Raw genomic sequence first — 253,498 nt, forward strand, 5'->3', positions numbered from 1 at the left:
GAAAGCCCCCCCCCCCCCAGTGCCCCCTGTGTGCAACTGCAGCACGGATGATCCAGAGGGAAAACTGCCAGCCTCAGACATTGGTGGCTCAGTGTGAACTGAGGTGACTACCCGGGGACGAGAGGGAGAAATTCTTCCTCTTTCCTGGCGACTGCTAGCAATTTTTTGAGTTGCTCCGGAGACAGGCAGCGCCGTTGCCCGCCCTGGACCGCCGCACACGTGCATTGCTCGTCCGGAGACTCGCAAAGCCGTGGCCTGATCTTCCTACATTGCGCTGTTTGCCGTCCTGCTGAGCAGCGGACCCCGCGGCTCCACTAGTAAGTGTGGTGGGGGTGCTCTGGGAATCAGCAGAGGGAGCGGAAAAATGGGAGGGGGGTTAACTGCTCTACGTGGACGGGACATGGTGGGAAGAGAGTAGTTAATGGCGGAGGCTAGGAACAGACAGATATAGGAATGCCAAGAAAAACGACAGTGAAAATTTGAAAACGGGGAGGCAAAAGAGAAAAGGGGGCAGAAAAGACAGAAACAGCTAGCAGAGACAGAAAAAAACAATACAACGTGAAGATACTAAGTCTGTCCGATGTTGTCCTGTTGATTTCCAGCAGGGAAAGGTGGATCCAGCCTGCCCTGCTTAGGAATATATACTCTCCAGGAAGTAACCACACAGCAAATCCCATTGGCTGGACACTGGAGAGAAGTTAACCCTGAAAGGGTAAGTACCATTCGTTAACCCTATCATCTGCGTTTAGGGACGTTTAGCTTATTGCTGACTTGTAAATTTTCCTTCACGAACCTTTAGAATTCTGTAGACAGGAACTGTGGCCCATTGTCACTGCATACTTGCTCAGGCAGACCATTTTGTGCAAAGATGGTTCTCAAACCAGCAATAGTTTTCTCTGATGTAGTGGATTTCATCTTTATTATCTCTACCCATTTGGAATGACCATCCACTGCAATAAGAAACATGCAATCCATGAATAGACTAGCAAAATCAATATGTACACGATACCATGTAGATGGATGTAATGAGGCTGAGGGTGATGAATATTGAACTTTTTGACATCCTTTTGTCAAAGTTTCAATTTGGCAACTGATTCCTGGCCACTACACGTAGCTTCTAGCAAGACTCTTCATATTCACAGTGCCAGATTACCCTCATGCAAATTTTCCAGAACTCTGTTTCACAGCTTGGAAAATGAGCAGCAATCATGTCTGGAACTCTCTTTTGTAGGGTTGACATTTGATACCAATGGTTGATGATCAGTTACTAATGTGACCTTTTGTCCGTACAAGTCTTGATGAAATTACTTTACTCCCCATACTAGAATTAAGGACTCTCGAATAATGTGAACATAATTTATCTCTGCTACTGTCAAGGACCTTGAAGCAAATGCTCGGTTTCTCGCTTCAATCTCTTATTTGATGTGATAGTACTGCTCAAATACCATATGGAGAGGTATTGAATGCCAGTCTGATGGGCTGTTTTGGATCAGTCTTTTCATTTCTAACAATGCTTTTTCATAGACTTTTGTTCACATTCAAGGTGCATTTTTCTGTAGTAGAGCAATTAGTGAGTGAAGCACTGTGGACATGTCCAGCAAGAATTAGTAATAATTCACTAGGCCCAAGTAAGATCTTAGTTGTGACACAGACTGGGGTCAGGGTGCTTGCAGTACTGCCTCAATTTTATCAGTTGAATTGTGCAGGCTATCTCTATCGATTACATGGCGATAATAGGAAGTCCTTTTTTGGAAAATTCACATTTTTCTGTTTTCACACTGAGGGCCTTTTGAGTCATTAGGCACATATCTGCCTGTTTTAAGTGTATCCTCCACAAAATCGTTCAGCACATGTGCAGAACCGGCTGATTTTTTGTTAAAAAAAAGACTTACTACAGGATACGTTTTAGGGGAGTAAATGGGGTGGGGAATGGGCAGATGAACATCGGCAATGTACAGTAAATACATTGAAATGTGCGCTAATTTCACCCATATCTCCTGCACAGAAAGGGGTTTAGTCTAAGTGCTTACGCTGGGTCTGGCGGCATTACAGCTGCTGTAATCAGCACTAGAACCCGCAGCGTGGAGTTCCCCTGCCATAATGACAAACCAGCCCCAGGCTGGTCAGTGCGGGACTAGATTCCCTAGGGAGTTGGGGTCCATAAAAAAGAAGTGTGGACCCCTCCCCAGGAAAACACAGACCCGTGCTGAAAGTACTAGCGGTCTTCCCACATCCACGGACGGTTGGTGTTGGCTAATAAACTGTTAATAGTTGGAGGATAATCGGGACGACAAACAGCGTGGAGTCCCCCTGATTCTCCTCCAACCAAACCTAGTGCCACCAGGAGTGTATATTCCTGGTGGCACTATAGCAGGTGAACCGGCAGCAAAGGGTTCTCCTGCCAGGATGCCAAACAGCCTCATGCTCTTCAGCACAGGGCTGGATTAACTAGGGAGTTAGGGTCTGTAAAAATAAGTTTGCTCCCCCCAGGATATACAGCCCCGTGCTGAAAGCATTAGGGCTCTTCCCACACCCCTGGATGGTGGGTGTGGGGTAATAAAGTGAATAATGTAAGTGTAAACACATTTAAGTTTGTATAACTACAGGTCCCAGCAAGTCCAGGCTTTAACAGTCTGGGCATGCTGTGGCTTGTAAAACTACAAGCACCATGGCAGCTAGGGCATGCTGGAACTTGGAGAACCACAGCCACCGCATAATGCAATATGAAAGATGCAAGGTCTATTTATAACCTAGGGGCTTTCCCACACTGTCGATGAGAACGCTCATTAAGTTATAAACAGATCTTACATCTTTCATATTTCAATATGCTGTGGTTGTTCCTGTATACAGGAACAAAGTTCTCGTCATCTGTTAGGGTTTATTTTTTTTGCCAAGCCCAATCCAGTGGATTATTTGGGGTTCTTGAAGATTTAAGAAAAAAATATTTTTTTTTTCCTTCACCTGTGGGATATTTTTTTGCAGGGGTTATTTTTTATGGACAAATCTAGGACCTTGGAAGCAATTTTTTTGGACAGCTGCAGGATCTGAAATATTTTGGGTTTTATTATGTACACAAGCCTATTGGATTTAAAGAATACAAGATTGGATTCCTTACAGATGAAGAACACGGATCTCAACTCTTTTAATGCTTTATTCTGGTTTAAACCTGTAACTATGAGTCCTTTGTTATAAATCCATTGTCAGGTATGCTGCCATCACTGCCTCACATATTTTCTTTGCTAGTGCCATCTCTGGAACTGTTGAAAAGACAAGAAAACAAGGATGTGGGGAGGTAGAAGAGGGACTGAGTAAAGAAAGAAGGGCCAATAGCATGTAACTTGAACATCAAGTCTAAGGGGCATATTCAATTAGGGTTCCGGTATGGGCTGCGAATGAAAATCCACGTTATTGCGGTACCGTGGATTAAGTTTGCGGCCCATTCCGGCGCGATCCCGCGGACCGGAATCGTATTTGAATATGCCCCCAAGTATTGTTATCTTTTTCTATCTCGGGATCATGAAGTTCTTCTTTCTCCATCTCTTTCAATGTAATTTTGTTCCTTTATTCCTCCTCCTCCTTTGAGTAATTACATGCATCTTTTGCCGACAACATTTATATCTGCTGTAACAGGGGCAGGGCAAATTTACGCTTAGTTTTGATAAGGTCACTACATACAAGTGAGAACTTTCGTCTAGCATTTGTTACCTCTGATGAATTATCCAGGTATCAACACAGGTAGTTGCCTTCCCAGAAGATATTGTCAACCTTTTTGATTCGTCCACAATCTGTGCATTATAGAGGCAGTGGAATATAATGGTTCAGGGTCTCTCTACATTAATATCTCTTCTAGGTCCCAGTATGAACCCATTCTATAATGATAGGTACCTTCTTGCATTTTGATTATTTTAGGAAGTGTTGTTGACAAGATTTGTGTGAGGGCTGAGCCTTTCACAGTTTCTGAAAGTCCAACTAGGCATAGGTTATTTCTCCTTGAGCTGTTCCCAAGGTCATCAACCCTGTTCCATAGCTGTTTCTGCATGTTGCAAAGTGTAGCTGTTTTGTTTTTGGAGTTGCACTGTGTCCTAAAGAGTCTCTCCTATTCTCATTAACTTGGGTTGGTTCTGAGAAATGTGATTTTGCTAAGCTGACGCCATCTTGTTGCCTTATAACCATTTTGTTCTGTTATAGCTTAAATACAATTAGATGCACCTGTTTTGTAGGAGTAATTCATTATTTGCAAAGCTATGCTTATAACCTTGGACATACCAGACAGAAGATAAGCCACCCCCCCGGGGAGTTTTAGTGTGGATAATGAGAGAATATACTAACATCTGTGTAAAGGGAACATGAGTGGTTAAAATCTTTTGGGGCGTAGTTTTCTGTAATACGTGATTTTTTCTATATAGATAGGGACTTGTAACTAATAAAGCAGAGTTTTATTGTACACTCAAACCATGCAGTGTATTTAATTCTCTCCAGCTGATGAGCTCATAACTGATAAACTGACACTTACAGGTGAACAATCTGATATAGATTCGACAGCATTGGAGGTACCACCGAGACTGCTGACCTGAGCCAAGGACAGACAGAACTGGAGGTCGCCCTGGACACAGGAGCCTGACTATAACCCGGGTGAGTAGTTTTCTACTCGTCAGGCTCCTCTGTTTAGAGTTATCTCATGTCCGTCTAAGGTATCAGGCACGCAGATCTGTAAGTCTCAGAATTATACAGTTACTAACAGTTTGTTTATTGTAATTGTATTGTAATTAGATTTCTGAAAGATCAGTGAATTTTGAGTGCATGTGTGATACACCAACACCATCCCCAGAACTTTGTCAAGAAGTTTAGAAAGAGTTTTCAGACCTTCGTCCCAGATGCTGTCAGGCTATTCTGCACGGACACCCAGTGTAAAAAAGTCCAAAAGGGACAACCAGTGTAAGGAGTCCAAATGGGCATCCAGGGCACAGAGCCCACAGAACCGGACATCCAGTATAAGGAGTCCAAAAAGGGGCATCCAGTGTACGGAGCCCACAGACCCGGACATTCACTGTTAGGAGTCCACAGAACGGGACGTCCACTATTGGGACAATCCATAGAAACTAGACCAGAGTCTCTATTGGGACTCAAAAGTACTGTCAATATAAGGAAATATAGACAGTAAGCAGATAGATGACAGCAACCCCCCCCCCCCCCCCCATAGAAATGATGTGCAGATTTCTAGGATATGTGGGGAGTAGAAGGTCTGCAAGTAATTTATCAAGAAAGCGGGGATAGCCAAAGAAGGAATTGATATGTGTTAATAAAGAAACAAGGGTGTTGCAAGTGTTAATGTGACAAGAACAAAGGGGTATTGAGCCCAAACCCCAAGAGATAGTTTGAGGTGGCAAAGGAAAGTTAAGAGATCTGGAAAGTTGCAAAATATGTAGATAGGCTAAATGTATCACAAGCTAAATGATATAATGACTAAAACAATGAATCAAGTAGGTTGTGTACTAAAAATGTATGTTTGATGTTGCGCAGCTTAAAGAGTGAGATGTGCCCCTCCCTTATTCTGTGTAAAAGATTTCAGTGTGTTGAGATAAGAAGCACGCTGTTTTTTGTTATCTGACAATGTATGTAACATTGATAAAAACGTTTTTCAAGTATGCTTATATGTCCAGAGTGCTGATTGATAGTAACATGTTGAAGCTAATGTGTATTTAATCTAATGCTGGGACTTGTAGTTCCACAGCAGTAGGCTGGAAGATAGCAGTTAATTTTTCTTTTCTCTGTATGTGAGTTTTATCTCCGTCTTACTGTGTGTGAGGGAGATCCGTGTTTGTCTGTCTTGACCGTTTTACAAGAGACATGTTTCAAGGTTGAATAAGCTTTACAGTTGTAAATGTAATGCTTTTGAAGAGATGCAAAGAAGTTTTAAAATCTTTGGTCCGTCACAAGACTGTAAATAATGTACATTATCACTATTATTACTAGTGTCAGAACAAAGTTGGCTGGGGTCCAACAAGCCGTTTCTGTATTTGAACAAAGTAATTTTGTTTCTGAAGTTGAGAAAAATAGCTTTCTCTTTAATGAAGTTGAGAATTGTGGGAGTGAGCTTTACATGCAGAGATATATTACAAGCTGTTTTTATCTGTGTTAAAATGGTGCTGATGAATGTTCTCAAAAATCAGGAGGGTTTGTTATGCCCATAAAGAAATGTTACGAGATAAAATGTCGTCTGTGAGTGAGAATTGTGAATATATATTTGTACTTTAAACATGGAAATCACAGAATCTGGAAATATGTGTGAATATTTGGTCAAGGGAGATTTTGATGAGAAAATGTTGAGTGATTTACAGACACAATGTGAGGTGTCTAACGAGCGTAATCTAAGTCAATAAGAGGGCTGTACTAAGAGATGATGAGAAAGGAGTGGCTTTGAACGCCCAGGTCTCGTCACTTTGACATTCCCTGTTTGTGAGATTAGGGACTGCCCCTTTGAGGAAATCAGTTTTTCATTGCATGGAATGCATAGTATCACAGTTAAGCTACAAAGAGAAACTTTTAAACAAGTGTCGTATTAGCAGCTGTTCAATGTGAATTAATAATAGTTACTGTAATTCCTAGTGAATAAATGTTAATCTCTATGCAAAAGTTTTTTTTCTTCACAGAAGCTCTCCAGCTACAAAGCACCCTTTCAATCCAGATTGCATTGATCCAACTTCCAATGAATAAAAGTTTGCAATATGTTTTGGTCAACAGCCACAACAAACATAAGTATAAACTAATGAAGGATTTAAAGAACGTAGATTCTGCTGAGTAATGATTACCTTGTTTTGGAAAGAGATATTAGAGTTTATGGGCTATTCGCATAGCAAATGCATGAACTAGGTGGTTTTTCTGTATGTTGAAGAAGGTGAGATGTTTTTAAAGAGAAAAGGAGAAATGGACTAACATAGTTGAATATGAAATAGTGTTTAAGTTTATTTTTGTTTTTCTTTTAACCAAATTTTATATCAGATGGTTTGAAAGAAAGTAATGCAATGTAATGTCAAATTATGGTAGATAACAAAGGTTTTTATTCTTTTATCCTCATAATAGTTTTGAGTCAATCAGTGTTGTACAGACATTCACTGCCCTTATTTACTGTGCTATAATCATCATATACCGTAAATACCTTTTTGTATCATGGGTATGGTAATGCATTGATGGGAATTCAATGTTTGTACATAAATGAAAAAAGCCTTAAAACTTTAAGAGATATTATCTGTGCTCCTGCAATAGCACTTCTGGATGATAGCAAGCCATTTATACTCTCCTCTGAGCAGAGCCAAATGTTTAACCAATTTTAAGTTGAAGTAACTTCAGTGCCAGCACTGACTTTGCCAGATTATGACAAGCTTTTCACATTATTTTGTTATAAAGTAAGTGCACAAGCACAAGGAGTACTGACACAGATACATGGTCGCAAGCTAAGGTCACTTGCATACTACTCTGCACAATTAGACTCAGTCATATGAGCAATGGCTGCAGCGGCCATAGTGTTTGGAAAAAGTACAGATATTGTGCTAGGACACCCAGTAACCCTAATGGTGCCACATGCGGTAACAGAAATTTTAAATCAAGCACAAACAAAACACTTCTCAGCAGCCAGAATAAGTAGCACTGCTAACTCCCTGTAACGTTACACTTAAGTGGTGCACAATGTTGAATCCTGCTGCCTTATTGCAGAAAGTTTCAAAAGATGGGAGAAGTACCTGTATAGATCGGGGTTCTCTTAGGGATTTGGGGGATTCCCATCCCAGCTTGAACAGGAAAAAAAAATGCAGACACAAAAATTTTCTGAATATGATTGTGTAGAACTAATGAGACAAGGATCTTGCGTTTTATCTGACATGATACACCGCTACCAAATGCAGTCATCTTACGCTATCACATAGATGGTGTTTCTTATACAGGGTGTGCTGTAACCACACACACAGAAAGAGTGATTCAATAGAATCTACCGAGTCACATGTCAGCACAAGAAGCTGAATTAAAGGCCCTGACACTTGCATGTATATATGCAAAAGGACAAAGAGTAAACATTTACATTGATTCAAGTTATGCATTTTTAAGAGCGCATGATTATGGCCAATATAGCACACGAGAAAGTGCATCTGGGGAAAGATGTTATGGTTGTACTCACTAGCACGTTATGGATAGTAGCAGGGTTTGTCCAAGCAGCACAGGTGTTAGTAGCAGGATGCTTAATCTGTGCATAGAATAACCCGGGTAAGTCTGTCCTATGGAAAACCACACCCCAGACACAGTATCCCTATAAGAGGATGCAGATAGACTTTATACAACTTCCCAAATGCTCGGGCTTTGAGAATGTGCTAGTCTGTTTCAACTTCTTTAGTCACTGGCTGGACACATGACTGTATAGAAAAGCAAATGCTAAAGCAGTAGCCATGAAATTTACGAGTGAGGTAATCTGCAGATATGGGGTACCAGAGGTCATTGAAAGTGACAGAGGGATACACTTTACGGGGCAAGGATTCAAGGAACTGTTAAAAGACATAGGAATCATATCTGCCCTTCACACCCCTCACAGACCCCAAAGTTCGGGATGTGTGGAGCGCCTTAATGATACTCTGCAATTGAAAATGCAGAATATAATAGCTCAAACAGGTCTGCCATAGATCTCAGTAAGAAACACTCCTAGGGAAGACACAGGTTTAGCACCAAATCAGATACTGTTTGGTACAGCACACAGAACAGGCTGTTACTTTCCATAGCAACTACAGCATGTACATGGTGATTTGTTGAACTATGTTGCTTTATTATAGAAACAACTGAAATACATGGTCAAGTGATTTCTTCCCTTCCAGGCCCTAATTTTGATGCAGGTACCCATAAACTGCAACCAGGGGACTGGGTGGTCATGAAAAAGCACGTCAGGAAGAGTCTTGAACCCAGATATGAGAGTCCTTTCCAGGTCTTATTGACGACTCCCATGGTAGTGGAAGTACAGGGAAATGAAACCTGAATACACGCATCCCACTGCAAGATCTTCAGACAAGGGGAGTCTGAGTAAAATGTATTTTACAAGTTTTTTAAAGGTCCAAGGGACACCAGAGAGGGGTGTTCATTGATATTAGAAGGAGGAATATTGATTGCACATTATGATCCTTTGCTGTAGGCTGTAGATGTGTAATAGTCTAGAAAGGAAAGCTAGGTCTGGAAGAACCAGACTCATGCAAATAGTAATGTAGAGATCATTATACATAATGAGAAAAATTCTAATATGAAAGTTTAACCCAACCAAATATGAAAAGAGCAACCCATGACTGTAGGGGTTTACACCAAATATAGAAATGTGTTTGTGAGTATTGTAGCTCAACACATTATTACATTTACACAAGACAATAGGTTAATATTGGACTACCTGACATTTTAGTCTGGAGGGTACTGCCTGACCCTAAATATGTAAATTGAAGCCCAGGGTTGCACCTTTTAAACTAGTGACGCAAATGATCCAGAGAAAATGTTTGATGAACACTTACAAAAAATTAAGACATGAAATATACATTTTTAAAGGAGCACACTGGAGATGCTTATCTAGAAGGATAGTTTTCATGGCTGTACCTGGCCGATTGGTTCAAGGGTATAGGAGGATGGTTATCAAGTTTTATACATGTTGTACTTCAAGGACTGTTACTAATCCTTATTATAATATATATACTAATAAAACTGATGTGGCTTATTAGCAAGTGTATTAAAGCTAAGTGTTTCTCTTCCAGAAAAAATAAAGTTACCACATCTGTCTTAACCGCTGTACTGTACATCCCATGTAATGAGTGTGAACCTTGTGGAACTCTCAGTACTACTGCCAGTTGTGATCAGTGCAGAAACCAAGAACCTTTTCCTTGGAATCCACATGGTCGTTACTGAAGTTTATCCTTATGAAGATATACAGCACAATGGACGATCCCTTCTATTGTGAAATAAGTGACATATAACACTTGCCGAGCGCACTGTGTATTTTCTCCCTCCCTTTCCTTTTTTCCTTTCCTAAAAAATATCCATAGTTAAAAGACAATAAGGAAGCAAAAGAGGCCCCAGAGCCTCTCATGTTCACTGATATATGTGAAGATCTGACATCAGGACATGTGTCGGGTGCAAGACGGTTGTCGACTCATTGACCATCTATCAGCTAGAAGAGGGATCATGGACTTGCTATTGGTGGGGGATGGGTTGTTCTATGTATCCAGTTTTAGGCAATCCTATTCATATGTTCTGTTAGAAGGGTGTATGCGTATAAGTACCCATTAAAAGCGACAGCAAGAATGTGATCTCTGATAGGTAGTGTTAGGGCAAATAATGAATAAAAAGATGGGAAATGAGAAATGTGATTTTGCTAAGCTGACGCCATCTTGTTGCCTTATAGCCATTTTGTTCTGCTATAGCTTAAATACAATTAGATGCACCTGTTTTGTAGGAGTAATTCATTATTTGCAAAGCTATGCTTATAACCTTGGACATACCAGACAGGAGATAAGCCAATGAATGGCTAATATGGATTGGATAGGGGGGATTAATGGAGTGAAAATGGGGAGGTAATGAACTGGTTAGAGGGGGTGCTTATGAATTGGATAGGGGGAGGCTTATGAATTGGATGGGGGGATTAATGGAATGGCTAGGGGGGATTAATGAAGTGCAAATGGGGATTAATGAACTGGCTAGAGGGGGTGCTTATGAATTGGATAGGGGGGACTTATGAATTGGATGGAGCGGGTTAATGAAATGGCTACAGGAGGGGATTAATGAAGTGAAAATGGGGAGGTAATGAACTGGCTAGAGGGGGGTTAATGAATTGGATAGGGGGGATTAATGAAATGGCAATAGGGAGGTAATGAACTGGCTACAAGGGGGGGGTAAATGAATTAGATAGGGGGGTCATACACTGTCTGTTGCGGGTTGATAGGGGGGATTAATTAGCTGGTGGCGGAGGTGATGAAATAGCTTGTGGGGGAAGGATCTCTGTATTGTGTGGCGGTGATGTGGATGCTAACTGTGGTTTCAGCGGTCACTAGAATACTAAATACTAGATAGACAGGGCTGGTAAATGTTACTATATGAGCGTAAATAAATTTAATATATTTTATTGTCTATGTCTGTACTAGGGGGTTGTTTTGTATCATTCAGGGTTTGTTAAAATTTGGCACTATAATACTATTTTTGCACATTTTAAATACAGGACCCAAGTTTTCAGAAGCCAGGCAACGGACAACGCTCCAAGAACAAGCAAAAGAGAACACCAGGTAGTCTACGCTGCAAGATCAGGTAAGAGAGAAAGTGCATAATGAAGTGTGTTTTATGTATTAATTAATGTTTTACAATTTTGTTTACATATATATATATATATATATATATATATTTATTTATTTTTTATTTACCCACACATTGGTGCGGGGGGGGGGGGAGGGGGGCAGTAACCAGTGTAGTAGCCTAGGGCAGCTGTGACCCTTAATCGGGCCCTGCTGTTTATGAGTGTCCTGCACCCTTTTGTAGTAAGCTTATTATGTGGTGGGTCTGTAATGGACTGGAAATTTGTTCCATTATGTGGATATTGGAGACCAGGGCTAAAATATTAAAAGGTAGACTCTAATTTCACAGATTCCCACACAATAGTTAGTAGCAGAGCTGCATTCCTTGGTAATGATGGTGTTAACTTTTCAATGGCTTTATTTATACAGTCATGGCCAAAAGTTTTGAGAATGACACAAGTATTGGTTTTCACAAGTTTGCTGCTTTTTGTCAGATGTTGCTCTGGTATACTGAAGTTAAATTACAAGCATTTTATAAGTGTCAAAGCTTTTATTGACAATTACATTAAGTTTATGGAAAGAGTCAATATTTGAAGTGTTGAACCTTCTTTTTGAAGACCTCTGCAATTCGCCCAGGCATGCTGTCAATCAACTTCTGGGCCACATACTGACTGATGGCCACTAAATCTTCCCTAATTGATGCTTGGAATTTGTCAGGATTTGTGGGTTTTTGTTTGCCCACCCGCCTCTTGATCCTGTCTGTCTGTCTCCCTCTCTGTCTGTGTGTGAGTGTGTATCTATATTAGGGAATTTAGACTGTAAGCTCCAATGGGGCAGGGACTGATATGAATGAGTTCTCTGTACAGTGCTGCGGAATTATTGGCGCTATATAAAATAAATGATGATGATGATGATTGACCACAAGTTCTCAATGGGATTGGGGTCTGGGGAGTTTCCTGGTCATGGACCCAAAATTTTGATGGTTTGATCCTTGAGCCACTTAATTATCACTTTTGCCATATGGCAAGGTGCTCCAACATGCATTGCTCATCATCAAACTGTTCTGGGATGGTTGGGAGAAGCTGCTCTTGGAGGATGTTTTGGTACCATTCTTTATTCATGGCTGTGGTCTTAGGCAAAATTGTGAGTGAGCCCACTCCCTTGGCTTAGAAGAAACCCTACACATGAATGGTCTCAGGATGCTTTACTGTTGGCATGACACAGGACTGATGGTAGCGCTCACCTTTCCTTCTCCGGACAAGCGTTTTTTCCAGATGCCCCAAACAATCTGAAAGGGGATTCATCAGAGAAAATGACTTTACCCCAGTCATCAGCAGTCTAATTCCTGTAACTTTTGCAGAATATCAGCCTGTCCCCGATGTTTATCCTGGAGAGAAGTGGCTTCTTTGCTGGCCTTCTTGACACCAGGCCATCCTCCAAAAGTCTTCGCCTCACTGTGCGTACAGATGCACTCACACCTGTCTGCTGCTATTCGTGAGCAAACTCTGCACTGGTGGTGCCCCGATCCCGCAGCTGATTCAATGTTAGGAAACAGTCCTGGCGTTTGCGGGACGTTCTTGGGCGCCCTGTAGCCTTCTTCACAACTATTGAACCTCTCTCTTTGAAGTTCTTAATGATCCGATAAATGGTTGATTTAGGTGCAATCTTACTAGCAGCAATATCCTTGCCTGTAAAGCTCATTTTGTGCAAAGCAATGATGACTGCACATGTTTTCTTGCAGCTAACCATGGTTAACAGACGAAGAACAATGATTTCAATCACCACCCTCCTTTTAAAGCTTTCAGTCTGCTATTCTAACTCAATCATCATGACAGAGTGATCTTATGCCTTGTCCTCGTCAACACTCTCACCTGTGTTAATGAGTGAATCAATGACCTGATGTCAGCTGGTCCTTTTGTGACAGGCTGAAATGCAGTGGAAATGTTGTTTTTGATATAAAGTTCATTGTCATGGCAAAGATGGACTTTGAAATTAATGGCAATTCATCTGATCACTCTTCATCATGACATTCTGGAGTATGTGCAAATTGCCATCCTAAAAATTGAGGCAGCAGACTTTGTGAAAAATAATATTTGTGTCATTCTCAAAACTTTTGGCCATGACTGTAGCTCCAGGTTTACTCCTGGAATAAGTAGGCGGCTAAATAATATGCAATGTGGGTTTAGCATTAGTGGGGAGTATAGATATTTGTTATAATATCTCTGCAGTTGGTATAATTACTACTCACCCCATCAGTCATAGTTATAGGTTTTAATCTGATGTCTCCATTTTTGGAGACATCAGACATAAAACTCTTCTACAGGTGGTGAACTTCCCTGTAGAGGTTCTGCGGATTTTACGTCCAGATTTGGTCTAGCCAGGTCTCTGATGTTTACCACTTTCCTTCCCTTTTGTCCCCTAAATCTGAACAGATTTTTGGCGGAAGGCTGCGAGAAAAGGCACATGTTTTTTATTTCATTAGCAGCAATCTACTGCAGACATTGGCTGGATTTCCAGCAAGATTGTCAGGATGTCCTTCATTGACGTTTCTTATAGATGATCCAGTGTAGTTGCCTTACTGCGTTCCAGAGATATGTTGAGTGGGTCATGTCTGCTGGGTCATGGATCAGGTGCTGCTAGCAGGTAGTGATTTCTGGTGAAATTATATGAGACACTGTGGGACAATCTCCCACTCATCTTGGGAGCGCTACGGAGGTTATGGGTGAAGATAAGTTGTTAGTTTAGAAGTAGGGAGTACTCCCGGACCGTGCTAATGTGGTAGGCCTCTGATCAAAGTGACAATCAGGTGATGCTTTCTGGACTTTAAGGAGTTTTTTATGAGCCCTGTCTCCTCCAGAATGCTGAATGTGGGAGAAATATGTGAAACAGGGATGGCAAATCCCTGATTCCACAAGAAGTATTTGGATTTTTCAACAAAGTGTGGTGTTATGCCCACCATATACAGACCATACTCAGCATATGTGTGTTATGGACACAATATACATTTTTTGCTTTACTGCACATACCACATTTTTCTTCTATGCAAGATATACAATCTAACTAAAAACCTAACCATGCATAATAACTATTTATTTTTTCACCATAGCTGGCACACTTTGTATATCCATTTTCAACATATTCCAAATGTTATTTATATTTTTCCATACATTTCCCCACTCCCCTGTGCTACCTGGCCATCTAGCATGTGGGACCCAAAAATGTGGCCCTCCATACAAGACCTTGGACAGCACAAGTTTAAATCATTCTCATTATGCAAAAAAGAAAACAATTTTTTTTTTATTTTGTTAGTCAATATCTCCCAAATCTAAACTACATTCATTGCACTGTCTCACTGATCTGGGGTGTGTTGTCAGGAAACTCCCATTATGATAGGGCATAAATAAAATATGAGACTTCTTTCTCTCTCTTCCTCTGAATCTCTCTCAGGTGGCCCCTATCATAACTGTGATTTACTGCTCTCTTGTTCAAGAACAGTTCTGTTAATGTGACCCAAAAATATATTATAACTCCTTTCTGAAACATATCAGATATATGGCATTAATTCCATTTAGCAAAGTACAGTATATTGTATGTATAAATATGAAACTTGATTAGGTTATATACGGATTCCTAGGAGTTACCCCTAGATGGTTCAATTTCAGGACTGTATATATCAGTGACAGATTATTATTTTACAGGTTACAAATGTATATAGCGAATCAAAATACATTAACCACTTGTTTATTTAAACACAGTGCTTTATTGGAGACCATTTTGACTAAAGTAATGTCAGAGTTTAGATGTATCATGACAATTGTAACACATTATTATCATAACTACCCTGGCTAGGCTATAATGATAGGGGATAACATTTTATCTTGCTCACATCCTCATAAACGGTGCTCACTCTCCTCCATGGTAAAACCTTCCTCTGTGCCACTAAGAAAACCCAGAGCTGTACTAGCAGTGAGCATTGTTAATCACCACTGCTGCTGTCCATAATGAACATTAACAGTTAACTTACCCATGGCTTTTAAATCTAATTTTGTTACAAAAGTGAATCAGTAGCATAACCGAGCTGGCCATGGACCCAACAATTTGAACATCAGAGTCTCCTTTGTGGAGGTCCCACTTCTACTATGGTGCCAAAGGAAAAGAGGAAAGTGTGTCCAGTGGATGGACCCCGATATCCTGGTAAGAGAGTAAACCACCACATTTTTGTGAGGGTGCATTTGAAACTGGACATAGACTTTGAGTCTGCAAGTCAGATTTTGTTTTACAAGGTTTGGTAGTGATTAAAATGTCAATGTTAAGGTTTTTTTCCTAGCATAACATAATACTGTGTTGTACAGAAAATTCATCTCTAACTTTATACTGAAGTTACATTAAATGTTAAATATGACTGGTTTAACTGTATAAGGCATATGTAAGATTTGGCTCCATAACAACTAGTATTATCAAATAAATAAGGGATATAGATCTGGTCTACTATTTTTGGTAATTCAATACAGCTATCCTGTGTTCTGTATCAATGGCGATATAGGCATAATACATTCTGATAACATCAGAAATTTTCCATGTTGTAGATTTAGAGTAGATTTATAATCACATAAAAAAGTCATGTTGCATTGTTACTAAAACACAGAAGCCTAAAGTTAAGTAAAGTAAAAATAAATGGCCATTTTTGACATGCTCCTTATAATGGAGCTTTGCGATTGACTATCCTGACAATGGAATATGTTCATTGGAATAACATGCTCATGTTTCTTTGGAAGGATCCTGATCCATATTGAAGACGAGGTAGCACGTCTCAAGTCTCTCTGGGCCAATCTTGTGTTCAAACTGTGGCTGAAGATCTTCGGGTGTCAAGCCCATTAGGAAATGGTTAGAGATCTCATTGTACAAAGTGTGTCCAACATCCCCTAGGAAAAGAACAAAAAGCCTGACATTATGTAACAGTCGTTGAATTAAATTGACTAATTATATTTATAACAGGGTTAGTAATGGTTTCTTCCTTTTTATACTTGTTTGTGACTCGTGGATAATGATGTTGTTAAAACATGATATTTAGGTGTGCATCGTTACTAGTTAATTGATACACACACTATTTATAGGATTGTGTTAACATCTAGCACATCTCTGATGAAATTGCGAGGGTGCAATGAAACATGCAAGATGTCTTTTATTGTTTGTGGGACTACTCGAGCTTTGGCACACCATGTCATTTACATTGTCTCCTGATCTTGTGGTGAGGTGTTATTGGGTATACTTCCATCTTGCTAGTTTAGCAACAATTTGAGAGCTTTCAACATCGCTCAGTGGTATTGAGTTCCCTGCAGGTTTTGGCTTCGGTCACACGGATCTGCACCCACGCAAGTGTTTCACTATTAGGTGCAACATAGAATGTTTTTCCATCTGGGGTGTGTCCCTTTTTATCTCCCACCACATAACTACCTTTGTTGGAATTGCCTATCAAGCAAGATTCATCATATGTTATTTACACACCGCAAGACACAGAATGTTGATGAGACATTACAGCTGGATTTGAAAAATGACATTTATGCATTTCTGCTAAACAAGTTGCATTATCTCAATCTGTTCTAAAGATTGATCGCATCAATAAGAGTTATAAACTAACATAAATGCAATACAGTGATGTGCATTGAAACAATGTCAGTATGTTTTGGCAATTGCATATGTTCAGCAATTTTATTATAGCAATATTATTCGCATTGAGCTCAATTGTGGCATTTGTTTTATTAGTGTTTTATATATTTCAATAAACTGTGTTTACGTTATCCACAAATCTTTTTTATTTTTAAATTGTATTTTTAAAATAAAGCTTCTGAGCGCCATTGTATTTCTATACGTTTTTCAACAAACCCTGATGTATATTAAATAGAAAGTATTTATCAAGACTTGGGGCTAGATTTATTAAGCTGCGGGTTTGAAAAAGTGGGGATGTTGCCTATAGCAACCAATCAGATTCTAGCTTTCATTTATTTAGTACCTTCTACAAAATGACAGCTAGAATCTGATCGGTTGCTATAGGCAACATCCCCACTTTTTCAAACCCGCAGCTTAGTAAATCTAGCCCTTGGTTTGTTTCATAACATGTTTTGGGTCCACGGGCCCTTTTTTTTCAGATGGCTGAAGATAGTTCTAGAGACCAGAAACATATTGCTAAAAATGGCCAGAGTGCAAGCCTGAAGTCCCTGCCACTTTATTATTTCAGAAAACCATCTACTATCTATAATATGACCTTGTATTGTGACAAAATCAAGCATATTGTATAAATAAGAAATAGGGTTATTGCATACCAAGCTGTTTGGTAAATAATTCAAAAATATATATTCCTTTTTAGAAATTTGTAGAATTTGCAGCTAAACAAGGGTACAAAACAGACTATTCTCAAATGTATTTAAAAGATTATAATAAAGCAGCATAGCATTAAAAAAATTATTATCTCTACAGGACTATCATTAAGGAGAGCAAAGCAAAAAATAAAGGAGTAAGTTTGTTTCTTGACAAACTAATGCAAGAGGTCCATATTAGTTTATTATTTTACACATAAGTTAAATACTAGCTGTTTTTACATGTAGCACACAAATATTTGATAGCTTTATTTTTATACTGAAATTTAAAGTTGATCTATGACATGCTCTATCCCAACCATAAATCTATCCCCACATTTTAAAAGTATCTCCCACTCCAATGCAACCTGGTTTTGCCCAGGTGCAAAGTTACTCCTTTTTTTGTGTTTTGCTATCCTTAATGACTCAGGCCCTACATATCTACACATAACAAAGAGATAAACAAATAAACAGATATGAGCATAGATAAAAAAAAAACAACAACAAAACAACAATATACTAAGATTTGCCTATACAATGTACTTTGCCCATAGCACTGTATGTCCAACAAATGCCCAAAGAGCATTTTGGTGCTCCTTAGGCAGCTTCCTCAAAGGCTGCCAAACCAATACTGTTCTAGAAAAGGCGATTTTAAAGACATAATGGTGCCAAATTACACAAAACACACCCACCCAAAAACACCGGTGTACAAACAGATAAACAACAACAATGTAAACCTGCACTTATAACACTCAAACTTTTCATAACTGTCTGCTAATAAGTAAATGAAAGAGCAATGTTATGCTTTCTAGTTACATCCGGCAGCCTGATAACTGGCAATCAATCAAATATAAGCAATATTGGAACTCCCATCACAAATAGTGAACCATTAAACAAAGGACGCATGTGTACCTATATTAAATATTATGGCTAATAGTAATTACCAAAAAGTGAACAAATGTAAGCGCTGTGATAAACACAATATATTACTTCCTGATCTGTCATGGTTGTCTAGAAACTGACAACCAATCAGACTAAGCTAGAACTCCATTCACGTGATCAGATGAACAAATGCAGTAATCAGAATAAATAAAAGTTCGGCTGGATAAAAATGATGACCCAGTGATCTATATTGAGAGATAGTGTGGGCCTTCAAAATCTAACGTTTGCAAAGTTAAATCACAACTTACTCAATCCTATCTATTACACTATAAGGACATATGTAGGGAGGATATAATATATATATATATATATATATATATATATATATATATATATATATATATATATATATATAACACATACCAGGAAAGGCACTCACGTTTGTAGATATTTCTCCAGCCTGGGTGCAGGAACGCCAATAACATGAATGTAAAAAATAGAATAATTAGGAGGCACTCACAGGACTTTTCCAGAATATTAAAGTATTTATTCCATTAAAAATTGGTCAATGTTTCAGGCTCCACACAGCCCTTTATGAAGACTAACACCACAGTGAACCAAACACCCTTATATACCCTATACAGTGGGAGTGAACCAATCAGGCAATCACCAGCTGTGCAAGTTGGCTACACAAGGTGCAAAGCACACCAAGAAGGAAAAAACTTTTTTAATTAAATCAACAGCTAATGAGCTAACTGGGCTAACAGAATACCAGAGAAAACTATAAAGACAAAACTGATGCAATATATACAAGCAGTAATTAGTATATAATAGATCCATATATAACTGTTCACTAAGAATTGCAACAAATAAGACAAGTAAAAAATACCTTGTAGCATTAAAGTGCAATATATTACATACAGTAGATATTAATATGTCATTAGATATTCAGTTATAATCAAAGGATAATACAAAACATTTAAGTAATTGGCGTAAACTATCTATATAAAGGTTTGTTGCTATCTGTTATAGCAAACCTATATACATCACTAAATCCAAAAAATAGCCATGCACAGATCTAGTGAATAAAAATTATACTAACTTTGTATAAGTGAACCAAAAAGTAAGAAAGATGAAACCACAGTGTAAAAGAATATTACCACCAAGTAAGGAAGGCAAAAAAACAAAGATCAAACAACTAGAGCACTGTAAATAACCATAATGTAAATGTTTTTGTTTTTTATAAAAAACAACCAAGATAATTCTCATTATTTAGCCCACCAGGGGCTAAAGTATTCAGTTGGGCAATCCAGCGGGCTTCGCGTTGTAGAAGTATTTTGGGTCTGTTGCCACCTCTGGACAGTGGTGGCACATGATCAATTATTATGCACCTCAAACTTGTGACCTGATGTGATAGGTGTAAAAAATGTCTTGCAACCGGTCTGATGTTTGATCTCTATAGGCCGCTCTAATGGATGATCTATGATTAGCAAAACGCTCCCGGAAACTGCAGATCGTTTTTCCTACATAGACTAGGCCACAGGGGCAATAAAGCATATAAACCACGAACTCTGAAGTACAAGTGAGGCTGTATTTAATAGCATATCTCCTGTTTGTATGAGGATCCTGAAAATGAGTCCCAGTCAGTAAGCTATTACAGGTGGTACATCCACTACATTTAAAACACCCCACTTTCATAGGGGGCAACCATGTTTGGATCGTTGGAGTATATGCTGCTTTACAGTCCGCATGTACCAAATAGTCACGTAAATTTTTACCCCGTCTATAGGCAAACATCAGTTTCTTAGCCAATGATCGAGGTAGACTTTTGTCTGTGGCTATAAGCGGCCAATGGGTTTGAATAGATTTCTTAATTGTATTGGAGGCCAAGGTGTATCCAGTGTTAATCAGGAAGCGATCCCCTTTGTTTTTCTTATTATTAGAGTCACTATTCCCAGAATGAAAAGTGGCAAGTGCTCTATTTAAACAGTTGGAAACATCCATCTGTTTATACCCTCTCTGTAGAAAGGACTCAACCATTTGAGCGAGTTGTTAACCAGCTAGAGTGCTATCTGAATTAATGCGGAGAATACGCAGAAATTGGGAATATGGAAGTCCCTTCTTGAATGGCACAGGATGAAAACTGGTTGCATGCAAATAAGAGTTGCGGTCAGTCGTTTTCTTATACACTGTAGTAGTCAGGCGTCCATCTTGTTTCATGATCACCAGGTCCAAGAAATGGATACTATTTAAGTCATATTCAAAAGTAAATTTGATTGGTGAATCTGATGCATTAATAGATTCAATCATTTCAAGAAATTGCACCTCAGTGCCCATCCAGATGAGAAAAAGGTCATCAATGAAACATCTTAAGAATGCAATCTGGTGTCCGAACCTACTCAAGATATGTTCCTGCTCAAAATGGTGCATAAATATATTCGCATAGCTGGGGGCCATATTTGAACCCATTGCGGTCCCAGCCACCTGTAGATAATACTGCCTTTCAAATTTAAAGTACTTTCTTTCCAATGCGAGATGTAATAAATCAATTATAAATTCTGTAGGAACATCCTGTGTATACTTAAATTCCACAAAAGAGTTGCGGACTGCTTCAATCCCCGCTTTATGAGGAATAGCGGTATATAGGCTCTTTACATCCATTGTGACCAATAAACAGTCAGTAAGATTGATTACAAGGTTAGAAAGTTCAGTAAGTAATGAAAAAGAATCTTGGATAAAGCTTGGTATGGATTTGACCAATGGCTGGAGATAAAAGTCAATAAACTGTGATAATGGCTGTAACAATGAATTTCTGGCAGAGATGATTGGTCTGCCAGGAGGTGATTGAAGGCTCTTGTGGATTTTTGGTAATGTATAAATTACAGGACAGACAGGAAAATCTGTTTTCAGGAATCTGGAAGTAGGTTCCAAAATCCAACCACATGTAACTGCAAAGTCAATAATTTTGTCAACAATACGTTTATATGTACTTGTAGGATCACCAGCAAGCAGGGTATAGGTGGTTGTGTCAGATAGTTGGTAGAGAATCTCTTTCTTGTAATCATCATAGTCCTGTACCACAATAGCGCCACCTTTATCCGCTGGTCGAATGCAGATTGAACTATTCTTGGATAATTCCATTAGTGCTTTCCGTTCAAGAAGATTAAGATTGTATTGTATCCGGCGTTTATTACTTATATCTGCCTGTATTGAACTATCAACCATTCTAATAAAGGATTTAATAGAAGGGTTATTAGAAGGAGGGTCAAAAGTGCTGTTAGGTCTAAATGGAGTTGATGATATCTTTTGATCAGCAAAGAATTCTTTCAATTTAAGATGTCTGTGTACTTTAAATAAATCTACCTTCCATTGGAACTGGTTATGGAAAGTAGTTGGCACAAATGTAAGTCCTTTGGATAATAGACTAACTTCTGAGTCTGTTAGAGGACAAGAAGATATATTATATATTAAATTCTCCTCTGTCTTGGGGGGAGGCGGTTTTGGCCACCTCTTCCCACCCCTCCTGGAGTTAATCCTTTGACGTTTTTTGACGGTGCCCATTGTGATCTTGTAGCCACTCCAAAATGAGTTTCAGTGTTTTGAGGCCCAGAGGTAGCTTCAGGCATTTGGGTTAATGGGGTTTCCGTATCTGAAGAAGAGACACTCGAACTATTATCAATTGTGTTCAGATCAGCTGGTCTCCTTGGTCGAAATCTACCGACGATTAAATTGTGGATTTTGGGTTTCACCCAAGAGCCAACGGTATACCCTATGATCCCTGTAGTCCGCAGCAACTTTACTTAATTTATCTCTTTTAAAATTTATAAGGTCTCTTTTATAGTTAGAAACTTGGGTTTGTAGTTTATCCAACCAATCACTGGAAGAGTCCTGGCTCAGAGTCAGATTGTATGAGTTTTCAGCCTCAGTTATATCTATATATATATATATATATATATATATATATATATATACGCACAGTCACGTCCATAAATGTTGGGACATCGACACAATTCTCATATTTCGAGCTCTATACACCACCACAATGGATTTGATATGAAACTAACATGATATACTTTAACTACAGAATTTCAGCTTTAATTTGAGGGTATTTACATTCAAATCAGGTGAATGGTGTAGGAATTACAACAATTTCTATATCTGTCTCCCACTTTTTAAGGGTCCAAAACTAATGGGACAAACTAAACATTCCTACATCAAACTTTCACTTTTTAATACTTTGTTGCAAATCCTTTGCAGTCAATTACAGCCTGAAGTCTGGAACGCATAGACATCACCAGACGCTGGGTTTCATCCCTGGTGATGCTCTGCCAGGCCTCTACTGCAAATGTCTTCAGTTCCTGCTTGCTCTTGGGGCATTTTCCCTTCAGTTTTGTTTTCATCAAGTGAAATACATGCTCAATCGGATTCAGGTCAGGTGATTGACTTGGCCATTGCATAATATTCCACTTGTTAGCCCTAAAAAACTCTTTGGTTGCTTTTGCAGTATGCTTCGGGTCATTATCCATCTGCACTGTGAAGCACCGTCCAATGAGTTTTGAAGCATTTGACTGAATATGAGAAGATAATATTGCCAGAAACACTTCAGAATTCATCCTGCTGCTTTTGTCAGCAGTCACATCATCAATAAATACAAGGGAACCAGTTCCATTGGCAGCCATACATGCCCACGCCATAACACTACCACCACCATGCTTTACTGATGAGGTGGTATGTTTTGGATCATGAGCAGTTCCTTCCCATCTCCATATTCTTCTCTTCCCATCACTCTGGTACAAGTTGATCTTTGTCTCATCTGTCCATAGGATGTTGTTCCAGAACTGTAATGGCTTTTTTGGATGTTGTTTGCCAAACTCTAATCTGGTCTTCCTGTTTTGGTGGCTCACAAATGGTTTACATCTTGTGGTGAACCCTCTATATTCAGTCTTGTGAAGTCTTCTCTTGATTGTTGACTTCGAAACATATACACCTACCTCCTGGAGAGTGTTCTTGATTTGGCCAACTGTTGTGAAGGGTTTTTTTCTTTACCAGGGAAAAAAATCTTCTGTCTTCCACCACAGTTGTTTTCCATGGTCTTCCAGGTGTTTTGGTGTTGCTGAGCTCTCTGGTGCATTCTTTATTTTTAAGAATGTTCCAAACAGTTGTTTTGGCCACACCTAATGTTTTTGCAATCTCTCTGATAGGTTTGGTTTGATTTTTCAGCCTAATGATGGCTTGCTTCACTGATAGTGACAGCTCTTTGGATCTCATATTGAGAGTCAACAATAACAGATTCCAAATGCAAATGTCACACCTAGAATCAACTCCAGACCTTTTACCTCCTTAATTGATGATGAAATAATGAGGGAATAGCCCACACATGTCCATGAAATAGGTTTTGAGTCAATTGTCCCATTATATTTGGTCCCTTAAAAAGTGTGAGGCACATCTAGAAACCGTTGTAATTCCTACACCGTTCACCTGATTTGGATGTAAATACCCTCAAATTAAAGCTGAAAGTCTGCAGTTAAAGCACATCTTGTTAGTTTCATTTCAAAATTCATTGTGGTGGTGTATAGAGCCCAAAATATGAGAATTGTGTTGATGTCCCAATTTTATGGACTTGACTGTATATATATATATATATATATATATATATATATACACACACACACACACACACACACACACACACACACACACACACACACACACACACACATACACACAATGTGGACAAAAGGATTTGGCCATACCTGTTAATTAATGAATTGAGGTGTTTCAATCAGACCCCTTTCCACAGGTGTATAAAATCAGGCACCTAGCCATGCAGTTTCCATTTGCAAACATTTGTGATACAAAATGGGTCATTCTGAAGAGCTGAGTGACTGCAAGCGTGGAACTGTGATAGGATGCCACCTTTGCAATAAGACGGTTTGTGAATTTTCATCCCTGCTGGATATTCCATGTTCAACTGCTGTAAGTGATATTATTAGAAAGTGGAAGCGTTTAGGAACAACAGCAACTCAGCCACGAAGCGGAAGACCATGTATAATCACAGAGTGGGATCAACCACTGCAAAGGCGCATGGTGCGTAAAAGTCACCAACGCTCTGCTGATTCCATAGCTGAAGAGTTCCGAACTTCCACTGGTATTATTGTAAGCACAAAAACTGTATGGCGGGAGCTTAATGGAATAGGTTTCCATGGCCGAGCAGCTGCATGCATGCCTCACCAAGACAAATAGCAAGCGTTGGATGGAGTGGTGTAAAGCACAGAGACAGTGGACTGTGGAGCAGTGGAACCGTGTTCTGTTCAGTGACGAATCACTCTTCTCTGGCAGTCAGATGGGCGAGTTTGGGTTTGGCGGATGCCGGTAGAATGTTACCTGCCTGACTACATTATGCCAACTATGAAGTTTTGTGGACAAGGAATAATGGTATGGGGTTGTTTTTCATCGTTTGGGCTAAGCCCCTTATCTCCGGTGAAGGGGAAACCTAATGCTTCAGCATACAAAGTCATTTTGGACAATGCTATGCTTCCAACTTTGTGGCAACAGTTTGGGGAAGGCCCTTTTTTATTCCAACATGACTGTGCCCCAGTGCACAAACAAAGGACTATAAAGACATGGTTTGATGAGTTCCATGTGGAAGAACTTGACTGGCCCACAGAGAGCCCTGACCTCAACCAAATCTAACACCTTTGGGATGAACTGAAACGGAGATTGCGAGCTAGGCCTTCTTGTCCAACATTAGTGCACTCCTGACACTCTGCTGAGTGCAATCCTAAGTTCCTGACACTCTACTGTGTGCGATCTTGATATACCTCTCTGGCGTAAGAATTTCCAACCATTGGTTACACAACAACTTTTGTATGTTTTCAAATGTAATAAGTCTACACTTTTACATATCTCTAATTAAATAAATAATTCCTGACAGCCCTGATACCCTCATTGATTTGTCAACTACTTCAAAAGCAACATCGACAACATCCATCAAGAAATTTCCTCTTGCCAGATCCAGCAGCCAACACCTGCATTTTCCTCCACTCACCTAAACACCCTCAGTTCTTTCTCTCCTGTTACTGAAGACAATATATTCACAATCCTCTCTTCCTGTTCCCCCTCAACCTGTAACCTCTATCCCATTACCTCCCAACTCCTCCACACACTCATTTCAAATGTTTGCCTGCACCTAACTTACCTCTTCAGCCTGTGCTTCTCCAAAGGCACTTTCCCTTCCATCTTCAAACAAGCACTCATCTCTCATATCCTCAAGAAACCATGTCTTCTTCCTATGTCTCTCTGTTGCTACAGCCCCATTTCTCTCCTCCCTTTTTCTTCCAAAATTCTTCAGCATCTTGTGTACAATCATCTGACCCATTTTCTATCTGCTCGTTCTCTTTACAATCTGTCTTAAATGCTGTGGCAAGACCGATCTTCCTCTCTCAATGATGCACCATTCTGCAAAGCCCCATTTATTCCCATTACTACATCTCTGACCTTACGCAAGATAGCTTCCTCTTGCCCTCTTTAATCTGCCTCTCACCTATGCCTCCTCCTCTCTGATAACCACCTCTCACTCATGCCTCCTAGATTTCTCCCGTGCTGCTTCCTACTTATGATGGTGATGATGCAAGCCTCTAAATATATTTCCACTAGCAGGCTGGTTTTGTCACTGCTAATGTCAAGAGAACACTAACCATCACAGAGAAAAGGAAAACTAGGTAAAAATATAAAAATGCTGGGATAGAGGTAAGGAGGCTGGCCCAGGACTACATTTTGTTGCTTTGGGACTGAAACCATACCGGTTATGGCTGGCATGAGACATAAGGCTGGGCAGAACTGTCTGTGGTGGCCTTGAGTCTGAAATATTCAGAATTTGGTAAAGATGAATATCTTATTCCACTGCTTTGCAATAAAAGTGCAATGTAAAACCCTTTCCCATTTCTTGATAAAGCCACGCATACTGCATATTGGACATGTATTGTGTCCATACACATTTACTTATTTGGCCTGATTTATTAAGGAAAATAAGGCAAAAAAAGGAATAAATTGTCTCCTGGACAAACCATGTTACAAGACAAGGAGAGCAAATTAGTTTATTATTTTGCGCACAAGTTAAATACTGGCTGTTTTTTCATGTAGCACAAAAATACTTGATAGCTTTATTTTTACACTGAAATTTTAAAGTTGATCTACAACATGCCCTAATCCAACTATAAATCTGTCCCCACATTTTAAATTTACCTCCCCCTCTAATGCAACATGGTTTTGCCCAGGTGCCAAGTTACTCCTTTTTTTGCTTTTCTTTCCTTAATGAATCAGGCCCATTAACTCCACAAATTATGTTTATAAGATAGTGAATGCACAAAATGTTTTATTTGTAGATACTTGAATCCTCATTTTTAACGATGCTAGGGTCTAGCTTTTTTAATGCAAGGCAACATGCCAGTATATCATCATTTTTCTCATAAATAATGCCTATCTAATCTGACTTTCACCAGAACACTCCATAGAAACCTGTCTCTGGAAAGTAGCTAGCAATATGGCAACCCCACCAAATTTTCCTTTCCACTTCACCTGGATCTCTCTTCTGCATTTGACACTGTTGATCATCCACCACTCCTGCAATTGCTTGATTCCAATGCACCTGCAACACTGTGCTCTCCTGGTATTCATCATATCCATCCAATGAAACCTCACCCTTCCCCAGACCATTTCCTTCAATGAGACCTCATCCTGACCCATCCTATTCTGTTTTGGAGTATCCAAGAATCAGCCCTTGGTCAACTACTGTTCTCTTCTAATACATTGGAAAACAGATATTCACATATAAGCTGTAGTATCACTGTATTTGCCAACATCTCAAAGCCATTTATAATTAAACAGAAAAAATGAATTGTTATATTCCCATCTTCTAGTCATAGCAGAATCATTTTACCTACCTCCCAAGTTTAATGTTTTGGTGTCACCCCTGTCTCATCACCAGCCTTTTTTTTTGCTTTCAGAAAATCTCCCAAGTTATGCCTTCTCCATTTGTGCAACATGACCAAAATATGTTCTGTCTTCATACAAGATGCCACCAATCTCAGGATCTATGCCCATATCATTTCTCAACTTGATTATTGAAACCACTTGTCTGGTTTGCCAATAAAAAAATGCATCCCCCTGCAAACAATTATAATTGCTGCTGCAAGACTCATCTAAACTTACAATCCTTCCTATCTGTTAATGCTTTAATTAGCTTCCCATGAACTTCATAATAAAGTCAAAGCTGAGTCTTGCCTAAAATTCCTCAATAACTTCTGTTCTGTATGGGACTAATTATCCCACACCCTATTAGACTTTGTTCAACTTTTAACATTTTTAAATGATTCATGAATATTTTCTTCACAGAAGCCTATCCACTTCCTCATGTCCAATAACTTCTCTTACAATAACTGTTGCTTACAGTAATCACACACACTTTCCCCACCAGCAGTTCTAACTATTATTCCCCCTACATTATGTATCAAGTATTCCCCATTCATCTTAGACTGATAACCCCGTTTGGGCAGGACTGTCTTTACCTTCTGTCTCATGTCATTGTACGTAATATGTTTATATCATGAAGTACAGAACTGCATGATATGTTTCCATTTTACAAATAAAGTGTAATAATTTAAGTTTGTGAATGCAATAAGGTGGCTCCAATACTGTATTAACTAATATTTTAAATTAAGTGGCCCTTTAAATAAGAAACATATTTTAGTTTTGTTTCACAGCACCTAAATACCTTTTTGTTGGTGATCTAGACTGTACTTCCATACCTAAACACTGCTGGCGTATTGTCTTGAGCGTTTCAGATAAAGAGTGGACATCTTGATCTTCATGGCCATCTTGGAAGGTTTCATTATCAGCAGATACATCCATTGCTGACCTGGCATGACTGACAACCATCTCTAGAGTGTTTCCTTCAACCTCCTCAAAATCATCAGGGTAATCCTGCACTTCATCATCACCGGAACCTTAAAACAAGAAAAATATAGCATCACAATCTGAGTGTGACTATAATGAACAGGTACAAGCAGTGTTTTCACGTAAAGAGTGTAAACACTCACACAATTTTCAGGCAAGCGAGGGGTACTGGAGTGTGAAGAAATAATAAAAAATATGCAAACTTCACATTTTACACTGCTACCCGCTTTATATATAGAAATAGATTTTTTAAAAGTTTTAGTTTAGGATTAAAAGTTTGAATAAAGTCTGACATTTGCAGCGACTAGTTAAGATTATATCTGAAATCCACATTTGCTTTGAAGGCTTACCAATTTCCTCTGGGATATCATCATTCTGACATAGCAGGCAACTTTGCCCCTCTATCTCCTCTTCAACGGAAGAAAGACTGTCTTTGTCAAAGTCCTCAGAATAGTCAGATTTGTCCCCAGTGCTCGATAATTCATCATGATCCCACAACTCACAAGAACTGACATCTGGCTTGTATGAGCTTGGGGGAGCAGATTTAGACCTGAAGTCCACTTTAGATGTGTCATGACAGGCCAGTGATGTTTTGCTCCGATTTTCTGTTAAACAAACTTCTCTGTTTTCAGTCTTTTCCAAATTCTGCTTATACAGCTGAAATTCATGTTTCTGTATAAATTGCTTCAAATGGCCCTGAACAAAACTTAAGCTTAGAATGCTGTTTGCATTAGGTCTAGATTCTGGACACTTATCTAGAATAGTTTTCACCAAGAAATGTAAATCTGTGGAGTAGCAATCAGGCAGTGGAAGATATTCCCCTTTAACAATTTTGTAAAATAGGCTTATTAAGTTTGTTGCAACAAATGCTGGCTTGAAGGCACACATCTCGTAAAGTAAGCACCCAAGTGCCCAAATGTCTGATTTGGAGCTGTATGGAATGTCTTGACACAGCTCTGGACTAAGGTAATATGGTGTTCCCACACATGTACTTGCCATATCCATAGTACTGCTCATTACCTTTGAGATGCCAAAATCCCCAAGTCGAATCATGCCCTTTTTGGTGAGAAAGACATTAGAAGTCTTGATATCTCTGTGAAGAATTTTCATGGAATGAATGTGTTGGATGGCCATAGTCAATTGAATAAACCAGTCCATGATGGTGTCTTCTGAGAAGAAAACACATTTCCTCTGTTTGATGTGATCATCAAGTGTCCCTCCATCACAATAGTCCTGGACAATAAAAACATGTACATCCTCCGGGTCACAGAAGTACTCATGGCATATTACAATATTGGGGTGTACAAGCTTACCCAGGATAGTTGCTTCTTGAAGTATAGACTCCTTGGTTCTCATTCGTTTGGATGCATCTACCTTAATCTTTTTCACAGCATACATTTTCTTGGTCTCTTTATTCCTCATTAGAAATACTTCAGCTGTTGCTCCTCTCCCAATTTTCAATATTTTTTCATACTTCTCCATGTTGTTTCCAACACCTGCATCAAACAGAAAACACTGGCCAAAGCCTGTGTTGGACTAAAGTATTAATATCTCACCAGAAAATCCTACAATAACAGTCTACTGTTTGTTTGAAATGAACATGTTAAATGTAATATTCACATTTTATAATCAATATATTAAATAATACATGTTATGGAAATGATTGAGGAATGGGTGAAATAAAGTAATATTTTTCAATATTTCTTTGTGCAAAGTATGCCATATAATGGATCTATGTGTGAACTACTATAATCACTATTACGTATATTATTATATTATGTCACTTTAATGGGCAGTACAAGGCTGGTCAAATCTGAGAGATATCTAGAACCATGTTTAAATTAAAAAATAAATAAATAATGTGCTGCTTCCTAAGAATGATGACTACTATGTTTAAAAATTGTGATAGCTATGTGATGAAGAGTATATAAATAATCTATTATTTTATATTTCATTTTATAACATAAGAACAGAATCAGCCACAATTGAATTAGAAGTTGGTCTGAACAAAACTCTCCTCCCCCCACCAGAAGGTCTGTGAATGTTTGTGTAAGTCTGTTGCACAGTTATTACCATATGAATGCTGTGATCTACTTTCTGTAGGAAGGTAAACTCCCCCCCAGAAGTAAGGTTTCTAATACACATTACACAAGGAAGAAAGTTCCTTTTCCTGCCCTGCTCCCGATGTGAGAGGACTTAGCTAATGGAGACTGCAAGCTTAGTTCCACGGAGGTCTGTATAGCGGCCTTGAAAGGCTCTGGCCAACAGAATTTTTTTTTTATAATGGAGTTTTGAATGGAAGGTGGTCGAATCTGGATGCATATGTGGTAGAGTATGTGACATTGAATGATGATTGTCTTTGCTTAGAATATAGTTGAGATATGGAAGTTTGTATACAGATTGTAAATGTGATTGGAATTGTCTGAGTTCAGATAAAATGATGTTAGTGCAAGAGTTATTTGGAGCTTGTGTTGGTTTTAAAAGTTAGACTATGGTTTGGTCTGGATAGTGTTACATAACTGCATGCCTTCTAATAATTTTGCAGTGCTATGTAGATATAACATAGGTAATTGTATGGTGTTAGTCTGATTTGTATGTGATTATGTAGTCTAATAAGAACTGGGCCCTGTTGCTATAAAAGTAGGTAGTAGATTAGGCCATTACAAGCACATGTGATTAAGATGGCTGACAATGTGTTGACTCCTGTAATGCTGTACTATTCCTGGAGTTCCTGTTATATTTGGGATGGATTGTTGGTTTACATGGTAACATTTGTGATTGTTGCAAAAGATATTTAGAATAGATGTCTTTTGTGTAAAATAGATATTTGTGGTGGATTTACAAGTATAGTATTAGAGGTTTAATAACTGAGCCCTGCTAATTTATAGTATTGTTCAGGAAGTGGTCAAATTGTTAAAAGGTAGTTTGTAATGGAAAACTTTTAAATAATGCGGTTTATTGCTGAAGAAATTGAAATAGTTAAAATGGCAACATGGAGGTGATCTAGAAGCTACCATTGGAAGGGAATGTGGATAGTGAATAATGGCTGTTGGACTTTGACTGAGATAAGTGAAATGAAATGATAGATGGATAAATGGTAGAAGTTTTGAGATAATTGTGATAAGATTTGGTTGTGGAATGTATGTTTAAAAAGTAGGTTTTAGAATGGAGTCTTGCCTGTGTGTTCCCCCCATGCACAGGTCTCCACCCTCCCCCTCCCCCTCCCCCTCCCCCTCCACACACACACACCTTTAGACAATAGTTAGTCAAAACACAGACACAATGACTTTATATTTGTATATTTATACAACAGGAAATTGACTGCAATATATTGTATGAAACGAAATCTGTTGAGTTTGTATAAATACACTGTTTACTGTTTTATAATATATACATAGGTTTTACAATTAGAATGTTAATAATACAACATGTTTTATATTAAACTATATTTTGTGCGTAGTTTTCTTGAAGATATGAGCATAAGTTATTATGTGAATATTGATCCTGTGGATTTAAGGGAAAATAAGAATTATATTTCTTATATTTTCCATACTTTGGGACTTTTCCTGCTTTAGGTATATGAATGTCATTTGTTTTGAGGACTACAAATTTTATTCTAAATGTTCATTTTTGCTACTAAAATTAATCTGAATAATTTTAGAGTATATATGTTCCATAGATTGTAAGCTTGCGAGCAGGGTCCTCTTGCCTCTCTGTCTGTGTGTATTACACTGTATTGTTTAATTGCTGTGTTTGTTCCCAATTGTAAAGCACTATGGAATTTGCTGGCGCTATATAAATAAATATTGCTGATGATGATATATGATTGCAAATATATGCCCATGCGAATTTGCATAAACACAAGTTATGCTCCTATTTAGAGCTGTTTATGCTTAGCTGCATTTCGACTCCAAGTATGGATGTAGCAGATGTTGAAGCTATGGCATGCATAGAACTTTGAGTAGGGTCAAACTATATGCCTAAAAATCATAAGTCAGATGTACTCCTAACCATAAAACTGTGTGCAGCTCCAGGGAGCATGGTTAACGTAGTCTTCACTACCCTACTGTACAGTACTTGCAAGTCCCTGATCCGCCTCCTGTATTCGAGGCTTGCAGCGCAAAACAGAGTTAGAGCAATTTAAGTTTCTTGTCAAGACTGTATGGGCCCCTTTTACAAATTTAACATAAGAAAAACATGGGGAAGATTACTTTCCTTTCTTTGAAATGATCTGCCCAAATTAATAAATCACAACTGGAAGTGGTTCCTTTCTTTCAGTGAGAGAGACAATCTTCAGGATTGACAGTGTTTTGCCAGATTACCAATGGCGAATAAAATAAAATGGATTAACCCAGAGTAGTTTTCTGTAGAGAAACTTTACAGGTTGATGAAAAGTGACCAAACACAATTCAATCTCACATACAGGGCAGCCGAGAGGGGGGGGGGGAGCGGGTACATTTTACCCGGGCCCGGGCTTGCCAGGGGGCCCGGGCCGGGCCCTCGCGTGCAAATTTGTAATTTTTTATTTTTTTTCTATTCTGCGTTTTTTTTATTTCTTTTTTTTATTTTATTTATCAGCGGAGGGGGGGGGGGGGTTCGTCGTTGCTGGGGGGAGCTGGAAATAAAAAAAAAAAAAGATCCATACTCACGTGATCGGCGCTGCGTCCCTCCTTCCTCTCTTCTCCATTCACACTGACTGCCGGGCGTGACGTCATCAAGTCACGCCCGGCAGTCAGTGAGGAGCGCCAGACAAGACTAGAAGAAAGAAGAGAATACAGAAGAAAAGAGAAGAGAAGAAAAGAAAAGAAAGAAGGTAAGTAAAGAAGCGGAGAGGCAAGGGGAGGGAAACAGAAAGGGACAGTGCTATAAAGAAGAGGGAGTAATAAAAACAGGGGAGAGAGGCAGAGAGTAAAAAAAAAAAAAAAGGGGAGAGAAACACTAAAAAAAAAAAGGGGAGAGAAACACTAATAAAAAAAGGGGAGAGAAACACTAAAAAAGAAAGGGGAGAGAAACACAAAAAAAAGGGGAGAGAAACACTAAAAAAAAAAGGAGAGAGAAACACTAAAAAAAAAGGGGAGAGAAACACTAAAAAAAAAGGGGGAGAGAAACACTAAAAAAAGGGGAGAGAAACACTAAAAAAAAAAAAGGGGAGAGAAGCACTAATTAATGGGCGCTATTTTGTTTGTAGGGTGATGGTGGGGCAATTTAATAATGGGGACTATTAATTTATGATGGGGTGGTTTGGGGGCTATTGAATATGGGGGTGAGTTTAGGGAGAATGAGGTCTATTTATTAAATGTGACTATGAGTTATTTAATGGCAGTAATAATGATTGCGGGAAATAGGTATTGCTGTTTGCAGGAAGGGAATAGGTTTATTTATTAATATGTGAATACTATTATTTTAATGTTGGGGCTGGAGAAAGGCTTAATTATTAATCGTGGGTGCTATTGATTTAACGCCGGGGCTGGCTGTAATTTTCTAAATGTAGCCATTTTTTTTTTCCAAATAGGTCCTTCAACATTCCAGGATCCGGACAAGCCACAACTAAAGAAAGCAGCAGTCACAGGTGGTGAAAGTGAGAAGAACAGGTAGGAGAGAGCAGCAGAGTGTGTGAAATGTTGTGATTCTAGTAGGGATAATGTAAATTTTTGGTGAGTGTTGTGCCCAATATAAGGTGCAGGCTCTTTGTGTACACACTGCATTCTTTGTATACTACACTGTGGTGCTAGATGTCTTAAAAGTCAGGAGTGCTGGGACATATGCGATGCTCTGGTGAATTCAGGACCTAGTGATTTTGATGTGCTAGCCACGCCCCAACGGCGCATTGCCATGCCCCCAAATGTATGACCACACCCCGAAAAATTTTGCAACGCCGTTAGGCTAGCCCCGCCCCAATGATGCATTGTCACGCCCCTGAATGTCTGACCACACCTCTAAAAAAATTTGCGCCTCAGTAAGGCGGCGCAAATTTTTTTGGGGGCTTACTCGACTATGAGGGGGGCCCCATGAATTTGTTGTACCCGGGCCCTGAATTCCTCTTGGCAGCCCTGCACATACACAGGTGTGGGCAAATCTGAAAGATCAAGTCATTCGCCAATTGGGCCATTTGGTCAGATAATACAAGAATCCATTACCATATTCAGATGATGCCTGCATAAAAGGTTAGTAGCAACCATTATTCAACCATGTTTACAGTCTATCCTGAATGACACCTTATAGATTCTGATCAGATGTTTGATAGGATTGGAGATCTTTTCCCATGTGCAATTCGTGCCAGTCAAGTTTAAAACAGCCTAATTAGCCTTCCAAATTATAGCGTATGGGCACCACTTACAAAAAATAACATGATAAACAACAACCAAATTACCCTGGAGCGTCATGACAATTTGGTAATTTACAGTAGCAATGTGTTAAATATGATTTTTTGTTAAGGCCTCATAAGGCCTTTGTTCAGCCATTTTATTGTAACTTGTATTGAAATATTATTTGCTAGAAGAGATTATTCATTTTTCTGTTAACTTGCAGTTTTGCAATATGTGAGCCTATGGCCTTGAAGTTGAACTAATAGAGAACACCTGAAGAATGTAACCAGTTATGAAAACAATAATGAGCTTCATATCCAGCTGGTAGTATGGGAGCTGTATCCATGGTGTTGCACATAGCATATCTCCAACTCCCCTTGAGATAAGAAATAATAGGCTCATCTATCCTTAGAAGGGGGAGAAAAGTAAACACCTCAAGAATACGTGAGAAAGTTAATCAGTAGCGCTTCTCATAAACTAGTGGTATAAACTATTGTATGCATATGACGTAGGATTCATTTATTCAGTAGCCTATAAAAACCTGTATCTTTGTATCAATAAACTAGAGAATATTCCTTGCATACAGAACTTGGTCTGTGTCAATTCTCTCCAGCTGATTGAAGCGCTTCCAGATATACTTGACACCACAGGCTGACTTGGGTCAGAATTTTAGATTTTACAACTTGGAGGTCGCCACAGAGATTCGCTGTCCAGCAGGCTACAAGACAGACAACGGAGGTTTCCCAGCACATTGAACCCCAACATCCGCGGTCAGTAGATTTCTACTCGTTGGTCTTCCTAGTCTGGGTCACCTCATGTCTGTCTGAGGCACCTGACACGCGAATTTGTGAGTCTCAAGTATCATCTGATTAATATAATACAGTATTAACCCAATTTGTTTACTGTAATTGTATTGTTGATTAGATTTTTGAAAGATGATTGAATTTTGAGTGCATGTGTTTGTACCTATGTATGATGTATAAAGCATAAAAGTCACATAAGACATTGATCAAAGAAGCATGTAATGGAATAGAGGGATTTAGAGAGTTATTGTTTTGAACATTGAGTGAACATTTTAGACACCATCCCCAGAGGTATATCAAAGAAGGGAGATTCTGTAATCTGCCCAAATTGTGTAAGAGAGATTTCCAAAAGACCTTCGTCCCAGATACTGTCAAAGAAGCTATTTAGCACGGACATCCAGTACAAGGAGTCCACAGAACGGGACGTCCAGTGCAAGGACAACCCACAGAAACTAGATAAGAGTCCCGATTTGGACTCAACAGAATACTGTCAATACGAGTAATATAGATAGTAAACAAATGACAGCAGCTCCCTCATAGATATGATGCACAAAGACTAAAGGAAATGGGGGAGTAGAAGGTCTGCAGGGAATTTTTCAAGAAAGCGGGGATAGCCAAAGATATGTGTGGATGGAGAAACAAAGGTGTTGCAAGTGGTAATGTGACAAGAACAAAGGGGTATTGAGATCAAACCCCAAGAGATTGTTTGAGGTGGCACAGGAAAGTTAAGAGATCTGAAAAGTCGAAATATATGTGGATATGCTAAATGCATCGGAAGCTGAATAATGAATCAAGTAGGTTGTATATTATAAATGTATGTTTGATCCTGTGCAGCTGAATAAGTGAAATGTGCCCCTCCCTTATTCTGTGTAAATGATTTCAGTGTGTTGAGATAAGAAGCACACTGTTTTTTGTTTTTTGACAATGTATGTAAAATTAAAAAAATGTGTCCGGAGTGCTGATTGATGATAACATGTTGAAGCTAACTTGTATTTAGTGTAATGCTGGGACTTGTAGTTCCACAGCAGTAGGCTGGAAGATGTCAGTTAAGTTTTCTTTCTCTGTATGTGAGTTTTGTCTCCGTCTTACTGCGTGTGAGAGAGATCCGTGATAATTCACATTGTTTGTTCTCTGTCTTAGTGCTCTATAAGGGAGATGTTTGATTTACTTTAAATCACAATGTTTGTCTGTCTTGTCCGTTTTTTACAAGAGACATGTTTCAAGGTTGAAAAAGTTGTACATTCATTGCTTAATGATAAGCTTTTAAAAAGATACAAAAGAAGTTTTAAAATGTTTGGTCCGATTGCACGGACAAGATTGTAAATAATGTACATTATCACTATAAGTACTAGTGTCAGAACAAAGCTGGCTGGGATCCAACAAGCCGTTTCTGTATTTGAACAAAATAATTTTGTTTCTGAAGTTCAGAAATATAGCTTTCTCTTTAATGAAGTTGAGAATTGTGGGAGTGAGCTTACATGCTGTTTTTATCTGTGTTAAAATGGCGCTGATGAATGTTCTCAGAAATCAGGAGGGTTTGTTATGCCTTTAAAGAAATGTTACGAGATAAAATGTCGTCTGTGAGCGAGACTTAAGTGAATATATTTTTACTTTGAACACGAAAATCACAGAATCTAGAAATATGTGTGAATATTTGGTCACGGGAGAGAGATTTTGTTGAGAAAATGTTGAATGATTTACAGACACAATGTATTGTGTCTAACGAGAGTACTCTGATTTATGAGACAGTGCTGCTTTTAAAATGGTTGAATACTTGGAACCAAGATTCCAGATTGAATGTTTCTAAACCCGGAAATTTAATTAGTGTCATTTAAAAGGGCTGTACTAAGAGATGATAAGAAAGGAGTGGCTTTGAACACTCGCCCAGGTCTCGTCACTTTGACATTCTCTATTTGTGAAATTAGGGACTGCCCCTTTGAGGAAATCAAGGCATGGAACGCATAGCGTCACAGTTAAGCTTTTAGCAGCTGTTCACTGGTTACCTGATAACAGTATACACGCATGTTACAGTTACAGTAATTCCTAGTAAATAAATGTTAATCTCTATGCAAAAGTTTTTTTTTATTCACAGGTCTCCAGCTGCAAAGACCCATTAGGCAATCCAGATTGCATTGATTTAACTTCCAATGCACCATCTTTGCACCACAACAAACATAAGTATAAACTAATGAAGGATTCAAATAACGTAAACTCTTCTGAGTAATGATTACCTTGTTTTGGAAGAGATATTAGAGTTTATGTGCTATTCGCATAGCAAATGCATGAACTAGGTGGTTTTTCTGTATGTGCAGAAAGCAAAAGGTTTTTATTTGTATCCTCATTACAGTTTTGAGTAAATCAGTATTTGTAAAGACATTTACTGCCCTTATTTACTGTGCTATAATTGTCATATACTGTAAATAATTCTTTTTATTGTGGGTATGGTAATGCATTGATGGGAATTCTATATTTTTACAGAAATGAAAAAGATTTAAGACTTTAAGAGCAATTGTATGTGCTCCTGCATTAGCACTTCTGGATCATAGCAAGCCATTTATACTCTCCTCTGAGCAGAACCAAATGTTTAACCAATTTTAAGCTGAAATAACTTCAGCGCCAGCACTGGCTTTGCCAGATTATGACAAGCCTTTCACATTATTTTGTTATGAAGTCAGTGCACATGTACAAGGAGTACTGACACAAATACATGGTCGCAAGCTAAGGTCACTTGCATACTACTCTGCTTTAGTGCTTGAAAAGAGTATAGATATTGTGCTAGGACACCCAGTTACCTTAACGGTATCGTACGTTGTGACAGAAACCAAGCACAAGCAAAACATTTGTTACCGGCCAGATTTACTAAGTATGAAGATATACAGCACAAAGGACATTCCCTCCTATTGTGAAATGAGTGACATATAACACTTGCCGAGCGCACTGTGTATTTTCTTCCTCCCTTTCCTTTTTTATTAGAAGAAAAAAAAAAAAAAAAAAAAAAGGAAGCACAAGAGGCCCCAGAGCCTCTCATGTTCACAGATATATGTTAAGACCTTCAGACAAGGGGAATCTGAGTAAACTGTATTTTAAGTTTTTTAAAGGTCCAAGGGAGACCAGAGAGGGGACTTCATTGATATTAGCAGGAGGAATATAGATTGCACGTTATTTTCCTTTGCTGTGCGCTGTAGATGTGTACTAGACTAGAAAGGAAAGCCAAGTTTGGAAGAACCAGACTCAGGCCCATAGTAATGTATAGATCATTATACATAATTAGAAAATTCTAATATGAAAGTTTAACCCAACCAAATAAAGAAAAGAGCAACCCATGACTACAGGGGTTTACACCCAATGCAGGAATGTGTTTGTGAGTATTGTGGCCCAACACATTATTATATACACTAATAGAACTGATGATGTGGCTTATTAACAGGTTATTTAAGCTAAGTGTTTCTCTTCCAGAAGAATTAAAGTTACCACATCTGTCTTAACCGTTGTACTGTACACTCTATCTAATGAGTGTAAACTTTGTGGAACTCAGAAACCAAGAACCTTTTCCTTGGATTCCACATGCTCCTTACTGAAGCCTATCCTAATGAAGTAGCACTGCTTACTCCCAGTAACGTTACACATAAGCAGTGCACAATGTTGAATCCTGCTGCCTTATTGCAGCAAGTTTCAAAAGATGGGAGAAGTACCTGTATATATTGGGGTTACCCTAGGGATTTGGGGGAATTCCATTCCAGCTTGAACAGAAAGAAAGGAAAAAAAAAAAAAAATGCAAACAAAATTTTTCTGAACATGATTGCATAGAACTAATGAAACAAGAATCTCTGGTTTTATCTCACATTAAAGATAAACCATTACCAGATGCAGACATCACTCTTTTTGTAGATGGTTCACACTATCACATAGATCCTGTCCCGTATACAGGGTGTGCTGTAACCACACACACAGAAATAGTGATTCAACAGACTCTACCGAGTCACATGTCAGCACAAGAAGCTGAACTAAAGGCCCTGACACTTGCATGCATATATGCAAAAGGACAAAGAGTAAATATTTACACTGATTCAAGTTATGCATTTGTAATTGCGCATGATTATGGCCCTGTATGGAAAAGTAGGGACCTTATGGGTTCAGCAAGCAAACCAGTCAATATGATGAACATACCAGGGCATTGTTCACTGCATTCCAGCTGTCCTCCAAACAGTGATGAAGATGAAGACACACACAGAGATACTACCCCCGAAGCTAAGTGAAATAGACCAGGCCGCACGAGAAGCCGCCATAGCCCCAGTACCCCAAGGGGAGTCTATTTACATGGTGACCCCCTGACCCCTGTTTGACCAGAGCACACTCCAACTTATGGAAAGACAAGCAACAGAAAATAAGAAAAAGACTTGGGCAATACATGGAGCACTAGAAGTGCAAGGAGTGGTGTAAAGGTCAGCGTTTGTGTCTGCCAAAAGTAGTTTATCCCATTATGGCCAATATAGCACACGAGAAAGTGCATCTGGGAAAAGATGCTATGGTTGTACTCACTAGCAGCTTATGGATAGTACCAGGGTTCGCCCAAGCAGCACAGTCGTTAGTGGCAGAATGCCTAGTCTGTGCACAAAGTAACCCGAGTAAGTCTGTCCTATGGAAAAGCACACCCCAGACATAATATCCCTATAAGAGGATACAGATAGACTTTATAACTTCCCAAATGCTCGGGCTTTGAGAATGTGCTTGTCTGTGTCAACTTCTTTAGTCACTGGCTGGAGACATGGCTGTATAGAAAAGCAAATGCTAAAGCATTAGCCAAGAAAATTGCGAATGAGGTAATCTGATGATATGGTGTACCAGAGGTCATTGTAAGTGACAGAGGGATACACTTTACGGGGCAAGGATTCCAGAAACTATCACACCCCCTACAGATCCCAAAGTTCAGGATGTATGGAGCGCCTTAATGGTACACTGAAATTGAAAATGCAGAAAATAATGGCTGAAACAGGTCTGCCATGGATCTCATGTTTACCTGCACTCAGTAAAAAATACTGCTAGGAAAGACACAGGTTTAACACCATATGAGATATTGTTTGGCACAGCAAACAGAACAGGCTGTTATTTTCCATAGCAACTACACCATGTATATAGTGATTTGTTGAATTATGTTGCCTTATTATAGAAACAACTAACTGAAATACATGGTCAAATATTCTCCTCCATTGCAAACCCTAATTTTGATACAGGTACCCATAAACTGCACCCTGGGGGGCTGGGTGGTCGTGAGAAAGCACATCAGGAGAAGTCTTGAACCCAGATACAAGGGTCCTTATCAAGTCCTGTTGACGACTCCCATGGCAGTGAAAGTACAGGAAAGAGACACCTGGATTCACGCATAACACTGCAAAGTCTTCAAATCAGGGGAGTCTTGTTCTGATAAATAGAAATGACTGTCTCATTGTATTGATATGTCTTGCCAGAATAATTGTGACTGAAGTAGGGATTAAGGCCTCCCTAACCCAGTATGAAACAGACAGTTAAGTGACATATTGCCTATGCCACTGTGAGAAACATATGGGAAGGAGTGCTCAACAATTTGCACTCATAGTAGAGTAAACTCTGAAAATGTCTTTGTGCAGATGCATAACCTCATTGGTAAAGTTGTCAGTAATGATTCATGTTGGATATTGGAAATATTGGCATTAGTAGCAAATGGTTTAGCAATCCTGTTGATCGTATAGGTGATAATGAAACTAAATATATGGCTGATTAAGAAGTTACTGACACTTGATTGTTGTCTCTCCAAAAAGGGAACCACTGAAAATCCCGAACCTCTGATGATCACAGAAATTACTTCTGAAACCTGACCAGACTATGAGTGTCATGAATTATTTGGACTAGCAAAGCCAAAGAACTGCAGAGTTTGCAACAAGAAACTACTAAAGATTGAACAAAGGACATGCAAGGCCTGCAGAACTACTATAGACTCATTAACTATCTTTTAAGAAACCATCTTCTAAGAAACCATCTTTTCTAGACATGGACATTTGCCAAAATGCATCTCCTCATAAATCAAGTTAGGACAGGGAGGATCACAGGCTTATTAGTGGGGGATGAGTTGACAGATTCCTAAGGGGACCAACTCTATGCATGTGGCCTCCTACATGTGTATAAGTACCTGCTTATTAAGAATGTGGTTCTATAGATAGGATTAGGTAGGTAGGAGGAGAAAGGGTCGAAAATTGAATAAAAGATGGGAAATGTTAAATATGATTTTTTGTTAAGGCCTCATAAGGCCTTTGTTCAGCCATTTTATTGTAACTTGTATTGAAATATTATTTGCTAGAAGAGATTATTCATTTTTCTGTTAACTTGCAGTTTTGCAATATGTGAGCCTATGGCCTTGAAGTTGAACTAATAGAGAACACCTGAAGAATGTAACCAGTTATGAAAACAATAATGAGCTTCATATCCAGCTGGTAGTATGGGAGCTGTATCCATGGTGTTGCACATAGCATATCTCCAACTCCCCTTGAGATAAGAAATAATAGGCTCATCTGTCCTTAGAAGGGGGAGAAAAGTAAACACCTCAAGAATACGTGAGAAAGTTAATCAGTAGCGCTTCTCATAAACTAGTGGTATAAACTATTGTATGCATATGACGTAGGATTCATTTATTCAGTAGCCTATAAAAACCTGTATCTTTGTATCAATAAACTAGAGAATATTCCTTGCATACAGAACTTGGTCTGTGTCAATTCTCTCCAGCTGATTGAAGCGCTTCCAGATATACTTGACACCACAGGCTGACTTGGGTCAGAATTTTAGATTTTACAAATGTTATGACTTGTTCTGGAAAGTAAAAAAAAAGTACCATGGTAAACCATTAACTTACCTTGGAATTTCATGATCATTTGGTCATTGGGAGTGAAAGGTCCTTAAAAAAACCTGTCTCAAGAGCTGAGTCAAAAGCCTCATAAATATAGTCGTACGGAACTACAGCACTAGCAGCTTCCTCTCGCCCTTATTTCATTGATACATTGTATTAATCGTGTCATAACATTTGGTTAGCAGACGTGGGGAACATAGGAAATTGCAACAACTTCACTAATAACAACAACTCGAGTTCCCAAGTGTTCGGGTTTTCCTGTAGGTGAAGCTCAGCCCTTTGGGAAATAGTTTCTAGCTACCCCCTATGTGCTATATGCCTAGTGTCACTATCCTGGGACACACCATCACACATAGCATGATACATGTATTTTATGTGTTATTATATATTACCTGTCTCCTTGCTGCCGCCGGTTGTTCTTCCCGGGGTGAGACCACAGCCGTCCTTCCTTGGTCACATTACCATGGCATGGCCTGCGAGTTGTTGTGCTCTGCCGGGATCACGTTACACCTCCGGCAGCCGCTCTATTATTAGTCTCTGATCTCCATGGAAACCGAGTCCTGTACAGAGTGCAGCGTCTGACACTGCAGTACTACTGCATTCCGGAGAGACACTTCTCGGACAATTTGAGCTAAATTGTGTTTTTATTATTATGATGTTATTATTATTGTTTTATTTAGTGTCTGTGTGCAGGATTTTTTCCTCCAGATTTCATAATAAATGAACTTCAGCTAAGAATAAGTCGATCAATCCATGTCAATGTGTAGATTAACTACTGAAGACTTCATACATCTTAAAGTGGATACCACTGTTTTGCATTTCCTTGTCGTTCACAATAACTTTGTTTACTCATAAAATTATGGCAGGGATCCTCTGCACTGAATCATTCCCATTGCTTAAGTCATACTTCCAGGCATACTGATTATAACAACAGCGTCACTTCAACCAATTATACAACCAGTGCCCCCACAGTTGATTATATCAGCAAAGCCTGATTTACAGTTGAGCTAATATGTGCTCCCCCACCAGGGCCATAACTAGGGAGCCCACCCAGATTGCAACGCTGAAGAGGGGTGCAGCTTATGAATATTTTAGGTTCATTTGGTTAAAATTGATAGCTAGGGGGGGTGGCAGTTTTTCTTCTTGCCCCAGGCATTTTACTTTTTAGTTACTGCACTGCCGCCCACCTCCCAAATATGTACAGCAACAGTGGACGTACCACTCAGGCCAATGTGGAAAGTAATGCCGAGGACATGGAGGTAGTGGGCTTGACAGCATTATAGTGTGGACACTCTAAAAATAGTAGTACATTGGCAAAATTAAATCGGGAGACGTACCTTATGTATTTCAATGGTGATGGTGTCGTGCCATGGCAGAATGATTGCTTATGACAACTGTTTTTATACATGTTATGTATTGTTATTGTGTTGTTGATTCTTTGAACATGAATAAATCTGTTACATGGCAACATCATAATGTACTGTACCGCTTGCAGGTATATCATATGCTTGCTCTACCTCTGTGGATGAACTGCTGTCTGTGGGCATGCTGCTAGTGGACGTACGTGGTGTTTCTTGGTCCCTCACAAAGTGTAACAGAAGTACCATAGCTTTGGCACATACACGTCTTCAGCTGTAGCTCCAGATATTTTGTCTGCTTCCACTTTATTTAATTCCTTTTTATACACAGTCCTAAGGTTCTGGATCTTGCTTTTTGCCCATTCAACAGTTGCATCACCATGTTTCGCATCATTCTGTTAGAATACTCTTTGGATTTGGCTTTCCACAAACATGGGTGAGCCCTGTAGGCCTCAATAAAATCCTTCATTAGGTCAGCATTTCTTTCGTAAGCCATTGTGTTCTGTTTGGGTATAATAAAAATAAACATATGTCCCATCTGTGCTGTACAATAAACTAATGCAAGTACACATGTATGCACCAATCAGAAAGAACTTACCGTATATGTGAACGAATGTACAGCTCAGAAGAATTGTAAAATCCCTTCGTATGTAATGGTCATGAAAGGGTTAAAGTTATAGAAAAAAAAAATCCATACACGAGGTTATTATACACGAATAGGCATCACCCACGATGCTCCATTCTCTGCAGGCATCATCACTGATTGGTACACAGCATAAACGAACGCCAATGTCTGAGTGTATAAAATTATAGAGGAGTCTGTCTGGCGCCGAGGAACGTGAGAAGATGGCGGGTGAAGAGAAGGTGTTAGTGGGGGTTGAGGCAATGGAGACGGAGACGCAGTCACAAATGGTGCTGGAAGGGCCAACAAATGTTGGAAAAGTTAAGGTGGGGGATGGAGATGTTCAAGAATGTACTGCAGTTAAAAGAGCAAAGTCAATGAGCCCAAGAGAGATGGAGATGATGGTAAAGGTACTGGACCAGTACGACTACGACTGTCAAAAGCGAAAGTACAGAAAAGTTAATAATAGAAAGGAATTGATAATGCAAAAACTACTGCGATTGCTGAAGGAAAAATTTGGAAAGAAAATAAATAAATTCCAAGTCCAGAAGAGGTGGTCGAACCTTAAAAATAAAGAGGCAAGGAGATTGGAGCGAATCCGTAGAAACATTAAAAAAAGTGAGTAGCCCGTGTAGTCGTGTAATGTACCTGTTTGAAGGACTTTATGTATTTCATTCTACTATCACATGAACCAATGCAAACGCATGATTATTGTTTTGTCAGAAGGAAGAATTAATGGTGACAAGGCCACTGTAGATAACCTAGATGTAATAACACCTGTTATCAAACAAGAAAAAATAAATGTGCCAGAGGGACCACAACACAAACTGATCTCGAGTAGTATGATAGGTGAGCACATTTCAGGTGTTGGATTAAAACTTTTATTAACTTTATTATAGATATAGAAGTGTAATGGTAAACATTTTTTATTTTCTTGCTTCATAGATACCATCGTCATATACGATGAAAGTTCGGAAGAAGAAAAAAATGTTGCCAAGCTCAACGAATATTTTAAAGAAATGAAGGGAAATATTGCCAACATCAAGAAAAAAATTAAAAACCTTGATAATACTTTTGATGACATGTATATGCTGTTTGCAACTGTTGTGCCACAAACCAGTAGCACCCTTTCAGTGTAATACTATTTTTTTTCAACGTGTCATATTGTACTATACAAATTTTATATTTTATTTTTTTATCTGCAATAAAACTGTTGCATGAACACTGTGTGGTTTATTCAGAGTATTTTACAAATATTAGTTAATAAAGGTTAAAATGACTTTATGGGGCATATTCAATTGTTTTTTTTCCGCGCCACGGAATAAATATTACCGTTAATACGGTAATAGATAGCTGGATTTCAGCTCGCGACTCAGGGAGCTGCGAGCTGAAATCCAGCAAGTAAATTACCGTAATAACGGTAATTTTGCGCGGACCGCAAGATTTTCGGCGTGTCTGCCGTGAATTGAATATGCCCCTATAACTTTAATAGTTTATAAAGTTTATAAAGGTTAAATGTGAATTGATTGCCAACATAGATGCAAAAGGTAATAACACACGTGCTTTATACATGTGTAATGGTCTGCAGCCAGACAGGTGCAATACACATCGATACAAAACACAAGCCTGTGATGTGTGGATACCACATCACATGGGACTGGGACAGACATCAAAAATTTACATACACACGCCCCCCAGGTCGAGGAAGTATCAGAGGATTGTCGCGGATCGGTCGGAAGTTTATACACACTACACAACGGAAACGAGATTGGTGCAAAAATATTAAACGGTACGACCAACCAAATGAGGCGACAATCGTCCATTTGGGCAGACTTCCGACCATCGTGTCACTACACACACTGACCCGACTTTTGAACGAGCGGTCGTATGTCGGCTGATTGAGCCGACTATTGGACGAAAACCGTGTAGTGTGTACCTAGCTTTACATTGAATACAAGTGAGGACTTTCTTGGCCTTAGTGCTAGATGTACTGTTGTAAAAACAGAGGTAGCAGCAACCATTTTCATTACCTCTGTATGCCATTTGATGTGCCTGCACCTTTGCTCCTGGCTGCACGATTCAATGTTCCCGTGATGCATCCCTTATCCACAGTCACTGACTTTAATCAATAAGTAATGTAAACTATCAGCAAAGATGTTCACCACATTAGCATAGTTCTAGCATTTCAAATACAGTGTCTAGGATCACACAGCAGAGAGCCCCTTAAGTTCCTTGCTGACCAGAGACACAACATTCTTCTCTGAGTGCAGCATTTAGAGTTGATGGCAGTATGGAGCAAGACCCAGAACATAACATGGGTGGCAGCTACTTCATGCCCAACTGCAGGACCCATAGCAAATTCTACACTTTTAGTTACATCCACACTTTCTACTTTGAATGGAAATCCCAGTGACATCATAAATTATTATTACTATTACAAATACGAAAGTGCAAACCATTTCAGCATTCACGGCACAGCATTCACTATGAACACTGCAAGGCTCATCTTCACGTATTTATGTAAAATAACGCAGATGTAAATATGTGCCAAAAAAAGCCTGTTTATGTATTTATTTTCAGCTGTACACATCTCGAGATATGTTGGGTACAAAATGGATCGCAATTGCGCCATGTAATTACAGCCAACTCTAAAGAAAGATCATGCCATGCATAATTATGTGCAACTCTAAATAAGGCGTACAAATATGTAGCATAAGCTGCATTTCTCAATCCCACCTAAAAAATTGTATCTCACATTTCCTTATTATAATTTATGTGTGTACTATACTGCTGCATTTTTTTAGGGCTTCATAAATAGACCCCAAACATCCATCAGTATGGGAATCCATCCACATACGCCAAGGACTGAGTACACTCATCAACTTGTTCAGAGAAAAGAGAATGAATGCAAACATACAAATTGGTACATCCAAGTAAACAAGATAAGTCCTTATTGCTGATTATTGCATGTTTATAATACAAATCTAAAATGTATTATAATCAATTCCACAATGGGCCCTTCTATCTGGATTTGCTAGTAGCCTGCATACCACACGCTGACTGAGTTGTACTACAGGCTAAGTTTGGAATTGTCCTATAGGCTAAGATTGAAATTGGAATTGGGCAGGAAGGTGGCTTAGAGGTTAGCACTTCTACCCCAATGCACTGGGGTCATGAGTTTGATTCCCAACCAAGGCCTTATCTGTGTGAAATTTGTATGTTCTTCCCGTGTTTGCGTGTGTTTCCTCCATGTGCTCCGGTTTCCTCCCACAATCCAAAAATATACTAGTAGGTTAATTGACTGCAATCAATTTGACCCTAGTTTGTGTGTGTGTGTTAGGGAATTTTGACTGTAAGCTCTATTCGGGCAAGGACTGATGTCACGTGAGTGCGTTCTCTGTACAGCGCTGCAGAACTAGTAGCGCTATATAAATAAATGATGATGAATTAAAATGAAACAAAAGATTCATTCCTTTTTTAAAGAAACCAGTGAGATTTGAAATCCCACTTCCACTAGGGCACTCGAGTAACACTGTTGTGCTCTGGTTGAACTTTCTTTCAGCACATACCATTTGCAGGAGGTCTAGTATACTCTACAGCAGTTTGATGCTACATGTTTTCTACTTCATCCTCTACAGCGAAATCCATAAATAAAGAATACTTATTTTAGTTTTTGTCCTGTAGCATGTATGTATGGTAAAAGTGAACAAATATAACAATCAGAATTGTATCAAACTGAATAAAAGTTGTGAATAGAAAAATACATTTATCATATGTATATTTTGTTACACTTCCATCAAATATTAAAGAATACCTGTTTTTTTTTAGCATACATTGTAGTTCTACAGTCCACCACAAGATGGCAGTGCAATTAAATAGTTTCTTCAGATATCCGCATATACTGTTCAAGTGCATGACAAGTAATTGAAAATACAACCTCCAACTTTACATTTCTGTTAAGAACATTGTGCCTGGATCACTTATAAATAACTTATTGTATGTACTTATTTAAAGAAAATAGCGCAGGGCGCTTATTTATATATTTGCAGATGTACTGGTTTTGTTGTATTGTGTGGCACTTTGTATAGTAAATGCATTCATTTCTGAGGTATATGTCTGATACAATAAGCATTTGTTTGAGGAGTCTGTTGTGTAGCTTCGAGAGGAAGACCTCACTGAGGCTAATTAAGTCTATTCATGTGAGTAATCAACATGTCCTTTTTAGTCTAAATACACCACAGGAGGTCGTTACTGGTGTTCCTGAGTGGCCTTTTGTCCAGTGTGTTACAACCTGTCTGAACATTGTAAACAGTACGTGATGTAGGATATCACAGATAAGTGTAAATTTTGTTAAGTATAAATTGCATTTAAATCCATGTTTGGGGAAACACATTGCATCCTGATACTAAAAAAAACTCAGACATCTTGAGGCCAGCAAAGAGTTCAGGGGGCTGGCTTACCCCTGCAACGCTGTACCCAAAACTGTATAAAACAGCACTGGTTTGTACTAAAATGTATCATTATTGTTTATTCTGACCTTTTGATCACTGGTACTTTAAATCAGTGTGAACTATCCTAATCAGGACACTGGAGCTAATAAACATCACTTGCTTCAAGATTCTGCTTTGGCAACTTCTTCCCTGCTGTATTTCCTGTGACCTACAGATTAGATTCAAATCTAAGCTCTTTCCGTCTGTTCTGAGGTTTGGACCCAGCTTTTCAGTACCAACGCTTTGCTGCTACCTGCAGCTCTGGCCAGTGTGATAGGCCAGGAGTACCATCCACAGCAACCCTGATATGAAGGCAAGAGGTCAGGAGTACCAGCCCAGGTGTACCAGCAAGGGGATACACTAGCAGCGAAAGTTACCCAGAAGGACGTGGTTCTGGATGCCACTATAGAGTCCAGTGGTGGCAACAGCTGAAGCCCCTTCTACTGTGGTTAGAGGGCGCATTTGGGATAAAGAAAGAGAACGGTGGCAAAGTAAGCCCATCTGGTTCCCAGCAGCAACAGACAGGGTGGCATATGCTGTCCATCATGTCACAAATGTTAATTACTTGAATTTTAGTAGTGTATTTTTAGGGGGGCGGGTAATAATTACCTGGGCCCGGACAAGCCAGGGGGCCTGGCTCGGGCCCTCATTGGCCACAGTTTTGTTTTTTTTGTTATTTTTTTTAACCAAAATAGTTTTTTATTTTTTATTTTTTGCCAATACAAAGGTAAGTAAAGGATCGGAGGGAAGCAGAAAGGCACAGTGTGATGAAGACGGGGGGGAGAGAAAGGCACAGTGTGATGAAGAAGGGGAGGGGAGCAGCATGGCACAGTGTAATGAAGGTTAGGGGGGAGCAGCATAGCACAGAGTGATGAAGGGGGGAGCAGCATGGCACAGTGTGATGAAGGAGAGGGGGGGGAGCAGCATGGCACAGTGTGATGAAGGAGAGCAGCATGGCACAGTGTGATGAAGGTTATGAGGGGAGCAGCATGGCACAGAGTGATGAAGGGAGGGAGCAGCATGGCACAGTGTGATGAAGGTTAAGGGGAGAGCAGCATGGCACAGAGTGATGAAGCGAGGGAGCAGCATGGCACAGTGTGATGAAGGGGGCTAAGTGAAGGGGGGGAAAAGCAGTATGGAGGGCTCAGTGTGATCATAAGTGGGCACAGCTCGGTTGTGATGGGGCACAGTGTGATTATAAGGAGGCACAGCATGGTGATGATAAAGGGGCACAGTAATTTGTGTGTGATAGCACAGGGAGCTTGTGGCAATGTAGTGTGTGTGAGGTAGGTGGTGGCAGGTTTACTGCCCCAGCTATATATCCATATATAAAATAATCTTACCTTAGATTATGTGATGTGAAATATAACAGACATAGTAGCATAGATAACAGTGAATACATACACTTGGTCACTGGCAGCTGATAAGTGACTTTTGCCTTTATACACAAGTTGAGTGATATCATCATCATCATCATCAACATTTATTTATATAGCGCCAGAAAATTCCGTAGCGCTTTAAAATTGGGAATAAACATTAATAAGACAATACTGGGTAATACATACAGACACAGAGGTAGGAGAACCCTGCTCGCAAGCTTACAATCTATAAGACAATGGGAGTTAGAAACACAAGGGCATGTGCTACATCATATTGCACAATGGACCAGCTAGAACACAAAGGTGAAAGTATTGAGTGGGCTGTATGTGTTGCAGTGTTGGTCAGAGGGATGTTGTCTTGCGTTAGCAGTGTAGAGAATGGTAATAGGGTAATCTAGGGAAATTAAGATGGTGGTTGAGGAAAAGCATAACCTTGTCTGAAGAGGTGGATTTTCAGTGAACGCTTGAAAGTTTGAAGACTAGAGGAAAGTCTTACTGTGCATGGGAGGGAATTCCACAAAGTGGGTGCAGCCCGGAAAAAATCCTGTAACCAAGAATGGGAGGATGTGATGAGAGTGGAAGAGAGACGTAGATCTTGTGCAGAACGGAGGTGTCGAGTTGGGAGATAGTTTGAGCAAGTGAGTAAATGTATGTCGGTGCAATTTTGTTGATGGCCTTATATGTTAGTAGAAGAATTTTATATTGATTCGTTGAAATACATGCAGCCAATGTAGAGACTGACAGAGTGGCTCAGCAGAGGAATAACGGTTTGCAAGGAAAATCAATCTAGCCGCTGCTTGCAAAATAGATTGTATCATCATCATCATCATCATCATCATCATTGTAGGGGTTCAAGTCTGACTTTGGGAAGACCAGTAAGGAGGGAATTGCAATAGTCGATGCGGGAGATGATGAGTACATGAATTAATGTTTTTGCGGTGTCTTGTTTCAGATATGTGCATATTCTGGAAATGTTCTTAAGGTGTATGTAACATGATTTAGATATAGAGTTGATGTGGGGAATAAACGACAGTTGTGAATCAAGGATTACACCTAGGCAACGAGCTTGCGGTGTGGGATTTATGGTCATGTTATCGACAGAAATAGAAATGTCAGGCAGGAAGCTTCTATTTTTGGGTGGGAATATTATTAATTCAGTTTTTGAAAGATTGAGTTTGAGTTGGCGAGAAGACATCCAAGATGAAATGGCAGAAAGACAGTCAGTAATGCGAGACAACATAGATGGTGAAAGATCAGGAGTGGATAGATAGATTTGTGTATCATCCGCATAGAGATGATACTGAAATCCAAAGGAGCTTATTAGTTTTCCAAGAGAAGAGGTGTAGATAGAGAATAGCAGAGGACCTAGGACTGAGCCTTGTGGTACTCAAACTGATAAAGGAAGCGGAGCAGAGGTGGATCCAGAGAAATTAACACTGAAAGAGCGATTAGATAGGTAGGATGAGAACCAGGATAGGACAGTGCCTTCAAGACCTAGGGATTGTAGCGTTTGTATGAGGAGAGAGTGGTCAACAGTGTCAAATGCAGCAGAGAGATTCAGAAGAATTAGAAGAGAGTAATGGTTATTATTTTTTGCTGTGAACAAATCATTGACAACCTTGGTCAGCGCAGTCTCTGTGGAGTGTTGAGAGCGAAAGTCTGACTGAAAAGGATCCAATAGGTTGTTTGCTGTCAGAAAGTGTGTGAGGCGAGTGTAGGCAATTCTCTTGAGAAGCTTGCAGGGGCATGGGAGCTGGGAGATGGGGCGGTAATTTACGAGAGAGTTAGGGTCAGAATTCTGTTTTTTTAAAATGGGAGTAATCACTGCATGCTTGAATAGTGATGGAAAAATACCAGTAGAAAGAGATAGATTACAGATTTTAGTTAGAGGGGAAATGAGCACAGGAGACAGGGATATATCAATTTGTGAGAAAATGGGATCAAGAGGACAGGAGGTAGAGTAGGAAGCTGAGAAGAGAGTAGAAACTTCCTCTTCATTTGTGGGATCAAATGAAAAGAGAGTGTCAGAGGGTGCTACAAAGCAATTGAGCTGATTGCTTGTCAAGGGAGATACCATTTCAAGTCTGATCTTATCAATTTTGTCCTTGAAATAGGAAGCAAGATCCTGTGCACTGATGGTAGTTGGAGGATTTGGGGCAGGAGGATTCAGAAGAGATTTAAATGTGTTAAAGAAGCGTTTGGGGTTAAAAGCCTGAGCATAGATGAGATATTGGAAGTAGGTTTGTTTAGCAGTATCCAGAGCATTTCTATAGAAGTGGTAAATATCAGTATATGTGATGAAATCATTAGAGGTACAAGATTTACGCCAGTGACGTTCTGCTTTACGAGAAAGTTTTTGTAGAGTTCGTGTTACTGTAGTGTGCCACGGTTGGCAACGAATTCTACGCGAAGTATGTAGTGTCGCTGGAGCCACTTGATCCAGGGCAGTTGCTAGGGTTTGATGAAAATGGGGTACTGCCCGATCAGGGGAGGAGAATGTAGTAATTGGGGAGAGAAGGTGTTGGAGAGAGGTGGAAAACTGTTGAAAATCATTAGAGTTGAAATTCCTGCGGTTGTGAGGAAGCTTGAAAGAGTTTGACACTAGGGAGAGAAAAGAACTGAGGGTGAGCGAGTAGCTAATAAGGTGATGATCCGAGACGGGGAAAGGAGTGTTAAGGAAATAAGAGACTGAGCATAGTCTAGCGAAAACAAGATCAAGACAGTGGCCATCCACACAGAAGTTATTTAGAATATTGATCACTGACATGTTCAGCTTAATTAAAGGAATTACATCTCAGCCATCCCACATTTTATAACTAAATGAAGGGAGTTTACATGTCTGTTTATAATATTTTTATGGGTGCTAACTCTTTTTAATATATTAGCTGCTAATTCTAATTTGTGAAGCATTACTTTTCAGGTTCATAATAGTTGTACTAGTATTTCTCATTCAGGGAGAAAAAATAAACACTGATTTATAAAAGCTATTTCAAAAAGCTGGCAATGTGTGCCAATAGGAAAATGACTTATATAGGTCTAAGGTAACAAGCCATAGGTATTTCCAGATCACTGCCAGCCAAGCTCTGCTCCTAAAGCAGCTACTTAATATGCCAAGATTTGTGCACATTAGGCAGGCATCTCACTGAGATCCCGCCAGTGCAGAGTTTGCACTACACAGTGTCAGCGGTTAGCAGCAGGGAATCCCGCCATCAGAGCGTGGAACCAGCTTAGTGGGTAATGGATGCTCCCCTCCTCTCTGAGCCGGAAGTACAGGGAGTGCACAGTGGACCAGTAGACTGAGCAGGAGGAGGCCAGGACTGTGATGAGGTAAGTGCATTCGTGTAAGTGTGTGGTATTGATTTAATGTGTGGGGAGAGGAGTGGAGGTGGTATTGGGGCTGAGACACTAGGTGGGGACACCTTGTACAATGAAAGGCATGTGGGGGGAAACTGGTACAGTGTATGGCATGTGGATGTCATCTGGTACAGTGGCCACAGTCATGTAAGGGACATATAGCATAGTGTAGGGCATATGTGGGTTCACTGATGGCATGTCTGGATATGGTGATGTCATAATGTTGTTGGAGTCTGGGTCCTGGGTCCTATAGGCCTTAAACTAGTGTACAAACATGAATAAAGTACACTACCTGTACCAGGTTTATATATGTGCTTTATTGCAGCATATTTATCTATCATAAGCATATGTGTCAGTCAACTTAGCACTAATTGTTAATTAAGAAAAAGTCTGCACTACACAATACGGAACAAAGTGAATATATTTTAATTTTTTAAGCCTTAGTAACTTTCAGATCTTGGTTTGCAAGTGACTACAGAGCCTCTTTCTCCTTGTAAATTGTCTTCTGTCCGACAGGTACCTTTTGGTGTTTACTGAGGCAGGGAAGTCCATGCCCACCTAACAAGCAGGTAACCGCCCTTCTGTGAGAATCATCTGCTTTCCTAGTAGACCGGGAGGCTTCATCCTAATTCTCCCAGACATTCCAGCAGAGTGGGAAAATAACTTGGGAAATCATTCAATACTTTCAATGTTGTGCCTTTTTCAATCCAAACACATTTGATGTGGGTTAGAACATTTACATCTGCAAACATATCAATGTAATAAAAATATTTAAACACACAACACAAACATCTGTATTTTATCGGGACTGACCTGATTCGCAGTGCCAGAAAGGGTCATGGCCTTGCGGTAATGTGTGTGTGGTTTGTGTGGAACAGGTGTGGTTTGGCCAAATCTGGGTGCCGTTTGGGGCAGGTCCGAGTGTTGCTTGGGCGGCCCATTAGTGTTCCAGATATTGCTTTTTAATTCATCTGAGGTATGATAAAGACCGGCCCTATGGCACATTGCTCTATTGATTAATTCCAGACATAAATAGTTTCATTTAGTGAAGGGGATGGTCCTAAAGAAAGTAGTTGACATAACTTTGATGTTATGTTTTTACTCTTCACGCATGTTCAGCTGGACCCATGCTCCTGCAGGAATAGGCACAGACCAATTTTTACAGGGCATTTCTACAAACTGGAATGTGGGCCTGCACCTATGACTTCACAAGGTAGAGTAATATGCACATTTGCACTTCTTCAGAGTTTAAAAGAGAACGTTTAAGTGAATTTCCTTAGACATGTCATTGGGGAACTCATAGGAATGAAAATAAATAACATATAACATAGGACTATAAAGAATCCTTGGGGATTATTTTTATATTTTAAGTATTAAAATAATTAATATACAAATAACGGAATACTGCAGTTTACTGTAGTGGAAAAATTACTAGGGATGTGCACCGGGCACTTTTCGCGTTTTGGGTTTTGGGTTCTGATTACCTTCAGGTTTTGGGTTCTAATGGGTTTTGCCAAAACACCCCCCTCAAGGTTTTGGGTTTTGGGTTCTGATTTTTTTTTCTAAAAAGCATAAAAACTGCTAAATTCCAGATTTTTGTTTTTTTTCTCACTCCTACGCTATTATTAACCTCAATGACATTCATTTCCACTCATTTCCAGTCTATTCTGAACACCTCACACCTCAAAATATTGTTTTTAGGCCAAAAGGTTGCACCGAGGTAGCTGGATGACTAAGCTAAGCGACACAAGTGGGCGGCACAAACACGTGGCCCATCTAGGAGTGGCACTGCAGAGGCAGACAGGATGGCAGTTTGAAAACTAGGCACCAAAGAGCACATAATGCCAAAAAAAGAGGTGCAAGATGGAATTGTCCTTGGGCCCTCCCACCCACCCTTATGTTAGGGATGGCCACGTTGATGGGATTTTTATCGTCTATGTCATGACTAGTGGCAGCAGCTTCAGCATTAGGAGGAAGTGGTTCTTGATCTTTCCCTACTTTGTCCTCCAAATTTTTGTTCTCCATTATATGCAGCACAAGAGAGCGTACCCCTAAACCACACACACTCGACAAAGCCTTTAAAAATTATATGCGGCACAGGAGAGTACCACTGGACTGGAGTTATACGGCTGTACCACTGGACTTATATGGCAGGATCAGTGGACCTATACAGCAGTACCACTGGACTTGTACGGCAGGATCAGTATGGCAAAATATTAGGTTTATTTGAAGTCTAGTATCTATTGAAAATCACATTGGTTGGTCCCAATTCATTTTAAGATTTTAAGAGCATTTACTAAATAGATTTACCATTTCTAACATACATTTCACTGGATGGAAGTGTACTATATTTATGTCATGTTATAAAACCTGGCCAAGGGTTTCAGAACTATTGCAAACAATGCAGTTGACAGTGAGCCTTGATGACTATCTTGTTCCATGAGAAAAGTTTGAGTTTTGGCTTCTTACTCTAGCTCTGGGTAAAGAGGCTGATACAGAGTTGGCTGCAAAATGAGCATAATTTACTTTAAAAAGCACTCGGAAATGTTGCATATTGTTCCAATATATCAAGCCAAACAATTCTTGAGAATGCATCTGCACCATCAGCATATATGTATTGTATGGCTGCCACTGAACATAACCGAGGAAATTATTACATTATGGATCATGGTTAGTTCTTACGGTATATGTTGAGCTGAACCTTTTTTGTTTCAATGGTGGTTAAATTTTGAAGTTGAGCAATCATCGTGTACTCTCCCTAATCAGCCTGTCTGATAGCGTCCAGTCTCAGGCTTCCATTCATAAACAATTCACATCTTCCCATAAACTAATCCGGATCTCGCGAGATCCGACGGCGGGATTATGAGGTTTTGCCTCGTTTTGAGTTTTGCGATCGGCGGGAATACCCGAACAGTGCACGGATTAGGCTCGGATCGGCACTGTTCGGGGGTGTTCTGATTGCTAAAATCCGAGCCCGCTCATCCCTAAAAATTACACAATTTTGATAGTACTTATTGTACTGCTACAGTTATCCTGCACTAGTTATACATGAAATAGTACTCTGTGATAGCCACTAGATGTCAGCATTGCTACAGAAGATCAGGGGGTAAATGTATTGAGGTCCAGTTTTGCAAATCCAGCGATTTTTTTTCAGCAGATGTATGAACCTGAGATTTCATGTAAAATCGCCAGAGATGTGTTTCTGTCAAAATCGCTATTTCCAAAATCGATAGAGATCAAACTCCCGACTGTTTTCCACTCTAGCTATAAAAGTCTCAAATGTATGAAGCTGCGATTTAGCGAACTCTCCTGAATTTGCTTTAAAACATGCCAGATACAACATGCTGCATTCTAGCAGTGTGTTCAGTAAACACTTCACTGTTACACTTCCTGTCTATAGACCTGGCAGCTGTCAAAACCCGGAGGTCCTGGCAGCTGTCAAAACTGATAAAAATAAATAAAAGTAAAAAAAAAAAGCGTGGGGTCCCCCCTCTATTCACTATTAACTCTAGTGCTGCCAGCCTTCTGCTGGTTACGTGAAAATCGGGGAAAAATTTTGTGTGGATTTCCCCCAATTTTCACTTAAACAGCGCTAGGCAAACCAGCCGGGGTGGGTAGCACTATAGCAGGGGGACACACGACAGGGGTCCCCCTGTGTCAGGGCATGTTGGCACTTGTGGTTCTCTAAGTGCCAACATGCCCTGACTACCATGGGTATGCTGGTGCTTGTAGTTATACAAAATTATTTTCATACACTTTCAAACAAAGATTGCAGCAGTTCTTGTCAGTTATAAGAAGAAGACCATTGTCATGCCTGGGCATAAGACCAAAAAATCCACCTTTTATGTGTGGAATTATTTTTACACAAATCCTGACAACAGTTGTCTAGCCATTTGTAGCATTGTAAAGCCACAGTCAGTAGAGGTAGGGACCTTAACCATCTAGGAACCTCATCCATATTGCGCCATTTGAGGCAAGTTTATGGAAAGCTTTTGTGAAAATCAGAAACTTTTGCTAAAAAATAACAACAAGCAGTCCAGCATCAGCTACCTCCCTTCTCTCAGCTAGATCCCAGCACCTGCAATGTACTCCCCCAACACTTTCATCATCAATATCCTCACAAGTGATCGGAGTTAGTCCTGCATCCAAGTTGCTAAGGCGAGATGACTCCTCCCCTATCTAGGACTCCTCAGAAGAATCCTTTAGCGTTAGGCCTACTGCTGCTGGGGGTGGATCTTCAACCCAGAAGCAGACCAAGAAGAAGACTACTAGTAGTTTACAACAATTGACTGTTAAACAATCCTTTGCAAGAAGAAGCAAGTATGAAAGCTGTTGCCCAGTCACAAAGCGGATCACAGATGCCATGGCGACTATGCTAGTATTAGATCTGCATCCAATATCTACTATTCATGCAGCTGGTTTTAGATAGTAACTTGAGGTCTTCTGTCCCCGTTACCAAATTCCATCACAACACCATTTTACTAGAAAAGCTATTTCTCACTTCTACCAGAAGGTTTGTAAAAATGTAATTATTGGGCTACAAAATGCTATTCTACCCACTGTACACTTAACCACAGATATGTGCACAAGCGGAACTGGGCAAAGTAAAGATTATATGATTGTGACAGCCCACTGGGTTGGTGATTCGACTTCACCAGCAGGGACAGCAGCAGCATGTACCCAAGAACGTCACATTTTTCAGAGGCAGGCTACTCTGTGTGTCATCTGCTTCACTAAGAAGCATATTATTGTTATCGTAGATTTGTAAGGCACCACAGCGCCATACAGCAGGGAAGACAAGGACATACATAAAGCAAGACATATGTCAAACAAGAACAGACAAGGCAGACAAAATGAATGGAGACATGAAAACAAAGGGTATGGAGGACCCTGCATTAGAGAGCTTACATTCTAAAGGGAAGAGGGCACAGCTGAAACAAGAGGAGCGAGCGTGGCTCAGAGTGGAGATTGGGATAGTTGTGAGGGTGCATTAGTGTGAATAGTGTTATTAAGCAAAAGGTCACCTCTAAATAATAGGTTTTCAAAGAGCATCTAAAGATTTGAAGGCTGTGGGAAAGTCTGATTGAGCGTGGTAGGGAATTCAATAAGTGGGGAGCAGCACGGGAAAAGTCTTGAAGGCGGTAGTGAGAGGTGGTTATCTGAGACGAGACAAGGCGGAGGTCAGAGGTAATACTGCTGACAACCTGTTTGAAAAACTAAGGGATGTCATTGCAACATGGCTTATCCTGCTTGGACTCTCCTGAGGATATGTGATTTCTGATAACCCCATCAATATTGTTAGAGTAGTACAGCGGGGGAATTCCGTTACATTCCCTGCTTTGCTCACACAATCAACTTGGTGGTACAGAACTTTTTAAAAAAATGACAGTGACATGCAGGAGATGCTGTCTGTGTCCCGAAATATTTAGGGTTCTGCAACAGCAGGTAGGAAAATGCAGCAACTGCAAGAAGAATAGAATTTAGGGGGAATGTACTTTAGTCCAGCGCAGTGGAGAATACTTTCCGTGTTGTGCAAGGTGCTGAAACCACTCCAAGTAGTCACCTGTGAAGAGAGTGCAGACACTTTTAGCTTAAGTCAAGTGATTCCCCTAATTAGACTTTTTGAAAAGCAGCAAGAGAAATTGAAGGAGCAAATTAAACAAAGCAATTCCGCTAATTATGTTGGACTTGTAGATTAAGTCCTTTATTCACTCCGCCAGGATCCAAGAGTTATCAACATCTTGAAATCAGATCATTACATTTTGGCAACTATGCTTGATTCTAGGTTTAAGAGCGATGTCTTCTCTTTCTTTCCAACTGACCCAGATCTCAAGAGATGCAATCTGACAGCTCAAGGGGTACATGACATAATGACGTCCTTCAGTTTCTCTGAAAATTGCTGCTAGGAATAAACTTAGCTTTCCCAAGACAACAAGTGGTGATGCAGATGAGGCACATGCGGAAGGCTATTACCGGCAATTACATCAAAGTACACAGACTTCTGTGATGGTGCATTCCAGCGGGGATGAATTAGTATTGTTTGAGGATGATGTACACACTGATGAGGGTGAATATGATGACAGTGTAGATTGCAGGTGCTGAGATCTAGCTGAGAGAAGGGAGCTAGCTGATGCTGGTATGCTTTGTAATATTTTGGGTAGAGTGGCATGTTGGGAATTTTATGTTTTTCTACAGTAAACTTTCACCTTTATTAGAGAGGTGTTTTTTTTCTTTAAAAGGTACAAGCTTTTTATTTACATTTTTGTTTCCCTGACTTAAAACCACTATGTACTTGAACATAGGCTTTAGCACATGGGGTAGAGGGATTAGTATCATCATGCCTGAGACTGGACAGTGGCAAGAACAATTCCACCCCTCCTGTTTCTGTATAAGCTATGGCACAGTAGAATGTCACTGGAGACTTATAAGAACACTGACAGCCCTATTATTACAATTTCTGTTTCAGCACTGAAAGGATTGCTGTGGGGGGCGGTACTTATAGGATCCAAAACTCGCGAGATCTGACAACGTAACAATTACATTTTGCCTCGTTTTAAGTTTGAGGGCGCGAAATACCAAGTCGGATTGTCTCGGTACTCGGATCTGCTAAGTTCAGGTGTGTTCGGTTCTCTGGGAACCGAGCATGAGCATCTCTAATTCTTAGTAATCAGGGTGTATTCTATTCTAAGTTATACAGCCACACAACACACAATGAGAGTTTATCCATATAGATCCTTAGATCTTGTCCCCAAAAGGTGAAACTAAATATTATAGACAATCGTACAGAGTGAACATTACATATGCATATGTACGGTCATGGGGAATACTATTGGCACCCTTGCAGTTTTTTCTAATAATGCATCATCTCTTCCAGAAAATTGTTGAAATGTAAAAATATCCATATTTGTATTTAATTGGCCTGCAGTAAAATAAAACAGAAAAATATACATAGCTAATTCCAAACAGAAATCCTTAAATGGGCCGGGCAAAATGTTATGGACATCTTTTAGAAGTATTTATAAATAACAATTTGATTTAATTGCATCCCACGGCAACAGCCACCGGATGCGACAAATGCACAAGTTTATTTCCTCAATCCTCAACTTGCTTAAGCGTCACCAGCGTGACATCATGATGTTGCGACTTCAGTGAAGAAGAGCCAAGAGGAGAGGAGCGGCAGGTCCCACCTCTGGGACAGCCACCTTACTTTATGCTGTTGTTGGATACACACAACACAGGAAGAGCCGGTGAACCAGGAAGTCTTTCAGATTCAATTCCAGACGACACGCTCTTGTTAGAAGCAGGGGCGCCGAGGGGGCAGGGGGTACAAATAACCTGGGCCAAGCCTGCCTATGGGGCCCAGGGTCCCACTGGAGCACTAGAGGTTTTTTTTAAAAAAAATTCAAAGTATTTATTTTGTTTCCGCGGCTAGCGTGCTCACCTGCAAGTAGAAGATGGGGAAGTCAGACATTGTTCAAGCTACCCACACGGTAGAGGCTAGATCCCCTTCATGGAAAGGACCCTCTGACATCACCAAGTCACGTGACTACCTCGGTCACATGGTACGCAGTCAGCTGCAGCAGCAAACTTACTGGTAAGCTGGGGTGGGGCATATGAGGGGTGTGCTGATAAGCTGTGGGAGGGGGGATGTAGCAGCAGTGCTGATGTGCAGGGGGGGGACATGTGAGGGGAATGCTGATGTCCCGAGGGGGGCATATGAGGGGAGCGCTGATGTGCAGGGGGAGCATGTGAGGGGAATGCTGGTTTTAGGGGGGGAATGTGAGTGAAATACTGATAAGTTGGGGGGCATGTGAGGGGAATGCTGGTAAGCTGGGGGGCTTGTGAGGGGAACGCTGGTAAGCTGGGGGGCATGTGATGGGGTGCTTCGCTGGCTGGTAATAAAACAACACATGTCAAGTTGCCCACCCCTGAAATACTGGTAAATATTACAAATGACAAATCTCGCAAGATTTGGAGCTCCTGGCTTGCTCTGCACAGCTTCCCTGCTCACTCTGCAGGAACTTCTCTGTCAGCAGCAATAGGTAAGTACAGTGGGCTGGGGGTGTCCTAATGTGTCTTGTTGGGGGGTCCTAATGTGTCTTGTTGGGGGGGTCCTAATGTGTCTTTTTGGGGTGTCCTAATGTGTCTTTTTGGGGGGGTCCTAATGTGTCTTTTTGGGGGGTCCTAATGTGTCTTTTTGGGAGAGTCCTAATATGTCTTGAGGGGGCATAATGTGTCTGGGGGGAACATAATGTGTCTTGGTGGGTTGTAATATGTTCTGGATGGGGTCATAATGTGCCTGGGGTGGCATGATAATATGTAGATGAGAGTAACACTATTATAATACATAATGGGGGAATTCAAAATGCCGTGAAGTGTCTCCGAGGTCCGCGAGACACTTAGCGGCGGACATTTGACAGAAATCTCCTCCCATTTTTACTTGCACTGGAAAATGAGCAGAGATTTCTCTGTAATAGCGTTGGTAATTGAATCTCCGCCAATATGTCATGTCTAAAGAAGCACAGCCACACCCCAACATTATTTGGCCACGCCCCTTTGGCATAACTGCCACGCAGCAGCGGCTTACGGCACCTTTCCTGCTCACCTGTTGAGGGGGTAGGGGTGGGGCAAAAAAGTTGCTCTATCGGGCTCCCAAATTCCTCTTGGTGACGCTGGTTAGAAGTCATGGATTATTATGCAAAGAGGCCAGAACTTTCACAAGAAGCGAGTATAATCTGTCTGTAGTATATGCCCAGAGATGTGTAAGCAGTGATTGTGAATTACAGTATGTCAGTGCCGGATTAAGGGGGGGCACAGGGGGCACGTGCCCCGGGCCCCCCGCTCTCCGAGGGCCCCCCGCTGCTGGCCGCAAGCTGTTGATCCGATTTCTGCTTGAGCGGCTGTGCGGCTGTGCTGCTGTGCGGCTGCGCACCTACCCTTCACAGGATTTGACAGCTGGCGTCGGCGTGATGTACAGCAGCACCGCGGCTGCTGTACATTCTGAGATGGAGGAAAAGGAGCTGCTGCGCATGTGCAGTTGCAGCAGCTCCTCCCAGGAATTGACCACACCAAAGTAGACGGGCGATGCTGTGCTGTGCTGAACGAGGTAAGGTAAGTCACACTTTCACTTGGAGATTTTATATATATATATATATATATATATATATATATATATGTATGTATATATATATATATATATATATATGTATGTATATATATATATATATATGTGTATATATATATATATATATATATGTATATATGTGTATATATATATATATATGTATATGTGTATATATATATATATATATATATATATATGTATATGTGTATATATATATATATATATATATATATATATATATATGTGTATATATATATATGTATGTATGTGTATGTACATATATATATGTATGTATATATATATATATATATATATATATATGTGTATATCTATATATATATATATATATATATATATATATGTATATATATATATATATGTGTATATATATATATATAGATATATATATATAGATATATATATATATATATATATATATATAATGTATGTATATACATATATTATACACACAACAAATATGTTATGGGATCCTCTATTTTATTAATACATATTAAAGTATTTATTGAAGCATGCCCCTTCTATTAAAGGTTTAATTAGATTAAACACATATACATATATATATATATATATATATATATATATATATATATATATATATATATATTTATATATATATATATATATATATATATATATTCAAAACTGATGTCATTTTATCTGTGTTTCTTTTTTGTTTTTATGTGCAGTATCAATGCAAGTTTCAGGGACGGGGAGCTGGAGGGCATAGGAAAAGGCTATTTTGGGCCGCTCCCTACACTGGCCCAAAGTCTCTATTACTTGGTGGCTGGCCCTTCCTCCGAGACCAGCCACCTTCTATCATTGGCCACGGATCCTTACAATCCGTCCCCCCTTTCCCCTATGTGTGGCCAGCTATTGCAAGAGAAGAGAAACAAGGTCATACAGCACGCGGATAGAACAAAGTTAGTGGGGGTAGTATGTTAATATAATGTGTGAGGGAAGGGGGGTTCTTAATATAATGTGGGAGGTAGGGTATTAATTTAATGGTGGATTGCAGGTGTATGCTAATTATTTATTGGGTGCTATTTTATTTGTGGAGTGATGGTGGGGCAATTTAATTTAATAGTGTTGTCTATCAATTTAAGATGGGGTGATTGGACCTATAAATTTAATGCTGGTGTGGTTTGGAAGCTCATAAATGAATGTAGGGCTGTTTGGTGATAATTAGGTCTTTTTATTAAATGTGAATATGAATTATTTAATGCAGTGGATGGTTGTGGGAAATGGTTATATTTTTTAGACATAAATGTCATTTAATTTATTGATAGGGCAGTTTGGAGGGAGGGGAATGTGTTTATATATTAAATGGGAATACTATTGTTTTAATGCTGGGGCTGGTTGGAGTTTTCAAAATTTCATGTACCTATTTTTTTTTCCAAATAGGGCCTTCAACATTCCAGGATCCAGACAAGCAGCAACTGAGCTAAAGACACCAGCATTCACAGGTGGTGAAAGTGATAACAGGTAGGAGAGAGAAGGACAGTCTGCCAATTGTCCTGAATCTGGTCCGGCAGTCCTGAACTCGTATATGTCTTGCGTAGTCAGGATTGGGTCCGACTACAAGGACAGTTGGGAGGTATGTCCCGCTTCACAACATACTGCTTGTAAAGGCAGAGCTGCGTGTACCTAACAGTAGTGCACACAGTATTTTCTGTGAATTTGTCTAAAATAATAACCATGTTACATCATAGGGGCCCCCCTGTCTAAAGTGCCCCGGGCCCCCCAGAGCCTTAATCCAGCACTGCAGTATGTGAAATACAAATGGCACAGAATCAGAATTCATCGTGTATTATCAGTCAAATAATGATATTAGCCCCAATATTGCCTATTTTGGTGCCTGTTATTTCCAATATTGCCGTTATAGCAGCATAACACAAAGCATTTAATACTATATATTAGGGATGTGCACCGGCGACTTTTGAGGTCTCGTGTTTTGTGTTTTGGATCCGGATTTTCGTTATTTTTGAGGTTCGGATTTGTCTCGCAAAACACTTGACGAAAGGTCTCGGTTCGGATTTAAGGTATTGGATTCGGATTTTTTTTGAAAAAAGCATAAAAAGTTTAAAAATCAAGTTTTTGGGCTTATTTTCACTCCTAGGCTATTATTAACCTCAATAACATTCAATAACAAGCATTTCCACTAATTTACAGTGTATTCTGAACACCTCACAATATAGTTATTAGTCCAAAACGTTGCAAAAAGGTATCTTTCTGGACTGCGTAGAGGAGTGGGTCACCACAATATCTTAAAAACACTGAACTTTTATGATTCGCACCAATAATTGTACCTGGACTGCGTAGAGGAGTGGGTCACCACAATATATTAAAAACCCTGAACTTTTATGAATCGCACCAATAAATGTACCTGGACTGCGTAGAGGAGTGGGTCACCACAATATCTTAAAAACCCTGAACTTTTATGAATCGCACCAATAAATGTACCTGGACTGCGTAGAGGAGTGGGTCACCACAATATATATAATAAGAAAACCATCAACTTGTTTGATTCGCACCAATAAATGTACCTGGACTGCGTAGAGGAGTGGGTCACCACAATATATTAAAAACCCTGAACTTTTATGAATCGCACCAATAAATGTACCTGGACTGCGTAGAGGAGTGGGTCACCACAATATATATAATAAGAAAACCATCAACTTGTTTGATTCGCACCAATAAATGTACCTGGACTGCGTAGAGGAGTGGGTCACCACAATATATTAAAAACCCTGAACTTTTATGAATCGCACCAATAAATGTACCTGGACTGCGTAGAGGAGTGGGTCACCACAATATATTAAAAACCCTGAACTTTTATGAATCGCACCAATAAATGTACCTGGACTGCGTAGAGGAGTGGGTCACCACAATATCTTAAAAACCCTGAACTTTTAAGAATCGCACCAATAAATGTACCTGGACTGCGTAGAGGAGTGGGTCACCACAATATATATAATAAGAAAACCATCAACTTGTTTGATTCGCACCAATAAATGTACCTGGACTGCGTAGAGGAGTGGGTCACCACAATATATTAAAAACCCTGAACTTTTATGAATCGCACCAATAAATGTACCTGGACTGCGTAGAGGAGTGGGTCACCACAATATCTTAAAAACCCTGAACTTTTAAGAATCGCACCAATAAATGTACCTGGACTGCGTAGAGGAGTGGGTCACCACAATATATTAAAAACCCTGAACTTTTATGAATCGCACCAATAAATGTACCTGGACTGCGTAGAGGAGTGGGTCACCACAATATCTTAAAAACCCTGAACTTTTAAGAATCGCACCAATAAATGTACCTGGACTGCGTAGAGGAGTGGGTCACCACAATATATATAATAAGAAAACCATCAACTTGTTTGATTCGCACCAATAAATGTACCTGGACTGCGTAGAGGAGTGGGTCACCACAATATATTAAAAACCCTGAACTTTTATGAATCGCACCAATAAATGTACCTGGACTGCGTAGAGGAGTGGGTCACCACAATATCTTAAAAACCCTGAACTTTTAAGAATCGCACCAATAAATGTACCTGGACTGCATAGAGGAGTGGGTCACCACAATATATATAATAAGAAAACCATCAACTTGTTTGATTCGCACCAATAAATGTACCTGGACTGCGTAGAGGAGTGGGTCACCACAATATATTAAAAACCCTGAACTTTTATGAATCGCACCAATAAATGTACCTGGACTGCGTAGAGGAGTGGGCACTGGGCACCACAATAAAATATATAAAAAACCTTCAACAGGTCTGCATTACACTACACATACGGCTGCTCCTCCATCCTCTCCATCATATACATGTTGGAGTTTTAGCGTGTGACAACCTCTTGTTTTTGATAATGTCAGTGCATTTTGAATATTTTTCAATTTGCCCCACACCACTGAATGTACTTTATCTATGATACGCATCTATCTATCTTGACTGCGTAGTGTGGTGGCCCCGGTACACAATTTGGTACCGAGGCCACAATATAATTAAAAAACCCTCCACGTGTCAGAATTCCACCAAACAAGTATCTGGACTGCGTAGTGGGGTGGCCCCGGTACCCAACTTGATACCGGGGCCACAATAAAATAAATACACCCTCCACGTGTCAGAATTCCACCAAACAAGTATCTGGACTGCGTAGTGGGGTGGCCCCGGTACCCAACTTGATACCGGGGCCACAATACCTCCTCCAAACATGCTACAGACAATTCGTCATTGAGATCCCATTAAGTATGTTAAAGACAGACAGGGTCCAAGTGTTATTAGTTGACTTTGTAAAGAAAAAAACTGTCCCTGTTGCACATAGTCGTGCAATGAAGACTTACTTTTTCATTTAAAGGCACGATCTTTCAAGTGTAGTGTTTGTAAGTCTAAGTCATATTATACTTTTGGTAAAATTGGTTATTTTTGTTCCTCTTTATGTTAATTAATTAGTAATAGAATTAAAGTAGGAAATAGAATTAAATAGAATTAAAGTAGGAAATAGAGTGGTATAGAGTTGTAGTGTGGTATAGATAGAGTGGTCCACACAATATAATAATAAAACCCTCAACTGGTCTGAATTCCACCAAACAAGTATCTTGACTGCGTAGTGTGGTGGCCCCGGTACACAATTTGGTACCGAGGCCACAATATAATTAAAAAACCCTCCACGTGTCGGAATTCCACCAAACAAGTATCTGGACTGCATAGTGGGGTGGCCCCGGTACCCAATTTGATACCGGGGCCACAATACCTCCTCAAAACATGCTCCAGACAATTCGTCATTGACAGACCCCAGACAGACAGGGTCGTAGTGTTATTGTTTGACTTTGTAAACCCAAAAAAATGTCCCTGTTGCACTTGCACATAGTCGTGCAATGAAGACTGACTTTTTCATTTAAAGGCACGATCTTTAAAGTGTCAGAAAGAGAGAGAAGACACAGGAGAGGAGAGTTGTAGCTGGGGACCTGGGGTGGAAGCTCCCAGGCTCCCCCAGCATTGCCTGGAAGTCTGAGCGTGGTGACTGAGCCAGGGCAAGGAATGTGTGCCCTGGATGAGGGGGAGAACTCCATGCCACTATAGTGAACCCAAGAGAGAGGGGGACACTGCACATGGAAGAGGCCCTGGAGTGAGGGCTGCTACAAGAGGCATGGTAGCTGTAGTGTCAGATCCTGAGGCTGAGAGTACACAGAGTGACGTGTCAGAGCACAGGAGACATTATCCCCGCAGAGGAGGGATGAGCTGCAGTTGAGAGGTCTGCTGTTGAAATAGGACATGCACACTTTAACAAACCAATCATTTCAGCGACAGGGCCTACCAAACAACTTTGACTGAAATGATTGGTTTGTTTGGGCCCCCACACCAAAAAAGCTATTCATCTCTCCCTGTACAGACTAAACAGGCTCTACTGAGGCAAGATGTCGTCCTCATCCTCAACCTCTGATTCCTCTCCCCCTACAGTGTGTACTTCCTCCTCATCACACATTATCAATTCGTCCCCGCTGGACTCCACAACCACAGGTCCCTCTGTAGTATCTGGAGGGCAGTGCTGTACTTCATTGAGGAATTGATTATTCATTTTTATAAACATCATTTTTTCAACGTTGTGAGGAAGCAACCTCCTTCGCCGCTCACTGACCAGGTTCCCCGCTGCACTAAAAACTCTTTCCGAGTACACACTGGAGGGGGGACAACTCAGGTAAAATAGAGCCAGTTTGTACAGGGGCTTCCAAACTGCCTTTTTTTCCTGCCAGTAACAATATGGACTGTCTGACATGTCTACTTGGATGGTGTCAGCAAAGTAATCATCCACAATTTTTTCTATTGTGACAGCATCCAATGCAGCGAGAGTAGACATGTCTGCAATGGTTGGCAGGTCCTTCAGTCCGGACCAGATGTTATCAGCATCCCCGCCAGTGCCTCTTTTGGGAAAACTGAGCTTTTTCCTCGCAGCCATAGATGTGGAAGAAAATGAGGGTGGAGCTGTTGGCATGTCACGGTCCTCTTCAGAGGACAATCTCCTGACCAGCAGGTCTTTGCACCGCTGTAGATTTGTGTCCGCCGGAAACAGAGACACAACATACGCTTTAAACCGAGGATCGAGCACGGTGGCCAGAATGTATTCCTCTGACTTTAAAAGAGTGACCACTCTCGGATCCTGGCAAAGCGTACGAAGGGCTACATCCACAAGAGCTACATGCTTGCTGTAATCGCAATGGCTTACCAGCTCCTCCCTCACTTTCTCCAGCTGCTTCTGCAACAGCCTGATCAGGGGAATGACCTGACTCAAGCTGGCAGTGTCGGAACTGACTTCTCGTGTGGCAAGTTCAAATGGCTGCAGAACCTTGCACAACACGGAAATCAGTCTCCACTGCGCTTGACTCAGGCGCATCCCCACTCCTTTGCCTATGTCGTAGGTGGCTGTGTAGGCCTGAATGGCCTTTTGCTGCTCCTCCATCCTCTGCAGCATATAGAGGGTGGAGTTCCAGCGCGTCACAACCTCTTGTTTGAGGTGATGGCAGGGCAGGTTCAAGCTTTTTTGATGTGCCTCTAGTCTGCGGTAGGCACTGGCTGAATGCCGAAAGTGTCCAGCAATTTTGCGGGCCACCGCAAGCATCTCCTGCACACCCCTGTCACTCTTGAGGTAATGCTGCACCACCAAATTAATGGTGTGGGCAAAACATGGGACGTGCTGGAAATTGCCCATATTTAATGCCCGCACAATGTTACTGGCATTGTCTGACACCACAAATCCCCATGAGAGTCTAAGTGGGGTAAGCCACTGGGAGATAATTTCCCTCATTTTCTCTAATATGTTGGCAGCGTTGTGCCTCTTATTAAAGCCTGTAATGCACAATGTTGCCTGCCTTTGCATGAGCAGCCATTTTGTAGATGCTGCTACTGATGCAGCTGTTGCTGTTGCTGCGGAAGGTGATGCATCTACCCAGTGGGCTGTCACAGTCATATAGTCCTTCGTTTGCCCAGAACCACTTGTCCACATGTCCGTGGTTAAGTGGACAGTGGGTACAACCGCATTTTTAAGAGCACTGAGGACACTTGATCGTACTTCTCTGTACATTTTTGGTATCGCCTGCCTAGTGAAGTGGAATCTCGAGGGGATTTGGTACCGGGGACACAATACCTCCATCAACCCTCTAAATCCCACTCCACTGATGGCGGACACCGGGCGCACGTCTAACACCAACATTGCAGTTACAGCCGCAGTTATACGCTTTGCAATAGGGTGACTACTATCGTATTTGGTGGTCATGGCAAACGACTGTTGGACGGTCAATTGTTTGGTGAAAGACTTAGCGGTCTTACGACTTCCCCTCTGGGAAGATGACCGACTAACAGCAGCAACAGCAGCAGTGGCAGTAGTAGGCGTACCGCTGCAGGATTCCTCGGATGAATCCCGTATTGAGGAGGACTCAGTCTGGCTGGTGACTTGGGCTGCAGGACTGAATCTGATGGAGATTGTGGAGGAAGTTGACGAGGAGGGTGTTGCTGGTGTGTATCCAACTGGACCACGGGATTTAGGTGTCCCTGTACCAATGAGGGTCCTAGCCCCAGTTCCTGAACTAACCACTGAACTATGAAGGTTATTCAGGTGACGTATAAGGGAGGATGTTCCTAGGTGGGCAAGATCCTTACCCCTGCTTATTTGAGCTTTACATAAGCTACATATTGCCATACATTGGTTGTCTGGATTTGGATAAAAATAACTCCAGACCGAAGAGGTGCATTTTTTGGTCTTCTGACCAGGCATGACGATGGGCTTTTTCATCCCATGGACATCAGCTGTTTCCCCCCCTGGTGCCTCATTTACAATAACCACATCACCATCCTCATCATCAAGTTCCTCCACAGCGCCAGCTACATCATCAATAGCCTCCTCCCGAGCCACCTCTTCCCGTACAGTGATGGGAAGGTCAGGCTTGACAACCACCAACACCCTTGGACTCGCCTTGGGGATTTGTGATAATTTCTCTTTAGAAGGCAGAGTTGTTTGCTGTTTTGTTGCTGACAGCATAACTCTCTTCAATTTTTTGTAGGGGGGGGGAGGAGGAGGAGGGCTAAGATCCGTGGGTGAAGCTGAACCACTAGTCATGAACACGGGCCAGGGCCTAAGCCGTTCCTTGCCACTCCGTGTCGTAAATGGCATATTGGCAACTTTACGTTTCTCCTCAGATGATTTTAAGTTTCTCTTTTTGCTACTTTTTCTTAACTTGGGCTTTTTGGATTTTACATGCCCGGTACTACGAGATTGGGCATCGGGCTTGGAAGACGACGTTGATGGCATTTCATCGTCTATGTCATGACTAGTGGCAGCAGCTTCAGCATTAGGAGGAAGTGGGTCTTGATCTTTCCCTACTTTATCCTCCAAATTTTTGGTCTCCATTATATGTAGCACAAGATACTGCAGAATGTGTGAACTTGGTAATATTGCAGTACCAATGGACTTATAATGCTGGATTGGTTTTGCAAATTTGGTTATAATTATTATATATTTTTTTTTTTTTTAATTTTTTATTTTTTTTTACTTTTTTTTTATTTTTTACAAACTTGGGAATAATGGGGAAATAACTATGCCCTTAGAAGCACAGAGCACAGGACACAGCACCACTGGACTGAACAGGACACGGCACAGGACCCAGCAGCACTACGGAACTCAGCAGGACAGAGCACAGGACACAGCACCACTGGACTGATACTGCAGAATGTGTAAACTTTGTAATATTGCAGTACCACTGGACTTTTACTGCTGAATGTGTGAACTTGGTAATATTGCAGTACCAATGGACTTATAATGCTGGATTGGTTTTGCAAATTTGGTTATAATTATTATATATTTTTTTTTTTTTTAAATTTTTTATTTTTTTTTACTTTTTTTTTATTTTTTACAAACTTGGGAATAATGGGGAAATAACTATGCCCTTAGAAGCACAGAGCACAGGACACAGCACCACTGGACTGAACAGGACACGGCACAGGACCCAGCAGCACTACGGAACTCAGCAGGACAGAGCACAGGACACAGCACCACTGGACTGATACTGCAGAATGTGTAAACTTTGTAATATTGCAGTACCACTGGACTTTTACTGCTGAATGTGTGAACTTGGTAATATTGCAGTACCAATGGACTTATAATGCTGGATTGGTTTTGCAAATTTGGTTATAATTATTATATATTTTTTTTTTTTTAAAATTTTTTATTTTTTTTTATTTTTTTTTTATTTTTTACAAACTTGGGAATAATGGGGAAATAACTATGCCCTTAGAAGCACAGAGCACAGGACACAGCACCACTGGACTGAACAGGACACGGCACAGGACCCAGCAGCACTACGGAACTCAGCAGGACAGAGCACAGGACACAGCACCACTGGACTGATACTGCAGAATGTGTAAACTTTGTAATATTGCAGTACCACTGGACTTTTACTGCTGAATGTGTGAACTTGGTAATATTGCAGTACCAATGGGCTTATACTGCAGGATTGGTTGTGAAAATTTTGTGGTAATTAAAAAATATTAAAGTAGTTTTTGGTATTTTATAAAAAAAACTTTTTTTTATTTTTTTAAACACAGGGGAATATTGGGGAAATAACTATGCCCTTAGAAGCACAGAGCACAGGACACAGCACCACTGGACTGAACAGGACACAGCACAGGACCCAGCAGCACCACTGACCTCAGAAGGACAGAGCACAGCACACAGCACCACTGGACTGATACTGCAGAACACAGCACAGCACAGCACAGCACAGCACAGCACTAAACAGCACAGCACAGCACAGCACAGCACTAAACAGCACAGAACTAAACAGCACAGAACTAAACAGCACAGAACTAAACAGCACAGAGGACCACCTAACACACCCTCCCTCTACCCTGATCAATGCCCGAGTGAAGATGGCGGCGACTAGCGGGGAATTTATAGGATCCGAGTATCGCGAGATCCGACAACGGGATTATGAGTCAGAGCCTCAGTTTCACTTTTGAATTTGGCGCCAATACCCGGATCTGTCTCGGATCCGACTCGGATCCGCAACGTTCGGGTGGGCTCGGATTTCAGAAATCCGAGCGCGCTCATCCCTACTATATATGCTAAATAGACACTGTGACTTTCAGAAGTGGTACCAATTACAGGAAAAATGTTTTTGCTAATGAGCAATTCTTTTACAAGTGCCCAAGTCTGTGTGCCCCAGTGTATGGCTTTTTATTAAAAACCTCAATTGTTCACAAATTGAATACAGTTATGAGGAAGAGGAGGAAAATGGGTAGACTAGAAGTGTGTAACTCACATGGCACATTATTGATATGAGAGCTGGCAATGTAGACAAATGTTCTCAACTTGAGAGATACCCTCCCTGATTGTGCTCATTGCGCCATATAACTGTACTGGAGATGCATGTGTTGCGAAAGGAGGAGAGCAAAGGCCTCATTCAAAAAGCACAAAACTGACAAAGGCACTGTGCAAATTCCTCTGTGACACCATGCACCTCGATTTGCCCTGGTGCATTTCTATGTCCACCAAAGTGCATTGGATTTCAGTGACAGATGGCAGCATTTACAAATGAATAGAGGTTTGCAGTGGCCGATGGGAGCAGTTGTTAAGTATGTAGTAGGCACACCTTTGCAGTTTTAACATTACACAAACACGTTTCATTTTGCAGATCAAGATCATTAAAATCACTTTATTCTGCAACAACACTTGAATTTTTGTAGCTCTCAGCTGGTGGAGATTGGGTTTTGTCCTATACTTTTTAATGAGATGCATTTTACATCTTCCAGTTGCACTTTGACCTATGTAAAGTTTCCTTCAAACACACTTGTAACAAAGATATGAGAGTGAGGGGACATCAGGCCTGATTACTTTGAGCCATAAATGAGGCAGCAGAACTGAGCAATATTTTAACATTTAATGGAAGTGATGTTTCTTCCTCCCCACAAACCCAGGTGTGCTAGGTGCGGAGAGACCTGCTGAGAACGGAGAGTAGGTGCACACCTTGAAGAGCACCGAGACCCGTGGTGGGCATCAGCAGCTCTAGAGCCACATGCGGCCCCCAGCTCCTTACAGCTTTATCATCTTGTTTGTTTTTGACTGTATAATTTCTCACAAGGTGGATAAGGTTCCAGGAGCAGCATAGAAGGACTCCACAAACACCACTTGTGTATGTAAGTAAACTGACTGTATGTTACTTAATCAAATATTGTACTGGTTTAAACTGTGAACAACAACATTTGGATAAATACACTATTAGTTAACATTCGAAACCCCTAAGGTGTACTCATCAGAATATCCTGATTCTTGGACAATTCTATGCTGAATGGGACTTATACAAGAATCAGACTGTGAACTTGTATAAAGAACACTAATCCTCATAGATCAACCTTTACATCCTTAATAAATAAGGCTCTTGAATATTAGTCCCAGGTGAGCAATTGAATTAGTCATAATCACCCAGATCATTCATACACCAACACAATGAGGTGTAGCGCTAAAGTTGTCCGTTCTCTTTAAAATTCATTTTGACGCTAGATACCTCCACAACCTAGCAGCTCCCGCCCACGCTAACCTTCAGCCCAAGCAAGACTTTGCATGCAGTTCCACAGACCTTCTCACCATATTTCAGTCTGTTTCTCCAACACAGCGCGGGTGAAGGAAGGTAAGTGTGAGGGAAGGGCAAGGAGGAGAGGTATTTTAATATACTGTGCATGGGAGGTGGATTAATTTATGTTAGGAGGTTAATTTAATGGTGGGATGAGGGTGGGGGTCTATTAATTTATTTGTTGGTGATGGTGGGGCTATTTAATTTGATAGTGGGGCTGTCACACGCCGCACTCCCGCTGTCCGGCACGGGAGCCGGCGTGTGTAACTGTGGCCTCCGCTGCTCCCCCCGTCTGATGTCCTGTCTTACTTACCTGGTTCCACGCTGCAGCTCCCCTCCAGCGCTGTCTCTCCTTCCTGGTTCAGCGATCACTGGTTCTGCGCATGCGCAGAACGTCCTATCCTTTTTCTGTGTTTCTACTGCCCTTTATTGGCTGCCTAATAGGAACTGCACTATAAGACACCTTCTGACCTGAAATCTGTGCTGGTTCTTTCAGTCAGTCTCTGACACCCGTATTGAATACAACTCCTGTGTCATTTCTAGTTCCCGGGGATTCCTGCTCTGCCATTCCAAGTTCCTGCGCCTCCGGGCTTCCACGCCACAGTATACTCCGCCTATTTCTCCTAGTGCCGATATCGCATCATCTTCACTACTACCTCCAGGGGCAACGCGACAGGCTATCCGGTAGATCCGCTCCTAGCAACATTGCTCGGCTCATCTTCTCGCCAGTTGCCAGTAGCACCACATACTACCTATCATCTGTCTACGCTCTCGCTCTCTCGTGGTTCGCTGGGAACTTCCTGGGGGGCCGCGACCTGCAAGTGAAAGCCGCAAAGTCCAAATTCCCTTGCGGGAATCACTGGTGAACACCTTTAGCTTGTTAGACTCCGCGCCCCTAGCTGAAGTCACGTCAATTCCAGTGAACAACCAGGATCCACGTGTCCCTCGTTGGAACCGTGACAGGGGCCTATCAATTTAAGGTGAGGTGACGAGACCTTTAATTTAATGCTGGGGTGGTTTGGGGCTATTAATTGAATATGGGGCTGAGTTTGGGGAGGTGGGCTATTTATTAAATGCGAATATGAATTATTTAATGCCGGGAATGGTTGTGGGAAATGGTTATATTTATTGAACATATTTGCTATTTAATTTATTGTTGGGGCTGGGTGGAGGGAAATGGGTCTATTTATTAAATGTCAGTACTATTATTTTAACGTTGGGGGTTGAGGGAGGCCTAATTATAAAATCTGGGTACTATTGATTTAACACCATGGCTGGTTGGAATTTTCTAAATTTCATTTACCCATTTTTTTCCCCAAATAGGGCCCCCAACATTCCAGAATCCAGACAAGCAGCAACTGAACTAAAGAAACCAGCAGCCACAGGTGTTGACAGTGACAAGAACAGGTAGGAGAGAGCAGGACAGTCTGCCAACTGTCCTGAATCTGGTGGGGTAGTTCTGAATTTGGGTGACTGTCTCGCTTAATCAGGATTTGGTCCGACTAAAAAAACAGTTGAGAGGTATGTTCTGCTTCACATTGCACTGCTTGTGAAGGCAGAGCTGTGCGCATCTAACAGTAGTGCACACAATATTGCCTGTGTATTTGTCTAAAATTTGTCTAAAATGATAATCATGCTACATAATAGCGCCCCCCCTGTGTTAGCAGGAGGGAGCTGATAGCTGCTCCCAGTCCCAGGATAGGACACAGTCTGTAGAGCAAGCCGAGGAGCTATAAATCTCACAAGATTTGGAAATCTGTTGAGACTAAGAGCTTCCCTGCTCATTCTACAGTAGGTTCCCATCCTGATGGATAGATAAGTACAGTGGCCTGGGGGTGTCATAATTGGCCTAGGGGACTGGGATGATGTGGCTGGGGAGGGCATGATAAATGTAATTTTTTATTATAATGTATGTATCAACGCCCCATGTTGACCACGCCCCCAACACAATGTGATCACGTCCTTGGCGTCTCCGATGCTCCGCAGCGGCACACAGTTTCTTTCCCGCCCAACAACGGAGGAGGGTCTATGTGCTTTAAATGCCAGGGCTGATTTTTAGTCTCAGTACGGCGCTATATACCACTATACTATGTGAGGGAAGGGAGTGCTGCTATACAACTATGCATGAGAAGGGGGATGGGGGCTGCTATACCACTATATTATGTGAGGGAAGGGGGTGGGGAGATGCTATACCACTATATTATGTGAGGGAAGGGGGTGGGGGGCTGCTATGCCACTGTACAATGTGAGGGAATGGGGAGAGGGGGCTCATATACTATGTGAGGGAAGGGGGAGGGGGGCTGCTATACCACTATATTATGTGTAAGAAGTGGAAGAGGGCTGCTCTACCACTATACAATGTGAAGGAAGGGTGGCTGCTATACCACTATACTATGTGTGTGTGTGTGGGGGGGAGCTGCTATACTATGTGAGGAAAGGGGGAGGGGGCTGCTACACCACTATACTATGTGAGGGAAGGGGAGCTGCTATACCACTATACTATGTGAGGGAATTGGGTTCTGCTATACCACTATACTATGTCAACTTCATCAACATTTATTTATATAGCACCAGCAGATTCCACAGTGCTTTACAATTGGGAAAAAACAGTAATAAATCAATACTGGTTAATACATACATACATACATACGTAGAGGTAAGAAGGCCCTGCTCGCAAGCTTACAATCTATGTGACAATGGTTTGATACACAAGGGTAAATGCTACTTCGAATATTTTTCAAGCTAGAATGCAAAGATTAAAAGTATTTAGGGGGCTGTATGCTCAGTCACACAACTTTGTTGGTCAGAGGGTTGTTGTCTTGTTTTAGCTATGTAGAGGATGGTAATAGAAAAACCTAGGGAGGTAAAGAGGGTGCTAGAGGGGCGTGGCCTGGACAAGCATGGAGTAGCACGCATCGTTGCTTGCTCTCCAGCCCATGTATCCTGTTAACCTCCTGTGCGGTGACTCTGGTACCGGTGTGGACATAGAACCGGTCTCCTGATTTGTTGCTGACAAAGAGGATCTGTGGTTTTGCTGGCCACCGTGCCTGAGAGGTGCTTTTTTTGTCCCCGCTAGAGCCCTTCTTGTGTGGTGGTGGTTGGGACGGTGCATGTGCGCCGATTACAGCTTTTCTGCTAATGTGTACCGGACCCCTCCGTGTGATACCCAGTGCTGGACTAGCTACCCATTTGCCAAGTGGTTGAGTGCGGTGGCTCCCGGAGGATCGGCTCTCTTGCCTGCCCCTAAAGATTTACCAGCATCTGTACTGTACTGAAGACCCCTTGGTCGGGCCTGGTGAGCTGCTTCGGTGATCAGCGCTGACCCCATCTGTGAACCAGTTGAGGGGGAACCGCCTGCAGATCTGTCTGTCCTCTCTTTTTCCCACCACTTCACACCCCCGGGCGAACTCAGGGGGGACAGACACCTCCCGTGGAGCAGAAGGGCAGGACTGAGTATCTGTGCACCGCGCCACTATGTGATGGAGGAGAATCTCCCCATGCTTCTCGACGGCATACTCCAGGTTGGGTACAGGTACGATCGTTTACACTTTGGACACCTGTGTGACCGTTTTAACTCTCTATTGCCCAAGGGACTGTAGCTGATTAATACACGCAGCCCTAGCTCACTCCAAACTCTGAACTCCTGCAGCCTGTAACCTTTCACCACTAACTTAAAGGCTGGGAGAATGTGCTTTATGCTGTAACATATGGTGGAAGGTGAGTGCACTTGACTGTAACTTGACCAGCGGCTCTGATCCTCTGCACTCATAGTCAGCATTACAACTCCTGAGAAATAGATACCTGTTGTATTTGGCACTCAAATGTATACGAGACTGTATGATAACTACGCTATTGCATTACTATGCGGCTTTATACTACCTCTCTTCAAAAAATTATGGGCAAGCACGGCTAATCTGCTGCAGCCGGAAAAATGGAGTGTTTTGCTCGCTCCTTCACAGCTTCCACTGGCTCAGGAGATGTCCCGTACTGTGCCGTTGCGGTCCTCCGCCTCTCCTCCTTTACCAGCTCCTACGACTGACACAGAGGTCAAGCTACAACAGGTCTTGCAGGCCATTGGCACATCTGAAAAACATATGACTGAAAAAATTGGAGAGGTGCAGGCCAACCTTTCCCTTCTCTGCCATGACATGCAGAAAATCAGGGAGAGAGTGGGTGAGGTGTCGACTTGCATATCTACATTGGAGGATGTCTCTGCACCGGTGTTGGGCCTGTTTTTGGGTCTGGAATCACAAGTTGTCCCGTTCAAGCAAAAACTTACGGATAACGAAGAGCGTCTACGCCATAATAACATCTGCTTGGTTAGGCTGCCTGAGAAGGCGGAGGCTGCTGCCCCTAAGGCTTTCTTGGAGAAGTGCTTGGTTCAACTGTTTGGAACAGATTCTTTTACAGCCCAATTTAAGGTGGAGAGGCCCCACCGTACTCTTGCCCAGGCACCACCACCTGGAACCTCTCCCCGCACGTTTATAGCCAAACTCCTGCAATACCATGTCCAAGATGTTTTGTTGCTCTTGGCCAGATAGAAGGACCCCATGGAATACAATGGTCAACGAGTAGCGGTGTATCCCGATTTCACAATGGATGTACAAACAAAACAGGACTCATTTCATTCTGGTTTAAAAAAGATTACGGGACTTGCAGATTCCTTACGCTATGAACTTTCCCGCCCAGCTGAGGTTGGTCTTGGAGGGCTGCACATCCTTCTTTGATACGCCCAGAGAGGCTGCTACCTGGATTGACCGTCTAGCTGGTTGTGTACACTGACAAAGGACACCTGATGAGTACCATTTGTTTCTCTTGTCCTCGGGACACTTTGGTAACGAATCTTCTTATGCATCATATATTGGAACGGTCACTCATAATGGAACCTCCAATGTTTATTTTCCTAATGTTGTTTAACATGTGTTGATAAGATCTATTGGTATATCAATGCCACTATAAGATGTAACGGGCTAGAGGGCTCATGGCTTTAAGGCCAATCTCAGTTTGCCCCTTCCCTTTCCCCCGCCTTCTTATTTCTTGCTTTTCTCTTGTATTTCTCTTTTTCTTGTCTTTTTGGTGGGACCTTACCCTTTTACGCTGCTGGTAGGCAGACGGCTTCTCTTGTTGGGCTTGGGCTGTCTTGAACAGAGCAGGCTCAGCAGGGGGCCATGTGCTGGCTTGCTGAGTTTCCTAAGATAAGTATAGGTAGGGATTAAAGTATACTTTAGTTTGGGTAGAGTATACAGGGTGGGCGTGTGGGTTTTAGTGATAAGGTTAATCAGCTTTAGTATAGATTGTAGTTATTATGCTATTGCAATAGTGTGACCAATGTTTATTTGTGCTTAAATTGTTCCTGGATGATGTATGCTCTGCAGTTGTGAGGGTTCTAGAGCAGGGGGACCTTAGGGATTTGCTACAATGGCATGTTGATAAGGGGTTTAAATAACAATGTGAAACGTTTTCTGGTTATCCACCAAATTAGGAAAAACGACCCTGACATTGTTTGTTTGCTTGAGACCCATATACGTGGTGAAAGAGTACTCTCCTTAAAAAAATCATGTTTGGTAAACGCCTACCACTCCACTCACACCACCAATTCTCGAGGGGTTTCTGTGCTTGTGCATAGACATCTTGGTTTCCCTAGAAAAATTCCAAGTGGATTCTGGAGAGAGGTATGTCCTAATGAAAGCCATCATTAATTGGGCTCCAGTACTTCTCCTTGCGGTATGTATACCCCCACGTACACTAGTGAGGTACTAAAGAAATGTGGTGAATTTATAGCAATGTTTCCGCAGCTGGCTATCATATGTATGGATTTCAATAATGTGATGAATAAAGCTGTTGATAGATGGCAGGAGAAAAATACTGTAGTTAATTAATTTGCCTCAGCCTTCTCCGCCCTTATAGACGAATTGGGCCTGATGGATGTCTGGTGCCTGCGGTATCCAGAAGCTGTCCAAATTTCCTGTTTTTCCACATCATATAATGCATTTTCAATAATTGATCTGGCTCCACTGTCCTGCTCTCTAGTATCGACATAATAGAATATAAGGTCAGAGGGAACTCTGATCACTCGCCTCTCCTCCTGTCCATTGACTTTGCTATTACGGGTCAGTCCTTCTGGAAACTGAATCCATTCAGGCTCTTCCTTATGAGCACTGGTGCAACATTGGTGACTCAATGGGAGGGATTTTTTGCAGATAACTCTGAGGCTGTAAGGCCACCGATATTTTGGAGTGCCTTTAAGGCTTTTTTGAGGAGGATACTGATTACTGGTGTGGCTGAGATCAAAAAGTTGCCTAGAGACAGAAAAAAGTAGTTGGAGAAAACCTGTAAATTATTAGACGTACAGTATATAAATGCTAGAACTGAATCTGCAAGGCGAGCATGGCAGTTAGCGCAGAGGGAGTGGGTCGACTATGTTTTTGGCAAATCCAAAGTAAGCTTCTGTTTTCAAAACATGTACAATACACTCAGGGTGATAGAAATGGGAGTTTTTTGACATACCTGGCAAGGGTGGAGAAGGCTGACCCGGCCGTACCAGTCATTTGTGATGGTAGTGGGGTTAAGCAATTTCTGATGCCAGATATTGTTGAGGTCTTTTACAAACAATATGCTAATACATACAAGTCCCAGGTTCAATATGATTTGGTTGCTTTGTAGGCATATCTGGATACTGTTTCTCTCCCTATGCTCTCCACGGATAATAAGGAGTATCTAGATTCATCCTTCACCCTAGAGGAAATTGATGCAGCTATTATGTCATTCCCCAATGGTAAGGCCCCTGGAGTGGATGGCATACCTATAGAACTTTATAATAAACATCGACCTTTCTATGTGTCCAGGTCCTTAGACACATTCAGTGAGCTTTGTGAGGTCGGCTCCCTATCCCCTTCTATGGGGGAAGCAATAGTGGTGGTGCTGTCTAAATCAGGGAAAGATCCATTGCATCCCAAGTCCTATCGCCCTCATCTCATTATTGACAACCAATGTAAAAATTTTGGTTAAACTATTGGCTCTGAGACTAAACAAGGTGGTGTTGGAACTTGTACATCCTGACCAAACGGGTGCCAGGCCTTAACCATAGGAGACTGTTCACTCTCCTGCAGGTGCGTTCGCCTCCATCAGAGTCCGAAGTTGTAGTGTCCTTGGACGCGGCCAACGACACTACAACTTCGACCCGGTAGAGTGGCCATACCTGTGGGGAGTGCTATCTCGGTTTGGTTTGGGTCTGAAATTTATAAATTGGGTTAAGCTCCTGTATTCTCACTCTGTAGCACGAATGTGCGTTAATGGTTATCTCAGCCATTCCAGTTGGAGCAGGGCACTAGACAGGTTTGCCCATTGTCCCCGGTGCTGTTTGCAATGACAATAGAGCCTCTTGCTTGTCTGATCCGTCATGATAGCCAATTTAAAGGACTTAAATCAGCACACAGGGAGAACAAGGTGGCGTTATAAGCCGATGACATGCTACTGTTCCTTTTGGATCATGATGACTCCCTAAGAGCTCTCTTGTGGGCAGTTGACAGATTTGGGGGCTTCTCTGGGTTGAGAATCAATTGGGACAAATCTAGCGTATTTCCATTGGTTTGGGAATGTCCTGTGACACCATTGAAAGATCTCCAATTAAAATGGACACCCAAATTTAAATATATGGGAATATGGATTACTAATAACCCCTCAGAATATGTAGAGCTGAACTTGCAGCCCCAAATTGAGTATCTTAAATTGAAAACTCATGTTTGGAGGAAGCTCTCACTCTCTGTCTCTGGCAGAATAAATATATCCCACCTTCCATCTTATGCAACATTTACCAATACTTGATTTCTCCGGTTTGGGGAGGGCTACAGTCAAACTCAGCTTGCTGTACAGGTCTAGATCCTCTGGGGGCCTGGCACTTCCTAACTTGAAATTGTATTACCGTATATACTCGAGTATAAGTCGACCCGAATATAAGCCGAGGCACCTAATTTTACTACATAAAACTGGGAAAACTTATTGACTCGAGTATAAGCCTAGGGTGGAAAAGAGCGCTAATTTAAAAACCTAAATAAAAATGATAGGTTCAATCTATGAAATCATTTTTAGCTAAACCATAAATAACAGTAGATGACAAGGAACATTCATAAATGATTATAAAATCATTGGCATTGGGTACAACCTAACCTAAATAAAGGGGTATATAAGGGGTAGGGATATAAATGTATGAACATGGTGGCTGTATTGTTTGTTCATTATGTAATTGCACTGTAAATTAAAAAGAGAGAGAGAGAGAGAGAGAGAGAGAGAGATTTTTTTTTGGTTTGCCGAACTTCCTGTGTTGGAACGCATATGCAGAAGTTGAAGCCGAGGGACCGGACACCAGGTAAGTTCACCCGTGTATAAGCCGAGTGCCCCTTTTCAGCATACAAAAGTATGCTGAAAAACTCGGCTTATACACGAGTATATACGGTATATTGAATCTCAGTTGGCTCATCTTAAAGCATGGGTCTCTGATCCTGAATATCATGACCTACATTGGGAATTAGTGCACCGATTAAATGCCAATGTCACTCACCGGACCGTGAGTGCCTCTGCGCTGGTGCGTGGATCTCTAGCCTTCCTGCCGGCGTCTGTCCTGAGCCGCGGCCATCCGCCATCTGGATGGACTGCGCATGCGCAGCATCCAAGAACTCATGACCTTTTGCTTTTAATCTAATTGGTGGATCAGGCACCTTTCCCTATTTAAGGCACCTGTGCTCATTACATCGTTGCCTGATCTTGAGTCTCATTCCCTGTGAGTCTCTGAAGGTGCTCCTGTGTTCTGCTAGTGTCCTCAGCTTTCTGCTGATTACCTGTTCTACTCATCGGGGGTTCCCATACCCGCTACTGATTCCTGTATCCTGCTCGTGTCCTCAGCTGTCTGCTGGATTACCTGCTCTGCTCACCTGGGGTTCCCATAACCGCTACAGACTCTTGTATCCTGCTCATGTCCTCAGCTGTCTGCTGGATTACCTGCTCTGCTCACCTGCGGTTCCCATACCCGCTACAGCCGTTCAGCGCTCCTGCTGTGCCTGCATATCCTCGTGGACAAGCTTCTCTACTCATCAGCGGTATGCTTACTTGTTATTGACTATCAACTGTTACTTTGCATATCCGCCTAGGACAAGCTTCTCTACTCAGCAGCGGTATCCATACCCGCTATAGACTATTAGTTGTTACGCTGCATATCTGTTTGAAACAAGCTTCTGTACTCAGCAGCGATATGCATACCTGTGATTGACTATCAGTTATTATCCCGCATATCCGCTTAGTACAAGTCTCTCTACTCAGCAGCGGTATACATACCGTCATAGACTATTAGCAGTAACGCTGCATATCTGTTTGGAACAAGTTGCTCTGTGCTCTCATTGTCTTCATACAGTTATTGACTCTTTTCATGCCTCCATTCATCCGCACCTGAACAACTCCTCACTTACTAGCAGTGGTACAACTTGCTATACGCAGACCACTGACTTCCCCGCTACATACCTGCACCTGGACAAGTCTGCTCGTCACAGCAGTGGTACAACTTGCTATACGCAGACCACTGACTTCTCCGCTACCTACCTGCACCTGGACAAGTCTTCTCATCACAGCAGTGGTACAACTTGCTGTACGCAGACCACTGACTTCCCTGCTACCTATCTGCACCTGGACAAGTCTTCCCATCACAGCAGTGGTACAACTTGCTATCCGCAGACCACTGACTCTCCCGTTACCTTCCTTCACCTGCTCACCTCCACCCTGGTCTCCGTGGTTCAAACCTGCCTTTCCACTATAGATGCAAGTCGCTGACTCATCTACCAATATAGCTGCAAGTCGCTGACTCATCTACCAGTATAGCTAGAAGTCATTGACTATCATCAATTCCATTGGCATCCTCTCTCCATCTGCTGTTATATACGTTCCACTATTCACCCTGCGGCCAGAGGACCTCTGTGCAAACTCCGCCCCTCTGGTAAGCATAGTAACCTGGTGAATCCTGGGCAGAACTCCTAGTGCCTGTGACAGCCAACCATACGCCTTTACAGTCATTGCTGTCGGGACGGCTCAATTCACGGGCTTCCCCTCTACTAATACAAGCAATTAAGATATGGACAATTAGTAATACAATGGTGGGATATACCGTCACTAAAAAAAAAAGCTAAAGAAATTGGACTTGGTGGAATGGTCCAGACGGTGGTCCCGATATGGTGTAAAAGTTCTTGGTCAACTATATGACATGGATGTTCTCAAATCCTTTGATCAGATGTCTATGGAGTTCTCCATACCGAGAACAATGTTCTTCTCCTACCTCCGATTGAGACATGTTGTAACAACACAGTTTAAGGGGAAATCACTGGCAATTGTTATATCCCCCCTTGAGAAAACAATTACAAACCCTAGGTTACAAGGATTTGATTTCATTTATGTATTCACATCTCCTATATAAATCTACGATGGGTGATTTGGATGGTTTGAAAAACCAGTGGGAAATAGATATAGGTCCTCTGATAAGGACTGGGGGATTGATCTTGACAACTCAGGTGGTTATACATCATCCTTAAAGTTGCAACAAATACAGGTTTTCATTTTACACAGGGCTTACTCGACCCCTACTAGATTGGCAAAATTCCACCCTGATAATACTCCCAATTGCCCAAAATGTAACTCAGAAATTAGCAGCTTTTGGCATCTTCTTTGGGAGTGCCCCATCATACATCTTTCTGGCATAGGGTCACTCACTGTATTCAAAAAACTGAAATTGAGATTCTTCTATGGTCACCGGCCACATGTCTATTTGGGCCTCGCCTGAAGGATACGGTTAACAAGCAGACATAACTCTATATTTCCCAGTTGTTTATGATAGCAAAAGACTCTGGTTGGCTCCAGCAAGTCCCACAATAAAAAGTTGGAAAGCACTGCTCTGGGCATGAGAGGTTTGTGTATACCAGCAGGCAGGCCCTAAAGACCTTTGAAAAGTTGGAAAGCACTGCTCTGGGCATGAGAGGTTTGTGTATACCAGCAGGCAGGCCCTAAAGACCTTTGAAAAGTTGGAAAGCACTGCTTTGGGCATGAGAGGTTTGTGTATACCAGCAGGCAGGCCCTAAAGACCTTTGAGGCCATATGCTATAGATGGCTTGAGTCCTTATGCGCACTTGATTCCCAGAGACAGTAGATCCTGAATACTTAAGTCTACAGGTCCCCATGTCAAATGTAAAAATGTCAAACGTTTAATGTCAATTGTCACATACTTGGCAACATGCATGGTCTGTCCAGTTGCGCCACTATGGGTTATGGGCAGTGGATCCCAAACTTTCTCAGTTTGAGGCACCCCTAGGGTCTCAATAATTTATTCAAGGCACCCCTAAGCCAAAATAATTACCAAGTAGGACCCCGCCTTGCTTACCATCGGCCCTGGCCGTGGCACCCCTTTGAGTTCGCTGTGGCACCCCAGGGAGCCATGGCACACAGTTTGGGAACCACTGGGTTATGGGTTAAATTATGTGGGCCTTCTTCTTGTACCTGTGTGGTCATTCATACGTGGGCATATTTGATTTATAATCTTGAAGGAGTTTAGCACATATGATGTAATTTGTGTTCTAGTTATATGGATAATTCTCCTGATTTTGACTGTGCTATACTTGCGATTGCTTCTCTTTGTATGTTTTCTTTATTTTGTATGTTTGTTTGTTTCTTTTTTGAAAAAAACCCCCAATAAAAATACTTGAATTAAAAAAAATAAAAAATAGAAGGTGTAGAGGAATATTATAAGCTTGTCTTAAGAGGTGGGTTTTCAGAGAACTCTTGAAGGTTTGAAGACTAGAGGAAAGTCTTATGGTGTGAGGGAGTGAATTATATAAAGTGGGTGCAGCCCAAAAAGTCCTGTAACCGAGAATGGGAGGAAGTGATGAGAGTGGAAGAGAAACACAGATCTTGTGCAGAATGGAGGTATCGATTTAGGAGATATTTTGAGACAAGGGAGGAGATGTATGTTGGTGCAATTTTGTTGATGGCCTTGTTTGTTAGAAGAATTTTATATTGGATTCGTTGAAAACAGGCAACCAAGGTAGAGACTGACAGAGTGACTCAGCAGATGTAAAATGATTTGCAAGGAAGATCAATCTAGCCGCTGCATGCAAAATAGATTGTAGGGGCTCGAGTCTGATTTTGGGAAGACCAGTAAGGAGGGAATTACAGTAGTCGATGTGGGAGATATTCTCTGTGATTAGTGTAGGCTCACTCATTTTAATAGAGTTATTCCAGCCATAGCCGGATTAAGGGGGGGGGCACAGGGGGCACGTGCCCCGGGCCCCCCTCTCTCCGAGGGCCCCCCGCCGCCGCGCGCATAACTTATACTGATTTTTTTATTTTTGTTTGTTTTACTCTTTTAAATGGCGGCGGCGGCGGCAGCGGTGAGGGGGGGGTTCGGGGCTCCCTTCGTTGGTGGGGAGAGCCGGGTAGTAAAAAAAAAAAAAGATACACTACTCACCGCGGCGCTGGTGTCCCTCCTCCTCCCTCCTCTCTGCACTGTTGATACTGAATGACAGGCGTGACGTCATCAAGTCACGCCTGTCATTCAGTGAGGAGCAGCGCGGAGAGAACCAGGAAAGAAAAAAGAAGACAGAAGAGAGGAGAAGAAAGAAGCTAACAGAAAGGTAAGTAAAAAAAAAAAGGGAATAACGCAGAAAGGCACTATGGAGGAAATAGGAAAGAAGAGAGGCACAGTATGGAGGTAAAAGGAAAGAAGAGAGGCACAGTATGGAGGAAATAGGAAAGAAGAGAGGCACAGTATGGAGGAAATAGGAAAGAAGAGAGGCACAGTATGGAGGAAATAGGAAAGAAGAGAGGCACAGTATGGAGGAAATAGGAAAGAAGAGAGGCACAGTATGGAGGAAATAGGAAAGAAGAGAGGCACAGTATGGAGGAAATAGGAAAGAAGAGAGGCACAGTATGGAGGAAATAGGAAAGAAGAGAGGCACAGTATGGAGGTAAAAGGAAAGAAGAGAGGCACAGTATGGAGGTAAAAGGGGGAGAAGAGAGTCACAGTATGGAGGTAAAAGGAAAGAAGCGAGGCACAGTATGGAGGTAAAAGGGGGAGAAGAGAGGCACGGTATGGAGGTAAAAGGAAAGAAGAGAGGCACAGTATGGAGGTAAAAGGAAAGAAGAGAGGCACAGTATGGAGGTAAAAGGAAAGAAGAGAGGCACAGTATGGAGGTAAAAGGAAAGAAGAGAGGCACAGTATGGAGGAAATAGGAAAGAAGAGAGTCACAGTATGGAGGTAAAAGGAAAGAAGAGAGGCACAGTATGGAGGTAAAAGGGGGAGAAGAGAGGCACAGTATGGAGGTAAAAGGAAAGAAGAGAGGCACAGTATGGAGGAAAAAGGGGGAGAATAGGCACAGTATGGAGGAAAAAGGGGGAGAAGAAAGGCACACTATGGAGGTAAAAGGAAAGAAGAGAGGCACAGTATGGAGGAAAAAGGGGGAGAATAGGCACAGTATGGAGGAAAAAGGGGGAGAAGAAAGGCACACTATGGAGGAAAAAGGGGGAGAGGAGAGGCACACTATGGAGGAAAAAGGGGGAGAAGAAAGGCACACTATGGAGGAAAAAGGGGGAGAAGAGAGGCACAGTAAGGAAAAAGGGGGAGAGGCACAGCATGAGAAAAAAGGGGGGGGGAGAGACACAATAGTGGGGACAATTAATTTAAGATGGGGTGGTTTGGGGAGAATGTTATTTAATGGCAGTGACGGTTGCGGGAAATAGGTATATTTCTGAAATGTAAATACTATTAATTTATTGCTGGGGCTGTTTGTAGGGAGGGAAATAGGTTTATTTATTAAATGTGAATACTATTATTTTAATCCTGGGGCTGGAGGAAGGCCTAATTATTAATCATGGGTGGTACTGATTTAACGCCGGGGGTGGCTGTAATTTTCTAAATGTACCCATTTTTTTTCTCCAAATAGGGCCCCTAACATTCCAGGATCCAGACAAGCCGCAACTAAAGAAACCTGCATCACAGGTGGTGAAAGTGAGAAGAACAGGTAGGAGAGAGCAGCAAAGTCTGTGAAATGTTGTGATTCTAGTGGGACAATCCCAATTTTTGGTGACCGTTCAATGGTGTACACAACAATGTAGTTTTTTTGTCTGTAGGAGGGTGGCCTGGCCATGACCAGTGATGCATTATCAATGGTATTTTAATTTGCGGTATAACTGCTAGTTTTAATGTGCATTATAAATTTTATTTTTAAAGTGCGGTATCATTGCTAGTTTTAGCGTGCGGTATCATTGCTAGTTTTAGTGTACATTATCAATGGTATTTTTAATGTGTGATATCATTGCTAGTTTTAATGTGTGGTGTCAATACCCATTTTAATGTGGTGTTTTGATGATTGTTTTAATGTACAGTATTTTAGTTTTTGGAAGCAATGATTTTTCTTATGCAGACAACCTAAGCGAGCCCTTTGGGAGAGCTGTAAGTGTCATACTGTGGGCTGTACGTGATGTAATGCAGGATGTGTCACTATGCCCTTAATTTTAGATCTTAGGGGCCCCCCTGTCTTAAGTGCCCCGGGCCCCCCGAAGCCTTAATCCAGCTCTGATTCCAGCTATAAGTAACATAATTTAAACAATTATTTATTAAATATGATTGATTTATTTTTTCCAGTGAGTTCTAAGGTTAATTTTTAAAAGGTAATAGTAACTCATTTACTAATGTAAAATACACTGTACAATTAATCTTCTTTGCTACTACAGAAGCCTCTGCAGTTTTGGTTTAAATAGGGATTTTTTGGATGATAGCGGGGGGCCCAGACTTTTGCTATTAAATTTCAATGCTGCAAGTATAACTTTAACAATATATATAGTAAGCTTTGGTGTGGGGCTATGAGTTTACCTTAATGACCTAGGGGAGATATTTAATATGTCAAAATCTGGAAATCAGCCTAACATTCTGAACATACTCAGAAGACATTTGAGATATAAATCAGTTAATCAACCTGAGCATTTTTAATACTTATACTTCACCCTCTTCCAAGTGTTAGTAATTTTCTGTAATGAAGAGAGTATTTAACATTACTTCTGACAGTAAATCACTGTCAGATTATTATGCTCCATGATCTTGATCCAGAACTACACTGTCTCCCGGTTCCAGTCTCTGAGCGTTCAGAGTCAGCTTACAGTACTGTATCTCTGCTTCTGATCTCTCAGCTGCTGTCCTGGCTATCAACTACTCTCTGTCTAAAGCTTCCTTTTGTATTCGTGTATAGACCGTTGGCATGCTTTCAAAAGATGTGACAGCAAAGAGCTGAAACTTGCAGCGGTGCAATTACAATAGCAATTACAATAGTCTATGTGGGAGATGATGATTGCATGAATTAACGATTTTGCAGTGACTTGTGTGAGATAAATACGTATTCTGGAAATGTTTTTTATATATATGCAGCATGATGTAAATATAGAATTGGAACAAAGCATAGTTGCGAGTCAAGGATTACACCTAGGCAGCGAACTTGCGGGGTGGGATTTATGGCTATAAATATAAATGATAATAATAATAATATGTTGTCAACAGAAATGTCAGGCAGGAAGCTTCTATTGTTGGGTGGGAATATTATTAATTCTGTTTTTGAAAGTTTGAGTTTGAGGACATCCAAGATGAAATGGCAGAAAGACAGTCAGTAACACTAGACAACACAGATGGTGAGGGATCAGGAGAGGATAGATACATTTGTGTATCATCTGCATAGAGATGATACTGAAATACAAAGAAGCTTATTAGTTAATTAATTAAGATCATCAACTGGGCATTCATTATTCAATAAGAACATCCAGGGTTATAATAGTGCAGTATATTCAGAACCATATGATTCAAAATTGGGTTAGTAAGTAACTCTCTTAAGTCTTAATCTTGGACCATAGGGGCCCCGTGTCTTAAATGCCCCTACCCGCCCTCCCTCCAAAGCCTTAAGCAAGATCTGGATACAAGGTGTGTCATTTTTTACTAGCATGATCCATCATCAACTCAATGAAAGACTGTTATATGATAGGAGGCCCTGGAGGGCCCCACTGCTGAGAGAGCAACATAAGAAAGTCTGACTGGAGTTTGCCAAAACACACCTGAAAAAGTCAAATTCCTTCTGGGAGAATGTCCTGTGCACAGATGAGACCAAATGACAGCTTTTTGGTAAAGCGCATTACCCCTATATTTTCAGAAAAAAAGCAGGACAATGACCCAAACACACTTTAAAAAGCACCCAGAATAGTTCAAGACTAGACACTTAACTGATTGCAGTTATTTTGACCAAAGGCTTTGCTACCAAATATTTAGTCTAGAATGTCAGAACGGTACCTCCCCTGAGACACCCACCATTTGTTAAATGCCCCAATATGACAGTACTAACTGTGACTGTGGGTCTCTTCTGGACAACTTCTGTAAATTATGCAGTGTATGTGTGTCACGGGCACTAGGAGTCTTTGCCCAGGATATCACCAGATTATGGACTTACCAGAGTAATATAGCTGGTACTATGGTTCTCTGGTAGCAGGGTGACAACGGAACCGGAGAAACAGCAGATGGTGAGAGAATGCTCAAGGAAAGTCTATGACTAGCAGCAACTGGTAATGAGTAGATGTATGTACACGAGGAACCAGATGGACAAGGAAACGTGAGGAAAGACAGTGGTCTGTGTATAGCAAGTTGTACCACTGCTATAGTGAGGAGGAATGTCCAGGAGTAGCGAGGAGGTAGTGAGAGTCAGCGGTCTGCGTATAGCAAGTTGTACCGCTGTCTATAGTGAAGGAATGGAGTCCAGGTGAAAGATAGGTAACGGGGAAGTCAGTGGTCTACGTATAGCAAGTTGTACCACTGCTTATGTGAGAGGATACTTGAAACTGGTGTCACAGGGAACAGGAGTCAGTGGTCTGCGTCAGCAAGTTGTACCACTGCTATATATATATGTGAGGAGGGGCACAAGAAGATGAATGTAAAGTAGAGTATACACGGGGCACACAGAACTTGATCCCACGATGATATCCACAATACAACAATAACTGACAAGCGCTGCTTGAAGTATACAAAGTCACAATATCAATCCAGGTAATAGGAAACAAAGTCAATGGTAACAATAGCTTCAGTGGATAGGAAGCTCCGGAGAAGAACACAACTCAGTCCAGATGGATATGCAATACAAAAGCAAAGTCAATGGAAAGTATGCATACCGCGGTTCAGGAGAGCAGGCTGTCAGAGAGACGTGCAGGGATACCTGAACGGCTGAAGGCCGGCAGGAGGAGAGACCACTGGAGGGTGGAAGCGGTAATCAGGTTGGTGCAGCGCACGGCAGGTAATCCAGAATCAACGAAGCAATACTCAGGAAGCAGTAGTAAGTGAAACTGGAAACATGATGAACACGGGAGAGTTGAGGCTGTCTGGTATCCAGTAGTAGTGGTGGAGGCAGCGGAGAGAAGGCACGCTGAACACGGGAGAGTAGAGGCGGTCTGGAACCCTGTAGAAGTAACGGAGGCAGCGGAGAGCTGACACGATAAACACAGGAGAGTTGAGATGATCTGGAACTCTGTAGTCGCAACGGAGGCAGCGGAGAGCAGATACGCTGAACACAGGAGAGTTGAGACGACCTGGAATCCGGTAGTAGTAGCCGATAGGAATCAGCTGAGTGCAGGCACGATGAACACAGGAGAGTTGAAGTGGTCTGGAAACCACAATAGCAGTAAACAGGAATCAGCAGGAGCTGAAAACACGAGGAAACACAGGAACACCTTCAGAGGCTCATGGGGAATGAGACTCCAAGATCAGGCCACCAGGTAATGATCACAGGTGGTTTAAATAGGGAGGGTTGCCTGATCATCCAATCAATTAAAAGCAACAGGTACTGAAGGTTTGATAAGGGCTGCACATGCGCAGACCCTCAGGATGGCGGACGGCCACGGTTCCTGAACACACGGGAAATGGCACTCACAGTCCGGTGAGTGACAATGTGTTTTTGCTCTGTTCACAATTATCAGCCCTTGCATCTTCTGCTCTTGCACAGAACTGCCCTACGCTTTATGGTCACATGGTATGTCATGCACATACATTATGTTTTGGTGTGAAAATGTTTATTTAACACCAGACCTGACCTACTGACTCTGTTTTGGTTCTGTTATTGTGATCTGTGTTTGACCCCTGTGTGTTTTATGTACAGACTTGGATTGTGACTCTTTGCCTTGGACCTCACTAGTTTTCTGAATAATGGCTGTCACGAACACGCTGTCGGCTTCTGCGACTTTGGATGTTTGCTGTATGAGGTTACACACGATTGCAGCCTGCAGTCTCTCTCTACTATCACACAGGTTATAAACCTCGGTATCACACCCCCATGCACTTCAATTTGCCGCCACCTATTGAATAGGGGAAATAGGACCCCAATATACTGTCCCACACTGGCACACAAGGCTTCTAGCTACCACAGGCTAACAAGAACCCCAAAAAGCAAACAAAGGGTTAATTCCTCACACCTCCAGACTGTTACACAAATGTAAATGCAAGCAGACACTAAGCTTGTTAATCAAATGTATCAACAAATCACACACCGGCATTCAAAGTGTTAACTTGGTTGAGCTATATTCTTCTTAACAGGCTAATGGATTTATTAGAGTATCAAGGACGCCACATATTAAATTATAGATTTAATATACAAAAGTACAGGGCATTCAGATATAAAGAAAAAAAACAGTTAATAAACAACTGATATTACATACACAGGCAAAGCAGTTTAAAATAAAAGGGATTACATTCAGAGAATCACTTACCTGAGTTGCATAATCTGTGCCATGGAAAATTGGCTAGAAAAAGGGACAGCTTATCAATGTGGATTGATTTTTGCTGTATCTGGTCTCAGCTTTTTAAAGACCGCTTTATACCTTCCCACCTCCTGGGGGGCAGGGGGGTTGTGTTCTGTGATACTTTTTTCGATCACCATTTGCATGTTGCCTAATTTACTACCCAATTCTACTATGTGATCAAACTTTTCTGTGGAGCGTCACACAGACCCAATTTTATTATGTATAAATCCCTTATTAATTTGTCCATCTTTTGATACCAAACAAGCCTAGGTACACGGTGTCAGTTTGAGCTTATACTCATTACCTCAACTTCACTGTATGGTAGAATTTCTAATTTGGCATATGAGCTGCCCTTCATCATGCTATTATTCTTGTCTATATAAAATATAATAAAATATATAAAATATAGCAAAGTCAGTACATGGTCTCTTTGAGCCAGACACCATGCTAAAAGTTTATTCAGATGTCAGAACTCCATCCCAGGCTATGTCTCAATGCAGGGGCATTTGAAGCTGCTACAGGTGACACTGCATTCTTCTAGCACTGGGATGTGCAGAGCCACCAAATACACACACAACTGACTCTCTGGCTTCACATTTTAAACTTTAGTAGCTCAATGGATTCATTTGATATACCATATTTACATTGCAGTTATGATTTAGGCCTTATTCCCCACAATTACGTGATGGATTAACCCTTATAAATAACTGTAAGTTCTCTATGTTCACGACAATGGCTTTGTACTAACAGCTTGACAGATACAGGTATTTTGACTTGAATCTGTCTAGTCTTCCAAAGTGTAATTCGATATTTTGCCTATATACCTGTTGTTGACCTTCGCCTTGGAACTACAAATTGTCTGTAGCTATTATTGTCTGGCTCCCACCCTGCCTATTAGTGAACACTTTAACTCCTTGTGCCAAAAGAGCTCCGGTAAGCATATAAAGCCGAAAGCGATAGTGGGTTGATATAAGAACACGCTAGCCTGGTTTGGAGTGTTCACAAACAGGGTTGTAGGTCCAGATGTCACTATTAGACTCAGCAGTGGAATGATAGAATGGCCTATAGTCTCACTTCTGAGGTAATATCTCACTTTTGTCTGACCCTCGTGGTCAAACTAAACTATTTCCTTGTGGCAATGTTTTGGTTTCATTTTATTTTTTCTACATAGTTTTTATAGGTTTATTCTCCTGACTTGTTTAAGTTGTTAAATCTGCATTTATTCTTATCTTGTCAAAGTTGTTTTAAGCAATATAAAGAAAACCATTTATGGATGTACTCTAGACAACATTGCAAAGAACACAAGAATGTGTTATTATAACAGCTTCTCTTATTCTGTATAGGGAATATGCACAGGTGTATTATGATTTTCTATTAGTTTATTATTGTTTTTCTATATAGCTTTTGGCTGTTGTCATGCTATGTGGCTGGAATGTGTATGTGTTAAGTGTAAGTCTGACAGACTCACGCTAGTTTTCTTTATAGTTTCTTTCACACGAATCAGCTAGATGGTTTTAAAAAAAAAAATTGCAACATATCATCAGCTAATTATAAAGCGCCATTAATTCTGCAGCGCTGTACAGAGATCTCACTCTCATCAGTCCCTGCCCCATTGGCGCTTACAGTCTAAATTCCCTAACATACACACACACACACACACACACACACACACACACACACACACACACACAGACTGCACGAGACTAGGCTCAAATTAATAGTAGCCTATTAACCTACTAGTATGTTTTTTGGGTTTTTTTGAGTGTGGGAGGAAACTGGAGCACACAGAGAAAACCCACATAAACATGGAGGAACATACAAACTCCACACAGAAAAGGCCATGGTCGGGAATCAAACTCATGACCCCTGTGCTGTGAGGCAGAAGTGCTAACCACTAAGTCCCTGTGCTTCATTTCATTTTATTTAATGCAAAACTTTGGGATGATATGTAATAGACAATAATAACCGATGTTGTATGTTAGGTCTGTTCACTATATTTTCTCTGATTAGTGTAGGCTAACTCATTTTAATAGTTATTCCAGCTAGAAGTAACATGATTTAAATAATTATTTATTAAATATGATTGATTTATATTTTCCAGTGAGTTCTAAGGCTAAGTTTTAAAAGGACAGGTAGCTGTAAATCATTTACTAATGTAGAATACACTGTACAATTAATCTTCTTTGATACTACAGAAGCCTCTGCAGTTTTGGATTATAGTAGGGATCTTTTGGACTATAGACTGGGGCCCAGAATTTTGCTATTAAATTTCCATGGTGCAAGTATAACTTTGACTATATATATAGTAAGCTTTGGTGTGGGGCTAGGAGTTTACCTTAATGACCTTGGGGAGATGTTTAATATGTCAAAATCTGGAAATCAGCCTAACACGCTGAACATGCTCAGAAGACATTTGGGATAGAAATCAGTCAATCAACCTGAGCAATGCTTATACTTCACCCTCTTCCAAGTGTTAGTAATTTTCTGTACTGAAGAAACATTACTTCTGGCAGTTAATCACTGCAGATTATTATGCTCCATGATCTTGATCCAGAACTACACTGTCTCCTGGTTCCAGTCTCTGAGCATTCAGTGTCCGCTTACAGAACTGTATCTCTGCTTCTGATCTCTTGGCTACTGTCCTGGCTATCAACTACTCTCTGTCTAAAGCTTCCTTATGTATTCGTGTATAGACCATTGGCATGCTTTTAAAAGATGTGACGGCATAGAGGTAGAACTACCAGCGGTGCGGCCAGTGCAACTGCCAGTGTCCAATAATTATTTTTTTTAAGAATTATACTTACAAATCCGACGGCACTATCGACCCGGCATCCTCCTCCCTGTTCCCTTCTCATGGTATGCCAGGTATGACATCATCACGCCCGGCATTTTCAGTGAGGAGTGGCACCGAGAGGATCCACAAGCTTGAAGAAAAAAGATAGAAGAGAAAGAGAAGAAAGAATGCCAAGTAAAAGGTAAGTGAAGGAACTGAAGCAGTGGGCACAGTGTAATAAAAGGGAAACTCTGATGGAGGGCACAGTGTGATGGTGAAGGTTGTCAGAGTCACAGTGTGATACAGAAGGGGGCCAGGGGCAGAGAGTGATACAGAAGGGGGCCAGAGGCACAGTGTGATACAGAAGGAACACAGTGTCATGCAGAAGGGGCACGTGTTATATATATTTCTTATACTTGAAATTTGAAGTAAACAAAGCAAAAAGATACTATATGCTTTTTGTTTTTGTGTGCATGCCTGTGTGTGTGAGGGTGAGGGCCCTTAGCTCAAAGCAAATTGGGCCACAACTTATTAGTTCAGTCTCCTCGGCAGCATCAAGCTTATCAAGAGAGTGAGTGGTGTGCAGCTACATGGCCAACAAATTGGAGAGAGGTTGGCTTAAAATAACCTGCTGGCTCTTGAGCTTTTTCAGTGGTAATCGAGCTGCGGGGACATAGGCTAGTGAACAGACATATTCAGACATGTTTAGTTTTTGTGTTGCTACCTGTCTGCTGCTCTTGACACTGTTGATAACCCTCTTCTCCTACACACTCTTCACTCCAGTGGCCTACTTATTCTACCATTCCATCAGTGTCTCTACTCCCACTATCTGTTGACATCCTAAAAGCCTTTATTCTCATCCTCCTGCTTTTTCCACATAGTCACATGGATGTTACAATGCTACCTAAAGCGCAAGATATCCTTCCTCCCAGAGTCACCAACTCTTCTCAAAATCTCCATCAGATACCACAAATTTCTCTATTTTCGATATTGACACTCTATTTAATACTCATATTCAGTCTTCTATAATCGTCACCTTCATAATATTGCTAGAATATGCCCTTTTCTTACTCAACATGCATCCAAACTAATAGCCATTTTCTAATAATCTCCTATATCAACTACTGTAACCTATCTGGCTTTACCCTCCCCAATCTGTCCCCTTGACAACTGATCTTTCTTTCTTGCACTCAACATCTGCTGCAAAACCCTGCAAATTTATATACTAGTTCCCATATTCCTTAGCATATAATTCATATAACTCACCTACACAACCCTCAACAACACCAGCCCTTCATACATCTAACCTCTTTTTTTTATTTTTTTTTATATGAAACGCTTCACGAATTTGCGTGTCATCCTTTGCGCAGGGGCCATGCTAATCTTCTCTGTATCGTTCCAATTTTAGTATATGTGCTGCCGAAGCAAGCACATCTAACCTCTTTTTAAACTAGTCTCCCTCCCACTCTTATATCTGCCTCTGACTTGCACCTCACTTCTTTTCTGACAACCAGCTCTTAATTCCTACATACAAAACTTCCCTACCTGAACTGATCAGACTCTCTTCAGTGTTAGGATTAAATCGGTCTTGCATCCTGCTGGTCACATCTGGGCTTCAGCTGTGCCTTCCCCTCTCAACTTATTGGAAGACTACACTATTTAAACACTGAACCATGCACCCTCTGCCAGTGATAGCACTGGAAATGATAACTTACTGGTTCCAGTACCTGTATGACCCTGCACCTGTTGTTCCTGACTCTGCATTTATTTGTCTCCTGTTACCTGCATTGCATCACACAGGTCTGCTGGTTCATGGCTCTGTTTATTTTGGACTCCTGATATTTGGATTGAATAATATAAGTCTGCTGGTTCCTGGCTTTGCTTATATTTGTCCATCTGGTCTACGTCTACATGCTAATCATATAGCTCAACTGAGAATCCCCAGACATGGACTATGGTAGCTATTTACTGCTCCCTTGTGCAGATTTCTATTGATTCCTGGACTTTGTATAAAGTTACACCAACATTGCTTCAGAGACACAGTTTATTATCTTGCATTGCCTGAGACTGTGTAAACCTGCCCCAGCATCTCTTCAGGGATATTGCTGCATTACCTTGTGGATAATTACTCATCCTTTGCATTACCTCAGAACTGTGCTGTACTTTTCTGCTCTTGATACTGCAGTAAACTCCATTATACTTTTTACTACAACATAACCTCAATATTCCTGTGATTTCCTAACACCTGCAAACATTTCAAAGCCTACAAATATTTAGTACATCCTGGATAATCTCACAATCACAACATATGGGTATAACATACCCGAATTATATCTGTGAGATTGTCAAACCAACATATATAAGATATCGTGAGAAATTTCATTGTGACATGGGTGACCAAGGGGATCCATCCTCTCATGATAGGGACAATCAATAACAGCCTGCATACTTTTGGATCTAATGAAAGTGAAATGGTCAGTATATGCAAGGAAAGGGGAGACATGGTTAATCAGGGTGACATTTGCAATGCCATTCATTGGCCAAGTGAGTTCATGGTACCATCTAAAGCTGACAAGGTGTCAGACATGCCTTTAAGAACATCATCAATAGCAAAAATCTGTTGGCCAATGTTAAGTGGATAAAAGTAGAATGACCGCACTAAGTTGGTTAATAGATAAATAGTATTAAACCCCCAATCTTGCTTATAATGTATTCCAGTGTAACTTTCCTATCATAGCTGGAGGGTGCTCCCTTATACTTGTAATTAATGTGTAGCACCAGAGAGAAAGAAAGTATATCAAGGGGCACTCCGGGGTATTTAAAATTAAGATAACATTTTATTGGTATGCGCATACCAATAAAATGTTATCTTAATTTTAAATACCCCGGAGTGCCCCTTGATATACTTTCTTTCTCTCTGGTGCTACACAATGTTAAGTGGAGGCAGGAGGGTTTTTTGTAATGCTTCCTCTAAAATAAATGACTCAATTGGCCAGAAGCCCAAGTGCACCTCAAGGATTTCCCTTGGTATTTAATAATATATGTCATCATATGAATGGCTGCCATGTATGGGCCCACATAGGATATGTTGAGATTTACATGTGTAGGAGGATCTGCAGCTTTAAAAATAACAGCAGACCTACCTAGCATAATGGGTCTCAGTAGTTGGCATTGCATGTTTCCTGAGACCTTATGGCACATTAGGCAGTATTGCATTATTTTGAATATACAGTAGTTGCAGTGTTTTGTATTTATTGCTGCAATAGTCTCAATCAATTAATGCATCAAACCATGTTGCGTATAACAGGGAGAGGCTTAGAGCATGTAGGGCAGCATGGTGGCTCAGTGGTTTGCACTTCTGCCTCACAGCACTGGTGTCATAAGTTCAATTCCCAAACATGGCCTTATCTGTGTGGAGTTTGTATGTTCTCCCCGTGTTTGCGTAGGTTTCCTCAGGGTGTTCCAGTTTCCTCCCATACTCCAAAAATATACTAGATGAAGATTATCCCATATGTTAAGTAAGGAGGTAAGTTGTTAATGAAGCAATTCCTAAGCCATATGCAGCCTCCATTTATAAATACTGTTTAAAAGTAAATAAGGAACCTTTGATTCTAATGCAGTGTCTGATCAATAAACCATAACCTACCAAAGAAGCCCTTTATATATCAAACAGAGAAACTATAATCTAAATAATAATTTCCTTACATATATCTAGACTGATGGAATTAATTAAATTGAATGAAACATGGACATGTTCAACCAAAATTAATACTGAGAATTGTGTTTATTTATAACATATCTATTACCTCTATGAATACTTTTACACCCAGTGATCCTAAAATGTTTTACAGAAACAATTGATATACTTGTATTGCGTTAACTTTCAAATCCTAGTGAAAGTGCATTATTAATAAGTATTACATAATATTATTATCTTTAATTTATATGTACATGACATATACAGAAAACAGTGACCCATGATACAACATGATGCATAAATAACAAAATATGAAGAACCAAAATATATAAATATATATACACAAACACACACACACGTAACATGGTAATGCAAATCAAATTATTTTTGGGACAATGAGTGAAAGTGATGGTAGAAATCAGCGAGAAGTAGGCCGAAGCTTAAGAAAACAGGGCTAGGAAAGCAGGAGAAGAGGTACAGAGGGTGATGGAATAGTAGACGGAGCACACAAGGAAAGAGGGCCCTGCTCATGAGAGCTTACATCCTAAAGAAAAAGGGGAGACACAAATAGGGTGCTACTAACTGGGGGAGAGAGCCGGGACAAGGGAGTTAGGAGGAGGACCAATAGACTTGAATAAAGAAATGAGTCTTAAGGGCAAACTTGAAGCCTTTGAGAGTAGATGCTAACCTGATGGAATGTGGAATATCGTTCCACAGCTGGGGAACAGCCCGGGCAAAGTCCTGGAGACGGAAGTGGGAAGAGGTGATCAGTGAAATATTGAGGCGGTGGTCACGGGCAGAGCGAAGGGGGCGGCTAGGAGTGTAGATATAGATGAGATTGGAGATGTAGGGAGGGGAGGATTGATTAAGAGCTTTAAAAGGTGAGGGCGAGGAGTTAAATATTTATTTCTGTAGGCCATGGGGAGCTGTTGTGTGACTGTTGGAGGGAAACAGCAGACATAGAGTGGCGGGAGAGAAAACTGAGGCGGGCAGCAGCATTGAGGAAAGACTTAAAAGGGTCAAGGTGAGAATCAGATAGGCCAGAGAGAAGGAGGTTACAGTAGTCAAGGCGAGGGATTACAAGCGAGTGAACAAGGGTTTTCGTGGCCTCGGTGGTGAGAAAGGGGCGTATCTTGTATGTATTCCGAAGGTGGAAGTAGCAGGAATTTGAGAGGGACAGAATGTGATGTTTGAAGGAGAGGGAGGAATCAAGGATGACCCTAAGGCAACTGACTTGAGGGACAGAAACGAGGGTAGTGTTATTAACAGAAATAGAGAGGGGGGAGAGTCCTGGAAGGGGGAAAGACAATAAGTTCAGTCTTGGAAATATTGAGTTTAAGGAAGCATCGGGACACTCAAGATGAGATGGCCGAGAGACAGCAGGAGACATGAGACAGAAGGGAAGGGGAGGTCAGGGGCTGAAAGAGAAATTTGGGTATCATCAGCATAGAGGTGGTACTGAAGGCCAAAGGAGCGGATTAGGACACCAAGGGAGGAGGTGTAGAGGGAGAAAAGCAGGGGGCCAAGAACGGAACCATAAGGAACTCCAACAGGTAAGGGAAGAGGGGGGGATGAAGAGTCATGTGTAGAGACTGAGAAGGAGCGGTTGGTGAAGTAAGAGGAAAACCAGAAGAGCACGGTGTTACAGAGGCTTATAGATTTGTGAGTTTGCAAAAAGAGTACGTAGTCAATGATATTGAAGGCAGCAGAGAGGTCAAGAAGGATACGAAGGGAGTAATGTCATTTGGATTTAGCGAGGAGAAGGTCATTAGTGAGGGCAGTTTCGATGGAGTGGAGGGAGCGAAAACCAGAGAATATGAATAAGAAGGGACTGCTGGGAGATGTCATGACGTATTGACTCAATCTTGGAGGTGAAGTGGGTAGCAAAGTCGACAGCAGAGAGTGTGAAGGGGAGTTGGAGAGGAGGAGGGGAGAGGAGGCAGTTGAAGGTGGCAAAAAGCCGACAGGGGTTGGAGGATTGGGAAGAATTGAGAGCCTTAAAGAAGGATTGTTCAGAGAGCGATAGGGCCGAACTGTAAGACGCAAGCATGAACTTGAAGTGGAGGAAGTCATCATGAGCGTGTGACTTTCACCAGACTCGTTCTGCACTGCGGAAGCATTTTTGAAGATAACGGGTAAGTTTTGAGTGCCACGGTTAAGGCGGGGACCGACGAAGTTTGATGGTGACAGCCAGGGTGACAGAATTAAATGCAGTGGTAAGAGTGTGATTGCAAAAGGAGACAGCCTCATCAGTGCAAGAAAGAGAGATGATGGGGGAGAGGAGCGAGCCCAGGGAGGAGGAGAATGTGGTAGGATCAACTGTGTCAAGATTACACCTGGTGAGAGTAACCTTGGGGATGGGGGTGGTGAGAGGGGTGGAGAGATGCTAAAAGAGAGGAGATGGTGGTCCGAGAGGTAAATTAATGAGGTCGGAGACAGTACCGAGGTGTAAAAAAACAAATCAAGGGAGTGGCCACCTTACGGTGGGAGGGAGAGGAGGTCCATTGAGAGAGACAAAGGGAGGAGGAGAGGGAGAGAAGTTTGGAGGCAGCAGGTTCTGAGTGATTGTCTATAGGGATATTAAAGTCCCCCAAGATGAGGGAGGGAAGGTCAGAGGAGAAAAAGTGAGGGAGCCAGGTGGCAAAGTGATCAAGGAATTGAGAGACAGGACCAGGAGGACGGTAAATAACAGCAACACAGAGATGGACTGGGTGGAATAGGCGGATAAAGTGTATCTCAATGGAGGAAAAAGAGGGGGAGGGTTCAGGGGGAAGAACCCGAAAAGAGCAGCAGGAGGAGAGAAGTATGCCGACGCCACCACCTTGTCGGTCCCCAGGTCTGAGTGTGTGGGAGAAGGACAAGCCCCTGAAAGAGAGAGCAGCAGGAGAGGTAGTGTTCACAGGGGATAGCCAGGTTTCAGTGATGGCAAGCAGGTTGAAAGATCTAGAGATAAAGAAATCATAGCTAGAGGTCAATTTGTTACAGACTGAACTGGCATTCCTGAGACCACAGGATAGAAAAAGAGAGGGAAGAGGAGAGATGTGGATGAGATTGTTGTGGTTGCTCGACTGCAAGGGTGAGTATGATATGGAGAGAGGGTTGGAATTGGACGAGAAGCAGAAATAAGAGGGGGCTTGTTTGCAGACAGGAGACGAGGGGCAGGGGAGCAAGAGGTGAGGGAGGAGTGGAGATGGGGCAGATAAAGGGGTTTATAAATGGGACAGTCAGAAGGAAGGAGTGACGTGAGGGAATACATTTCCTGGGGGGAAAGAGAGGGAGGTGGTAGGTAGGAACAGACTGACGAGAAGAGCAGCGAAGAAGACAAGAGGGAAAGGGTGTGAGTGGGGAAAGGAGGAATGAGGGAAAGATGGTGGAGAGGGCAGCGACTCAGATCAGGGGCACAGAAGAGAAGAGAGGACTGAAATAGGAAGGGGGATGGATGGGAAGGGAGAGTGGGGATTGAGGAGGAGGAAGAATATGGAAAGGTTGGCCATGAGAAGCAGGGGGATAGAAAGAGAGGACAGAAGTGAAAGAGGAGCAAATCATGATAAAGCTAGAGAAGGTGTGGAATAGACAGTTGAAGTAATACAGAAATGAAGGATGGTAAGAGCTTACAAGTGAAGTGAGGAAATGGTGAGAACAAGAAAGGTGAGTAAAGCGAAAGAGTTCAGTGGTAGAAGGAGAGAAAAGAGGAAGAAAAGGTGTAAAGTATGAGCCAGGGACTAGGAAGCAGTTGGGACAGTAGAGATACCATATGGGTGAGTTTAGAAAAACAGTTAGATTAGACAGTGACATTAGGCCTGATTGGAAGTAACATAAGGCATAATACAGGGTGCACCGAGCTGGTTATGTAAGTCCACAGGACAAGAGGGAGCCAGTTAAAAACTCAAGCTAAGTGGAGCAACAGTGCGGTTTGAAAGTGGGAATACAAGCAGCATAAGTGGAATCAACAAGCCATGTTAAAACTGCACCAGCCAAAAAATAAGTGTGAGAAACAGATCATCAGGGAGTGTCCAGGCAGTTGACAATGCAGGTGGTGGAGGATATCAGAGCTCACGGCTGATTGTGGAATGTTGTCCTCATGTAGCAGTGTTTATAGGTAAAAGGTTCTCCTCCTGTTCTCTTGTTCATCTCTCTTTTATATCTCTTACTATACTAACTAAATTTTTTAATATACTTAAAAATCCTCACTAGCTAACAGTCTCACACAGCCTTAGAATGCTGTTTAAATAGGTTCAAATAAAAAACAAATTTGAATTGTAAAGCACAATTTTTTTCACTTTGTGCCACTCAGTCATTTTGGTTTTTAATTATTTTGCTACTGGTCATACTCAGGAATTTGTAGGGAATCCTCTCCTCTTCTTTTAATCAATTCTAATAAAGTCTAATAGTTTTAATTACCAAGATATCTTCAATAGTCACAGAGTGCCCCATGTTTACATGTTTCTTCTCTTTTGTTGCATTAAATAATCAATAAGTAACAATAACGTGTTCCCATTAACAACTCCCTTCAGAATATCCATAAACGTCTCTGTGACCTAATTTCCTAGAAATCACTGTGTGTTTGTGCCTGGACAGTTGCACCAATGTAAAGGCCACAGAAACTAATTTACTAAACTCAATTACTTGTTTCTAAAAAAAGCTCACAATAGTTGCTTTGTTTAGTCTTTTTTATTTAATTTGTTTCTTGTGGGATTCATGAATTTCCACTTTTGTACAATCCTATACCGTCAACTAGTGTGTCAGTAGTGGTCCTTCCCATCATTTCCTTAACCAGAATCTGATCACAGACGCCGGTCACAGGAGAATCAGCATCAACCTATTTGTAATACAAGATAAATACAAAAATAAATTATTTATGACAGACTTTGTATTATGTGGAAGCTTGTCTTATGGATGATTCACACTTGAACGACAGGTTAAGTCATGTTTCTGAATTTATCCTGCTAAATATCCAAATTTTGGAGATGTGTGCTCTGTAATTAGATTCTGATTAACAACCCTCCACATGCACAGAAGTAAAGTGTGCCTGATATTACATGTTTGCTAGAGTTGCACATTGTTGCTGAGCCACGCTAGTAATACGTTATGCTGTGGTAATGGGCCTTGGAGCTCTACAGTCTTCTTTCCTGAGACAAAATCTTCTTTTTTGATCTTAGCATTGCTTTTCAACAAATACTTAAAGTATTACATAGTAAGAATAGATGGCAAGAATTATATCTAACATGCATAAAAATAAATTTTGCAGTGTAGTTGGTTAATAGTGAAAAGGAGGCACATTACAAGGGGACAGTTGGCAACTGTATAAATATTACTATCAGTCACCAAGCTAATAAGTACAAGTTGATGTTTATTTGGTACACAAGATCTGTATTGTACAATAAGGCATGCATTGTATTGTATTTATTTGAGACTACACCACACCATGCAATGTAAATGGTATGGAAAACAGAACATATGTTTTCTGTGTGTTGTAAGCATTTATTTATGCTCTTCTTTAGATTAATTTCCACAATTGTTTACAGTCTATAAATATAGATAGCCATTGTTGTAAAGGTAACAGCCAAGTGCGAGACGTTACATAGAGACGTATTGATTAGAGCAAATATAACAAATAACAAACACTGATGCAATTAATGAACTGAAAAAATTCCTACAAGTCATATATGATTAAAGATGGACAAAACAGAAATCTATAACATTAAGCCAGTAGAACGGGCAATAATCCAACTACAACTAGGTGATAGCTGTAAAATCAGGGTGAAAGATTTGTAAGTATCAGAAAACACAATACAGTACCAAACAATAATAAATCAACTAAGCAAAATGTGGATCCAGAGCATGTATTGGAAAGAAGATGTGGGAGATAGAACGCACTGCACAGCCGGAGACTGGCTGGTGATTAGTTCTGTGTTTCAGGATGTGTGGATTGCAGACAGGTCTGTACATATATCCTGTAGTTCTTCATTTCCAAATAGAATAACAAGCATAGTCAGAGGAATAGCCAAGGTCAGGGCAGCTAGATGGAAGACATAGTTCTTATGGAAAACCAGGTATTTTACCAGAGGCAAACACTGTGGAACCATATAAGAGGGACCATAAAGTAGTAAAGAGATGTTTTCTCAGGATATGCTCAAAAATGCTGAAAGTTAGGGGTCAGTTTAAGTAAGCAAGGTAATGTATCCTAGATTATGCAGAATACATTTTAAAGGGATCAACATTGTTGAAACAGGCACCTAGTGCAATGACTGTTCTTTAGTAAAGAAAATCAGTCTGCCTCTCCCATTCGAAACAGAATGAAGTGTTTATAGTTTAAAGAAAGGCCAACTAGTCTGGTGTTACAGCAGCTGTGAAGGTAAGTATGCACTTTGTGTTTTTGCCATATTGTTGGTTTGGTAAGGTACAAGATAAAATAAGATTTAACTGATGTGAATGAGTTCTCTGTACAGCGCTGCAAAATTAGTGACGCTATATAAATAACTGATAATGATGATGATTTAATCTTAGTCAATATTCAAATTATTGACATTAAGAAAGGGAACTAGGTAACTCATTATTACTAATTAGTATTATTAATGTTATTCTTAACATTTATTTATATAGCACCAACATACCCGTCAGCGCTTTAAAATTGGGACTGGTTATTAACAGACAGAAAAATAAATAATCCTGCTCTCAAGCTTACTATCTATAAATGTTTTATTTTATTGAAATTATAAAGATTTCTGAATTCCGAAAAGGTGGTCTATTATTTCCAAAAGCATCTTGAGCTTGGAAAAACAAATCTATTGACACAAGTTCCATAAATAATAAACTTAATTGATATATTTCATCATCATCATCACCATTTATTTATATATATAGCGCCACTGATTTAGAATTGCACTCACATACAGTATATGTGGAACTGAATCAGCTTCTAATTTATAATCCACAGCTTTTACCATGTTTATAGGCTATGCCCCATTCATTCCAAATGAAAACAATATTATCAACATACTGTTTGAAAATAATAGATGCCCTGTAAGGATAAGAATTAGCATGATTATATTTTCTGCACAGGGCTGTATAATATGGTGAAGTCATATAAATAAACGGTAATAAAAAATCTCCATTGTAGTGGGTCCCTTCTCAACAACCATGACAAAATTGGTTAAAGTACGCAAAAAACCTGTCCATCATATCTATTGTATCATGCCCCAAAAGATAGGACCTGCCATCAATAAGAAAGAAACATAGATCCAAGTTCGATTAACATCTTCTAGTTCTTCAACTCCTATGGTCAATGTAACAAGCTAAGACTTGCAAACTCAGATGGTCTGTGATGGAAGACTACAATGCTACCACATCCATGGTGACCCACAAATCCATGTGAGACCAAGGGAAATCATGGAGTAGACTCAAGATAAATAGCATGTTGCTAATAATTGCTAGAACAATGATGATCAGACACCTAGAACCATTTAATTATAGCAGCCTAGTTTCTGGCTTCTGAATACTTGGCTAAATCAGAACAGCTCCATGATGACAGCATTCAGATGCAGAGTGCAGTAAACTCTCTGAGGTCAGGGTGAGGCAGTATACAGATGCAGAGTCCAGTAAACAAGGTCAGAGGCAGGTAGCCTAATTGAGTAAACAAAGTCAGGGGAGAAAGAGAGAGACGAGGTTCAATTCAGAGATCCAGTAACAATAGACAGGCACACACTAAGCACAGATTTAGCACACTGGGTCAGAACAAACTATCACAAACATATGTGTACAGGTAAGAAAGCCTAATAAAGCCTGGAGAGCCAATGAGGTGAAGTTTGGAAAATAAGTCTTCTGATCACATGACCCACCTAGGGAATGAGCCGATTAACCTGAGAATAAGCAGCACCTGTGAATAGACTCTGGCCTGTAGTTAAGAGACCAGAAAAAAAAAAAGAGTACAAACATCCACTTCAGCCAAGCCTAAAGAACAGTGGAGCCTGCTTGAAAGATGCCAGCTGCTGATCATAACAAAAACTGGGCATTCCCAAGAGTAGCGTACATATATATCAGAGATGTTCACTGATCCCTGTGTATTAGTTTTGGATCTGGATTAACTTCCTATTCTGGTTTTGGTTTTGGCAAAACCGCCCTTGCATGTTTTGTTTCCTTGATTTTTTTTTTTCTAAAATCCCTATTTTGTTTTGCTAAAATCACATAATATCTTTTTTTTATCCCTACATTATTATTAACTTCAATAACATTAATATCCAATCATTTCCAGACAATTTTTGTGAAGTGACAAGAGCACTGCTATCCCTTCTGTTTCTGTGTAAGCAATAGCACTGAGCAATGGCACTGGAGAATGGAGAGTGACAAGAGCACTGCTACCCCTTCTGTTTCTGTGTGAGCAATGGCACTGAGCAATAGCACTGGAGAATGGAGAGTGACAAGAGCACTGCTACCCCTTCTGTTTCTGTGTGAGCAATGGCACTGAGCATTGTCACTGGAGAATGGAGAGTGACAAGAACACTGCTACCCCTGTTTCTGTGTGAGCAATGGTGCCGCATCTCCTGGGTAGGGAGGTACTTATGGAATCCAAAACCCGCGAGATTTAACAACGCAACCTTGACGTTTTGCCTCAATTCAGATCTGAGGACACACGAAAGTAATGAGCCGTCTCGCGAGCCTTCTCGGATCCCCAAAGTTTGGATGGGCTCGGTTTTCAGAAAAAAGAGTCTGAGCATCTCTAAATGTCCTATGGTATTTGGCACTAAGACATTAGCAGGAGATATTTTAAGTGCTGTAAGTTGCGAGGTGTGGCCTTCATGGCTTGGACTTATTTTTACAGCACATCACACAGGTGCCTGATCAGATTGAGATCTGGGGAGTTTGGAGGCCAAGTCAACACCTTGAACTCTTTGATATGTTCCTCAAACCATTCCTGAACAATTTTTGCAGTGTGGCAGGGCACATTGTCCTGCTGAAAGACGCCACTGCCATTTGGGAATACCATTGCCATGAAGGGGTGTACTTGGTCTGCAACAATATTTAGGTATGTGGTACTTATGAAAGTAACATCCACATAAATGCCACGACCCAAGTTTTCCCAGCAGAACATTTTCCAGAGCATCACACTGCCTCCACTGGCTTGCCTTCTTCCCATAGTGCATACTGGTGCCATCTCTTCCCCAGGTAAACGTCACACACGCACCTGGCCGTCCATATGATGTAAAAGAAATCATGATTCATCAAACCAGGCCAACTTCTTTCATTGCTCCATGGCCCAGTTCTGACACCCATATGCCCATTGTAGGCGCTTTTGAAAGTGGACAGAGGTCAGCATGGGCACTGTGACCGGTCTGCGACTATGAAGTCCCATATACAGCAAGCTGCGATGCACTGTGTGTTCTGAACCCTTTCTATCGTGGTCAGCATTAACTTTTTCAGTAATTTGTGCTAAGTAGCTCTTCTGTGGGATTGGGCCAGACGAGCAAGCCTTCACTGCACTCTCGCATCAATGTGCCTTGGGCGGCCATGACCCTTTCGCCGGTTTACTGGTTGTTGTTCCTTGGACCACTTTTGGTAGGTACTAAACACTGCATGCTGTGAACATCCCACAAGACCTATTGTTTTGGAGATGCTCTGACCCAGTTGACAAGCCATCACAATTTAGCCATTGTCAAAGTTGCTCAGATCCTTACACTTGCTCATTTTTTCCGCATCAAACACATAAACTTCAATATTTCACTGTTCACTTACTGCCTAATATATCCTACTCTCTGACAGGTGCCATTGTCACAAGACAATCAATGTTATTCACTTCACTTGTCAGTGATTTTAATGTTGTGGCTGATCAGGGGCAGCGGTAGTTGGCAACCTGGACGTGTCCTGAAACTTGGGATCTACCCAACAATATCCTCCAAAGGTTATGTGATCACACTCAGCAGCAGCTCATTTAGTTCAGGAGACAGCCAATCATGAGTGCTGTGGTGATTCCTGCAGGAGAGAGATGTTACAGACCGAATTCTAGGACAAGTTGGAAGCAGACAGGTGGTCTGTTCCCTGATAGTTGGATTGTGACACACAGGAGTTCAGGAAAGCCCTGGATTACAGAGAAGCAATACTGCTACAGTGGACATTGGAGACAAGGAAGTTCTGTCCCTGAAGAGTTGGATCCATGTTGAACATTCACAGTGATTGACTGAGAAGAGACTTCAAAACTAGAAGGACTGCGGACTGACAGGGCTGTTTTTCCCATTTGACACACTGGGCAAATGCCCGTGGGCCCCTCGTGCAAGAGAGCCCCATAGGCAGGGCAAAAAACCTTTTTGCGGTCATGTGGCTCCCTCCTTGTTTCCCTCCTCCGTGCTGTGCTCGCACTCAATGCAATTTTTGGCATTTTCAGTGAGGAGCGCAGCATGCAGGGGCCACGATGTGATGGACAATGAAGCAAGGAAGAAAGAAAAACAGAAAAAAGAGGAGAAGGCAATAGAAAGGTAAGTGAAGGGGACAAATAGAAGAATAATGGAGGGCACAGGCACAGTATCTAAAATAAGGGTGGCGGGGGGGACCAGAGGTGCATGATGAAGGGGGCAAATAGAATAATAATGGAGGGCACAGACACAGTATCTGATACAGGGTGAGACTAGAAGCATGATGTAGGAGGACAAACAGGAGCATAATGGAGGGCACCCCAGGAGCATAATGGAGGGCACATGTCTGATGCAGAGGCAAACCAGAAGCATGATGAAGGGGTACAAACAGGAGCATCATGAGGGGCACAGTGTCTAATACAGGGGCAGACCAGAAGCATGATGAAGGGGGATAAACAGGAGCATAATGGAGGGAACAGTGTGTGAAATAGGGTAGACATGAAGGGAGACAAAAGCAGCTGATGTGGATATAAGGGGCATATAGAGAGATCTGATGGGCATGCAATGGGCATTTAGTTAGGTTTGATTGATGTGGAGGGGTGTGATGTTGTTAATTTATGACTTTTTTTTATCCCCACTTCAACAGTTCCCTCCACAGTGATTGTGAAGTACTGTGAAAAGAATATGTTTTGCTCTTTGAAACCTCCTCCCTTGGATACAGCAGCAAGGTAAGAGTTGTACTGATTTGGTGATTATTGTGAATATTTTAGCATTGTTGGATATTTTATTTTTCACTTGGCAAAATATTGTTTTATGTGGATTAATCTCTGTAGCACAGCATGTTTTTTTAATGTTTAGAGACTGTTTTTTTTTGCAAGTAACAATAAATATAAACTTAATTTTGATAATTATTGATAATTTACATTTTTATTCCTGTGAGTGGTTGTGTAGGTAGGGGCTACAGTGCACTGCTTTGCCTGGGGGCCCACAATGTTGTTAAGATGGCCTAGTGGACTGTAGCAGAGCAAAACTAGTAAGCAGCTTGTCTGCCAAATTGATAGGGGCCAATAAATCTAGTGCTTTGATTGGGAGCTAGGTGTTGCCTTTATTGCTGAAGCTAATTTAAGCTTATTTATGTTTCAAACTCTGTTAACTGGTGGAGACCAATTTTAACAGTTTTTCATTAGAAGAGCCAGTGCCAGGGGACTTTTAGTAAACCAATCTGCAAAAGAAAGTGTGTACATGTGCAGACCTGGTGATCATATTTGCACAAGGGCTACACAAGTAACCCTGGCACCTCAGAAGAAAGAGGGCATCAGGTGTGGAAATAACTGTTGTTTGTTATGTATGTATTAATCAGTGGGTCTCTACTTAAAATCTCAGAGATATGAATATATTTTCACAAGTGAAACATCCTTTGGAACTTTTGTTGCGATGACCATTGTTTTGTCGTGATTTTAATGAATTGTTTTGCTGTCTCCTGGAGCTTCATTGTGACTGTATTATTTGTTGCAAAATAACAATTATATTTTACTTTATTTTGTTTTATTTTTATTTTTTTGTTGCTCTTATAATGCTCTCCATTTCAATATGTCACATTCATTTGTATTACTTCCTATTTTACATTTGTTGTGTTGCTATAGTCTGCAAGATATGAGACCAACATTTGTTCTTTATACTGTGAAATCAAGAGTACATCTTGTTCTTTTATTTCATGCTTGACAACAAAAAAGAATTTACTGGCTTGCGGTTAGTGGCAGCACCTGACATCATGTCCCATGGAGCAGTTCCAAACCACAGGTTGGCAATACCTCTATTTCAGATCTAGTTATAAAATGTAAGGGCATAGTCATACTGACACATTTAATGCACAACAGTGAGTTTTGAAACAATTAAAAGCACAATGCACCTGGTTAAATCTTCTCTTTTTATTTTGAGCATATAATATAGCTGGAAGTTTTTATAAAGACAGAATTTCCACTAAACATGGATAGGCTTTTTATTGGGGATACAGCTGATCCTTACCAAAGTGCCTTCTGATGCAATCCTCCTTAAACACTCCCACCTCCCTAATTCCACCCCCACAGTGGGCAGCATTGGGTAGAAGTACTATATACCCTTTATCACCCTTAATCAATATAATCATAACACCGATCGTTTTTCTGAAAACTAACTATCTCAGAGAAGCATAACCTGACTTGATATAGCCTTCTGCCCATGCCAGTACCATTGCCAATGACCACACAAGCAGTTTGTCTCTCACACAACTCTCTTGTTCAGTCTCTCTGTTTAAAGCTCCAGCTGTTTTGTAGCACACTATATTTGAATTTATCTGTAAGTATCTAATCACTTTTAACACTCCCGATCTAATCACTTTACCACTCCCTTCTGAGTTTGGCAACACAGTGTCACTATAGTTAGCATTGCTGTCTCACAGTTCTGGGGCCATGAGTCCAATTCTGACTATGGCCCTATCTATGTGGTTTGTATGTTCTCCCCATGTTTGCAGACTTTAGTGTGAAAACTTTAGGCTTAAGAGAGGCTCCTGTGGTTCTGTTCATGTGATCCAGTACTTGACTCCCAATTGTTTGCAGTTCATGTTCTCCCATATATTTAGATTAATAAAATAATATATGTATATTTAATAAATTATTAGATTATAAACCAACCAATTTCTTAGTAGAAATAAAAATAAGTACTGAATTGGTTGATTTATAAAGTAGTTGCTTTATACTAAGAAATTACTCTTGAGTTAAAGTGTCAAAAATTCCCTATGCTTTCATTTTGATCATCCCAATATTTGTTCTAATAATCTAATAATTGTTATATATCAATATTGATATACTATTTATTTTGCCTATATTTTTATATTTGCGTTTATATACATACATATATACAGGGGCGGATTGGCCATAGGCCATACCGGGAATTTTACCGGGAGGCCGATGGTATGAGGCCATTCATTTGCCTCCTGATGTAATCTTTTTTTTTTTTTCGCATTACATTTTTTTTTGTTGTTTAAATATCCGGACTGCTGGGATAACTGCATGTCAGCAGCGCCCTCCAGCACAGACGGAGAGGGGGGATCGGGGGAACTTGCTCAGGGTACCAGCGGTGCGGATCTTCTCCTGCTTACCTCCCTCCCCCTATGCGTGGCCTCGTCCTATCCCAGATGTCACATGGGACGCGCACCATGTGACAGGTGCCGTCCCATGTGTGCACTGCAGGAAACACGGCATCAACAAGGTAAGTGTGAAGGCGGGGGGGGGGGTTAATTCAGTGTAAAGTGTGAGGACAAGTGGCTTATATTAATGTATGTGAGGGCAAGGGGCTTATATCATTGTTATGTATGTATGTATGTATGTGTGTGTGCGAGGGCAGGAGGCTTATATTATTGTTATGTATGTATGTGTGTGTGTGTGAGGGCAGGAGGCTGATATCATTGGTATGTATGTATGTATGTATGTATGTATGTATGTGTGTATGTGTGTATGTATGTGTGTGTGTGTGTGTGAGGGCAAGAGGCTGATATCATTGTTATGTATGTATGTATGTATGTATGTATGTATATGTGTGAGGGCAGGAGGCTGATATCATTGTTATGTATGTGTGTGTGAGGGCAAGGGGCTTATATCATTGTTATGTATGTATGTATGTATGTATGTATGTATGTATGTATGTATGTGTGTGTGTGTGAGGGCAGGAGGCTGATATCATTGTTATGTATGTATGTGTGTGTGTGAGGGCAGGGGTTTTTATGTCCATGTAATGGGTGTGTGGGGAGGGGGTTTTATGTCCATGTAATGGGTGTGAGGGCACGGGGTTTTATGTCCATGTAATGGGTGTGAGGGCAGGGGGTTTTATGTCCATGTAATGGGTGTGAGGGCAGGGGGTTTTATGTCCATGTAATGGGTGTGAGGGCACTGGGTTTTATGCCCATGTAATGGGTGTGAGGGCACGGGGGCTTACGGTAATATAATGTGGGTGTGAGGGCATGGATACTTATGGTAATATAATGTGCGTGTTAGGTAGGGGCTAATTGGTTGCTATTTTATTTGTGTGGTGATGGTGGGGCAATTTATTTAAATAGTGGGGGATATTAATTTCAGATGGGGTTGTTTGAGGGCTATTAATTGAAAGTGGTTCTGAGTTTTGGGAGAATGAAGTCTATTAATTAAATGTGAATATGAATTATTAAACATAAATGTTATTTATTTCTGGGCTTGTTTGGATGTAGCGAAATAGGTTTATTTATTAAATGGGAATACTATTAATTTAATGTCAGGGCTGGTTGGAGGCTAATAGATCTATTTATCAAATGTGAATACTATTATTATAATGTTGGGGCTGGAGGGAGGCCTATTTATTAAATGTGGGTGCTATTGATTAATTAATGCCGGAGCTGGTTGGAGTTTTCTAAATTTCATGTGTCTATTTTTTTCCCCGAATAGGGTCCCAGGATCCAGACAAGCAGCAACTGAGCAAAATACACCAACAGCCACAGGTAGGGAAAGCAACAAGAGCAGGTAGGAGAGAGCAGGACAGTCTGCCAACTGTATTTTTCTATATTGGCAGTTCGTCTGCACCGTTATTACGAATATGTATATTGTGGTTACATTTTCTGCTACAGGTTTGCTATAGATAAAATTAGTTGCTCATTTTGTCCTATTTTCAATGTATTAGTCAAAGGGTACCCATCACCTGTGCACAGAGGAGGCAGTCATTATATGGGTGAGCCAATAATCATACCTCCCAACTGTCCCGATTTAGACATGTTTGTCCTGTGGGTGGTAATGTTGGGGGAAGGGTGGTATTTAATGGGCAGCATAGCGCTTTACAGCGCTAGGCAGACCTCTAGGTGTATAGCCAGCTTTGTACTAATCCAGCCTCCTTTTGTGTTAGCCCTGCCTACAGTTGATTTGGTCCCGCCCACATGAGGCCACTTCCACAATTTTTTCCAGGGCCACTTTGAGTTCCCAATCCGCCCCTGCATATATATATATATATATATATATATATATATATATATATATATATATATATATATATATATGTATATATATATATATATAGAGAGAGAGAGAGAGAAAGAGAGAGATGGAACTGTGCAGTTCTCCATATATACAGAGAAGGGAAATTAGAACTAATGCTTAAATCTATAGAAGACAAGAAATGTAATTCTTAAAATATACATACAAAATCATATAACATAGACACCAGCAATGAAGAAAACACCTGTAGGCTTCAGAGGTTAATCCGCAATCAGTTCCAACAGACGCAGCTAGCATATATTTGCACTGGCTAACAAGCACCCGCATGTGATATGGATAATGACAGGCATATAAGCATCTCTGTCTCAGTTTGTAATTATGAGAACATACCCTTACTGTATTAGGTCTGCATTTGCATGCCTCTTCTCTGTCTCTTTCCGCCTCTCCAAGCTTTAGGAGGCTCAAATCTGCTTACGGATGTAGATGTACGCCTTTTTTGGGGGTGAGGCACGATGGAGCATTCTAACATAAGCTGAATACAGTAAACACAATTGCAAAAGGCTTGGGATAGGGAAAAAGACACATATACACCTGAGAAAGCCACATTTGTGGGTGATTAGTGGCAGATGCAAATAGATGGTGAAGGTCTCTGGTGCTTGTGAATCGCTTGTGATGGCCTGAATGCGATTGTACCACTGACACTGTTTGCTGCTTTCTTTATTGCTCGGGCATATATTATGACTTTGTGTGTGTTGAAACAAGCCTTTTTGGGGGATTTTGTACACAGTCTTGTGTACAAAATCCCCCAAAAAGCTCTTTCTGTTGTATTAGAGAGGTTTTTAAGTTGTATTAATGCCTATGACTGGATCACTGATAAATAACTTTTGGTATAAATTTATTTAAAGGAAATAGCGCAGGCCGCTTATTTATATAATTGCCAATGCACTTATTTTTCATATTGTCTATATTGTGAGATAGCAAAATCATTATCTCTGAGACCAGGGTAGCAAATTTGTTTTTTCTGTTTACCCTTGCTAAAGGAAATACCTTATTACTGATGTATATATCTGATACAATGAGCCTTGTTTGCAAAGTCTTTTTGTATTGTGATGTGGGAAACTTGCTTGTTTTTGGTTTTTGTTGTTCTGTGTGAATATGTATTCCGAACAGTCTGATGAAAGGCCCTATGTTAATTAGATCTTTTGATGTGTGAATGTCTAACATTGAAGGAAGGAAATTTTAATTAAGACTGGCTCCTGGATTCTCTGCATCTGAAAACCAGATGCCGGACACAACAGCTTTTCTAGAATTTCACAGATAAATGTAAATATCGTTAGCTTTGCAATGCATGTAAATTTATGTTTCTGTAAGCAGGGTACATTCTGATTCTAAATATAGCCTGTTTCCAAATCTGTATAAATGCACTGACTTGTACACTGAAATGTATTCTTCTGATTTCAACTGACCTGATCACTGGGACCGTTAACCAGTGAGTATGCAAATAAACATCTTGCTTCAAGACCTGCTTGGAAACATCTTCAATATTGCTGTAATCCTGTGACCTGCCGATTAGACCCTAAAATCTAATCCGTTCTCCGGCTGTCTGAGGTTTGGACCCAAGCTTTTCCAGTACCACCGCTCTGCCTGCTACCCATGCAGCCCTGGTTAGTGTGATAGTCCAGGGGGATCCATCCACAGCAACCCTGATCTATAGTGAGAGGTCAGGAGTACCAGCCCGGGTTCACCAGCAACGAGGTACACTAGCAGCGTCAGTTACCCAGAAGGAACGTGGTTCTCAGTGCCATAAAAGGAGCTCAGTGGTGGCAGCATTGTAGGTCCCTCCTACTGCGGCAAGAGGGCGCATTTGGAATAACGAAATGGAACGGTGGCAAAGTAAGCCCATCTGGTTCCCAGCAACAACAGACAGCGTGGCATAGGCGGTCCATCTTGTCACAATGCCTAATAGTTAATGCGCTGGTTACACAAAAAACAAATAGATAAAAATATGGGCACAAGTAGGAAGTAAGTGTCTGTGACATGTGCTTGTTGTAAACAAGGCACATATGCTACTAATAATGACCTGCTTGACTCTTAAGATATGTTGGACTCAGCATATAGGCGTAAATACACTATTATTACGTTCAGCTTTTTTGAGCAGAAATTACATCTATTTTGCAGCCAACTCATGCATCAGGCCCATCCTGCTTAATTATACACTTGGGGGTGATTTAGGGTTGGATGTAAAAAATGCCATCTTGCATTTAAGCAACGGTGGGTTTCAATTTTCAATAAGACACATCTCATAATACGTGCAACTCTAAATAAAGCACTTATATGTGCTGTGAGCAAATTGCAGTTTAATTGCGATCACAGCTTCCTATGGCTAGGCAGAATTTGTGATGGGGAGACAACAAAGCCTGCCGGAGAGGGATCCTAAGACCCCTCTCCTGTGATGCTCTCATCATAGCCTGCAATGGGTAATCCCATACAAGCTCCAAATTGATAGTAAATAATCACAATCCCCATAGACACCTATGGCAGCGATTCCCAAAGTGGGCGCTGTCACAGAGGTGCCGCGTGCCGCCCTTGCAAAAGAAGAAAAAAAAAAAAGAACTTACCAATTTAGCGCCGGATCATCCTCCTCGCTGTTCTCACTGACTGCCGAGCGTGACGTCACCACGTCCGACAGTGTCAGTAAGAAGCAGCAGCAGAGAGGACATCAGGAAAAAAGACAGCAAAAAATGAGGAAAGAAGGTAAGTAAAGGAATGGAGAGTGAAGGGAGACAGAGTGTGAGATGCTCAAGGGGGACACAGAGTGTGAGATGCTCAAGGGGGACACAGAGTGAGATGATGAAGGGGGACAAAGAGTGAGAGATGCTTAAGGGGGACAGAGTGAGATGATAAAGGGGGACACAGAGCGAGATGAGGAAGAGGGGGACAGAGTGTGAGATGATGGAGGGGGACACAGAGTGAGATGATGAAGGGGGACACAGAGTGAGATGGTGAAGGGGGACACAGAGTGAAAGATGGTGAAGGGGGACACAGAATGAGAGATGGTGAAGAGCGACACAGAGTGTGAGATGGTGAAGTGGGACACAGAGTGTGAAATGGTGAAGGGGTGTGAGATGGTGAAGGGGGACAGAGTGAGATGATGAAGGGGGACACGGTGAGATGATGAAGGGGACACAGATCGAGATGATGAAGAGGGGGACAGAGTGTGAGATGATGAAGGGGGACACAGAGTGAGATGCTCAAGGGGGACACAGAGTGTGAGATGCTCAAGGGGGACACAGAGTGAGATGATGAAGGGGGACAAAGAGTGAGAGATGCTTAAGGGGGACAGAGTGAGATGATGAAGGGGGACACGGTGAGATGATGAAGGGGGACACAGAGCGAGATGAGGAAGAGGGGGACAGAGTGTGAGATGATGGAGGGGGACACAGAGTGAGATGATGAAGGGGGACACAGAGTGAGATGGTGAAGGGGGACACAGAGTGAAAGATGGTGAAGGGGGACACAGAATGAGAGATGGTGAAGAGCAACACAGAGTGTGAGATGGTGAAGTGGGACACAGAGTGTGAAATGGTGAAGGGGTGTGAGATGGTGAAGGGGGACAGAGTGAGATGATGAAGGGGGACACAGTGAGATGATGAAGGGGACACAGATCGAGATGATGAAGAGGGGGACAGAGTGTGAGATGATGAAGGGGGACACAGAGTGAGCCGATGAAGGGGGACACAGAGTGAAAGATGGTGAAGGGGGGCACAGAATGAGAGATGGTGAAGGGCGACACAGAGTGCGAGATGGTGAAGTGGGACACAGAGTGAGATGATGAAGGGGGATACAGAGTGAGATGGTGAAGGGGGACACAGAAAGAGAGATGGTGAAGGGGGACACAGAGTGTGAGATGGTGTAGGGGGACACAGAGTGTGAGATGGTGAAGGGGGACACAGAATGTGAAATGGTGAAGGGGACACAGAGTGTGATATAGTGAAGGGGACACAGGGATTTGATGAAGGGGATACAGAGTGATATGGTGAAGGGGTTCAGTGATATGATGAATGGGCACAGTGATATGATGAAGTGGCACAATGTGATGGTGAAGGGGCCTAAATACATCTTACGTTATTTTGGTCGTCTACCGCCCCCCTGGCCCCACCTCCCTCTTCCTTGATAACTTCGCTGCCTGGCTTCCTCACCACCTCTCCTCCGACCTCCCCTCCATCATCCTCGGTGACTTTAACTTCCCCATGGACAATCCCTCTGACCCTGCTTCCTGCAAACTGCTCACCCTTTCCTCTTCCCTTAGCCTTACCCAATGGACCTCCTTCTCTACCCACTGCCTTGGCCACTCCCTTGATCTTGTCTTCTCCTACCTATGCAATCTCTCTTACTTCTCCATCTCTCCCTTTCCTCTATCCGATCACCATCTCCTCTCCTTCTCTCTCTCCTCTTCTCCTGCTCCCCTCACCCTGCCCAAACCTACTCTATCCATTCGCAACATCGATGCCCTTGACCTGGCCACTCTGTCCTCCTCTCTTGATACTCTCCTTTCTCCCCTTTCCTCCCTGTCCTGCCCCAAACAGGCGGTCTCCCTCTACAATCTCACCCTCACCTCTGCTTTGATGCGGTCGCCCCTGCCCACTCCGTCCACCCTCGCTGCTCCAATCCCCAACCCTGGCACTTCAAACTTACCCGCCTCCTCCAAAAATGCTCCCGTACCGCTGAACGCCACTGGAGAAAATCCCGCTCCCTCTCTGATTTCCTCCACTTCAAATTCATCCTCTCATCCTACAGCTCTGCCCTCTCACTTGCTAAACAATCTTTCTTTAAGTCCCTCATCCTTTCCCAATCCTCTAACCCCTGCCGCCTCTTCGCTACCTTCAGCACTCTCCTGGCCCCGCCCCCTCCTCCCACCCCCTCCTCCCTGACTGCCTCCGACTTCGTCTCCTTTTTCTCCTCTAAAATTGAGGCCATCCGACTTGAAATCTCCTCCTCCACTCTCTCGTCCACCCCCTCCACTCTTCCGTCCTCCCCCTAGCCACCCTCCCCTCCACTCCTTCCGCCCTACCACGGGTGAGGAAGTCCACTCTCTCATTTCATCCTCCCCCCCTCTACCTGTCCCCTGGATCCTATCCCCTCCCACCTTCTTCGCTCCCTTTCCCCCACTACCTACTCCCACCTCGCTCACCTCTTTTATCTCTCCCTCTCCTCCGGCATCTTCCCCTTCTCCTTCAAACATGCTCTCGTTTCCCCCATCCTTAAAAAACCTAATCTTGACCCCATTTCTCCCTCTAACTATCGGCCCATATCTCTTCTCCCCTTTGCCTCCAAAATTCTCGAGAGGCTCGTCTGTAGCCGTCTCTCCTCCTACCTTTCTGATCACTCCCTCCTTGATCCTCTCCAGTCTGGTTTCCGCCCCCTTTACTCCACTGAAACTGCCCTGGCCCAAGTCACCAATGATCTCCTCTCGGCTAAAGCCAGGGGTCACTTCTCCCTTCTCATCCTCCTTGATCTCTCTGCAGCTTTCGACAACGTCGACCACCCCCTCCTCCTCCACACCCTCCAGTCCTTTGGCCTCTCCGGCCCAGTCCTGTCCTGGTTCACCTCTTACCTTGCTGACCGTTCCTTCTCCGTCACCACCTCTGGGTCTCTCTCCCCCCGTCCACCCTTCCAGTTGGGGTCCCTCAGGGCTCTGTTTTGGGACCCTTACGCATCTCTCTATACACCTCTTCCCTAGGTAAACTCATCAGCTCCTACGGCCTCAACTATCATCTCTACGCTGATGACACCCAACTTATCCCTACATCTCCTCTCCTGATCTCTCTCCCTCCCTCCTCTCTAGGGTGTCCGCCTGCCTCTCTGCCATCTCCTCCTGGATGTCCTCTCGATTCCTCAAGCTTAACCTCGCCAAAACTGAACTCATAGTCTTCCCTCCCCCTCGCACCTTGCCCCCTTCTGACCTCTCTATCACTGTTGACAACACCTTTATCTCAGCTGTCCCCCAACTTCACTGCCTCTGGGTCACCCTCGACTCCTCTCTCTCCTTTGGCCCCCACATTCTCTCTCTTGCTAAATCCTGCCGCTTCCAACTGCGTAACATCGCATGCATCCGGCCCTTCCTCTCCCGAGATGCCACTAAATGTCTTATTCACTCTCTGATCATCTCCCACTTGGACTACTGCAATCTCCTCCTTACTGGTCTCCCCCACTCTCACTTCGCTCCCCTTCGATCTGCACTTAACGCTGCCGCTAGGCTTATCTTCCTCTCTTGCCGCTCCTCTTCTGTCTCCCCCTCTACCAATCCCTTCACTGGCTCCCCCTACCCTACAGAATCCTGTTCAAGCTCCTCACTCTCACATACAAGGCCCTCACCAACTCCACTGCACCCTACATCTCCTCCCTCCTCTCTATTCATGCTCCATCCCGGCCTCTCCGATCGGCCAATGACCCTCACCTCTCTTCCCCCCTGATCACCTCCTCCCACGCGCGTATCCAAGACTTCGCCCGCGCAGCCCCCCTCCACTGAAACAAACTCCCTCCCTCCATCAGAACTTCCCATAATCTGTCCAGTTCCAACGGTGTTTAAAAACCCACCTTTTTCTTAAAGCTTTCCAGTCTCCCACTTAATTTCCTACCTTTTCTTCTGACTCTTCCCCTTCATTTCCCTTCCCCTATGCTTATCCTCCGTCTCTCCCTCTCTCCCCTGTGTCTCTCTGTCAGTCCACCCCTCCCCTTAATTTCCCTTCCCCTATGCTTATCCTCCGTCTCTCCCTCTCTCCCCTGTGTCTCTCTGTCAGTCCACCCCTCCCCTTAGATTGTACGCTCCTTTGAGCAGGGCTTTCTCTCTTCACCACTTTTAACTCTGCTCGCCAGCTACCCTGCCTTCCTCCTCAAGGACCCTCTTCCCCCGTCCCCTCTCACTCCCTCCTCTTCCCCCTTGGGGTCTCCCTCTCATCTGTGCCCTTCCTCCTAGGTGCCGTTGTTGGCTGACCTTCCCCTCTCCCCTCCCCTGCCCCTCTAGCTGTGCCTTGAGCTCACTGAGTTACTGTGATTATTGCTTACTGTTCTGTGCTGTCTCACCTCGTATTGTAATCTCGTTTGTCCCTGTACGGCGCCGCGGACACCTAATGGCGCCCTATAATAATAATAATAATAATAATTTTGACTCAACTACTTAAAAAATGCAATTATTTTGGCTTAGGGATGCCTTGGAAAAATTATGGAGACCATAAGTGGGCGCTGTCACAGGGGTACCTCGGGCACCCTTGAAAAAGAAGAAAAAAAAAAAAGAACTTACCAATCCAGCGACGGATCATCCTCCTCACTGTTCTCACTGACTGTCAAGCGTGACGTCGTCACGTCCGACAGTGTCAGTAAGGAGCAGCAGCAGAGAGGACATCAGGAAAGATGACAGCAGAAAATGAGGAAAGGAAAGGAACGGAGAGTTAAGGGACACAGAGTGTGAGATTCTCAAGGGGGACACAGAGTGTGAGATTCTCAAGGGGGACACAGAGTGTGAGATTCTCAAGGGGGACACAGAGTGTGAGATTCTCAAGGGGGACACAGAGTGTGAGATTCTCAAGGGGGACACAGAGTGTGAAATGCTCAAGGGCGACACAGTGTGATATTCTCAAGGGGGACACAGAGTGAGATGATGAAGGGGACACAGAGTAAGATGATGAAGGGGGACACAGAGCGAGATGATGAAGAGGGGGACAGAGTGTGAGATGGTGAATGGGGACACAGAGTGAAAGATGGTGAAGGGGGACACAAAGTGAGAGATGGTGAAGGGGGACACAGGGTGAAAGATGGTGAAGGGAGAGACAGAGTATAAGATGGTGAAGGAGGACACAGAGTGTGCAATGGTGAAGGGGACACAGAGTGTGAGATGTGAAGGGAGACACAGAGTGTGAGATGGTGAAGTGGGACACAGAGTGTGAAATGGTGAAGGGGACACAGAGTGTGAGAGGGTGAAGAGGGACAGAGAGTGATATAGTGAAGGGGACACAGTGATTTGATGAAGGGGATACAGAGTGATATGGTGAAGGGGTGCAGTGATATGATGAATGGGCACAGTGATATGATAAAGGGGCACAATGTGATGATGAAGGGGCCTAAATACATCTTACGTTATTTTGACTCAACTACTTAAAAAACAGGACTATCCGGCAATTATTTTGGCTTAGGGATGCCTTGGAAAATTTATGGAGACCATAAGGGTGCCTCGAACTGAGAAAGTTTGGGAACCACTGACCTATGGGATTTGCAAATGATGAGGCTGGGACCTCAACAGATATCAGAGATTTCTGCTGTGGTCCTATGATCTTAATTAGCTTTGTAATTAATAAATGCGGTAATCCCCAAAAAACTGCATTTTTCTTGGGATTTTAACCTCTTCAGAAGTTGATAATCCCCCTAAATCTATGGTTAAAGCTTGGTTTAATTTAGATTAAGAATTTAGGTTAATGTTAGTGCTGGGATTAAGAGTATAATGTTAAGGTTGAGAATTATTTTGCATATTGGCTCTGGGAGTAACAATATTACTTTGGTCAAAGCGTCATTTGAACAAAGTTATTTCTTGTTTTGTAGGTCATCAAGGATCTGAGTTTTTTTTATTATGTCCTCCACTCACTTAAGACCTGTAATGCTGCTGCTTCCCCTCCCCTCCTCCCATTCCTCCCTACCCAGGACAAGTCCTCCTTTTGATCACTTATTAAAACGGCTCTTGTTCTTTACTATATGGACAAATGTATTCAGATGTAAAGGCCTGGCTCGCAATCTCCGTTGCAGTTCATCCCAAAGGTGTTCGATGGGGTTGAAGTCAGGGCTCTGTGTGGACCAGTCAAGTTCTTCCACGCCAAACTCATCAAACCATGTCTTTGTAGTCCTTGCTTTGTGCACTGGGGCACAGTCATGTTGGAATAGAAAAGGGCCTTCCCTAAACTGTTGCCACAAAGGTGGAAGCATATCATTATTCAAAATGATTTGGCCGGTATGCTGAAGCATTAGGATTTCCCTTCACTGGAGATAAGGGGCCTAGCCCAAACCCTGCAAAACAGTCCTATACCATTTTCCCTCCTCCACCAAACTTCACAGTTGGCATTATGCAGTCAGGCAGGTAACATTCTCCTGGTATTCAAATCAAAGCAGTGGAAAGAAAGGAAAGTGTGTATCACTGAGGCACTCTTAGACTGTTGCAATTGAAAATAAAAATGTCAATCTTTATTGATATGCATTAAAAGAAATGTTCAAAAATACTGGTTATTAAAAGCTCTGTAAACATGAATCTTTCATTGATAATCTTGTAAAAACTTAAAGCAAAATATTTCAAATTTGATGAATGCCACGTCGCTGTTACTTGATTATTAATATCTATCACACAAAATCATGATCCAGACATAGTCTGTTTATTATATAGTTATGTATAGCTAAACATTAAATAAAAAAAGACAATAAAATATATAATGGTATACCGTGAGTCGCTGTGTATATATTAAATGTAATTTATACTCTTAATGATTATAAGGAGGTAAGTAAATGCGTTTATTGTTTATTTTTTGTTTTTTATTTTATTTATTTTTTTCTTTCCGTGTTTTTTCAAGAGGAATACAGCCTCTATAAATGGACCATTTGTTCAGATACGCCCAATACAGATCTAATATCTCAGTAGCCAAATAATATGCTTTATTCCACTCCTAGTCTGAAAGGTATGGGGATGAAGATTTCTATAAATCCCCAAATATAATAATTGGTTGGTTGACGTTAAATTTAGTATCTGAACAGCATTAATTAGCCTGGCTTGAAACATTGAGTATGGAATCAATTCAGTTTTCTCCTTGTCACCCTGGTCCTAGAATGAGATAAGTTTAATTGCCTCTTTAACAAATCACCCTACTTATATAATCATTCAGGTATACATACTCCCATTCACACTATATATCGGGAATAAATGCACCCTTTCTCTGGTAAGTAATGTAGCCGAACGAGCACTAGTTGCTTTGTTGAGCTATATCATAGATAATATTTGAGCAGAGCAGCAGCGTGTTTGGCAAGATGCCGACGTGCCTTTCGCTATAGGCTTAATCATGGCAAACCGTGAAAACGCTTTGACAGGTCTTATATAGTGGATCCACGTCCCCTTTCAATACGTCATTCATAGCAAAGTGTATTTGAGACGAATCATGTGATTAAACAAGTGTTGTGTCTCTTCAGCCTCTCTCACTCCTAATTGGTTCCAGGAAATAAAAGTACAGAAACACTATGGACTACGACATCACAAAAAGAAAATGTCCAAAATAACGAAGGGGCAGTGTATGTGAAAGAATTATAATATGTTAAACTTATTGAATTACTCTGTGCGGTGTGCTTTGTAATTGTAATGTTCTCCCGGTATCCACCAAACCCAGACTCGCCCATCTGACTGTGAAACAGAGAAGCGTGATTCATCCCGCTTTCCACTGCTCCACTGTCCAGTGTCCACTCCATCCTACGCTTGGCTGCTCGGCCATGGAAACTCATTCCATTAATCTCCTGGCACACAGTTTTTGTGCTTACATTTGTCGAAGTCAGCAAATTGGATAAAGTCATTTCAATTAAAGTCTAGCAAACTTGGTTGTCTTTGTCTGAAAAGATGCGTACGGTACGCTACGACGTACAAGGGCACGCTACGGCGTGAAAGGGCGTACGCATCCACTACACGTGGCAGCAACAGTAATCGGTCTTTTACCATACATTCGCACAAACACGCATACTTATAAAATAGTACACATTAATGGTAGTTGCAACACATAGTCAGTTATGTCGAAATATAGTAGTATTTAGTATTGCATACGCAAGTTATGAATGATAGGGAATTATGAACTACTTAAGACTAAGGAATCCTGGCGGGAAGAGCAGAGCATACCCCCTGCAGAGATGACCCCCTCCTTTGGATTCCTTAGGATGAACCAGCCAATGATTGACAACCCCTTGGACATTCCTGAGACCCGGACCAATAGATGCAAGCTATACCATCTTCATTGTATTACTGTATTTGATTGTGTATATAAGCAGCAGCTTGTGATCCAGAGGGCAGACATCTTGTCCCCAGACTTCAGGATTGAATGACTGCACTGGATCCAGAGCGCCTGCGATAAGTAACGGCTGTATTTACTATTACTTCGCTTGAGCATATATATATTCTATTATTTGCGAATAAATCTCTGTGCTTTGGAAACACAACTCGAGGTTCGACAATCGTTATTGGTTAGCGACAATACGCACATAACAATTTGGGGGCTCGTGAGCTTTGGAGGTTTCGTTGCCGATGATACGCAAGACCAACGGATTTCGGTTCCTCAACAAAGGGTGGAGACGCGTCATAAACGGGTAAGAACGCATGGTGTTCAAAAACCTGAATTTTACTCTGTGTTGCGAAACCGAATGTCCGTTTTGCATTATCTAGGGCACGCTAACTAGAACCTAGGGACAAAAGAGAAAACTGTTTCTTTTTTCTGTCATTGTGCGTTTTAACTGTATTGCATTGCTTAGTGTATGTGTATTTCCTGCTGTGCGTACGCGAACTTCCGGTAGACTTGCCACGTGGTTAAACAATCGTTTTGATAGTTATTGTACATGTATAGTATAATTACTTGTGAAAGCCTCTGAGATATTATTACTGTTGTTGGGAACTTTTGATTTTCTGCGCAGAAAAGGTGTATAGTGTGTGATGTTGTAACGTAGATACACTGTTTTATTGTGGATTGTGCTCAGTTGCTGTCTGACGATGCGGATTGCCCAACTGAAGGACGGTATACAGGGCAGGTATACCGAATGCGAAAACCGGGTTTTCGCAAAGCGCTACCAATAGATCGCAAGGTTTGCTAATAATTAGTATTGGTAGGCAGTGCGATCCGATCGCACCGTTAGTGCGAATTGGTGAAGCAGCTAGGAGGAATTATACTGGAAAGGCAGGTTGATTGTATTAACTTGCGCTCCCAGCGATAATAAACTCAGCAGATTTTTGTGGTTGAGCCAGGGTATCGAGGAGCTGATAGCCCTTGGGGCCCACAGTGATATTTATGTATTAGGGATCCTCGCCAGGGGCGAGAAAAGCGAGTGAACCCGGCTAAAGGAAATACGTTCACCGAGCATTATAGATCTATAGCGGTGTGTATAGCAACAGAGTTGAAATTATTAGGTGGAAAGAACAGAGCATTGCGGTGTGTCTGTATTTCACATTTGGCCGTAAGGAACAGAGCATTGCGGTGTGTCTGTGTTCCGGGTAGAAGGTATATTGTTCAACGTGGGTGCTAAGCATACACTAGAGATGGTCAGTGTACTGCCTAAGGAAGGCCCTATTGGTTCAGCGAAGTTTCTCATGTGTAAGAAATATGGTGCATACGCAACTGTGTATTGTGACACGTGGGTCAATATGACCAAAACTTGTGATAGACCTTTCCCAACAATAGGAAGTTTTAATGCAGAGGTACTAAATACCGTAAAAGATAAAGTATGGTTGATTACCTCAACGATAGTGAGGAATAAACATAATAATTGTTTAAAATTGTGGAAAGTACAATGGAAAGTAACACGTGGCAGAGCAGCGAATGCAAACCGGAAGTAGGCGTGACGAAAAGCGCGCGCAAGACGGATGTAACCGTTGCAAAGCGTGGCGAACTCAGCGCAAGCGCGCCCCCGCCACCTTATGTGGCGGGAGGGGTAAGTACAGCCGTTGTTAAAACTGAAAATAGAAAAATTGCTAAGTTGTATCCTGTTTTAAACCAGTTTAAATCAAGTGTATCTGAAAGTGAAGATGAACCCACTGTGATTTCGGCCATTGCCCATGCTGTTAGTGTACTAGAGGCTCAGCGCAAGTATGAGAAAATGGCTGAGATAGGTGAGAGTAGCGTGATCACTAGGAGTGAAAGCGTTCTAAATCTAGGACCAGTAAATCCTGTAGTGTCTCCTGAAGTCAGTGTACCAGAGGGTGCGTTCCCGGTCCGCACAATATCAGTTCCCAATGGGAAACCGGATAAGGATGGTGTAGTTCCTTTAAGAAATGTTACAATGCATTGTCCCTGGACTAGATCAGAATTACGTTCCATTATGACTGAATTCCCAGATCCTAGAAAAGAGTTAGCTAAATGTCAGAAATTTGTTAAAGACTTAGGAAATGCTCACGAACCAACCAGTAAGGATTGGCGGGTAGTGTTGAGGGCGTGTCTTCCTCCCAATACTAAATACAAAAATTTATTGAAGATTGTTTGTTGGAGGAAGATGACACCTTGACTGATGAGATTAACCAACGGAATATAGAACAAATTGTCAAACACTTAGCCATCTGTTTTCCAGTAGTAGTAAATTGGAGTAAGATTTTCACCATTAAACAAAAGGATAGTGAAACTGCCTCAGACTACTTTGCTAGAGCTATAACAGCGATCGCACGATTCACTGGGATATCCAACATAAGTGAGGATCCACATCACAGAGAGGTAGCTGTAGGAGTACTGATGGACGGCCTTAGAGAAAATTTAAAGACGAGGGTACAAACCACATTACCTAATTGGAGAGGCGTCACGGTAGACTCTCTTAGGGAGTCTGCTGTAGAGCATGACAAGAACCTTTTTAGAAAAAGGGAAGAGAAAAGTGTTAGGTTAATGACGGTAAGTATACAGGCTCTAGAAGGGGTGCATACACGACCACCAGCATACAACCCATATAACAGGAAACCTAAAGTGATCAGGTGTTTCAACTGTAACGAGGAAGGACATTACGCTAGAGAGTGTAAAAAGGAAAGACTCAATACACAGAAAGGTGGGTCACATAGATATCCTCCAAGGAGGGATTCACATAGACTAGAAGACTCACATCTACCCGCGCATATTACGGCAGCAAATGCTGCACGGGAAATCAATAGTCAGCGCTAGGGGTCAGGTCATACCTGTAGTCTACAGCCAGTGAGGTTAACTGAGAGTCAGAGTGAAGAACCAACAATGATAGTTGACATAGCTGGTAGGAAACAAACTTTTCTTGTAGATACAGGGGCGGTCCGATCTGTGATAACCTCTCCTTTCAACCTACAGGTGACCAGTAAAACTATTCCAGCTATGGGGGTAACGGGAAAAGTGTTACATTATCCTCTAACTAAACCCGCCGAAGTTACTATCGGGCCTCTGCATACTAAGCATTCGTTTCTCTTGGCTGCAGCGGCTCCTACTAACTTGCTAGGGAGAGACTTGTTATGTAAAATGGGATGTGTCATATACTGTACTTCTGATGGTGTGTACTTAGATATGCCGGAGAAGGTCGCACATGAGGTACAGGATATATTGGACACCCCTCAAAGGTTAATGTTACACTCTACTGTTATAGAACAAAGTCCATCTCAAGTAAAGGGGATGTTGCTGGGAATACCAGGTTCCCTATGGACCAGAGATGGACAGGACACTGGACTGATGGCAAACGTAGCCCCTGTCATGGTCAATCTAAAAAGTGGTAGGATAGCTCCAAAAATCCCACAGTATCCATTAAAACCGAAAGTGGAACTAGGGGTATATCCTGTTATTGAGAGGCTGTTACAACAAGGGATTTTAATTCGTACAGCCAGTACAGCAAATAGTCCCATTTTCCCTGTGAAGAAGAGTGGGGGGAGGGGCTATAGATTAGTCCAGGACTTAAGGGGAATTAACAAAGTTGTTGAGAGCCAATTCCACGTAGTGCCGAATCCAGCTGTCATCCTCATGCAGATTCCACCGTCTGCCAGTCATTTTACTGTCATTGATCTATGTTCTGCTTTCTTTTCAGTCCCTCTTCACCCTGACTGCCAATACCTTTTTGCATTCTCCTACAGGGGAGTGCAATACACATGGACCAGACTACCCCAGGGGTTCATTGACAGCCCCAGTATTTTCTCCCAAGCCTTACATGACTGTTTGCAATCCTTTCAACCCCACAATGGGTCTGTTCTAATTCAATATGTGGACGATTTGTTGTTGTGCTCTGATTCTTTTATGTCATGTTTGCATGATACTAAATTGTTGTTGCTTCATCTTTCACAAACAGGGCACAAGGTGGCAAAGGATAAATTACAGCCATGTCAGACTAAGGTCAAATACTTAGGACACTGCCTCACTAAGGGGCTAAGACACCTGACAACCGACAGAATTGAGGCCATACAACACATGACCCTGCCGCAGAGCCAGAAGCAGATTCGTACTTTCTTGGGGATGTGTGGATACTGTAAGTCCTGGATCCCAGGTTTTTCTATTCTGGCATTACCATTGCAGGAGCTAGTCTCTTCCTCAAAACCAGAGCGTGTTGTACACACAGAAGAGTCAGAGCAAGCGTTCTTTAACCTCAAAGATAGTCTGACAAGAGCACCTGCATTGGGAATACCTGATTATGAAAAGCCTTTTGAGCTATTTTGTACAGAAGCTGATGGCTGTGCAGCAGGTGTCCTCGCACAGAAACATGGTGACGCTAGCAGACCAGTAGCATACTACAGTGCACAATTAGACAATGTGGCAAGGTCACTCCCAACATGTCTCAGAAGTGTAGCAGCAACGGCCCTTTTAGTAAGTAAGAGCGAAGATGTAGTATTAGGTCATAATTCAACCATCTATACACCCCATGCTGTATCAGCTCTGTTAAATTCAGCCCAAACCAGACATGTTTCTTCAGCTAGATTCACAAAATGGGAACTAGCCCTGATGGCACCCTCAAACATCACCATCAAACGATGTAACACCTTAAATCCAGCTACATACCTTCCGTATGTGTCTCAAGAGACACAAAGGGTGGGAGGTGAGGAGACCCTGGTTGATGATGAGTTAGGCAAGAATACTGACACGCATGACTGTATGGAACACCTGAATCAGACCTTTACTGCAAGGCCCGACATACGTGACACCCCCTTAGAAAATGTAGATTTTTACGTTTTATACAGACGGAAGTTGCCATAGACAGACAGAGACAGGAGAGCTATGTACTGGTTACGCTGTTGTAGACGACCAGGATGTGGTAGAAGCTGAACCCCTTGGCCCACCTCACTCAGCCCAGGTGGCGGAACTAGTAGCACTAAGGAGAGCGTGTGAATTGGCAGAGGGTAAATCAGCCAATATATATACTGACTCTAGGTACGCCTTCGGGGTAGTGCACGATTTTGGGGCCCTTTGGCGTCTTAGAAACTTTACGACAGCAGCAGGTACACCAGTAGCACACTCACAACACATAAAAGGACTTCTGACAGCGATACAGTTACCCAGAACAGTAGCCGTCATAAAGTGCAAAGCCCATACCTTTGAAGAAGACCCAGTGTCATTGGGCAACAACAGGGCAGACGAAGCTGCTAAATGGGCAGCAGGGCAACCTATGACTGTATCGACCGAGACTATGATGGTTTTTCAGACATTAGACACGCAGAAATTAATTGAAATGCAAGATTTGTGTTCCCTGCAGGAGAAGGCGGTCTGGAAGGCGAAGGGATGTGGTCAAGAGTCCTCAGGACTCTGGAGGGATGGACAAGGTAAGCCTGTGGCTCCCCGAACATACTATCCAAGCCTGGCTGAAGCAGCACACGGCCTGACTCACCTGGGTAAAGAAGGTATGTGCAAACTGGTGAGAGCATACTGGTGTGCTCCCGGATTTTCCTCTCAAGCTGGTAAGAAAGCAATGTCATGTCTTACTTGTTTGAGGAAAAATGTTGGGAAAACTATTCCAACTGAACCATCCCACATCCCTCCTACAGACGGACCTTTTCAGGTAATACAAATTGACTATATCCAATTACCACCGTGCAGGAATCTAAAGTATGTGTTAGTGTGTATTGATGTGTTTTCCGGTTGGGTAGAAGCATATCCGGCAGCCACTAATACTGCTGTGTTCACTGCAAAGAAAATTGTACAAGTCTTTGTGTGTAGGTTCGGTATCCCTAGAATCATTGAAAGTGATAGGGGTACCCATTTTACTGGTGATATCTTCCAAAATATGTGTAAACTCATGGGAATCAGTAGCAGACTTCACACCCCTTACCGACCACAAGCCAGTGGTAAGGTGGAGAGAGTAAACGGTACTATAAAGAACAAGCTAGGTAAGATAATGGCTGAAACTGGGTTGGCATGGCCTGAGGCTTTGCCGTTGGTCCTCCACAGCATTCGAACCACTCCTAGACCTCCTCTTAATCTGTCCCCCTTTGAGATACTGTTCAGACGACAACCTCATTTGATCGTGAGTCCACAAGACGACTTGAAGTGTAATAATGACGTGACTGTACAATATCTTATAAGAATGAGTAGACAGCTAAAACAACAACAACAAAAACTAAAAATGCTGTCACCTGGTATGCCAGAAACGAACTGTCATGATGTTGAACCTGGAGACTATGTTATGATCCGCAATTTCTTACGTTCAGGTTGTTTAACAGACCGTTGGGAAGGCCCGTACCAAGTGCTGCTGACCAGTACTACATCACTGAGGGTTGCAGAGAGAGACACTTGGGTCCATTCCACCCACTGCAGGAGAGTCCATAATCCGGAGAAAGTGCAAGACAAGACTCAGACCGACGACATAGAGCTGTCACTTGTGAGCCTGTTCCGGGAGACCTAAAGCCTGCAGTTGAGACACTTGAACCAGAGATGTTGCCTCAGAACTATCTTTCCAGCGATGGAGTGGCGGTTTTTGTTTTTCTTTTGTTCCAGGATTTTCCTTGTTTTTACTTTTTCTAGGACATTCTATTTTTGTGAAGGAGGATGGAGGACGGAGGAGAGTTCTGGGAGTGATACTGATGAAATGGAGGCCGAAGAAAAGTTAATAGGATATCCTGAGCAGCCCATTATCAAACTGCTAGCTCAGGAACTCGGAGGCAGTGTGAGGGGCTATTGTCTGATGAGTATTGTATCTGCAAGTTCTGCAACTCCCTAGTTGAAGAGAGATGCATCCAACGATGCCAGTCCCCCAGTACTCTGAATATAGGCGGGCATCCTTTGGAGGATTATCACTCCCTGGTGGGTAAGGTGCTAAACCAAACCGAGTGTTGGGTGTGCTCTCACGTGCCTCAAGGGCAGCATAACATAGGACTAGTGCCATTCCCTCTAAACATATCCGAAGTACTCGAATTAAAGGGTGGGAGGCCCATAGAAGGGAGGTACAATAACACTAGGTCCCCTAGTCTGACGCTTCGACAATACTCCATAGGCAGATCTTTGCTGTGCCTAAACATATCTCATGCAAAGCGCCTGGAGAATTGGGAGGGTGACCTATCAGATCAGACAATGGCTCGCCACACTCATTTTAGAGAGAGACTCACAAGGTCACTACTAGGCAGGAATGTTGATGGAAGTCACAAGTTAGGGCGTATAACCAAACATAAGAAGGTATCCATTGGAAAAGTCTCTACAGATAAATGTATCAAAACTCTGTGTGATATAATTCATGGGCATACTGTTCCTTATGTTCTCCCTGATGATGTGTACTTTGTTTGTGGAAGGAAAGCTTATTCCTGGGTGACTCCGAGTTCCAAGGGCTTGTGTTTCCTAGCTAAACTGGTTCCTGAAATCATGACTATTACTCATGAAGAAATGGTAGATATTCACAAGACTACATCACCACCATACATACACACACAGTATGAACACCGTGGCAAGAGAAATATGATTCCTGGTGAGGAACCCATAGCTACAAAATTGATTAGTGAAACTGCTGGTTTCCAAGTTATGGTTGCTCTAGATCTCACCAGGACCACTCGGGGAACATTAAACTTTAAATATATCCAAGACCTAGCTAAATTAATAGATAGTATCACCGAGATGTATGATGACACTTTCAGGTATACTGGAAGGGAGCTACAAGCGTACAAAAAGGAGTTGGTGCAACATAGACTGGTACTAAATTATCTCACCTCTATTACTGGTGGGTACTGTGTGACACTGGCCACCCAGTTCGGTGTCAAATGTTGCACGTACATTACTAATAATACTGATGACCCTAAAGAGGTTATAGACCGGAAGATGGATGAAATTTTGCAGCTGAAATGGGAATTTCGAAAGAGCCATAATTCTTCGTTATATGAGGTCGGGGAAAAGGTGGCGGGTTGGTTCTCATGGTTGAACCCAGCAAAATGGTTCTCCGGTCTGGGGGAGTGGGTACAGGAAATGATTGCGAGTGTAGGTAAGCTCCTTCTCCTTATACTGGGTGTCATCTTAGCAATTGGTTTAGTTGTCAAATGTGTTCCTACTGTGTTGAAGTGTGGAAAACGGTCTCATGGGAGTAACACTGAGAAAGAGACTGAAAGGGTGGTACCAGATACTGAGATCATGGTCTGTGAAGAAGTATTGTATAATCCTGAACTTGAAACGGTGATTGGGTGATAGTTTATTACACTATCAAAGGGTGGAACTGTCGAAGTCAGCAAATTGGATAAAGTCATTTCAATTAAAGTCTAGCAAACTTGGTTGTCTTTGTCTGAAAAGATGCGTACGGTACGCTACGACGTACAAGGGCACGCTACGGCGTGAAAGGGCGTACGCATCCACTACACGTGGCAGCAACAGTAATCGGTCTTTTACCATACATTCGCACAAACACGCATACTTATAAAATAGTACACATTAATGGTAGTTGCAACACATAGTCAGTTATGTCGAAATATAGTAGTATTTATATGTTATATCAGAGTTACATGTATATTAGTGAAATACACGGAATGGGTTAAAGGAATAACATCATGAGTGGTATCATAATGAACCTTATTACATATCCTACTGTTTGGTTCACTCTGCGAGGGAATCGCAGAGTGCATACGCAAGTTATGAATGATAGGGAATTATGAACTACTTAAGACTAAGGAATCCTGGCGGGAAGAGCAGAGCATACCCCCTGCAGAGATGACCCCCTCCTTTGGATTCCTTAGGATGAACCAGCCAATGATTGACGACCCCTTGGACATTCCTGAGACCCGGACCAATAGATGCAATCTATACCATCTTCATTGTATTACTGTATTTGATTGTGTATATAAGCAGCAGCTTGTGATCCAGAGGGCAGACATCTTGTCCCCAGACTTCAGGATTGAATGACTGCACTGGATCCAGAGCGCCTGCAATAAGTAACGGCTGTATTTACTATTACTTCGCTTGAGCATATATATATTCTATTATTTGCGAATAAATCTCTGTGCTTTGGAAACACAACTCGAGGTTCGACAATCGTTATTGGTTAGCGACAATACGCACATAACACATTAATGCCAGTGGAAGTTCAGAACTCTTCAGCTATGGAATCAGCAAAGCATTGGCACTATACGCCTTAGCAGTCGTTGACCCCGCTCTGTGATTTTGTGTGGTCTTCTGCTTCGTGGCTGAGTTGCAGTTGTTCCTAAATTATTCCATCTTCTAATAATATCACTTACAGCTGACCATGGATTATCCAGCAGGGATGAAATTTCACAAACTGTTTTATTGCATAGGTGACATCCTATCACATTACCATGCTTGTAGTCACTGAGCTCTTTAGAATGAGTAATTTTGTATCAAAAATGTTTGCAAGCAGAGACTGAATTCCTAGCTGCTTGATTTTATAGACCTCTGGCAACGGGTATGATTGAAACACCTCAATTCAATAATTAACTGGTGTGACCAAATACTTTTATCCAGAAAGTGTATGTTTATATACACATTTTTTTAGATTGGAATAAATGCTTGGTGCATATATGTTTCATTCACAAGTGTCTATAAATTGATTGAGTAACTTCCACTTCTGTATTGTTTGTTTGAGAGGCATGTTGGTGTCAGTAGCTGAGGGGGAGTGCTGACATTGGATTGCTATTTGGAGGCTTCTGGGGTACCTCTTGGTAAGTTAGCTCTCAATTTAAAAACACATATATGTATGGCCCAAATATATTGGACTCTCTCTGTTTAAAGTTAGGACCAACCTATTAGCAAAAGTGCTGTGCAGTGGTGTGTGGCTTAACCTACATTTGCAAATGTGTGCAACTAAGACTTTTGCATTTTTATGTACAAGTAGAAATAGCAGCTCTTTTGTCGGTTATAGCAGTGTGCTGGGGGATTTTTCTCTGTGTTTGTTCCTTTCAGGATAACCCCACCCTTTCAAGCACCTACTATGAGCCTATAAATTAATTGAGCAACTTCCACTTCTGTATTTTTTGTTTGAGAGGCATGTTGGTTTCAGTAGTTGAGGGGGAGTACTGGTGCTGTATTGCCATTTGGAGGCTTTTGGGGTACCGCTTGGTAAGTTAGCTCTCAATTTAAAAACACATATATGTATGGTCCAAATATATGGGACTCTGTTTAGAGTTAGGACCACCCTATTAGCAAAAGCTGGGACTGCATGGCTAGCTGTCTGATTTTATACACCTCGGGAGACGGGTTTGATTGAAACACCTCAATTCAATAATTAACAGGTGTGACATACACTTTTGTACATAAAATATATGTTTATACACATTTTTTTAGATTGGAATGAATGCTTGGTGCATATGTGTTTCAATCACAAGTGTGATTCTTTTAAGAAGAGAACAATTTTTTCCCCACATCACATTTTGACTGATGACTGACAGCTACAATGGCTATACACACCATAAAAATTAAATTAAAATTGCAGTTTGGGATTGCAGCTATCCTGTTATACATTTACATAGAAAATATTCCTTCTCATGCATATTTAAACAGTAAATACTGCATCATAAAATGTCTAAAATAGCTAGTCAATTTAACATCTTAGAAACATGACTTCCCGTACACTGACACGTGATGTCTGTAGTCCTCAAAGCCTCTGAAATTAATTCATTGCAGTGGGAATAAAGTGTTCCTAGGAACTCTTTAATCCCAGATTATTTGTGTATATTTTAAGACCTGTGGATGTCTGATGGTCTGTAATTCTGGATTAAGGATTGTGTTTATCTGATCTCTTCCCATGTATGTTGAATCTGCAAATATTGTTAATTATGGGCACAGCCTAAAATAACGCTTTATTCATAAAGAAACTGCTCCTTATGAACACCGAGAGTATGAGATTTGGCTAATGAAAAACTGCTAATTACATAGAATTTACATGCATAGGCCATGATGCACAAATAGTATACTACAGGTTATAGTAAATAACTAATGATAGCCACTCTCAAGAGCAGTTCTAAATATAGAGCTAGAGGTTTAATTTGTGTCAATTATTGCATGCCTGTTTAATCTGTTAATTCTTCATCATTGTATTCGTTTTATCATTTTATTGTATTATATTGTATTGTATTTTATCTAGCTTTACCCGATTATTGTTTTTGCTCTGCTTCTCCAGTCTATTCACTGATTGTCCTCTTGCTGTGCCCTGCCCTACACTCACTATTGCTGTACCCTATTGTTCAATTGGTCACATGTTTTTGTCCGCATCTACTGTTTTTTCCTCGTCTTCATTGAAACCTCCACCCTCGTGCATCCCCTTCTGGGTGCCTCTGGTGCTCCTGCTTTTGCCTCCATAACCTGTCCTCTCCGTCTCTCCTGTGTTGGCCCCGGCTTCCCTGTCTCACCATGCCGCCCCGCTCGGCTCCTATACCCATCCTCTCCCCTTGCCACCTTCCTGGCCCCTACTCTCACTACCCCATCTCTCACCCTCCGCTTCGCTCCATCAACCCTGACAATCTTATCCGAATCTCCCCTCTTCCCTCCCTCCCCTTCTCATGTGCCCTTTGGAACTCCAGGTCCATCTGCAACAAACTCCCCTCCATCCACGACCTCTTCATCTCCAACTCTCTTAACCTCCTCGCCATCACTGAAACCTGGCTTTCCTCCTCTGATACCGTCTCAACTGCTGCTCTCTCCTACAGGGGTCTCTCCTTCACCCACTCCACCAGACCTGATGGGCGTCCGGGAGGTGGAGTGGGCCTCCTCCTATCCCCTAGCTGCACCTTTCGGGTCATTCCCACCATACCTTCCCTCTCTTTCTCCTCCTTTGAAGTTCATTCCATCCGTCTCTTCTCCCCCATCCACCTCCGCGTCTCTGTCATCTACCGTCCCCCTGGCCCTACTTCCCTCTTCCTTGACAACTTCGCTGCCTGGCTCCCTCACTACCTTTCCTCCGACCTTCCATCCATCATACTTGGCGACTTTAACATCCCCATTGACAACTGCTCTGACTCTGCCACCATCAAACTTCTCGCCCTCTCCTCCTCACTAGGCCTCACTCAGTGGACCTCCTCCCCCACCCACTCTCATGGTCACGCCTTGGACCTCGTCTTCTCTCATCTCTGTGACCTTTCCGACTTCTCTAACTCTCCCTTCCCACTCTCTGACCACCATCTCCTCTCCTTCACTCTCTCCTCCTGCTAAGCTCCCACCTCACATAAATCTACCTTCACTAGGCGCAACCTTGATGCTATTGACCCTACCACTTTCTCCTCCTCTCTCAAAACTCTCCTCTCACCTCTTCCCTCCCTGACCTGCCCTGACCAGGCATCCTCTCTCTACAACCTTTCCCTCACTACTGCCCTTGATGCTATTGCCCCGGCCTCCTCAATCTGCCAGCGCCGCCTCATTCCCCAACCCTGGCACTCCAACCTTACCCGCTTCCTCCAAAAGTGCTCTCGCACTGCTGAACGCCTCTGGAGAAAATCTCGCTCCCTGGCCGACTTCCTCCATTTTAAATTTATCCTCACCTCATTCTGCTCCGCCCTCTCCCTTGCTAAACAATCCTTCTTTAAGTCCCTCATTTCTTCTCACTCCTCCAATCCTTGCCATCTCTTTGCCACCTTCAACTCCCTCCTCTCTCCACCCCCCCTCCCATCCCGCCTTCCCTCTCTGCCTCTGACCTCGCCACCTTTTTCACTTACAAAATCGAGGCCATCAGACTCAACATCTCCTCCTCCCATCCCGCTCTTCCCCCCCTTTTCCCGCCTCCTCCCCCCAACATCCAACCCTGGTGCTCCTTCTGCCCCACCTCGGGTGAAGAAGTTCGCTCACTTACTCTATCCTCTCCACCCTCCACCTGTCCTCTCGATCCTATCCCCTCTCGTCTCCTTCGCTCTCTCTCTTCCACTGCTTGCTCTTACCTCGCTCACCTCTTTAACCTTTCACTCTCCTCTGGAGTAGTCCCCTCCTCATTCAAACATGCTCTTATCTCTCCCATTCTCAAAAAACCTAATCTTGACCCCTCCTCCCCTGCTAACTATCGCCCTATCTCACTTCTCCCCTATGCCTCCAAATTACTTGAGAGGATTGTCTACAGCCGCCTCTCCAAGCACCTCTCGGACTACTCCCTCCTCGACCCTCTCCAATCAGGCTTCCGCCCCCTCCACTCCACTGAAACTGCCCTGGCGAAAGTTACCAACGACCTCTTATTAGCCAAATCCAAGGGTCACTTCTCCCTACTCATCCTCCTCGACCTCTCTGCGGCCTTCGATACCGTTGACCACCCCCTCCTGCTACAAACTCTTCTCTCTCTCGGCCCATCTGGGTCTGTCCTCGCCTGGTTCACCTCATACCTTGCGAACCGCTCCTTCTCTGTATCCACGTCTGGCTCTTTCTCCACCCCCTCCCCTCTCCCTGTTGGAGTCCCTCAGGGCTCTGTTCTCTGCCCTCTTCTATTTTCACTCTATACCTCCTCCCTTGATGCTCTCATCTCCTCCTTCGGTCTTCAGTATCACCTTTACGCTGACGACATCCAACTCTACATCTCCTCACCCGATCTCTCCCCCTCCCTTCTCTCTCGTGTATCCGACTGCCTCTCGGCCATCTCCTCCTGGATGTCCTCGCGCTTTCTCAAAATTAACATCTCTAAAACTGAAATAATTGTCTTTCCTCTCCCCAGGCTCCCCTTCCACCATGACCTCTCTATCACTGTCAACAACACCTTCATTTCCTCTGTCACCCAACTTCGCTGCCTGGGCATTACCTTCGACTCCTCTCTCTCCTTTACCCCCCACATTCAATCCCTTGCCCAAGCCTGTCGCTTTCAACTTCGCAACATTGCCCGCATCCGACCTTTCCTCTCTCAAGATGCAACCAAAACCATCATTCACGCTCTCAATATCTCATGCCTCGACTACTGCAACCTCCTTCTCACCGGCCTCCCCCTCTCCCACCTCGCCCCCCTCCGCTCTATTCTGAACGCGGCTGCCAGACTCATCTTCCTCTCTCGCCGCTCCTCCTCTGCTTCCCCTCTCTGCCTTGCCCTACACTGACTCCCCATCCCCTATAGAATCATCTTCAAACTCCTGACCACCACATACAAGGCACTCTCCCAGTCTACTGCCCCCTACATCTCCAACCTCCTCTCCATTCACACTCCTGCCCGCTCCCTGCGCTCGGCCAATGACCGTCGTCTCTCCTCCACTCTAATCACCTCTTCCCATTCCAGAATCCAAGACTTCTCCCGGGCAGCCCCCCTTCACTGGAATGACCTCACTCGCTCCGTCCGTCTCTCCCCCACTCTAAGCTCCTTCAAATGGGCACTAAAAACCCACCTGTTCCTCAAAGCCTACCATCCTTCCTCCTAACCCGCTCTCCCCTCCCTCCTCCCGTCCCCTCTTCTCTCCTTTACATCATCTGGCCCCCTTTGTACCTGAGTCTTGTTCACCCTCCCTTAGGATGTAAGCTCATTCAAGCAGGGCCCTCTTCCCTCCTGTGCCCTTACCTACTCTTCTGCTCCGTCTTTTCTGCATTAGCCTGCTTGGAGCTTCCGAAGTTTTGGTATTTTTGTTTACTGCTCAGTAATATTTTACCTTGTACTGTCTATTGTTTGTGCATTGTACGGCGCTGCGGAACTCTTGTGGCGCCTAACAAATAAAGGATAATAATAATAATCATATTTTAAATTAAAACTGGCTTTTTTTCCCTCTCTTTTTGTGTGCAAATATTGGGTAAAATGTAGTTTCCAAAATTATGTGTAGCTGCTGTGCTACCTAGTACCTCAATGTCATACAGGCACGGGCTGGCAAGATGCAGCCCGGTGGGCGGGGGTGCTTAGGCCCTAACAATGCATAAACTGAGCGGCCCGGGGGACCGATGCCCCCCTGACCCCCGATATGACTGATGTCATATCAGTGATGACGAAAACACAGACAGTGTTTACCCCAACATCTTCAGCGTGACTTGTCATTCCCCGACACACTGCTAAGCCCGACTGTTTGAAAAACTCCCCTGCAGCAATTCCAACCAATCAACATCCAGGCAACAGAGAATTATGTCACATTCAAGGGCGACATTGTGATTCCTGCTGTTAAGGTGGAAATGCAAGCAGGCGCTGGCTGTACAATGTTGAAGCCTTCCTAAAAAACATCAGTCTGAAATAAACTCCCACGTGGGACTCCCATAGCCAACGCTGGCACTTTGGAGCCACGGTGCTAGCTCTGCCTCCTATTTTTCTTGATGCGTGCAGCCTGTGCCTCATTTCCCATCACAGCGGGCAGGGCCAGGCCACAGTAATGCTACAGACATTACTTTTAAAGCACTAAAGAGGTTGTGTATGTTTGAACTGTGCCATCTACCCAAATATATACTTAGCTACTAACAACAGAATTGAAGAGATTGTGCAACTGCGCATAATCGCGATCACAAAACCTAATTGAATATGCCAATTAGGGTTCATCAAGACAAAGGGGTACATTTACTAAACTGCGATTTTGAAAAGTGGAGATGTTGCCTATAGCAACCAATTAGATTCTAGTTATTATTATTCTAGTTATTGTTTAGTTATATAGTTAGTATTTATTTAGTACATTCTACAAAATGACAGCTAGAATCTGATTGGTTGCTATAGGCAACATCTCCACTTTTTATAACCTGCAGTTTAGTAAATATACCCCAAAGTTTTAGTCTTATTGCTTTACAAATTGAATTTCAATGTGAGACAACCATGGGGGAAGAGAGTGTGGTAAAGACCTATTGATCTTAGGACTTCAGGGGGCACATTTATCATTCATCGGCAAAAATGAGAAATAGTACCCCACTCTTACCCCCTTACCCCCCTCTTCGGGACGCGCTGTCTCAGGATCTCCTCCAGGTGTTCTTCGTTCCTCTTCATTCTTCAATTGTGCATGTGCAGTTCGGAGCGAGCGGTGAGTGACAGGGAGGGATTATGTGATCCCTCCACACATGCTCTGTCCAGCTCTGCTCTTCGGAGCAGAGCTGACAGCATTGGATTTTTTCAATTATGATATTGAACGCCTGCTTCAGCTGACGTACATTATCAAGACAAGTTTCCGAAAAAAAATTTTTTCGGAACTTGTTAGATTGCAGCCAGGAGCAGTCACCATACTGATGAATGGTGACTGCTCCCAAAAACGAAGAGGAGTGCAAAGCAGCAGATATCCATGATATCTGCTGCGATGCACCCTTCATAAATATGCGGGGGACACTGTGGGACCTTCATTTTCCTAGGTCTTTTTATATACTCATGGACAGAAATGAGAAGTAACTGCAAAAAAATGACAATTTTATCATTTTCTTGCTGTAACCTATAAAGTATATTATTGATATCTGAGGAGGCATGACACGTGTATATATATTTATGCTATGCTCTTCAACAGTTTCTTGCTTATAATTTGAAATGCAACACAAGAAAAGGGCCTGAGTCAGGCCGCCTTAGGTTAATATGCTCGCAGCAACCACTCGCCTTCCACAACAGGCTAAAGGTAAAAACAAATTTGTCTTTAAATGTAAAACTGTCACTCATTTTGTTATATTTAAAATCAGAGTTGTATAGTGGAATGAAAGAATGAACGAGCGTTACTCTGGGTGAAAGCGATTAGCTGGAGGGGGCTGTCGGATCTGTGCCTGTCACCGTCCCTGTCTCACATTCTCGCTTTTCCTCAAGCACCCACCTGAGAATATAACGGAAATACAGTAAGATTAAAAACTTACTACATTTTTCTTTCATGTTTTCTTTTTTATGTTGGAGAACAGCTAGTGTCTTACATTTTAAAATTAATTTCCGATTTTTTACCTTTCCCTGTAACAATTTTGGGCCTTCAAAACCTCCCGCCCCGCAAAAGCCTTACGGCTTAGGCTGCAACCTAGTCAGTCTATTGGATAATCAGGCCCTGCAAAAGACTAAAATTTAATATTGTGCCAGCAAGCAATCTAGCTTTAAGGGCCCCAGTACCATTATCAGGATAATGTCATCATGAGGTATACCTCATATTCCCACTTTTACATTTATTAGCAAAGAATGATTATGTTAGCAAGCAAGTGAATGCCAGAAGCATATTGTAACTAGATTGCTATATAAAGCTATAGTAGAGCTACATGTGTATTGAGAACATAATTACATTACACTGAAATTTTATGAAGGTATAATATATGTGGAATTAGTGGCGCCATATAAATAGCTGCTGGTGCTGCTGATATACAGTAAATGCGCTTTAAGAAGTTGTGTTGCTTGATCTCATTAGTATAATGCCACTTTTACACAGTGCTTTTTTTGTTATAGAACTCACCGGAACTGAATTCCGGCACCTTTTTTCGACAGATTTTCCAAGTTTTAAAAGTAACTTTTGAACATTTGATGTTTGGTCCACGTGGACTTGAATCGTCCTGACGAGCGTAGCAGGTCAGCGGCAAAATCATTAAAGCGGTGCATGCAGGCTGCTTGTGTGTCGAGTCCGATGCATGCGTACATTGTCCGCGCTGGTTGTGATGGCACTGCTCGGCTTGTGGCGCTGCTCAGCTTGTGATTGGTCGTTTGGTCGCACGCATGAGTGCTTACTGTAGGCGGTGACCATTATGTTCCGTTACACAACTGACGTGTGTGAGTGTTTGTGCAGTGATTGACTACGTGATGTGAGATCTGGCACCTTTTTTCTTACAAAAAAAAGCACTGCTTTTACATATCTGTTGTATCATTATTGCCCACAAGTTATAATTTAGTTATGTAGGCATTTTTTTAGCTGTTTTAGTACGTAATCAAGGAAGGAAAACTGGCAATGTGAGGTTAACATATTTTCTTGTAAATGGTTTTGCAGCTTTTAAAATGTGTGTGTATTGAGAAATGAAAAACTTTTTCATTTGTCATGTTTCTATGTTGTTATTGTATATCCATGGATCATATTAAGGGTTGCAAAATATTTACCTCTGTATTTATTGCAAATACATCATAGCCAATGCTAATTCTCCTGTTGCTGTAGGAGGAAGTTCACTGTTCTCAGGGCTGAAAGGGGAAGCTGTGGTCAGTACTAAGAACAAAATATTGAAACTTTGACGTACAAGTGAGATTCACATGAGGTGAGACATACTATTGGTTACAAATACTTGTTTTGCCTCTCAAAAACTGGTGATGCTCCTTTTCCTTCCTGTTGTGGGAGTATTAGTATATAAAAGCCGGAATCTATATTTATCTAGTGAACAGATGCAACATACACATCTTGCTTAAACAGAATTTTATCCATGACATTGAGCTGTTTTTCTACTTAACCACATCTCTGGTGATAGGAGCAAAACTGTCTTTGAGACATTACGAAAAATACTGTGTTTACTTTTTCAAATTATGAATATTTCCATGAAAAGTAGACAGCCAAGTACTTCTTTCTGAGCTATAGGCTGTCTATATTTTCTTGAATTATACATGTATATTTGTTCAACTACAGGGACCTCCTGTTAGTGTCTGATAAAAAAAACCAAACACTTTATTCAACAAGATTCTGCAAGATATATGGTTTGTGACTGAATTTGATGGGCTTTCTAATGCAATTGTTTCACCTACAAAATAAAAGGTTCTAGGTCAGGCTTGTCTAACCTGTGGCACGCTAGGTGTTGTGAAACTACAAGCCCCAGCATGCTTTGCCAATATATAGCAGCTTATTGCTGAAAGGGTATGCTGGGACTTGTAGTTTCACAACACCTGGAGTGCCACAGGTTAGCCAAACCTGTTCTAGGTCATCCATCAGTGATAGCTAAGCCCAGATGTGATTGTCTGGAGGTCACGCAGGGTTTACAACCCCTAAATCAATATGGACCAATATTTGTGGTTTGCATGGTAATAGCATTACTTTAAAGTCAAACCTACTTACTCTTTAGGACCACCTTTTTGTTCATTTCAACTTTTACCTCTTAAAATCCTGCTTGGTTTAGCATAAATTAAAAACTTTTGCGTCTAATCTGCAATAAGTAAGGAATACCTCTGATCCACTCCAACTCCTCTCATTGGAAACGTTTGTACACTTACAGATATTGCACCTGCCTTACAAAATCATGCAATTACCTATAAAAATAGATGCCTTGGCACAAAAGTAGGATTGCCCCATGTGCTTGGCACACTTCTGCAGTACATATATTAATCTTGCTGTGTTATGCGCTGACGGTATCTGAATATCCCCTAGGACAGGAGTATACTCAGGGACACCAATTGACAAAACTATACTCTGAAATGTTAAACGATTAGGCACCTAATTGTTTAAAAAATAGTATACCAATAAAGTATTATACAGGGCGGCTGCGCACAAGATCTAAATTAATATCAGGTTTACCTGTAGACTTGAGATGCTCAATATTCTTCCATTTTGGTGAATGTCAGTTCCTTATAGTTTAGAAAGTCATAGACAGAAACCAACCATTTAGAGTAATAAGTATAAAAAATAATTCCGGCACTAAAGATGGCTGCTCAGACAGGGTACCAGCGCTGGGGATCTGCACCCCAAAAAATGTAAATGTAAACAATCAAAATATGCGATGGTCTGCCACAGGAGGTTTATTCAACTCAGGATTCGGAACATACCATCAAGGTACAGGTCTTGCGATATGATGCCAGGGATCTGGTAAGAGACTTTGATACACCTTTGACATACCATTTGGAGTCCTGTCACTGCTCACATAGTGTTCCTCCCCCTATACACTGTTCTACAGCTCCATACTGTAGTTTCACTATTACTGGGAACTTTGTCTCCATGAATGCTTATACCATACAGCGCATAATAAGGATATGAGAAGTGGTTGCGCTAAGTTGCTGGACTGGTATATACCTACAATTTTTATCTTTTTTGAACGTCATGTAGGTGCACCTACTTCGCTATATGTTCTATTTGGCACTGATACCATCTAACATGTGGTCACACTGTATTTACCATTATTTTGTGGTTTTTAGAATGTTTTAATAAATTTACTTATCCATTGTATATTACGTGCATGAGTGCTTTGTGGCAGACTCGGTATATAGAGTAATATGTTCTAATAAGAAAGTAGTAGTTACACATATAGCAATCTAATAAAAAACAGGATCTCTGGATAACATAAAAGTCCAAAGGTGATGTTCCTTCTTAAGTCAAAAGGTTCTAGGTCTCTGGAACTCCTTTTGTGACCCAAAGATGGCTTCTGGAAATCATGTCAGCATTCAAAAGAGAGTACTAGTACTTCCTCAGGGGGATAGAATCTTAAAATATTGTATATTAAGATCATTCTGTTGACATTATTATTTTTTAAATTGCATTTTATTAATATTTTAAATTAACTGGAGAAAGAACAATGGAGAGAAAGAAAGGGGGGATAAGTAGAATAGTTAAGCCATTTATGACAAACTGATAGAAAACACCAATTTTTTTAGTGAAGAAGTCAATAACGCATACTTGCCAAGTTTTCTATCCTCCCTTCTGTCAGGCGGCAATTGTGTGAGAGAACGTGAAATGCGCCACCATAGTCCTGCCCCCTGTCGCAATTCATGAAACTGCCCGATGTGGGGCGGAGCTTAATGATGCAAAACGTGCAATGAATCCCTGCTTCTGTCCGGGATTCTAGAGCGTTCTTGCTCTTCTGCGAGTTCAGGAGGACTCTCCAAAATTCGGTAGCCTCCCGGGCATTGTAAACAAGTATACAATAATGTCTGGTATTATTATTATTATTTTTATCATCTTATATTTTATAGTGTTATCATAATATGCAGCGCTGACCAGAGAATATTTAATCATTCAACTCAGACCCTTTCCCATTAGAGCTTAAAGTGTAAATTCCCTATCACACATACAACTAAGGTATATTTTTGTAAGTAGACAATTAACCTATCAGTATGTTTTTGGATGGAAATGTGGGACATTTGTCCTTCACCATGTTAGTGAGTTACATTAACAATTATATAATCTAGTGAATTCATATATAAAGTTGTCCTTTCAAACATGCTCACATGCATTCATCAAGAAAAGCACAAGAACCTGGTTTCTAATTGCCACACTTGAGGGTGAATAGCATTATTCTTTGATTTCTCTTTGCTTTTTTTATTTTTTGTGTGAATGCTTTTCATTAATGCAGCTCTACCAACCGACCAGAAAGTGGAGCTATACACATTTAGAAAGAAAGTAATGTATGTGCCTGTTATTGCTGATGCTTGTTTTTAACAGAAGGATTTTTTTGAGGCTGTAGCCTTTGTAAAGTTGCTGTCTCTATGGGATTATGTTTAATCGGTGGTTATGTAACATTACTATAGTACTTGGTTCTTTTGTGGCAGGCAAAATAAAACATTTGTCTTTTATATAAGAGGATGGGATGTCTCTTTAATAGCTATAGAAATATTGTTCAAAGGTGATTTCTGTATATTGCAGTAGCACATGACAGTATTATGACAGTATTATAACATTGAAAAAAATAAATCATACAATGTCATGGACAGATGTATAATGTGTAAAGTGAAAATCACAGAAAGGTAATTAGAATTTAATAGCAGACATATCACAACAAAGAAGCTTTGCAGCAATTGACACACAATGGATGGTGGTAGCAGGACTGTGCACCCATGAAACAAGAACAATGCACCAGGAATTATGATTCTACCGAGCCAGTAATTCTGTTAGAAGGTGGCAGGTGGGATCCAACTAGCATTTCATGGTAAACAAATACTAACTTTTCAGCCAGAAACAGACAATGGAGCTGGTATAAATTCAAGACCCATGTCAGCATCTGCTACATCACAGAACTGTGCAGGATTCCTTTAGGAATTTATTAAAGGGCTCACTGTGTATGTTCCCGTAAACCTTACATCAACCTTAGAATTCTAAACATTTTTGCATGCAAATAAACACACGGAGACATGTATAAGTTATTAAAAATTGCCAGAACTTTTATTATGATTTTAACTTTAACTAAAACAACTATGGTGGCGGAGAAAGGGCACTGCGAAACAACTCTCAAGCTGATAACACAATATCACAATTGGACTGGCGCAAACCGCCATACATCCACAACCACGGGGTAAAAATCCCATCATAACTTGCGCTGAGTTGGCGTCAGAGTGACTGCCCCTTTAAAACTCATGCTGCCCTCCCTCACCGAGCCGGACAGGGACCCTCCTCACCGAAGGGCCAAAAAGGGAGTTACTGGTGCCTCAAAGGGGGGCAGTGACCTACGACAACTACCTGTGCGCCCACAAATCAGCCGCTGATCGCAGTGCCTTCCTACCGCAACATAAACCCAGAAATACTCGCAACTAGGAGTGGGTGGGTGGGATCTCGTGCTGTGGAATGAGGCAGAACAGGAAGTACAGCCTTCTTTACCAATCAAGGTCCCTCCCCCTGGAGCACACATTGGTCGGACCAAAACCTATGTTAACCCCTTCAGTAAAGATTTCAGCTTACTACAAACCCTGTCACCCTTTAAGTGCATTCGTCCTATGCAGCCTCACTTGTCATAAAGGGCTCACTGTGTATGTTCCCGTAAACCTTACATCAACCTTAGAATTCTAAACATTTTTGCATGCAAATAAACACACGGAGACATGTATAAGTTATTAAAAATTGACAGAACTTTTATTATGATTTTAACTTTAACTAAAACCTATGGTGGCGGAGAAAGGGCACTGCGAAACAACTCTCAAGCTGATAACACAATATCACAATTGGACTGGCGCAAACCGCCGTACGTCCACAACCACGGGGAACAAATCCCATCATAACTTGCGCTGAGCTGGCGTCAGAGTGACTGCCCCTTTAAAACTCACGCTGCCCTCCCTCACCGAGCCGGACAGGGACCCTCCTCACCGAAGGGCCAAAAAGGGAATTACTGGTGCCTCAAAGGGGGGCAGTGACCTACGACAACTACCTGTGCGCCCACAAATCAGCCGCTAAACGCAGTGCCTTCCTACCCCGCTGCGACCCACAGACGCCAATTAACCCAGAACCGCCAACACTCCTAAGATCAGGCCAACCTAAGACCCAACTACCACACCATTTTGTCTCAGAGCCATTGTGATCCAGGACCCACTTTGCCACGTCTGCCCAACTATCTCACTACAGTGCCGCTGTGATTCGGGATAACATTAGACCTGGGATGGCCAGCGGCCCAGAAAGTGACTGAGTGACCGATGACCCACACCATCATGGTTGAAACACCATCACCTGAAAGCAGAAAACCAGTGTTAACAAACCATACCATCTCAAGTTTGAAGACAGGTCAGGATTAGAATAAAGCACCGAGAAGGACAGCGTGTTGGAAACCGTTCCACAGGAAGGGATAAGGACAGGAGACACATTGGGGGAGCAGGCCACCCAGGCGAAGGTAAACAACACCCGGAAAAACCCCGGCAGCACACCACTAATCAGGACTTACGCCCAGGGAAACCCGGGTGAAAAATCCCTTCGCGCCCCTGCTTCAAAGCGACGAGCGGAAAAGCCCAGGATAGCCCACCAAATGGAGGGAGAAGATGGGGTGGGGGAGGGCAGTGGGGGTGGTTTGGGTAACAAGAAGAGAATGAAAATAAGAAAAATAAAACTAAGGCAAAATTCTGATTAGCGTAACAAAATCAAACATCAACATTGTCAATCCTGACATAAGATTTAATAAGCCGTGGATTTCCAGCGGCCCAGGGCTTTTATGATCTCAGTAGAGGATCCAGCCAAGGCAGCAGATGTAGCCGCCCCAATCCTGAACGAATGAGTCCCATACATAGTACTGTCAAGATTTAGTGACTGCAGGGTCCTTTTCATAATGGCCGAAAATTGATATTTCGTCAGCGGCATGCCGTTATGGTGACATAAAAACAAACAGGCCTGAGGTCTCCTACTCATAAATCTTGACACTAAGTTTACCGGGCAGATATTACTATTAGGCTGCTTAGTTAACTGCACCCATGATCCCTTGCCACTCTGATCAGTCTTAGAACTAATTATTTTACAGGCAACAACCCCCTCGTATAAACTGACATGCTCAGCCCTCAAACCAGACTCCTGATGCTCCCTGGACCTAGCTACCATTTCGGAAACCCGAAAAGCTCCAAAAAATGCCATGGAGAAAGCAGTGCTAAACAAGAGCTTCTCGTATTCATCGACTGTGACTAAAACCAGAGTCTCTATCAGCTGGTCCAGAATGTTGGTGGTGATTGGTAAGCGTGCATCTACATGCGAGGGTCGAGCCCTAGCCCACCCCTTTAGGGCTTTGCTGATCATGAACCCCTTGGTGACATCCGTGTAACCTTGCAGCCTGGCCATGAAAGATATCCCCGCCAGAGTAGATGCCATAGAGGCTCTAGATTCCCCATTGGAGAATCTCTCCCACATAAAGGCTAACATAGCGTCACGCTGACCTGCCTCAGATTGATCTTTTGCCTGCTGAACAGTGACCACCGTCTCTATGCTGCCTGATATGTCCTCAGGGTGGACGGGGCTACCGCTTGCTCCACGAGCCCCCTTATGCCGGCCTGATGATCTGCCAAACACAAAAGGGACAAAGAATACCAACTCTGTCCGCCTGGGGAGCCAGACTGCGAAACTTGCTCCACTGGCCCCGAGACAAAGCATCGGCCAAGCTAATTTGCACCCCCGGAACGTGTCTATCCCTGAACGAAATATCGTACTGCAGGCAGCGCAAAACTAGATGACGCAGCAGCGATGTTGCATGGTGAGAAGAGGCGCTTTGTTTATTAATCGACTGGACCACCCCCAAACTGTCGCACCAAAAGACTATGTGCTTCCCTCGCAACTCGGGCACCCACAGTTCAATTGCCACAACAATCGAGAATAACTCCAGGACCAAAAAGCTCTTGGTAATCCCTACCCTATGCCACTCTTCAGGCCAGCTTTCCGCGCACCAATGTCCGTCCAGGTAAGCGCCGAAGCCGCATGCTCCGGAAGCATCCGTAAACAGTTCGATATTAAAGTTTGTTACGGGTGGTGACGGCCAGATTCGCGTCCCATTGAACTCCCTAAGGAAGGTGAGCCAGATTTGTAATATTTCCCTGATCACCTTGGATAGTCGCACAGCCGTGTGCGGTCTACACCTACCTGCAGTGGCTCTCTGCAGTTTCCTACAGAAAACTCTACCCATGGGAATGACACGGCAGGCAAAGCTGAACCTCCCTAACAGGGACTGAACCTGCCTAAGCGGACTGGAGCTGGAACCTAACGCTTCTGCAATTGCATTGTACATCTTGGACACCTTATCGGCTGGGAGCCTGCAGATCCCGGCCACCGTGTCGATCTCAATTCCAAGGAATGAGGGACACGTGGCTGGGCCCTCCGTCTTATCCACGGCAATATGAATGCCTAGTACCCTAAAAAAAAAAGCCTCAGTGGAAAACAGCGTATCCCGACAACATGTGGAATCAGGTGGCCCGATAACCAAGAAGTCGTCAAGATAGTGTGCGATCCACCGACACCCCGTTCCCGTCTGAATGCACCAATGCAAGAAGCCACTAAACTTCTCAAATAGTGCACAGGATATCGAACAACCCATGGGAAGACAGCGATCGATATAGTATCCAGCACGATGCCGAAAACCCATGTATTGATTCGACTCCGGGTGAAGGGGCAGTAACCTAAAAGCTAACTCGATATCAATTTTAGCTAACAGGGCACCCCTCCTGCATTCCTGCACCAATGCTAGTGCAGACTCAAAAGATTGATAATTAACCGAACTTAGGGTGGCATCTATCGAGTCATTCACGGATAGGCCATCCGGGTACGACAGATGTTGTATCAGTCTGAATTTCCCCGCTGCCTTTTGGAGACAACCCCTACCGGGGACAAAATAAGATTTGGGATGGGCGGGAGTAGGAACGGGCCTATCATGCGACCCAGACCCACCTCCTTCCCTACTTTTTCGTCCAGCACCTCCGGGAGAGCGAGAGCCGACTTCAAATTGACCGATGCTGCCGTAGAAATGCTGCCTTGCACCGAGGTGAAAGCCGCCATGTAGGAGAGCAGCGGTGTCCCTGTCATCGAACCAAGCAAGCGATTTGTCCAGTTCAGCCAAATTAATTGGCGATGGACCCTTGACCCAGCATAGCTGGCTTCGCTCCTCTTCCCCTACCCCCACTTCCCCGGGCCTTTGCACATTCGGTGGCTGGATGCTGTCCACTGCATAGCGTGCAGTTGTGTCTAAACCTACAGGATGACCCTCGCTGACAGGACCCTGTGTTGAAATCATAGCACCTGCCTCTCGTGGGGAGGGCTGTTTGCGCCCTCCCCGGCCCTTGAAACCTCCTGCCTGTGTTGCCCTCTGCCGCCTGATTGCTCGGCCTCATCAGTTACAGCCAGGTGTCTATATCCTTCGACCCAAAGGGCCATTTCTCACGCCCGCTCATACGCTTTCTGAAAAGCTCGTCGTATGCCCTCCATATCACTGGGCCATCCTTAACATACATCCCGCTAATCAGGTGCATGTATCGCCACACTTCCGCCTGCTCGCTGGGTCTGGTCTCAAGGTATATTGTCGCGAAAATGCAGAAGGCATTCACCCATCTAGGGAAGGATCGGTACTTCTCCTCCCCCATGCCTGCCTTATTGCTCAACGCCGCCAAGGCCTTCTTGCCCTCGCCTGTCAATGCATAAATGTCCACGTACTTCCCCCGTTTTATCCTATCCCGCATGTTAGGCCTGATCCCGTGCGCTATTTCTAACGCCCCGACCTGCCCCATCTCACTGCGGACTAATGGCTGTTCGCTGTCTCCTGTCTGGGGTGTCTGCCTGCTACGTTTGCTCAGCAATGACTCACGCCTAGCTTGACTCACGCTGGCGTGATGGTAATCAAAAACTATATATCCAATTCCGTGCTCCGCCCCCCCAAAATCCGTCCCACTCACTGTGCTAGCTGGTGCATAGTCCCACCGTGACCCTCTTGACCCCATTGCTGGTGGTGATAAGCTATGGCGGGGAAATAGGAGGCCGCACAGGCGACTCCCTTCTTATAAAATTGCCAGCGCCGCTGTCATAGGCGACCGCCCCAGTGTAATGCCGTTGTGCCGTGGGCTGGCCGTACCCGCCCCTCACCACCCGATAATCCCCGCCATGATGAGCCCCCCATGCAGAGCCCCTGCTGCTGTGGGGCAGAAAGGAGCTTGGTGGGAAATACAGGTGATGCAGGGCTGGGGGATTATAACTGAGAGACCACCTCACGCGAGATGACATGGGGGGCGTAATGGGGCACTGTGCGAAAACCAAGTCCATCTGCACCTGTCCTCCTGGGCTGGTAGAAAAAAAACCCTCTCACTCTCACCTGCGTTGCCCACTTGATAAGGATTAATATCCTCTTGATCCTGGCTAAGCCTGATGGTCTCCTCTGCAACACCGCTGGCTTCCCCCTCCCCCTCCCCTCTCCCCCTACAGTAGAGCAGTGAGGAACGGCTGGGCGCAATGGCGCCCTTGCTCTGCGCATGCGCAGCCCGGCCAATGGACGGGGTGCCGCAGACCGGCCCCTATGACTGATCCGGCCGCCGGATAAGACCCCGCCGATGAGCGGACGGGGCTAAGGTGCCTGGCCGCCGGGGGGACCAAAGTGTGCGCCGGAGGGGGAGCTGTGACCGGAGGACCCCGCAGGGAGGCAATATGGCGGGCGGACCTGGCGGGGGAGGGGGAACGAAGGCGAGCCGGGCGGGAGATGGTGCGCCTGGAACAGGGCAAGCTGAACAGAGCTGGGACAAAATGCAGGGGGAGAAAAAAAGGGGGGGGGGGGAAGCCGGGGAAAAAGACAATGGACGGAGGAAGGAGAATTGATGAAGGCGGGAGGGGGGGGATCGGGGGGTGAATGGAGCGAGTGTGTAATAACAGGGCGAAAAGGAGGAAAACTAAGGGGAGAGAAAAAAGAACCAAAAAAACAAAAACACAGGCAACTACAGCAAACAGACAGACATAAGCCTGCAAAGCCAAGAAAAATATAGCAGGAAAGTGTTAGGAACTCCCAAGTCAGTACAGTGAAACTCGGAAACTACTCTGAAGGCCAGGTGTTCGCTGGAGCCCCTAGTGGTGGGGACAGACTGGGCTGTGGGCCGACCGAGGGTCGAGTAACGTATACTGACTTAAAGGAGTTCCCAGAAGTGGAGTGATTGGTGGACTGTAGTATAAGAAGAATCCTGGGTCAAAAAGGTCACAGGCACAGATGCAATATCCAAGGGCAAGCGAAGGGTCAAACTCACAGGCAGAGAAGCAAAATCCAAATTCCAGGCAAAAGATCAAGGTCAGAAGAGAAGGGTCACAGGTCCAATAACAAGCAGGGGTCAAAACACGGGTAGTCAAATCCAAGGTAGCAGGAACCAAAATGGATAGCACAAGCAGGCAGCAGAACTGAGGATAGAACGCTATAACCGGCAATGAGGCAGCAGACCTCATTGCCTTAAATACCAATACAGACCAATCAGTAGTTGGATACACAGCTGCAGGCTAATTACTCATACAGAACAGGGCCAATCAGGGCTTGTCCCTGAAATACACAGATGCAGGCTAATGCCTGTAATATCAGCCCACAGCCTGCCTGTCATGCGCATGCGCCCGCCTACCGCCGGGACGCAGCGCTATAGTAGAGGCGTCCGGCCATTGCCTTGGTGACGGCCGGGCAGGAAGAGGAAATGACGTCCCGGTCGTCATGGTGACGGCCGGGACGCCAGGGCACACGGGAAGCGAGCCACGGCGGCTGTGAGTACCGCCGCGGCTCATGACAGAAAGTAAGGAAACTTATCCGTTTTTCTGTTTCAGGTCCTCCCTCTGCAATCTCGTGCTGTGGAATGAGGCAGAACAGGAAGTACAGCCTTCTTTACCAATCAAGGTCCCTCCCACTGGAGCACACATTGGTCGGGCCAAAACCTATGTTAATCCCTTCAGGTAAGATTTCAGCTTACTACAAACCCTGTCGCCCTTTTAAGTGCATTCGTTCTATGCAGCCTCACTTGTCATTATGTTGAGTGTTATAAGATAGATGGTAGGCTTATCACAAATGTACCCTAAAGAAACTGATGGATGTATCCAACAAGACAAGAGTACTATTAAAATATGTGGAGCTTTGGTTAAAAAGTGCAGAGAATCCAAATTACAAAGAGTCTGCCAGACAGAGTAAAGCTGGTGTTGAGAAACCATTTACTTCAAACAAATGGGCCCCAACAAATAATGACATCCAACTTGATGAGGCAAGATAGCTGAGACTTTGCATAAAGTATTGTCACGGACTACAAGATGGGGAAAGTGTCATGTATTTTGACTGAGGAAATTCACATTCCTGCATACTGTTACGAGCCGCGGCGGTGCCCAGCCGCCGCGACTCACTCACCCGCGTCCCGGCCATCGCCATGGCGACCGGGACGTCATTTCTGGCCATAACTCGGCAATTGCCGGGGCAACCAGCAGACGCTTCAGAGCTGCGTCCCGGCAATAGGAGGAAGCCGGGCGCAGCGTTCTACAGCCTGTGGGCTAATTAATATGGGCAGATTATAGGAGGCAATTACAGGCATTAGACTTCAGCTGTGCAGGCCAGGGGCAAGCCCTGATTGGCTCTATTAGGGACTGCTCTATTAACCTGCAGGAGTGTGTTCAACCTGTGATTGGTTCAGCTGGGTATTTAAGGCAATGAGGTCTGCTGCCTCATTGCCGGTTATAGCTTCTATGCTCCAGTCTGCTGACCTGTTTTGTTCCTGTGTCCTGCCCATATTAATTAGCTCACAGGCTGTAGAACGCTGCGCCCGGCTTCCTCCTATTGCCGGGACGCAGCTCTGAAGCGTCTGCTGGTTGCCCCGGCAATGGCCGAGTTATGGCCAGAAATGACGTCCCGGTCGCCATGGCTCCTCTTAATTGATCATTGCCGGTTATAGCTTCTATGCTCCAGTCTGCTGACCTGTTTTGTTCCTGTGTCCTGATATCTACGTTTGACTTCCCGTGTATGACCCCTGGCTTTGTATTGGACTTCGCTCGTGTTTCCTGTGACCCCGATCCTTGGCTTGTTTACCTGTTCTGCTACTTTGCCTGTGACCTCTGACCTCAGCTTGTTCATTCGATACTGATACCTGCTGCCGGCCCTTGACCTCTGCGTGGACCTGACTCTTCATGCCTGGGTTCTCCCCAGCCGGTACACACTTCACGACCCTCTGTCAGTCTGCAGCCCAGTCTGTCCCCACCATCAGGGGCTCCAGTGAACACCTGACTGGCAGAGTAGACTCCGGGTTGTGTTGTGCCGGCTGGAGGGGTTCCTATCATTATAACCGGCCCACTCACGGAGACAAGGTTAGAATGGATGCAAGTGGATCCACACCGTCTCCGGCACAAACCCTAGCAGGCCATGTTGAGTCCTTGTATCAGAGGATGCAGGGATTGGCTGAGCGTATGTCTGTTCAAGAAGAAGCCACAAAAGCTTCACAACCTACTCTAGATCCCATCTGTGAGCCCAAAATGAATTTACCGGATCGGTTCTCCGGAAATAGAACCCTGTTTCGGAACTTCAGGGAGAGCTGCAAGCTCTATTTTCGGACGAGACCCCGCTCCTCCGGTTCAGAGCAGCAAAGAGTTGGGATTATTATTTCCCTTCTACAGGGTGACCCCCAGTCCTGGGCGTTTTCTTTGCCACAGACCAGTCCTGCCACGCAGTCCGTAGACTCCTTCTTTGAGGCATTGGGTCTACTGTATGATGACCCGGATCGAGTGGCCTCCGCGGAAGCTCATCTACGGTCTTTGAAACAAGGCCGACGGTCGGCAGAAGAATATGGCGCTGAATTCCGTAGATGGTCACCTGATAGTGGATGGAACGACCCTGCCTTACGTAGTCAGTTCCGTGTCGGCCTATCCGAACAGATTAAAGATTCTTTGGTGCAATACCCGTCTCCTAGCTCTCTGGAGGATCTGATGCACCTCTCCATTAAAATTGACAGGAGATATAAGGAGCGGAAAACTGAAAAGGAAACAGCATCACCTCCATCCACCTTCGTTCCTATCTCCCAGGTTGGTGAGGAACCAAGGCAATTGGGAGCATATCGTCTTTCCTCTGAAGAAAGAGACAGGAGACGGACACAAGGCTTATGTTTGTATTGTGGCACAAGGGGCCATTTCTCCCGTTCTTGCCCAAACAAGTCGGGACGAGCATGCCTTGGGAACGAGGAGAAAGTTCACTTAGGTCTGCAGATCGTTTCCCCGAAAAATGCACTATTGGTCCCTGCACAGCTCACGTTCAGTGCTCGTTCTACGAAACTATCAGCCTTCATTGACAGTGGAGCTGCTGGCAACTTCCTTGACATCGAGTTTGCCCGCTCTGCTGGGATTCCGCGGATTAAACTCCAATCTGTCATTACGGTATGTGGCTTAGATGGTAGTCCGTTGCCAGGCGGCAAGATTACTTGGGAGACCCCACCACTACAGTTGAACATTGGCGCTCTCCATTCGGAATCCATAGTGTTACGTCTTATCGAATGTCCATCGGTTCCTTTAATTCTGGGCCACCTTTGGCTATCCTGCCATAACCCCGTCATGGATTGGGCAAAAGGAGAAATTGTCCAGTGGAGCCCCCATTGTACACAGTCTTGCTTGACACTACCTCCATGTATTATTCAGTCTATTCCGGAGCAGCTCCCTTCTCAGTATCATGACTACTGGGATGTTTTCTCCAAAAAGGCTGCTGACACACTACCACCGCACCGCAATTTCGACTGTGCCATTGAGCTCATTCCGGGCTCTAAATTACCCAAGGGACGCTTGTATCCTCTATCCGGTCCAGAGACCAAATCCATGCAGGAGTATATTGACGAAAACTTGGAGAAGGGCTTCATCAGGCCATCCAAGTCCCCAGTAGGAGCAGGGTGTTTCTTTGTACCCAAGAAGGACGGTGGACTCAGACCCTGTATCGATTATCGAGGGCTGAACCTTATTACGGTTAAGAACACCTACCCCCTTTCCCTCATCTCCGTTCTTTTTGATTAATTAAGAGGAGCCACTATCTTCACAACTAATTGATCTTCGTGGGGCCTATAATCTCATACGTATTAGAGCAGGTGATGAGTGGAAGACGGCTTTCAACACGCTCTCGGGCCATTACGAATACCTGGTCATGCCGTTTGGCCTTAGTAATGCTCCTGCCGTATTTCAGGATTTGATTAATGAGGTGTTACGTGAGTTCCTGGGACACTTTGTTGTTGTTTACTTAGATGACATCCTCATATATTCAAAATCGTTGTCTGTGCACCAGGGTCATGTCAGACAAATCCTACAGAAATTACGGGAACATCACCTCTACGCTAAACTCGAGAAATGCGAGTTCGAGGTCCAGAAGGTATCCTTCCTCGGTTATCTAATCTCCTCAGAAGGTTTCTCCATGGACCCAACCAAGGTCCAAGCAATTCTGGCTTGGATACAACCGAATAACCTCAAGGTGGTCCAGAGATTCCTGGGATTCGCCAATTACTACAGGAGGTTTATTGGCGGCTTTGCTGATTTCGTGGCTCCTATCGTCACCTTGACCCGCAAAGGAGGTGATCCAACTGTTTGGTCACAACAGGCAATAAATGCATTCAAAATCCTGAAGAAAGCTTTTGTGTCTGCTCAGGTTCTCAGACATCCGGATCCTAGGGTACCGTTTGTTCTTGAGGTAGATGCTTCTGACGTCGGTGCTGGGGCCGTCTTGTCACAAAAAGACCCCCAGACCCACCGCTTACATCCATGTGCCTTTTTTTCCCGTCAGTTCTCATCAGCGGAAACCAACTATGACGTGGGAAACCGAGAATTGCTGGCAATTAAATGGGCCTTTGAGGAATGGCGACACTGGTTGGAAGGCGCTGCACACCAGATCTCCGTTATAACGGATCATAAGAACTTACAGTATATACAGTCAGCCAAGCGTCTGAACCCCCGACAGGCTCGGTGGTCGCTGTCCTTCACTCGGTTCAACTTTATTATCACCTATCGTCCTGGTTCCAAAAATATTCAAGCGGACGCCCTGTCTAGAAGTTTCCTGGCACATCATGCTCCGGTCACCTGCCCAGAGCCTATTGTTCCTGTGTCTATGATTCATGCCGGATTAACTCAAGATTTGAGCTGTACCTTACAAAGGTTCCAGAGGTTGGCTCCTGATAACACTCCGGCAGGATGTTTGTTTGTCCCAGTTCATCTAAGGAAGACAGTCCTTGCTGAGGCACACAACAGTCGGACTGCTGGGCATCCTGGAGTCTACAAAACACTGGAAATCCTTTCCCGTACTGTATGGTGGCCGTCTCTGTCTGCTGACGTCAAGAGTCACGTCCGGTCCTGTGAAGTTTGTGCCAGGAACAAAGTTCCCAGGACTCGCCCAGTAGGTCAGTTAGTTCCGTTGGCCGCCCCTGGTAAACCTTGGACACATCTGTCCATGGACTTTATAGTCGATCTGCCACCCTCTGCGGGACACAATACCATTTGGGTCGCGGTAGACCGGTTCAGCAAGATGGCGCATTTCATTCCACTCACTAGACTTCCTACTGCTCGAGATTTGGCAGTCTTGTTCATTCAACACATTTTCCGCCTCCATGGACTCCCTACAGACATCATCTCCGATCGGGGTTCCCAGTTCATAGCGCAGTTCTGGAGATCATTCTGTACCCTCCTGGGAATCAAGGTCAGTTTATCATCTGCATACCACCCTCAGTCAAATGGGCAGACTGAAAGGGTTAACCAGTCCTTGGAGAAGTTCTTGCGATGCTACATATCGGAGTTCCATGACAACTGGTCCTCCTTGTTGCCCTGGGCAGAATTTGCCTGTAACAACTCCTGTCACTCATCCACCAAAACCTCTCCGTTCTTTTGCAATTATGGTTTCCACCCCAGATCTAACTCTTTGTATTCACTCCAGTCCGTTGGTATCCAGGAGATCCGTTCCACTGCCAGGGATCTCAGAGTTGTCTGGAAGAAAGTACATTCATCTTTAAAACAAGCCTCACTTGTTGCAAAAAAAAATTCGGACCGACACCGTACCCCCTGCTCCCTTAATGTTGGCCAGAAAGTCTGGCTGTCTACAAAAAATATCAGGCTCAGACAACCTTGCAAGAAATTGGGCCCTAAGTTCATCGGGCCGTTTCTTATCATCAAGCAGGTGAACTCCGTCGCATTTAGGTTAAAAATTCCAGGCTCGTTAAGAATTCCAAACACCTTTCATTGTTCTCTATTGAAGCCAGTGCTTTATCCTGGTCAAGCCCAGTCTTCAAGTGTGCCTGGGAGAGGTTCCAGTGGGCCACAAAAATTCGTGATTCAAAAGGTCCTTGATTCTAAAAATGTTCAAGGACAGGTGCATTTCCTTATACAATGGAGGAATCGCGGATTAGAAGAGCGATCTTGGGTTCCGCGGAGACAACTCCATGCCCCAAAGAAACTGAAGGAGTTCTTCAAAAAATTCCCTAGAAAACCGGGATGTCGGGGTCCCTCGACCCCTCCTCAAGGGGGGGGTACTGTTACGAGCCGCGGCAGTGCCCACCCGCAGCGACTCACTCACCCGCGCCCCGGCCGTCGCCATGGCGACCGGGACGTCATTTCCGGCCATAACCCGGCCGTTGCCGGGGCAACCAGCAGACGCTTCAGAGCTGCGTCCCGGCAATAGGAGGAAGCCGGGCGCAGCGTTCTACAGCCTGTGGGCTAAATAATATGGGCAGATTATAGGAGGCAATTACAGGCATTAGATTGCAACTGTGCAGGCCAGGGGCAAGCCCTGATTGGCTCTATTAGTGACTGCTCTATTAACCTGCAGGAGTGTGTTCAACCTGTGATTGGTTCAGCTGGGTATTTAAGGCAATGAGGTCTGCTGCCTCATTGCCGGTTATAGCTTCTATGCTCCAGTCTGCTGACCTGTTTTGTTCCTGTTCCTGTGTCCTGATATCTACGTTTGACTTCCCGTGTATGACCCCTGGCTTTGTATTGGACTTCGCTCGTGTTTCCTGTGACCCCGATCCTTGGCTTGTTTACCCGTTCTGCTACTTTGCCTGTGACCTCTGACCTCAGCTTGTTCATTTGATACTGATACCTGCTGCCGGCCCTTGACCTCTGCGTGGACCTGGCTCTTCATGCCTGGGTTCTCCCCAGCCGGTACACACTTCACGACCCTCTGTCAGTCTGCAGCCCAGTCTGTCCCCACCATCAGGGGCTCCAGTGAACACCTGACTGGCAGAGTAGACTCCGGGTTGTGTTGTGCCTGCTGGAGGGGTTCCTATCACATACATAAATGAATAAATAATAACAATGGTTGGGAAAGTTTTGTGTATTCTGATCGTCTGAGGACATCCGCATGCCCGCTTACACAAACACCTAGCCATGGAGGTTACAGCCCTGTTCAACCACTGTGCATCATTTCAACAAGTTTGATCCCTCTTTAAAGCTGTTATGTTGTTCTTTATGTAGAATTTCATCCCTGACCAGTTACGATCTTTCAGTATAGATGGTTCAGCCATGAGGCACGCAACACAGTCCCGCTTTCCGGGCACCCAGCATGTCTGTATAGACCTCTTCAGGTGTTTCTCCACAGCCTGGACCTCCTCTCTGTCCCATCATCATCATCATCATTTATTTATTTAGCGCCACTAATTCCTCAGCGCTGTTCAGAGAACTCACTCACATCAGTCCCTGCCCCATTGGGGCTTACAGTCTAAATTTCCTCAGCACTTCTTTGCAACCTGAAAGGAAGTACAGTGATCCAATATGGCTCTGCAAAATACAGATAAGGCAAAGTTCTTCTGCCTAGCAAAACTGTGTGCTACACCTACTTGTGGAAGCCATGGCTGGGCACTGGTCCCGTTTTGCCAGGTCCATACACCACCTCTCTTCTGACGTGGAAGTGTCGACCAAATGCTTGACCACTTTTCCCACTGTCACGGGGGATTGCTCATCATACGACATGTCGCTCTTTAGCTGGACTGGTTCTGAAAAGAAACAGATATGTAAATAACCAAGGTAAAAGTCAAAAGCATAAATCAGACACCAGGGGGTAAATGTATCAAGGTCCAATTTTTTCAGCGTTTTAAAATCGCGGGAAATCGCGGGGATAACCTGCGATTTTAGTCCCCAAATTGCCAGATGTATTAAACTGCATTTTTTACTCTGATCTTAAAAATTGCTGGTCATCTCTAGCGATTTGCTGCGATGTCAGACACTCCCGTCTGTAGCTAACTCACTCGTGTTTCCTGCGTGATTAGTAAACACATCACTGTTACAATGTTCTGTCTATACAGCCAGAGGTCCCGGCAGCTGTCAAATGTTTAAAAATAGATTTAAAAAAAGCGTGGGGTCCCACCACCCGGCCACTATTAACCTTAGTGCTGCCAGCCACTGCTGGTTGCGTGACAATCAGAGAAAAATTTGGCGTGGGGTCGCCCCGATTTTCATACAACCGGCACTAGGCAAACCAGCTTGGGGTGGGTGGCACTATAGCAGGGGGACATGCGGCAGGGGTCCCCCTGCCATAATGACAACCAACCCCAGGCTGTTCAGTGCTGGGCTGGATTCCCTAGAGAGTGGGGTCTGCGAAAAAATTGAGCGGGCCCCTCCCTCTAGGGACATCCAGCCCAGTGCTGAAAGCAATAGGGCTCTTTCTACACCCAAGCTACCGGGACCTCCGGCTGTATAGTCTAACATTGTAACAGTGATGTGTTTACTAAACATGCTGCTAGGATGCAGCGTGTTGTATGTAGCGATTTTTAAAGCAAACTCAAGAGAGTTTGCTTAATCGCAGCTTCAAACATTTGAGACTTCTATAGCTAGAGTGGCAAGCAGTCGGGAGTTTGATCTCTATCGATTTTGGAAATAGCGATTTTGACAGAAACACAACTCTGGTGATTTTACATGAAATCTCAGCTTCATACATCTGCTAGTTTCAACTCTCCCGAGAAGCTACCTGTATTTGCAAAATCACACCTTGATATATTTACACCCAGATTTCCTACTTACCGTCCGGATCAATGTGCATTTCATACAAATTTTTGCCTTTGAATTCGGCCAGTCTGTCACTTTCGAGAGCCATTAACAGTTTGCTGATCTTGGCGAGTTGGAGTGTACCTTCTGGGAGGTGGTAACACTGCTGATGCACCCTGATGTCGTGCCCAAGCAAGTCTGCCAACTGATCCATTTCTGTGTAATTAAGGTTGAGGACCTTCGAAAGAGTGGCAATGTGTTTTCGAAGCTTCGTGGAAGACAGTGTGTGGAAATGTTTGGCCCTACACTCTCAGGCAAACAGTCGTATACAATTGTAGCCTCTGAAGTGTGACAAGGAAGCTGGTCTGGCGAACATGTAGACATTTGGCTATCCACTCCACATTTGTCACACTTTTCTGTGAGAAGTTCCATTGCAGCTTTCATGGCTGGTGTCAGCAGGATAGGGACTTTTTTCCCTCGTTTTCCACGGATTTCAATGCGAGTAAAGTGCCAACAGGGCTTCCTCTCAATATTGGAAAGCACTAGGGACACATCTTCCTAGAGATCCGAAGTATCTCTTGAGGAGAAGGTAGTCAGCAACATTTTGGAGACTTCCCCTTCCCTTCTTCGCTTGAACAAGATCATCTGTGCCAGGGTGACTTTTGCAAGCAGTGTGTTACGACAACCAGTGCTTATAGAACAGGTAGAATAGGTCTTCACATTTAGCAGCCGCCTTTCCCGTAGAGACTGGTTATGCTCACAGGTACTCAGATGCCTCCAGGTCTTAAACTCAAAGTAGTATAAGTTTATACTCACACAGCTGCGTACAGGTACAGGAGATGACAAGCGGAACAGCGGCGGAACAGCGATCCGCAGACTGGACGGAGCACCGGAGGAGGTGTCAGGTATCAGCACGGTCAAGGTCACAGGCAATGGTTTGGAATCCAGAGACAGGCAATGGATCAGGATCACAGGCAATGGTTCAGAGTCCGGGTACAAGCAATATATCAAGGCTCAGAATCCAGGGGCAGGCAAAGGGTCATACACAGGTAGTCAAATCCAAGGGTTTTCACCAGCAAAGCCACAGGAGCAGGCTAAGGCACAGGAACACTGAACTATAACCGGCAGGGAGACTAAGCCCTCCCTGCCTAATATATGGGTATAGGACCAATGAGGAGAGGCAGTGAATCAGCCACAGGAGGCTGTAATTAATGATCCGTAACCTGATTTGCGCACGCGCCCGGCTAACTCTAATGCCGGGACTCGACGCTAACTACAAAGCGTGTCGCCCATTGCCTAGGCAATGGCCAGGACGATACCCGGAAGTGTCGTCCCGGTCGTCATAGCGATGGCCGGGACGCAGATGAGAGAGTTGCGGTGACTGGGCACCGCCACGGCTCGTAACACAGTGCCCAGTGGTTAACCGTAGGCTAGGTGGATAGATCACTTCAGTGTTCTTGCTGCTTCTCATCAAGGTACAAGTGCATCTTTTTCACATCTTCCGTGAAAGGTAAGAGCCGAGGCATGTTCCACTTGGACTCCTAAAGAGTTTTCAAGGCAACCGATGAGATCAACTCGTTCCATATCGCCTTGTATATCGTCCTGAAGTTTTGCGTGTTTTCAACTGCAGCAGTACAGCCCTCCATCATGGCTCAGCATTCCACAATGCTCGCTATCTTCTGCTAGCCGTGCCCAACCTTGAGTGCCAGCTACCAGCTTCACAGCGTCTACTACGTGCAGAAAGTTTGATGGGATAGTAAAGTCTTCCATCCTCTCCAAAGGGGTAGCTCTTCTGGCCTGTAACAGTAGCCAGCCCATTTCTCTAAGCTTCTGACGGATGTACTTGTGCCTGCCAACATCTGACCCGACCTGGTTGAAGAGGTAATACCCCATCTGTATGATGCATCAGTCATTTTTGACTGCGAGTAAGACTTTATCCTGGTTCATGTCGCTCAAAAGCTTCCAAAAGCCACCACTTATGGTAGGTGGAACAGACTGAGCAAATGCGTACAGTGCCAGGTGTGGGCTTGTTGCCCCTTTGGTTTAGCTTACATCTCTTCAAGTGTCGCCACAGGTATTTCCTTGTAAACAAGCCTTGGCAGGCTGCACAGTGCATGAAACCTTCAGCATCCCTCTCTTTGTATCAAACATAAATTCCCTGGTGCCACATGTATTGTGTAAAAACATTATGTAAATCAACTTAATCGAATAATATATTTAATAGAATGATTTACTATGTATATATGATCTTGTATGTGGGATCATATGTTCCACCTTGCAAAGGATAGTAAATTCATTTGAAGTATAATCAAAGTTAAAATTGAAATATCCACAGGACTAAGCATATGGGTCTACAATAGCCCAATTCGTTGTGCATCTGATGCTACCAATTCACATACACACTCGTCAGTGACATGTAAATAGAAATCGTCACTTAGAAAACTTTTTCAGATCTGCTTAGACATAGATTGATGTGTGAGTACTCACATATATGGTCATGTCCTTTCAAGGGAGCTCCTATTTGAATGTCTGTTAATCCAGGTCACCACAGTTAGTAAAATAACTCTATCCTCCAACTTCTCTTTTGGATTGTTGCAGCACACAGCCATTTTGGTATTTCCAATATACTTCCTGTCAGATGGAAAGAAAAGCTGAACTTCCAGTTTTCAGCTTATACGCTGGAACGCACGCTGGTTTCCGCGTTCCACAATATATCCATCTCTTTGCCTTGAAGTTTGCACGGGACCAGAACGCCATGTCCTGTGCTTATTACCTCTGCGTTGTGTGCTAAGTTGCCCCTATTGAGAAGATGTGTCAAGTGCATGCACCTTTCTTTCCAGTGCTTGGGGAATTGCACAGTATGGGCTACTTCAGTCTCATTGTGGTGAACATGCTGCATGTGCTGGGCTATTTTTGAGAGGGGATTAAACAGTACAGGCAGAACTACTTTTTGGCATATGTCTTGGAGTCATCACTGTTTCTGGATACTGTTTGAACAGATACCACATTGTCTCTCCGACCCGCTGTGTTTAAAAAGCTGCTGCCAGTAGGTTGGGAATGGACCTGCGTACAACTCATCGCTGGGTACCTACAGTTTGCTCCTCTGTCGGGCAATGGGGCATCACCGCTGGTGTCTGAACCACTCTCCTCTTAAACATCAGGGGCATAGCATACTCATCTCCACTGCTCTCTGGGCTATAATCTAAATCTCCAGTGGACTCTGTCATGCTCCACTGTCCCCACATTACTTTCAGCAGCAGAGGGATGCGACCGTTTCTTTATTCCATTGAGTGTAAAATGCGCGGGACCGCTGCACATGGCATGTGCCTGCTTATGTATGACCTCCAGCGGTGGAACGTGCACACACATTCTCCCCTCCAAATCAGACACACACACTGTTGTTCCAACAAAAGTGACTAGCGGGGACATGCCAGATTTTTATGCTGCGCCTATTAGGAAAGTCCCCTGCATTGATTAGCCTTGGGAAGCTTTGTGAGGACCTCAAGTTTTGTCCCCACTTCAACTCAGGTCCCCACAGTGTTGATGTGTAAACAGGTCAATGACACACACACACACACACACACACTGAGGCCACTGCATATTGAATCAACTATTTTTTATTTCTCTTTATAGTTGTTATCTGGTTCTTTATGTAGAATTTCACAGCAAACCAGTTTTGATATCTCAATATGGATGGCTCAGCCATGATACAGGTGACACAATCATGCTTTACAGTTACCCTGCATGTCAGAATAAACTTAATGATGTGCTCCTCCACAGCTTGGATCTCATGTCTGTCCCAGGTTCTTTTCCACACTATTGTATAGTTCAAAAGCAGCCAAATGTATCCCTAATGTTACCTCTGAACATAAATACAAAGAAAAAAAATAATTCAAAGAAAAAATTGATGCTTAGTTATTGTACTATTGTTTTGTAACATCAAGTAACTTTGGATTCTCTAAATCTTCATTCATGATCCTGTGAATGAGATATGAATAAAAAAAACATAGAAACAAAACGTAGTGCAAACTGTGTAAACTAGAAGATAACTACATCCAGAAAAAAGTTACATATAAATAAATATAGTTGTGGCACGAGCCCGCTACTGGTGAAGCACACGCGAACAACTTCTTCCTTGTTATGGTTCTTTATTGTCAGGATGGTAATAATATTTTGATACCGTATACTTGCACAGCAATTATGGAGACCCTATACGCTTACTATACATAGTCCAGCTCTCTGTCCAGATCAGCCAGCTAGCCCAGCGTTGATCTCCCTGAACAATGAAACAAGCAGGGTTTTATACCTGACACTCCTCCCACAGGCCTAGCTTGATGGGCAGGTGACACACACACCTTTCCTTTAAAAGGAAACACCCATCCCTGGCTCTGTTTAGACTAAGACACACCCTGTCTGTTTGCTGAGAGGAAGCAGCTTTTAAATCATGTAAGTTAACACACTCCAAACTACACATATGTTTTTACCTGGTTTAATCTCCACCTAGGTGCATAACTGTGCCAATGTTTTATTCTGTTTGTATACTTTATCTGCCTCTTGTCAGAAAAATGCCTCCCTTTGTTACATATCCCCTAGCGTCTCCAAGTAGGGGACGCGGACTTCACGAGGAGCGCATATTTTCGTGACAATGCATCTACATTCTTGTGCAGAATCCCAGGTCTATGTTCTACTGAGAACTTAAAAGGTTGCAGTGCCAAGAACCAGCGGGTTACCTTGGCATTTACCTCCCGGTTGCTCTGCACCCATCTCAATGGTGCATGGTCTGTTATGAGGGTGAACTCTCTGCCTAAAAGATAATAGCGCAGAGCTTCTGTAGCCCATTTTATGGCGAGACATTCTTTCTCCACAGTGGCATATTTTTGTTCCCTTGGCAGCAACTTACGACTTAGGTACAGGACAGGATTTTCTACTCCATTCTTCTCCTGTGACAAGACTGCACCTAAGCCAACACCAGAAGCATCAGTTTGGAGGAAGAACCTCCGGGTAAAATCCGGTGCTTGTAGAACTGGAGAGGAACAAAGAGCTAACCGAAGATCAGACCAGGCGGTTTCTGCAGAATCAGACCAAGTTAATCTATCTGGACAACTTTTTTTTAACATGTCCGTAAGTGGAGCAGCTCTAGTGGCGAAGTGGCTTACAAACCGCCTGTAGTAACCTACTAAGCCTAAAAAGGTTCTTAACTGCGACTTTTTTTCTGGTCTTGCCCAATTTTTAACTGCCTCCACTTTGTCTAGCTGGGGTTTTACATGCCCTCGACCAACAATGTACCCCAAATATTTGGCTTCTCTCATGGCTATGGCACATTTCTCTGGGTTAGCTGTTAACCCTGCTGACCTTAATGAAGCTAAGACCGCCTAAACTTTGGCTAAATGTGATCCCCAGTCTGAGGTATAAATCACTATATCGTCCAAGTAAGCAGCTGCATAAGCTGTGTGAGGTCGTAGCAATTTATTCATAGCTCTTTGGAAGGTGGCAGGTGTCCCATGCAACCCAAAGTGTAGAACTTTATATTGATAGAGACCATCAGGGGTGGAAAATGCAGTCTTTGGCTTGGCCGTGGAAGTCAGGGGAACTTGCCAATAACCCTTTGTTAGATCAAGGGTCGTTAAATAATTACTACCAGCAAGATTTTCCACTAGTTCATCCACACGTGGCATCGGATAGGCATCAAACTGCGAAATACTGTTTAGGCGCCTAAAGTCATTGCAGAACCTAATTGTCCCATTGGGTTTCGGGACAAGCACAATGGGACTATTCCATTCACTAGTGGACTCTTCAATTACATCTAACTGGAGCATCTTCTCGACCTCCTTTCTCACGTCCACCCGTCTGGCTTCTGGAATACGATAAGGCTTCTGCTTTACAATGACTCCTGGCGCAGTAACAATGTCGTGTTCGATTAAGGTAGTGCGCCCAGGAATGGAAGAGAAGACATCCCTGTTCTGGCGAATCATTTCTTCAGTCTGTTGTCTCTGCTGAATGGACAAGGCTGGCTCTATGGGCACTTCAGACATTTCAATGGCAGTACTCACTACCTGAGGAGAGGTTTCCTCATCATGCCAGGGTTTAAGGAGGATATATTTGCTCCTCCCTTCTCCTACCTAACTGGCGGACTCTGTAATTGACAGGACCGACAGCCTCTAGAACTTCATATGGACCCTGCCAATGGGCGAAAAATTTGCTTTCCTGGGTAGGAACCAGGACTAGGACCTTGTCCCCAGGCTTGAAAGATCGAACAACAGCACTTTTGTCATAACTTTTCTTCTGTCGTCCCTGAGCCTCTTTTACATGTTGCTGCACAATGGGCCCTATCTTTCCTAGCCTCTCATAAATTTGGGACACAAATTGTACCAGATTTGGCTCCCTGGGACCTTGCTGCTCCCAGCCTTCTTTTAACATATCTAAGATACCCCTGGGCTGTCTCCCAAACAATAACTCAAAGGGACTAAACCCTGTTGAAGCTTGAGGTACCTCACGGATGGCACACATCAAATAGGGAATAAGAGTGTCCCAATCTTTTTTCTCTTGAGCCACTGCTTTCCTGAGCAAGTGCTTTAATGTGCGGTTAAAGCGTTCCACCAAGCCATCTGTTTGTGGATGGTATACAGAGGTGTGAAGCACCGTAACCCCTAGCAACTGGCACATGTCCTTCATCAGTTTAGACATGAATGGTGTACCCTGGTGTGTGAGAATTTCTTTGGGTATTCCCAAGCGTGTAAACATCAATACCAGTTCTTTAGCTATGGTGCTGGACTTTATGTTTCGCAGGGGAATTGCCTCTGGATACCTGGTTGCATAGTCAAGCACCACTAGTATATATTGGTGCCCACATGCTGATTTTTCCAGTGGCCCCACAAGGTCCATAGCTATCAGTTCAAAGGGAACTTGTGCTATTGGTATTGGAATGAGAGGTGCCCTGTACATGGGTTTGGGACAGATTCTCTGACAAATGGGACAGGACCGGCAATACTTTTTCACTGCCATGTGTACACCGGGCCAGTAAAACCTAAGCAGAACTCGTTCCCGTGTTTTATCCTCCCCTAGGTGTCCCCCACAGAAATGTGTATGTACGGCTTTTAACACTAGGGGTACATGGACCTGAGGAACCATTATTTGTTCTACTTTTTCCCCCTGTACAGTAGCAACTCTATACAAGAAATTATTTTTAACAATAAAATATGTTATACCTTCTGCAGGCTGTGCGGCTTTCGCTACCCCATTTACCTCAGTCACACTTTTAAAGGCATGTTCCAAAGTGGCATCATTAAGTTGGTCTCGAGCAAAGTCCTACATAGGAAACAAAATTGGTATTGCGGACCAGTCTGTATCCTCACCAACCAATGCTAGTTTGGACTGTCCATGTTTCCCCACAGGTGGATGCTTTTGTGGAACTCCTGCTGTGACTCCCAGGATGGCATTCCGGTTTGGCGGTTCCCAAAGATCGATGTCCAGATGTTGTGGATTCTTAGGAAATGATGCGATTGGCCTCTCCCCGCCCCCTCCCGCCCTCCAAAATGGCGTGATTCACCGAGAATCGCATTAAATGACGTGATTCTCGGTGAAATCTTGGATCCGGGAGAAATGCCAGCTCCCGCGGGAACCCGGGAAACTGACCCGAATTTCGGGAGTCTCCCGGACTTTCTGGGAGAGTTGGCAAGTATGCTCTATTATAGTAAAATACACAACTATAACAGACAATTGTAAAAAATAAAAGTTATTGCTTGTGTAATACCAAAACGTATTCATCAAAATAAATAAATAAATAAATAATTTGCAGTCAAAGTGTATGGTGTTATCAAAATGGATTCACAGCAGTACACAGAAGACCAGGAGCACCAAGCAGCTGCTGGCACCAGTCATGATGATAGTAATCCCTCTATGTCATCTGGTAAAGCCTATGTAAAAGTGCATAGTGTTTTTAAGTCAGGGAAACAAAAATGTAAAAAAACACCTTTTACCTTGGTCAATAAAAAAAGACCTGTAATCCAGGCAAAGTTATTTGCAGAAAGAAATAGAATTGTCAACATGCCATTCTACACACGCAGTGGCAAAGAAAGAATGAGGCCTTCGCCTTTCTCTATGAGTGCGAGTTTTGCAACTGTCACTGAGGCATCTTCTTGTAAGGTCAGTCATGACCAAGCAAGACCTTGTCATTCAGACTCCAAATGTGGTGTCCAAATACTTTTACGTGTAAAAGCCGAGCTGGAAGAAAACAGTAAGGCATTAGAGGAAAATGTATGTTCAGATTCAGAAATGAGACAACTCCCTGAGGAGAGTCTATCCACAAGTGCTATGTGTAATCGTGACCATTCTAATAGTGTACCTATAAAGAAAGCCTCCTTCAGCATTTCTGCAGATATGTGCCTGAACTGCTCGAGTGTAGCCGGTGATTCACCAATTGAGGATGCCACTTTCAAATTGCAACAGGATGAGGGGGATATTTGTGCAGCCGACGAGGGTGCTAATGAGAATGTTGATGAGGATGATGTTGTTTGTGTAAGTCCTGCACCGGTGGAAGCAGTTCTGGCACGTGATAAGAAGAAGGCCATTGTCTTGCCTGGACATAAGACCAAAAAATCCACTTCGTATGTGTGGAATTATTTTTACCCAAATCCTGACAACAGTTGTCTAGCCATTTGTAGCGTATGTAAAGCCACAGTCAGTCGAGGTAGGGACCTTAACCATCTAGGAACCTCATTCATGTTACGCCATTTGAAGCAAGTTCACAGCAAGCTGTTGTAAAAATCAGAAACTTATGTTAAAAAAGTAACAACAAGCAGTCCATCATCAGCCAGGACCCTTCTCTCACCTACATCCCGACAGCTGCAGTCTACACCCACAACACCATCCTCATCAATATCCTCAGTAGCGATTGGAGTTAGTCCTGCATCCAAGTTGCTAAGGCTAGATGACTCCTCCACTATCCTGGATTCCTCAGAAAAATTATGGAGCTTAGTCCCACTGTTGCTGCTGCTGGGGGTGATCTTCATCCCAGTAGCAGACCAAGAAGAAGACTACTAGCAGTTTGCAACAATTGAATGTTAAACAATCCTTTGCAAGAGGAAGCAAGTATGAAAGCTGTCACCCAGTCGCAAAGCAGATCACAGACGCCATGGCGACTATGCTAGTATTAGATCTGCGTCCAATATCCACTATTAATGCAGCTGGTTTTAGACAGTTACTTGAGGTCTTGTGTCCCCATTACCAAACTCCATCATGACACCATTTCAGTAAAAAAGCTATTCCTCACCTCTACCAGAAGGTTTGTAAAAATGTAATTATTAGACTACAAAATGCCATTCTACCCACTATACACTTAACCCCAGATATGTGGGCAAGCGGATCTGGGCAAACTAAAGATTATATGACTGTGACAGTCCACTGGGTTGGTGATTCGCCTTCACTAGCAAGAATAACAGCAGCATGTACCCAATTACGTCACATTTTTCAGAGGCAGGCTACTCTGTGTATCACCGGCTTCACTAAGAGGCATACAGCTGACAATCTGTTACAAAAACTAAGGGATGTCATTGACACATGACTTATCCCTCTTGGACTCTCCTCAGGATATGTCATTTATGTTAAATTCACCAATATTGTGAGAGAATTACAGATGGGTGAATTACATCACATTCCCTGTTTTGCTCACACAATAAACTTGGTGGTGCAGAGATTTTTAAAAAATGACAGGGACATGCAGGAGATGCTGCCTGTGCCCCGTAAAATATCTGGACATTTCCGGCATTCAGCAACCGCATGTAGGAGATTGCAGCAGCTACAAGAGCAATTTAATTTGCCCTGCCACCAACTGAAGCAAGAGGTGGTGACAACGTGGAATTCCACCTGTATATGCTTCTGTGAATGGAGGAACAGCAAAAAGCCATCCATGCTTACTGCACAAGCCATGACATTGGGAAAGGAGGGGGGGTTTATTGTAGTCAATCGCAGTGGAGAATACTTTCCGTGTTGTGCAAGGTGCTGAAACCATTCGAAGTAGTCACCTGTGAAGTGAGTTCAGACACTGCTAGCTTGAGTCAAGTGATTCCCTTAACTAGAATGTCACGGCTAAGGATAATTATGGATCTCCAGCCTCTACTTAGATGGTGATAGCAGAGGGTGGTGGAGACAGGACACAGTGGAATTGAAGTTCTTAACTTGAGAGCATCACAAGGAACAATAGCACAAACGATGGTAGTGTGTTGCAACTTGATATATTAATAGAAGATACAACAGCAGTTATAATAAAATACAATCGTAATCACAGATGCACTTCAGTTGGTAACCAATGGCAACAGCATGCGAAATAGACAATATAACAGTTCAACGCTAGATGGTAATAGAACACTTGGATCCCACACGAAACACACAGCAGATGAAGGTGAACCAGTGACACAGCTAAAAGTCCGATGAGAATAGTATGTAGACTTGGCTGATCCAGTGTGAGTAACATGAAGATCAGACAATGAGTCCATGATTACGGGAACTTGAAATAGTCCAGTAGGACCAATAGGCTTCAGAAGGAGGTCCCAATCAATATAACGAGAAACACCTATGGACAGGTAGAGACTCTGAAGCAAAAGCAAGCACCAACATAGGTCTTAAAGGGCAAGTCACAACACCAGTACCTAGCTATGGGACCGGCGTGTGACATAGAATAAGTATGTCGGAATTGTAGATCAAGTACTTTATTCGCTTCTCCAGGATCCAAGAGTTATCAAAATCTTGAAATCGGATCACTACATTTTGGCGACTGTGCTTGATCCTCGGTTTAAGAGCTATGTCTTTGTTTCCAACTGACCCAGATCTGAAGAGATGCAAGGAGGTCCTGGTAAACAATATGACAGCTCAAGTGTTACGTGACAGGACGGCATTTCCTCCTTCAGTTTCTCACTCAACTGCTGCTAGGAAAAAACGTAGTTTTCCCAAGAAACCCAAGGATGATGCAGATGATTCAGCATCAAATTTTGACATCTGGTCTGGTCTAAAAGAATTGACCAAAAAACGTGACACCTCTGCCGTAACTCCACCTGATCCTACTATCAGCATCCAAAGGATGGTGGAGGATTAATTTCACGACAGCATAGAAATAGACACATCAGACAGTCCCTTTACATACTGGGAGAAAAAAAAGGGAATTTGGAGACCCATGTACCAACTCGCTTTGCACTGCCTAAGCTGCCCATCCTCCAGTGTGTACTCGGAAACAGTTTTCAGCACAGCCGGGAAGTTGTCAGCGATCGGCTTAGGAGGCTACTTCCTCAAAATGTGGAAAAGATGAAGTTCATAAAAATGAAAAGGCCTTCTCGAGGAAGGCCTTTCCCGCCAATTACATCAAAATACTGAGACTTTTGTAATGGTGGATTCCAGCAGTGATGAATTAATAATGTGTGAGGATGATGTACACATTGATGAGGGTGAAGATGAGGCTGAGGATGATGCCAACAACATCTTTCCACAGTACAGTTCATTAAGAGCACTGTTACCGTAGGTGCCTTAAGCCCATTGTTACCTTGTTTTGTGGGGGCCCAAACAAACCAAGCACTTCAGCCACAAGGAGTGGCTATTTTGTGGCTGAAGTGATAGCTTGTTAAAGTGTGCATGTACTTTTTAAGATCCAACATGAGGGTGGGTGGGAATGCCCAAGGACAATTCCATCTTGCACCACTTTTCTTTTCTGCCACTGCTGTGTGCCAATGTGTCCTAGATGTGCTTGGAACTGCCGTGTGTTTGAGTCATTGCTCTGTCGCTTAGCATCAAGCCAGGTCACTGCAGTATTTGTCCAAAAGTTTATGAAAATAATATTCTGACCTGTGAGGTGGTGAAAATTGACTGCAAATTACTTGAAATTATTGTTATTGATATTAATAATAATGTAGGAACAAAAAAATTCTGTGATTTTACCATATTTTAGGAGTTTTTCTAAAAAACACAGATCCAATACCAAAACCAAAACCAGTTCACGTGGGTCAGTGAGAATCTCTAGTTGACATGCATTTTCCTGTAAAAGTGCACTTGGAAAGCTGGAGAGAACTGATTATCAGCACTTCCTGAAAACAATCCAACTTCTTTTGCAGGGACGTCAATTCTGTAATTCTGTGTTCTCAATGTTGAAAAGGGAATGATTCCTTAAATACATCTTCTACAACCCTTGGATTTTATTTAATAATCTCGGCTGCAAAATAAAATATCATTTTAAACTGTTGATACACAAGTATTTATGTACATTCTGCAAATGTAGCGACTTATGTAATATTCATGTGTCTATCCCACGCTCAGCAAGGAAAAGCCCCAATCTGTCCACAGGCATCCCAGAAATGTTTTTTTGTGGTCAAAAATCCATGCACATAGTTCCCCTATGCTAAATCTCTATAGGAGAAGCATTGAGTTCTTACCCTTTATAGATGACTAAGCACAGGGCCCTTACCACACTAGCCAACAATCTATTCTTTTCTTCTCTAATCTTTCCACAATTGACAGTGCCCAAACCCAGACAGTCCAGCCTTCTCCATGGCAAACAATGCCTGGCCCAATCCAATCCTTCACTACACCTTAGGATATTGACAGAGCCTTGTTTTGGGCCATTAACCTGCCTCTCCAGCAGGGGGGAGAGTGGAAAAAACAAGGTGGTTAAAAAAAACTCTTTAGAGGGTCCTCAATCTACTATTGTGCCTAGACTGGAAGTCACAACTTATGATTTGCTGGTTTGTGCCTAGATTTGGGTACTGCTTTTTGGAAAGCAAGAGCCTAGAAATGAATCATCAGTTGAAATCATAGGGCCAAGGAACTGCCAAATGCAGGAGTACCCTATGGCTTAGAGATACTTGCATTGCGTGGCAGTGGATGAGACATTAATCCCTGGATTTTAGATAGCTGTATTCTGGCCATAGCAGACTAGGAGCTTTGTCTTTTTAGATTTGCTCAGGGTACTATCCATGGCCTTTGGTTTCTAGGATTATAGATTATTTGGTCTTGTCCCCTACCCTGGTAGGTTATTAGGGATCTAGAGTCTGAGCACCAAGAGAGGGATTAACATTGTCAACTTCCCTGCACTCATAAAAGTGATCAATGATCAACAAAGTCTCGCTTCTTCATACTCTTCCTCCTGGACCTCTCTGTTGTGTTCAACACTATCGATCACCTTCTGTTCTTGCATATCCTTCACTCCATTGACTTTCATGATATATTTATTTTCTGGTTCAGTACCTACTTATCAAACCATTCCATTTGTGTCTACTTCTGGTACATCCTCTCCTCCACCTCCACTGTTGGTGTCCCACAAGACTATGTTCTCGGTCCTCTGTTTTTCTCACTGTACACCTCTTCACTTTGGGAACTAATTTACTTATTCAGCCTCCAGTATCACCTTTCCCTTTCTGTACTATCTTGTGTATTCAACTGTCTATCTGCTGTCTCCACATGGATGTCCCAACACTTCCTAAACTCATGGGTCTGATTCAGTAAGGAGCGTAAATGTCGATACATGCCATATTTTGGGTATAATCAGACTGCGCATGACCAGAACTGGAGCATATGCTAGAGAACTGTTATGTCTTACTGGAGACAACTACGAAACGGTATTGGCACTGGCCTTCCCATGGCGCGGAGTCTAATGGACCCCCCGGTCTTCTCCAAGAACCGCCGCAAGGCGCGATGGTTTTAGCTGCCGGAGGCCTGCAGGTCATGGCCCCTAGGTTAGCCCACTGGCGTGGTAGAGAGATAGTAGTAGGGTGAATGACTCTGGGAACACTGTGAAAGGCCTCGTCTAGCTGGATATTAAACAGCTTAACTGTAAGAAGTAGGAAGCCAGACATACCTTGCTGTCTAGTAGAGAGGCACAACTAGATAAACACGAGAGGAGTCAGGAACTGTAGCCGGTTCGGTGTCACAGTTCTGAGTTCCTAGTCCCTGTCTCCAGTTCCAACTCATTCTGTTCTGAGTTTCCGTGTGTTTCCTATCTGAGTTCTTATTAATCGATTCCAGTCCCATGTCCCTGGCTACTGTAGCCGGGATTGAGTTCCCATGAACAGTTCCAGTCAGTTATTACACTGGATTCCAATCCAGTAATCCAGTACTCAGGCCCAGACTCCGGTCCTTAGACTCCTATACTGCTTGTGCTACTCTGAGCACCCTAGATGAGCAGAGAGATCATCAAGGCCTCTAGGCTCTGTTTCAGTCCTTCTCCAGCTAGACCCACGGATCCCGGATTGGATTTCAGAAATACAGATGACCATACCACACTCAAAGTACTAAATATGCATATCTATCTCAAGCATATGCAACCTATTAGTTTGGATCCCAAGTGGGCTCCATGAATCTTTTCTTGTAAAGCATGCTATACACTCTATTGGTAACCAACTATTTTAAATAAATTACACATTTTCAGTATCAGAACCCAGAGTTGAAGAGTAAGGAAAGTCATCGCTGGGACAGCCTCCTATCGGAAGCCCTGTCGCGGGATGTTTTTTTAATCGGTAGGGTACATAGTTCCGACACTGTAAATGTCGGCACTTAACCTGCCTTGTATAGACAGGGGGACAATGTCGCCAGTGTGATGCTGACATTCGAAGACTAATGCCGCTGGGTCCTGCAACTTTACCCTGAACTCGCCGGCATTGGTCTCTTAATGTCGGCATTGTGATTGGCGACATTGTCAATGTTGCCAATCACACTGACGACATTGTCCACCTGTTTACACAATGCAAGTGTTGGTTAAGTGCCGACATTTACAGTGTCAGAATAATGACAGCCACCGCTTTTAACAAATGGCTGTAAAATATCATCCTTTATCAGTGTGATAAGGGATGATATTTAACGTGGGGGCATATGTGGCCATTAATAAGTAGGCCCCTACGGGAGAGGAAGCACAACACTCCATCAGAGAGCACTAACTGCAGATAGACAATGCAGCAACCATGCTCGAAAAGACATCTTGGTTAAGAATATTCTTTTTACTTACAAGTACAATGTATGATAAAAGTTCATAAAGACAAGGACAGCATAATAAAAGCATTTCAATTTTAATAAGACTAAGACGCTGTCTATTTAAACATTGATGAAAATACAGCAACCTAAAATGATGGTGAACTTTAGAATAACCTCTTATTGAAATAGGACTGAACCTGTGAATTAATTAAACAAAAGGGGTTTAAAGCGTAGTGGATTGTTTCTGACAGTTCGCTTGACCCAATCAATCTCTTATTTGCTCTGTAGAAAGTTTAAAAAAATACACCGCTCTTATTGTTACTTGCTAGATTTACGTTTAATGATATGATTCATATGCGAGATGTTTCTATTTGAAATGTATTGAACATGTCCTGATTTTTTACCATTGATAGAAAAAAAATATTAATTTTTACAGGATGCTCCTTATTTCCGTGTTGTTGTCAGGAGGTAATCAGAATTGTGCGCACAAAGTTTAGAACAACTGTACAAATAAATCAGTTCAGAAATACCCCCATCTTCCATCTGCCACTCAGGAGCACCTATAACATATTAACACTAGAGTAAAGTCCTTTGCGGCAAAAACTTTCCTTGTACATTTGATAGAATATTGCAGTGGCATAGGGAATCCGCTATTCCCAAAGGAGTATTTTATACCCCCTCTTAAAGGAAGCGCATCCCTCCCGTTTCTGAATGAGCATTTTATGAGACTGTTTTCATTTGGTCAAAAGCACTATAGCTATGATTGCAGAATTATAATTATATGAGAAAAATTGCTATATTAAACCTTTGACTAGAGATAGTCAAAACCAAACATTGAAAGTAGTGTTGAGCTTAATATGAAGTGGTCATTTCTATGCACCATAGGCAAACCGAAGGGGGGTTCCTAGTGCCTGGAAACCCCCCTCCAAGCCTGGGGCACTGTATAATTGAGTTGACTGGACCCTGCCCCCACTTCACACGGCTCTGCTTGAAAAGGGAGAGCTGCGTGCACCTAACAGTAGTGCAGGCAGCATTGCCCACGTATATTATGGGGATAGGAAGAGTTGGAGAGCAGCCAAGCACTGTCTAAAATTATAGCCACACCCCCAATGCATGCTGGTCACGCCCACTGGCGGCGTGGTTTGGAAACCCCCCTCTACAAATCCTGCGTTTGCCCCTGGCCTCCCCACAGTTTCTGTTCACTGGCTTTGTATAATTGGGCTTAACCTTGAAAGAAATGGGTATGTATTTTGGATTTGGGTGTGGTTTGGATGAATTGGCAGCATGGCCTAATTTGTACCATCATTCCAAGCTGGACTGCTGGGAGGGATGGATTTTATGTAAAAGTTGCTTTAATTTATTCGCTGAATTGGAGTTAGCCCTTAAATAGACTTTTAAAATACATTAAATAATTCTGTATATGTTTGTGTCCATGTACCCTCATCATAGAGAACACTGCCAGACCTCCTCTATATGTCCTTACACACTAATAGACCTACTGACATTTTAGGCACACAAAAGCAGAGACAGATTAAGGTTCTGTTTGCTTTTGTGAGCATCAGTTCATGAAAGACAAGTACTGTCTTGTGCTACATCGTTCTGCACGCCATCATCATTTAATTACACTAGTTAACAGCACTTATAGAATATTGCGCTACTTTTCATGTTAACAGATCACTCTTTTTTTTTTTTTTATAATTACATGAATTTAGCCCTTAGACCCATGACACAAATGTACTGATGGTGTTATTTTCATTTTTCCAGAACAGAACGTGCATAGGTCAGCAACAATGACATCTAATGTTTGACCCAGTTATTCAAAACAAGATTTGGCCCTTGAGAATGGGAGAGGAGAAGAAAGGACAAAGGGATTCATTGTTCTTTAAATCAGAGCTGCTGAATATCACATGGAACTGAACAGAAAATCAATCCAGGGAACAAGTACAGATTATTATCTCTACAGCCAGCAATTCTGTATAACATGTATGTATTTAGCATAAATAAGTTATGTAGTAAATTACTGTTGCATTAAGAAAGGTAAGCAGTACTTTACCATAAACATTTTTAAATGTGTCTGGCTGTGAATAACTTTTTAACACGTGTAACTTCAGCATATTGAGCATGAGTGGCTTTTATTATACTGTCATCTAAAGTATAGTAGACTTGAATGCCATGTGCTTATATATTAGAAGGCTGGGCCACCGTTAAAAGCATACTTGCCAACTCTCCCGGAAAGTCCGAGAGACTCCCGAAATTCGGGTCAGTCTCCCAGGCTCCCGGGCGAGCTGGCATTTCTCCCGGATCCTGAATATCACAGAGAATCGCGTCATTTTACGCGATTCTCGGTGAATCACGCCATTTTGGAGGGCGGGAGGGGGCGGGGCAAGACCAATCATGTCATTTTGGCCCGCCCCCCCATGCAAATTACGGTTCGCGGGGGACGGGGCCCCCTCCCGCTCTCCAGTCACGCCCCCTCCCCGGAAACTTTGTTTCCGGGAGTTGGCAAGTATGGTTAAAAGAAGTTAAGTGGCTTGGTGGAATACTTTAACCGCACATTAAAGCACATGCTCAGGAAAGCAGTGGCTCAAGAGAAAAAGATTGGGACACTCTTATTCCCTATTTGATGTTTGCCATCTGTGAGGTACCTCAAGCTTCAACAGGGTTTAGTCCCTTTGAGTTATTGTTTGGGAGACAGCCCAGGGGTATCTTGGATGTGTTAAAAGAAGGGTGGGAGCAGCAAGGTCCCAGGGAGCCAAATCTGGTACAATTTGTGTCCCAAATGTATGAGAGGCTAGGAAAGATAGGGCCTATTGTGCGGCAACATGTAAAAGAGGCTCAGGAACGACAGAGAAAAAGTAATGATAAAAGTGCTGTTGTTCGATCTTTCAGGCCTGGGGACAAGGTAATAGTCCTGGTTCCCACCCAGGAAAGTAAACTTTTCGCCCATTGGCAGGGTCCATATGAAGTTGTAGAGGCTGTCGGTCCTGTCAATTACAGAGTCCGCCAGTTAGGTAGGAGAAGGGAGGAGCAAATATATCATGTGAACCTCCTTAAACCTTGGCATGATGAGGAAACCTCTCCTCAGGTAGTGAGTACTGCCATTGAAAAGTCTGAAGTGCCCATAGAGCCAGCTTTGTCCATTCAGCAGAGACAACAGACTGAAAAAATGATTCGCCAGAACAGGGATGTCTTCTCTTCCATTCCTGGGCACACTACCTTAATTGAACACGACATTGTCACTGCGCCAGGAGTCATTGTAAAGCAGAAGCCTTATCGTATTCCAGAAGCCAGATGGGTGGACGTGAGAAAGGAGATCGAGAAGATGCTCCAGTTAGATGTGATTGAAGAGTCCACTAGTGAGTGGAATAGTCCCATTGTGCTTGTCCCAAAATCCAATGGGACAATTAGGTTCTGCAATGACTTTAGGCGCCTAAACAGTATGTCGCAGTTTGATGCCTAGCCGATGCCACGTGTGGATGAACTGGTGGAAAATCTTGCTGGTAGCAATTATTTGACATCCCTTGATCTAACAAAGGGCTCTTGGCAAGTTCCCCTGACTTTCACGGCCAAGCCAAAGACTACATTTTCCACCCCTGATGGTCTCTATCAATATAAAGTCATACACTTTGGGTTGCATGGGGCACCTGCCACCTTCCAAATTGCTACGACCTCACACAGCTTATGCAGCCACTTACCTGGACGATATAGTGATTTATACCCCAGACTGGGGATCACATTTAGCCAAAGTTGAGGCGGTCTTAGCTTCATTAAGGTCAGCAGGGTTAACAGCTAACCCAGAGAAATGTGCCATAGCCATGAAAGAAGCCAAATATTTGGGGTACGTTGTTGGTCGAGGGCGTATAAAAACCCCAGCTAGACGAAGTGGAGGCAGTCAAAAATTGGGAAAGACCAGAAACAAAGTCGCAGTTAAGAACCTTTTTAGGCTTCCTAGGTTACTACAGGCGGTTTGTATGCCACTTCGCCACTAGAGCTCCACTTATGGACATGTTAAAAAAAAGTTGTCCAGATAGATTAACCTGGTCTGATTCTGCAGAAAACGCCTGGTCTGATCTTCGGTTAGCTCTTTGTTCCTCTCCAGTTCTACAAGCACCGGATTTTACCCGGAGGTTCTTCCTCCAAACTGATGATTCTGGTGTTGGCTTAGGTGCAGTCTTGTCACAGGAGAAGAAAGTAGTAGAAAATCCTGTCCTGTACCTAAGTCGTAAGTTGCTTCCAAGGTAACAAAATATGCCACTGTGGAGAAAGAATGTCTCGCCATAAAATGGGCTACAGAAGATCTATGCTATTATCTCCTAAGCAGAGAGTTCACCTTAAAAACAGACCATGCACCATTGAGATGGATGCAGAACAACCGGGAGGTAAATGCCAAGGTAACCCGCTGGTTCTTGGCACTGCAACCTTTCAAGTTCTCAGTAGAACATAGACATGGGATTCTGCACAAGAATGCAGATGCATTGTCACGAAAATATGCGCTCCTCGCGAAGTCCGCGTCCCCCTACTTGGAGACGCAAGCGGGAGGGATATGTAACAAAGCGAGGCATTTATCTGACAAGATGCAGAGAAAACATACAAGCAGAATAAAACATTGGCGCAGTTATGCACCTAGGTTGAGATTAAACCAGGTAAAAACTTATGTGTAGTTTAAAGTTTTGTTAACTTACATGATTTCCTCTCAGCAAACAGACAGGGTGTGTCTGTTAGTGCAAACAGAGGCAATGATGGGCATTTTCTCTTAAAGAGACGGTGGGTGTGTCACCTGCCCATCAAGCTAGGGCTGGGGGAGGAGTATCATGCATAAAAGCTTGTTTGTGTCATTTGTGCACTGAGACCAACGCTGGGGAAGCTGGCTGGTCTTGAGAGAGCTGAGCAATGTCTAGCTAGCGTTTAGGGTCTCCAAGAATTGCTGTGAAATCTGTACGGTGTCAAAATATTTACCATCCTAACAATAAAACTACATGAAAAGGAAGAAGTTGTTTGCGTGTGCTTCAGCAGTAGCGGGCTCTTGCCACAATATATATATATATATATATATATATATATATATATATATATATATATATACATATATATATGCATCATCACATTTATATAGCGCCAGCAGATTCCATGGCACTTTACAATTGGGAACAAACAGTAATAGAACAATACTGGCTAATACATACATACAGAGAAGTAAGAGGGCCCTGCTTGCAAGCTTACAATCTATGGGACAATGGTTTGATACACAGGGGTAAGTGCTACATCATATTAAATATTTGTCCAGTTAGAATGCAAAGGAGAATGCAAAGGTTACAAAGTATTTAGTGGGCTGTATGCTCTGTCACACAACTATGTAGGTCAGAGGGTTTTGTCTTGCGCTAGCTGTGTAGAGGGTGGTAATAGGGTAACCTAGGAAGATTAAGACGGTGTCAAAGGAATATTATAAACTTCCCTGAAGAGGTGGGTTTTCAGAGAACGCTTGAAGGTTTGAAGACTAGAGAAAAGTCTTATTGTGCGAGGGAGGGAATTCCACAAAGTGGGTGCAGCACGAAAAAAGTCCTGTAACCGAGAATGGGAGGAAGTGATGAGAATGTAAGAGAGACGCAGATCTTATGCAGAACGGAGGTGTCGAGTTGGGAGATATTTTGAGACAAGTGAGGAGATGTATGTCAGTGCAATTTTGTTGATGGCCTTGTATGTTAGTAGAAGAATTTTATATTGCATTAGTTGATAAACAGGCAACCAATGTAGAAACAGAATGACTCAGCAGACAAAAATGATTTGCAAGGAAAATCAATCTAGTCACTGCATGCAAAAAAGATTGTAGGGGCTTGAGTCTGATTTTGGGAAGACCAGTAAGGAGGGAATTACAATAGTCTATGCCGGAGATGAGTGCATAAATTAAAGTTTATGCAATGTCTTATGTGAAATATGTATGTATTCTGTAAATGTTTCTTAGAAGTATGCAGCATGATGTGTGTATATATATATAGAGTTGATGTGGGGAGCAAAGGATAGTTGTGAGCCAAGCATTACAACTAGGCAGCGAGCTTGCGGGGTGGGATTTATGGTCATGTTGTCAATAGAAATAGAAATGTTAGGCAGGAATCTTCTATTGTTGGGTGGGAATATTGTTTTTGAAAGATTGAGTTTGAGTTGTTGAAAGGACATCCAATATGAAATGGCATCATTCGCATAGAGATTATACTGAAATCCAAAGAAGGGTATTAGTTTTCCAAGAGAAGTGGTGTAGATAGAGAATAGCAGAGGACCTGGGACTGAGCCTTGTGGTCCTTCAACTGATAAAGGAAGCAGAGAAATTAACTCTGACAGAGCGATTAGATAGGTAGGATAAGAACCAGGATAGGGCAGTGCCTTGTAGACCTAGATATTGTAGCTTCTGTATGAGGAGCGAGTGGTCAACAATGTTGAATGCAGTAGAGCGATCCAGGAGAGTTAGAAGAGAGTAATCACCTTTAGTGTTAGCTGTGATCAGATCATTGACAACTTTGGACATCACAGTCTCTGTGGAGTGTTAAGAGCGAAAGCCTGATTGAAGAGGATTTAATAGGTTGTTTGCAGAAAGAAAATATGTGAGGCGAGTGTAGGCAATTCCCTTGAGAAGTTTGGAGGGGCATGGGAGCTGAGAGATGGGGCGGTTATTTGAGTAAGAATTTGGGTCAGAATTTTTTTTTTCTTAGAATATTAGTAATCACTGCGTGTTTGAATAGTGATGGAAAGATACTAGTAAAGAGAGATAGTTTACAGATTTTAGTTAGAGGTGGAATGACCACGAGACAAGGATCAATTTGTGAGGGTATGGCATCAAGAGGACAGGAGGTAGAGTAGGAAGATAAGAAGAGAGTAGAAACTTCTTCATTTGTGGGATCAAATGAAGAGAGTGTGTCAGAGGATGCTGGGAAGGAATTGAGCTGATTGCTAGTCGAGGGAGATTATAACATTTCAAGTCTGATTTTATCAATTTTGTCCTTGAAATAGGAAGCAAGATCCTGGGCACTGATGGTAGTCAGAGTGTTTGTGGTGAGGGGGATTGAGAAGATATTTAAATGTGTTAAAAAGGTGTTTGGGGTTAGAAGCCTGAGCATAGATGAGAGATTGGAAGTATAATTGTTTTTGCAGTGTCCAGAGCATTTTGGTAGGAGTGGTTTATAGCAGTATATATATATATATATATATATATATATATATATATATCTATCTGAGAAACCCAGTCTAACTTAGGTCAAGTACAATTGTGAATGGATGCAAACTGGGAAAAAGAAACCTGAGAAAGCTGGATTATTTGCAGATGGTCAGGGGTAGGTATAAATAGAATTAGATGATGATGATGATGATGATAATGGCGATCTCCGGCACTAGTAAATCACTCGTAATTGTCTGATTGCAATTGCACCGCTGAAGTAGATTGTCGCTTTCTTTTCGATATATATGCTCGGGCATATGTTATGCTTTTGCCTGTGCAAGCAAAAAATTTTTGATGTTTTACACAAGAAGAGGAGTTGTTTCTGCTGTATTACAGAGATTTTTTATGTTTTATTGATGCTTAATAGCGAATATGTTTGTTGCACATAAAACAAATGGATAAAAACGTGGATGCAAGTTGGACATTAGTGTCTGTGACGTGTGCCTGGCATAAAACAGGTGCATATGCTACTGGTACATAGCTGCATGAATCTGAAGATGTGTACAATTCAACATAATATTATTATTTAAAACCATCAGGCATTTTTATGACTGATGGTTTTTAACATAATTTACACCCATTTTGCATTCATCTGTTCATCAGCCCTAGAGGGATCATAGAGCAACAATAGCAATATAGTTACCATAAGCTTATGCTTGGATAAAGCAGTCATGCTTTTAGTAGTTGTTAGTGCTGCCAATAATTCCCTTCCATCCAATATCAAAAACATCAGTGTGCCTGCAATATATAGTGAACCGCACTCTATGGAACCTCAGTTAATCTGTTAAAAAGTGTTTCATTTATTATTTTTTCTATTTATTTACAGACACATTTAGCTCAAGAAAAATTGAGACCATTTAGTTAGTGTGCTAAGCCCGAAACTCTTGAGTCGAGTATGATTGTGTTAGCTAATTTGGTTTCTGTTTCAGCACTGAACACTGCCACCTCTCCTGTTTCTGTGTGAACTATGACACAGAAACAGGAGAGGTGGCAGTGTTCAGTGCTGAAACAGAAATTCTAATAATAAGGCTGTCAGTGTTCTTAAATGTCTTCAGTGACATTCTGCTGTGCCATAGCTCACCCAGAAACAGGAGAGGTGGCAGTGTTCAGTGCTGAAACAGAAATTCTAATAATAGGACTGTCAGTGTTCTTATAAAAGTCTCCAGTGACATTCTACTATGTCATAGCTCACCCAAAATCAGGAGAGGTGGCAGTGTTCAATGCTGAAACAGAAATTCTAATAATTGGACTGCAAGTTGCTAAGGCTAGATGACTCCTCCCCTATCCAGGATTCCTTAGAAGAATTCTTGAGCATTAGGTCTGCTGCTGCTGGGAGTGCATCTTCATCCCAGAAGCAAACCAAGAAGAAGATTACTAGTAGTTTACAACAATTGACTGTTAAACAATCCTTTGCAAGAGGAAGCAAGTATGAAAGCTGTCACCCAGTTGCAAAGCGGATCACAGATGCCATGGCGCCTATGCTAGTATTAGATCTGCGTCCAATATCCACTATTAATGCAGCTGGTTTTAGACAATTATTTGAGGTCTTGTGTCCCCATTACCAAATTCTATTACAACACCATTTTATTAAAAAAGCTATTCCTCACCTGTACAAGAAGGTTCGTAAAAATGTAATTATTGGGCTACAAAATGCCATTCTACCCACTGTACACTTAACCACATATATGTGGACAAGCGGAACTGGGCAAACTAAAGATTATATGATTGTGACAGCACCCTGGGTTGGTGATTCGCCCTTACCAGCAGGAACAGTAGCAGCATATACCCAAGTACGTCACATTTGTCAGAGGCCCTTGCACCACTTTTCTTTTCTGCCACTGATGTGTGGCAATGTTTCCTAGATGTGCTATGAACTGCTGTGTGTTTGTGTTGTTGCTCTGTTGCTTAGTATGAAGAAAGCTCACTGCAGTCTTTGTCCGAAAGTGTATGAAAATATATTGTGACCTGTGAGGTATTCAAAATTTACTGGAAATGACTGGAAATTAGTGTTATGAGGTTGAGGTTAATAATAATGTAGGAACAAAAATAGAGCAAAATTATGTGATTTTAGCATATTTTAGCTATTTTTCTAAAAAATACAGATCCACAACCAAAATCAAAACACGCGAGGGCGGTTTTACCAAAACCAAAAAATAAAACACGAACTTAATCCAGATCCAAAACCAAAACCAAAACACAGGGGTCAGTGAACATCTCTACAAAATACACATGGATAGTTTAAGGCACAGGAATGTTCTGTACACAGAAGCCTGTTGATCAGGCAATGAATATGGTTAATGATCAGAATATAAAAGGAGAACATTTGACATCACTGATGAGAAATGTGATTTTGCTAAGCGGACGCCATCTTGTTGCCTTATAGCCATTTTGTTCTGTTATAGCTTAAATTCAATTAGATGCACCTGTTTTGTAGGAGTAATTCATTATTTGCAAGACTATGCTTATAACCTTGAACATACCAGACAGGAGATAAGCCAGCCCCCCTCCTAGGGAGTTCTAGTGTGGATAATGAGAGAATATACTAACATCTGTGTGAAGGGAACATGAGTGGTTAAAACCTTTTGGGGCGTAGTTTTCTGCAATATGTGATTTTTGCTATATAGATAGGAACTTGTAACTAATAAAGCAGAGTTTATTGTACATTCAAACCATGCAGTGTATTTAATTCTCTCCAGCTGATGAGCTCATAACTGATAATCTGACACTTACAGGTGAACAATCTGATATAGATTCGACACTGAACAACTCTTGGACATGTACACACACTTTACAAAAAGGCAGAGCCGTAACGAGGCCGGTGCGGGCGGTGCCGCCGCCCCGGGCGCAGTCCCAAGGGGGCGCAATGGCCGCCCGCACCTGCCTCTGTGTGAGGAGTGAAAAAAAATAAAAATTAAACAGACCTCAGATTCAGACTGCCGGCCGCCCGGCGCATCCAAAATGGCGGCCGGCACCCGGCTCCACCCCCTTCTGAACTCTGCCCTCTGCCTCATGACGTTGCTAGGCAACAGAGGAGCAGAGAACCAGAGAGGAGCCAGGCAGCGACGGCTAGACAGGAAGAAAGAGGAAAAAAGTAAGTTTAAAAGCAGGGGAAAGGGGATGTGTGTTGCTATTATGGAGGGAGGGGAGGGGGGGGATGTGAGCTGCTATTATGGAGGGAGGGGAGGGGAGGGGGGGATGTGAGCTGCTATTATGGAGGGAGGGGAGGGGAGGGGGGGATGTGAGCTGCTATTATGGAGGGGAGGGGGGGATGTGAGCTGCTATTATGGAGGGAGGTGGGCATGTGAGTTGCTATTATGGAGGGAGGGGGGCATGTAAGCTGCTATTATGGAGGGAGGGGATGTGAGCTGCTATTAAGGAGGGGGGATGTGAGCTGCTATTAGGGAGGGGGGGTGTGCTGCTATTATGGAGGGGAGGAATGTGTGCTGCATCTTGCTATTATGGAGGGGAGATGCTGCTATGCTTTATGAGGGAAGGGGGAGTATGCTGCCATAATGTGTGAGGGAAGGGGGGGATGTATTAATGTGTGATATGAGGGTAGGGAGGTTAGGTGTCTTAGTACATGGGTGGGAGGTAGGCTATTAATTTAATGGTGACGTTTAGGTGGGGGCTAATTATTTAATGGGTACTATTTTATTTGTGGGGTGCTGGTGGGTCAATTAAATTTATTGTTGGGGCTTTTTATTTTAATGGTAGGGTCTATTAATTTCAGGTTAGGTATTTATCTGTTTTGCAGTCACAAGAATGCTCTCTGTATTGTATGGTGGTCATAGGAATGCTCTCTGTATAGTATGGCAGTCATAGGAATGCTCTCTGTATAGTATGGCGGTCATAGGAATGCTCTCTGTATAGTATGGCGGTCATAGGAATGCTCTCTGTATAGTATGGCAGTCATAGGAATGCTCTCTGTATAGTATGGCGGTCATAGGAATGCTCTCTGTATAGTATGGCGGTCATAGGAATGCTTTCTGTATAGTATGGCGGTCATAGGAATGCTCTCTGTATTGTATGGCGGTCACAGGAATGCTCTCTGTATAGTATGGCGGTCACAGGAATGCTCTCTGTATTGTATGGTGGTCACAGGAATGCTCTCTGTATAGTATGGCGGTCATAGGAATGCTCTCTGTATTGTATGGTGGCCACAGGAATACTCTCTGTAAGGTATGGCGGACACTAGGAGGCTCTTTATATTGTATGTGTGTATGTGTGTGTGTATGTATGTATATATATATATATATATATATATATATATATATATTCATTTCGTGCGATGGTGATAAGGGGGCACGATGGGATAAAGTTGGCTCCATGGCACGGTGTGATAAAGGAGAAACTGTGATGAAGGGGCAGTGTGATACAGATGGTACTGTTACATTTGTTTTAATTTGTTTCAGTGAGTTTTATTTCAATAACCAATTCATTTGTTATACAGCTAGCATGTGATAGCTGCATTTAAAGTACTTTGATCTATGGAGGCTCATTACATAAAGATCCTTACAAAGCCAGACCGTGGAGAATGGGGAGGGAGGTGGTTTCAGTGCGGTCTAGAACTTGTAAAGAGCTAGCTACGCCCCCCACAGTAGGTTGACCACGCCCACTCGACAATTGACACTCCCACTTAGATGGGGGGCGCCGCTTCCCTATCTCGCCCAGGGCACTAAAATGGCTAGTTACGGCACTGCAAAAAGGCACCCAGATATTGCATCTATAAATTTCAGGTAGAGAATCATGTGTGCACAAAACAAGGTTCTCTGGTATTCTCAAATATGTGTGTGCAAGCCTTCCCAGGAGGAGGAGAAGATACCAGCTCACCTGTGCAGTGAGCAGAATCATACACAAGTATGGTGCCAAAGAATAGTTTAAACAAGTGCATTCCTATTCTTTTACCTGTATATAACCCCATTAGGTCACTGTCCTAAAGATACGGGAGAAACTTCAATGCTCTGTAATGGAGGGGGGAAGGGCGGGTACTATTTAACAGTGCTTCAGTGCAGTATCAGTAGGACATTTAACAATATATTTTACCTTTAGGGTAATTGCAATTCTATAAATAAGCACCCTGCGCTATTTCTTTTAAATAAATTTATACCATAAGTTACTTATAAGTGATCCAGTCACAGGTTCACTTTCACAAGATGTAAAGATTGTGGCCCTTTTCTGTTTGTAATGTTGACACACCAATGTTAGCGCATGATAGTTTTGGGATGAGATCCCCTGTTAGTGGATGTACGCTGGTTTCGCCAGTTCCCATGTTTATCTGGTTGTATCAGCTTGGTAGCTGTCCCGCAGTGCTCTTTCTCCGCCACAAAGTTTATTTAAAAAGTTACTTTAATTAATAAAATCTGTCCTCCATTTTTCCCCAACCTTATACATGTGTCTGTGTTTTTATTTTAGTTAAGTTGGTAAGCTGTAATGGTGTTGTGAAGGTGAGCCATTCATGATGAGTACATACACACGCTAATGCTGTATGACATTTGGGTTTTGTAGACAATATTGCTCCTCACCCTCATTTCCGTCCGCATATAAATTACTGACTGCACCACCAGAAATATAATTGCTATAGTATGACTATTGCCTCAATCACCCTTGCGTGTTGGCTCATCAATTTGTCTCCACAGCTTACACATATTCTCCATTGTTTGCAATTGTTTTGGATGAGAATAATAAATACCTTTTTTTTAAAAATTTAGGATTTTGCATTACTTAGTCATTAATGGTCATTGCCAAGCATAGCCCCAGATCAGTTACATCTATATGGAAGATAATATATTAGATGAAGTAGTGATGTAGCAGTGATGTAGTACATTATTATGACTAACATTTTAAGAGCATTTATTGCACTGTACTGTGTAATCTAACTATAATTAATTTATAGAACGCCTCGACTATTGTTAGGTATAGTAAATGACCTGGAAATTTGTGATACTTATGAAAGGCAGAAATGATGTTTGAGCCATTGTCACATGTCAAGGATTACAATGTAAGGATAAGCAGTGATTTATCAAGTGTTTGTGCCACTGGGGAAAGCTCAGTATTTTCATAAGGATGGATTCCAACATTTTCTTTCAACAAAGTATTCATATTGTATGTCCAAATACATATAATATGCATTATGCATAACAATAATTATATATACTGCGTGTGTATATGTATGTGAAAAAAAAATAATAAAATATATATATATATATATATATATATATATATAAAATAGTATAATTAGGAGGCACTCACAGGACTTTTCCAGATTATTAAAGTGTTTATTCCATTAAAAATTGGTCAACGTTTCGGGCCCCACACAGCCCTTTATCAAGACTGCCTCCTAATTATACTATTTTTTACATTCTTGCTACTGGAGTTCCTGCACCCAGGCTGGAGAAATATCTACAAACGTGAGTGCCTTTCCTGTTATGTGTTTTATATATATATATATATATATATATATATATATATATATATAATGTGTGTGTATCTTACGTGCTTAAACACGTAACGCTTAAAATGCTTATAATTATTTTTTTCTTATGCCAGCTTATCGTTTAAGTAATAAGTAATTTCCATTTTGGTGTTAGATTGATTGACACGTATATTTATTATCTTATAATATGTGTCAAAATGTTAAAGTATATGTCTTATAGGTTGATTTATTTCTATTTATTTTTATAGGGTATGATTGTTATATATATTAATATTTTATGAAGGTATCTTTTTATCTCTTCAACCTTTTAGTTAGGAGTTCACTGTATCAAGTGAATAAGAGCAAAAGAAAAAGAAACATGTAATATTTAGGAACTCTGTGACTCTTCTTTATACAACAAATATTTTATTAAGGACAATTTAAAAGAGAGGAAATAAGGATCCCTATAAATTCCTGAGTGTAACCAGTTGCAAAATAATTAAAAAGCTTAATTAAGTGATTGTGGTATAGTGTAATAAAAAAAAGGTGTTAAAAAGGTGTTTAAAAGGAAGGTGGAGTATCTTTGAAAAATGATAGATAGATGCACTACTGACAAAATGCGTCGATCTGTAGTGTGTTTGTGATGGCACAAGGGGCTTGTGGGAATGTAGTGTGTGTGATATGGCACAGGGGGCTTGTGGAAATGTAGTGTGTGTGTGAGGGCACACGGGACTTGTGGCAATGTAATGGGTGTGTGGTAGGTGGTGACTAATTAATGGGTGCTCTTTTGTTTGTGGGGTGATTGTTGGCCAATTTAATTTAATAGTGGGAACTATTAATTTATGATGGGGTGGTTTGGGGCTATAAATTGAATGTGGGTGTGAGTTTGGGAAGAGTGAGGTCTATTTATTAAATGTGAATATGAATTATTTAATGACAAGAGATGGTTGCGGGAAATAGGTACTTGTTAAATGTAAATACTATTACTTTTTTGCTGGGGCTATTTGGAGGGAGGGAATTAGTTTTATTTATTAAATGGGAATACTATTACTTTAATGTTGGGTTTGATTGGCGAGATATAGATCTATTTATTAATGAGAATACTATTATTGTAATGTTGGAGCTGGAGGAAGGCCTAATTATTAATTGTGGGTGCTATTGATTTAACGCCAGGGTTGGTTGGCATTTTATAATTGTGCCCATTTTTTTTCCAAATAGGACCCCCAACATTCCAGGATCCAGACAAGCCGCAACTAAAGAAACCAGCAGCCACAGGTGGTGAAAGGAACAAAAACAGGTAGGAGAGAGCAGGATAGTCTGCCAACTGTTCTGATTCTTGTGGGACAATCCCAATCTCTGGTGACTGTTCTGCCCAATCTAAGTGGCAGGCCAAGACTGTGTACTCTTTATATACACACTGCCTTCATTATATATTACACTATGGTACTAGCTGTCGTTTGTGGGTTTGCCACACCCCCTCTAGTAGTTTGGTTATGCCTCCCTAGTGGCTGGCCACACCCCCTTTGGTGGGCCTCTACCATTGTATTCCCCCTGTGGGACCTTCATGCCCCAGTCTGACTTCTGTAAGTAGACATATACCCTGCAAACTTAATACTGTAATCACACTGTTTGGAGCAAACATATTAACTTCATTTGACCTAAATCATATTAAGGCAGATGTGATAAGAAAACTAGAATTTACTAGACAATGTAATGCAATATATACCGTTTTATTCCAAAAAAAATTTTTTTTTTATAACATTTGCAATTAAATAGAATCCTCAATAATGTCCGGATATTGCAAGATGTTGTGAAGGAATTACTAGATATTTCTTATTTCTGCCTATGCCTACTGTCAACGGCCTGGAATTTGTCCACTTCAGCAGCTGTTGAAGGTACAACTGGAACATATTACCGTTACAATAAACATTTATTTTCATTTATTAATAAATACACACTATATACATAATTTAAAGCAAAAGGGGTTGGTTGGTGTGCATGGCGTTTTTTGTTCGTTTTTCATTGTATCGTAAAAAATTTCATAGAAGTGCACTTAGAATGCATTTACATATCTCACACACTTTTTGCTCTAAGCAAGTACAGATCTATAGTGTTATACCTACATGAAAAACAGGTTTAGCAAAGAGGAGAAGATTTATTTACCATCTGCCATATTGGCCATAGCCTCCTGTGGCCCCTCCTCCTTGGACTTTACTGGCTCCCTCCTCTTGTTGGGTCTGGTCCTCTGTGTTTTTCTCATGTGAAACACACAAACAAAATAGTGATTGTGGGTATTTGATTTGAAAACAATAACAACACGGCTCTAAGGCACACTTATGTCCAAGCTAACAATCTTTTAGATGACAGGACATCAAGATATAATGATCTCTTTTAATACATCCTCGCATGTTGTATGTTCTTTTGTGTTACTTTTAAAGAAACTTACATTAATCTTGAAGGTAACTTTCACAGGGGGTGGCCATAATACAGTAGTCACCAATACTAATCCAAATAAAAGGAAAATTGATTGTTCATTTACTCCTTCACATCTTTTTGGAGAGGTCAGACTGCCTCCCAGACTCTATGATGACATCATCTGCCTCCTGGGCAGCAACCTTGACATCGATCTCCAAAGGCAACTCCCTTCCAATAGTGATGTTGTGAAAAATTGCCCACAGGGCAAATAATGCCGCTCACAACATCTGGCGAATACATGAAGGCTCCACCAGATCAGTCAGTGCAACAGAATTGGGTTTCATTAACCCAAAAAGTCTATTCAATGACCAACCTGGTGGAGGCATGTACGGCCTTGTATGCAAACTCTTGCTCTGTGTCTGGATGTAATATACAAGTGAAGAGCCAAGGGCATAAGGAATAAGCACTGTCTACTAAAAGTAGAAGAAAGACACTTTATAAAAAATATGATATAATTGCAATTAATGAATGTAGTAGTCTCAGCTATGTAGGTGGTTTAACAATCATTCGATCAGTTGTAAAGAAGTCATTTTTACCATTCATCATAAAAATCCTGAATTTGCAACTGCGCTGTAGCAAGTACAAGAGTTATGCGTCTTGGCAGGAATATATACTCACAGCTGCATGTAGTTTACCTATGTTAAAACACAACTTCTCTCAATCATTCCACCTCCCCAGTCATATTGTAAGTGTCAGAATAGCGCAAGTCTGATTGCGCATTTCCCTGCACCCATTTTTTTAGTATATGCAAGCAAAATCGCGCAATATATGCTACATATGATCTATTATTTCCAGATATAAGGGGTATGGACCAGAAACACAATCTGCAACCTCTGCTTTAGTTGCTGTATAGCGCTTGTGCTTAGAGATCATGCTTTGCAAAGTCTGCAGGACAAACTGTTTTTTTTAAGTAATCGATTAGCCCATTTGTGCTGTTTTGAAACCACTTGAAGTTCCAACATGCTGGAGAGCCACAGGTTGCCCATACAACACAATCAACCCGTGGTTCTCTAGCTGTAGGATTTTTTTAAATTTCCAGCATAGTTCACAGTGCAGTTAATACATTAGTATTGTTGGTTGTTTATTTTAATTTATATAGACAAATTGCTGAAACAGCAGCAATTTGAGCAATCTAGTCAACACTAGAATTTTTAACAACACACCTGATTTAGTATGCAAATGCAGATTGTGGCTCTTAACAAATTGCTGTCTTCTGTACTTTGTTTCTAAAAAGACTAAGATAATCCCGTAAAGGGTTAATGGCGCACACTATGTAGGTGGAGGAATAGCACAAATTAAGTGTTTGTGGAATCTATTTAGATGTAGATTCTTGTCTATAGAAATAGATGTACAGAGAAGGGATAATACTGATCTCCGCTGCTGCACTGTCGTGGTTTATTTTACAACAACCACAAAAAGACATAAATGTAAATTAACCAGGACAAACACTGGTTTCTCAAACATTTTCTTTGAGAAAGTGCCGGGAAGCAGGCACGAAACGCGTCAGTGTTTGAGGTCTGTGATTTCATCTTACTAACACGGAGATAATGCTCCCACTATAGTCGGCTACAGTTTGATTTATTTTGGATCGTGGATATACTGGTGCAATAATGTGCAATTTGTTTTGATATTACTTCAACTAAATCCTCACTGGACGAGCGCGATTCAGCGCAAGAGAAAGAATTCCTATATTGCAACCTGATCCATTACCGCTGACGAGCGGGCAACACTTGAACCCTGTTTTGAGTGCGCCGACTAAAAGAACTATCAACCAGTGATTATAGTAAGTCTGAAATCCCTGTATTGCCATTGATTATAAATCCCTCCGGAGGGGTGAAGACGCCGAATGGTAAGGAGAATACTGCTGAATTTAAACTACGGTTTTATCAAAGAATTTAATATTTGTTGCTGAGAAGGTGCTGATTATCTTGGCCGGATTTGAGCTGCTTTTTATTATCTATAATAAGTATCAACTACGAAGTACGTGCTGATTGTGTTTATACAGTTGATCGTTATATATCGGAAACTATTATACACAACTTGACGTGAAAGAGATTTCCGTGATTATCATTGATTTATTTGTGACATTGAATATACATGAGCTCGTCCTCTAAAAGATCTTGATCAATATCAATTAACTGTGAGAAGTATGGTCACTGTATTGGATTTTCACCTAGGTGATTCATTTATTCAGGGTACTTTTTAATATATGCTGGCCAGCTATACGAATTTTTGAATTGTGTTATGTAATATCTACGATTTATTATATTGTCTGTGATTAAACATATACCTGTGTGACATTAACCAATATATTACTTATTGCTTTGAATGGATCCTCAAGGTTAAATTATTGTATTAACAATAATTATTAACCTAATAAGTATTAACCTTTCTACATAAATCTTCTTGAAAAACTGACATCAAAATGAGTGTTGATGGAAAGTAGATTACACCTGTTAAATGTGTATTATGTTAGCAATGATCTTTGACTCTTCACTTTTCTTTCTACTTAAAATCCATCTTTTTCCTTTATTTCTTTTTGTGTAAGGGATTGTTTAGTCTGATTATATAAATTTCATTTTGTAGGAAAGGATGGTGAGATAGTGACTCCATTCCAATATCTTTTACACGTATACTTGGGATTAGTCTATCACTAGAGGGACCAGAGGTTGTTTTCTTGCACATCTAACCTGATTATGTCAGGGATGTCTAAGAACAGATGGAACAATTAGGCTGTAGATGCTTAAGACTTAGCTCAGTACATGTGCCCATGTCAGAGGATCTAAAGTTTTTAGATATCTCCCAACCTAGGGGATGCAGCAGTCTACTGGAAACTCAAGAGAGACCCGCAAGAGAAAGAGGATGGTAGTAGAAGGTTATGGGAAATAATTTAGCTTGACACCTTAGTTCTTATTGTAATTGTTTAGCAGATTATTTGGCCCAGTATATTAAATATGCCTTGTTTAAGATAATTTGTGTGCCTTGTACTGCGATTCAGAAGGTGAAAGTAGGTGCTTTATTTTTCATGGACCATTTTAATCCAAAATTGGTCTCCCATTTCCATTGTTGTACTTTCCTCTGGTGACCCTCATACCTCTTCCGTTTTCTTTCAAATCCTTTGGGAATATGGCCTGTATGATGTTTGGAGAGTGAGGCACTCTACTACCAGAGAAAAATATTTTTTTCTCCCACGTTCACGGTTTGTATTCCTGCATTGACTTGCTTTTGACAGATAAGTGGTCTTAGCAAAATATTTCCTCGATTGTAATACTGCCTATTACATGGTCTGAACATGCTCCGATGAAGTGGAAATGGGAGGTTTTCTGTAAATTCTCTCCTCCCCATCCATTGAGACTAACAGCTTTTATATTGTTAAACCCTGAGAGCTTTCAGATTATGTCTGAGAGTCTCTCTTCTTATATGCAAACTAATAAACCAGAAGATACATCTTTGTCCAACCACTGGTGCGCACTGAAGACTGCAAGGTGTGGCAATTCAAGCTGCTTCCAGATTCAAAACCCACGATTTTGATCTACAGAGATCATTTGAAGGTCAAATTCTGATCTTCCAAAATTTTATCAACATTATTAAGTTCTTGTCTGAAGCCGATGGCTACCGTTTTTCTAATCCACTAGACATAGCGGACAAATTTGCCAGATATTCTGAAAATTTGAATAACCTGCATACCAAAAGCTCTACCCCGCAAAATACACAGGTTTCTATACGTTATTTTTTAGATTCCCTTACACTCCCCTCAACTACCCCGGAGGCGGTGGCCTCCTTGTCCTCTCCATGGACTGTGGAGGAAGTTGAGCAGGCCATCAAGCCCCTAAAAAAAGATAAAGCGCTGGGTCCCGATAATTTTACAAATAATTTTTATCTTGCATTTCGAGCTGAGCTGATGCATGATCTTACAGCTTTGTTTCATAATGCCATTAAGTCTTCTGCATTTCCAAAAGAAATGCTAGAATCACAAATCATTATTATCCTTAAACCAGAAAAAGATCCCACAAAATTACTGCCCTATTGTGTTGCTAAATTCTGACGTTAAAATTTTCGCCAAACTTATTGCAACACAATGAAATTCAATCTTCCTTCAGCTGATCTCGCTAGACCAAATGGGGTTTATATGCGGCAGGCAAGTCCCAGATATTGCCAGACGGGTGATTGATATAGTTGAAAACCATCTTCGTCATCAGGCACCCGCTTTGCTACTCTCCTTAGATGCAGAAAAGGCGTTTGAGAGACTGCACTGTGGCTAAATGTTCTCTGTCTTACCTAAGTTTGGCTTTTATGGCTCGTTCATGGATGTTATTTCCACATTGTATTCGGGTCTTTCAGCATGCATCTTTAGTAATGGCTTTTTATCTGCTCATTTCGATATGTTTAAATAATGGCACCCGGCAAGGATGTCCACTATCTGCTTTAATTTTTGCACTTACAATTGAACATTGAGATGAAAAATTGAGCCAGTCTCCTTGGGTAGTAAGTTCCTCTACTGGTGGCATGTCATAAACTATGTCTCTTTGCTGATGACGCGTGATGTTATTCGTGTCTGAACCTGAAACTTCATTGCCAGCCATTCCACTCATTCTCCATCAATATGATGAAGTATCGTTTTACAAATTTATTAAAGCTAAATCTGAAATCTTAGCTATTGCTACTCCCGTAGATTACCATGAGGTTCTTAAGGTGAAAATTGGCTATACTTGCCAAGCGCCTTCTTTGACTTATTTGGGTATTCGTATCTGTTAAACTCCCTCTGAATCACTTATCAGTAATTATTCTTCCTTCTTGACTCAATTTACTACCTTAACAAAAATGTGGATTAATTATAAAGTCTCATGGTTAGGTAGGATCGCAGCGATAAAAATGGTGCTACTTCCGAAAATTCTATACCTGTTCTGGTCCATCCCTTTTCTCCTTGCCTTTTCACTAATACATTTTATAAAGTGTCTTCAGAGTTTATTTGGAGGGGTAAGCGTCGTAAAGTCGCAAATATTAAAATAATGCGGTCCACACTAAAAGGAAGTATGGCCTCCATCAACTTGAAACTTTACCAGCTGGCCTGTTTTTTGGACCAACTCAGAGAATGGCTGGCCCCAAACTCCAAACTGGGATTCTATTGAGCAACACTCTTCCTACCTGATTCCACTGCCAGACTTGTTGTGGTTTTATAGTAAATCTAGACCCTTAGTATCCGAGGCCCCTAATTTTGTTCTTCCATCAGTAAATACCAGGTACACAGCTGATGCAGGAAAGCAGGAGGTAATATGAGCTTGCAGTAAATACCAGGTACAAGGCTGATGCAAGGAAGCAGGAGGTATTGAGAGATCCCAAGCAGCAAGTAACCAGAAGCATAGCAGAGGGCAGGAACAACAAAGTAACAACAGAATGTAACAACAATAACCAGCAATGAATGCTGGGAGAGACAAGTATAAGAAGGACACACCCAGGTGAAAGGAATAATTAGTGAACAGGTTAACCCCTAATACACACAAGGAAGGTGAACAGAGGTACTGCCACAATACATATATATAATAACAAACTCCAAAAGGCAGGAGCTGCCAGGCAAAGCTTGCAGGCAGATCCTGACACTAGACTTGTCTAAATTGATACCCAATCTGAACCTACTATCCTGGCAAATCTATTTGACTCCTTAGAGGCCTCATAGGTTCATGCCTATTTTGTCCAAGTTTTGCTGGAGGAGCTGTGGAGGAGTTGGAAGTGTGCTACATATCTTTTGGTCATGTCCAAAATTGCAGACTTTATGGGGTGAAAGTTTTGATTTGATAAATGTAGTGGTGTCTTCCTCAATACTTCCTACCCCAGAAATAGCCCTATTTCACCTATATCCCCCATATCTTCAGCAACATAAGAGATATGTGGTGAATCATATCCTCATAGCAGATAGGGGTTCTATTGCTCAATTTTGGAAATATTCTTTCCCCCATCCCTCTCATTTACGAAAGCTAAAATCCAAAAGTTATGTTATGGAGACGCTTGGTCTACCTTATTCAAGGTCTAACTCATCTCTCCTTTTTAAGTGGGTAGATTGGAGAACCTAATATTCAGAGCAATTAGCTCCTTCATAGTTACCCTTCTCATTGTGATATCATTGGCATATCTCTTGTGCTGTGTCTATTGCATCTGTGATATCTTGATGCACAGTAATATACACACACATATATATATATATATATATATATATATATGTATATATATATATATATATATTGTAACAAAGCGAGGCATTTATCTGACAAGATGCAGAGAAAGCATACAAGCAGAATAAAACATTGGCGCAGTTATGCACCTAGATTGAGGTTAAACCAGGTAAAAACTTATGTATAGTTTAAAGTTTGGTTAACTTACATGATTTGAAAGCTCCTTCCTCTCAGCAAACAGACAGGGTGTATCTGTTAGTGCAAACAGAGCCAGTGATGGGCGTTTCCTCTTAAAGAGAAGGTGGGTGTGTCACCTGCCCATCAAGCTAAGGCTGGGGGAGGAGTATCATGTATAAAAGCTTGATTGTGTCATTTGTTCACGGAGACCAACGCTGGGGAAGCTGGCTGGTCTTGAGAGAGCTGGTCTATGTCTAGCTAGCGTTTAGGGTCTCCATAATTGCTGTGAAAGTCATATGGTGTCAAATACATTTTAACCATCCTGACAATAAAGCTGCATAAAAAGAAGAAGTTGTTTGAGTGTGCTTCAGCAGTAGCGGGCTCTTGCCACGAGTGGTGTAATAACAATAGCAAGAACAAACCTGATACTTGATAACATTTGAAAGCACACATGTAGAGCACATATATGTAGTTTCACCTGAATGGTGCTTCATATTATGTGAACTCATCTGAGAAAAGTCATATAAATACATCTAATTCAGAAGTCAGAATAATGGTCCACAATCAGGTGGTTACTACTGCGAAAAATGTTGTTCCTCAAGAAATGTGAACATATCCTTTCGGCCATATTTAATAATACAATATGATATCCTATAATTGGAAAATGTAATACACATAGATTAAGTCACATTGGTGCTCATAAACAATAGCAAATTAAAGTTATCGCAGTTCTGAGTTCTTCATGTAGCAATCTTATAATTTTGCAAACAGTAAATAGTTCATTGTGAGTAAACTAGAATAATTTAAGTTTGGACTAATTCAATTTTGCTGTAGTAATATGATCTTGTTTCAGCAGGGATCAAGCCCTGTATTGTGTCCAGTCACCTGGTGTGAATAAACCAGTCTGGTTTCCTGATACTGATACCTTTTTCAGCTTAAACACAGATCTTTATGCAGCTCCTACTGCTGTGTGCCCCTCTGAAGTTGGCTGTATCTGCAGGTTTGTTGTTCCTGAGAGTATGGACAGTGCTCCTCTGGGGTCTTTCCAGTGGCTATTTTGACACACAGCTTGTCAATTTGCTTGTAGGTCTGTGTTGTTTAGTACACGATAAATTCTCTTGAAAGTCTAGTGCTACCAACACAAAATAATGCTATTTTTAACACCTGAAAATCTTTTTCTGCTTCAGTATTCTACTTTACCATCTATTTTCTCTTGGTAAGGTCAGTCAAAGAGATAGCTAAGGTGGCAAAATTGGATGTAAACCTCCAATAAGATACTTTTACTCCTAAAAGGGCTCTTATTTGTTTCTTGTTTACAGTTCAGGCCAGTTTTGAATAGCTTCATATTTATTAAGTTGAAATTTTATCAAGCCTATGTCTATGTTGTATCCAAAGTATTTTACCGCTTCCATTCCTATATAACACCTCTCAAAAGGAATATAACACTGCTTACATCCTAGGTAAGTGTAATTGCCAGACTACAGATGATTACATAATCGAGATAGGCAGCAGCATATTTTCTGTTAAGTCTTCAAATTCTCTCTATCATTCTCTAATGTGGGTGAGGCCCCATGTAACATGAAATACAATGATTTGTACTATCCTTTCGTTGTGAAGAAGCAGACTTTTCTTTTACCTTATCTGCTAATGGCACTTCCAGTACCCTTTAGTTAAATCTAGAGTGGTAAGGAATAGGGCTGTTCCCAGTCTCTCAGTTATCTCATCCACACAGGGCATTGGATTGGCATCAATTTTACATAAACTCCCATCTGGATTCAGAGCTAGGACAATGGGGCTTGACCACTCAATATGTGACTCTTCAATTATGTCTAATTCCAATATATTTTGATTTCTTTGGATATAGTCATCCCTGGCTTAGTGACAATGTCATGCTTAAGCACTTTCCCTTGGCCAGGTATTTCTGAAAATGTCTCTCTATTCCTTTTGAGAAACACTGTGGCTTTATATGTTTTAGCACCAAACATGGTTTCTGCTATTTATACTTGGGAACTAAGGGTACTAAGGGAGTGAAAGGTTCGGTTGGCAGGGCCAACCAGCCCTTCCATGGTTTTATCAGATTTACATGATACATTTGTTCTGGTTTTCTTTTCCTTGGCTGGTACACTTTAAATTTTACCTCTACCACTTTTTCTAATCTGAAATGGTCACTGCCACCTGGACAATAACATACTTTCCACAGTGGAAACTAAAACAAGCACTCTGTCCCTCGGGGAAGCGGTCCATACGTGAGCATTACGATTTTACACTGGCCTGTTGTGCCTGCTCCATGTGCTCTCTCATTGTTGGTAATACTACAACTATCCTCTCTTGCATCTGAGAGACATGATCGATAATGATTTCGTAAGGACTGGGTTGCCCCTCTCATGCTTCTTTTGCAGTATCCACCTATCCCATAGGATGTTATCAATGCAAATAATATTACAAGAAAATGGTAACTGAAAGTGGTATTTCCCTAATGGCAAGCAATAAATATGGTAGCAGATAATACCAGTGTTTCCCCATCTTTATCTACAACTTTTTTTTAGCATACTTTTTAGGGTGAACTTGAACAACCTGCATGATTCCTTCATGATTTTTTACATAAATGGGGTATCTTAGTCAGTTTGGATTTCTTTCACTATCCCCATGCTGTTAAAGATATAGACTAGTTCACTAGCTATTGTTCTACAGTAGGTGTTGCATAATGGTATTTCTTCTGGGTACCAGCCTAGAGGCTTAACTAGATCCATGGCTAAGTTGATTTCTATAATATGTAACAGGACCAAGTGACTTCTAAATTGTGACCTGTGAGCATTGTACTGCCATATGGTGGCCATGAGCCAGGTCTATCACCATTTTCCATATATGGCTTAGGAACTACAAATTGTTTCACAGTGTCTTTCTCTTTTCTTGTCACCTGATACAATATGTCATCATAAATTGCCATGTGGGTGTGTGAGCATCCTAGTGGGTTCTTTGAAAATCACCTATGCAAATCATTGCAACCCAAGCATAGTTTGTTCAGCAGTTGGCAGAACAAGCAATGTACAGATACAAGGCAGGAGAATTCCTTACCAGCACAGTGTATTCACGTGACGGAAGCACAGTTCCAAGTCACAAAAAAAACCAAGTTCTCCCTTTACAACCCAAAGGCACAGGTTATATACCTCTTATTTCAACAGTGCTGGAGCTAATGGGGGCATATCAGGGTGGTAGCTAGCTTGTGATAGGTGGTAAGATGATAGGGCTAATCACGGAGCGTCCTTATCCTGCTGGCTGGGGACCATTGGTTCCCTGGGGAGAGGGGACCTAGGAGTCTGGGCCAGAGCAATTTTATGCAATGACCTTGTTTGCTAAATGACAAAGTGGTCAATGGTGTAGGGTACACTAACCCAGCTTTCCAGGCTGCCTGAATCTAACAGAGTCTTTCAACATTTGCCCTCCTCGGTAACTACACACATTTATTTGTCTGGCTCTGCCTGTTAGGCTAAGAAAGACAGTTCTGCAATTTACATAAGCAGCAACACATTGCATGAATTCATTGCCAACTGGAAATTGTGCAGCAATATGTCCTAGCAATCCACATCTAAAACAGCTTATCATACTCTTGACAAATCATTTATAAAGCTTCTTGGCATGCTGGACCAGTTTCTAGGTCCTGAGCTTAGTCTCTCTTTTTTAAATCCGTTCCACAATCCAACACTCTTGTCACATAGAAGATTTTTACCAGAAGTCACTGTAGGATGCTGTTGTGGGACTAGGGGCACTGTGGTATGCTCAACAGCACCAAGGATTTCATATACCTTTCTACCATCACCACAAGATGGTCTGCTATTTTAGGGTCCCATAGCTCACCCATTTGTGGAGAAGAACAGGAAGCAATCTTAGGATCTCGTCCCTAATAACTCTTTCCATGAGGTTTTGTACTGTTACAGTCTCTGGAGTCTCTGGATGTAGTCATTTTGTGGTGAGATGGATGAATTCATGCATCTGGGAGCCGGGAGGCTTGTCCACCTGATACACCCAGTGGTGCACACGTTGTGCCAAGACACATAGGGTTACTCCCAAGGTTACCCTCAGGATTTCCAGTTTAAACCTGTTATAGTCCCTAGCATCCACAAGGCTTAAATCAAAATAAGCCTATTGAGACTCCAAAAAGGAAAGGTGCCAAAAGGCCTGCCCATTATTCTTGAGGCCTCTCACTGAGCAGCTCTTTTAAGAGTCATGATATAAGATTTAATATCATCAGTTATCTTTTGCAGGAAGTGAATAGCCATTATAGATCTTGAACTAGCCATGGTGCCGGTGAAGATTTTACCTGCCACAGCTGTCAGCTGTTTTACCACCTCGTTCAAAGTTTCTTGTCTTGGCAGTGTTCCTTCTAGTTCTGTTTGAAGGCCAATTACTGCATCCTGGGGGTCTCCTGCTGTGCAGCTGTAGCCTGTGTCAAGGCCTTAATAACAACCTTCATCTTTGGACACCCCGACACAGTGGTAGCAGATACCATCTCCAGGGGTAGATGGTGGCACTTTATTGAGCAGCAGGCAGAAAACCAAACTAAAAGTAAAAAATATGATGTAACTAGCCTCAGCTACTTTTATTAGATAAGAAAACAATGATACATTAAAAAAATAAATCATATCCAAGTCTTTTGGTAAGCTGACTTTCCATCACACAAAAGACAGAAGACAAAAATCTGGGACATACATACAATGTATAATCTTACCATGTGTTTATATTGCAAAATGTATTTCAGTTAATAACCTTACAAGGGTCATTCTGTAAAATATTAAACACTGTAATAAACTTTACTTTGCAGCTGGTGTAACATGCTTTTTACTTCCAGAACATTCTGTCCCTTTCCAGGAATTTTCCTGACTTAATTTCTTGTAGTTAGTCAGTTCTCAATTGGTCCTGCATATAGTTCCGGTTGTCAGCTAGTGTCAACTTGCAAGCTAATACAGAACAGAGAGCAGTGCTCAGCTGAATGGTGTGGCATTCTGGCAAAGTGAGCAGATTAAAGCATATCCACAACCTGACCTGTGATGTTTAATAATGAGAGTATCTTAGCATAGCTGCTAAGAAAAATATAGCCATGGTTACTTGTTACACTGTGTTGTAGGAGATTCCCCACCAAAAACAAGCATAGTCATCCAAAATGATCTACTGGACAATTATTAGGCAAATAGGCTAGGGAAGAAGTTACCCAACTGTTGAGCTTCCAGCAGGAAGGAAAAGCTTCTCCAGAAGGAAAACATAACTACAAATGGGACATTCAACTGCAAGAAACAACATCGATTCCTATCCATATAGCAGAGAATATATATTGTAGGTATAGCATTAGGACTAATGATCTATGGCCTGGTAACCTTTCCATATTTATGAAAGCTATTTAATAATCCTGTACATAATCGTATATGATCTGCAGCATTTCTTCAGTGCATGTGTAGAAAAATCTAACTTGTACTATATATTAGGTAGTACATTTGTGAATAACGCTCACTTAAAAGTTGTTCTCACAGCAATACAAATGTCTTCATTTGAAACTGTACACAGAGCAAATTAAGTTAAACATGTTTAAAGGGCATATGATTCTGATTAATTTCTGTCTACTGAAGTGCAGAAATGTACAATTAGTAGCATGAGAAAAATCAGTAGCAGTGCTGTGCTAACTAAAAAATTTGCTTTCATATATGTTTTTTGACATTGGTTTGTCATCAATAAAATTGTGAATGTCATATCTAAGATACCCATTTATGTTAAAACTAAGTTTTTCATTAGAAAACTTTTTTAGCCATGATTATACACAGGCAAGTTGTATATCATGAGAAAAACAAGTCAGTAAAATGAGGTGAACCTCATAGTCATGATTTGCGATTGTTCAACCTAATTTTCCCTAATTTACATGTAATATCTTCAGCCTTTTTTTTTTTAAATCGGTTTCTCCCACCAAACTCGGATCTCAAAACGAGGCATAATTTCTGGGAAATCTTTTTTGCAAAACTCTTGCGAGTTTTGGATTGCCATCTTTTGTATGTATAGCCCTCCCTCATGTCAAGGGTGAACGAGGGACATAGGAAAGCAATAGAATCCTGTCATTATTTTAATGCAGTTCAGTAGAGATTAGTCAGCTAGAATAGTTTGCTGATCAATTACTTTTATTTTCGATCTTAAATACACTTTACATGGACTATTGGCTGCTGGTTGTTGTTAATGCATTGCATATATATATAATAGTACTAGACAGTATATACAGACAGATTTCAATAGATATCATTCTGAACTAAGTTGTATATTTTTATTTCTTGGAGAAAAACAGTGTGCTTTTTCTGTCTGTTTGCAGCAGAATCTTAAAAAACAAATAGATTTATTTATTTTAAAATTGAAAGTTTTTGTAGTGAAAGTAATCTTGTCTGGGGCAGTGACAGCTGAAATAATTGTGAAAAAAAATTGTGTGTTTGCGTGTGAGATTCAGTATCAGTTGCACATCCCATAAAAGGAAAAAGGCTATATATATTATACTAAAGTTTTCAAGTATTTTTCCCAGTAGAGGTAGGCACATTGATCATCTAGACATCTCCTCCCTCATACGTCACTTGCAGCAAGTTCATTCAAGTCGTGTTTCCAAAAGTGGCAAATTGTGTATAGTAACAAGCAGCCCAGCAGAAATGGATAGACACAGAAGCGAAGTAAGGCGACTAAACATAATTTTACACAATTGTCTGTGAAGCAAGCGTTTGCAAGAGGAAACAAGTATGACAGTCAGCATCCTGTATTAAGAATACCATTCTTGCTGCCAATTACCAACAGAATGTGTAAATTACAGTGGTGATAAATTAAAATTGTGTGATGATGATGATCATAACATCAGTGATAAGAATCATGATGACAGTGATCAACATAGGGGAAGATGACCACTGTTAGCCAAATGACCTTTACTACTACTATTTATTCTGTCTAGTTCATAGATCAACAACCAAAATGTTCTCTTTTGTGGGGGTAACAGCAAATCAAGCACTTCAGCCACAAAAGTGGCAGCTCCTGCCGCTGAAGTGCTTGGTTTGTTAAATTATTTACTTGTCCTTTTTAACATTTTGGTGGATGGGACTATTCCATCACGCACTTGGCATTTTGGCCTTGGTCTATCAACTTGTCGACAATTCAGGTATCAACAGTGTTATTAGGTCGCCAAATCACATGGTGGACAGTATGATTAGGTGGACAATTCAAATGTCGACAGTATTATTATAGGGTTAGGGAAAGGGCTAGAGATATGGTTAAGGACAGGAATAAGGATAGGGTTAAGGATAAGAACAGGGGCCTGATTCATTAAGGATCTTAACTTGAGAAACTTCTTATTTCAGTCTCCTGGACAAAACCATGTTACAATGCAAGGGGTACAAATTAGTAAAGTTAAATACCACCTGTTTTTTCATGTAGCTCACAAATATCAACTTTAAATTTCAGTGTACAAATAAGCTATCAAGTATTTGTGCGCTACATGAAAAAAACAGTCAGTATTTAACTTATGTGCAAAACAGAATACTAATTTGCACCCCTTGCATTGTAACATGGTTTTGTCCAGGAGACTGAAATAAGAAGTTTCTCAAGTTAAGATCCTTAATGAATCAGGCCCAGGGTTAGGAAAAGGGACAGGTCTAGGGACAGGGATAGAGTTAGGGATAATACTGTCTACATTTGAATTGTCAAACTAATAAATTGTCAAACTAATAAATACTGTCTACATTTCATTTGTTATCCTAATAATACGGTCAATGTCATTATATTGTCGCTAATTTAACCCTGTCTATCCTGCTGCCCACCAATCATGTTATGTCAATCCAGTAGCTGTCGAATACATGTATGTATCACACCAGGCTGGGTGGCTCCAAGTACAATGTCATTTTGCATCATTTAACATTGTGCCCTTATTGTCTCATTATTTTAAATAATGTATACTGATGCAGATGCTGTCCGTCTAAAGAGCTCTGATACTGCCATGCTGTCCCATCTCCTATGTATTTGCTACTCACCCTCTACAATGTATTTGCTGCTTACCCTCTCCAATGTATTCACTGCTGACAGTCTCCAATGTATTGCTGCTGACCTACTCCAATGTATCACACATGCTGTCTAACGGGTACCTACTTGGTGCATCTTATATTTTTCAAAGGAAAATGTAATTGACGTAGACATCTTCAATGAGGATGTTGAGGGTGATGATTGGTTACCTTTGAGGAAGATGACCACTGTTATCCAAATGACCATGATTTAATTGTTAACATCACTATCTAATCTCCAGTTGAACAGCCAACAACCAAAATGTTTGCTTACGTGGGAGCCCAAGCAAATTAAGCAGTTAATTCAGATGCCGTGGTAACCTGGTAACCCTGATGAAACTTACAGTCTAAATTCCCTAACATACACACAGACAGAGAGAGAGAGACTAAGGTCAATTTTGATAGCAGCCAATTAATCTACTAGTATGTTTTGGAGTGTGGGAGGAAACCAGAACACCTGGAGGAAACTCACACAAACACAGGGAGAACATACAAACTCCACACAGATAAGGTCATGGTTGAGAATCAAATTTATAACCTCAGTGCTGTGACCAGAAGTGCTAACCACTAACCACTTTGCTGCCCAATGGGCCCCCCTGCCCCCCTCCTCTAGTGGGAAGGTGATTCTGAGGTTACCAGGTCATCCGAACATTCTCGGTATCTGAAAGAGACCCATCTGTAACATATTTTGCAATATTTTGATTTTATCTTTCATGTCACACTCTAGCATTAGCTCTCCACTTATGAAAATCCAGTGGGCCATGGACAAGTCAGGCCCGAGCAATCACCAGCTTGGCCAATGGCCAATGCCATGAGGTAAAGTATATGTAGCTATGCCTGTTAGTAATATCTTCTAGAGAAAGGTCATAAGGGCACTATTTAGCACCCATTGGGGAGGGCATGGGAACGGTGTTAACAACACATTCCCAAACCTCCGACCAGAAACTATTCACTACCAGGCAATCCCACCGCAGATGCCAAAAATGGCCTGCTGGGGAGTGATATTTTGAACATAATGGGCTACTCCTCTGATCCATTCAGTATAAGCCACTGGTAGTATGATAAATCCCGTGCAGTAAACAGAAATTAATTTGTTGGTAGTGAAGGCAAGATGTGGCACTATGAAGACTTTTAAGCATATGAGACCACTCCTCATCCAGGGGAGAGCCCCATTTGAACCTAAGTGCATCTAAATCATCAGAGGCCAGCGAAAAATTAAGGTTAGAATATAAAACAGATACAGACTTTTGTGTGTCGACTGTGTGTAAAGGACTCTTGAGAGGGACTGGCTGGATCAATGGTGGAGAGGAGGAGAACTGAGAGTCAAGGGCGTGTCTTAGTTGAAGGTAACAATAAAATGGGATTCCCTTGTCCTGAGATAGTGGTTCAAAAGATTTCAAGCATCTAGACTGATACAATTGCCCTATAGTAGTAATACCATATCTACACCAAATATTATAAACTTGTAGTTTGTCAAGTTCAGGAAGGGAGGGCTTATACCACAGAGGAGTGAAAGGATCATGACCCTGACCTCCAAGTATATAATGGGAGAAATGTGAAATCTCCACAACTTACTTAATAATTGTCGCAACATAGCCAGAGCATTTACTCACAAGCAATACCCTGAAGGTCGACAAAGACAAAGTCCCAGACACAAAGGGCCCGACATGCTTACCAAGAAAACCCAACAAGGCTACCGGGATCTGGGTCCCCACCCAACTAATCAGATGGGTAAGCTGGGCCGCATAATAATATAATAGAAAATTCACGAGGGCCAAACCTCCATCGGCCTTAGACGTACACAGTATAGACAGATGGACCTGAGCTCTGCTGCCCCCTACACAAACGAGGAGATGAGCCAAAAGATTTTATGAAATATTGACTTCGGGAGATACACTGGGGAATTCCAATCTCGTTTCCGTTGTGCAGTGTGTATAAACTTCCGACCGATCCACAACAGTGAGTACGAAATTACAGTCATTGCTCACGACAACATGGCTGTAAAAAGTTGCTAAAGGGACGTCCGCTCTTCCCTTTATCATCCTAAACAAGACTAGTGTGTATGCAGTCCATGGACCGAGCGATCGGACCGTCGATCGCATGTAAAATCGCTCGGCATAAAAAGTTGGTTGAAATTTCTGTAGTGTGTACCCAGCTTAAGAAAGTGATCCAGAGAGGCATTCAAATTAGAAAGAAATAACAGCATGTCATCTGCATTTTGAGCTATAGAGTCTGGAGACTTTCCCACCGGGAGCCCAACAATGTGTAGATGACCCCGAATTAAACATGCTAAGGGTTATATAGCTAATCCAAACAACTCAGGAGATGGGGACGCCCCAGCCTGGTTCATCGCCCCAGAACAAACAAGGAAGATGTATGGCCATTAACAGAAACTCTCGCCACAGGAGCGGAGTATAGTAGCTGGACCCATTTGATAAACCCATACCCCCAACCAAATTGGTATAAAACCTCCCATAAGTACACCCACTCCACCGAGTCAAAGGCCTTGAAAATATATCTGCATCTATTTCTTCCATTGTGAGAAATGCATTCAAGAGCGACAGCAAATCCTGAGAAAGTCTATGGAGTTTAATGGAATCTAGATATGCAGAGAGCTGGGTGAGTGTGTATTGTGCCCTGGAGGCATAAACATCCCTATAATAGTGAAAAAACGTACTGGCCACACATCAACAAGGCACATCTCCTCGACCAAGCGAGAAAAGGGAATGGGAATGTGGGGAATGGGCACATCTACCCAAACCGGTGTGAATGACATTGTTAAAATCTCCCAGGCACAACGTCAGGGTAAATGAAGAGAGTGCCATAATTATGGTAGCCTTACATAAAACCTTGTTGCTATATATACTGCCAAAATAACAAGTAGGGAGAAATTAATAACCACCCTAAGAAACAAATACCACCCGTACTGGTTGATCTGCACATGTTCTAGGGTGAAAATCATCCATTTCTTAACTAATATAGAGACCAATTTTGAAGTAGGGGAGTTAACAGAATGAAATGCCCACCTCACCCACTTATGAATTAGGGCTAAAACGTTGCTACCCTCTAAATGGTCTCAACTAGGCAGGCTATGTCTGCATCGTATATTCAGAGGTGGGATAACACAAGGGAGCGTTTAACCTTATCATTTAACCATCTGGTTTTCCATGTGAGCACGTTAAGCCCCCCAGCCCCCCACGACAAACTACTCACAGCCATACAGAACCATACATCAACAAAGGAAATCAGAGGTGCAGGAGGAGGGAAAAAGCAAGCAACAGGTAAGTGGAGTCTGGCGGCCCGTCCCATGCACCAAATTGAATAGCAAAGTACCTGGATAAAAAGTGGATACAATAGCAGCATCATGGTGAGAAAAAAGAAAACACCAAAACAAATAACATAATGATGTATTAGTCTAGTCTGAGTACATCCAAAATTAAAATATACTTTACACTGGAAGCTAGAATAAAAAACAGTATACCCCCGATTACCAACCCCACCCCTTATACCCTTAAGAAGATAACTAAGGTATACCTCAACAAAACACAATTTGAATACAAAGCGGAAGAGCTATACAATCCCAACTATATCTAGCAGAGGCCCTCCTCTAAAAGAGTGTAACGCTAGTCCTCCGCTACCAGTACTGTGAAATGGAGAACAACAAACACACAACACATTGGTGACTGAAAAAGAATGTTAGTATATAACAATTGAAATCCCAGGATCACTAAGAACATTAATGAGTATCTCAGGCTCTCTCCTGCAGGCATCTCTCCAGTCAATAAATGGCCTCCTGTGGTGTAGAAAAGAAGTGATGACCCCCAGTGACTCCACCTGAAGTCTGTCCGGGAACAAAATGGAGTAAGGCAGATTTAGTTCACGCAACTTGTGTTTAACTGATGTGAACTGAGTTGTTGCCCTCTGAACATCCAAAGCAACATCTGGGAATACAGATACAGTGATGTCAAACTTTAAGGGGCCCTTCTGGTGCACTAATTTAAGAACCAAATCCCTATCCTTAAAGTAAAGGGGCTTTGCCATCAATGTCCGTGATGGTGCGTCAGGTAGAGGTGCCTTGGGCGCAAGGAGCTGTGCTCTCTTCACTGGAAACTGAGAGGAAAAGGACTAACTCCCGTACAGCTCAACAAGCCAGGTTTCCAGGAATAGTTCAGGAGCAGACCCTTCTGCACGTTAAAGGGAGTCTGACAAATCGAAGATTGTTGCAGCTCAGGCGGCCCTCAAGTTTCAGCATTTTAACTTTGCACGTGGCCAGGCCCTGCAGCTCCCCTTTAATGGGAACCATAGTGTATTCTAGATTAGAAATAAGATTTTCCACTTTCCCAACCTGTAATGATTATGTAGTATATTTAATGACTGATTGTTATTTTCTGTTGCATTCATGTATGACAATGTATATTGTATATAAACTTGTAATGTAATCTCAATGTGTGCTTTGCTAGATGACATGAGTTTGAACTTATTCAAGTGTTATTAATCTGTTGAAATAGCCAGACCAGGGAGAGATATGGTCTTAGAGGAGTTTGAAGCCCCAAAGTTGTAAACCATCTAGCTAGCCAAGCAGAACGAGCAAAGGTGGGAAGTCAGGTCTTGTGAATATTACGAACTCCGGCCATCCCTAGCTCCCTTCGAAAAGCCCTGTGACATTTGGGAGATCAATCTGTCCTTTGTCAGCTAAACTCCAAAGGTGGGGTGTGAGGGCTATGTGGAAAAAGGGGTTTAAAATCTTCTGCTTTAGACATCAGATTGTGCATTTTCATGGGGGGTTTATCAAGACTGAAATGTCCCATTTTCCTCAATTGTGTTCTCTCGCACATCAGGCCTTAACTAATAAGTAGTAACTCTGATTTTATTTCCTATTTTATTTTCTGAAACTCATTTGTGTAACATATTGTATGCCTTGTTATTAATTTTTGGAAATAAGCCCTGGAAACATTTTTCAGATTAAATAAATTTAATCTAGTGTATTCTCCGTGATTCTTTGTGAATATACGAAGCTCAGGGAAGCTCATGCTACATGTGTATGTGATTTAAGCGTGAAACATTAATAAGTGGTTTTGGTGAACAATAATAAATCCTTAATGGTGGCAGAAAAGGTGTATTCATTGCTAAGTGACTAAGGTGACGCCAGTCACGGCCAGCTGTTCAGATTGCTGTATCTGGGACAGGCTAGGCGTTCGTGACAAACTGGTTGGCAGTGGTGGGATTGATAATATTTTTTTTTATCATAAGAACTTAAGTGAATTAGTGGTGTGTGATTCTAGAGAGAGTCAGCATCCTAATTGACCAGAGATTATGCTCAAAGCTTGCAAAATTTTAAAAGACATAATGCACATATAGTTTCTGTTCCCCCCTTTTTTTTTTATTTCTATTTTTTATTTGGTGGAAGTGTGAGGTCCAGGGTGGCCCCTGACTATAAGCAGATGAAAAAGGATGAGCTTTTGGCTTTGTGTGTCGAAAGAGGAATTGCTGTCGTCCCCGTCAGGAACCAAGAGCAACTGATTCAAGCGCTTGTGGAGGCTGATCAGAAACCAAGAGTCGGAGGAAACAGTGGAGAAAATCCCTCTGCTTTAGGAGAGCAGTCAGCATTGGACATTACCGCAAATACCCCTGTTCAATCAAGTGAGATGTGTGGTGGAAAAGACGGCAACCTTGAAAAGTTCCTGAAGGGAATTGAAAGGAATTGCCGACAGTTTGAGTTGAACCCCAGTGAATGGACCAGATATTTAACCCCTGGACTGAGACGGAAAGCTTTGGAAGCATTTGCAGACTTTCCCCTGGAACTGGACGGCGATTATGTCGCAAATAAAAAAGCTTTGTTACTTCATTTCAACATAACTCCTGAGGCTTACAGGCGGAAGTTCCGAGACACAAGGTGCAGTCACTCTGATACCTATGCCGGACTGTTAGCACAATTATCATTCATGATGCATCAATGGAATGAGGGATTGCAGGTACTGGACTATGATAAGCTAAAGGATCTTATTCCCCAGGAGCAGTTCTTCACACTGTGTCCAGCTGAGGTGAGGGAATGGGTTGTGGATCATGACTCTAAGACAGCGCAAGCGGTTGCTAGTCTGGCCGACAAGTACACAGTTACCAGGGCTCCTGTAACAAAGAAGAGTTGGGGAGCACCAGGGCAAACTACGTGGAAAGAGAGGCAACCTGGAGGATCACCCCTGAGTTACCCATCAACCAAACCAGCTGTTGCTGCAGCTTTTGGGGGGACAGGGGGAAAACCTGTTTTGGCAACTGGCCGCAGATGTTTTACATGTGATGAAGTGGGGTACATCAGTGTCAAATGCCCAGAAAGAAGAAAACAACTCCTTCTTCTGTGGGGGGCCCAGCAGGAAAACCAGTGCATCCAGCATCCAGCTCTAGTGAGCCCAGAGAACATTATCCCTGGGAAGACTATTGCTGTGCGAGGAGTGGGGGCCTACATTCTGCAGGACCCCTAGGTTAACCCTAGAACCCCTAGGTATAGGGTATACCTAGAAACAAATATAAGATGAGCGCTCATCAAAAAATGCAGCTCCTATAAAAATAGCAATATATATATATATAGTAGAAGGGCGCAATGAAACAAATAGAAAACAGACAGTACAACTATGAATGTTTAAAACTCTTTTGGAGAGAGTGTAAAATTATATTCAGATCGGCGTCACAGATGGAAATAAAAAACTGATTCTTACCCTAGAAATCCCTATTCATAGCGGCAATCCTCAGATGATGAAAGTGGATATCGTACAAATACACGATATAGATAATAAGTCCGCTGTAGCAAAAGTCTCCGGACTCGTGCAGCCGCGTCTGAAACGCGGAAGTGACAGATTGACCCGCACAGGTACGGTGGCGGTAAAGGTTCAAAAGTGTAAAAGTATAGAGTTGTAATCCAACGCGTTTCATCCGAATAGGACTTTCTCAAGGATGTATTAGAAGGGAATTAGAGGGCTTTTATAGGTCTCGCCTCTTCCTGATTTGATAAGTACTTTAATAATGAGAAATAAGTGCAAATAAGTAAAAGTAAAGATAAAAATGTAAATGAAAAATGTATATGAATGAAAATAAAAATAAAAATAAAGATAAAAATAAAAATAATAATAAAAATAAAAATAAAGATAAAAATAAAAATAATAATAAAAATAAAAATAAAAATAAAAATAAAAATAAAAATAAAAATAAAAATTTTTATTTTTATTTTTATTTTTATTTTTATTTTTATTTTTATTTTTATTTTTATTATTATTATTATTTTTATTTTTATTTTTATTTTTATTTTTATTTTTATTTTTATTTTTATTATTATTTTTATTTTTATCTTTATTTTTATTTTTATTTTCATTCATATACATTTTTCATTTACATTTTTATCTTTACTTTTACTTATTTGCACTTATTTCTCATTATTAAAGTACTTATCAAATCAGGAAGAGGCGAGACCTATAAAAGCCCTCTAATTCCCTTCTAATACATCCTTGAGAAAGTCCTATTCGGATGAAACGCGTTGGATTACAACTCTATACTTTTACACTTTTGAACCTTTACCGCCACCGTACCTGTGCGGGTCAATCTGTCACTTCCGCGTTTCAGACGCGGCTGCACGAGTCCGGAGACTTTTGCTACAGCGGACTTATTATCTATATCGTGTATTTGTACGATATCCACTTTCATCATCTGAGGATTGCCGCTATGAATAGGGATTTCTAGGGTAAGAATCAGTTTTTTATTTCCATCTGTGACGCCGATCTGAATATAATTTTACACTCTCTCCAAAAGAGTTTTAAACATTCATAGTTGTACTGTCTGTTTTCTATTTGTTTCATTGCGCCCTTCTACTATATATATATATAGGGTATACCTAGATTGGGGATCTGGCAGAGGAATACGAGACGTTGGGGTACTAGATAATTTGCCTGCCACGGTACTGTTGGGGACTGATTTAGGAAGAATGCACGCTGCTTATATAAATGAAAGTGATGTCATTTCTGATGCACTGATGCAAACTAACCTTAATCTTTCCCAGGTGAACTCTGCTGACCAACATAACATGAGTGCAAAAATATGTAATGAAATTTCATGTGCTGCTGAGAATACTCATGCAGATTTGCAGGTACCTATGATGCAGAGAGAGCGATTATGTGCCAATGTGTTTGATAATAATGCTTTTGTTGGAGAGTCTAACACTTTAAATCCCCTAGGTTGTGAATTTGATGAGGACAAAATGTGTGAGATTGGGCCTAAATGTGACACCATGTCTGCTAATGTTTTTGGAAGTCAGATCAATTTACATGTGCCCAGTTCTGAAGGTGACCCAAAGTGTGAAAATGTAACCAATGTTTTAGCAGTAGTGACCCGGAGAGCAGCACAGAGGAACTCTGTTAACCCCAGAATGTGTGGAGGGAAGCTCACTAGAAGTTAATCCCCCTCCACCCCCCTTCCTCACTGTAGAAGCTGCAGATACAGGCAGTGATTTGAATGAACAGCCACATGCTGTGTGCAACACAGACAGGCTTGGAAGTGACGCTTTTATAAAAAAAAAAAAACTCTGATCCCAGTCTATCAGCAGAGAAGGGGAGGATCAGTCAGTCCTGTCTGGAAAGTAAGGAAGACAGTATTTTTTGGGAAAATGGCCTTTTGTACAGAAAGAAAAATGTCATGAGTATGCATCCAGATGTAATTGCTGACAGCCAACTATTTGTACCTCAAACCTATAGGGAAGAGTTGCTGAAAGTAGCCCATGAGACATTTGGGTGTTGCCAGAACTAAAGCTCATTTGGTACATAATTTTTCCTGTCCTGGCATTCTAACTGGCATAGTCAAATACTGCTGCTCATACCATGTGTGCCAGGTTGTTGGGAAATCTGGTTGTAATACTTACCCGCTCCACGATCCTACGTACGGCCGCCTGCCTGTCACTTCCGGGTTGCGGCAGTGTTGATCATGTGATTCCCGGCGGGAAATTCAAAACTCCTCCTGTCTCCAGTATATAAATCACGCTCTGACACAAGTCCTGTGTCAGAGCAACAGGTTACTCACCTGACTCCTGGCTTCCTGTGTCTGCTCCTGTGTTGCTTCTTGCGCTTCCTGAGAACTGCTATTGTGTACCAGATCCGGCTTGGACCTCTCTATTCTATTGGATCTCCCATTGGCACGGCTGCCATCTGCTATTGTGTACCAGATCCGACTGTACCTCACTACTCCTTTGGGATCTCCAAAGTACGTCTGACTTCAGCTACAGGTACCAATTCAGTATCTTGTCGCTTGTCTATCTTTCTCGCACGTCTGTAAACTTATCGGGGGCCGCGACCTTGCGGCAGTTCTTGGTGAAGACCTGAGAGTCTGTTAGACTTCGCGCCCTGCTAAGCCGGTACTAATCCTAACTGGGGGACTCCCCTAAGCATACACTGGTGATGTGGGGAGGGCCCCTCTCATTCCTCTGCCTGTCATATCAGAACCCTTTGAGCGGGTTGCTGTGGATATTGTGGGTCCCCTAGCCATTCCCAGTAGCTCAGGGAAAGAGTACATTCTGACTGTAGTAGATTATGCTACTAGGTACCCAGAAGCAGTAGCTCTTTCCTCCATTCGCTCAAAGTACCAGATGCCCTTATAACTATTTTCTCCAGGGTGGGGTTCCCAAAAGAAATGTTAACTGATCAAGGTACCCAGTTCATGTCTAACCTCATGCATAGTCTTTGTAAAAAGATGCAGGTGAATCGTTTAATTAATTCCCCGTATCACCCGCAGTCCAACAGGCTGTGCAAGCATCTTAATGGCACCCTAAAACAAATGCTTAGGACTTTTGTGGAGTTGCAAAGAAGAAACTGGGAGAGGTTCCTGCTGCACCTCCTCTTTGCATACCACGAGGTACCGCAGGAATCCACTGGCTTCTCACCCTGTGAATTCCTGTATGGGTGCCGGATGCGCGGCCCATTAGATTTGATTAGGGAAGAGTGGGAAGGGAAATTGATCATAGGGGTTGTGCGGAAGGTATAAACCCCAAATTTGTCCCATACTGTCTGCAGCAAGTCCCCTTGAAATTGCATCCCCTGGTCGGTGACTACTTCTTGAAGGAATCCTACATGGCTAAATATATCCATGAGAGCCTGGGCAATATGTTCAGCATCTATGGATTCTAGTGCCACTGCCTCGGGATATCTAGTGCGTAGATGACCACGGTCAGGATGTACAACTTCCCTGTTAGGCTTAGTTTCTTAAAAGGTTCCACAATGTCCATGGCTACCCTCCTAAATGGCTCATCTATGATGGGCATGGACTGTAGATTAACCCAACTTGGGGGTCCCCCAAGGCGTTGGCATACATCGCATGAGGACCTATAGTGTCTGACCTCCTTTTTAACTCCAGGCCAAAAGAAATGTCGTAGCAACCAGGCAAGGGTTGTACGAACCCCTAAGTGGCCAGCTAGGGGGGTGTCATAGGTCATGGGCTAGTGCTAGTAACCGGCGATGGTACTGCTGGGGAACAGCCAGCTGTTTCCTAGTCACTCCTGGCTCTGGAGGATCAGCCTTGATGGACACCCGGTACAACCTCCCTTCTTCCCACATGATCCTATCCTCCTGAGGTCCCCAATCTGTCCTTTCCGCCGCACTGCGGAGATGATCTAAAGATGGGTCAGTCCGTTGGGCTTTCCTAAATGCAGTCCTATCTACCTCCCCCAGATTCATGTCAATGCCAGGTAAGTTTGGTACAGCGTTACTCACTGACAGCGGTTCAAGTGGTGTGGCAGCTGATCCAACTGGGACTCCTGGTGCTGGTATGGGTGGGTCCTTGGGAGCCGTCTCCAAAGCCTGTGCTCGACTCCGTGTGATAGTTTCTACAAAGTAACTGGCCAATCTACCCTCCAGATCATTCCCCATAATAACGTGGGTAGAAATCCATACAAAAGTCCCACATTCACCTCCCCCGAACCCTGGCCCCAATCCAAATTAAGCCTGGCCATGGGGATAATTGTAATTTGGCCTCTCGCCATCGAAATTTTGATTTTCCAGTTCTTTAGCCATTGATTAGGTGGGACTAAACTGGGCCGTATCAGAGTAATAGAAGCCCCGGAGTCTCGGAGTCCCTGCAGTTCCTGGCCATTCACCTTTACAGGCTGCAGGTGTCCCTTCATATTTGTAGGGGTAGCCTTCCCGATTGCCACTACCACCTCCACCTGATAGACTACTTCCTCCGCCTCTGATGCATCAGGATCGTAGTACCCCTCCCCACCCTCAATTGATGTTCTTTGGCACACTGAAACTGAGGGCACAGCTGGTCTCAATCCAGGGAACGGTCTTCCTCAATTTCTTTATGTGTCCGGGGTGTTGGCAAGTGTAGCACCTTCTAGGGTCGGATACTGCTGGACCATGGGGTCTGGGAGCACTAGAGTGCGCAGCTGGGGTACATGGTGACATGGGGCATGATGTAGCCGGTAGTGTTTCTTGATCACGTGGTGTCCATCGAATAGTTGCCCATTCACCTCCGTTAAGTCCCCTCCATCGGGGATGGTTTGTCAGGAATTCATCAACTAATGCTGCTCCTTTCTCTGGGGTAGTGGGATCTCTGTCCACCACCCACTTTCTGAAGCCATTTTATTCATTAGCTGCTCCAATTTAAAGATGTTTTTAATGTCTGTTACGGTTGTGACTTGCTTCCCTTCTAGCCACCGATTTACAGTTTCTTTACAATAAACTGCTAAATTCCATATAAGAAGAGTCACTTCTTGCCATGTTTCTGAACTTAGTGCGATAGGATTCAGGGGTGCATATCGAGTCAACAATACTTTCCGAATATCCAGGTAGTCTCTTTCTTGCTCTGGACTCAGGGCATGATATACCACCTGTGCTCGGCCTATCAAACTAGGTATCAGATATTTTGATCACTCTGCCACAGGTATATCATGCATTGCCATCATGGACTTAAATAACTGAAGGTGAGTGTCAATGTCCGTGGCTGATTCCACAAAGCATGGTACATCGTGATATTCCAATCGCAGCGTATGTCTTCCTTCCAATACTGACACCGATGTCATTGCAGGTAACATGACCGGTCTACCCAGCGCTGCTCCCAATACTGCTGCTCTCTCATCGGCGGCAGTTCCTGGTCCAAGTATATCCAACCAAATCTGCAGCTGTACCATGTTGCCAATGGCTATTGCAGCTGCCTGGTTTGTCATCCCCCCGGTTCCATTACTGGGTTCCCCTGACGGGTCCTGAACCACATCCTCCTCCTCACCAGGTTTTTCTATGTCCCACTGAGACAATTTTTTGATTAGGGACCCCCTGGTATCTGTTGAGTTGATTTAAATTTTTCTTGTCTGACAAAGTTCCTGCAGGATTCCTTTCTTGATGTTTCTGTATGTTTGTGCTGCTGCCTCCATTCTGCCGTGCCTTTCCAATTTCGTGCTTGCCACTGCTTGCCACCAAATGTGAATATACGTGGTTCCCAAATCACTCAGAAACTGTATTAGAGGAAAAATAGAAGGATGATTTATTCTGCAGAACAGGATTAACAGCACGGCCCCATTAATGATAGCAGGTCCAACAAGTGAGGAAATCAGTTCAAATAAATCCAGTGGGATAGGTACAGCATGGCTCCCTTAACAATAGCAGGTCCTACAAGTGAGGAAATCAGTTCAAATAAATCCAGTGGGAAAGGTACAACACGGCTACCTTAACAATATCATCATCATCATCATCATCATCATTTATTTATATAGCGCCACTAATTCCACAGTGCTGTACAGAGAACTCATTCCCTGCCCCATAGGAGCTTACAGTCTAAATTCCTTAACAGACACACACAGACAGACATAGAAAGAGACTAGGGTCAATTTATTAGCAGATCCAATAAGTGTGGAAATCAGTTCAAATAAATCCAGTGAGATAGGTTCCACAGCACCTTTCTGGCAGAGCATCACCTCTTGCCCAAAGTCAGTCACATACATGTCCAGCTCCCAGGGTAGCCTCTTTTATCACCTCATAATCCCACCTTGGGAACTGCCTGCCAAGGGAAGTTGCAAAAGGTCTCGATTGGTGGGCTTCTCACACTATCCAGCCCCCTCCCCTACCTCTCCAGGTGTATTCCCTCAGATGACCCCTGCTTGGTCCGGCTCCTGGCTGCCCGTAGAGCTCACTAGTGGACAATAGGGAGCAAACAGAAATAACAATGGTAATTTACTTCACTCAACTAGGGAGTGTTCCCCTGTGGAGGTGTAAATTAACCCCTAAAGTACTTTTCCAAGGAGATGTTATAGCTCCATCACTGATACTTCCGAATAACAACATGGCTAAAAAGTGCAGTCCGGGTATGGATTAGATTAAGGGGTTGTAACACTGGTTCCATACACCATGCCCATTTTTTTAAAAGGGCCAAAAGAGACAGAAGGTATATCATATCAACATGCTCAAAGTTTATCATGACAAGGAAGCTTGTGCATTAGCTGTGTGTAGCTGCCAAAGAGGCAGGGTCCCTAGCAGACGCCTACTGTAGTGAAGAGCTGTCTGACTCTCAGCTGGAGCAGCTAGCTGACATACTATGGCCCTATCAGTTGAATTTTAAAGGGAAACCTGGAAAAACACACATGGTCACAGATCATGTAAACACTGGCAACCAGATCCCCCTTAGACAGCCAGCATATCGTACTTCCCTAGAAATGCTAGAAGCAATGAAAATGGAAATAGCTGAGATGTTGCAGCTAGGGGTATTTCAAAAGTCTCACAGTTCGTTGGCTGCCCCAGTGGTACTGGTCCCAAAGAAATGGGTGGCACCCGGTTCTGTGTAGACTATAAGAGGTTGAATGATGCCACAGTGTTTGATGCTTATCCTAAGCCTAGGATCAATGAACTACTAGAGCAGCTTGCCCAAGCATGTTACATCACTATCATGGATGTCAGTAGAGGGTACTGCCAGATCCCATTGTCACCCAAGGCACGTAAGCACTCCGCATTTATCACCCCATATAGGCTGTTTGAGTTTTTGGTCATGCCCTTAGGCATGAAATATGCCCATGCGTCCTTCCAGCGCCTGGTCAATGACCTGCTAGAGGGCCAGGAGGGACATGCAGTTGCCTACCTGGAACATTGCAGTGTTCAGCCAGACCTGGAAGGAGCACCCGATCCATCTGAATAGTGTGTTAGACTGAATTACTCAGGCAGATCTGCCTATCAACCCAGAGAAGTGCCAGCTTGGCATGTGTGAAGTGCAGTACTTGGGGCACAGTGTAGGGGGAGGTACCCACCGCACAGAGCCAGGCAAGGTAGAGGCTATCACGGTGTGTCTGACCCCTACTACGAAAAAGCAGGTCATGTCTTTCTTATGTACAGCTGGGTATTATCGAAGGTTCGTGCGCCATTATAGCACCCTAGCCAAACCTCTGACTGACTTAACCAAAAAGATTTTACCACAGGTAGTTAATTGGACAGGGGATTGTGAGAATGCATTTACAGCTCTGAAATCAGTTCTGGCCCAGTCCCCTGTTCTACAGGCCCCAGATTTCAAACAGAGATTTGCAGTACAGATCGATGTGTCTAACTATGGACTTGGTGCTGTTCTTAGCCAGGTGACATCGCAGGGTGAGAAGCACCCTATCATTTTCCAAAGAAGAAAACTACTTTACTTTAGAAAAGAGGCGTCTAAAGGGAGATATGATTGCTATGTACAAATACATTAGGGGTCAATAGAGAGAGCTTTCATGGGAACTTTTTACCCCAAGGACCATACACAGGACACGTGGTCATCCCCTAAGGTTAGAGGAGAGGAAATTTCACAACCAGCAAAGGAAGGGGTTCTTTACAGTAAGGGCAGTCAAGATATGGAATTCATTGCCAGGGAAGGTTGTGATGGCAGATTCAATAGATATGTTTAAAAAAGGGTTAGACAAATTTTTAGCGGAAAGGTGTATCCAGGGATACGACCGTTAATTTAAAATAAAGGATAGTAGTGGATATAGGGTAAAAATTGGATTGCAATATTGAGTCTGGGGGGATTTTCAAAATTGAAACAGATGGGCGGTTGCCTACTCTGGATTAATTTCAAATATAAGTGCAGGATCTCAGAAGATCCAAAATAGGTTGAACTTGATGGACTGGTGTCTTTTTTCAACCTCATCAACTATGTTACTATGTTACTATGTTACTCCCCCAAGAGGTGGCTTATGCTACCATTGAATGAGATTGCCTAGCCATCGTATGGGCACCTCAAAAGCTACAGCCCTACCTGTGTGGATGGGATTTCACCATTATCACAGACTATAATCCTCTAAGCTGGCTGAATACAGTTTCTGGGGATAATGGAAATCTGTTAAGATGGAGCTTAATTTTGCAGCAATATAACTTCACCATTCAGCATCGGAAGGGCGCAGAACATGGAAACGCAGATGGCCTCTCGTGCTAAGGGCAGAAGTGGTGAATGGACAGGAGAGACAGTGACAGGTCACAGTTTTCTGTGCCCTAGTTTTAAGGAGAGCTGTGATGATTATGTAGTATATCTAATGATTGAATGTTTTTTTCTGTTAAATTTATGTATGACAATGTATATTGTATGTATTCTTGTAATATAATCTCAATGGTGATCTGCAACTCTAATGACAGCAGGGTAGGGAACTCAGCCAGGTGCCGCCGGAAGCTGACAATAGGTTCCGCTGTGATTTCCCCTATGCGCCTTCAGGATGTCGCACACCCCAAAGTTAAAAGTGCAGGGAGGTAAGGGGGGTGCTTCGGTCGACCACTGGCCCAGCAGCTATATCACCGGAAAGGTGGGAAGATCCTGGGAGAGCCGCTGCTCAAGGATCATGGGTCCGTACCACAGCCCTTGGAGAGGGTTCGGTCTGACAGCAAGTGTAGGCCCCAAACACGCAGGAGAGTAGGGATGCCATATGGAAACAATTAGGGCAGTAAATATCCTCTCAAGAGAAGCTCCGAGGGGTGTGGTGTGTCTGTCTGTATCTTGAAGGAAAACTGGGTAGCAAAGACCAGCAAAACCAGGATGTTTACATGGATAAAGAAGGAGAGTAGCAGAAGACACCCTACTCCATGCTATCCCAAGCCACACACTCAGATAATATGCACTGTTTTCAGCATGTTACGAGTGTTGGTAACTGACAACTGACTGCTGGTTGGGTGACCAATATTCCAAATTCTGTCTCTTAATTTCTCAGAATGTGGACTTTCAAATTCAATTGCATTGTCTTGTTGAGACAGATGTTTGGCAACCAAATCTGCATCAATGTAAGTTATACATGTGGAAAGACCAACTTTTGCCCAATCTGAATTGAGTGGTTTACATATTTTTTATATATATATAACATATAAGTATTATTTATACATTCCATATCTATATACATTCCATATTAATATACATGACATATTGTTACATGACATTTTTATATACTTGCAATTATTTACAAGTGATGAGTTCCCTTGTTTAATTCACAAGGCCTGCATTACGGTCCATACTAATTTCTATTCAGTCAGATTTACTTTACTTATACCATAAAGTGCACTTATAGTAAAAGAAGATGTCGGAAAGCTCTATTTTTGGCTCCCAAGGTATATTCTACCTATCAATAAGTGCATAGTAAATAAACAGATGAATTTGCAGGCCACCTTCGTTTATTTCGTTTTATCGATGTCTAAGTGTATTAATGCTATCACTGTCTATCAGTATCTGCACCCTGTAGGTCCTGTCTGTCAGGAACTATGTTGGAGAGAGAGAGTGTGTGTGTGTGTGTGTGTGTGTGTGTGAGTGTGTTAGGGATTTTAGACTGTAACCCCCAATGGGGCAGGGACTGATGTGAGTTCTCTGTACAGCGCTGTGGAATTAGTGGAGCAATCTAAATAAGTGGCGATTATGATGATCCACAGCATCAATATTTAAAAGTGTAGTGAGTGACTTCTAAAATATTACTCTTTCTGATTATGACTTATGATTATCTACATCACACTCCTAAGATTTGGAAGCATTTTATCTGGGACTCCAATTGCTGTGTGCAGTCCTAGATCATCTGTTTCTACAGATCAGGTTTTGCAGATTGAGCTTGGTCTATGATGTTGTCAACGAAGAATACATCCTATGAGAATTTAAGCTCTCAATTTACAAGTCACCTTGATTTTTGTTTGTTTTTTTCAAATTGGTTTTTAATTTGTTTCTTCACTGGGGAAGCAATTCACTTCATACAAGTTTGATAAGGCAAAGCTGTTTGGAGCCATGAATTCCTTTGTCAGTTATCTTTTATTGGCCACCATTCTTTATTTTTTTTTTGCTTTCCATGTAAAACATAATTTTAGCTGCATCAAAGAGTAAGTGCTCAATGCCAAAGAGTGAGAGTTGCATAGTCTCAGAGGTCTTAATGAAATCAATTTTTGCATAGTTGATTTCTAAAAGACATAATGCATGTTCCTTCTTTCCCTAATCGCACCTGAGAAGATTAATGAAGGTACATATGATCTCTAAAGTGCTTTTTTTTGCAAGTCTGCCAGATCATCTATTGTGTCCCCTAGTCTAGGGATTGTATCTTTTATTAAACTACTATGTTTTTGTGCCATATATTTAGGGATCATTAGAAAATAGACTGGAAATAAATGGTAATGCTATAAATTATAGTGGAGCAAAAACAGCTCAAAATTATTTGTATTTTACCAATTTTTCACGATTTTGAATTAAATGCATATCCAAAACCGAAACATTTTGTGATTTATTTATTTTTTGGCAAAACCCGTAGCCAAGCCACGAACGCAGTTTAAAACAGACAGCAGTTCAGAAACTGAAACACGAGGTGCACATCTGTAATAAATGTCAAAGAGCATTAAAGTGCCGTTTTAATATCTGTTTAAATGTGGACATTTTAGTCAACTTCAGTCCCCCCTTTATATGATTAAAATAGTTTAAACATATTAAACAAATATATCCTAGATCTGATTTTATTGTAGAATTTGTTTGTTTTGGAATTACTACCCCTTACCACCTTACAGCTAAATTTTATATTTTAAAAAGTTTGAAGAGTCTTATTCAAAGCAAATATGCGTAACAAACATGTCAAATACATCTTTTCAGATTGGTTGTATAGTTCATTATATTTAGAATGTAATCTCTACTTCAGCAGAGATGTTTCATAGATTTAGAGGGCATTTGTGCAAGAGAAGGGATTAGGTCACCCTCTCATCTGACAAGTGGAGAATAGTGGGCGGACATTTTTTTTTTACATTTATTCCTCACATCCAGACTCTCTCCCAGTTCTGTCGATTCTACCTTAAAAACATTGCCAGAATACGCCCTTTTCTTATTCAACATGCTACCATCCTACCAAAACTATTATCCGTTCTCTCATCTCCCATCTTGACTACTGCAACCGCCTGCTATCTGGCATTCTCGAAACCTGTATATCCACACTTCAATCCATTTTAAATGTTGCTGCAAGACTGATCTTCCTCTCTCACCGCACCACATATGCTTCACCACCTTGTAAATTCCTACACTGGCTCCTTATGTCCTCCAGAATCAAGTTATCACTTATAGAACTCCCTACCACAATCAGGTTTTCCCACAGTTTTGACATTTTTAGACGTTCTCTAAAAACCATCTTTTTTTTTTTTTTTTTTTAAAGCTTACCTTATTCCTGATGATACTATTCACACTAATACACCCTCACAGCTGTCCCAATCTTCTCCACTCTAAACCACACTCGCTCCTCTAATTTCAGCTGTGCCCTCTTTCACTTAGAATACAAGCTCTCTAATGAGCAGGGTACTCCATACCCTTTATTTTCATATCTGCATTTATTTTGTCTGCCTTGTATGTCCTTATTTTATGTATGTCCTATTTTCCCTACTGTACTGTGGAACACTGTGTTGCCTTACAAATCTATGATAATAATAATAACATATGCGCAAGAGAACAGTGGGGAAGGTATATGCAACATATATACTCCACGATCTCCCTTTGTCACATATGTTTCCCCCCCCATTCTTTCCTGACACATACCCCAACACGCAAACATCACGGGTTAACACCTGCTGCAGAGTTTGGTGGAGAAAGGCTCTGGTCTTCACAGCAACTCCCACTTCTGCTGCTTCATGTGGGAGGGAACACTGGTGGTGTCATTGGTATTATGCACAGACCATCACATCATAAAGCAGCAGTGGGAGCTGTGCAGTATAGTACAATGACTACTCCTCTACTGGACATCACAGCAAAAAGTATTACTGGCAGAAGCAGCATGCAGCAGAATATACCTCTCCAAAATCAGAACTGTCCTGCCAGAATCAGGAGAGCGGTCAGATTATCCTGCTTTTTCCTACCTGATATTGCAGCTTTAAATATCTACTGCTGTGGTGGGTTAAACTCAGTTGCTGCTAGGCCAGATACTAGAATGTTGGGGCCTGTTTGGAAAAGCGATCTATACTATTCACTTCCTGGAAATCCAAGTGAACATTATGGGCCTCCCTCCCACCACCCACTCCCAACATTAAGTCAGGAGGACTCATGTTAAATAAATAGGCCTGATTAACCTTACATTAAATTTATTAGTCTCCACATTAATACAAAGATCTCAGATTACATTATTTTCCCCTACAATATATTAATAGCACCCATAAACCACACATTAAAAATGTTAAAAGCCTCCACAATTATTAAAGATAGACCATTTAGTAAAGTAATAGTCCCATCTGTTGGTACATTATATATACTCCCACCAGCAGCCACATTACTTTAATACCACCCACATTTCATTAATAGGCCACACCCGTATTGGTCCCACTAATCTAATACCCTCCAGCACACATATTATATTAACATGTGTGCGACGAACCACCTTGTTTGCCCAAGGACACATACTGGCCCTAACCAGAGTTATAAAATGTTCCATTAATGTGGATGTAAAAGAAAAACATACGTCTAAACAGTTGAAACCTATCACAAGGCATATTGGCTAAGAGATAAGTATTCACGCTCTTTAATGGAGTTTTTGCCAAAAACCAGGCTCATTTCTCCGTATGATGGTCATGTCCTATTATATACAAATTTTGGGCGGAAGTTTGAAACCTTATTGTTAGCATGACAGCTACAGATTTTCTATTCTATCTTAAATATATTTCACTTCCATTGCCCATTCCAGACCTCACTAACCACATAAATATATTTATTAGACACACAAGCATGAGTCTCTATTTAATCAAGAAACGAAACATGTCATTATTGTCCTTCTTTATCTTGCACAGTTGAAAAATTAGAGGTCACTTGTGAATCCTGTTTTCTAAATGGGAGCTTATAAATGCTCTAATGAGATTACTTAGATTTGCTTCCTACAAGGCATAGAACAGAGCAAATTAAATTACTGTATCACGTTTACCATGCACGTGGTAAGGTTCTTCTGTCTGGACTTGTTGTTTAGGACTTAGATCCTCTAGTTGAAAACATAATGAGGTTGAAGATTTATACTCGTGAAATACTGACCGTAGTCAACAGCAGTGTGTGTGAATAGGAAATATTATATTAGAAGCATTAGAAACATTTTGCTTTTATTGCAATAATAATTGTTTTGTATAATATGATGATGATGATAATAGCATATGCATTTATATATTGTTCAAAAGGGCTGCACATTACCCTTAATTTCAACAATGAAACAAAAACAGCCAAAAAATGACCTCGACATTCCCACTTTGCTCATCCCAAAACGGCCTCACATGCTCTTCATTTGCTCCAATATTCCACTACATGCCCTCAGCCCCCTATTTGCTACAAAATATACCCACATGCACTCAGAGCCCACATATACTTCAAAACTCTCCCATATGCCCCCAGATCTCCCCGCATGCCCCACATACTTTACCGTATGTCCTACAGACCTCACTACATGCCCCTCTGACTTCACCACTTACCACTCAGATAGCAACCAGACCTCCCCACATGGCCAATAGACATCACCCACATGCCAAACAGAACTCCCCCACATGTCCACCAGACTTAACCCACATGCCCATCAGATCTGCCTCACATGCCCATCAGACCTCTGTCACTTTTACTACTTAGTTCTACTAGTTTCTGCCTGCAGATGAAGGAGGGAGGCTTTGTATTTATATTATATTGGTCAAAGGGTGCCCAGAAGCAGGGGCAGATTGGGAACTTAATTGTGGGGCGGATTGGGAACTTAAAGTGGCCCTGGAAAAAATGATTGAAGTCCTGTGTCATAAAATTAAATGAATCCTTTTACATTATCTGCGACTGGTTTATGCCTGTGTGCTCCAACTTGTTTAGCTGCCTACTAACACATACTTCCAAAATTCCCTTCATAGAAACATACCTGACTTTGTTTAATAAGTTTAACTATTACGAAAGATGTTGGCATAATCGTATTTGTTCAGTCTGCCAGAGCAGCATATGAGCACCTCACACACTGTTCTTTTCCTGACGTCATGAGATGCAAACTACCAGTTAAATCTCTCTCTATATATAATGTATAAATATGTGTACTGTGTTTCAAAAATGCATTAACAATAATCCTTATAATAAATGGCTGTCCAGGTGCAATCATCACAAAGGTGAAATAGCATCTGCAAGAAAACACTTAATTTTCAACAAATGTGTATGAGCTCTAAATATGCCCAGTGATTGGGGTTGGTTTGAATTAACATTGCATGGAGGGTTGACAGACAATGGCATAAGTAAAGTGATCTGACAATGGGACCAGTACAAGGTAGAAGGCAGGAAATGGAATCAATGTAAGAACCACTAAAGTATCACCAGAGCTGGAATAAGGTTCTGGGGGGCCTGGGGCACTTAAGACATTTTAAATACATTTTAGACAAATACACAGGCAAACCTGTTTGCACTACTGTTAGATACATGCAGCTCTGCCTTCACGAGCAGTGCAGTGTGAAGTGGGACATACCTCCCAACTGTCCTTGCTGTCTGACCAAATTCTGATTAAGTGAGACAGTCGCCAAAATTCTGGACTGCCCCATCAGATTCAGGACAGTTGGCAGTCTGTCCTGCTCTTTCCTACCTGTTCTTGTTACTTACACGACCTGTGGCTGCTGGTTTCTTTAGATCAGTTGCTGCTTGTCTGGATACTGGAATGCTGGAGGTCCTATTTGGAAAAAATAATGGGTACATAAAAATTAGAAAATGCCAACCAGCCCCAGCATTAAATCAATAGCATTCACATTAAATAATTAGGCCTCCCTCTAGCCCAAACATTAAAATAATAGTAATAAAGAACAATGTATGGGATGGTTGCAAATAAGGAAAGGAATAGGGTTAACAATAGGACAATGAATAATATTACTTATATATAGATATCTCAAATTGACGTGAAAATAAACATTTATATAAATGAATACCTTAGATCAATCTGTATATAACGAGGGCTACGTTACCCACATGATAAATAAAATAACATTGTATTACAACATTCAACTAATTGAAAAGAAAAACATACGTCTAAACAGTTGAAACCTATTACAAGGCATATTGGCTAAGAGATAAGTATTCACGCTGAAAAGGTGGATCAAATATGTCCAATGCAATCGTCTTAAAGGATTATACTGTCCACATAAGATGTACTGAAGTATTTTAGCAGATGGTAAAAATTATATACATCAAACCTACGATTGATGTGTAGAAAATGCATCCAAAGGAGAGTGAATCCTCCTAAATGATAGTCAATGCAGTCGCTATTGCCCCCAATGCTCCTCAAATCACACCGTCATATAGATCGATTGGATTCATATATAGAGGAAAAATGACAAGGGAGGGAAAGGGAAACAATAGTGTAGTATATCCAACATGGGTTTATTTCTAAATAAAAATTAAAACACTCACATTCGAGTAAATATCATCGTCATCAAAAGGTATCTTTGCAAAAGTTCTCCTGTTTAAAGGCAGCAGCCGCTGGCCTTATACGTGCTGCTCGCTCAGTCTGTTAAGCCGCGATAGTATCAAACCAGCCCACACTTCCAGGAAATTCTGTGACGTTGGAGGGGGGGGGTGTCTTGTGTAATGATTGGCCCCAACGCGTTTTGTCACTCTTAGTGACTTCATCAGGGGGTGTGGTATTCGTCCGGAGTCTCTCTATAGGCTTATGTCAAATATCTTCTAATTGGCAGCAAACTGAATCATGACTTCATATACCCACACATTAATCATTCTATTTACATGTGTTATTGATCTTCTTGGGATCAGTGGCAGCATTCCCCTATCCCTCCCCTCGTTTTAGTGGCCACTAGGGAGCACTCACCGATATATATATATATATATATATATATATATATACACACACATGTATATGGGTTAACCCATTACAGGTATATTTTTTTCATTAAATAGTACTCACATTTGATAAATAGATCTATTTCCCTCCAACCAGCCCTGACAATAAATTAATAGTATTCACATTTAATAAGTAGATCTACTTCCCTCCAATTAACCCCAGCAAAAAATTAATAGCATTTACATTTAATATTACCATTTCCCACAACCATCCCCGGCATTAAATAATTCATATTCACATTTAGTGAATAACTCTCCTTCCCAAACTAAGTCCCACATTAAATTAATAGCCCCATATCATACCAACTTTGAATTAAAGGTCCCTCTACCCCATCTTAATTTAATAGGCCCCACTATTTAATGAAATAGCCCACAAATAAATTAAATTGCCCCACCATCACCCCACAAATAAAATAGCACACATTAAATAATTAGCCCCCCACCTAAACGCCACTATTAAATTATTAGCCTAACTTTCACTGATGTGATATTAAGACAGCCCCCCTCCCTTCCCTCATATCACACGTTATAGCAATATACACCCCTTTCCTTCACAAATTATAGTAGCCTCCCGTGTCCTTCACATTCCCTATAGTTTAGTATAGGTAGCCCCCCCTTAGTATAGTATAGGTAGCCCCACTTAGTATAGTATAGTATAGGCAGCCCCCCCTTAGTATAGTATAGTATAGACAGACCCCCTTAGTATAGTATAGTATAGGCAACCCTCCTTAGTATAGTATAGTATAGGCAGCCCCCCTTAGTATAGGATAGACAGCCCCCCTTAGTATAGGATAGATAGCTCCCCCCTTAGTATAGTATAGGCAACCCCCCTTAGTATAGTCTAGGTAGCTCCCTTCATAGTATAGTATAGGTAGCTCCCCCTTAGAATAGTATAGGCAGCCCCCCTTAGTATAGTCTAGGTAACCCCCCCTTAGTATAGTATAGGCAGCCCCCCTTAGTATAGTATAGGTAGGTCCCCCCATTGTATAGTATAGATAGCTCCCCCCACAGTATAGTATAGGTAGTCCCCCCTTAGTATAGTATAGGCAGCCTCCCCTTAGTACAGTACAGGTATCTCCCCCTTAGTATAGTATAGGCAGCCCCCCTCCTTAGTGTAGTCTAAGTAGCCCCCCATAGTATAGTATAGGTAGCTCCTCCCTTAGTATAGTATAAGTAGCCCCCCCCCCCCCTTATTATAGTATAGGCAGCTCCCCCTCACTTACCGGCCATGAGCTGGCATCTTTCCTCACATCAGGCAGACAGGAAGTGAAGTCAGTCTTCCTGTCTGCCGAACAGCACCATGAGAGCCCATACAGCAACCATAGTTGCCAATTCCGCTTATAACAAGCAGAATTGGGCTTCTTTTTTTGTGAAGTTGCGTTTTTTTTTTTCACTGCCGCGGGTAGCTTGTTTTTGGGCTTGGACAAGTTCTCCAAGTCCTCAGGCTGTATAATTGTTTTTTTTCCCTCTGTTACCATTCTGTGATTGCTTTGTTTTGCTTTTTGTCAGCGGGTTGTGCAGCTAATTCCTCCAATGAAATGGCGCTTTGTGGGTGGGCAGAGTCAAAGGAGGACGTTAAATGAATAACAGGAAGATGGATCTACAGCAACCTACTGAAATAAGTGCGCTGACAGACACACGATCGCTGCACTTATAGCAGGTAACACTGCTATATAACACCCTCCCCTCCAGTAAGCTGCTCATGCCAGAAGACTGCTTTCAGAGCCCTATTTTATACTGTTATATTATGGGGCTGTGTGGTATAGACATACCAGTGTCCTAATTTACAGCACTTGCTTTTTCATTTGCCATATCAGTGTATAAATGTGTCCTCTTGTGTTTATAAAGGTTTTCTAAATGGAGATTCAGTGTAGAAATTAGTGTTATAGAAAAGGACGGTCCCCTGTAAGTTGGCCTTTTTTTTGTGCTTTTTAGAATTGGTTTGGGCTTGTTTTGGGCTTGTGTTTCTCTGAGCGGTTACTTCTTTTTCTTTTCAGAGTTGGCAACCCTGACAGCAACAGGCAGCCTAGCACTAATATACAGCCAGCACTGTACTACTTCTTTATTATACAGCCAGCACTGTAGTACTATTCCAATGTACAGCCAGCACTGTACTACTACTCTAATATACAGCCAGCACTGTACTACTACTCTAATATAATAAAGTAAATAATGTGGATTGCAACTAAAACAGCTGTTTTCAATATTTTTCTGCAATTATTACTATGAATTGAAAAACTGTTTTTACAATAGTCTGTCAATTGAATAAGATATGGGACATGTAGAATTTTAACCACTCTCTGACATGCTAAGTGCATTACAACTTATTGGACTGAAAAAAACAGGATATTCTACAAACTAGGTGTCCACCACCTGTTTCATACTACCTCATATTTATCCTTAACCCTTAAATCCCTTAGAAGTTAACTTTTATGTAGATGCAATAATACAAGTTGTTTTTGATCATTTTGTGTTTACTGAAAAGTAAGTAGCATTCTACTATCAACTAATAAAAAAAAAATATGTTAACAAATAAAATGTCCACTAGGTAAACTATTATTAAAAAGAGTCCTTTAAACAAAAAAAAAAAAAAGCAAAAAAAAGCTGCATGAAACAAAGCCATTGTCCCTCACCGGACCGTGAGTGCCTCTACGCTGGTGCGTGGCTCCCTAGCCTTCCTGCCGGCACCTATCTTGAACCGCGGCTGTCCGCCATCCTGATGGACTGCACGTGCGCAGCACCCAAGAACTCTTCTGACTGTTGCTTTTAATCTAATTGGTTGATCAGGCAACTCTCCATATTTAAAGTACCTGTGCTCATTACCTCATTGCCTGATCTTGAGTCTCATTCCCTGTGAGTCTCTGAAGGTGTCTCCTGTGTTCTACTAGTGTCTTCAGTTTCCTGCTGATTCCTGTTCTACTCATCGCTGGTCTCCATACCCGCTACTGTCTCCTGTGTACTACTAGTGTCTTCAGTTCCTGTGGATTCCCTGTGCTACTCATCGCTGGTTTCCATACCTGCTACAGTCTCCTGTTTCCTGCCTGTGTCCTCAGCTGGACTCTGATTACCGGTTCTTCTCACCTGTGGTTCCTACACTCGTCTCTGCCGTTCAGCGTCTCTGCAGTCATTGCATCTTCCTGTGGACAGACTGTTCTACTGAATAGCGGTATGCCTATCTGTTATTGACTTTCTACGTTTACTCTGCATATCCGCTAGGACAAGTTTCCCCTCTCAGCAGCGCTATCCATACCCGCTATAGACTGTTATTGTTACGCTGCATATCTGTTTGGAACAAACTGTACTACTCAGTCGTTATATGCATAATTGTGATTGACTATCCGTTATTGGCCTGCATATCTGTGCTGAGCAAATCTCTACCAAGCAGCGCCACACATACCGTTATAGACTTTGCTGGATACGCTGCATATCTGTTGGGATCAAGTTCCTCTGTGCTCTCAGTGTCTGCATCCTATTATCCTTTGTATGCCTCCACTCATCGACACCTGTACACATCCTCACCTATTAAGCAGTGGTACAACTTGCTATACGCAGACCACTGACTTCCCCGTTACCTACCTGCACCTGGACAAGTCTTCTCACCATAAGCAGTGGTACAACTTGCTGTACGCAGACCACTGACTTCCCCGCTACCTACCTGCACCTGGACAAGTCTTCTCACCATAAGCAGTGGTACAACTTGCTGTACGCAGACCACTGACTTCCCCCCTACCTACCTTCACCTGGACAAGTCTTCTCACCATAAGCAGTGGTACAACTTGCTGTACGCAGACCACTGACTTCCCTGCTACCTCCCTGCATCTGCTCACGTCCATCCTGATCTCCGTGTTCAAATCTGCCTTTCCACAATATCAGCTAGTCGCTGATTAATTGACCAAGATAGCTGCAAGTCACTGACTTTCCTATTCTTTATTGCCATTCTCTCTCCATCTGCTATGATATATGTTCCGCTAGTCACCCTGCTACCAGAGGACCGTTGTGTTAACTTCACCACTCTGGTAAGCCCAGTCATCTGGTAAATTCCTGGGCTAGACTCCTAGTGCCCGTGACAGTAAGATCAGGCCATTACAGACCCAGGATCAGAACCAACAGCTAAAGAGATGCTGCAGTATCTGGTCACCCGAATCGAACAACAAGATGTTCGCCAACAACAGTTGTGGCAATATTGTCAAGCTTTAGCCTCCCAAGGAACCCCTGTGCAAAATGTAGCAGCTACCGTTGATCTTCCAGTATCTCCATCTCCTTCCCCAGTGCCATCCCAGGTGTCCATCGCTTACACGCTACACCTGCCTACTCCTTCTAAATATGATGGAGATCCCAAAATTTGTAGGGGCTTTCTTAACCAATGCTCCGTTCATTTTGAACTTCAACCTCATAACTTCTCTACTCATCGTTCCAAAGTGGCCTACCTCATCTCTTTGTTTTCCGGACAGGCTCTCACATATGCCTCCCCTCTGTGGGAAAGAAATGACCCTTTATTGCAAGATAGTGCCATGTTTATTTTTACGTTTCAAAGTATTTTTGACGAACCTGGTCGTGTTATCTCTGCAGCTTCCAGTATCCTCCGACTACGCCAAGGATCTCGGACTGTAGCTCAGTATGTCATTCAATTTCGGATACTTGCCTCTGAACTTCAGTGGAACACTGAGGCATTGATCGCCGCCTTCTGGCAGAAGCTTTTCGATAAAATTAAAGACGCACTGACCTCTCAAGAATTACCCTCCTCCTTGGATGATTTGATTTCCCTTTGCCATCGTGTAGACATGAGATTTCGTGAGAGAGATTCCGAGAGAGTAACTTCCTGCAAAGCGCCTCTTCGCTCAGTATCCCAAGTTCTTCATTCTCCACCTCCAGTAGAACCTATGGAGGTAGGTCGCTCTAAACTAACATCAGAGGAGAGAGAACGAAGAGTGAAAAATAGACTCTGTATCTATTGTGCTGACTCTACTCACATGCTGAACTCATGTCCTAGGAAGTCGGGAAATGCGAGGCCCTAACCAGTTCTAGAGAGGTAAGGTTAGGGTTCCTGGAGTCCTCTCCATGTTCTACGAATGTGAAATTTTGTGCTTTTGATGCCACCGTTTCCTTTGCTACCAAATCCTTTGTCTCTCAAGCACTTATAGATTCTGGAGCTGCCGGAAATTTTATCTCTAGTTCCCTAGTGAATCAATGGTCTCTACCAGTGATTTCCTTAAAGGCACCCATTGCCGTTACTGCTATCGATGGGTCACGTATAATTAATAGTCTCATTACTCAAAGTACGTCTCCACTGACTCTTCAAATTGGAGCCTTACACCAGAAATTTTTTTTTTTACTGATCCTTCCTGTTACTACCAGTCCCATCGTACTAGGCCTTCCATGGCTTCAACTTCATTCCCCTCAGATTGACTGGAACACTCCTCAAGTCACTTCCTGGGGTCCCGAATGTCATCATCGTTGTCTCTCTCAAGTTGTTCCGCTCAAAATACAGCAGTCTTCCATTGCACCGTGTCCTCCGGGTCTCCCTCCACAGTATGCTTCCTTTGCGGATGTGTTCGATAAGGTTCAATCAGAACGCCTTCCTCCTCATAGGGCATGGGATTGTCCGATTGATTTACAACCTGGCAAGAATCCTCCTAGGGGCCGTGTATATCCACTTTCATTACCTGAGACTCAAGTTACATCTGAGTATATTAAGCAGAACTTCCAGCGAGGATTTATCCGACCTTCTACCTCTCCCGCTAGAGCGGGGTTCTTTTTCGTAAAAAAGAAAGATGGATCATTACGTCCCTGTATAGATTTTCGTGGACTCAATGCCATTACCATCAAAAATCGGTATCCTATTCCGTTAATTACCGAGCTCTTCGATCGCATTAAGGGAGCCTGGATCTTTACCAAGTTGGATCTTCGAGGTGCCTATAATTTAATCCGGATCAAGTCCGGAGACGAATGGAAGACAGCTTTTAACACCAGGGATGGTCATTATGAATATCTAGTTATACCCTTCGGGTTGTGTAACGCCCCCGCTGTCTTCCAGGGTTTCGTGAATGAGATCTTCCGGGACTTGCTGTATGTCTGTGTCGTCGTCTATCTGGACGACATATTAATTTTTTCCCAGGATCTGCCCACTCATCATCAACATGTGGCAGAGGTCCTTTCCAGACTCCGAAGAAATTCTTTATTTTGCAAATTAGAGAAATGTTCATTCGAGTTATCCCAGATTCCATTCCTGGGATATATTGTGTCCGGAGTCGGTCTTAAGATGGATCCAGAAAAGGTGAACGCTGTATTACGTTGGCCCCAGCCAACTACTCTCTGAGCAATCCAACGTTTTTTAGGTTTTGCAAATTATTACAGACGCTTCATTCAAGGTTTTTCGTCCATTGCCTCTCCTATAGTGGCCCTGACCCGCAAGGGGGCTAACACTAAACAATGGTCCTCCGAGGCTCTTCAAGCTTTCCAGTCTCTCAAAGAGTCCTTCTCTTCCGCTCCTGTTCTTCGACAGCCTTCTTCCTAGAGGTAGACGCCTCTAATGTTGGCTTAGGGGCCATATTATCCCGAAGATCGGAGCAACAAATATTCCATCCTTGTGCCTTTTATTCCCGAGGTCTTGTACCCGCGAAGAGGAATTATACCATCGGGGACAAGGAGTTGTTGGCCATAAAAGCAGCATTAGAGGAGTGGAGATATCTACTGGAGGGAGCTCGTCATCCTGTAACCATTTTTACGGATCACAAAAACCTGTCATATCTACAGTCAGCTCAATGTTTGAATCCCCGTCAAGCAAGATTGTCTCTTTTCTTTTCCCATTTTGAACTTATTATAACCTTCAAACCGGCTTCCAAAAATAAAAAAGCAGACGCCCTGTCTCGGGCATTCGTGACGTCCTCAGACTTTGAAGTTGGTCCTAACCATTCTATATTAGACCCCAAGTGTGTGTCTCTGGCCACTTCATCCACCAAGGTGCTACCATTTGGGAGAACCCTCGTGCCTCCATCTCTTAGGAGGAAAATTTTGTCTTGGTTTCATTCTTCACATTTTTCTGGACATTCAGGTGAACGCAAGACCTTAGAAATCCTTTCTCGAAGCTACTGGTTGCTCTCTATGAGGAAAGATGTCAAATACTTTATGGCCGCTTGTGAGCTGTGTTCCCAGTTTAAAACTCCCCGCAGAACACCAGCGGGATTACTGCAACCACTACCCATTCCTTCCAAACCTTGGACCCATATTAGTATGGACTTTGTCACCGATCTTCCTCCAAGTAAAAAGTGTAATGCCATCTGGGTAGTGGTGGATCGATTTTCGAAAATGGCACATTTCGTTCCTTTGACCGGTTTACCTTCTTCATCTACTCTGGCTGACCATTTCATCAAAGAGATTTTCCGAATTCATGGATGTCCTTCTGAGATTGTTTCAGATAGGGGAGTGCAATTTGTTTCCAGATTCTGGCGAGCCCTTTGTAAGACCTTGGATATTCGATTATCACTCTCATCTTCCTACCATCCTCAATCAAACGGACAGACCGAGAGAGTCAATCAAGATCTTGAAACTTTCATTAGGATGTTCTCCTCAGCCAACCAAGACAATTGGGTAGATTTACTCCCATGGGCTGAATTCGCCCATAACAACATGTATCACGAGTTATCTTTAAGAAGTCCATTCTTTGTGGTTTACGGTCACCATCCGTCTTTCCCGGAATTTCCTGCCCTCCCTCCCACCCAAGTTCCTGCTGTGGAGACTGTTTGTCAGACCTTCAAAGATATCTGGTCTCAGGTTAAAACCTGTTTAAAGAAGACATCTGCCAGATACAAGTCCTTTGCGGATAAAAAGAGGCGGGCTATTCCACCACTTAAGATTGGAGATCGTGTATGGCTTTCTACCAAAAATATTCGCTTGAAGGTTCCATCTATGAAGTTCGCTCCTCGTTTCATTGGTCCATATAGGATCACTCAAACTTCTACTACCTAAGAACCTTCGTATCTCCAACGCCTTCCATGTGTCATTACTCAAGCCTCTTATCATCAACCGTTTCTCTGTTCCTCCTTCTGCACCTCGGCCAGTTCAAGTTCATCAAGAGGAGGAGTTTGAGATCACTCATATATTAGATGCAAAAATTTTGCGAGGAGTTCTTCGTTTCCTTGTACATTGGAAGGGCTTTGGTCCAGAGGAGCGTTCCTGGATCCGGGCAGATGATCTCAATGCCCCAGCTCTTCTAAAAAAATTATATTCCAAGAATCCGGGCAAACCCGGCTCCATGTGTTCTGTGCCCACCTTTGAAAGGAGGGGTACTGTCACTCACCGGACCGTGAGTGCCTCTACGCTGGTGCGTGGCTCCCTAGCCTTCCTGCCGGCACCTATCTTGAACCGCGGCCGTCCGCCATCCTGATGGACTGCGCATGCGCAGCACCCAAGAACTCTTGTGACTGTTGCCTTTAATCTAATTGGTTGATCAGGCAACTCTCCCTATTTAAGGCACCTGTGCTCATTACCTCATTGCCTGATCTTGAGTCTCATTCCCTGTGAGTCTCTGAAGGTGTCTCCTGTGTTCTACTAGTGTCTTCAGTTTCCTGCTGATTCCTGTTCTACTCATCGCTGGTCTCCATACCCGCTACTGTCTCCTGTGTACTACTAGTGTCTTCAGTTCCTGTGGATTCCCTGTGCTACTCATCGCTGGTTTCCATACTTGCTACAGTCTCCTGTTTCCTGCCTGTGTCCTCAGCTGGACTCTGATTACCGGTTCTTCTCACCTGTGGTTCCTACACTCGTCTCTGCCGTTCAGCGTCTCTGCAGTCCCTGCATCTTCCTGTGGACAGACTGTTCTACTGAATAGCGGTATGCCTATCTGTTATTGACTTTCTACGTTTACTCTGCATATCCGCTAGGACAAGTTTCCCCTCTCAGCAGCGCTATCCATACCCACTATAGACTGTTATTGTTACGCTGCATATCTGTTTGGAACAAACTGTACTACTCAGTCGTTATATGCATAATTGTGATTGACTATCCGTTATTGGCCTGCATATCTGTGCTGAGCAAGTCTCTATTAAGCAGCGCCACACATACCATTATAGACTTTGCTGGATACGCTGCATATCTGTTGGGATCAAGTTCCTCTGTGCTCTCAGTGTCTGCATCCTATTATCCTTTGTATGCCTCCACTCATCGACACCTGTACACATCCTCACCTATTAAGTAGTGGTACAACTTGCTGTACGCAGACCACTGACTTCCCCGTTATCTACCTGCACCTGGACAAGTCTTCTCACCATAAGCAGTGGTACAACTTGCTGTACGCAGACCACTGACTTCCCCGCTACCTACCTTCACCCGGACAAGTCTTCTCACCATAAGCAGTGGTACAACTTGCTGTAGGCAGACCACTGACTTCTCTGCTACCTCCCTGCATCTGCTCACGTCCATCCTGATCTCCGTGTTCAAATCTGCCTTTCCACAATATCAGCTAGTCGCTGACTCATTGACCAAGATAGCTGCAAGTCACTGACTTTCCTATTCTTTATTGCCATTCTCTCTCCATCTGCTGTGATATATGTTCCGCTAGTCACCCTGCTACCAGAGGACCGTTGTGTTAACTTCACCACTCTGGTAAGCCCAGTCATCTGGTGAATTCCTGGGCAAGACTCCTAGTGCCCGTGACAGCCATGTAGAAAAAAATCGCTCCGTACACGATTTTCCCCAGTTTACAGTTTCTTGGGCCCTGTATTTTTGTTCCTGGCGGTGAGCTGCTGCGGCTGGAGAAACAGCAAGAAGTTCTGGACTGACAGCTGCTGGCACCTTCCGTTTCCTCGGCATCACAAAGTCATCACTGCACGTCCGCAAGCAGTCTGCATGTCCACATCACTGCATCAATAACAGATGATGATGATTTCCGGCACTAACGAGCTGCTTGTGATTGGCTGCTTGCTATGAAACCACTGACACTGATTGGTGGTTTGTTCATCGCCCTGGCATATATTATGCTCTTGTGCATGTTTAAGCAAAACTATTTTTTTGTACACAAGATGGAAAGTAATTTCTGCTTAAATTGGATTGATGTCTTATGTGAATACTTTGTTGCACATAAAACAAATGAATAAAAACATGGATGCAATTGGGATGTAAGTGTTTGTAACGTGTGTCTGGGGTAAACCAAGATCCATATAATACTGACTCCAAGCTGCATGGTTCTTAAGATGTGCATGGCTTAGCATATAGGACTAAATACGCTATTTTTACATCCAGCTTTTTTAATCCTAAATTATGCCATTTTGTGGCCAAATCTGCACCAATCCTAGTAACTCCACCACATCAATATAGGTATAGAGAAACAAAATTCATTATTTCCTTGTATTAAAAGAATATTAATAGTTAAATTCTAATTAGTAGTAATATGTAAATACAGGATTTCGACAAAAACAAACTATCTTTAAATATGTACTATATTCTTGAGGTGTGTTTTGAAGTGGGTTTGACCTTGTTTGCCGTTGCAATGTGTACAACTTGTCCTCTGTCTCAGGACAAATATAGATCTGTATTATGTTAGATAAGAAAGCTGAGTCCCATCATATTCTGCAAACAGCAGCTGCCGACAGATAAGGAGGACACAAATTCCTGTGATATACTCACTAGCTGGTCACGTGTACGTAATCCTAAATCGGAGATATTAGGACATTTCCAAACTTTAAAACTACTATCTTAAAAGCTCATTATCAATGTATGTATATACTGTATGTTGCCTTTTCAGAACATTTTGTTACTCTTTTGGGTTCCTTTTTTCGGGGGAACATATAAACAAATTATAATTAAGGACATTAGGATGGTTATCTAGTAAAGCCGTACAATTACAGTACCAATATCTTCATGTAGTAGATGGAGTTTTGTAATTCTTGTCTCACCAACTTTGACCCAAACAACATGTAAGCTTGCGAGCAGGGCCTTCTCACCTCTTTGTCTGTTTTACCGAAGTTTGTTTATTAGTTTACTGTGTTTGTCCCCAATTGTAAAGCGCTACGAAATATGTTGGCGCTATATAAATAAATGATAATGATGATGATGATGATGATATGGACTTTACAATTAGCTGTTTATGTCTATGTAGCAGATACCCCAATTCTCCTCACCAACTTTAATAGAGTAAGACAATTAAACAAGCAAGAAGTATATGCATAGATATGACTGTTATTCATACAAGGAGAATATCGTGTCTCTTGAAAATAAAATATGGGGGGATTTAAGTAAGTGCAGTTTTTCCAAACAGCAGTTTAAAATGGTTCTTTTTGTACAGTTTTCAAACTGTAAAATTTATCAAAGTAAAAACTGTACATCAAGCCACATTATTCAAAACTGGTAAATTGCAAACTACAATCCAGGTTTTGTGACCTAGGATCTATACAAATGGTGCAATTTATCAAGCAGTGGTTTAAAAAACTGAACAGAAAATCACATATTTTTTAGACATATTTTGCATTTTTATAATAATGCTGATACAGAGCTGCTTGATTTGCAGTTATTCACTAAAATACGGCCACAAAGCAGCTCTAAAAGACATAAATATTCTAACATCTATAATTTAAAGTATAGTATACAGCAGAGCAGAAGACTGCAACTCCCCATAGCAAAATTTGGGTGGGGGCCTGGCAATTCCGCTTAGCTGCCTGGAACCCCCTTAATGATCTTAAAAGAGCAGAACAGTAGCCTCTTTTGAGCATTTGCGGTTTAGCTCATGAGCCAGCATAGAAGAAATCTATGCCTTGCTCTTTTGAGAGCAGAGCAAGTACTCTACTGGTAAGGGGGAACTCAAAGAGGGGATGACCTGCCATTGATTTGCCTCCATGACCAGTAGCAGCTGCACCCCCTTCACCCTGTAGTTTGATATACAGCTTAATCCAGAGCACAGATGTGACATCCAATATTAACAAGTAAACTTGCACCAGGCCTATGGGACGTATAAAAATACACCTACTAAATGGCATATCCTAAAGATACCTTTAAGTTAAAATTGATTGCATTGCAAAGGGTTAAATCAACAGAGAATGAGAGTTTCTGCAACTCAAACACTTACAGTAAAGAAATCCTTCCCATACTTATGGTGAAAACTTATTTCTTTTATTTGCAATTGATGGCCTCTTTTCTCTATATCAGGGGTAACCAACCTTTTAGCTTTCCTGGGCCACACTGGCAGACGACGAGTTGGTTTGGGCCGCACATAAGATACACTAACAATAACGATAGCTGATCATCCAAAAAACCATAGAAAACATAGTTAACATATATATATATGAGAAAAAAAGTGATATATATAGATATAGATATATATAGATATCACTTTTTTTTCAAATCCCCCTATACTTACCTTTCAATCGCCCTGTTCAAAAAATCCTTTCTAGTTATACTATAATCACTTTTTGTATTGTTTCGATCCAATATCATTTAAGCCAGGCATTGTATATCAGGGTGCCCTGACCAGGCCTGCGGTACCTGACATATACACCACTGTGACCCCAAATTGTGACCTGTTTTGATAATTACACCACTATGTTAGTTAAGGGATAACAACTTATAATGGGCCAAAGAGAATAATATATAATGCCCCATTAGTATTACAAGTAGAAGTATGTAGCAGGGAGATAAGGTCCATGATGCTCCAGGACCAGGTGACTTTTATTCACTGGTCATCGTCCCTTGAAATAATTAAAAAAATCCCCCTTAACTTACCTTTTAATCGGCTTGTTCTCTTGTCCTCTTCTCTTCTTTTCTCCAATTCTGTGCTGCTGATTGTTCTTCTCGCGCAGGTGTCTCCTCTGTGCTGCGCTCCGCAATGGATGTTGGGCGTGATGACATCACGCCTGACATTCACTGCGAGAACCGCACGGAGGAGACAAGGGAGGAAGACGGAGTACCAGCTGACGTGACCGCGTGACCACAAGGTAAGTAGTTTCTTTTCTTTTTTTTTTTTGCAGGATTTTTTTTTCCATTAAGAGCGCTGCCCCCTTGCCACAACCAAAACTCCTTCTGGGCCACATTTACAGGGGTGCTGGACCGCATGCGGCCCGCGGCCCGTGGGTTGGACAACCCTGCTCTATATGGTCTTTAGTACAAAAAGTTAATTAGCCTCCCCATGTGCCATCAGACCTTCCACATGCCATCAGATCTCCCCACATGACCATCACATATCTCAACATACCATCAGACCTCCTCACATGCCTTCAGACCTTCCCACATGCCATCAGATCTCTCCACGTGCCCCTTACATGCCCTTCACATATCTCCACATACCATCAGACCTTCCCACATGCCTTCAGACCTTCCCACATGCAATTAGCTTCCCCACATGCCATCAGTCCTATCCACGTATCATCAGATTTCACCACATGCCCTTTACAGATCTCTCTTACTTACCAATTTACCTTTAACACTGGAGCCCATGCAGAGGAAGGAGGGAGAGCACAACGGAGAGCACATTACACTCCCACTTCCCCACTTACTTTTAACATTGAAGCGACTGCAGAGGAAGGAGGGAGAGCATGACGGAGAGCACACTACACTCTCTTCTCCCCCTCCTCCCCTGATTGGATGAGTTGTTACACTGTGACCTTCCTCCGTTGTGCAGAGGAGGTCACGTGACATGGAAGTCGACTGCTGTGGGTCAGTCAAACTTGTGTGTTCAAATTTGTTAGTTTGTTCCCAGTCAGAAGCCACATTCAAAACCTTAAAGAGCCACATGTAGCTTCAGAACTGTAGATTGGAAACCACTGTACTTTGCATAATAATATGTTTGGATCATGTGCATGTATCTCTTTTTTTTTTAATGCAACGTGTGAGGATACCGGGTTTAACGTAACCTTCTGCACTGCGCAGCTGGCCTACCCGGCACCTACCCAAGGTTCAAAATCACCCAGGCAAATATCCGAAATAAAATAAACAAGTTTATTTAACAAACTGGTAGCACCAAACAGCAATAAACATATTTGAATAATAACTTGAAACACTACAGTGTGGCACAGTGCTCCGCAGCACCGTACAGTAGGGAAGACAAGGACATACATAAAACAGTACATACGTAAAACAAGAGCAGACAAGGCAGACAAAATGAATGGAGACATGAAAACAAAGGATATGGAGGACCCTGCTCATTAGAGAGCTTACATTCTAATGGGAAGAGGGCAAAGATGAAACAAGAGTGAGTGTTTCTCAGAGTGGAGACTGGAACAGCTGTGAGGGTGTATTAGTGTGAATAGTGTTATCGAGGATAAGGTCATCTCTAAAAAAGAGATGGGTTTTCAAAGATATTTGAAGGCTGTGGAAAAGTCTGATTGAGCATGGTAGGGAATTCCATAAGTGGGGAACAGCACAGAAGAAGTCTTGTAGGCGGGAGTGAGAGGTGGTTATCAGAGACAAGACAAGGCACAGGTCAGAGGTAGATCTAAGTGGGTGGGAGTGAGATTATTTTGATATGAGATTTGAGATGTATGCAGGAGTGTTGTTGTTGAGGGCTTTGTAGGTAAGGGTGAGTAATTTGAATTTGATTCAGGTAGCCAGTGTATGAATTTGCAAAGTGGTGAAGCAGACGGTGAGAGATGCAGCAGCATTTAGGATGGATTGAAGTGTGGATATATGGGTGGCACGAATGCCAGATAGCTGGAGGTTGCAATAGTCAAGATAGCTTTTTGAAGCCGAATGACCGAATTTGTGGCCCAAGATAAGAGGTGTACAATGAAAAAAGTAAAGGGCCAAGAACAGAGCCTTGTGGGACCCCAACAGGTAGTGGGAGTGGAGGGGAGTGGAGTGGAGGATGTGCCAGAAGTAGAAACACTAAAGGAGCGGTTCAATAGGTAGAAAGTGAACCAGGAAAGACTGTGTCACGAAGGCCAATGGAGTGAAGAGTGTGTAGGAGAAGAGGGTGATCAACAGTATCAAAAGCAGCAGAGAGGTCTAGGAGAATGAGTATGGAGAATTTACCATTAGATTTTGCAGTAAGTAGATCACTGGTCACTTTTGTGAGAGCAGTTAATGAATTACCTCTGAGGAAGATCTGGGATCTTGTTATTTCTCCTACCAGATTATTATGGCCCACGACCACCAAAATGAGCTTTTAGAACATTTAGAGTAGAGATCTTCACCTTTATCAGCCGCCTTTCCCATAGAGCTGTATTTGCTCAGAGGCGCTCAGATACCCCAGGTCTTAAGCTCAGACTAGTAAAAGCTCATCAAAGATGGCCGTAGCACAGATAGAACCAGGGGCGCTAGCTCAGACTGGAACGGGTGGTCACTAGAAGGCCGAGGTCAGAGGTCCATAGCAAAACAGTGAAATTCCAGAATACAAACCCTGCTTTCCTAGGAAATTGTTTGAAAACCTCCCTGACAAGTTTGTCAGCATGTAGGCGCTTCCGTGGGACCCAGGATTGTTCCTCCAGACCACGATTTTTCCATCGAACTAAAAAATGGACTTGTCCTTGGACTCTTTTAAAATTGAGAATGTTTTCAATTAAAAATTCCCACCGTCCTTCCACATTAACCGAGTGAGGCCTTCGAAATTGAAAGTGTTTAAATTTACTACCACAAATGACAGGTTTGAGCAAAGAGCAGTGGAACTTATTTGGAATCTTCAGAGAGCTAGGAAGCTTCCACCTAAAGGCCATGGGATCAACTTCCTTAATAATGGAAAAAGGGCCAATGAATCTAGGTCCAAGTTTTTGACAGGGCTGTCTGAGCCTAATATTGCGAGTGGAGAGCCAGACCTTCTGACCTACTTTGAAAGAGCAGGTTCTACGGGGTTGATCCGCAATTTTTTTGGACTGAAATAAGGCTTGTTTTAATGCAGACTGAACTTTCTTGCAGATACTTTTCTGACTAGAAGCCGAAGGGCGTATGCCGGGGTGTCACGGCTCTGAGGGTGTTTTGCAGATCCCTTGCCTCTACTATAGAGGATGGTGGAGGCAGAACACAATAATATTCTTAGGATAAGAAGATAGATATTCACGGCTTACAAGCATCAATAATAACACAGGAGAAAGTAGTAGTGCTGGAACGTATTATATTGAATGTTGGTACAACAGGATTGGAAGGAATTAGATATATATATTGGCAAAGATGAATACATGGCAACTCGTTGTAATGCAGACATTAATCACATATGCTACTTCATAGTCGGTAACCCTTGGCAACAGCATGACATGATATACAGTTCAATGCAGTGATGATAAACAAGAACACTAGGATCCAATAGAGAACCACACAGCAGATGAATGTGAATCACTGGTACAGCTTACAGTCTAAACAGAGTAGTATATAGAACTTAGGTGATCCGAGAGTAGAGATGACTCAACATAGCAGGTGGTACTGGAAACACTGTGATTCATATTAAGTAGAACAGCAAGCGTTAAACATCACCCAGGGACTTGGATGAACACTGACACGTGCAGTAGAATGTTGCCTAGAAGTAGCAGAGACGTGAGTAGTATCTGAACCATGCGTGGAACTACAGGTAGCAGGATTCGTTGTAACTGCAATGGTAAGTTTGCTGTACTATGAAGCAAATGAACAGAGACACGTAACTTGAGCCCAAGTACTAGCCACCGGCACAACAAGTAGTTCACAATAACAGTCCAGTAAACAGGTAACAGCAGAGTAAGAATAACCCATGTCAGACGTGGAACTACAGGTGACAAGTAACTTGATAGCAGCTCTTACAGCGAGATGCAGCGATCTTAGCCAGCCAGACGTAAAGGTGAACCAATAGATAAGGCACAGGTTTAGCAACAACTCACGATACTCGTTCAGCGTGCAGATGAATAGCGGAGAGGAGTTCCAGCTTGCATGTGAACAGCAGTGAGGAGTTAGCAGCTTGCAGGTGAACAGCAGTGAGGAGTTTGCAGCTTGCAGGTGAACAGCAGTGAGGAGTTTGCAGCTTGCAGGTGAACAGCAGTAAGGAGTTCAGTCCAGCGAGCAGGTAACGGACACACGGAAGAAGAGGTATACAGCTAGATCCAAATGCAACCAGAGTAACACGAAGAACAGGCAATGAGCCCATAACCTTGGGAGGTTAATTTAGTGCTCCAGGACCAATTAGGTTCAGGAGGAGGTCCAGATCACAGTAGCCAGGAACACCTGTGAAAAGTAATGTCTCTGAGGCAGAAGCAAGCAGAATCATGGTTCTTAAAGGGAAAGTCACAGCGCTGGCACCTAACTATGGGACCGGCGTGTGACACTGGGAGACCAGAAGAGTTAAGTTAGTCAAAGAGTTGAATCTAGGGTGGAACCCAAAATTGCAATAGAATGGAGAGATAGAAGTGGAGGAATGGCAGGAGTTGTATGCGAAATCTGCCCAAGGTAATAGGGCTGACCAGTTGTTGCGGAATTCAGAAGTGTACAAGGGTAGAAATTGCTCTTGGGATTGACTAACCATTTCTGTTTGTCTATTGGATTGAGGATGGTATGCTGAAGAGAGGCTGATCTTTGTTCCAAGGAGTGCAGAAAAAGACTTCCAGAAATGGGCAATGCATTGAGAGCCGTGATCAGAAACAATATATAAAGGTAGGCCATGGAGCCGAAAAATGTGTTGGACAAAAAGTGACGCTAAGGTCTGTGCACTAGAAAGTCTAGTTAAAGGTATGAAGTGGGACATTTTACTGAAGCGGTCAACCACTACCCAAATAGTGTTGTGGCCTGCTGAAGAAGGGAGCTTCGCAATAAAATCCATAAACAAATGTGTCCAAGGTCTAGTAGGAACAGATAATGGCATAAGCTGACCAGAAGGGCGGTTCCTAGAGGTTTTCTTTTTAGCACAAATTTCACAGGACATAACAAAGTCTTGAATATCTGAGGACATGGTGGAACACCAAAAAGAACGTGAGAGATTTTTTAAAGATACCGTAATGTCCGGTGGTTTTATTTTAGTGGGCTTCAGTGAGGACAGCCTTTCGAAGGTGAACTGGCACAAATAAGCGTTTTGCGGGTGTCTCAGAGGGAGCCAATTTTTGATATCTGCGAAGGGTTATACCCAAGTCCTGGGCTAAACCTGAGTGAATAATTGAAGGTGGTATTATTGGCACCGGTTTCAGAACTGGTGTATGATGAGAGACAAAGCTTCTGGATAAAGCTTCAGCCTTGGTGTTCTTAGATCCTGGTCTATAACTGATAAAAAAAACTGATGCGGGTAAAGAACAATGACCAACGAGCTTGCCTAGGATTCAGCCATTTTGCAGATTCAATGTATTGGAGGTTCTTATGGTCAGTGATAACTGAGATGACATGGATGGCACCTTCAAGCCAATGACGCCATTTTTCAAAAGTCCATTTGATGGTTAAGAGTTACCAACATCATAGTTGGCCTCTGCAGCAGAGAACTTGCGGGAGAAAAAGGTGCAAGTAAACAGTCGGTGATTTCCAGGATCCTTCTGAGAGAGAACAGTGCCAGCACCTATGTCAGAGGCATCAACTTGTAGAATGAAAGGCAACTCAGGATTAAGATGTCTCATGACAGGAGCGGAGAAAAATGCTTTTTTCAGAGCCTCAGAGGAATTGATAGCTTCGAAGGACCAATTACCAGGATCTGCCCCCTTCGAGCAAAGGCAACAATGGGAGCCACCAAATCGGATAAACCTTGAATAAATCTTCGGTAATAATTGGCGAAACCTAGAAACCTTTGTACAGCTTTCAGATTAACGGGCCGCACCCAATCCAGAATAGCTTGAACTTTACTTGGGTCCATAAAGAAACCAGTAGAGGATATTATATAGCATAGGAATGATACACTCTGAATTTCAAACTCACATTTTTCAAGCTTGGCAAAAAAGATGATGGTCCCATTATTTATGGAGAACTTGGAGCCACTGCTGAAACACTGCTGAGACAAAGAGTGGGAGTATATTAATATGTCATCCCAGTACACAACCACAAACTGATTGAGGAACTTCCGGAGAACTTCATTAATGAGATCTTGGAAGACATCTGGGGGTAAATGTATCAAGCTGAGAGTTTTCCGGCGGTTTAAAAAGTGGAGATGTTGCCTATAGCAACCAATCAGATTCTAGCTAACATTTTGTAGAATGTACTAAATAAATGATAGCTAGAATCTGATTGGTTTTTCAAACCCGCCGGAAAAATCTCAGCTTGATACATTTACCCCATGGTGCGTTACAAAGACCGAATGGCAGAAACCAAATACTCGTAGTGGCAGGAATGGGTATTGAAAGCCGTTTTCCACTCATCTCCTTCTCTGATGCAGATGAAATTGTATGCCCAGCAAAGGTCAATTTTGGTGAAGATGGTAGCACCTCTAAGTTGATCAAACAGGACTGAGATGAGAGGAAGCGGGTAGGTGTTTTTAATAGTAATTTTGTTAAGGCCTCTGAAATCAATACAAGGACGTAATCCACCATCCTTCTTGGAGACAAAAAAACAGCCAGCACCCACCAGAGATTTTGAAGGCCTAATAAACCCTTTTTGTAAATTTTCCTTGACGTACTCTTGCATGGCCTTGGTTTTAGGGCCAGAGAGTGAATACAGTCTTCCTTTTGATCATTTAACACCTGGAATTAATTCAATGGCACAATCGAAATCCCGATGTGGAGGCAGAGTGTCAGAGTAGTAAAAGCTCATCAAAGATAGCCGTAGAGCAGATAGAATCGAGGGCGCTAGCCCAGACTGGAGCAGGTGGTCACTGGAAGGCTGAGGTCAGAGGTCCGTAGCGAAACAGCGAAGTCCAGAATACAAGCCAAAAGATCAGGGTCACAGGCAAACAGGCAAGGTCCAAGGTACAGGTAAAGGTCACAATGGAAGATCAGGTAGACAAGAATCCAACAGCAGGTCAGCAACAGTACAGGACTGGGAACGCTATAACTGGCATGGAGACTAAGCCCTCCCTGCCTTAAATACTGAAAAGGACCAATCAGTAGGGAGATGTGTAATAGGGTAATTGGCCCCCAGGAGTTGACTGATTAATGGGCTAATTAGCCCCACAGGTGTTAGGGCGCACACGCCCAGCTTTCAGCATTGCCGGGACGCGGTGCTGACCTAGAACTGCGTCCCAGCCATTTCCCTGACAATGGCCGTGACACAGGAAGCGGAAGTGACGTCCCGGCCGTTGTCATGATAACGGACGGGACGAAGGTAGGCACGAACAGCGACTCCCCGCCGCTCGTAACACAGATACGCTCTATTTTTATTACGCTTTGGTACGCGACTATTTATACAGCATTTGATTCCTAATACATTCTTTGATTGTGTCACACAGAGTATTATTTAACTATGAGGACTATTTAACAGTGGACACAGAGGACTATTTAACAGTGCTGTAAAAATATACATTATGATCACAAACACAAATGTATATAAATACATATGGCTTTATTCATTATATTACATTGAAAGGGTACATTTCAAACATAAATATATACAATACTGAGTCATATAACTATCTTAAGATAAAAATATAGCATAGTGACATTACTGTTTGGGTCCCAGAACGAGGACATTTGGTGTGAAGCTAATAAAAATTGAGTACCATTGAATTAAACAAAGACCACTGAACAGTATTCTGGATACCTACATTAGCATTTCAGAAATGTATCTATACAAGAAAGGATGATGTACAGTATAGCTCCTACTATGCAAATGCATATTATATAGTTACAAGTGGCACTGCTACAACTAAAAATTTCTGTCTAAAAACATATATAAATTCAACCAAATTTATATTAATTATTTCATACAAGTAAAATATGCTGAAACTCATATGTTGAAAATTCAAAAGCACCTCCTTTTGCATTATTATGGATAGTTATGGAAGTAGTCATAACATTTTTGTTCACAAACATGTTGTCCTAATACAGATTTTTCTTTTTTTTAATCTAGTGTCATTCTCCAGTTTTCTTTGTATGGTTACAGTGAGAAACATGGGTCCCTGAGCATAGAATAAGCTGAAACTGTTAACATGGGGCTTGATTGAGAACATGGCTCCATGGAGCCACACAGCCTATTTCTGTGTATAGCCTTTTTGTCATCAAAATGACATATAATAAAAACAAATAGACCACATACCCATACTGTGTTTTGCAGGGTGTTTACAGGGCAAGCCAAGTTGCTGCTGGGAGTTCTTACTGTATCATATTTTCCAGCTGAGAGAAATTAGTGAATTGTTTTGACTGCAAATAGGATCCTTGGCTTTGGTCTTGTCTTGGCTCTGTCTTGCAAGTGATACAAATTTAGTGTTCAGAACATTGTGTGTCTACTTACCAGCTGCATGACTTACAATAGATCATATGGGTTTGGTCTGGAAATTAGTCCCATGTAAGAACTGAAAACGTTCATATATTTAATGGGTTGAAGTGACTTCTGTATTCTGTTATCTAGTAGAATAAAATGTTGAATATAGTCCCAGATTAACACACTATTTATATCTCAATAATCCTTGTTTATTTATAAGGCATCACAGAATTTCCAGCACCAGGCAACAATGTTCGACAAAATGTGAACAGAACAATATACAAGTAAGTATGTGGAAAAAGAAACAATAGAATCAGTAAAAATCAATACAATTTGAGCAACTACTTTAGAAGAGACAACTATAACAATGGGGACCTTAAAAGAGGATGATGAGATAGTAATTCATGCCAAGCTTGTAAAAGTTAACATTCAAGAGGGGCAGGAAGCAAACGGAGATGATAGGTGTTGAAGGAAGCAAATGGATAGGATACTTGAAGCAAGAGGGAGTTGT

The 253,498-nt window shown here is 42.3% G+C and overlaps 1 protein-coding gene, 3 long non-coding RNA genes and 1 other non-coding gene across 8 annotated transcripts; 2 read left to right on the forward strand and 3 right to left on the reverse strand.

Annotated features, from left to right (window-relative positions):
* The first annotated feature begins 4,103 nt into the window (after nt 1-4,103).
* LOC142100767 (uncharacterized) lies at nt 4,104-42,316 on the forward strand. 2 transcript variants are annotated; one of them, XR_012678899.1, is made up of 3 exons: nt 4,104-4,710; nt 6,651-9,048; nt 39,048-42,316. It is a non-coding gene; the product is annotated as an uncharacterized LOC142100767 (long non-coding RNA). The 2 variants fall into 2 exon arrangements; XR_012678898.1 differs by lacking the exon at nt 4,104-4,710 and having other exon boundaries at nt 5,192-9,048.
* On the reverse strand, nt 15,011-43,231 carry LOC142100766 (uncharacterized). 3 transcript variants are annotated; one of them, XM_075184571.1, is made up of 5 exons: nt 42,855-43,227; nt 33,130-33,235; nt 28,831-30,006; nt 28,333-28,530; nt 15,011-16,213 (listed from the first exon to the last, which is right to left on the reverse strand). In XM_075184571.1, exons 3-5 carry the CDS (start codon nt 29,960-29,962, stop codon nt 16,050-16,052), a joined length of 1,494 nt encoding a protein of 497 aa, XP_075040672.1. In that variant the 5' UTR covers nt 29,963-30,006; nt 33,130-33,235; nt 42,855-43,227; the 3' UTR covers nt 15,011-16,049. The 3 variants fall into 3 exon arrangements, with proteins under 3 accessions (XP_075040672.1, XP_075040671.1, XP_075040673.1); XM_075184570.1 differs by lacking the exon at nt 33,130-33,235 and having other exon boundaries at nt 42,855-43,226; XM_075184572.1 differs by lacking the exon at nt 33,130-33,235 and having other exon boundaries at nt 16,054-16,213; nt 28,299-28,530; nt 42,855-43,231.
* A 52,861-nt stretch (nt 43,232-96,092) lies between these two features.
* On the reverse strand, nt 96,093-231,198 carry LOC142100770 (uncharacterized). The gene is made up of 3 exons (XR_012678901.1): nt 231,130-231,198; nt 230,542-230,608; nt 96,093-96,202 (listed from the first exon to the last, which is right to left on the reverse strand). It is a non-coding gene; the product is annotated as an uncharacterized LOC142100770 (long non-coding RNA).
* LOC142102627 (U6 spliceosomal RNA) lies at nt 97,376-97,483 on the reverse strand. The gene has a single exon (XR_012679286.1). It is a non-coding gene; the product is annotated as a U6 spliceosomal RNA (small nuclear RNA).
* LOC142100769 (uncharacterized) lies at nt 142,319-182,981 on the forward strand. Its single transcript, XR_012678900.1, has 4 exons — nt 142,319-142,695; nt 144,187-144,283; nt 154,936-155,061; nt 179,776-182,981. It is a non-coding gene; the product is annotated as an uncharacterized LOC142100769 (long non-coding RNA).
* Nucleotides 231,199-253,498: the final 22,300 nt, after the last annotated feature.

This window comes from Mixophyes fleayi, chromosome 9, assembly GCF_038048845.1.
Source record: "Mixophyes fleayi isolate aMixFle1 chromosome 9, aMixFle1.hap1, whole genome shotgun sequence".
NCBI lineage: Eukaryota > Metazoa > Chordata > Amphibia > Anura > Limnodynastidae > Mixophyes > Mixophyes fleayi.

Coding starts and splice junctions, on each gene's coding strand:
- LOC142100766 (XM_075184571.1), bottom strand. CDS start 29,962: ATGGAGAAGTATGAAAAAATATTGAAAATTGGGAGAGGAGCAACAGCT. Junction 28,531..28,830: donor TGATATCCCAGAGGAAATTG/GTAAGCCTTCAA, acceptor TCTTGTTTTAAG/GTTCCGGTGATGATGAAGTG. Junction 16,214..28,332: donor AATACGCCAGCAGTGTTTAG/GTATGGAAGTAC, acceptor TTCTTTTCCTAG/GGGATGTTGGACACACTTTG.